The 288358-nt window shown below is 39.6% G+C and overlaps 14 protein-coding genes, 3 long non-coding RNA genes, 2 other non-coding genes and 4 pseudogenes across 32 annotated transcripts in view; 15 read left to right on the plus strand and 8 right to left on the minus strand.

The window, feature by feature from the left end:
• The first annotated feature begins 11520 nt into the window (after positions 1–11520).
• Positions 11521–21363, plus strand: LOC114511102 (zinc finger protein 615-like). Of its 3 annotated transcripts, XM_036013214.1 has the most exons (6): positions 11521–11801; positions 12147–12309; positions 12590–12688; positions 17608–19538; positions 19863–20148; positions 20317–21363. In XM_036013214.1, the coding sequence occupies exons 1-6, from the start codon at positions 11787–11789 to the stop codon at positions 20844–20846; spliced, it is 3024 nt and encodes a 1007-aa protein (XP_035869107.1). In that variant the 5' UTR covers positions 11521–11786; the 3' UTR covers positions 20847–21363. The 3 variants fall into 3 exon arrangements, with proteins under 3 accessions (XP_035869107.1, XP_035869104.1, XP_035869105.1); XM_036013211.1 differs by lacking the exon at positions 19863–20148 and having other exon boundaries at positions 11522–11801; positions 17608–19614; positions 20707–21363; XM_036013212.1 differs by lacking the exon at positions 19863–20148 and having other exon boundaries at positions 11524–11801; positions 12593–12688; positions 17608–19614; positions 20707–21363.
• On the minus strand, positions 12907–30580 carry LOC118497766. The gene is made up of 2 exons (XR_004900301.1): positions 30470–30580; positions 12907–13026 (listed from the first exon to the last, which is right to left on the minus strand). It is a non-coding gene; the product is annotated as an uncharacterized LOC118497766 (long non-coding RNA).
• A 91-nt stretch (positions 30581–30671) lies between these two features.
• Positions 30672–230963, plus strand: LOC114511123 (zinc finger protein 350-like). Of its 7 annotated transcripts, none has more exons than XM_036013247.1 (6): positions 203858–203915; positions 205902–205948; positions 224567–224760; positions 225259–225385; positions 225673–225768; positions 227784–229148. In XM_036013247.1, exons 3-6 carry the CDS (start codon positions 224746–224748, stop codon positions 229109–229111), a joined length of 1566 nt encoding a protein of 521 aa, XP_035869140.1. In that variant the 5' UTR covers positions 203858–203915; positions 205902–205948; positions 224567–224745; the 3' UTR covers positions 229112–229148. The 7 variants fall into 7 exon arrangements, with proteins under 7 accessions (XP_035869141.1, XP_035869139.1, XP_035869140.1 ...); XM_036013244.1 differs by lacking the exons at positions 203858–203915; positions 205902–205948 and adding exons at positions 221256–222721; positions 224118–224200; XM_036013245.1 differs by lacking the exons at positions 203858–203915; positions 205902–205948 and adding exons at positions 222764–222882; positions 224118–224200.
• On the plus strand, positions 37519–49027 carry LOC114511120 (zinc finger protein 615-like). Its single transcript, XM_028529789.2, has 4 exons — positions 37519–37708; positions 38175–38337; positions 38621–38716; positions 44443–49027. The coding sequence occupies exons 1-4, from the start codon at positions 37694–37696 to the stop codon at positions 45894–45896; spliced, it is 1728 nt and encodes a 575-aa protein (XP_028385590.1). The 5' UTR covers positions 37519–37693; the 3' UTR covers positions 45897–49027.
• On the plus strand, positions 37626–220211 carry ZNF350 (zinc finger protein 350). 4 transcript variants are annotated; one of them, XM_028529793.2, is made up of 7 exons: positions 203807–203915; positions 205902–205948; positions 206706–206801; positions 213001–213197; positions 213713–213839; positions 214127–214222; positions 217808–220211. In XM_028529793.2, the coding sequence occupies exons 4-7, from the start codon at positions 213183–213185 to the stop codon at positions 219154–219156; spliced, it is 1587 nt and encodes a 528-aa protein (XP_028385594.1). In that variant the 5' UTR covers positions 203807–203915; positions 205902–205948; positions 206706–206801; positions 213001–213182; the 3' UTR covers positions 219157–220211. The 4 variants fall into 4 exon arrangements, with proteins under 4 accessions (XP_035869127.1, XP_028385594.1, XP_035869126.1 ...); XM_036013233.1 differs by lacking the exons at positions 205902–205948; positions 206706–206801 and having other exon boundaries at positions 203855–203915; XM_036013232.1 differs by lacking the exons at positions 203807–203915; positions 206706–206801 and having other exon boundaries at positions 205813–205948.
• On the plus strand, positions 51674–64574 carry LOC114511127 (zinc finger protein 256-like). Its single transcript, XM_036013241.1, has 3 exons — positions 51674–52059; positions 54684–54810; positions 62068–64574. Exons 1-3 carry the CDS (start codon positions 52006–52008, stop codon positions 63552–63554), a joined length of 1668 nt encoding a protein of 555 aa, XP_035869134.1. The 5' UTR covers positions 51674–52005; the 3' UTR covers positions 63555–64574.
• LOC114511111 lies at positions 68730–70957 on the minus strand (annotated as a pseudogene).
• Positions 74006–74849, plus strand: LOC114510635 (annotated as a pseudogene).
• On the plus strand, positions 78192–87939 carry LOC114511112 (zinc finger protein 883-like). The gene is made up of 3 exons (XM_028529774.2): positions 78192–78914; positions 79787–79913; positions 85389–87939. Exons 1-3 carry the CDS (start codon positions 78879–78881, stop codon positions 87146–87148), a joined length of 1923 nt encoding a protein of 640 aa, XP_028385575.1. The 5' UTR covers positions 78192–78878; the 3' UTR covers positions 87149–87939.
• Positions 94755–167683, plus strand: LOC114511115 (zinc finger protein OZF-like). Of its 2 annotated transcripts, none has more exons than XM_036013239.1 (3): positions 94755–95011; positions 95841–95967; positions 163715–165600. In XM_036013239.1, exons 1-3 carry the CDS (start codon positions 95003–95005, stop codon positions 165190–165192), a joined length of 1614 nt encoding a protein of 537 aa, XP_035869132.1. In that variant the 5' UTR covers positions 94755–95002; the 3' UTR covers positions 165193–165600. The 2 variants fall into 2 exon arrangements, with proteins under 2 accessions (XP_035869132.1, XP_028385582.1); XM_028529781.2 differs by lacking the exons at positions 94755–95011; positions 95841–95967 and adding exons at positions 149142–149648; positions 150516–150642 and having other exon boundaries at positions 163715–167683.
• Positions 112599–126812, plus strand: LOC114511107 (zinc finger protein 530-like). The gene is made up of 3 exons (XM_028529763.2): positions 112599–113318; positions 114152–114278; positions 120067–126812. Exons 1-3 carry the CDS (start codon positions 112974–112976, stop codon positions 121785–121787), a joined length of 2193 nt encoding a protein of 730 aa, XP_028385564.2. The 5' UTR covers positions 112599–112973; the 3' UTR covers positions 121788–126812.
• LOC114511129 (zinc finger protein 547-like) lies at positions 134990–142371 on the plus strand. Its single transcript, XM_036013249.1, is given in 4 exon segments — positions 134990–135577; positions 136446–136572; positions 141312–142342; positions 142345–142371. Coding segments are annotated over 4 exon segments (1506 nt in total). The 5' UTR covers positions 134990–135256.
• Positions 142216–142843, minus strand: LOC118497752. Of its 2 annotated transcripts, XR_004900285.1 has the most exons (3): positions 142701–142838; positions 142365–142478; positions 142216–142280 (listed from the first exon to the last, which is right to left on the minus strand). It is a non-coding gene; the product is annotated as an uncharacterized LOC118497752 (long non-coding RNA). The 2 variants fall into 2 exon arrangements; XR_004900284.1 differs by lacking the exon at positions 142216–142280 and having other exon boundaries at positions 142315–142478; positions 142701–142843.
• On the plus strand, positions 178289–188432 carry LOC114511131 (zinc finger protein 211-like). Its single transcript, XM_036013270.1, has 4 exons — positions 178289–179240; positions 180109–180235; positions 186988–187602; positions 187854–188432. The coding sequence occupies exons 1-4, from the start codon at positions 179043–179045 to the stop codon at positions 188294–188296; spliced, it is 1383 nt and encodes a 460-aa protein (XP_035869163.1). The 5' UTR covers positions 178289–179042; the 3' UTR covers positions 188297–188432.
• On the minus strand, positions 196821–203387 carry LOC118497767. Its single transcript, XR_004900302.1, has 2 exons — positions 203253–203387; positions 196821–197563 (listed from the first exon to the last, which is right to left on the minus strand). It is a non-coding gene; the product is annotated as an uncharacterized LOC118497767 (long non-coding RNA).
• Positions 209058–209204, minus strand: LOC114511748. The gene has a single exon (XR_003685722.1).
• Positions 211131–211665, minus strand: LOC114510637 (annotated as a pseudogene).
• Positions 230964–234489: 3526 nt separating the features above from the next.
• Positions 234490–234623, minus strand: LOC114511785. Its single transcript, XR_003685751.1, has one exon. It is a non-coding gene; the product is annotated as a small nucleolar RNA SNORA41 (small nucleolar RNA).
• Positions 234624–258593: 23970 nt separating this feature from the next.
• Positions 258594–288358, plus strand: part of LOC114510639 (vomeronasal type-1 receptor 4-like) — a 95116-nt gene continuing 65351 nt past the window's right edge. Inside the window, exon 1 of the mRNA XM_036013261.1 lies at positions 258594–258698. Within this exon, the coding sequence (XP_035869154.1) occupies positions 258599–258698 (100 nt within the window). The 5' untranslated portion in view covers positions 258594–258598. The remainder of the gene's footprint in view (positions 258699–288358) is intronic.
• LOC114510638 (vomeronasal type-1 receptor 4-like) lies at positions 259886–262283 on the plus strand. The gene has a single exon (XM_028529178.2). It carries the CDS (start codon positions 260294–260296, stop codon positions 261317–261319), a length of 1026 nt encoding a protein of 341 aa, XP_028384979.1. The 5' UTR covers positions 259886–260293; the 3' UTR covers positions 261320–262283.
• LOC118497749 lies at positions 267049–269659 on the minus strand (annotated as a pseudogene).
• Positions 281857–288358, plus strand: part of LOC114511145 (vomeronasal type-1 receptor 4-like) — a 31230-nt gene continuing 24728 nt past the window's right edge. Inside the window, exon 1 of the mRNA XM_028529810.2 lies at positions 281857–282201. The gene's annotated coding sequence lies outside the window, so the exon portion shown is untranslated. The remainder of the gene's footprint in view (positions 282202–288358) is intronic.
• LOC114511134 (vomeronasal type-1 receptor 4-like) lies at positions 283686–284712 on the plus strand. Its single transcript, XM_028529804.2, has one exon. The coding sequence runs from the start codon at positions 283686–283688 to the stop codon at positions 284709–284711; it is 1026 nt and encodes a 341-aa protein (XP_028385605.1). The 3' UTR covers position 284712.

Raw genomic sequence — 288358 nt, forward strand, 5'->3', positions numbered from 1 at the left:
TATTAAAATCTATGCTACCTGGCTGGCGTAGCTCAGTGGATTGAGTGTAGACTGCAAACCAAAGCATCGCAGGTTCGATTCCCAGTCAGAGCACATGCCTGGGTTGCAGGCTGGGTCCCCAGTGGGGGCCACATGAGAGGCAACCACACATTGATGTTTCTCTCCCTCCCTTCCCCTCTCTAAAAATAAGTAAATAAAATCTTTAAAAATAATCAATGCTATGAATATCCTAGTACCTGTTTGTTCTCAAAGAGATAATTTTACTGAATCAATTATTTAAATTGGTGGCTCAAAGGGAATAAAGTTTAAATTGGATAATTTCAACTTGTATACCCAAAACATTTTATTACTTTATATACTCTAGACTCAAATCTGCCCCATAAAAACACAACAAATGTAATGCATAATATTTATTAAATGTAATGTGTACTTTTTGAATTCAAAACAAGCATGATAATAATATCTCCATTTAAAGGTGTATGTGGTGAACAACACTATACAGGTGTGAAAAAATAAGACTTAAAGAGGTTATCATAACAGAATGCTATTATTCCATGGCCTGCCACTCTAAATAATATCATTCAATCTTTATGAATTTTTAGGGTTAAAGTTTGTTTCATGTTTAATTTGTATGTATTTAAATATTAGTAAGACTGGCATTTAAAATTGTTTTATTTACAATTTTTAAAAATACATGGACTGTTTATCATTTAGCTATTAAAATTTAACTATTTAGGTTCATCTTTTCTTATTCCCTTTAAAATCACAGTAATAATTGCTAGTGAGTATGTAGAGTAAGGGAATCTCTGATATTGATGGTAGGAATTGAACATGATATGTTGACCCTGGAAAGTAGTTTGGCAATATCTCTTTCTCTATACCTATGTATCATACACACAGACATTTCCTTTCCATTCCCTCCAGCCTTCCAATATATATGCCAAGTTCAGTTGGTCCATATGCACAGCCTACAATACTATGACTTTGCTGATACTATTGTAACCATACCCCACAAGTTAGACCCTCTGCTGTTCCCCTAACTAGGGCTAGTTAAACTTTAGCTATATTAACCTACCCTAATGTTTAAACTGTGGAGCTCAGCAATATTGTGACCAGTTTGTGAGTCAATAACTTGTGACCTACTAGTCAACCAACAGTTTCTAAAGAACTAGAGAACATATTAATGCAATGTTTCTGGTTCCTCATAGAAAAGAAACAGCCACAGGGCAATAATTTACAAGCTTACTTTGTAAAAAGTAATAAAGACTGGAGACCACCCCGAGGCAGGTGACCTTAGATGGTGTCTAGAAGCTGTTCCTTGAGATACCAAGAGGCTGAATACCACAGAAACTTACCCTAACTCCCCCTCCCATTTCCCTTTTCCAGCTTAAAAACCCTTAAACTAGTTCCGCTATGGATTTGAGGCACTATTAGATCTCCCTTCTTTTCAGTCAGTGCTTCCTCAGTTAATAAACCTTACTCCAAACTCCTGATGTTTTGAGTTCGGTGACACTATTAGCAATTGGCACATGTAGCATAGCATGACTTACTCTCCTGTACACTGTCATATTTCCCAAATTTTAGGCCACTGGTCTCCTCTAGGGTCCAAAGGGAAAGCTCCACCAAGGGCCGTCCTTTCCATTAGGTCCTCATCTTGCCTAGCTTTGACTAGTTTCTAGTGGCCTTTTTCCCATGACTCACTCACAGCTGCCACCCCTCTACCATCAGAGCTTCTCCAAACCACATTCTCTGTTCAAAAGTCCCTCCCAGCCAGTTTCAGCCAGAAACTCAGCTCAGATTCTCAAGAGTGAGTTCATGTAGTAGGGGCACCTACACTTCCTGTAAGATGGTGGCCCCACTGGGCTATTTCCCAATTTGTATGGAGTAAATATCACTGCAATTTTAATTTTCTTGGCAGCTGCTGGAAGCCAGTGCACACAAGTATTTTTTTAAGATTTTATTAATTTTAGAGGGGAAGGGAGGGAGAAAGGAGAGAAATATCAATGTGTGGTTGCCTCTTGCATGCCCCCTAGAGACCCTGCAACCTAGTTATGTGTCCTGACTGGAAATTGAACCATCAAGCCTTTGGTTTACAGGCTGGCACTGAATCCACTGAGCCACATCAGTCAGGGTCTTTTTTTTTTTTTAAGATTTCATTTATTTATTTTTAGAGAGAAGGGAAGAGAGGGAGTCAGAGAGGGAAGGAAACATGGATCGAATGCCTTTTGCATCTGGGAATAAGCACCTGGAGTTCAGATGCATTGTGGGCTGATAGTTTGAAGGCCCTGATACCTGATCCTGTGTGTGTGGAGCTCAAACCTTGGCTGCTGAAACAGATTTAATGTACGTTCACCATTCCCTACTGCCTTTGAGGTCCAAGGCCATTTTTCACCACTAGTTCTGGCACCTGGGTGCCAGTGAAAAGGTGTTTTTTTGCAGTGTCCAGAATAAGGAATTTCAAATGGCACATTCAGGGAAAAGTTTAAATGTGGTGGCAAGATTTTATTCAGGTTAAGGAAAATAACATACCCTTGGGGGTATAGGGGGTCGGCAGGCTCTAACAACAGCCAGGAAGCTCCTGTTAATCCTCCATATATTTTCTTGGTTCTCGGTAAGAATAAGGTACCATTCACACCATCCAACCCACCTTCCTGATTCTTCTGGGACTTGAGTTGGGCAATCCTCCCAACCAGTCCTGTTCCTGGGCCTACTGGGTTTTACACCCTTTATTCAATTGATTACCTTTCTAGTTTTTCTTAGGCTAGGCTTTGCTCTTTTTGTCACCATTTTGACTCTTACTGCACATGACCAAAAGTAACCTCTCCCTGTGCCATCTCAACTTCTATTGCGCAAGTCAAAAAGTTCTAGTTTGCCACCTGGCTTCTGTTGCCCATCAGAGGTATTTTCTGTTTCCTCTTCCAGGGATAATCCAGTACCAGATGACAGTCCTCCTGGGGAGATTTCCTGCATGCTCTGAGGATTGTCTCCTCTGAGGTAATCTGGAGTGTGTGAATGATTCTGTTTATGGATGGCTTCCTCATGAGCTTAATGGGATGCTGTCCTAATTTCTAGTTTAACTTCCCAGTTTCATAAGTTTAATATTTGTTTTTTTAACACTCACCTGAGGACATTTTTTAATTGCTTTTAGAAAGAAAGGAAGGGGGAAAGAGAGAAACAATGTGAGAGAGAAACATTGGTTGGTTCTTGTAGGATCCCTGAAAGGAATAGAACCCACAACCTAGGCATGTACCTTGAATGGGAATTGAACCTGCAACCTCTCGATGTACAGGATGATACTCCAACCAACTGAACCACACCAGCCAGGGCTTAAGCTTACTATTTGATTCAGCTTTCTAGTAAATTAACCTCAATGTCTTATTTCTTTATTTCCTTTTTTTTAATTAATAACTAGCTGACTACCTATGCTAACACAATCACTCCTTACTCTTGAACTGTCAGAAATGAAAGATTTTTTGTACATCTGAAACTAATATAATAATAGTGGGTCAATTGTAAGTGAAAAACAAATAAGTATTTTAAAAATATATTTTAGCCCTGGCTGGTGTGGCTCAGTGGATTGACTGCTGGTCGACAAACCAAAGCGTCGCCAGTTCAATTCCCAGTCAGGGCACATGCGTGGGTTGCTGGCTGGATCCCCAGTGGGGGGACACTCTAGAGGCAGCTGCACATTGATGTTTCTCATTTTCTCTCTTTCCCTTCCCCTCTCTCTAAAAATAAAGTCTTTAAAATATATTTTTTTAAATTAAAGTTTTTGGTGAGATGCATAATCTAGAGATCCATTAGGTAAATCTCTAGTAGTAGATTGTTTTCTATTTAAGGTGCATATCTTCTCCCTTTGGCCATTTCTTTTCAGATTCTTTCTGACACAAGCAAAAGAACACTAGTGTCACTTTAAGTTCTGTTCCCAAAGGATACTACTTATCAAATTTCTAGCTTATTTTCATGTTAGGTTTTTGTATTATTTGCCTAGTACTCATCATTCAGGTAAATTGCATAAATGACACTATGATCTTTTTCATGTGAAAAACATTTACAAACTGTATGTAATGTGTTAACTGGTGGTATTATAAGGTAATTCATTAAGTGTTTGCATAGATTTATATATAGGTTAAATATTAAATATATCCTTTTATTTTCTTTTGGAAAGGTCAAAAGATGTTTTTATATTGACTGTGGTGGGTGTCAAGCCTATTCTCTGGGCATTTTCAATAAGATGACAGCAAAGGATAGCTGTGAATAAGCCATAGTCACTGAAGCACCACACATGATTCTGCATGGAAGTTGTCAGGATCTTTAAAATGGAATGGGTGATCGAAAGGTTAGGAAACAGGGCTGACAACTATGAAGCAGTGCACATAGAGCCTCCCAGGCTATTTCGAAGCTGCTTTGGCCTACCTGAAGGACTACAGTATAATGTTACCTTCCTTTAGAGAGAGAAAGTTTGATCCCGACTCTCTCACTAATCAGTGGTTCACTTTGGCCAGTAGGGACATAGCCAGGAAACTGGCTAATAGGGACAGATTTTTAGCTTCTAAATGAGACATCTTAACTTTAGGTGGTAATTTGTGAAGACAGCTCTTATTTTGCTAAACCATAGTTTCCTCTGTAACATTTAAAAAATATTTTTCAGGAGTGAAAGTCTTAATATGCAGCATTTTTTAAATAAAATTAAATATGTTTATGTTTAAAAATATTTGCATAATATTAATTTAATGATATTTGTAATTTCAAATATTTGTTTTCCTTCGTTCTTTGATACTCTTTTGTTTGCCTCCAGACTGCATATGCACTTTATGCAGGAGGAAAATGATCTGTAGGTGTCCATCCTGGACACCTATGATAGAAACTCTAATTACAAGAAGATATTTCTTTCTATTCCAACTTGTTTTTAATTTCTTCTTTCAATGTCAAGCTCAAATTCAAAGCCACATCTTTCTGAAGAATACAACCCTGCTATTTCTCCTAAATGTGTTCCTTCTGAGGACTTGTAAGTGCCAGACTATCTAGCTCAGTAATGTTTTCCATGTTAGGTTTTTGGAAAACAGGGCTGCTTTAGGTTCTGTGCCACTTCAAATGTATGAGCCCAATTAAAGGTACCATAACAACCTGAACTTTGTAGTCCCTCCAGAAGATCTGAAAGCTCATAGTACTTTAGCATCAGTGCACCTGCCCATGAGTTGCCTCACCTCCCTAGGCAGTCACCACCAGCAGGCCTCAGAGGCCAAGCCTCCCAAAGCAGTAGCCACTGGTCCTGGAAAGGCTTAAAATATAATTTTAAGAACATTTTTTTATTTTGCATTTACCCATGGATTTGTTCCCTGCTTTCCATCTACAGTCTAGACTACTCACTGTATTTTTCGGACCATAAGACACACCTAGGTTTTACAGGAGGAAAATAGGAAAAAAAAATTGAAGCAAAAAATGTGGTAAAATATTTAATAACATACATAATATTTCACCAATGTAAATGTAAACAGAACTCAACAGTAGCATTAACCACCATTATTCCTCCCCAATTTGGGGGATGGGGAGAAAGGTGTGTCTTATAGTCTGAAAAACATGGTACTTTTATTGCCATTTTAAACACAATATTATTTTCTAACTCCCCTTTATCTATAACATAAAAGAACAACACATTTTACTTTATTTTATTTTTATTTTTTAAATATTTTAAAAAATTATTTATTTATTTTAGAGAGGGGAAGGGAGGGAAGAGGAGGGAGAGAAACATCAATATGCAGTTGTGTCTCATGTGCCCCTTGTTGGGGACTTGGCCTGCAACTCAGGCATGTGCCCTGACTGGGAATTGAACTGGCAACCCTTTGGTTCACAAGCCAGTGCTCAGTCCACTAAGCCACACCAGCCAGGGCTACAACAATAAATTTTAAATAATTATTTTATATTTAGTCATCTTACTAAATTCTTAAAATTAAAATGTTTTTCTTTGCAGCCCACATTCAGTGTGAAAATTTTCAGACACAGGAATATTGAAAGTATTTCAAATATTTTAATTTAGATTTTTTAATTTTAATCATTGTTCAAATGCAGTTTTCTCCCTTTTACTCCCATTCCAGTCCACCCACCCTAATCTAGATTTAAATATAATTTTTACCTGAGGTTTACCAGCTATAGTACTAGACCAGCTTTATCTATTATGTAACCCTTTATTCATCCTTCTTCCATAAGTCAGTCTTGGTGGCAGTGGTTTTGGTGCATTTCCAATGTTGCAAGCCTCTACCATTACTCTAAATACTTCTGTAATAACATGATTAATTGGAATTCTAACGGCCTCTTCATTTTTCCCTTTGTTTACTTAATGAACAGAGACTTTATTTACAAATATTTTTGTCCTACGAAGTACAATGAAAGTGAACTTTGGAATGAAATAAATCTGGTTCTTCAATCCAGATTCTGCCTTTGCCCATATTGCAATAAATGTGACCTGTGTCTGTTTCCTTGTTAGAAACACGAGAAGTTAAAATCTCTCCATCAGGGTTATTTTGAAAATTATGTGAAGTAAAATACATAAAATAGGGATTTCTGGTGGCAGGAACATTGTAGAGTGAAAAAGGCTGTAAAATTGGAATTTTCAACTCATTTTTCTCTCTCTTTTCCTCCCTTCTTGTGCCTCTGTTTTTTTTAGAAATGAAAACTTTTAAAGCCATAAGATTACATTAATGACCTAGCAATAGAATTTTATTTTAAATATAGAAAGCTATATTTTTTCTGATTTAGAACATAAGCACTGGCTCATCCAACATCAGCAGACTTATACAGAATAAAAGCCCCATTTTGTGGTGTATGTGGTGTAGTATATGTTTGTAGTGCCTTTTTGTGGTGGTGGAAGTAGTATGAAAGCAAAGGAGAAACACAAGAGGAGGACTGAACTGTAGGTTTTCCCAAAACACACCTGAAGTGCATTCAACCTAAGATTCATCTTAAAGCTCTCTAGGGTCTTCTCTGCCAATATGGGCACCAGACATCATGGAAACTGGCTATAACCTAGGTGTCCCTGTCTCACAACTCAAAGGCACAATTTATTTTTTTGCCCATACTGATGAATACAATGCAGCCCATGCCTAGTTGTTCTTGGATAGGTACCAGCTTCTAAAATCTTAAGTAGTAGCTCTGTGCTTGTGACCATCTCTTGAAAAAGGAGGCACTGGGGTGCCCATAAGGCATTTCTATTTTTGGCCCATAAATCCCCAGACCAGATATCAAACCTGCAACTTGAGTATGTGCCCTGACTGGGAATCAAACTGGCAACCTTTCAGTTACAGGACAACACTGACCAACTGAGCCACACTGGCCAGGGCATCTCTCATAAACTTTTACAAGTTTATATTATTGCAGAGGGAGTTATGGAACAGCAGCCTTAAAGTGACTTGATTCATTAATTTATATTGAGTTTTTATCTGATATTCAATACTTCTGTTGCATCTGGTTCTCTTCCATGAGCTGAGAATAGAGTTGTTCAAAACAGAAGATGGCCATGGCGTCCTGGAGAGAACATTAGAGAGTAGTGGGGTTATCTTATCTCTAAGAGGCACCTATACACACCAGCGAATCCATTAAGAAAATGTCAATATACACTCATGAAATTGACATAATCTTAGGCTGTCCTGGTTGCTACAAAACAATACAAGAGCTTGGGTGGTTATAAAAACTGAAATTTATTTCAGTTTTGGAAGCTCCAGAGAGCCAAACCTAGGCACTAGCAGATGGGTATGTATTGAGTGCCTGCTTCCTGGTTCACAGAAGACCTCTCTGTGTCCTCTCTGTGTCCTCATGTGGAAGAAGGGACAGGGGAGCTGTCTGGGATGCCTTTTATAAGGTTAGCAATCCAGTTCATGAGGATTCCTTCCTCATGACCTAATCACCTCTGAAATTCCCACTGCTTAGGACCATTACATTTGGGGCTAGGCTTCAATGAATGGATTTGAGGGAGACACAAACATTCACTCTATAGCAAATAGAGAGTAATTATTTTAAGGAATTAAATTAAGGGGCTTATTATTTGGAGGGCGAGGAATACTCTTAATAAACTTTAAGCACCTCAACAAGTTCCTTTTTTTAATGCTCATGTCTTCTCCAAGTAGATGAAAAATTCCTTGACAATTTTTTCCTCTTTATATTTTACATTTTTAAAAAACAAATAAAAGCTTGGTTCCTCAGTTGCGCTACCATACTTCAAGTGCTCAGTAGCCATATGTGACTGGTGGCTATCTCACTGACTGCAATAATCAAACATTTGTAGTTAACTATATGGCTACTTGGAGAAATCTGCCATAATTTTCATCATCCCATAAAGTTATACTGGAAAGCACTTGTAGGCATGATTTGATATTTCCCAGTACAGAAAAATAAAAACATATTCTAATTTGGAAAGTGAATGAAGGAGCTACAATGACTAATCAGCATTTTGTCATTGAAAGGAATGAGCCATTTGAAGGGAGTTGTAAGGAACAGTTGTTTCCTCCCCAAACTATGTGTGATTAGAGACTTTAATTGAATATAAACTGGGCAAAGGAGAAAAAAAGAAAGGATCTTCAGTAGGATAAGAGAGATGACAAGAATCTTAATCTCTAAGAATGACGAATATGGGAGATGGAAGGTGAGATCCCTAAGGGATGTCGTGGAGAAGGGCCTCTGCATAGGACCATCACCCTTGAGAGCTGCCACCATTTCAGAGATTCCAGCTTCACTGTTACCTGCTGAATTGAGACATGTGCTTTCTCTTCATTTTTCCTTCTCTGTCTCCTGGGAGTGGGGCTCTTGCTCTCTCACTATTCAGTGTATTTTCTTTTAATCTCATAACTGTCCCATAGTTTTCCACCTATCCAACTTATAAACAGTGAGTCTTGCTCATCAGAATAAAAATGGAAATTTGCTTTGTCATGTGGTGGCTATTTCAGAATTCAATCTCCAACACTGGGTTCTAGGTACTTCAATTCTTCAAATACATTTCCAGGCACCAACACTGTGCCAGGCATTGTATTACCCACTGAGGTTACAATAGTGAACAAAACAGGCATAAAAACTGCTTTTGTGGCCTAAAATCTAGAGAGGAAGACTATAAAGTGGATCATGAAACCTCAGGATGTAATGAGTCCTGTAAAGAAAATAATAGTTAATAATTTGTAACTCATAGATAGTAATTTATAGTAATGTATAGGCTGTAATGGGAGTGAGGGAATTATTCCTGCTCTTGCCAACATAGGGTTTTCTGGAAATGATTTGAGCCAAGACTGAGGTATGGAGGAGAGTCACCAATCATATTTGTAACCAGAGTACATTCCAGGGCTGTTTCTTTTGATTTTTTAACTTAAAAAAATTCCATTACAGTTGACACAGAATTCTATTAGTTTCAGATGTACAATATAGTGATTAGGCATGTATATAACTTACAAGATGATCACCAATTAAGTCCAACACAAGACTGTTTCTAATGATTATAACAGCCTTCCTGTCTCAGAAAGGTAAATGAATGCAGATCCCCAGTCATATCCCACACTCTCTAAACCAGAAACTCCAGTCCTGGGCTGGGGTCCAGGACTATGCCTTTTTAAATACGGCCTGATGCACACTTTATTTTGATATTTTTGGCCTTAAATCCTGAGTTACATCTACCTCGCCATGCTTACAATATACCTTTTAATGGAATGAATTCCGTTTATGCCCTTGCCATTGATTTCCAGACTTATACTGGCCTAATTTTAGTGCCTTTCCTGAGTCTACACTCTAAATGACACCTTGAGGCTTGCTGGTCCCAGTCGGTCTTCTTTTCTACTTGGTGGTCAGTCTCACACTGTACCAGTTTCTTTTTGTTTCTATAGGACGCTTCCGCCAACTCTTTCCAGTCAAAGCTATCCGTCCGTCCGTGGGTGGCTATTTACCAGCTGTGTTATCTTGTCCCTTTTAAGAGTGCCTCCCCATTGCTGTACCTTAACACCTAGTTGTCCGTTTGGAAACGTTTATAGATATATAAAGTGGAGATAATACTCTAAGGACTTAAGTCCTTTTCTGCAGAGCCCGCTGAAGGCAACTTTGCCCACACCATGTTTGCATCGTGAAGCTCTAAATTTTTACCCAATTTTCAAAAGAGTGGAAGTGCCAGAAAAAGAATGTCAGTAACGTTTCACTCTCATCCTCTCTGACTAATGTCCCTAAAGCTGCGGCTCGGCCTTCTGCTCAGCCCTCAGGTGTCCCAACATGGCGGCCCCCAAGGCACCTCCGAGGGATGGGCGCGGACATATTGCAATCTAATACGGGAAATCGTTCCACGCGTTTCTTCAAACGCCTGAGACCCTCTTCACCCACCGTAGACAGGGTGGGACCGGTGCCGAAGTTAAAGTGAGTTGAGGAAATATAACATTTGCACTTTCCGTGTGGGTCTGGGGAAGAGGTCAGGTCAGCATGTGGTTTTGTCTCTGGAAGTTTTTTTCGTCACAGTGGAAGTTTTGTTTCTCACAAGGTGACATGTATGACGTGTCGTGTGTGGACATTGGAATCATCACCGGGTCGGAGGGGGAGGGTAGAAGCACGCAGGTAGAGCTAGTTAAGGAGAACGATGTGAAAATCGGATTTGAGGGGAACCAGAGGTGTCTGTCTGTGATTGGGAGTCTGTGTAGAGATGTTTTGCCAGTTATTTTGTTTTCTGGGTTGTTTCCATCAATCTAAGAGTTATACATGTTATTAACCTTTTAAGTTATTTTTCCTCTGTTAATCTGTATTCTATCATTTTAATTATTAGACCAGTCAAAGAATATAGAAGGGAAGAAAATTTTTTTTCTGCCTCCAACGTCATTCCCTTCATCTTTTTTTCACAGTTACTCCACTTAAATGCCACAGAATAAAGGGATACCTGCACTGCATTTAAAGTTTTTTATTTTTATTTATTTTTATAGAGAGGGTAAGGGAGAGAGACAGAGAGGGAGAGAAACATGAAACGGTTGCCTCTAACAAGTCCCCAGTTGGGGACCTGGCCTGCAACCCAGGTGTGTACCCTGACTGGGAATCAAACTAGCTACCTTTCAGTTCACAGGAGAGCACCAAATTCACTGAGCCACACCAGCCAGGTCTGATATTAAAACTTAACTGAAGGTGACTAATGGTGGGTAGTCATGTTTTATGACAAACATTGACCTTAACTGGGCCTGTCTATTTTCTTTTTGCATCCACAATAACATACTTTTGGAATGTCAGATTAACTTCTTTTTTTCCAGCCCCCTCAGGGCACAATCTCCCACCAGCCTAAGGCACTATAGAACCCCTCATGGTTATAGTTATTGCATTAATTGATAACTATCCTATTTCCACCTATGTAAAAGAAGTATGTGTCTATTCTTTTTACTTTTTCTCCAATCCCAGAGATTTTTCTCTTGCTTTCTCTCACCTCCCTAATCTATCACCAGTGGATTTCAGGTAATCTTTTTATGTCTTTCCTTTGACTTTAATGTATAAAATAAGGTGCATAAATGCTGTGGAGCATTTTCTCAATCCATTGGTATATTGTTTCCTGACAATTATTGTCAATTTGGCTCAAATAAACTCATAAAAATTTCCTACAGGATTGGACATTTCTGATAAGGACTCTAAGAGCTATTGAATCGGGTGAAACTGGAAGAAGTTACATGGGTGGATGTAAGCATTTCTGGGGACACATCTGACTGGAGACAGAGATCTGAACAGAAGTTTAGAACAGACCTAGAACACACCAAGACAGAGCCTCCCTGTTGCCAGCTCTTTTCAGAGAACAGAAGAAAATGCTCCAGGCTCAGGTGACTTTGGTTTTATTTTTTTTCCTTTTTTATGAATAGATTTTTAGAGGCCTAGAAAAAAAACACACTTGTTAATCTGAGGAATATACACACACATATATACCTTTTGTCTGTCAAATGTGTGAATGTGGTGTTTCTAGGTAAACAAGAATATTTAACTTCTTCATATTATAAAAACTTCTAATTGGTTGAATGCATGGATGAACAAATGAATAATTACAAAATAGTATTTTACTAGACTGGTGATTAAACTATATATTAAAACAAACCCCATTTGCTATATAGCTGCTGCCTATAAAGTGAAAATGAACAGAAAAACTAACGTCTCTTCCATTTCATTTAAAGCACATCACACCATTGAACAGCACGGTGCTGTTACAGGAATCCCTAACATTTCATGATGTGGCCGTGGACTTCACCTTAGAGGAGTGGCAGCTCCTGGACCCCAATCAGAAGGACCTGTACAGGGATGTGATGTTGGAGAACTACAGCAACCTGGTGTCAGTGGGTGAGGACAGCTCCCCTGTGTTACTCAGATGGTGCCCTCTTAGTGGCTTTTTTTCCCCTCAGGTGCTTAACTCTTCAGAATAACTACAGTTCTCTGAAATGGTAGAATCTGAGACCTTTCTTTTGCCCCTCACAAGAGGGTATAATGTCCCCTCTTTGGAGAGAAAGCTGTTAATGTTGACAGAGGTGAAGCTGTTCGTTTTCTGAAATGTAACATTCTTCCTTCTTGATAGACATCAGCCCAGTTCAGTATGTCTAAGTCTTCTGTCATTTTTCACAAGCAGGGTATCAAGCCAGCAAACCAGACACACTCTCCAGGTTGGAACGAGGGGAAGAACCGAGGGCAGTACAGGATGAAATGCACCATGTAGTCTGCCCAGGTGAGGGGGTGAGAACAAGCAAGGTGGGAGGCCGGGAAGTCACATTCTAGTCAGAAACAGTGTCAGAGCTGTGACAGTGAATGAGGAAACTCAAACCACCCTCCATGTGTGAGAACCCTTTTTTGTTTATAGAAGTTTAAAGGAATCCATACTTTGTTTTCCTTTCCTGGGCTCTGACCCGTGTTTGCCTTATTTACATCTTATTTATATCTTATTTATGTTTGCATAGTTTTTTTCATCCTAGGATTCTCAGATCTTCTTCTTCTTTGTTCACAGTCACAGCATCTCTGCCTGTGTTACCACTTCCCTTGCTGTGAAACCCCACTTTCTAGGTCTCTCTGGAAATATAAAACTTTGAATTCGTCACTTTCTCTCACTATGGGGCCATGCTGCCATGTTTTGATATAGTGCTTTCCTTCTTTAAAATTGAACCCCAACTTAGATGTTCTGTCCCCATGATAATCTCGTTTCACACCACATCATTTTTTGCTTCCCTATCCCCAAGAAACAATCTTAACATGGTAAATGAGTTCCAGCATGAATTATAACTTATGTCTGCTTCAGATAACTCCCTTCCTAGTTCTTGTAATTCAGATTTTGCTTCGTTCTTAGATGTTACTGATGCATTTTTTGTTTTGAAGCTTTTTCCCTATATCATAATCATATTTTTAATGGTTTTACTTAGATTTAATTCATATACCATACCATTTACTCATTTAAATTATATAGTTAATTTGTTTTTCGTATATTCATCCTTGTGCAACCATTACCATAATCAATTCGGTAACATTTTATATGTACATATTCTCATCATGGCCTTCATTTCTATAGCTATTCAGTAAGCTTGGAAATTGAAAGAAGTGAATCTTCCAACTCTGTTCTTTCCTCTTAAGACAATTTTGATAGAGATTACATTGAATCTGTCTATCAATTTGGTAGTAATTCCATCTTAACTATATTATATATCCTAATTCAGAATCATTGGGTGTTTTTCCATCTAATTTGGTCTTTAATTTCTTTCAACAATGTTTTGTAAGTTTCAGAGTAAAAGTTTTACACTTCCCTTCAATTTATTCTTTTTTAAAATATATATTGATTATGCTATTACAGTTGTCCCATTTTCCCCCTTCATTCCCCTCCACCCTGCACACCATCTCCACCCACATTCCCCCCTTTAGTTCATGTCCATGTATCATAAGTTCTTTAGCTTCTACATTTCCCATTCTATTCTTGCCCTCCCCTTGTCTATTTTCTACCTACCATCTATGCTACTTTTTCTCTGTACCTTTTCCCCCTCACCCCTTCCACTCCCCTGCTGATAACCCTCCATGTGATCTCCATTTCTGTGGGTCTGTTCCTGTTCTAGTTGTTTGCTTAGTTTCTGTTTGTTTTTGTTTTAGGTGTGGTTGTTAATAACTGTGAGTTTGCTACCACTTTACTATACATGTTTTTTATCTTCTTTTTCTTAGATAAGTCCCTTTAACATTTCATATAATAAAGACTTGGTGACAATGAACTCCTTTAACTTGACCTTATCTGAAAAGCACTTTATCTGCCCTTCCATTCTAAATGAAAGCTTTGCTAAACAGAACAATCTTGGGTATAGGTCCTTGCCTTTCATGACTTGGAATACTTCTTTCCATCCCCTTCTTGCCTGTAAGGTCTCTTTTGAGAAATCAGCCAACAGTCTGATGGGAACTTTTTTGTAGGTGATGACTGTCTCCTTATCTCTCGCTGCTTCTAGGATTCTTTCCTTCATTTTTACCTTGGTTAATGTAATTATGATGTGCCTTGGTGTGTTCCTTCTTGGGTCCAACTTCTTGGGGACTCTCTGAGCTTCCTGGACTTTCTGGAAGTTCTTTGCTAGAATGGGGAAGTTCTCCTTTATTATTTGTTCAAATAAGTTTTCCACTTGTTGCTCTTCCTCTTCCCCTTCTGGTACCCCTATAATTCGTATGTTGGAATGTTTAAAGATATCGTGGAGGTTCCTAAGCTTCTCCTCATTTTTTTGAATTCTTCTCCATTCTCTTCTGTTTGGTTGTTTCTTTCTTCCTTCTGGTCTACTCTATTGTTCTGAGTCCCAGTTTCCTTCCCATCACTATTGGTTCCCTGTGCATTTTCCTTCATTTCTCTTATTGTAGCCTTCATTTTTTTCATATAATTTGTGACAAAAACAACCAATTCTGTGAGCATCCTGATCACCAGTGCTTTGAACTGTGCATCTGATAGATTGGCTATCTCTTGGTCGTTTAGTTGTATTTTTTGTGGAGCTTTGATCTGTTCTTCCATTTGGGCCATATTTTTTTTGTCTTGTCACACCTGTTACATAGTGAGGGGTGGAGCCTTATGTGTTTACCAGAGCGAGGCAACTCAGTGGGGGTTGTGATGCTGTATGAGGGGGAGGGGTTCGAGAGGGAACAATGGCACTTTCTCCACTCTCTGCTGGATTTTAGTCCCTTCTGCCACTTCCCCCAAGCAAACTGGGCCCTTCTGGTGCTGATTCTCATGTAGGTGGGCTTGTGTACGTTCTAGGACCCCATGGGTCTCTCCAACGCATTCTCCTGTTAGGCTGGGAATCTCTCCCCTTGCTTCAGCTCCCACAGGTGTTTTCAATTGGTGTTTTCAGGCTTTATTTCCCTGCGCGGGGCCCTGGGTTGTGTGTTCTGTCTTGCTCCCCAGTTTCACCTGGTTTATCTGTGAGCAAATGTGTGACTGCCCGGTTAGCCAGCCTCTTTGTGCACCTTACTGGGTCTGCCTGCTGCCACCCTGCACCCGGGGTCTGCCAGCCACTGCCTGCATGCCCAGGGTCCGCCTGCTGCTGTCTTGCACTCCGGGGTCCGCAAACCACCGTTTTTTTATTTACCACCACTCCTCTCCACCAGGTGCCCGACTCTGCCCTTCCTACGGGGCTGGATGAATGTATTTTAACTCCTTGGTTGTTGGACTTCTGTACCATTCAATTTTCTGTCAGTTCTGATTGTTTTTTTGTTTCAAAATTTTTTGTTGTCCTTATTTTCATTGTGGAAGGAGGCATAGTGTGTCTACCTCTGCCTCCATCTTGGCCAATTTATTCTTAAGTATGAGATTTTTGTGTGTGTGTGTATGTATTTTTTCCTTTTTTTTTAAATGTGCCCAGTTAGGAATTTATGATCAGATCACCTTGTTAGGTTACTTTCCAAAGAACCCACTCCCCCAAACCCACTTTTTTTGTCCACCAATGTGTGTATACCATTTGTGAAGGCATTTTTTTAATTATTTAAAAAGATTTTATTTATTTTAAGACAGAGAGGAAGAGGTGAGAAAGAGAAGGTGAGAAAGAGAATGAAATATCAATGTGCAGTTGCACATGTGCGCCCCCTACTGGGGACCTGGCCTACAGCCCAGTCAAGTCATGTGCCTGACTGGGAATCGAACTGGTGACCCTTTGGTTCACAGGCCAGTACTCAATCCACTGAGCCAACTAGCCAGGGCAAGATATTTATTTTTATTATATATTAAATAGAATTGATTTTTAAATGCATTTTCCAATTATTTGCTGCTATGTCATAAAAGTAAAATTATTTTCTCATATTCTGATGACACTTTGTCCCAGGAACCAAGTTTCCCTGTCCTATGAAATTGCAGTTCTTTTTCAGTGGTCTTTGTGATATGCCATCATCTTGACTAGAAAGTTTCTGTCATCCTGTTTAATACCCCTTAATGTGTTCCATACCTATGATTGCCTCCTATGATTATGGGATTGCATAATTTCTTGAAAACTTGCATTCTGATAGCATAATATTTTTGAAGATGACAGCTGTACCAAAAACAGAAAAAAATAGATCTTGTCTCTACTCTTAACAGTACTTTTGTTTTCAGTAGAAGTACTATAGTCCTATGTATGTAATAATTGTTTTAAACTTTGTTTCACAAAGCGTGCTATATTTTCCCCTCATCCAAACTTCAGTAACAGTCCTCATTTCATTAACAGATATTTCTCCTACCCAGTGGCTCAAGCCACATAATTCCCTGGAGTAATTTTTAAGTCCTCACTTTCATGACCTTCTTCTCATGTATCCCATTGATCCAATCAGTGAACTTTGTTTTCTCTTTTAAATACACTTTGAGGCAAAATTAGGTTTATAGTTGTGAATATGCAAAACACAGAGTTTATTCTTATATTATTATTTATTAATTATTGTATCATTTTCCATATCAGCACTGTAAACCTACTTTTGCCCCATCCTGTACATCCTGATTTTGTCAACCTCTTACATTCCATTTTCCCTTTAACCATGTTTCATGGACTACAATTGCCTTTACTAGTTTGCTTCATGAGTGTATACCAAGACTATTAAACCTAGATGACCCACAAATTTAGCTCAATTCTGACACTGTCTATCCAAGAAATAGTGTCAGACCCTTCAAGTTAAAAGGTCAGTCCCATAAGATTGCACCTACTTCAGATGTCCATTGCAAGTCCACATTGTCACCTGTGCTTCTCACCAACTGGCTATAAGTTGGAGGGCTTCATGAACCCTTCTTTGGGTTCAATTAATTTGCTCAAGTGTATCACAGTACTCAGAGAGATAGTCACCTATGTTAAGAATTTTTATAGAGGTTTAATCTCTAGGCCCACCCTCTCTTCCCATATATCAGTAGGTGAGGCTGAAAGTCCAACCTTCTAATCAATTGTGCTTTCTGGCAACTAGCTTCCTCCTGAGGCTATGTAGGAACACTGTGTTAAGTTACCACATTATCATAAACTCAGCTGTAATTTTAATGGTTTTTATTTTTATGTAGGAAAAAAAGACTCATCACTTACCCTATAACACATAGGATTGTCACTAGGTAATTCACATGAAGGCATTTTTTAAAAAGTTTTATTTCAAATTAATATTATGACATATGCAATGATTCACTGTTCTCTTCTTTCCTAGAACTCAGGAGAGTTGATGATCCTCTGCAGTGTCACTTGCAAAGTCAAAGCATTCAGAAGACTGTGGAACAATGCCTTGAACATAATATGTTTGCAAATATTGTTAATCAGGGCGAAGGTCATTTCATACTAAAGCAAAACTATGATATGATTAAGATAAATGAAAAACCTTTAAAATCAAATTTAAGTATTAAAAACCTAAACAGCAGCTATAAGTTAAAGGATTCTGCTGAGTTGAATGGAGGTGGGACATCCATTCTGCATGCTAACCATGAACAATTTTATACTGAAATCACATTGCCTGTCAGTACTGAACCCATCACTAATAAGTCCCAGCAACAGAGAACTCACAATGTAGAGAAAGCCCACTTATGCATTCAGTGTGGGAAAGGCTTCATAAATATGTCTGAGCTCACTGATCATCAGAGTTTTCATACTAGAAAGAAAGCTCATGGATACAGTATGTGTGGGAAAGCCTTCTCCAGAAAATTGCGTCTCACTGAACATCAGAGAATTCATACAAGTCTAAAACAGTATAAATGCTCTGAATGTAGCAAAACCTTTCTCAAAATATCACAGTTCACTATACACCGGAAAACTCACAAGAAAGAGAAACGTTATGCGTGTACTGAATGTGGGAAAACATACATCAAAAACTCTCTGCTCATCAGTCATCAGCGAACTCATACAAGAGAGAAACCCTATGGATGTAGTCTATGTGGGAAGACTTTCTGTAGTAAGACTAATCTCAAAACACATGAGAAAACTCATACAGGAGAGAAACCTTATATGTGCAGTGAATGTGGAAAAGGTTTCATCAAGAAGAGCCATCTTATTATACATCATTGTACTCATACTGGAGAGAAACCCTTTGTATGCAGTGAGTGTGGTAAGACCTTCCATAGAAAGACAATTCTCACTGATCATCAGAGAATTCATACAAGACTAAATCAGTACGAATGTACTGAATGTGACAAAACCTTCCCCAAAATATCACAGTTCACTATACACCGGAAAACTCACAAGAAAGAAAAACGTTATGCGTGTACTGAATGTGGGAAAGCATACATCAAAAACTCTCTACTCATCAGTCATCAGCAAACTCATACAGGAGAGAAACCCTATGGATGTAGTCTATGTGGGAAGACCTTCTATATGAAGACTTACCTCAAAAAAAAACATGAGAAAACTCATACAGGAGAGAAACCCTATGGATGTAGTTTATGTGGGAAAACCTTCTGTATGAAGACTTACCTCAAAAAACATGAGAAAACTCACACAGGAGAGAAAGCCTATGGATGTAGTCTATGTGGGAAGACTTTCTGTAGTAAGCCTAATCTCAAAACACATGAGAAAACTCATACAAGAGAGAAACCTTATACATGCAGTGAATGTGGGAAAGGCTTCGCTGAGAAGAGCTATCTTATTGTACATCATCGTACTCATACTGGAGAGAAACCCTTTGTATGCAGTGAATGTGGTAAGACCTTCCATAGAAAGACAAGTCTCACTGTACATCAGAGAATTCATACAAGACTAAATCAGTATAAATGCACTGAATGTGACAAAACCTTCCCCAAAATATCACAGTTCAATATACACCAGAAAACTCACAAGAAAGAGAAACCTTATGTGTGTCCTGAATGTGGGAAAGCATACATCAAAAACTCTCTACTCATCAGTTATCAGCGAACTCATACAGGAGAGAAACCCTATGGATGTAGTCTATGTGGGAAGACCTTCTACAGGAAGACTTATCTCAGAAAACATGAGAAAACTCATATGGGAGAGAAACCTTATAAGTGCAATGAATGTGTAAAGGGTTTCTTACAGAAGAACAGGTTGACTGTACATCAACGGATTCATACAGGAGAGAAACCTTATAGATGCAGTGAATGTGGAAAAGGCTTCATCGAGAAAAGCTATCTTATTGTACATCATCGTATTTATACTGGAGAGAAACCCTTTGTATGCAGTGAATGTGGTAAGACCTTCCATAGAAAGACAAGTCTCACTGATCATCAGAGAATTCATACAAGACTAAATCAGTATGAGTGCACTGAACATGACAAAACCTTCTCCAAAATATCACTGTTCACTATACACTGGAAAACTCACAAGAAAGAGAAACGTTATGCGTGTCCTGAATGTGGGAAAGCATACATCAAAAACTCTCTACTCATCAGTTATCAGCGAACTCATACAGGAGAGAAACCCTATGGATGTAGTCTATGTGGGAAGACCTTCTACAGGAAGACTTATCTCAAAAAACATGAGAAAACTCATACAGAAGAGAAATCTTATAAATGCAGTGAATGTGGAAAGGGTTTCCCAAAGGAGAACAGATTGATTGTACATCAATGGACCCACATAGGGGAGAAACCATATAGATGTAGTGAATGTGGAAAAGGCTTCGTTAACAACAGTTACCTTATTGTACATCATCGTATGCATACTGGAGAGAAACCCTTTATATGCAGTGAATGTGGTAAGATCTTCTCTAGAAGGGTAAATCTCACTATACATCAGAGAATTCATACAGGTCTAAAACAGTATGAATGCACTGAATGTAACAAAACCTTCCCCAAAATATCACAGTTCAATATACACCGGAAAACTCACAAGAAAGAGAAACGTTATACGTGTATTGAATGTGGAAAAGCATACATCAAAAACTTTCTGCTCATCAGTCATCAGCAAACTTATACAGGAGAGAAACCCTATGGATGTAGTCTATGTGGGAAAACCTTCTATATGAAGACTTACCTCAAAAAACATGAGAAAACTTATACAGGAGAGAAACCCTATGGATGTAGTCTATGTGGGAAGACTTTCTGTAGTAAGCCTAATCTCAAAACACATGAGAAAACTCATACAGGAGAGAAACCTTACAAATGGAATGAATGTGGAAAGGGTTTCTCACAGAAGAACGGGTTGATTGTGCATCAATGGACTCTTACAGGAGAGAAACCTTATAGATGCAGTGAATGTGGAAAAGGCTTCATCGAGAAGAGCTATCTTATTGTACATCATCGTACTCATACTGGAGAGAAACCCTTTGTATTCAGTGAATGTGGTAAAACCTTCCATAGAAACATAGTTATCACTGTACATCAGAAAACTCATACAAAAGAGAAGCCCCATGGATGCAGTCTACACAGGAAAGTCTTTGGTAAAAAGTCTACCCTCAAAATACATGGGGAAACTCATACAGGAGAGAAACCTTTTTTAATGCAATGAATATGGGAGAGGCTTCTCAGTGAAGTTCTGTCTCATCAGACATCAGCAAATTCACACTGAAGAGAAGCCCTATGTGTGTGGTATTTGTGGAAAAGGCTTAACCATGAAGCATGACCTCACTGTACATCACCAAAGTCACATGTCAGAAAAACCATGTATGTGAGATGAATGTGGAAAAGACTTCACTGAAAAGTCATCTAGTTGTACATCAGCAAATTTACAAGGAGAGAAACAGGAGAGAAACCCAATCTATGCACTGAATGTGCACAAGTCTTCTGGGTGAAAATGCAGCTGATTGTACATGAACAGACTCATACAGAAACCTTGTATATATAATGAATGTGGGGAAAGATTGACAGCTAAGTGTAATCTCATCAGACATCAGCTAAAACATGGGAGAGAAGCCTTATGTATATAGTGTGTGTAGAAAAGGCTTGACCACGAACTGATCTCACTTTATATTAGTGAACTCATAATTGAGGAAAAAACATATGTAATGAATGTGGGAAAGGCTTCACCATGAAGAGTCATTTATTTTTTTAAATGAGTTTTAATTGTATTTTTTCTATTACCATTTAGTCCCCTTATACCTCCCTTCCCCCACCAATCACCACACTGTTGTTCATGTCAGTGAATCCTTTTTCCTCAATCCCACCACCCACTACACTCCCACTTTAGCTGTCATCCTGCTGTCTATGAGTCTGCCTCTATTTTGCTTGTTTTTTTTTTCAGTTCATTAGATTCTAAATATGAGTGAAATCATATGGTATTTGTCTTTCTCTGACTAGTTTATTTCACTTGGCACGATGATCTCCAGGTCCATTCATACTGTTCCAAAGGGGTAAAACTTCTTTTTTACAGTCAAGTAGTATTCTCTTGTGTAAATTTCCCATAGTTGTTTTATCTACTCATCTAATGATGGACACTTGGACTGCTTCCATATCTTCGTGATTGTAAACAACATGCAATGAACATAGGGGTGCTTATGTTCTTTTGAATTAATGTTTTGGGTTCCTTTGGGTATATTCCCAGAAATGGGATCACAGGGTCAAAAGGCAGATGCATTTTTAATTTTTGAGGTATCTTTATACTGCTTTCTACAGTGGCTGCAACAATCTACATTTCCACCAATAGTGCAAAAGGATTCCCTTTTGTCCACATCCTCACCAGCACTTGTTTGTTGATTTATTTTTTAAATATTTATTTACTTTTAGAGAGAAGGGAAGAGAGGGAGAAAGATGGAAACATCAATGTGTGAGAGATACATTGATCAGTTGCCTCCCACATGCCCCAAACTGGGGATGTGGTCCACAACCCAGGCATGTGTCCTGACTGGGAATCAAACCAGTGACCTTTTGGTTTATAGGCCAGCACTGAATCCACTGAGCCACACCAGCCAGGGCTTGTTTGTTGATTTATTGATAATAGCCATTCTTACAGGTTTGAGATGATATCTCATTACAGTTTTAATTTGAATTTCTCTACTGATTACTGATATTGAGCATTTTTTCATATGTCTGTGTATTGGCCATCTATATGTCCTCTTTGGAGAACTACTCAAGTTCTTTGCCTATTTTTTAACTGGGTTGTATTTTTGGTGTTGAGTTTTGTAAGTTCTTTATAAATTTTGGATATTAAACCCCTTATGATGTATTAGCGGATATATTCTTCTATTATGTGTGTTGTCTTTTTATTTTGATATGGTCCCATTTGTTTATTTTTTCTTTTGTTTCTTTACCCTGGGGAGATATATGTGATAAAATATTGCTAAATCCCAAGATTTTGCTGCATATGTTTTTTTCTACTCTTTTTATGGTTTGGGGGTCTAACATTAAGCCTTTAATCCATTTTGAATTTATTCTTGTGTGTCATGTGAGAAGGTGGTGTAGTTTCATTTTTCTGCATGTATCTGCCCAATTTTCCCAACACCCCTTATTGAATAAACTATCTTTAGCCCATTTTATGTGCTTGCTTCCTCTATCAATTATTAATTGACTTTAAAGGTGTGGGCTTATTTTTGGGTTTCCTTTTGTTTTCCATTGATCTATGTGTCTGTTTTTATGTCAGTACCATACTGTTCTGATTACTATGGCCTTATAGCATAGTTTGATATTAGGTAGTGTGATTCCTCCAACTTTGTTCTTTCTCAGGATCACTGTTGCTGTGTGGGGCCTTTTGTGGTTCCATATGCTTTTTGAAATATTTGTTCGAGTTCTGTGAAATATGGCATTGAAATCTTGATAGGAATTGCATTGAATCCATAGGTTGCTTTGGGTAGTATGGATATTTTAATGATGTTAATTCTTCCTACCCATAAACACGGTATGTGCTTCCATTTATTTGCTTCTTCACTGTGTGAAGAGTCGTTTAAATGTTCATCATTCCACTCATACAGGAGAGAAAACTTGTATATGCAAGGAATGTGGCTAAGGCTTAACTGGGAGAAGCATGCTAATTCCACATCTATGAATTCATACAAAGAGAAAGTAGGTATACAGTAAGTGTGAAAAGAGTTCACCATGAAGAGTACTTAGAGCAATCTTATACTGTAGAAATGTCTTACAAATGCTATGAATTTGGTGAAGTCTTCTCTGGCTGGCGTAGCTCAGTGCATTGAGCGCGGGCTGCAAACCAAAGTGTCGCAGGTTCGATTCCCAGTCAGGGTACATGCCTGGGTTGCAGGCCATGACCCCCAGCAACCACACATTGATGTTTCTCTCTCTCTCTCTACCTCCCTCCCTTCCCTCTCTAAAAATAAATAAATAAAATTTAAAAAAAAAATTTGGTGAAGTTTTTATGAAGAAGACATGCCTCATACTACATTAGATATTTCACTCAGGAAAGACTTCCTTTGCATGTACTTGAATATGAAAAATTCTCAGTGAGCAAAAATGATCTCACTACCCAGCAGAGAATTCACACGGGTGAGAAACCTGATGAGTGTAATAAATGTGGGAAAGCCTTCACTATAAAGACTGGAGTCAAAATTCATCAAAGAAAACATAAAGGAGTGAGGCCCTATGGGGGCAACGATTGTGTGAAAGCTTTTGCCCAGTTGTCAATTATTGTTAAACATAAGAGAATTCACAGGTAGTTGCTTTGGAGAAAGCCTGTTACCAGTTGTAGTTCCTATAGATAATATGAATTGAAGAATGTTGCCTCATCATTTGCCAGGATATCCATGGAGAAGTAACTCATAAACACATTCAATTTGTATTGAATGTATTTATCAAAACTCCAGATAACTTAGTAAAGGAAAAAAAGCTTTAAATTAAAAAGCATCTGTCACAAGTCTAAACAGATAATACACCTCACAAGCAATTCAGGACAGGATACCTACAGCTGTATTTTGAGTTGCCTTGCCCTTGATTTATACAAATTTTAAATAGTGGCAGCTATTCTCATCATGGCTTAAATTTTAATATACACAAGAGTGTTCTATGTCTATTTCATTATGTAATTAAATTTTGTAATTTTTAGTTCCAAATCACTGATATTTCAGAATACTTAAAGTACTTGAAAATAACACAGTATGTACTGTATTTTTCAGACTATAAGATGCACCTCCCCAATTTGGGAGGAAAGGGGGTGCGTCTTATAGTCCGAATGTAGCTTTACATTTACATTGGTGAATATATTATTAATATTATTAAATATTTTACCACACTTGTTTTGCTTCAAAATTTTTTTCCTATTTTCCTTCTCTAAAACCTAGGTGTGTCTTATGGTCCAAAAAATATGGTATTTCATAAGTATAACAACATATTTAGATGTGTAGCATTAAGTGGTTTATAAAGTTAATATAAATATGATGTTATTTATAACATTTAAATTTGAAATAAGTTTAGAGTCACAAAAACTGAAATTTTCTAGAGATTTCATAAATGCCCTTCAGATAGCTTACTCCCAAAGGTAATCCCTTTAGGCGGTGTCCAGCCTTTTGGCATCTCTGGGCCACACTGGAAGAAGAGGAGTTATCTTGGGCCACACATTAAATACATTGCAACATGTAATCACAAAAAATATGTTTTAATTAAATTTACGAGTTTGTGTTGGGCCACATTCATAGCCATCCTGAGCTGCATGCATCCTATGGGCTACAGGCTGGACACCCCTGCCATAGTCACAGTTCATTACCAAAGAAAGGAAAGTGAAATTGTTACAGCGCTGTTAACTACAAGATTTATTTGTATCTCTAGTTTTAACATGAACTTGTTTTTGTTTGGTTTTTAAATATAGTTTTAAGAAACTATCACTTATGTAGGTCTTGTTACCAACACCACAGTAGAAAATGCAGAATTTTTTGTTATCACAAACTCCCTCATGTTACCACTTCATAGTAACATTCTCTCCCTGACCCTAATCCTTGGCACCACAGCTGTCTCAGTATCTAATTTTGCCATTAATAGAATATTAAGAAGATGGAATCAATTAGCATGTGCCCTTTTGAGATTGGTTATTTGACCTTGTGAGACATAGAAAATGCACACCTACTGATCTGTGCCCCCAGTTGCTGGCACAGAGCTCCTGAAACTTACAAACTCTTAAGTGATAACAGTACTAGGAGTATTTATGTTCTGTCAAGTCTACTCTGGTTGGAATGTTCAGCTCCATCCCACACATCTAGAGCCGGGCAATGGTCTGGAAAGAGTTCATGATCAGTCATGGCTACTTGAGGAAGCCTTCATAAAGATCCCATTATGAGAGAGAGGTTCTAGAGAGCTTCAAAGTTGGTGAACATATCCAAGTATTGGTTGAATGATGCACCCTAACTTCATGGGGACAGGAACTCTGGACATTCTCAGACATCATGCTAGTATCTCTTCATCTGTAACCTTTATGATATCCTTTAGTAAAGTGCTAAATATAAGCATCTGTTTTTCCTAAGTTCTGTGATGTGAGCCACTCTAATGGAACCAAAGGAGGCATTGCGGGAAACTCCATTTGAAGCCAAGAAGTTGTGGGTAACCTGGAGACTTAACCACCTTTAATTGGCATCTGAAGTGGGGTGGAAGCTGATTGTAGCACTGCAACCTTAAGTTGTGAGATATGACACTATTGTGCGAGAATTGAGCCAAATTGTAGAACACTTAGGTGATGTGGAGAATTTGTGGTGTGGGGAACTCCCCGCCTCCTTTTGGTGACCAGGAGTGTTGTGAGTGTGAAAGTAAAGGAAAAACCCAGGAGGAAGACAACTGTAGGTTTTGCCAAAACAAACCTCAAGTGAATTCAACATAAGATCTAGCCAGAAGTTCTCTAAGGTCTTTTGTCTGTATGCAGCCTAGGTGTTCCTGTCTAACAGCTCAGTGGCATGGTCAACTTTCTGTTCTGTCCACACTGATGGATACAGTGCATCCCATGCTAAGTTGGACATGGGTAGGTTTCCATTTCTAAAAACATGAGTAGTAACTCTGCATTTGTGACTATTTCTCGCAAAGAGAGGAAGGCACTGGGGAGTATATAAGAGATATCTATTTCATCTTACCTGGCAGAGTCATAGCAACCATTATAAGCACTACCATCAGAGTTTGGGAAATGCTCTAGGAGGTTTTAGATCCTGTGCAAGGCCAGAACTGGAACTTCTAGAAATGACCCAGAGCTCTGGCCACACACTTCTCTTGGCCCTTTGGTGTCCATAGCAACAGTTAAGGAAGTACTTGGGCAGAGAGCACCAAATTGGAAGTAGTTTGGTATCCAGGTTCAGCCTTTGACAGCCCCCAGTGGAGTCTTCAGAGGCTCAAGGTCTTGTGAGCCTGAATCTGTGTGGATCCCAAGTGAAGAGCCTGTGGGCAGGGTAAAGCAGGAATGCTTGTGCATGTCTATGTTTGGGGGCTTTACTTAGGTTCAGTTACTGAAGGGTCTGGGCATTATTAGTTTGGGGCTTTTGGTTAAGGCTTAGTCTGAAGAGATGAATGACTAAAGATCTGATGATCATGGCTTAAGGTCTCTATGTCAACCCTCCTCAACTTTGTGATGGAAAAACTGTGGGAGCTTTGTACCAGTGAACTCTGCTTGTTGTCTACATTAGTGATTTAACCTAAATCAAGTTTTATTTTAATCAGAGAAAGGTGTCAATGAACAAGAGTTTCTGTGGTAAATTTCGGATTCAATTTGAAGTTGTTTGAAGAATGCAGGATTTGTTTGGGTTTGCGAACATAGGACTCTGTAAATTTTGAGACCCATTTCCCCAGGCTTTGGGTATTTTGAAGCTCAGCTTTTGGATGTTGAGATTGGCTATTTTACTATAGCCAATTGGCTATTTGGACTTTCAGTCTTTCAAGTCCAAGTCCTTGCTCAAGGTTCCCATTAAAAATTTGTGTCCTAGAAAATGAGATCTTGCTCTTTGACATGAGTAATCAGTGTGGCTGCAATAAACTCTTATAAAAATTTTCTTTCCTATCTCCATTCTTCTCAGTGTCCTCACAAATCAGAATAGTTTATCATGATCGATGGTATATCTACAAGTAAAGATGGGATTTTTTTGTTCATCTAGGGCAAAGTTTATTCTTGGATATTTCCTTTCAGGTTTGTTAGATACAAGTAAAAACAACCATTTTCCTAAATTCTACTAGTTAATGAGAACATTTCATTAAAAAAATTTTAGACTACTTTTCTAAAACTTAAAATCATATGTATAAACATACAGTCAAAATATCTTCCAACATGGTTGTAGTTTTTTACATTGTCTCCAGTAAATTAAGAGTTCCTGTTACTCCACCTTATCACCAGCATTTCATCTTTTCTGCTTTTTGATTTCAGCCATTCTAATAGCTGAGTACATAGATCATATTGCAATGCTAAATTATATTTCCCTGATAGCAAATGATGTTGACCATCTTTTCATATGCTTATTTCCCATCTGCTTATCTTTAAAAGAGTCTGTTCAAGGTTTATGCTCATTGAATAACTTGCTGAGTTGTAAGAATTCTATGTTCTGGGACCAGTGTTTTATGAGATAAAAATGTGTTTGATGAATCTGTTGAGATTTTATTTATTTATTTGGGTTTTATTTATTTATGCATGCCTGTGAACCTCTAAGTGTTGCAGCTACATTTGTTGGAATGTTTAATCTTTCACCATTGAATACTCTTTGTAGTTTTGTCAAATAGTTGAATGTATTTGATATATGTGAGTCTTTCTATGAGATATCTATTTTGTCCCATTTAACTATGTTTATCCTTTCAGAAATACTATCAATACCAATAATACACATTAGTTTAAAGTCTGTTGATGTAAGCCCTGTATGAGGGTTCTTTTTGGTCAGAATAGTTTTTGCTATTTTTAATGTAGAAACCTGGCAGATAATATCTTTACCAGGAGATAAATGTTGTTATGTTGATATTTCCTACCCCTAGTGATGAGAAACTTCATTAGGTGTGATGAAATGTTTCAATTCCAAGGTGTCTTTTCTTTCTTTCTTTTTTAAGATTTTATTTATTTATTTTTAGAGAGGGGAAGGGAAGGAGAAAGAGAGGGAGAGAAACATCAGTGTGTGGTTGCCTCTTGTGAACCCCACCCTCCCACTCCAGGGGACAGGGCCTGCAACCCAGGCATGTGCCCTAGCCTGGGAATCAAACTGATGACCCTCTGGTTCTCAGATGGGCACTCAGTCCACTGAGTAACACCAGCCAGGGCCCGAGGTGTCTTTTCCAAAATGTACTTGTTTAATGAAGAAAACTTAGACCAACCCAAAAGATGGGTTAATGTAGAAAATACCTGAATAGTACTCAAAATACTTGAGGATGTAAAAGAGAAAAAGACTGAGAAACAGTCACAGAACAGAGAAAATTAAGGAAATGTGATGTCTAAATGCAATATTGTATTTTGGGTTGAATCTAGGGACAAAAAAAGGATGGTAGTGGAAAAACTTGTGAAATCCGAGAAGAATCTGTAGTTTGGTTCAATATTATACCAATGTTAATTTGTCAGTTTCACAAATATGTATCATGGTGATACAAAATGTTCACTGAGTGGGAAGTTGAATTAAGGTATATGTGAACTCCTTGTAATCGTACCTTGTAACATTTGTGTAAGTATAGAAATCCTCCACAATAAAACTTTCTTAAAAGTAAGTCTATTATATGTCAATTATATCTCAACAAAGCTGGTAAAAAGGTATAATTTAATTTTATTGTAGTTTCTCATATACATATTTCCATAGTATAAAATATTTATGCACATCTATATGTAATTAGTATGAAGTAGGTATAATGTCATGGGTGAACTAGTAGGATAGTAACTAAAGTCACATAGAAAATATGCACTAAAGTGGGGTATATTTTTAAAACATAAAATTCAATATGTTCAGTTTATATTATGATCCTTTCATTATCCAAATTCTTATTTTCATATTCCATATGTTGGTACCTTTTTTCTTGTATGTCCCAGACATCTTCAGTTACTTTTAATCCTAGGTTGTTTATAATGTTGCAATTGTACTTTTAAAAAAAATTCATACTTTCTAAATTTTGTACTTCATAATGGCAATTCATTTTAACAGCTTTCAGAGCATAATTTATATATAACATTTACATTGTAATTTTACAGCTTGTTGACATTTGGTGTTTAGATTATGCTATCATCTCCACAAATTAGTTTTCAGAAAATGTTATGACCTCATACATAAAATAATTGGATGATTGCTTTGTTATTGTTGAGTTTTACAGGTTCTTTATATACAACATTTTGAATAAAAGTCCATCTTCAGATGTTTGATGTGGAAATATTTTCTCCCAATCTCTGGCTCCACTCTTCACTTTCGTAGATGTTGTGCTTAGGAATACAAACGCTTAAAATTAAGTCCAGTTTATTATTATTATTATTATTATTATTATTTTATGGCTCATCCTTCACTGTATTCTTTCAGGACTCTATGGCTAACTCAGGTTCAGGAACATTATCTCTCGTTTACTTCTCTCAGTTTTATACTTGTTATAGCTCAGTCTATGATCTATTTTATGTTAATTTTTCTGTATGGTTGGAGTTAAGGGTCTCAATTTATTTTACTGCAAATGGATATGCAATTACCCCAGCATCTTTTGTTGAAAAGAATTATCTCATTGGCTTATCTTGGGACCTTGTTTAAAAAGCAATAGACCTTAATAGTGTTGGATTCTCAATTCTGGTTGTGCCTCTCTCGTTGGCTGGAGAACTTTTACTGACTTCATTTTCAGTGGCCTTTTACAAAGCCCCCATCCCAATGACAACTTCAGTTTGTCCCAGCCACTGTTTTGCCCTGGTCAATGATGGCCAGCCCCACACTTTATCATTTTCTAAGTCTTTGTTCCTAAAAATCACTTCCTGCAAGAAATTTTCCGCCAGAATCTTCCCGTCGATGTCCGTTTACCCGATGTACGATCTTTTCACTTTGGCAGGATTTCATTCTCTACTGCTGTATCAACACCTGTGCTCCTGGCCGTTTTTGAAACTTAAAAAAAAAATTTTTTTTGGTACAAACTGAAAAATAAAGGCTGCTCCCATGTGACTTTCTTGCTCAGTCCGCTGAACGATATAGAGATATAGATCGCTCCGTATTTACCTCGAGGAGCTCGAATCTGAAAATAATACTCATTTTCCACACGAGTAAAGTGCCAGGATAAGAGCTAATTTCAGGAGCTTCTCACCTTCCAGCTAATCCTGGCTGCCGGTGCCAGAGTCGAGCCTGTCCTTTGAGCCACAGTCAGACGTCCAACAGGACAGCCCCCAAGGCGGCCACGCGAAACGGGTGCCGACCTGTTGCCTCTGAGGGGCATCCGGAAATTGCCCGCGTTTCTTCAAACGCTTCAGATCCTCGTCGGCCGCCGTATGCCGACGATATATCTGGGCGACGTTTCCGTGGCATAAGCAGTTTGCGGAAGTGTTAAGTTCAGACTCTCCTGCTGCCTGGAAAAAATCAGGTCAGCTTTCCCTAGTCCTTTGAAGTTTTTAGAAAGATTTTGTCTCCTGGGAGGTTTGCCTGTCCCAGAGTACGTGAAGCCACAGGGGCGCAGTGGTGTATTTGGAACCATGAAATTATCGGCGGGGGCTGGTGGGAGGAGCGTCTAGGTATTTGGGAGCAACCAGGTGTGACACTCCTGTCTGTGGTTGGGGTACCTTTGGGATCGTCAGGAGATTAAGGGTCTGTAGAGATCCACGACTGTTTCCCGACTGTCGTGGTCTTTTCGGTTCACTCTGTTTGTAACGGATGGAGGTGGCCTTTAGGATAAAGGCGTCAGATTCAGATTCGGAATTTAACTTGGGGCTCAGTGATGTTATGGCCATTGTGGATGGTCATTACGTGAGGGTGTTTGGTGTATGTTTCGGAATAATAAGGGTGTGTGTGTGTGTGATCAGTGGCTTTCCGAGGAGGCTCCTGATCCTGAGGACGCCCAGGACCCCGGGCTGGTGGTTGGGTTGAGGTTCTAACCTCAGCTGTTGGGACGCGACGGAATCCTTAGCATTCCGTAGCTTGAGTATATAGCAGTTTTTCCTACTGTTAATTAAGCTTGTATTGTTTGCAATTTGGCTTGTTATGGATAATGATGCTGTGAACATTTTTGTTCATGTGTTCTGGTTCAGATGTGCCTTTATTTTGGAGTGGGGAATTGATCTTAGATATAAACCTCAGAGAAGGTAGTAGAGCCCAGGGCAAGTAATTAGAGACCCTACTGTTTTCCAGCCTCTTATCCAAGAGTTGGTAAACTGCAATGGAGAGACTAATCCAGCCACGCCCTTCAGTCACTCATTGTCTTGCTGCTTTCTCTCTGCAAAGGCAGAACTGAGTCTTTGTGACCCTGACCTATGGCCCTCAAAGCCAAAAATATATATTTGTACCTGTGCAGAAAATGTTTACCAACACCTGCTCTCACCTCTTCATATGTAGCAGTGGACACTTTGCTTACTTGCCTGTCATACATTCACACTTTCTTCTTTACTGATAAAATCTCTATTTCATTTAATATCCATTCCTCTGACAAGGTGACTCATATGTCAGTGTGTTAGTAAGCCCTGGTCCATCTTAGTCGATAGTTATTCCAGTTCTGCAACAGGGTGCAGCCAAGAGGGGAGCCTCAAATAGGGATCTGTAATAAGATCCAGAAGAGCCTGGAGATAATTGGCTCCACACCACAGGGCCACACCTGCCCAGAATCTGGCAGCTGTAGCCAATTGTGAGAGGAGCTGGAAATGGGGCTTCAGAGGAAGATTGGCGCTGGGATTTAAACCAAGATGCGGCAGCCATTTGAGGGGGGAAAAACCATGCGCAGCCCTGAAGGAGGAGAACCATGCACAGCCCTGCAAGAGAGAACCACACAGCTTTAGCAGAGTGAAGACTCTCGCGGCCCTGAGGGAAAGAACCACGCGGCCTTGACAGAGTGGAGACTCCCACAGCCCTGAGAGGACGAACCACGCGGCTCTGGCAGAGTAGGGACCCCTGCAGCTTTAGGAGATAGGGTACTCTGGACTGGGCAAAGGGGGAAGGAAGGAAGGACTGTGTCTGTGGGTGCTTTAAGGGACTTTAGGATTTTTGGTGAAGACGTTAGGTCCCTACTTTAAGTTAGTATAGCATTAAATAAATGTTTCCTTTCCTTTTCACAAATCTCTGGCATTGAGAGACGTCTTTCCTCGGGCAGCAGACATAACGGACCTGGGGGCTTCTTTCAGTAATAGTATATCGTCCCAGGCCCCCATTGTTTGTTCTGTAACAGTTCCCTTCGCTAGTGACTAGTGATTGGTTTACCATGAAATGAGCTTAGTTACGTGGTGCTTGCAGTTTTAGCCAGCTACAAAAGTAGAAATCTGCTTAGTGGTTTCTGGAGAACATTTTCTCTTTTAAATGAGTAATTCCTTGAATCTCTTTTTCCATGTTGATGTAACATTGTCAGAATGTAACCTTAATTTTTTGTCTTACTTTCCAATGTTTAGAGTTTATTCTTATCTCAAAGCATTGGCTCAACTCTCGAAGTGGGGTCGTAGTGGACATCTGCGCCCTGTTGCCCACCCAGAAAATTCACTTGCTAGTGTCTGGAGTTAACAGTTTCTATGAGGGAAGGATCATAAAATTATGACTCATCCAGGATTTTAAATTGAATGACATAAAATTGTTTGTGATGCTCTTCAAGGCAAGAAAAAGTCTATTTAATGTGATTTGTCTCCCATTAATTCCTTGTAGACTTTGCCCAATTTTTCTTCGCTATGTCTCACTACAACTACATATATTTTATTGGTGTTTTTAAGAAACAAGCTTTTGGCATTGTTGAGCTCTTTCATTGACTTGTTAATTAAAAGATCTACAACTTAATATAAAAGCAATATTTACATATATATGTACTGTTCACATTTGTAATATATACAAATATACATGTATGTACCATGTGTATAAAATACATTTTGCACATATATAAAATATGATAGCCACTGTGTATGTGATGCGGACACCAGCCTGCTGTGTCCTCGGCGTTATGAATGAGACAAAATAACTTCACACGGACTACCAAGTCCTGTGGAGGAAAAGGGATGGCGCGACTTCTCTCTCAAGGGGAGAGCAAGCCTCAGAGTGCCTAGGCCACTCTCTCAAGAGGAGAGCGCCCCAACCCTTGCCTTGACAAGCTGTTTTTGGATTCAGTTTGCAGAGGAATACAGGATGTATACATAAAGCTCATTAATCATTATCAGGCAGTAAGGATCAAACAATAGATAACATACAAAGAACTCTGAGGGGCTATTTTGAGTCAGGGTCAGATAGTTAAATGGCCATAAAACTTTGGGGAACAAACTCACTTCCTGCTTGGACCCTTATCATTTAATAGAGAGCATTCTAAACAAAGCAGGTTTCACAGGATACTCTTTCTTAGGCCTGATCACCCTAGGGAACCCGCCCTTTCCAGCATAGGGCTGCACCCACCACTGGCATTGTTTCAGGCTTAAGTAGGGCAGGGGAAGTAAGGCAGACAAGAAATTAGGAGACTTCTTGAAGACAGAATGAGGACTCTGGCTATGTCAAAGCCAGGGGCAAGGGTCCATCACCCCTTTTCTGTAGTCCCCAAGTCCTTCCCTGGGGGCCCTGGTGATCATGCCTGTCTTGGGTCATCCCTCCCTTGAGGAATCTTACTGGTCATTGGCTAACTGATCAAGCATTGGAGGCCAGGCAGGGTGAAGTAAAAGGAGCAGAGGTGTCACCCCTGTCAGGGAGATAAGCTTTGTCTCCTTAGTGGCTTACGGTCCGAAGGTCACTCACTCAGCCTTAGTCATGGGGGGGATGCGGGGTGGGGGAGGGTTACAGCTCCTGAAACCAGGCAGGGCAGTTCCCAACATGTGTGTGTGTATACACACAGTTGTTACCCAGGTGAAGAAGCAGAACACACTGCTAGCACCCCAGGGATATTTCATGAGCCCCACACCAATTATATTATATCCTCACACCTAAAGTAATTACCACCCACTCTTTATCCCAAGCACTTTAATGCTTTTCTTTATAGTTTTATCATATAATTAATTATTCCTAATATTTATAGTTTATTTCATTGTACCTAATTTTAACTGTATCAAACAATCATATATCATGCAGTTTTTTATGTGAGTCTTCTTTAGCTGAATACACAGGTATATATAAATTTTCACTCTAACAAGGGTCAGGCAGTTCTATAATGTTTACACAGTAATTATTTTAGGAGTTGCAAACCACAGAATGTCTCTGACATATTAGTCACAAAAAGATAGGTTTTTTTCCAGTATGTTTCATTTTGTTTTTTACTATTCTTTAGAAAGCTTAGAAGTTCTCCCTTCCTGGAGCATGCCTGTGGCTTTTCCTTCCCCATCCTCCGGTCCGTCTCCCCAGGGATGTTACCCTTGCCTTTCTCTCCCTGAAGCTCCAAGGGCCCTCCTTTTGCTTCTGTAACTTGTTTCCTGAGTCTATGCAGCCCAGCTGGCTCACTTCTGCTACCTCTGTAACTTTTTCTTATAACTTTGAAATAAACTTTGTCTTATAACTTAAAAAATATATAAACAATAAAAAAGTTTAAAGCATTCTTAGCTTGCAAGCTGGGCCAAGGTTGTATTTTCCCTACAGTATGCTGTTGTTTGAGTGTATGGCAGTTTTGCCTACTGTTAATTGACCTTATATTGTTTGCAGTCTGGATTATTAGGAATATTGCTGCCATGAAAATTCTTGTACATTTCTTCTGGTTCAAAGGTGCCCTTATTTATGTTTTTTGGGGGGAGTATATAGCTTTGATGTATACCTCCGAGTGAAAATGCTGTGTCTTAGGATGTGTGTGAATTCAGTCTAAACTGAAATTGATGCCAAAAGATGATGCCAAAATGTTTTCCAGTGTTTGTACCCCTTATATTTCCTCCAGCCAAATGGATTGTAATTAGGTTTTTAGTGTCCTCTATGAGGCTTGTTGAAAAGATCTTTTCATAACTTAACACATTGAAAAATTGTTTCCTATCTTAAAGAAAAATATTTTTCTCTACGTTACAGAGGCATCAATGTGCCTCTCCCATTGAGATTGAGAGTTGTCACACAAAATGATTTTTGTGTACATTCTCAGGTGTGATTCAGTCTTCTTCTCCCCATGCCCCACTTCCAGCATGGATATCTGATTGTCTCAGAACCGTTTTTTTGAAAAGACATCCTTACCCTCTTCTCTGCAGAGCTTCCTGTGCCATTATGTCTTTATCTATGCCTGAATCTGTTCATAGGCATTCTATTTTGTTCCTTTGGCTGATTTGTCTATTATGCTAATACATGTAGTACTGTCACAGCTAAAGTAACCTTCAGCCTTCATAACTGATACAGCAACTGTTTCAACTTTTTTTAAAAAGTTATGTAGCTATCAAGGATTTTGGATCTATGTGTACATTTTGGAGACATGACATGTTTAAAATGCTTGGTATTCTGAGTCATCTTCATAGTCTATCTTTTCATTTTTTTCTGTTAAAATTTCTCTCTATATTTCTTGCTACTTTATGAAATATTTTTGATATTCTTTAAAATGATAGTTTGTAAGTTTTATTGTATTTGTTGAGGGCCTACTTGTCTGTCAATTACTGAGGGAGGTATGTTGAAATTTTTTTGTGTGTGTTTTTTTTTGTTGTTGTTGTTGTCGTTGTTTGGTCCACTTCTATTTTATGTATTTCAAGGCTGTATTGCTAGGTGCCTAGGAATTGAAAACTTTATAAAGTGTTAAATCGAACCTTTTATTAGTGTGTGTTGTTTCTTTCTCTGTAGTAATTTTTTGGTTTTCTGGTTCATTTGTCCGAGGATATAATTACACGAGATTACTTGTGGTGACTCTTTTCATGATATATCTTTTTCTGATTATTAAAAACAAGATTTTATGTACTTATTTTTAGAGAGAGGGGAAGGGAGGGAGAAAGAGAGGAAGAGAAACATCAATAGGTGGTTGCCCCTCATGCACCCCCTACTGAGGGCCTCGCCTGCAACCCAGGCATGTGCCCTGACTCGGAATTGAACTGGCGGCCCTTTGATTTCCAGGCTGGCACTCAGTCCACTGAGCCACACCAGTCAGGGCTTTTTCTGACCTTTTATTTTAAGCTTTCCATACCATTATGTTTTACATATGTCACCTGTAATAGCATGTTATTTGGTTTTAAATTTTAATTGAGTGTGACAGTTTTGAGGCATTTGTATTTAATGTAATTAACTGGACTCCTTGTTGTGTTTACACTTATAAGCATGTTTTGTTTTATTTGTCTTAACCTGTTAAAAAGATTTAAATTTTTTTTTATTTTAGAGAGAGAGAGAGAAACATCAATTTCTTATTCCACTTATTTATACATTCATTGGTTGCTTCTTGTATGTGCCCTGACCTGAGATTGAACTTGCAAGCTTGGTGTGTTGGGACGATGCTCTAACCAGCTGAGGTACACAGCCAGGGCACTATGTTTTCTGTTAATACAGTCGTCTAAGTGCATTGTACTTGCCCCAGTTATTCTTTTTTATTTTTATTTTCTGCATTGTTTTGATGATTTTTGAAAATTATATTTTCCCTACCCATGCTAAAGTACATAACATTGAAATTATGTACCTTAAGATGACTGTTAGATTTCATTCTGACACGAGAGACTACATACATCCTAGAACTTTGTTAAATTCTTGTGTTAAATAGAACTTTTATACCCTTTTCTTATAGTGCAGTAATTCTACAGCACTTCATTTACTACCTTCTAATTTATTTATAATATTGCATGTTTTTGTATGTATTTAAAACCCCCTAAGATATTATCACCACTGCTTATGAGACAGTGCTGATGACTTGCCCAGTGCATTGGTTCCCCCCTGAAATGTGTGCAGTCATGAGGTGTAGAGAAACATTTGAAGAAGCCCCTGAGAACACTTGGTTTAAAGGAATACAGATCCTTTCTTTCCATAAGGTCTGCTTTGTACAAGTGATTTTACTGAGACTCAGCTGCTCCTGGTGCGGAGGTGGATGTCCTTTTTCAGGTCTCCTTTGACTGTCACACCATGTAAACTCCACAGGATACAGGAGTTCCTCTAAAACAGTTAGAACCCAAGACGTTATTGTCCAGAAGAATGAATACTTCAGGGACACCATATGAAGGGATACTAACGATATTGTGGTCACTGTGTGAGAGTCAGGGCTCAGGAGCACTGTAGCATCTGGGCCCAGAGGAAATGTACCACCCATTGAATTTTCTCCTCAGTCCACAGGTCCTGACTCCCCAGGAGCAATCATGTAAAGCAGGAGGAACTTGCAGGGTTGGGTATCAGCATGTCTGGGGACACACCTGACTGAAGACAGATTTCTGAGTAGAAATTTAGAGCAGACCCAGAACACACCAAGACAAAGCCTGCCTTTGCCAGCTTTTTCAGAGGACAGAAGAAAATGCTCCAGGCTCAGGTGACTTTGGTTTGCTTTATCTTTTCCTTTCTTCATTAATGGATTTGTAGAGGTTTATAAAGAACACACCTCTATTAATCTGAAACTATACATATTTGTTTCTCAAATATGTGAATGTGGTGTTTCTAGGTTAATGAGAACATTTAACTTCCCATTATAGAAACTTCTAATTGTATGAATGCGTGGGTGACTGAATGAACAATTATAAAATACAGGGTGGGCCAAAATTAGGTTTACTCTTGTGAGTACACTAAACACAGATTTTTTATTCTTGTGTTGTTATTTATTAATTATTGTGTTATTTTTTATGCGAACAATTGTAAACCTAATCTTGCCTCTCCCTGTATTTCACTACACAGGTGATTATCGAACTATGTATCAAAATAAAACCCCACTTGCTATATAGCTGCCGCCTATAAAGTGAAAATGAACAGAAAAACTAACATCTCTTCCATTTCATCTAAAGCACATCACACCATTGAACAGCACGGTGCTGTTACAGGAATGCCTGACATTTCATGATGTGGCCGTGGACTTCACCTTAGAGGAGTGGCAGCTTCTGGACCCCAATCAGAAGGACCTGTACAGGGATGTGATGTTGGAGAACTACAGCAACCTGGTGTCAGTGGGTGAGGACAGCTCCCCTGTGTTACTCAGATGGTGCCCTCTTAGTGGCTTTTTTTCCCCTCAGGTGCTTAACTCTTCAGAATAACTACAGTTCTCTGAAATGGTAGAATCTGAGACCTTTCTTTTGCCCCTCACAAGAGGATATAATGTCCCCTGTTTGGAGAGAAAGCTGTTAATGTTAACAGAGGTGAAGCTGTTCGTTTTCTGAAATGTAACATTCTTCCTTCTTGACAGACATCAGCCCAGTTCAGTATGTCTAAGTCTTCCGTTATTTTTCACAAGCAGGGTATCAAGCCAGCAAACCAGACACACTCTCCAGGTTGGAACGAGGGGAAGAACCGAGGGCAGTACAGGATGAAATGCACCATGTGGTCTGCCCAGGTGAGGGGGTGAGAACAAGCAAGGTGGGAGGCCGGGAAGTCACATTCTAGTCAGAGACAGTGTCAGAGCTGTGATAGTGAATGAGGAAACTCAAACCACCCTCCATGTGTGAGAACCCTTTTTGTTTAAAGAAGTTTAAAGGAAACCATACCTCATTTTTCTCTCCTGGGCTCTGACCCCTCTTTGCTTTATTTACATCTTGTTTGTGTTTGTATAGTTTTTTTTGTCCTAGGATTCTCAGATCTTCCTCTTCTTTGTCCACAGTCACAGTGTCTTTGCCTGTGTTACCACTTCTCTTGCTGTGAAACTCCACTTTCTAGGCCTCTCTGGAAAGACAGAACTTTGAATTCCTCACTGTTTTTTACTACAGGGCCTTCATGCCCTGTTTGGAAATAGTGATTTCCCTCCATAGCATCCAGCCTCCTCTTCAGTGCTGTGATAATGTGGTTTTTATGGTACATTTATGTTGTTCTTTTTTTTTTTTTTTACATTTATGTTGTTCTTTATCCCCCTCCCCAGAGGTTCCTCATACTCAGTTCTCTCCACTCTTAAACTTTTCATCTCTTCCCACAAATTAACCTTTTTCTGTTCTGTGAAATAAACTCCCAAATTGACTTCTCCCTCGTCATTGTCTAATGTACACTTTCTTCCTGTGTATTTTGCTCATCGTCACGGCAGCTGGCTTCTGACTTCCCATTTTGTGTGTGAGAGCAGAGAACAAGAATCACCTTCCCTGCATCCTTTCTTAAATTCAGTTTCTCTCTGCGCTCTTGACATGTAAAGTTCTGTTTGTCTTGGCATCAGCTGGGGTGTTCCCTACATGCTGAGCTCTTCCTAAAGTTCTCTACTGTTCCATTTGATGAACAAGAAAATATCTTAACTGATACATGATTTTCAGCCCAAACTAGGTAATGACTTATGTCCAGTTCAAATTAGTTACTTCCTAGTTTTCCTAATTCAGATTTTCTTAGATGTTATCACTGCATTTATTTTCCTAAATATGATGTTTGTTCATCATATTTTTAATTGGTTTTACTTGGATTTAATTCACATAGTGTACAGTTTGATACAGCTGCCCTGACTGGTGTGACTCAGTGGATTGAGTGCTGACCCAAAAACTAAAAGGTTGCCAGTTTGATTCTCAGTCAGGACACATGCCTGGGTTGTAGCACATCAGTGTTTTTCTCCCTCACTTCCCCCTCTCTAAAAATAAATAAATGAAACCTTAAAAAATAAAATGAATATATAGTTAATTGGTTTTTAATATATTCAAATACTTGGTGATGATTATCTGCACAACCAATTTTGGAACATTTTATATGTACATGTACTGTTGTGGCCTTGATTCCTGTACTTTGCAATAAGTTTGGAAATTGGAAAGGCTAAGTCCTCCACCTCTGTTCTTCTCTTTGAAGATGATTTTGACTTCTGATCCTTCAATTTCCATTTGAATTTTAGAATCAGCTTGTACATTTCTGCAAAAAAAAAAAACCCAGCCAGGATTTTGATAATATTATTTTGAATCTGTCTCTTATCTGGGTAGTAATGCCATCTTCAGCATATTCTACATCCTAATCAGGGTAATTGGTTGTTTTTTCTATCTAATTTAGTCCTTAATTTCTTCCCACATCCTTTTGTAAGTTTCAGAGTAAAAGTTTTACACTTTATTTCTTTATATTTGTTCCTATGTATTATATATATTTTTATTATATAGCAAATGGAATTGTTTTCTTAATCATAGTTTCTGATTATTTCTAGAACATAAAAATAAAATTGATTAGTTTTCCATTGTATTCTGATGACAGTCCCGGGTAACCAAGTTTCCTATCATGAAATTCCACTTTTTCTTTCAGTGATCTGCATGACATGTTATTATGTTGATTAGAAAGTTTCTGTCTACTTTCTAAACACTCTTTCTGTGTTCCATATCTGTGATTCCTTCCTGCAATTGAGATGATCACTTTATTTCTTTAAAGCTTCATTTTGACAGCGTAGTATTTTTGAAGCTCACAACAGTACAAAAAAAACTGAAAAAAATAGACCTTGTTTCTACTCTTGATATTTTTTCATTCTGAGAAGTACTATATAATCAATAATAAACATATACTTTAGGGTAAAATTGCTGTAAGGAAAATTGAAGCAGCTAACAGAACAGTGGCTGTTTGTTCCCAAACTGTGCTTTCAGGAGTGGGAATGGCCCATTGATAATGTGCCTCTGAGCACATAGTGAGGGATGTGAGTCAGCTCTCTAGAGTTTTCCAAATGTGAGACTATGGGAAGTTGAAAGAGCTGAATCTGGAATGTGTTTGAGGAACTTCTAGCACACATGTCTAGATAGACTGTAATGAGCAAAAGGGAAAATGACTGGAGATGAGGGCAGTGTGTGGCTGGTGGAGTCCTGACATATAGGTCACACGTTGCTTATCAAGACCATTTAAGCTCATGCTTTCTTTCCAAAGGAGCTGAGAAACCAGTGGGGAGTTTTGTGTGAAATAATGTCATTATTTAACTCATTTTAAAAGTGGACCACTTTGCTTACAATGTAGAAGATAGACATTATCAGGGAGGGGCATGTGCTGTTATACTCAGGGTTATAATACATGACAGTATAACAATACAGATTAAAATTATCAAAGATAAAAGGTGGGTAGGAAGAAAATTCAGGAGTGACATGAAAAATGCTAAATCACTCGACCTAATCCTGTGAGCCTTTGAAAGTGTCTAAAGTTAAGAGACAAAAAGCAGAAATAGCAGAGGTGCTCTCCTGTCAGCCTTAAACAAACTACCATGTCATAGAGAGGGCCACCTATCAGGAAACAGCGTGCTGACTGTGGGAGTGGAGGGCCTCAGTCCCACAAACACAGGAACTGAGTTAACTCACAACCAGTGAGCTTGGATGAGTCCCCCCAGTGCCCAGTGAGACCACAGCCCTGGCTGATTTCATTCAGTCTTGAGTCCCTGAGGAAAGGACCCAGTTAGGCTCTTCTTGGACTCCTTATCCCTGGAAATGGATAATATGTGCTTATTGACTTAAAAAAATTGCTGTTGCCATGGCTGGTGTGGCTCAGTGGAATGAACACCAGCCTGTGGACTGAAAGGCTGGCAGTTCCATTCCCAGTCAGGGCACATGCCTGGGTTGCAGACTAGGTCCTCAGTTGTGGATTGTGCAAGAGGCAACCAGTCAGATATTTCTCTCTTTCTCTTTCTCCCTCTCTTCCCCTCTCTCTAAAAATAAATAAAAATAAATTTTTAGGGAAATTGCTGAATTTTCCCAGCAATGATGTTTGCCAATATGTGTGAAGGATTTCCAACTGGGGAAGCTTACCCAGCTGGTGTCTCTAGCCCCCTAAAGTCAAAAGGTTGCAGTGCTGTCCCAAGCCTCAGGAACACAAAAACAGGCCACAAATCACGTCATTCATATAAACTGTCTGGCATGGCCTAAGACCTCAGACATAAAGAGACACTTCTATCAGGCAGGATATTCCCAGGAATCAGAGGTCACCTTCCAGTAATCAGTCAGGGCACCTCCTGTCTTGGAATGTGCAGGGATGGTGTGACCTTCTGCACAGTTAATTGAGTTACCGCTTTACTGCATGTTGTCCATTTTCCTCTATGTGGGAACATAGGACAGTATGTTCTAGCCTCTGCATTGGTTGTGATCTTGATTATAGTTTTTGTCTACATTTGAGATTGGTGCTTTGGGTAAGTTAGATTGCTGCAGAATGATGAAGAATGGCAAGTTTTTTGAATATGAAAACCCTCAATAGTCTGTTATACTTCTCTGGAAATCAGATGCTGAGGATCCACATCCTTATTCACCATGGATTTGTTCAGTACACCTGAGTTTCCACATGTGCACCTGATCACAATACTCAATGTTTGCTTTTCTCCCAAGGGCTTACTGACTTCCAAAACTCCACACGTGCCTGCATGATGGTATTCACACTATTTTCAGATAAAATCTATTTTAAGATATCTATATTGAGCCCTGGCTGATGTGGCTCAGTGAATTGAGTGCCAGTCTGAAAACCAAAGAGTTGCCAGTTTGATTCCCAGTCAGGGCACATGCATGGGTTACGGGCCAGGTCCCCAGTAGGAGGCATGGGAGAGGCAACCACACATTGATGTTTCTCTCCCTCTCTCCTCTCCTTCCCCTCTCTCTAAAAATAAACTAAATAAAATCTTTTTTAAAAAGATGTCTGTATTCAGCCAGTTTCTTTATATTTATATTTGGATAAGTAAATTATCACCTTAAACTTTGTTTCATAATACACTCTAGATTTTCCCCTTACTGTGGACTTCAGTAATATTGCTCATTTCCTTAACAGGCATTCCATGTGCCTAGTGGCTCAAGCCACATTGTTCCTAGAATAATACTGAGTCCTCACTCTCATTAACCTCTTCCTGCTTCTGCCACTGAGCCCATTAGTGAACTTTGTCTTGTTTTTAAATACACAGTGGAGTAAAAGTAGGTTTACAGTTGTGAGTACATGAAACATGGAGTTTATTCTTTTATTATTTATTATTGTATCATTTTCCATATAAACAACTGTAAATCTACTCTTCTTCATCCCATACATCCTGATTCCCTCCACCTCTTACATTCCATTGTTCATTTAACCATGTTTCACGGGCTGCAGTTGCCTTTATTACTTTGCTTCAGGTGTATATACGTAAAATTATTAAACCTGGTTGTCTCACAAATTTACTCAGTTCTGACACTGTCTACATAGAAATAGTATCAGACCCTACATGTTACGAGTTCAGTCCTATAAGATTGCCCCCACTTCAGATGTCAATCACAAGTCCAAATTGGCACCATTGTGCTTCTGACCAACTGGCTGTAAATTAGAGGTTCTCATGACCTCCTCCTTGGATTCAGTTAGTTTGCTAGGTATCTCACAGAACTCTTCCTTATGTTTATTACTTTATTATAAAGGCATCCTTATGTTTATTAGTTTATTATAAAGGATATAGATGAATAGGTATGTAGGGCATGATCTGCAGGGTTCCTTAATACAGGAGCTTCTGCCCCATGGAACTGTGGTGAACCACCCATGGGACACATCATGTGATCACTAGCCCAGGAGCTGACCAGATATGGTTAAAAGTTTTTATAGGGTATTAATCTCTAGGCCTTTCCTCATTTTCCAGAGGTCAGTGAGTGTGGCTGAAAGTCCAGTCTTTTAATTAATTGGTGTTTCTAGTGACTAGCTCCTTCTCAAATCTATGTGGGATCCCTGTGCTAAGTCACCTCCTTACCATAAAATTGGCTGTTACTGTAAGGTGTTTTTTTAAAAATTTTATTTAGATAGAGGAGAAGGTAGGGAGAAAGAGAGGGAGAGAAACATCGATGTGTGAGAGAAACATTGATTGGTTGCCTCTTCCTTGCCCCCAGCTGGGAACCTGACCCACAAGCCAGGCATGTGCTCTGACAGGGAATCAAGTTGGCGACCTTTCAGTTTGCAGGCCAGTGCTCAATCCACTGAGCTATACCAGCCAGGGCTGTTATTGTAAGGTTTTGTTGTTACTGTTGTTTTAGGACAAATAATACTTATATCATTTAGGAAGTTACAAAGGTTTTACAAGCTCAGTGTCAAGAACTATGGACAAAGACCAAATATATTTTACAGTTATTTCACATGAAGTCTTTAAAAAAAACAGTTTTGTTCCAAACTAGGATTATGAGATATTACAGAATTATTCACTGTCCTCTTCTTTCCTAGAACTCAGGAAAGTTGATGATCCTCTGCAGTGTCACTTGCAAAGTCGAAGCATTCAAAAGAGTGTGGAACCATGCCTTGAACATAATATGTTTGCAAATATTGTTAATCAGAGCGAACGTCATTTCCGATTAAAGCAAAATCATATGTTTGAGATATGTGAAAAACCTTTAAAATCAAATTTAAGTTTTGAAAACCTGAACAGAAACTGTAACTTAAGGATGTCTGTTGAGTTGAATGGAGGTGGGACATCCATTCTGCATGCTAACCATGAGCAATTTTACACTGAAATGACATTGCATGTCAGTTCCAAACCCATCAATAATAAGTCCCAGGTCATTCAGCAACAGAGAACTCTCAACAAGGAGAAAGCCTATATATGCATTCAATGTGGGAAAGGTTTCATCAAGGTATCTGAGCTCACTGATCATCAGAGAGTTCATACTAGAGAGAAACCTCATGGGTGCAGTCTGTGTGGGAAAGTCTTCTCCAGAAAGTCCAGACTTACTGAACATCAGAGAATTCATACAGGACTGAAGCAGTATGAATGCACTGAATGTAACAAAACCTTCTTCAAGACATCACAGTTCAATGTACATTGGAAAACTCACATGAAAGAGAAACCTTATACCTGTAGTGAATGTGGGAAAGCATTCATAAAAAAGTCTCGGCTCATTTATCATCAGCGAACTCATACAGGAGAGAAACCGCATGGATGCAGTTTATGTGGGAAGACCTTTTCTACAAAGTTTAGTCTCACTACCCATCAGAAAACTCATACAGGAGAGAAACCTTATGTTTGCAGTGAATGTGGAAAGGGCTTCATTGAGAAAAGTCGTCTTCTTGCACATCATCAAACTCATACAGGAGAGAAACCCCATGGATGCAGTCTATGTGGGAAGACCTTTTCTAAAAAGTTTAATCTCACTGCACATCAGAGAACTCATACAGGAGAGAAACCGTTTTTATGCAGTGAATGTGGGAAAGGCTTCTCAATGAAACATTGCCTCATTGGACACCAGCGAACTCACACTGGAGAGAAGCCCTATGTATGTAGTGTTTGTGGAAAAGGCTTCACGATGAAGCGTGATCTCACTGTACATCACCGAAGTCATACTTCAGAGAAACCATATATGTGCAATGAATGTGGGAAAGGCTTCACTGTGAAGAGTCGTCTAGTTGTACATCAGCGAATGCACACAGGTGAGAAACCCTATGTGTGCAGCGAATGTGGAAAAGGCTTCCCAGTGAAAATGCAGCTGATTGTACATGAACGGACTCATACAGGAGAGAAACCTTATATATGTAGTGAATGCTGGAAAGGTTTCACAGCTAAGTGCAATCTCATCAGACATCAGCTAAAACATACAGGAGAGAAGCCCTATGTATGTGGTGTGTGTGGAGAAGGCTTCGTGGTGAAGACTGATCTCACTTTACATCAGCAGTCTCATATGTAAGAGAAACCATGTATGTGCAGTGAATGTGAGAGGCTTCCCCATGAAGAGTCATCTCAGTGTACAGTGGCTCACTCATATGGGAAAGAAACCTTTTATATGCAAGGAATATGACAAAAGCTTAATTGAGAAAAAGCATGATTATTGTACATCTGTGAATTTCTATGGAGAGAAATTGTATATATGCAATGAATGTGGAAAGGGCTTCACCAGGAAGAGTACTTTAGTTGTACATCAGTAAGCTCATACTGCAGAGAAGTTGTACAAATGCAATGAATGTGAAGGCTTTAGGAAGAAAATGTGTCTCATACAACATCAGAGATTTCTCTCAGGAATCACTTTCTTTGTATGTTCTCAATGTGGAAAATTCTCATTGATCAGAAGTGACTTTATTACATATCAGAGAGACCCTGTGAAGGTAACACATATGGGAAAGTCTTCACTACAAAGATAGGAATCAAACATCAAACAAAGCATACATGAAAGAGACCCTATAGTGGAGAAGCTTTTGCCCACTTGCCAATTCTTGGTAAACATGAAAATTCATAGGTACTTGCTTTGGGGAAAGCCTGTTGCTAGTTGTAGGCCCTCAAGATAATAGTATGCAATGAAGAATAACCATGCAAAAAAGAGAGAAAAAAATAAGTTAATGTAAAGAATGCGGTACTGTCTTTATTGATCAGTCACCGTATTTTGCTGTGTATAATGTGCACCCACATTTTTGTGCATGTTATACACAGGCTTATACCCATTATAGTACCCATGGTACGTAATCATTATACCCATTTATGATGTGCACCCTGTTTTCCTTCAAAATTTTGGGCAAAAATGTGCATTATACACAGCAAAAATGGTACATTATATTTCATACCCCCAAAATTTGCAGAACAACTCAGATACAATCAGCTTGGTGCAAATATTTTAGGGCATTATATGTCTAAACAGTGTATACTGAGATAAATCCTATACATGTGACAAACTGGGAAACTATTATTGCATGTACACCCTCTCATGTGATCAGAGATCATGAATAAATGAATCAATGAATATTTCTAATTGTGAGAAAGCATCTGGCCAAAACTAAGACCTCAGGAGATGTCAGTTCACACTAGAGAAATTCTTTCCTCTGGCAGTGAATATGGCATGGTTTGCAGTAATTTATGTTGCCTCATTATTTACCAGGAAGTTTATGCAGAAATAACTCATAAGCACATTCAATTTGGTGGTCTTTAGCAAAACCTCGGATCATTTAATGAACAAAAGAACCCTTGAATGAAAGCATTCTGTTCTAAGCTCAAACAGATAATGCACCTCAGAAGCAACTGGAACAGGATACCTTCAGTCATATTTCTACTTGCCTTGCCATTCATCAATTTTATGTTTTAAACAGTGATAGTTACTCTCATCATGTATTAAATTTTAATTTATACAACACAGGAGTGATCTATGCCTATTTCATTATGTGATTCTACATCTTTTTACCCCTAAGTTTATATGTTTTACAATCCTTGTAGTACTTGAAAATAAAACAATATATTCATTTCATTAGTATAACAACATGTATGAATGTATTTAGTCTGTTAAGTAGTAACAAGTGGTTTATTAAATGTTTTTATAACTTTTAATTTTAAAGTAAGTTTAGAATTACAAAAACAAAATTTTTAGAAAATTTTAAAATGCCCTTCAGGTAGCTACTCCCAAATGAAAAACTTTACATAGTCACAGTTCATACCAAAGAGAGGAAAGTGAAATTGTTGCAGTGCTGTTTACAGGATTTATTTGTATCTCCAGTTTTAACATGCACTCTTTATTCTTTATTTTTTTAGAGAGAGGGCAAGGGAGAGAAACATCGATGTCAGTGAGAAATGTTGATTGGTTGCCTCTCATAATGCACCCTGACCACGGACCAAATCCACAACCTAGACATGTATCCTGATCATGAATCGAACCAGTGATATTTTATTTTGTGGGATGAGGCACAAGCAACTGAGCCACACTAGTCAGGAGACACTCATTTTTGTTTGGTTTTTATATGTAGTTTTAAGAAATACCACATATGTAGGTTCTTGTAACCAACACCATATTAGAAATTCAGAATTTTTTGTTATCACAAACCCTCAGGCTATTCACCATCACATATTTTCACTGACCCTAACCCTTGCCATCACATGTCTCTTGGTATCGGTAATATTATCATTTATAGAATAATAAAACTCATTTATGTTCCTTTTGAGATTGACTATTTGACCTTGTGAGATGTAGAAAATACATACACACTGGTCTCTGTCCCCAGCTTCTGGCACAGAGCTCCTTAAACTCTTGTAAATTCCTAAGTGGTAACAGCATTGGGAGCATCTTTTGTTCTGTCAAGGTGACTGGTTGGAATGTTCATCTCCACCCCACACGTCTGGAGATGGGTGAGGGCAGAAATAGAGTTGATGATTAACCATGCCTGTTTGAGGAAACCTCCATAAACGTACCAATAGAAAGTGGGTTCAGAGAGCTTCAGTGGGTAAACACGTCCAAGTCTGGGGAGAGTGATGCACCCCAGCTTCATGGGAACAGAAGCTCCTGTGCCTGGGACCCTCACAGACCTCAAACTCTATTTCTTCATCTGGCTGTTATCTCTAACCTTTATGATGAGCATTTTATTCAGATGTGTATTAGCTATCACTGAATTTATAGAAAATGTCTGATCACATGTTCTGCCTAATCCTATGAATTTTGAGAATTTAAGAAAAGTGAAACAACGAAGGTGCATGTTGGAATTTTATTTGTGGCTTTTTTTGTTTTATGCAATAAATTTTTTATTTTGGAATAATATGTTCTAAAATTTCTAATGCTATGCACAAGGTAATGGACCCTTAATTTTAGCCCACACTATTAACATTTTCTATCACTTTCAGAAGTCCAGACATTTAATAATAGAATTAAGTCCTTGCTTTGTAGTGTTCTCCCACTTTCCAGGTCTGCCATCATGGGGATACTTTGGTTGGAACAACACTCCAGGGAGACCAGATGGCATCAGGATGAAAAGATATTTGGAATCCCAGGCTCAGTGCAGAGTGAAATAAGAGAGCATTGATCAGACCCCCATGCCCTGGGTCAGGCACCCTGGATTTAAATTCCAGATTTGCAAATTTTGCTGGGAGTCACAGGGAAAAGACCCCTCCCTCTAGTCTGGGCTTTAGTTTTTTTTCCCCTGTAAAATGGGTACAAGGTATGTCTCAGTTTCTGAGCTGTTGGAGGAGGACAGTACTATGGTGCCCATTTGTGGTGCAGTGGCTGTGTCTCCAGCTTGCCCGAGCTGTGGCAACTCCCACTTCCACATGCAGAGTCATTCTCAAGCCAGGTACCTCTCACCCAAAGCCAATAAGCACCTTATTTGGGGAAGTATATTTGATTAAGAAATAGGGCTTTTAAAAAGGAAGGCAGCAGGAAGGAAGGTACTGTAGGCACTGAAGTCTCAGGGTGGGGTTCCCACCAGGGAACACCTAGGTGACTCACTAGAACTCCCAGAATCTCAGTTGGCTAATTGTGACATGCATACTGCTGATGTTGGCACTTACTTTGCCTTCTTGAGGATTAATAGAAGTAAGAAACTGAATGCTCATTGCCAGGATTTTGTGGTTTGCTTTTTAAGCATTTTCCTCTTCTAATACAACCTGGAGAGTGGAAACTAATAACAAATTGCTGGGAACATGCAGAATTAGAGAAATTAAGTAGGTTCTCCAAGTTTACATGTCAGACAATTTGTCAGGTTCAAAAGCTGGATTCCAACTTGGGATTCTGACTCCAGAGCCAGGGACAATCTGTACCATGTATCTGAAGCCCTCGCTGGGGCAGGTACACTGTGAGGCCTAGGGAGGCCCAGCTGAAGCTGCTTTACCATGGTGCAATTTTCATGATTTTTCTCTTTTCCCCCTAACATCTCAGAGCACTTACCCTCTTCCCCCAGTGCATCATCATCTGTCCACTTCAGTGGTTTATCCAGGGGAACCTCCTTTGAAAGTGAGTTTGTCTGCCTTTCCTTTGATCCCAGCATGGACTTTAGCCCTCAGCAGACCTCAGTAATGGCTGGGTTTCTGCACCTTCACCCACCTTTTGGGTGCCAGGCTATGATTCCATTTACTTTGGTGAGTTTGATGCCTCAGTTTGACTCTTCAAGTGTTGTTCATATGTGGCACTGACATTCACCCAGCAGGAGAAGGCACAACTGGATGTGAATTCTGGGACCTCATGTTTGAAAGTGATGCTGAAGACCTACAGGATCTGTCTCATTGGGCAAGTGCTCATCGCTTTTTTATGAAAGGAACCCACTGCCCATGTGATCTGTCATCTATATCCCTACTGACTGTATGAGACAATGGTGCTCATCATGTCTGCCCTTCAGTCCTGACCATATTCTAGACCCACGCCCTTCTTTCCAGTTTTATTGTGTGTATACCAGAAATCTCTGGGTTGAAAATAGTGTTTTTGAAATACTGAGGAATTGAGAAAGGAAATGATTTATCCTTTGTCAAGTGATTCATATTTTTGTTTCCTTTGCTGTATCCCTCTATTACACCATAAGCCTCTCTAAAACAGGGACCTTATAGTAAGGTGTCATATATACTAACCTGTGTTCCCTCCAAAATTCTTATGTCGATATCCTAACCCCCAGTACCTTAGAAAGTGACTATGTTGGGACATAGAGGCTTTAAGAGGAATTAACTTTAAGTGAGTTTATAGGATTGGGGCCCTAACTCTATGTGACTACTGTCCTTACAAGAACAGGAAGAGACCCCAGGGATGTGTGTGCACAGAGGAAAGACCACGTGAGAACACTGTGGCAAGACAGCTCATCTCCAAGCCAAGGAGAGAGTCTTCAGAAGAAATTAACCTGCCAACACCTCCATCTTGGATTTCTAACCTCCAGAACTATAAGAAAATAAATTTCTGTTGTTCAAACAAACAAACAAACAAAAATAGTATTCTTGAGCACCAACCTCACTGTAGTGCTCAGCCCACTGGGCCACATCTGAGCCAAACTACTCAGGAACCTCACAGAGACTCCAGCTGAGGAGTTGTCCTGGATCGAAAGCGTCAGAAACTAAAAAAAATTAAAATGTGTCAGAAACTTTCAAACTTCTAAAACCTGCAACATCCTCAGTTTGTTAGGATGGCAAAAGATGATCCGAGACGGACACCTTGATACCAGCTGCAATCTTAGAAATGGGGTGGGGAAGGGCTGGAGTGGGGAAGCCCTTTAAATTTTTTAAAACATTATTATGTTTTTAATTCTAACGCAAGGATATGTTTTTTATTTTAGAGAGGGAGGAAAGGAGAGAGGAGAAAGAGAGAAACATCAATGTGAGAAACATCCATTGGTTGCTTCCCATAAGCATTGGGACCTGGGATTGAACCTAGGTATGTGTCTTGATCAGGAATTAAACCTGCAAAATTTTGGCATATGGGATGATGCTATCTAACGCTATAGGTAGCGTTAGGGACTTGAGCAGCCTCCCCAACTACATTTGGCCGGAAGGAGCCAGACGCCAGATAGCCTGAATCAGGAAATAGCCAGGTGGTCAGAAAGAGCGGATCCTGTAGAAAGGAATCCAAAACTTGCAGGTAAAGGAAGCCCGTGGGTGCACCAGAAACAAACTTGCCCTGATCAGACCGGTGATCTCCAATGGGGGCGCTAGAGGGCACTTAGCCCACTTAGTGTATTTTGGGGGTATATGACCCAGGATGCACTCCTTTAGTCCGCTGGGGAAATACAGGATCCTGACTTAGCAGGGCAGAAACTACATTACCCAGAATTCTGGGCATAAAAATGCCACCGCACTAAGCCAATGAAGGCTCAGAATAGGCGTTTCCGGTTGGCCACTTTTGTTGGGTGGGACTACAGTAGTCCTCCTGGCGGGCGTTTCGTCTTGTCAGTTTTGTCTCAGGCGATCAGGAGGATCTTGTCTCTTGTCCCACAGTCCAGTTGAAAAGGCCCAAGAGTGGTGGTCCCCACTACACAGCCACAGGTCTGAGTCTCGGCGACGTCGCCCAGGAGACCGGTGCCAGGCCCAGGACTGGGGCCGCCGTGTCCGGGGCCTCTTTCTAGCCTGCAGCTCCCGCTATGCTCCACCCTCAGAGTTCGATGGCGGCGGCCACGCTGAGGCGCCCGGCACGGGTGAGTACGCACCCCCCTGGCCCTCACCCCATCAAGCCCTACAGCCCCGGTTGCAGGGCGCCGGGCACGTCCTGCAGCTCTAGCCCCGGCGTCCAGGCCAGCGGGGCCCTCCCAGGTGACATGGTGTGATGGCGGTGGCAGAGTGACAGGCAGAGGAGCCTGTGTAAACACGTGCAGAGAACGCTTAACGGGAGGACTGGGGAACCTGGGGTTCTCTGTCTGTAGTAAACAGTCTGAGGGGAATCACCTCTTGACTCTGCGGCAGAGGGATGATGGTACGTTCATTCTGAGGGTCCTTGGAGCCGTGGAAAGTTGTGAAGGAGGGACACCGGTTGGGTTAGCATTTCCAGCTTTTAAAACCCTGCTCAGAGAGAGAACAGACTGGAATGGGCTGATGAGGACAGTGAGACATAGGGAGTTGGGTCCTTGTGCAAGGTCACTGGGCTGCTTAAAGGCAGCCGTGAAGACTGATCCCAGAGGATAGACAGCGTGCCGGAGGTCGCCAGTCTCCAGGCCTGGGCAAGGATAGAGGACACCTGCTTACCTGGAGCTGAATGGTGGTTGTCTGCATCTTTCCACAGGTTTTGAAGGATGAAAAACCACTTATTTAAACAAGACAAGGAAGGACAGAGTGTCCAAGGCCCTCCCTGGTGGTGACACAACCACATAGTGATTGGAATTGTGGTGTCTTGAGACTCTTCCCTTGGTATTTTTTCCATCTCTTGGATATGTAGACTCGAGGAATACTCCCAGACCTGTGTCCTGAGTGCAGGCGCAGGAAACGTGAAGGTGCTTGCATTGGTTTACAACAATGTAAACAGATGTGGAAGGTTTACCCAGGGAGAGTCACCAGCATGTGCAAGTGCTTGGAGGCCATGCCACTGAGCTGGCACTAGGTCCCACAGGTCTCTCCTTTTTTTGTGTGTTTAAAACAAAGAGCAAGCAACTCTATAATCAGATCTGTAAAGTGGCCAACTGATCATTTATGTGCCTGTTTTGGAGAGAATGAGGTATTTGGATGAGAGGAAGGAGTTGTTCTTGCCTGGGTTTAACAGGCTCCTTCTGGCTGCTCAGGGGTTAGATAGAGCAGGAGGCAGGAAGGCAAGGAAAAGGTACTGCTGTAACCCAGAGGAGTTCTGATGGACCAGAACTGTGTCCACGGGATTAGGAAAAAAGTTTGGATTCTGGGTCAATTTTTAAAGAAGAGCCGAGTGGACTTCCAGACTGTGTAGGTGATGCAGAAAAAGGGAGGAGTTGGGGATGACTTTAGAATTTTTGGTCTTAGCAGTTGAAGTGATGGGCGCTCCATCAACTGGGCTGGGGAGGTTGGTGGTAGGATAATTTTTCTTGGGAATATCAGAAGTTTGTTTTGGCCCTGTATAGAGTCTCAGAAGTTTCCAGACTCAGAAGAGACCAGTGAGTAGAGGCATTTGGTGGGCAGCTGGATACCCAGGTATGGAAATGTGAAGAGGGATCAAGGAGGGAAATATCCAAAAGTTGTTGCTCTTGTGTGCATCAGTGTAGATCTGCAGTGATGTTTAGGACTGAGAAAGGCTAGGGTGCCTGCCCAGGAGTGGTTTCCCATCCTTGTCACTTGACTGGGGTTGCTCACAACCCCACAAACTCACTAAGCCTCACAAACACAGGTTAGTGAGAGGAGTGATAGTGGCAACAGAGTGAGAAAGAGGGTGATGTGTGGACATAATAGTTCTGAAGGTAGAAGAGTGATTGAGAAAAGATGAGTTTGTGGACTAAGCTCCTGCTTATTTACTACCATATAGATTAATTGGAACTTTGTGGTACGCTTTGATGGGGTATGGAGTGTTTCAGTCTTACTGGTAGATGACGTCTAGGGCAAATGTTGTCACTTTTGAGTGTCACTGTGTCTAAATAGGAAACAAATCAGACAGGGCACTTATGGAAGTTTTAGTGAGAGAGGATGGTGTGGCCTCTGTAGTGTAGAAGTGTCAGGGGGTTATTCATATCTGAAATTCACAATGTGGTTCTGGGTGGTTAACGTTGAAACAAAGATCAAAGGCAGGCAAGAAGGCCTTCAGAGCCTCATCTGAGGCTTTATCTAGCTATGGGATCTATCAGAGGATTGCAGTTGTACTAAATCACTTTGAAATATTTGAGCACTCTCTGGACACCATATGCAAAGTACATGGGCGAGTCCAGAGAGATCCCAGTGGTATGGAGCAGGAAGGTGGCAGAGCTGAGGGAGTGAACCAGGGTTGTGAAGATGTGAAGGAGATAAACATTCCATAATGGTGTGTACAACTAGAGTAAGTGTGAACTGATGGTCCTGGGGACCTGGTGTGAAGATATAAGGATGAAGCATGTTTGGCTGTGTCTTGGAGGCATGATTTGTGGGACTCAGTGATATTGCTTGGCAGGAAGGATGAGGCTCTGCAGGCATGGCCCAGAGCTTAGATGGCATTTATTTGCCCCCCTCTGCCCCCCGCTGTTGCTGCTGAGGGTGATAACAGTGATTAATGGGAGACCTTGTATGTCTTCTGTGGTGGCAAGCCCTGGAGGAGGATGAACATGGGAAGATGTGTGAGGAGGAGGATTGTGGGTTCTCAGAGACACTGTTCTTGTTTCATTTGTATTAATCCTGACAGGTCGGTGTGACCTTGGAGGATGTGGCCATCTACTTTTCCTTGGATGAATGGCACCTCCTTAATGAAGCTCAGAGATGCCTATACCTGGATGTGATGCTGGAGAACTTTGAACTTATCTCCTCGCTGGGTAAGACACTCATGCTACACAGTGACCTGGACTTGGCTTTGCATTTCCTTCTGCCTGCCTTTCCCAGAGGGTGTTCTGTCCTTACTTGTGGACTGTGGGCACTGCTTGCTCCCCCAGTTTTCTGGCCGGTTACTGTTCTTTGTAGGGCTGGTTTGTTTGCGCTGACCTCTTCTATCCTTGTAGTCCCATACCCGCTGTACTGAACCCACAATGGGCAGGATTTGAAGTAGTCTTGCAAGGAGCCTAATGGATTCCTCCATGACTAGTGAGGACAAGCATATTTTTATATTTCTGATGTTCATTTTCATATGTTCTTTTGAAAAATATCTGTACATCCTAAGTCCATTTTTAACCATATCTTTTATTTTTACGAGTCCTTTAAATTGTGTGTGTGTATATATATATATATATATATATACACATATACATATATATTTTTGAAGATTTTATTTATTCATTTATTTATTTTAGAGAGGGGAAGGGAGGAAGAAAGAGAGAAAAACATCAGTGTGTAGTTGCATCTCGCACACTCTCTACCAGGGACCTCGCCCACAATCCAAGCATGTGCCCTATAGTGGGAATCAAACCAGCGACCCCTTGGTTCATAGGCCAATGCTCAATCCACTGAGCTATGCCAGCCAGGGCTGTATATTTGATATATTAACTTCTTTTCAGATACAGGTACATGTCTTTTTGTATTTGCTTAATTGTGCTTTGTATATATTGTGTTTTTTTTACAAAATTGGTTTGTAGAAACCCTGCATTCTCAGTAAGTCTATTGGTGCCACTTTTTGAGCAGTCTTAGTATATAGTTAGTATTTTTAGCAGTCAAGTATTTTTAATTAAGCTGTGTACATTTTTAAAAGATATAATGCTATTGTACCACTAAGAGACTACAGTATAGTATAACCAGAATTTTATTATTCATTGAAAATCAAAAAATTTGTATGATGTATCACAGTGCAATATTCCCTCCATTGTGGTGATCTCACCCGAGCTCACAGCATCTCCAGTGGTTAGCTGTATATTTTCCCCATCCTGGTAGCGGTTGCATTTTCTTTTTTTTTTTTTTTAAAGATTTTATTTATTTATTTTATTTTTAGGGAGGGAAGGGAGAGAGAGAGAGAGAGAGAGAGAGGGAAAGAGAGAGAGAGAAAGAGAAAGAAAGAGAGAAACATCAATGTGCGGTTGCTGGGGGTTATGGCCTGCAACCCAGGAATGTACCCTGGCTGGGAATCGAACCTGGAACACTTTGGTTCCCAGCCCACGCTCAACCCACTGAGCTACGCCAGCCAGGGCAAGCGGTTGCATTTTCATTCTGTTCTTTTTTGTTTTGCTTTGCAGAAGCTTCTTCATTAGGTGTAGTTTAGATTGTTTATTTTTACTTTTGTGGCCTTTGTGTTGGTGTCATATCCAGAAAGTGCCAACATAAAATCATGCAGCTTTTTTTCCAGATTATCTTCTAGGAGTTTTAGGTATTTAGCTCCTACATTTAATTTTTAATCCATTTTTAGTTCATTTTTATGAATGGTGTTAGTGCGATCCTGTTTTATTTTATATGTGAATGTCCAGTTTTTCTGACAGAATTCATTGAAGAGACTATGCTTTCCCCTATACATGTGGTTTTTGTTCTATTATGTATTGTTTTTTTCCTTTACTAACTTTGTCCTCTTTTTCTTCTTGTTCTTCTCATTTTCTGAGGTATAAGGTTAGGGTGTTTATTTGAAGTCTTGTTGGTTAATGTAGGCATTCATCTCTATAAAATTTGTGCTTAAAACTTTTCTGCACCTTATACATAATCATTGATGGCTTGTGTTTTCATTTATGTTTGCTTCTGTATTTGAATTCTCTTTCTTTAAAAAAGATTTTATTTATTTCCAGAGAGGAAGGGAGGGAGAAAGAGGGAGAGAAACATCAATGTGTGGTTGCCTCTTATGCGCCCCCTATAGGGGGCCAGGCCCACAACCCAGGCATGTGCACTGACTGGGAATAGAACCTGCCACCTTTTGGTTTTCAGGCTGGTATTCAATCCACTGAGCCACACCAACCAGGGCTGAATTCTCTTTTGATTTTTCCTTTTTTTTATTACCTGTTAATTTGTCAGGAGTGTGTCATTTAATTTCCACATATTTTTAATTTTTCAGCTTTTTTGACACAAATTCATTTCTACATTCATACCATTGCAATCAGAAAAAGATACTGTACCTGGCCCTGGCTGGCGTAGCTCAGTGGATTGAGCGTGGGCTGCAAACCAAAGTGTTGCAGGTTCGATTCCCAGTCAGGGTACATACCTGGGTGGCAGGCCATGACCCCCAGCAACCTCACATTGATGTTTCTCTCTCTCTTTCTCTCTCCCTTCCCTCTCTTAAAAAAAAATAAATCTTAAAAAAAAGATAATGAAAATTATCATTTAAAAAAGACAAAAGAAAAAGATACTGTACCTAACGTGACCTATGTAGAGACTGTTCCACACACACTTGAGATAAATCTGTATTCTCCTGCATTTGGATGTGATGTTTTGTATACATGTCTATTACCTTTGCTTGTTCGAAAGTGTAGATTATTTCTTTTCTAAGATTTTATTTATTTATTTTTAGAGAGAGAGGAAAAGAGGAAGAGAGGATAAAAACATCAGTATCTGAGAGATATGAATTGGTTGCCTCTCTCACACCCCCAGCTGGGGATCTGGCCCGCAACCCAGGCTCGTGCCCTGACTGGGAATCAAACCCACAACCTTTTGGTTCTCAGGCTAACACTCAATCCACTGAGTCACACCAGCCAAGGCTAAAGTGTAATTTGACTTCAATAGTTTCTTCTTGTTTTTTGATCAGAATGATTTACTAATTGTTGAAAGAAGAATATTGGAGTTTCCTACTACTTTTGGGTTGCCTTTCCTGCCTTCAGATATGATGATACTTGCTTGATATAGTTAGGTGCTCAGATGTTGAGTGCGTAATATTTAATATTTAAAATTGTTATATCCTCTTTAAGAATTGACTCCTTTATCATTCTATAAAGACTGTTATCTCTTGTGACAGTTTGTGTATTAGTGTATCTTGTCTCATAGAAGTTTAGCTACTCTTTTTCTCTCTTAGTGTCCATGTGTATGAAATATTTTTTCCATTTCTTGACGTTCAGCCTATTTGCTTCCCAAAAGTGAAGTGAGTCTTTTATAGGCAGCATATGTTGCATTTTGTGTTTGTATCCCTTCTTCCACTCTTGTCAATTTTTTTAGTTTATTGGGGTGACATTGGTTAATTAAACTGTATAGGTTTCAAGTGTACAACTCAGTAAAACATCACCTGCATACCACAGCATGGTTCATCACCCAAAGTCAAGACCCTGTCCCCATTTATCCCCCTTTTGCCTGCTTCCACCTCCTTCCACTTCTCTTTTTCTCTGGCTGTCAGTATACTGTTATTCATGTCTCTGTGTCACATATATATTTTTTTTCTTAATTCCTTCACCATTTTTTTACCAGCCCCTTAAACGCCTTCTTCTCTGACAGCTGTCAGTTTTGTGTATTTATGCTTCTGTTTTATTTCGTTTGTTAAATTGTTGATTAGATTCCACATATAAGTGAGGTCATCTGGTATTTGTCTTTCTCTGACTGGTTTATTTCACTTAGCGTAATAATTTCCAAATCCATACTCTGTGTTTTGACTGGAGAATTTATTTAAGGACCTACTTTTGTTTTCCGGCTCTTTTGTAGTTCCCTTGTTTCTTTTTTTCTCTTTATGTCTTTTATAATTTGATAATTTTCCTAGTGGTATGCTTTGATTTCTTTCTCTTTTGTATATCTTTGTATAGGTTTTTGTTCATTGTTTCCATGAGGAGTGTATAAAACAACTCATACTTTTAAAAATCTATTTTAACCAGATAAAAGCTTCCATTGCATATAAATATTTCACCCTTGCACCTCCTCACACCACAGCATTTTATGTTTCTGATATCACAATTCACATCTTTTTACTTTGTGCATCTATTAACAAATTGTTGTGACTATTGTCATTTTTAATACCTTTTTTAAAGATTTTATTTATTTTATTTTTAGAGAGGAAGGGAGGGAGAAAGAGAGGGAGAGAAACATCAATGTGTGGTTGCCTCTTGCATGCACCTACTAGAGACCTGGCCCACAACCCAGATATATGTCCCAACTGGGAATCAAACCAGCAACCCTTTGGTTTGCAGGCCAGCACTCAATCCCTTGAGCCATACCAGCTAGGGTTCATTTTTAATACTTTTAATTTTTATCCTTTATAACAGAATTATTTATTTTATATTCCACCAATACAATACAGTACTGTTAATTTGATTCCATTCTCAGTTTTACCAGTGAGTTTTACACTTTCCTATGTTTTTGTATTTTTATTTAGTAACCTTTCCTTTTAGCTTGAGGAATATTCTTTGGCATTTTTAACAAGTTAGAGTGAGTGGCAGTTTATTTCCTCAGCTTTTATTTGTCTGGAAAGCTTTTTATTTCTTGTTTCTGCAGGACAGGTTTTCTAGTTATAGTATTATTGATGGCAGTTGTTTTCTTTTAGTGTTTTGAAGTAATCAGCTGGTTTACTTATAGCCTGAATGGTGTCTGCCAAGAACATTTTTGTTGTTATGGGTTTGTTTCCTTGGGTGAGGGGAGTTTCTTTTCTTTTTGTGCTTTCTAAATACTCTTTTGCTTTTTTTGACACTTTCATTAAATGTGTCTTGGTGAAGTCCTATTTTCATTGAATCTGTACAGGGACCTATGAGAATCATGAACTTGGATAATCATATATCTGATTAGATTTCAGGAGTCACTCTTCAGCTTATTTCTTTAAATAAAATTTCTATCTTTTCACCTCCCTTGCTGTTTTTCTCCTCGTTTCCCTTCTTTTTTGCGCTCACTCTCTGTTTTGCTCTCTCACTCTCCCCTTGTTCTGGGACTCCCATAAAGCAAACATAAATTAATTTGTTGGCGTTCAATAATTCAATTGGGCTGTCTTCACTTGTTTCTTCTTTTTTCTCTCCTACATGGATGATTTCAAATGATCTGCCTTAGACATCATCTGTTCTTTCTGCTACTTGATCTTGTGTGATTTTGAAAATTTTTTTTGCATTTTTTCACTTTATCAATTTTATTATTCAACTTGAGAATTTCTGTTTGATTCGTTTTTATGGTTTATGCCTTTCTCAACTTCTTTTGTTCCTGTATTGGTTTAATATGTTGAATTCCATTTGTGTTCTTTTGTAACTTACTGAGGTTATTAAAGTTAAGTATTTTGGTTTTATTGTCTGGCTGTTTGTAGATTTCCGTGTGTGTGTGTGTACTTGGGTGTGTGGTATACAATTATTAGAAATTTATGATTTTCTTTTGGTAGTTTTTGTGTTTTTTGTATTTCTTTTATTTTTTATTTATTAAAAAAAGATTTTATTTATTTATTTTTTAGAGAGAGGAGAGGGAGGAAGAAAGAAAGGGGGAGAAACATCAATGTGCCAGAGAAACATCGAATGGTTGCTTCTCACACAGCCCCAACTGGGGACCTGGCCCATAACCCAGGCACGTGCCTGACTGGGAATCAAACCAACAATGTTTTGGTCTGAAGACAACACCCAACCCCCTAAGCCACACCAGTTAGAGCTCATATTTCTTTTAGTCTAATGTTGATGTCTATACATATGATGAACCAGTTTCTCATTGCAACCCTATTGACTAATTCTAGTTAGAGAAAAACCTCCACTAGAAATGGAAATGCAAGGGTTCTGACTGGGTGGGGTTTTGTGTTTCAAGCTTGAGATAAGTCACAGTAGCCTTGTCACTTTGCTGTTCCATGAGCTGAGGTCAGAGTAGTGAAGAATGTAGGGGTCTTTACAAAATCCACTGTAGGGGTCAGTGGATTTTTCCTCAATGGCAGCATTGGCTTATGGAGTTTTAGGTGTATGCACTCCCAGTAAAATGCTGATCTCATTTTCTGCCATTGCAGAGGTTGTGGCCAAGGGGATTCCTCTTGGATTCCATGCCTATGAACTCTACAGTGTACTCTGGTGTGTAAATTTTGGAGAGTTTTCAGATGTTTCAGAGCCTCCGAAGGATTGCAGCAACAAAGTGTACCTGGGTTTTCCATAGAACAGGCCATTAGGGTCTACTCTAGCGCAAGCAAACTGGGTGACAGAGCTAGCTTCCACCCTTGTTTTAGACTCTAGTTGTTTCCACACATCTTTGCACACCTAGTTTCCACATGCATACTTTCTATGCAGTTTTCTCTGTTTTGCTTTCCTGCGTTGCTCTTTGTCTTAATTGGACTCTTATTCCTTTAGCCCATTGCTGTATTTGTTGGTGTATAGCTGTGTACTTGTTCTTGGAAGGGAGATGAGTTCTGTTCTCCTGCCATCTTGCTGACATCACTCACATAGGTCTTTTTCCTGTGGTCTGTTTTGTGTTGCATTGTCCTACCATAGCACTGGCTCTTCATCTCTTTAGTTTCTTTCTTAGGAATTGTATCCCATGTAATGACTCAATTGGGTATTAAGGGGAAGAATGTTTTGTCATCACAGGAAGGACACAACTCCATCCATGGCTGGGTGGGCTTAGAGGGAGTCTTACCTTGGTCAATGACTACTGGTGAAGATTGGATGTTAGCACTTTTTTAAGGTCATAACTGGGAACCCAGGCTGTAACAACAAGTTTTGTTACCATTTCCAGTGTGGGCACTCTAATCTACTTGTTTTTTTCTCATTGTTGACACTTTACAAACCAGTCAGTTCTAAGAATTATTATTTCTACTTAGACTTCCAGCTCATGAATAATCTTCACCTTTGTAAAGCCTGCACCTCAACCATGTCACTCACAGGTTTCTCTATACTGCTCCTTGACTGTGATCCATGTCTGCTGTGCATTACAGTGTGCACATATCTTTATATTGACATTGAACAGGATCTGTTCTGCTGCAGTTGATTTTTGTGGCTTTTGGTACATTCACATTATTCTGTATAGCCGCATGTCACCAGCAGAAATGGTCCTGCAGGAAGCCATTGGCAGACAAAACACTTGGAGACCTTGCCTTTTTTTCCTTGTGTTCCATCCTGTGCTTGTGAGGTTTCTACCATTTACTGACCTTAAGGGTTAAGCAATGTACAACAGCCGTTTTCTCAGAGCCAAACTCACTTATCTTGAAATCATTCTGTATTATCTACCTAGATGTGGCAGATGGACATTTATGATGAGATTAACCCTTCCCTATAAGATCCAAATATACTTCATTAGCATTTCTTTGTGTTCAGGATGTTGCTGTGGAGCAGAGGATATGGAGGCATCCATTGAACAGAACGTTTCTGTAAGAGTGTCACAGGTAAAGAATCCCAAGGTGTCTTTATCTTCTCAGAAATGCCACCCCTGTGGGAGTTGTGCACCAGTTTTGAGAGACATTTTTCACTTGGTTGAGCAGCAGGGAATACAACACAGCCAGAAACTGTTGAGGTGTGGGGCATGTGCAAAATATTTTTATTTCAGTGCAAATTATCACCAGCGCCAGGAGCAGCACCTGAGAAAGATGTCTTTTGTATGCAGAGTGGACAGAGTCCCTCTGGCAAAAAGCAGCAATTTTCACATATCAAGGAAAACTTTTATTGCCAAAGACGTTGGGAAGAACTCAGAAAATCTCCAGCAAAAAGCTACTCAAATTAGGAATAGGCCAAGTAAAATTTCTCTGTTTGGAGTAACTTTTCAAGGAAGAAAAAATCATCACACCTGGAGGGAATGCAAGAAAGCCACTGTTCGCAAGCACAGTCTCTTACAGCACCAAGGTATCCATAATGGAAGAAAGTGTTTTGTGTGCTCTGAATGTGGAAAATATTTTACCACAGTATATGGCCTCCGTTGTCATGAGCGAGTTCACACAGGAGAAAAACCTTATGAGTGCAGTGAATGTGGAAAGTTTTTTACCACAAGCAGTAGCCTTGGAAAACATCGGAGAGTTCATCCTGGAGAAAGGCCTTATGAATGCAGTGAATGTGGGAAATCTTTTACAAGCAGTCCAGGCCTCCATTGTCATCAGAGAGTTCACACAGAAGAAAAGCCTTATGAGTGCAATGAATGTGGGAAGTCTTTTACCAGTAGCAGTAAACTCTGTTATCATGAGAGAGTTCACACTGGAGAAAGGCCTTATGTGTGCCGTGAATGTGGGAAATCCTTTTTCTTTAGGTGTCGCCTCCGTTATCATGAGAGATTTCACACTGGAGAAAGACCTTTTGTGTGCATTGAATGTGGAAAATCATTTACCAATACGAGGAAACTTCGTTTTCATGAGAGAGTTCACACTGGAGAAAGGCCTTATGAGTGTCGTGAATGTGGGAAATCTTTTACCAGTAGCAGTGGCCTCTACTATCATCAGAGAGTTCACACAGGAGAAAGGCCATATGAGTGTAGTGAATGTGGGAAATCTTTTCAAAGGAACTCTGACCTTCGTCGTCATCAGAGAGTTCACACTGGAGAAAGGCCTTATGGGTGCAGTGATTGTGGGAAATCTTTTACCAGTAGTACTGGTCTTCGTTATCATCAGAGAGTTCATAAGGGAGAAAGACCTTATGAGTGTCGTGAATGTGGGAAATCTTTTACCAGTAGCAGTGGCCTCTACTATCATCAGAGAGTTCACACAGGTGAAAGACCTTATGAGTGCAGTGAATGTGGAAAATCTTTTGTCCATATCGGTAACCTTCATTATCATGAGAGATTTCACACTGAGAAAATGCCTTATGAGTGCTGTGAATAGAAAAATCTTTTACCAGTAGCCATGGCCTTCATTGTCATTAGAGAGTTCACATAATACCAAAGTTTTTCTGAGTGCAAAAATGTGGAAAATCTTTTACCCTTGTAGCCGTACTTTTGATTATCAGAGAGGTCACGCACGAGAAAGGCCTTATGAGTGCATTAAATGTGGGAAACCTTTTACCCAGTAGCTGTGGCCTCTTTTACCAGAGAGTTCATACTGGTGAAAGGCTTCAAGCATGAAGTAAATGTGGGAAGTTATTTAGCCATAAAATTATGTCTCTTGAGATTGAATAGTTCACACCCTGAAGTGCTTAGATTTTAGGGAGTGTGTTAGTGTCTTGTTCAGTGCAATGACACTAAAGGAAACTCTGAATAGCCATCCATCTGAGTTGAACTTTATACAAATGTTCCCAGTGTGAACATTTGTCATGAGTTTCATGTTTAAGTTTTAAAGAATCTAACAAATTATGTTGTAAACTGACTATAATTTTTTGCTTTCTTACCAGTGGTGTGTGATAGGTCCATTTTTGCCAACCTACCAAACTGTTGATTTATTTAAATTTTATTAATTTTAGCTTTTTAAATAAGTATATTGTGTTTTCTTTTTGCTGTTTTAATTGCATTTTCAGAAGGATTCATGACAGACATTTTTAGTCATGATAAAATGACTAAAAATGCTCATTATGATGAATATTTAGTACTGATGTTTTTAGTAAAATGTGTGCTCACATGATTTGCCTATTCTTTTATAAATTTGAGCTATTCTCCTTTAAAAAATTGAACAGTGGAACAACAGATATGTTACAATGTCATTCATTTTAATTGCTTGAGTAACAGACATAACTCTTACTTTCCAGAATAATTGTTTTCAATACTGGAAAATTTAAAAAATTTTTTGGTATACATAATGCTGTAGGTACTTACCATACACTTTGAAGAATCTGCATTAATACACTGCATGATTTTTATAAGTTCAAACGTTTAGTAATATAATAAAGACTTGCTTTTTAGTATTCACCCATTTTTGTGGTCTGTCATCTGGGGTTGGTTTTAAAGCAGGACATGAAAGTGCACTGGGTGGTATGAAGATGAATGGGTGTTTGCTGAACCCCAGAGCACTCCCAGAAGTGAAAGAGAAGCAATTAGTGATCAGACTCCTTATACCTGTGCTGTGCAAGCTGGGTTTAAATCCCAGATCTTCACCAGTCGCCATGATGACAGGCAAGGGATCCGCTCTCTGGGTTTTGTGTTTCTCTTGTGGAAATGAGGGTAAAGAGCAGCCCTTTTCATTGGCTATACCACCAGCCTCCACGTGTGGGTGCTAGCCACAGGCCAGACTCCCCTGGGGCCTTCTACCCCAGATGCTTGTGAAAAATAAATGGAGCTTCTCAGAACCCACCACTCTGCTGCAGTCCACAAAGACCCCATTACATGGAGGTATCTTAAGGGCACTGAGGTCTCAGTGTGGATTCCCCTTGAGGGAATCTCTGGATGGCTCTAAAACTTTCTGAAACTCACTTCACTGATGATATGACAGTATGAAGGTGCTAATTATGGCTCCTGTGAGGATCCATAAACGTAACAAAACACTGGAAATGTACCAGTGCTAGTATGCCAGAGTTTGCTTTTTGAGTGTGTTTTCTTTAATTTTTACAACATCCTGATAATTTGAGGGGAAACCAAGGATTAGAAAGTGAAGTGACTTTTCCAAGGTCACACAACAGAAAAGTGTCAGATTCAAGAGGCTAAGTTTGAACTAGGGAGTCTGGCTCAAGAACTGGGGACACTGTCTCCATCCCGTGTGAAGCCATCAGCCCTGGGTGGATGGCCAGGGAGGCTCAGCTGCTGCTGCTGTTTGCCTTGCAGAAATTATCATCATGATTTCTTCCTAATTCCTTTGATATCCCAGAGCACTCATAGTCTGCCCCACAGTCTTCATGGGAACACCATCTGTGTCATCTGCAGTGGTTTCTCCAGGGCAAACTTCTTTGAGCCTTAGCCACACTTTATTTCACCTTTGAGCTGAGCACAGAGCTTGCCACTAAGGAGACCCTGGTGATTTAGCCCTTTACCTACGCTTTGTGTGATAGGCTTGGATCCCATCCACTCTGGTGAATGGGATGCCTCAGTTTGACTTTTTAAGTGTTGGTACAGGGCTCTGACCTTCATTCTGAAGGAGTGGGAACCACTAGATGCGTTCATTGAGGCATTATATTCAGAAGTGATGTTGGAGACCTGCAGGATCCTTATCTCATTGGTCAAGTACTCACCACTATATTAAGTAGGGAACCTGCTTACCATGAGATTCTGTCCTCTTTGTTTATACTGGCTGGATGAGACTATGCCTTCTCTGCAGTGCTATGTTCTAGACCCATGTCCTCTTTTCCAGTCTCCTTGTGTCTGCACCAGGGATCTTTGTGGAGGAACATAATAATTTTGAATACGAACCCTCACTGGGCACTACAGTGCCCAGCACACTCTGGCCACAACTTAGATCCTCACTCCAGATTCCCTGAGAAGGGAGCCAGTTGTGCAAGCCAGTGTCCCCACAGCCCTGTTACCAGAGTCGTGGGTGGTGGGCTTTTCTCACAGGAGAGGGTGAGTATTGAGCATTTTTGATGAGACATTTGCCATCAGTGCTGTCTTAGTATCTTCCTAAAGAACACAATCCCTTCAAAAGGCACCAAGTGACGTGCATGGATGCCCTCTGAAAACTGACCCCCTTTCCCCTTGTTTCTGTCTCCCTGCTGCAGTAGAATGTCTTGAATTGGTGCTGAGTTCTAAAGTTTTTCTAAGGGTTAGTGATTTTTCACTTCAGTAGAGGGAGCAGTTCTGAGCAGGCCCTGTGAACTCTCTGGAACTTGAGAACATTATTTTGATATCAATGTATTTTCAAGATAACCTATCACTGTGGCAAGTCAAATTGGTTTTCCCAGCCAGAGAACAGACAGAAATACACTTTTCAAGACACAATTGTTAGAAGAAATACTAAATGTAGGTCAGTCATTTTAAAGAGAATAACCATGGTCACAGCTGAGGTCCCCAAACCACAGATTGGATGTCAGGTTAGTGCAGGCACATTCAAACTCCACTCACTGAATTCAAATATTGTCTGCATCCTTTAGCTCTCAGATTCTTTAAATGCCAGATTATCTCCATATTTGCCTTCTACAATATTTTATTTACAGGTCTTTTAGGTGTGTCTTACTTTCACTTAAGTTTAATAGGACATCTTAACACCCACCTTCATCAAAGACATGTTAGTAAAATGCTCCTGTAGTTTCATTTTGTAACTCATACTCTGAAAAGGTAAAAAATACACATCCAACAATTGCTGTAAAAGCATTAAGGTTCACTCAAAAACTTAATAAAATACACTGTCTTCATAGTCTTCACTTCATAGGAAGCAAAGCTTTTAGAATGGACTTTAGGAGGCCCAGTGTGTTCACTCCGTGATGAGAACAAAAATGCTGCAGACAGCTGTCAAGGAATCACGGAGGGGAGATATTAGGCAGCCCTAAAGCAAATGGATGTGTGTGCACAATGCCTTCCAGTTCCTCCAAATATGTCCCTTCTGACTTTCATTCAGCATTTGTGTTCCAACCCCAGAAAATAATTGTTTTTTCCGTAACATTTTTTACTGAGTATTCTGAGATGTGTTTTTTTTTTCTTTCTAAAAACATAACATGTGTCCCTGGCTAGTGTGGCTCCATGAGCCAAGTACTGGCCTACAAACTGAAAGGTCACTGGTTCAAGTCCCAGTCCGGGTACATGCCTGGGTTGTGGACGAGGTCCCCTGCTGGGTGCAAGTGAGAGGCAACTAATTGAAGTTTCTCTCCCTATCCCTGCCCCTCTCTAAAAAAGTAAATAAAATATTTAAAAAAAAGAACGTGTGCATGGTGATAGCAGTTATGTACCAGATTTACATTTGGTCCCAAGATGGCCACAATATTTGCATTCTTGGACATGTGGAAAGTCAGCATTTGAATCTGAGATAAAGATTTTGGATTCAACGATCTAATGTTTTCATCCAAAACAGAAAGATTATTTCACCTATAAATGCAGTGACAGTGTCTGTATGGGGAGTGGAGATTGTTTCTGGAACAGAGTTATAGAGTTAGTAAAATACAGAAAGATTATCAGTGTTGATGAACAGAACTTTACAATGAGCATTACTCAATAGCTAGAAGACAAAAGGTCCTCTGAAGCCTGAGATCAGGTAAGTCTCAATGGTGGGGGGGATTGGGGGCGTAAATAAAGGACACTGAGTTCTAAGAGGTGAGAGAATTTACTTGAGCCCTTGGCTATGCTGGAAACTTGGCCACCATGAAATTCTTGTTTCTAGAAGGTGTGAGTTCTTTTTATTCATGAGAACTTGAAGAATAGTGAGGTGAGAAAGCTACAGTAAGGTACATGCAGAAAAACTCAATAATTGAAGGGAAGCCATGGTATCGTGTTTCAGGGCTTCGACAATCATTAACTAATTATCTGCTTCAGGGAGCAGTGAATAAAGAAATGTATTCTCAGGCAAGTTTGTTCAAAGCCATTATTGGAGTAGCCAAGATGTCACAAAAAAGATTTTATAGTAAATTATAAAGTGACAGATACTGTGGAAATGTGAAGAGGTAGCACTTAGGAATTTAGGAGCACAAATTTAAAGGAGGAGGAGAGAAAACAATTTGGGTACATTGTGAAGATGATCCACGGACAAAAAAAAGCCAGTACAATGTTCCTGTACCAGGAGCTTACCTGAAGTGTCAAACTGCTCCTCTGACCACTGTGCCAATTGCAGGGTGCTGGAGATATTTTCTATTTTGATTTAGAAGTGGTTTTTAGCCCTGGCTGGTGTGGCTCAGTGGTTGAGTGCTGGCCTGCAAATCAAAAGGGTCACTGGTTCAATTCCCAGTCTAGGGCACATGCCTGGGTTGAGAGCCAGGTTCCCAGTAGGGGATGCACAAGAGGCAACTACACATTGATGTTTCCTTCTCTTTCTCCCTCCCTTCCCCTCTCTAAAAAATAAAGGCTTAAAAAAAAAGTTGTTTTTAATTTCTGTTAAGTTTTAGATTCTAACTCTCCTGTTACATGTCTTAGTTCCAGTGTTTTTCATATATTGGTTCTAGTGTTTTTCAAATATTGTTTATATTTCAGTATATTTGCTTTAAGTTTTATTTTTTATTTTTGCATACTTTAATTTCAGAAAACACACAAAACAATACACAGCATCCAAACCCCATGTCAAATGTGAGAAAGGAAGGCTTGAGGCCCCTGTAACCTGCCTTAGGCAGAGAGGAGAAAAAAAAAGTCATTAACATCAGCAGAGTGAACCAGGTGGGCTAGTGGAAACTTTTACTCTGTTTTGATGTGAGAGGCATCCTCATCACCCTCGGGGGGTGGGGGAGTGGGAGGGCACATTACATCAGGAACAGCAGCACTGTGATTTCTACTTTCATTTTATCTTCATCAGATACCTAGGCCTAGCTTGATTGTATGGTAGATGCAGCTGGAGTGAGTCTGGGGCTTTTCATGTGAGAAACCAGAAGAGAGCAGCGCAGTTTCAAACAGCAATAGCACGAGGCCTTGAAAGCCTTGTTGTCTGCCTCCGCCTTCAGCTGCAGAGTCTCCACAATGGGGTGGTTGGGGTTGATTCTAGGTGTTTTTTCAGCCATTCTGTAGCCCAGTGTTGAGTTATCCCAAAAGGCTTGGGCTTTCATGATATGCTCCATGTTAGTTGTCCAACCATAGGTGCTAGTCACAATGCAGCAGGTGAAGACAAAACCCAATTGCAGATTACCACCTCCTCAACCTTCTTATCCAAGATTTCTTTTAGTAGCTTCCAGAGGTTCTCAAACTTGGCCTTGCTCTTTTCCATTTTCTTTGCTTCATCTTCAAGCAGCTCCAGGCCCTCCTTGGTAACAGACCAAGCTCTTTCCATCAAACTCCTTGAATTGTTGCACACAGTATTCATCAATAGATTCCATCATATATTCTACCTCAAAACCACTTCTGCACTCACTCCATGAAAGCAGAGTTGGGAACTTGTTCTTTGCTCTCACCAGTGAGGTAATAGATGGACTTCTGGGCTTCCTTCATATGAGAGATATATTCCAAAAAAGATGTTACTTCATCTCCAGACTGGAAGATGTGATAATGTAGAAGCTTAGAAAGGCATTGCAGATTAGTCAGGCATTGCAGATTATGAATTAGGTTTTTAGGGAATGCCTTGTAGAATTTCTTACAGTTCTTGTCTTCTGCCAGCTCAGAGAAGAGCTCAAGGCACTCGTTACAATGGTTTTACAAATAGCCTTCAAGATTTTGCTCTGCTGGAACATTTCTTAGATTTTCAGAGGCATATCTTCAGAGTTAACCACACTGTGGATGAAATTGAGATGCTCTGGTGTCAACTCAACCCTTCACGTCTGTCCATGATGAACACATGGCAGACATACAGAGTTTGATATTCTTGTTCTCAAGGAGATCAAAGGGAGCTTGATGGGATGAATAGCAATGGCCTGAATTCCAATTGACCTTCCACAGAGAAGTGCTTGCCTGCCAACTGATCTTCCCAGTCATTGGTAAGGCTCTTATAGAACTCTCATATTCCTCCAGGGCTTCTGGTTTAAATGGGCTTGGTCTTGTTAAATTCTTCATGATCAATGTATATCTCCTTAATCTTTGTTTCCTTTTTCTTTTCCGCTGTAGCATCCTCATCTGAGACCACAACTTCAATCCTGAGTTTCTCCTCATCATCTTTATCTTCTTTCTCCCATTTCTCTTCTGCTTCATAATCTCTGATTACTTCCTCTTGTTTCTTCTCCAAATAAAGGGGGATGAAATAACTTGGGAACTGTGAGTGCTTTTTCACCACTTCTTTGATGCACCCCTCCTCAAAATACTCTCATCTTTAAGGTGGAGGATCACTTTGGTACCTTGGCCAATGGGCTCACCATAGTCAGCTTGCATAGTGAAGGAACCCCCAGCAGAGACTACTGGGCATATTGCTTAGTGCTTTGTGATCATAACCACTGTTTTTGTCACTAGGTGGGCAGAATAAAATCCAGCACCAAATTGTTTAATCATGGAGCTGTCTGCACTAGTATGAAGAGCCTCCATAACTGCTTTCGTACTGACTTAGCAGTAGTTCCCTGATTATTTATGAGATCAGCTTTGGTCATGCCAATGCCTGTGTCCAGAGTCAGGGTGCATTCCAGGACATGGGGATGATGTTGATTTTAGGTTCTCATAGTGTATCTTGTCCAAGGCATCAGAAGCATTGATCAACTACTGAAGGAAAATTTCCTTGTTGGAGTAGAAGGTACTGATGATGAGAGACATGAGTTGGGCAATTTCTGCCTGGAAAGCAAAAGTCTCCACATCCTCCTCTCTGTGGTGCACTTCCTCAGGCATCTTTAAAAAAATTTTTTTTAAAGATTAATTTATTTTTTAAGAGAGGGGAAGGGAGAGAAACATTGATGGCTTGTCTCTCACAAGCCCCCAACCAGGGGCCTGGTCTGCAATCCAGGCATGCCCCCTGACTAGGAATTGAACCAGCAATCTTTTGGTCTGTGGGATGACACCCATGCTACTGAGCCACACCATTCAGGCCTTGAAGGTGAAGATGCAAATATGAGAAAAGGGTCTAAGCTTGGTTCACACCCCGCAAGCAGTATGTGAGGGGGTGCTCAAGAATTGCCTTAAATTTGAATAAATGAAAAGTTGTTGCCAGAGTACTATTTTTTTAGATTTATTTATTTATTTTATTTTATTTTTAGAGAGGGAAGGGAGGGAGAGAGAGAGAGAGAGAGAGAGAGACATCAATGTGCGGTTGCTGGGGGTCATGGCCTGCAACCCAGGTATGTACCCTGACAGGGAATCAAACCTGCGACACTTTGGTTCACAGCCGCACTCAATCCACTGAGCTATGCCAGCCAGGGCGCACCAGATTACTATTGATGTTTAACTTTTACTGCATATATGTACATTTATGATTTGTTAATTATAATGTGATCTTGAAGTCTGGGGTGACTTTTCAAAGAAGAAAAAATTATTACATCAGGAAAGAATGTAAAGAAGTTGGCGGCAGCAGAAACTTGTTCAAAACCAGTGTATTTGTAGTAGAGACCTGTTTTCTGTGCTGTGAATGTGGGGAATATTTTACCAGAATCTATGACCTCTTATCAGAGAGTTCACTCAGGAGAAAGGTTTTAGGAGTTCAGTGAATGTAGGAAATCTTTTACCACTAACACTGCTTTACATAATCATTAGAGAATTTACAGTTGTCATTGCTGAAAAATCCTGCCATAACCAATGAGAACCCCTGCATTCTTTGTTTTTGTGACCTCAGCTTATGGAGCACCAAGGAGGCTAGGTGGCTGAAACTGTCTTAAGAACAAAACACAACACCCTAACCTAGCCAACACCCTTAATTCCATATGCAGATAAACCTTGTTCTGAAGCCAGAATTGGTCCATGAGGTTGAATGGAATAACTGCTTCATCAAGCGTGTAAACATTATCACAAAATTAAAACAAATACTACAAACGAGGACACCACCAAGAGAACATAATAATTTTCTACTAATCGATACCAAACAAATGGAGATCTACATACAGCCTGGTTAGGGATCCAAAATATTTTTTAAAAAGGTTCCTGAGCTACAAGAGAACACAAATGGAGCCAACATAATGAAGAAACCAATATAGAAACAAAGGGAGAGTATCAGACAGAAATTATAAAAAAGGAAACCAAAATTCTGAAGTTGAAAATTACAATGAATGAAATGAAAAATACAATAAAGAGTATCAAAAGCAGACATGAAAAAATCTCTGATGTCAAACACAAGTTATTTGAAAGCATCCAGGTGGAAAGAAAAAAAAAAGAGGGAGGTTAGAGGGTGGAGAGATTGAGCAAAAAAGGAATAAGGACTCATGGGCATGGACACCAGTGTGGTGACTGCACTGGGGAGTGGGCATAAGGAGACCAAATGATAATGGAAAAAAAATACAATAAAAATTTTAAAGAGAAATAAGAATAAATTAAAAAATATAGCAAAAATATTAGGTAACACCATCAAGATAACCTATATTTGCATCATGGGAAGCCCAGAAAATGCTGGGTTAAAAAAAGGAAACAGAAGGGAGGAAGGAAGAAAGGGGTAGAAAATTTATTTTATTTTTTAAAAGATTTTATTTATTTATTTTTAGAGAGAGGGACAGGGAAGGAGAAAGACAGAAAAACCTCAATAAGCTTTTGCTTATTGTTGACAGTTTGCCAACTACTCAGCTGTAATAGTTAGCATTTGTATTCAGACTTCCAGCCCATGGATAAGCTTTACCTCTCTAAACTCTGAGTCTGAAACATTTCCTTTACAAGTTCCTCTTTATTGCACTCCAACCATGGTCCATGCCTACAGACCCTTGGAGTACACACGTACCATTATATTGACCTTGGACATCATATGCTTTAGTACAATTGATTTTTATGGGTTTGAGTTCATTTCAAATTATTCTACACAGCCTCACATCAGCAGCAGGAAAAGGTCCTGCAGGAAGCCACTTGCAGAGGGACAACTAGTAAATCCTGCCTCTCTTCTTTGTTTCCCATCCTAAGCTGGTATCATTTTCCTTGGTGGGGTCTCTGCCATTGACTGACCTTTAGGGTCAACTAATGTATAACATTCATTTCCTAAGAGTCTAACTCACTTGTCTGAAAATCATCCCAGAGTGTCATGCCTAGGTGTAACAGATGGACATTTGTGATGAGATTACCCTTTCCTTATAAGGTCAAGATGTCCTTCACAAGTGTTTCTTTTTTCTGTTGTTATTTAGGTTATTGCTGTGGAGCAGAGGATGTGGAAGCACCCTTTGAACAGAATGTTTCTATAGGAATCTCACAGACTAAGAATCCCAAGGTAAGTTTGTCTTCCTGGAAGTGCCACCCCTGTGAGAGTTGTGCATCAGTCTTGAGGCACATTTTCCACTTGATTGAGCAGCAGGAAACACAACACAGCCAGAAACTGTTGAGATGTGGGGCCTGTGCAAAATGGTTTGATTTCAGTGCAAAGTGTCACCAGCACTTGACACAGAAGGCTTTCAGAAGAGGTGTGGATAGGATCTCACTTGCAAAGGGCTGCAATTTTAATGTGTCCCAGAAGCTTTTTACCTGCCGGGAGGTTGGGCAGGACATCCTTACCAGCTCAGTACATCTCCAACAACAAACTACTCATACTAGGGACTGGCCAAATGAAATGTTGATGTCTTGGGTGACTCTTCAATGGAGAAAAAATTATTACACCAGGAAAAATGTAAGAAAGTTATCAGCTGAAACCACACACCTGTTCCAGACCAAGCTGTTTGTAGTCAAAGACAGTGTTTTCTGTGCATGAAGGTGTAAAATATTTTACCAGAATCTCTGGCTTTTATTATCAACAGAGAGTTTATGCAAGAGAAAGGCCATATGAGTAGAGTGAATGTGGTAAATTATTTGCCACTTTCAATAATAACCTTTGTTATCACCAGAGAGTGCACACTGGAGAAAGACCTTATGTGTGCAGTGAAAGTGAGAAATTTTTACCAGTAGCTTTGCTCATTGTTATCATTAGACTGTTCACACTGAAGAAAGGCCTCATGAGGCTGTGCTACAATGTCTGGAGTGTCAGCTAAGCCTAAAAAGGGAAATTGCACCTTCAGGGCCAGTCCCAGAGGGCCTGATCCATGTCTATAGCATGAGGCTCTGCCTGTTGGCCAAGAGCATGTTCCTTGTCCTAAAGACCAAGGAATGAAACATGAAGTCATCAACATCAACCTAAAAAATAAGCCTGAGTGGTTGATTAGGAAGCTTTATTAGAAGTAAGAATTAGGAAGACTGCTTTGGCTTAAAAGAAGAATTTCGTAAAGAATTCAGTAAGCTGCACGAGGTTCTGACCAATAAGAAGAATACCTTCTTTGGTGGCCATTTACTTTCTATGATAGATTACCTCTTTTGGCCCTGGTTTGAAGGGCTGGAAGCTTTGGAGTTAAATGAATGTGTAGACCACACTCCAAAACTTCAGCTCAGCCTTGAGGGAAGATCCTGCAGTATCAGCTGTCCTCATTGATGTGAAGACCTTCCAAGGTTTCTTAAATCTCTACCTACAGAATAGCCTGTAGGCCTGTGACTTTGGGCTCTGATAGGGGTAGGGATCAACATTAAAGTTATGTTTGAACCCTGGCTGGTGTGGCTCAGTGGATTGAGCACTGGCCTGCGAACCAAAGAGTCATTGGTTTGATTCCCAGTCAAAGCACATGCCTGGGTTGCAGTCTGGGTCCTCAAGTGGGGATGTGTGAGAGGCAACTGCACATTGATGCTTTTCTCCCTCTTTCTCCCTCCCATCCCCTCTGTCTAAAAATAAATAAAATATTTTAAAAATAGATATGTTTGATCTTTTTCTTCACTAAATAATACCATGCTTTTATTTAAGAAAAAAAGCCTTGCCCTGGCTGGCGTAGCTCAGTGGATTGAGCGCGGGCTGCGAACCAAAGTGTCGTGGGTTCGATTCCCAGTCGGGGCACATGCCTGGGTTGCAGGCCATGGCCCCCAGCAACTGCACATTGATGTTTCTCTCTCTCTCTCTTTCTCCCTCCCTTCCCTCTCTAAAAATGGATGAATAAAATCTTAAAAAGAAAAAAAGCCTTAGAAGTGTAGTCAATGTGGGAAATCCTTTACAAGGATTTGTGGCCTTCACTCTCATCAGAGAGTTCATGGTGGGAGAAAGGCTTTATGTGTGCAGTGAATGTGGGAAATCCTATACCAGTAGCCATAACCTTTTTTATCATCAGAGAGTTCACAGGACAGAGGCTTTATGAGTGCAGTGTATGTTGCATATCTTTTAGTCACAACTTTATTCTTTCACAGCACATGAGAGTTCACACTGGAGAAAAGTCTTAGATATGTAGGAAATGTACATTTTCCTTATTCAGTGTTAACACTGTAAGAAGCCCTGTGAAGCCCCATTTGTCTGACTTGAATCTCATACCTCCAAACACCAACAGTATGGAGATTATTCATAAATTTTAATAGTGTAGGAACCATCTGTGTCTATGGTGCACTATGTAACCTGTCCAAGACTCTTGCCAGATCTATGTCATTGCACATTTTTGTGGCCAAAGCTATTTCACCTTTAGCACCTAGCAGGTTTCCACAGTTTGTATCAGTCACCGTACTAATGTGCTCACAAAAGCAAACTTTTTCTTCTGATTTGTTGGAGAAAATTAGTACACTGAACTCTTAGGGGATCTGCAGTCCCTTCACTCTGACTAGTTGCAACATGGACCTGACCTAGTGTTGGCCCCCAGAGAACATCATCTGAGTTCAGCTGGCAACTTGCAGAACTGCCTTTTTCAGGGATGTGCTTTCCCCACAGACGTGAATATTTACAGTATCAAAGTTACTAACACAAGATCATCCACGTCTGTGTCTTTTTCTTTTTTAAAGAATTTATCTATCTATCTATCTATCTATCTATTTAGGGGAAGGGAGGGAAAAAGAAAGGGAAGCATCAATAGTTGGTTGCCTCTTGAGTGTCCTCTATGGCAGACCTGGCCGACAACCAAGGCATGTGCCCTGAGTGGAAATTGAACCAGCAACCCTTTAGTTCACAGGCTGGCACTCAATCCACTGAGCCACACCAGCTGGGGCTAGATGTAGATCACAGAAAAAATCTGCTAAGCATAGACTGGTGTCAGGTCAGTTTCAGGCACAGTTCAAATTTCACTTACTGAAGTCTAACATCATTATGATTTTTTAGCTTTGAGATTATTTTGATTATGTTGCTATTTGTGTTTTACAGTATTCTATTGGCCTGTTTTTAAGTATGGCTTTCTTTCACTTCATCTAGTAGGAAGTTTTAACACCCACCTTAACCAAAAACACATAAGTAACATTTGCTTACAGAATCCATTTGTAGTTCATGGTCCAAAAAGGTAAAAAATGCATATTCACCAATTGCTATAAAAACACTAAGGTTCACTCACTTAATAAAACACACAGTGTCAGGCCATTCTCTGATCATTGTGTTAGTTTTAGGGTGCTAGAGATTATTTTCATTTAGAAGTGATTTCCTGTCAGGAGCCGACCAACAGCTGACTTTTGACACAGTCAGGTAGGATGAGACACATCTGCACAGCAGAGGCAACTGTGGCCAGATCTCCTGTCTATCTCTTCCTGTATACCTGTCCCTGCTAGCAATAGGTGGTGGGATTTTTAGATACCTGTGTGTTATAACAAAAAATCTGCATGATGCTTCTGATTCTGCACGAAATGACTTGCTGATCACAGAATAGAGACCCCTAGCAACCCTAATGCTGCCTACTCCCCCCACCTGGGAAGTTAAGGACAAAATTAAACTATGGGCAGACCAACTGCCAGGATGCTGAAGGGAACTGTTGCTAGGAATGTTTCTTGAGCCAGCACTCAAAAGCTTAAGATTTATTAGAACCTCTACCCCTCCCATACCCTGGGCAGGAGTGTAAAGAAGCAAGGAGTTCTAGTTGAAAATAATGATCTCAATACATGGAAATGAATACAAAACATGCCCCCCCCCCAAGATATATAAATCAAAAAACCTAGGCAAAAAAACCCAGTTACCTAACCTAGACAAATCTAACTGTAATGGACAAGAGCTAATTTCTATATAACCTATAAATCACCCCTTGCACCCTTTTAATTTAGACCAATCCCTAGAATCTTAGTAGACACCCAGTTACTAATTGGCACCTGAAAGTTTGTGCCCATATAGCTTCATTGGCTATCTGATTAATGACCCTCCTGGTCAAAATAACCTTTGTTTAATATGGTTGATCTGTGGAACTTCCTGTACTTTTTGGTTATTTCTTTGTTTAACATGACTGATCTGTAAAACCTGTACTTTTTGAAGTTATTTCTATGGTAACCGTTTCTGTTTTAATAATCACACTATACATTGAATGTTGTATAACCTCCACTATAAAAATAAAGATTGATTTTTTTCAGTGAGTCAGTTGGGCCCAAAAAGCCTGGCTGTCCTCTGGCACCCCACCGGGTGTCTCAATTCATTTGCTTCACTTTAGCCGTGCATCCTTCAGGGACCCTGAGACCCTGCCAAGGCTGGACCCCAGGAATTTCCATTTCTGGTAGGTTTTTAGATTTTTTTTAACCCCTGTGTTTCATTACTGTTTTAATGTTTTTCAAATTTTGGGTTATATTTTAGTGTTATATTTACTATGAATTTTTAAATAGAAGCTTGTTATAGAATTATTGATTTTTAATATTCATTGCACATATGTATATCCACACTTGTTACTTATAATTCATGTGATTTTTTAAAAGTTTTTAAAAAACTTTACCTATACATAGGTCAGCTGTCATTACGAATACATACTTAATTTACTCTAAATATTTATAAATATGTTCATAATCTTATCACATTGAGAATGACTGAAACGTCATCTCACCTGCTGTCTTAAATACGTTTGTAAAGGGCAATTTTTTTATCATGATAATTACTATAGCATTTTCAAAATAACAGAAACCAATAAATTTGTCAGGATTCAATTCTCCCACTTTTTCAAAAATTTAATTGATGTTCAAATTACAGGTTTCCATTTAATGTTTATATTATGTATATTAGCTTTTTTTATTTTAAAGGGGTGTATGCCTATATTTTTGTGTTCTATATTTGTCACATACATATATGATGGTGTAAGTAGGACATTTGTGTGATGATATTTTCCAGACTCTAAGGCAGACATACCTCTTTTGTTATGACTCCTTGTATTGGCCTCACAGATAATGTGTTTTCATCAGCAGAAATTTAAGACCCTTCATGATGAAAAGATGACAACTTACTTTAGCAATTTTCAAGTTGTCCCTTCCATAAGTGCATGTTATTTACCAGCTCCCTTGGCACTGGATCGCCGTCTTGCTGTTGAATTGGAATGGGACAACTCTTCATCGTCCCCTTGGACTCTCCGACCCACAGTACCAGAAGACCTGCGTGGGAATGCCGCTAGGCTTAACCAATGAAGGGTCAGAAAAGGCATCTCTATTAGGGCACAATGCAGAGGGCGGTACTTCCGGTGTCCTTACAACCGGCATTTTGTCTTCACCCAGAATCCGCTCAACTTCTTGTTTGGCGGCTCCACATCGCTGGTTCTGGGGACGGAGAAGGCGCGGTAGTCGTGGTCTACACAAAAACAGCAGAGTAACGGATTTGGCAGCGCTGCCGGGGTGACCCGCCCCACGGACCGGACTGGAGCCGCCGCGTCCGGGGCGTCCTTCTCTCCGGACACTTGCGCCCCATTCTGCAAACAGTATGATGGCGGCGAACACTCCGAAGCTCCCGGCTGCGGTGAGTGACCGTCCTCGTCGCCCAATCCCCAACTTCATCCTCACCTCAGTGGACACTATGGCCCCGGGTGCGAGACGCTCTCCAGGTCCTGCAGACCAGGCCCGGGTGGAGGACCGTGACGAAGGCTCAGTGGATACTGCGTGTTGTGGCTTTTGAGGACACAGCAAATGCAGTACAGAGTGGACAGGGCTTTTTCGGATCTGAAATTCCCATGCGGTTCTGGGTGTGGCTGTTGAAGCAAAGATCAGAGGCAGGCAGGGAGGAGTGCATTCGGGGCTTTGCCGGGCTGTGGGATCCATCAGAAAGCTGGGGTTGTGCTGGGTCCTGCTGGAACCTGCAGGCACTCTGGATGCCATAGGCCTAGTTCATGGGTGAGTCCAGTGAGATGGTGGAACAGGAAGGTGGCAAAGCTGAGGGAGTGAACCTGGAATCTGAAGATGTGAAGGAGGCAAACATTCCACAATGATGTCCACAACTAAGGGAAATGGGAGCTGATGGTCCTGGTGACCCGAGTGTGTGTGGGGATTTAAGGGTGAAGCATAAGCCCATGTTTGGCTGTGTCTTGGGGCCATGATCTGGGAGACTCTGTGGAATTGCTTGTTGGGAAGGATGGGGCCCTGCAGGCATGGCCCAGAGCTTAGATGTCATTTACCCTCTGTTCCCCCACTCCCAACCCAGCTATTGCTGAAGGCGATAACAGTAATTACATTGCTATTGCTGAAGGCGGTAATAGTGATTAATGGGACTGATGAGAGCAGCCAGCACTGAGAAACCTGGAAGAGGATGAGTGAGCAGAAAATGTGAAAGGAGTAGGATTGCATGTTCTTAGAAAGACTACCCTACTCTGGTTTCGTTTGTCTCAATTCTGACAGGTTGGTGTGACCTTTGCGGACATTGCCCTGTACTTCTCCAGGAAAGAATGGTGCCTCCTTGATGAGGATCAGAGACACCTGTACCTGGATGTGATGCTGGAGAACTTTGAACTTGTATCCTCCCTGGGTAAGACCCTCAGTCTTGCCAGTGACATGGACTTAGCTTTGCGTTTCCCATGCCTCCTGTTCTGTAGGGGATGCTCTCTCACATGTGGACTGCAAGCACTGATTGATTTTCTAGTTTAATGAGTAGTTGCTTTCCTTGGTAGCCCTGGTTTGTTTGCACTGCCCTTTTGTGTCCCTGCAGTTCCAATACCTGCTGTAGTGAACTCATAGGGAAGGATTTGTGGTTTGTAATGTTGCAGGGAGCCTGATGGATACCACCTTGATTAGCGAGGAAAAGCATTTTCTCCTTCCTGTTGGTCATTTGTACATATCTTTTTGGCCAATGAATCCCTTGTATACTTTATATATTAATTCCTTTTCACATACAAGTACATGTAATTTTGCATTTGCCTAATAGTGCTCTGCAGATATTGTGGATCTCTTTCTTTCTCTCTCTCTCTCCTTTTGTTTCCTTCCCTTTCCGTTCCTTCTTTCTACAAATTCAATGTTTTTGAGAACCCTGCATTCAGCAAGTCTAGTGTCGTCATTTTTCCTGTAGGCTCAGATTCTGATAACCAGTGTTTGGTAATAAACTGTTCTTAATTATGTGGAGATTTATTTGTTTTTAGACAAAGGTATTGCATTATTTATAGCTTACAATAAAGCTCTGACCTGTGTGGTTCAGTAGGTTGGGTGTGGTCCTGCAAAGTGAAAGGTTGCTGGTTCAATGACCTGTCAGGGCACATGCCTGGGTTGTTGGTTGGTCCCCTAGAGGTGCATACCTAAGGCAACCGATGGATGATTCTCTTTCTCACGTGGATGTTTCTTTCCATCTCTTTCTCCCTCCTTTTTCTCTCTAACAATAAATAAATAAATAAAAGCTTTTTAAAAAACAGTGTGCAGTATCATTTAACATAATTTTATTATTCACTGGGAATAATTATTATTATTGAATCTATATCTTGATGCTTGCTTTATTGCAGTTTTCTGAACTGAGCCCACAATAGCTCCAAGTAATACCTTCATATGATTTGCAAGCATTTTTCTCCATTCCTATAGATTGCCTTTTTATTTCATTATGTTAATTGCTGTTGTTTTATCACAAAGCTTTTTCATTTGTTGTAGTTCAATCTTTTTATTTTTGTTTATTTTTTTGTGTGGTGATTTTGTGTGCATTGTGGTTGATAGTGCCAGGTATAATAATGTCTTATATTTTATTAATTTATTTGAGTCCTCTTTCTTTTGTTTTAGTTTCACTAAGGGTTGACAATTTTGTGTATCTTTCAAAAAACAGCTCTTAGTTCTGATACTCTCTTCTTTTAGCTCTATTTCCTTTGTGTTTGTTCTAATATGTGTGTATGTATGTATTTATTTATTTTTCCCTTTGCTAGGTTTGGATTTACTTTCTTGGCATTTTCTGAGGTGCAAGGTTAGGTTGTTTATTTGAGGTCTATTTTCTTAATATAGACATCACTATAAAATTTCCTCTTAGAATTGTATTTCCTGCATTTTATTCATAATCTTTGATAGATTGTGTTTTAATAATTATTTGTACTGTTTGCTCTAAACTGTACACAATCTTCATTAATTCTTTTTTGCTTTTGAATGGGCTATTTACCTGTTGTTGAAGGGGCAATATTGAAGTTATCTACTAATGTTTGGTTTCTTTTTCTGCCTTCACATCTGACATTATTTGCTTAATACAATATGTTAGGTTGCTGTCTTGTTCAGTGCTAATACTTAAAATTGTTATCCTTCTGGTTGACTTATTTATCATTCTGTAATGACCCTTGTCTCTTGTGACAGTTTTTGAGGTAGTCTATTTTGTCTGATAGAATTATAGTGATCCCTGCCCTCTTTATTTTCATCCTGTTTGTATCCATAAAAATTTAATGTTTCATGCAGGCAGCATATATTGAGTCTGTTTTGTTTTTTGTTTTTTGTTTTTAATCTCTTCAGTCACTCAATTCTTGTTTGAACAATTTGTTTAAGAAACTACTGTTGCCACTTCTTGATTGGTTTCTGGCTCTTTTGCATTTCCTTTGTTTGTCTTTTATTATGATCTTGCTTTGTGATTTGATGATTTTGTATAGTGGTTTGACTTCTCTCTCTTTTGTGTGTGTGCGTGTGCACATATATATATTTATATATATATTACATATTCTTTGCTTGTGATTTCTAAAAGACTTACTTAAAGAACTCATACACTTCACAATCTCTTTATTTTTAGAGATAGGGGAAGTGAGTGAGAAAGAAAGGGAGAGAAACATCAGTGTGTGAGAAAAACATCATTAATTGCCTCTTGCATACACCCCAACCTAGGAACTGCCCAAAACCCAACACCAGCCACAACTTAGGCATGTGCCTTGAATGGAATCAAACCGTCATCCTTTTGCTTTGTGATACATGCTCAATGAACTGAGCTATGCTGTGAGAGCACGATCTGTCTGATTTTGATAACGCCTTCAGTTGCATGCATTAATTCTACTTTTCAAATCTTCACTATACATCCCTTTATATTTTTTTGATGTCACAAGTCATACTTTTTCATATTGTATATTGATTAAGGTATATACAATGTTAGTGTTGTTATTTCTACTAGACTTTATTTTTAACCTTTAAATAGTTACCTAGTATGCATTTCATCAAAGTTACAGTATAATGAATTTATTTTATTGTTAATTTACTACTGAGATTTACACTTTCCTATGTATTTGAGTTTTAATTTAGTATTCTTTCATCTTCAAGGACTTTTTTGGTAGTTCTTTTAAGTCATGTTGAGTCACAGTAAAGTTCCTTAGCTTTGTCTGGGAAAATCTTTCTGAAGAACAGGTTTTCTGGATAAAATGTCGATGGTTTCCATTTAGTGTTTCACACAGTATTATTTTATTTTCTCCTAGTTGGCAAGTTTTGTAGAGAGGAATATACTGATACCATTATTCAGGCATTCCTCTGTGTGAGAAGTTTCTACTTTCTTTGTGCTTTCACAGCTCTCTTTGCCTTTGATTTTTGACACTTCATTTTACTGTGTCTTGGTGAAGTCCACTTTGCACTGAATATGTATAGGGAGCTGTGAGAATGTGTGCCCTTGATTATTCACATTTCTTTTTCAGACTTTGGAAGTCTGTCTTCAGCTTATTTTTTTTTTAAGTAAATGTTCTACTTTTTCCTTTTCTCCCTTTCCTTCTCTTTGTCTCCACCCTCCCCCTGCTGCTATGTTTCCTGGGATTTCCATAATGGAAATATCATTTATCTTGATGGTGTTAATTCACCCTGCTGTATGTTTTAAATTTATTTCCCTTCTTTATTTCTCTCCACCTAGATACTTTCAATGACCTGACTGACATGACACTCTTCATGTCTGCCTTTGATTCTTTCTATTGCATTTTTTATTTTGTTCATTGTAATTTGTCAACTCCAGTGTTTCTGTTTTGTTATTATTTAATTTTTCTTTCTCTGATAATCTTTTCTTTCTGTGTTGGTTTCTTAAGTTGGTTCTGTTTATACTGTCTGTAGGCTCACGGATGTTTTTAAAAGTAAATATTTTGGATTTCTTATTAGGCTATGTATAGATCTCCACTTGTTTGGTATCAATTATTGGAAAATTATTATGTTCTCTCTCTTTGTGGTATCCTTGTTTTTAGTATTTTTTAAGTCCTATATGGATGTCTATGCATTTGAAGAAGCAGTTACTTCTTTCAGCCTTATGGACCAATTCTTGGCTAGTGAAGTAGATTCATCTGCATGTGGATTCAAGGGTGTTGCCTGGGAGGGCGTTCAGGGTTGAGACAAGTCCCAGCAGCTTAGTCTCCTTGATGCTATATGAGCTGAGGTCAGAATACAACCAGAGGCATAGAATCATGACATAGATTGGCATCTGTAGGAGGGGAAAAAGGAGGTGGGGACTGATTTTACGAGAGTGAAGGGATTAGTCAAAGAACATATATGGAGGGGCTATGGACATGGATAATGGTGTGGGGACTGACTGTGAAAGTGGGATGTGGGCTGGGTAAAGGGGGTAAAGGGGGGGAAAGTGAGAAAACTATAATATCAAATACTGCTAGGGAAATCTGATTTTGTTGTCTTCCTGGACTAGGTTGTGGATGAAAAATTTCTCTTGGATTCGTGTGGAGAAATTCTAGTGTCCTCTGATGTTTAAACTATGAGGAATTTACAAACATTGCAGGGGCTTCTATGGTTCATACAAACAAAAATTTCCAGTGTGTTTTACAGAGCAGTCCACTAAGGTCAACCTTAGAGCAATCACAGTGGTTGATAGAAGTAACTCTGACCCTTGTTTTGGATCCTAGCTATCTTCAAATATGTTTGGTAACCCCATTTTCCCAGTCATCCTTTCTATGCTATTCTCTGTTTTTTTTTGCTCTTTTGCTGTGCTGCTTGTCTTTTCTTCTTCTTCTTCTTCTTTGAAGACACAGAGAGAAACATCTATTTGTTGGGCATTCATTGGCTGCTTCTGTATGTGCTGTGACCAGGGATTGAACCCATAACCTTAGCGTATTGGGATGATGCTATATCCAACGGAGCAATCTGGTCAGGGCTAATTTCCTGTTTGTCATTACTGGATTATTTTTTCCCTCCTGCATGGTCGATTTTGTTTTAGGATAGTTTTCTCCTTGCTCTGGGAAAAGGAAGAATGTTTGTATTTCTCGTTCTCTTGTATTGCTGAAGTCAGTCACATAGATATTTTTCCATGGTCTCTTTTGTGCTTTGTTGTTCTACCACAGTGCTGGCTATGTGTCTCAACTGGGATTTAAGAGGAAGAATAATTTGTGCATCCCAGGAAAAACATGTCTCCATCCATGGCAGGATGGATTCAGAGGCAGTCTTGACTTGGTATTGGGCTGCTGGAGAGGGTTTGATGCTAGGACTTTCTTAACGTCCTCACTGGGAACACATTTCGTTGAACAGTATTTTGATACTGTTACTAGGCCTCATCTCATCCACTTGTTCTTGTTTATTGTTGATACTTTGTCAACTACTAAGTTTGAAGTTATGAGTTCCACTTGAATTCCCAGCCCATGTTAAATCTTTCCCTCTCTAAACTTCGTACTTCAACCATTTCTCTTACAGGTTCCTTTTTACTTCACTCCAACCTTGGTTTATATTCACCTTGAATATCATATGCTCTAGCACAATGGATGTTTATGGGTTTGACTCATTCAGATTATTCTACACACCCTCATAGCACCAGCAGGAAAGGTCCTGCAGATAGCCATTTGTGGAGGAACAAGTAGACCCTGCCTCACTTCTCTGTGTTGCGTCCTATGCTCCTGTCTCACCCTTGGTGAAGTCTCCACCAATGACTGAACTTTGCGGCCAAGTAAAGTATAACAGCTATTTCTTCAGAGTCTAACTCACTTGTCTTGAGTATCATTTCATAGAATCATGCCTAGCTGTGACAGATGGCCGTGTGTGATGAGGATATTCCTTCTCTATAAGGTCAACATATACTTCACCATTGTGTCCTTTTGTTCAGGTTGCTGCTGTGGAGCAGAGGATGTGGAAGTACCGATTGAACAAAACGTTTCAGTTGGAGTGTCTCAGGCAAAGAATTCCAAGGTGGCTTCATCTTCCCAGAAGAACCACCCCTGTGAGAGTTGCAGGCCCGTCTTGAAACATATTTTCTACTTGTCTGACCAGCAGGAAACACAACACAGCCAGAAACCATTGAGGTGTGGGGCATGTGCACAACAATTTTATTTCAGTGGAAAGTGTGACCAGCAGCAAGAACACCATATTGGAGAGAAGCCTTTCATAAGAAGCATGGACAGGAGGAACCTACTTGCGAAGGGTTGCAATTGCAGTGTTTCCCAGAAGCTTTTAACTTACAGGGAGGCTGGGCAGGATATCCTTATCATGTCAGGACATGTCCAACAACAGTCTACTCAAACCAGGAAGAAGCCAAATGAAATCTTGGCATCTGGGGTCACTATTCAAAGAAGAAAAAGTGATTATACCCAGAGCGAATGCAAAAAAGCCATTGGCTGCAACCACACATTTCTTGAGAACAATAATGTTTGTATTGGAAAACAGCATTTTGTGTGTCGTGAATGTGGAAAATATTTTACCAGAATTTCTGGTTTTTGTCATTGTCAGAGAGTTCACACTAAAGAGACACCTTACAAATGCAGTGAATGTCAGAAGTCTTTTAGCAGTAATACTGGCCTTTGTTGTCATCAGAGAGTTCACTCTGGAGAAAGGCCTTATGAATGCAGTGAGTGTGGGAAATCCTTCACCAGCAGCACTCGTCTCCGTTATCATCAGAGATTTCACACGGGAGAAAGGCCTTATGAGTGTAGTGAATGTGGGAAATCTTTTACCAGAATCGATCACCTTCGTTATCATCAGAGACGTCACACTGGAGAAAAGCCTTATGAGTGTGTTGAATGTGGAAAATCTTTTACTAGTAATACTGGTCTCCGTTATCATCAGAGAGTCCATGCTGGAGAAAGGCCTTACAAATGCAGTGAATGTGGGAAATCTTTTACCAGTAGCACTGGCCTCCATTATCATCAGAGATTGCACACAGGAGAAAGGCCTTATGAGTGCAGTGAATGTGGGAAATCTTTTAGTAGAATCCATCACCTTCGTGGTCATGAGAGAGTTCACACTGGAGAAAGGCCTTATGAATGCAATGAATGTGGGAAATCTTTTACTAGTCGAAGTGGTCTGCGTTGTCATCAGAGATTTCACACTGGAGAATGGCCTTATAAGTGCACTGAATGTGGGAAATTTTTTTGCAGTAGCACTGGCTTTCTTTATCATCAGAGATTTCACAGAGGAGAACGGCCTTACAAGTGTAATGAATGTGGGAAATCTTTTACCAGAATCCATCACCTTCGTTGCCATCAGAGTGTTCACACTGGAAAAATGCCATATGAGTGCAGTGAATGTGGGAAATCTTTTATCAGTCGCAGTGGTCTCAGGTATCATCAGAGATTTCACACTGGAGAAAGGCCTTATGAGTGCAGTGAATGTGGGAAATCTTTTACCAGTATGCATAACCTTCGCTGTCATCAGAGTGTTCACACTGGAAAAAGGCCTTATGAGTGCAGTGAATGTGGGAAATCTTTTATCAGTCGCAGTGGTCTTGGGTATCATCGGAAATTTCACACTGGAGAAAGACCTTATGAGTGTAGTGAATGTGGGAAATCTTACACTACGATCTATTCCCTTCGTTATCATCAGAGATTTCATACAGGAGATAGGCCTTGTGAGTCCAATGAATGTAGGTAATCTTTTTGTAGTAGCACCAACTTTTGTTATCATCCACATTTCACACTGGAGAAAGGCCTTTAGAATTCAATGAAAGTGGGAAATCTTTCACCATAAGCACTGGCCTTCGTCATCAGATATTTTACTCAGGAGAAAGGCCTCATGAGTACTGTTAATGTTGGAAATCATTTAGCCAAAATTTTAATCTCCCTCTCCACAGAAGAGTTCACATGGGTAGAAGGTCTTAGATGTGTCATAAATGTACTATTTTTTTTTAACTTTTTTGGTTTTAAACTATAAGAAACTCTTTAAGCTTTGTCTGAATTGAGTCTGATAACAGTAGGGAGATTCCCCCATACATTTGTATTATGCAATAAGCATGTATTTCTATGTTGCACTTTCTAATTTATCCAGATGTCTTGCTATATCCATGTCACTGCATATTTCTATTGCTGGCACTATTTCACCTGTACCACCTATAGGATTCCCACAGATTACCTTAGTCACCATCCTAATGTGCTTACAGAAGGTCATTGTTCTCTCTGATTTGTTGGCGAAAATTAAGAGTGGCCTTAGTGTTTAAGTCTTTATTCCTTTTACTGTTACTGTTGGCACATTGACCTGATGTGATATTGGTCCAGAGAACATCATCTGAGTTCAGCCATCACCTTCAGAAGGACTACCTTTTTCAGGGACATGCTTTTCCTAGGTATCAGTGATGAATTATTGAGTGTCCAGGTCTCTAGTGCAAGTACTGCCAAGCTCATCTCCATTTGATTTGTAAAACAATAAAGGCTCTTTTCTAAATCTTGTTTAAATCTGGGTGTTCGGTTTACTGTGTGGGGTACTTTACATGTAGATTTGGGCCCTACAACCATGAAGAGGTGAACAACTTTTCTGTGTGTTTCAAATTTTCTCTGCCTTTGTTCGGATAGTTTTGTGCAGAAGTTAACTCTGCTGTTTTTTCCCAAATTTGCGCTGCTGCCAATATCCACTTAGGCAAGATTGTGGGCTCTAGTTGTCATGTGAAGCTTGGATGCCAAGAGTTTTAGAAGACACAGATGACTCCAAAGAGGGGGCAGCTAAGACAACCTCAAGTACATCAGGGAAACAGCATGGGTTTTTTCCTTGTTCATAAGGATACCAGTGCTATTGAAGGGAATCCCTGGCCCAAGTCTTGCAAAGGGCCATGTGCCATAATATCTGCAATTACATGGGTAATGGTCACTAGTTGTAGCCCCACAGAGGCTAGGGAAAACTGATTGCAACAGAAACACTGGCCTAATGGGTGCTGGAGGAGATTGCAGCTAACTAGATGGAATGTGCATCTAGAAATGTTTCTGAGAAAAAGACTGCAGGATCATGTGTACACAAATCATAAGGTCTGCAGGAATATTTATCTTCTGTTCACTCAGTCATTATCATTGAATATAAACAAAGGGTTTTGTGGGACTGGCTGGGTAGTTCAGTTTGTTACTGTGTCATCTTGATATGACAAGGTTCCCAGTTCAATCATGGTACATACAAGAAGCAAAAAAATGCACGTGAAAGCAGAACAACATCCATGTTTTTCTCTCAGTCTGTAAAATCAAAGTTTTAAAAAACTTGTGGGTTTCTGTCAGCTCTCAGATGTTCACATCAGAGTCTCTGGTACACTGTTAGAAAAGAAAAATTTAAAAAAGGGATATCTGTACTTGATGGATGTTGCTTTTTTGAGTCAGCCAACAGTCCTGTTGGATAGAGTGAGTTTTTTTTATTTGGCCATATTTGCTGTCACTGAGGTAAAGTTGGTCCCAGAGCACATGAGAATGTGAATTGAATACAGAGTTGCCAAAACTATTTCCAGAAGGAGTTGGGAATACCATTTTTTCAAATCTTGAACCATTTTAAAAAGCTTTAGTTAATAAACGTATTTCAAGTATGGTATTTGGTCAGTCTTCACAAATACATGAAATTGAAACCATCGTCATAGTCATAAAACCGACTATTTGTCACTGGGAATTTATTTCTTGGCCTTTTAAATTTCTCTCAGCCCTTCAAATGTCTTTAAGTAAACATTGAGTTACATTCAATTCTAATAACTGCAATTTCTTAATTTTACATTATGAGATTAGCTATTTTCTGCTTTCATTTATGTTGCAAATATATTTGGAGATTTACTAATATATTAGTGGCTCATTTTGCTGAGAATATTCTTATTTTTGAATATATTACTTGATCCATTTAATTTGGTTATTTCTAATTTTGGAGTGTTTAAATAAAGCTGCTGTAGCCCTCGCTGGTGTGGCTCATTGGATTGAGTTCAAGTCTGTGAACCAGAGGGTTGCCACTTACACTCCCAGTCTGGGCATATGACTGGGTTGTGAGCCAGGTCCCCAGTTGGAGACATATGAGAGGCAACCATACGCTGATGTTTCTCTTCCTCTCCCTCCCTCTCTCCCACTCTCTCTCAAAAATGAATACAATCTTTAAAAATAAATAAGGTAAAGCTGAGTATGATTATGTGGACATAAGTTTCACTTAACTGCACAGCCTGTGTCATAGGGTAGGTGAATATTTAAAAGAGATTAGCAATTTGTTATTTAAACTGATTGGGACTTTTTGCATTCTTTTGGCAGTGTGTGAGAGCTTTATTTCCTTTACATCCTAGGGAATATGTTGTTGGTAAGCCATTTTTATTTAAACTTTTAAAATATTGTAGTGCTACCTCACTCACTGGTTTTCTAAAGATTTATGGTGAGTTTTAGGTGTGTATTTGCTATGTCTTTGCTAAGGTGTCTGATCCTATCTGCCAGTTTTAAAACGAAAAGGACAGAAAAACAACAAAGGCGGGTGTTGGAATTTCACTCATTTGTTGCTTTTTAAAATTTTATTAAAAATTGTTTTTGTATTGGAATGGAATTTTAATATTTTCTATTATTTTCATGCTGTGTACAATGTAACAGACATCCTTTATATTAACCATCTATTAATATTCTCCATCACTTTTAGAAGTCCAGTCATTTGATAATATAAGCCCTTGTTTTGTAGTGTTATCCTATTTTTCTGGTCTTTTGTCATGGGGTTTCTTGTACTGGAACAGGTTTCTAGAGTAGACCAGATGACATCAGAATGAGCAGGGTGGTTTGGACTCCAAAAGTTCAGTTCAGAGGGAAATAGGCAGTGACCAGACTTCCTGTGCCCTCATTCAGACACCTTAAATTTGAATACTAGATTCCAAAATATTGAGACTAACAGTTAAATTGTTACAGGGCAGGAGCTGGTTCAGCCTCAGGTCAGCTGTAGTATGTAGGATTTTGACTTTGTATAGAAAAGATTCCACAACATAAGTCTAGTTGATTATCAGAGTATGTTTATTAAGGGTGAGGGCAGTGAAACAATGGAAGGACTTAGGGTAGAAAAAGTAGCAGGAGAGAGTCTAAGATGGTGTTGTGTTATGACTCCCTAGAAAAGTTAAAGAAAGGAAAGGAGTGAGCAAAGGCAGGGCTGCTGTTAGTTCACTGGAAAGTCAGAGAAAGTCTGGGAAACTTGGAGACAGGATCAGCAAGTAAACTGGGTCAGGCCACTGCTGCCTGCTGGTTCCCTGGCTGCAAGTCTCCTGGGGAGCCTTAGAGTTTAGGAGGAAGTAAAAAGTTCATGCATCAGAAGGGGCATAGACATACTGTAGAGCAAGCCTGCCCTGAGTCCTTGTCCTGAGGGCTTTTTTCTTTTCTGCAGGTGACAATCTTAGACAACAATTTCAGCAGAATATTCATTAGCTTTCCAGGTACATTTTTTAACATGCTGATGGATCAGAAGGAGTGCATAAGAGAGGCTTGGGAATATTTGATCAACTATACTGTTTACTTTTATATAGGGTCTATCTGGCTTTTAATGTCATTTTTAAAATTTGTTCCCTTGACTTCATCTGTCATTGCTTTTAGCTGGCTCAAATGACATTACTTGAATCTCTGTTCTCTATTTCCCTGACCAGGATGTATTCTCTGCTTAGGGATGAGAGATATAAATTTTTTGCTCTCAAGTGTCCTTAGTTAGAGAAGATAAAGTCTTGTTATTCACCAGATGGCTGTAAATTGCTCAAACTCTTTGGCTTTGTTTAATTTTGTTATCTCAGTTTCTGAAATCCACTTGTCCAGGAATTTTCCTAAATTATTATTATGCTGCCACAAAGTAATCTTTTCCTCTGGTCTGGACTTCAGTTTTCTCCTCTGTAAAGTGGGTATAAGGTATATTTTTTCCTCTCAGCTGTTGGATAAGGCCAATGCTAAGGGTTCATTCTCAATGAGCAGGTATGTGTGGACACTCTTAAACTCTGGCAACCCCCACCTCTATCTGCAGAGTCATTTCCAGACCAGGCACCCCCTCACACCTCTAATGCAATCTCTACCACCGCTGTGAAGCCCTTAATAGGTCATGTGCAGTATGAGAACCAGGGAGGATCAGCTGAAGCTGCTTTTTCAATTGGTACAATTACTACATTTCTCTTATTTCCTTAAAATGCCAAAGCATTTACCCTCAGCCACTCAGTCATCCAAGGAAACATCATATTATTATTTTTACATATTTTACTCATTTGTTGAAAGAAAAGAAGGAAGAAAGAAACATCAAAGTGAGAGATACATCGATCATATGCTTCTAAACACTCGCTGATTTGGGACCAAATCCTCACCCAAATGTGTCCTTACCAGGACTGCAACCAGGAAACTGCGTGATGATGCACAACTAAATGAAGCACACTGGTTAGCATCTAGGGAACCTCTTAGACTGAGCTACAGTTTGTCTGCCTTTGATTTCCAGCATGGAGTTTGACCCTCAGGAGACCTTGGTAATTTTGGCTGGGAGTCTGCAACTTCACACGTATTTTAACTCTCAGGATGTGATCCCATTTGTCATGGTGAATTTGATGCCTTATTTTAACTTTTGGAGTGTTGTTCATACGTGGCACTGACATTCACCCTGAAGTGGAGGGGGCCAGCTGGATGTGAATGCTGCAACTTAACATTTGGAAGTAATGCTGTAGACCTACAGGATCCCTGTCTCATTGTAAAGTGACACTTCTTTTCCACAAAAGGGACCCACTGCCCAGATGATTCTGTCTTGTATATCTCTACTGGCTATATGAGACAGTAAAACTCACCTTGTCTTCCCTGCAACCCGTACTGTTCTGGACCCACATCATCCTTTGCAGTCGTCTGTTCTGCACACCAAACCTGTGGTTGGAACATAATCTTTCTGAACACAAACCCTGCTGCAGTGATCAGCACCCTGGGCCACAGCTGACACCCTTATTTCATATTCCAGTTAGCAGAGATACAAACAAACTTTTTAGCATACAATCTGAATAAAAAAAAATTAAGTAGGTGATTTTAAAGAGAGTAATACCCATGGTCATAGTCAAGGTCTTCTAAGCCCAGACCGGATGTTAGGAAAGTTGAAGGCACCATTTAAACTCCACACATTGAATTCTAACAGCAGTGTTGTTCTTAACTTTGAGATTATTTACATGCCTGATTACCTCACTATTTGTATTTTACAGTATTTTATTGGCATGTTTTTGAAGAGTGTTGCTTTCACTAAAGCCAGCAGGAAGAGTTAACCACCTATATCAAATATATGTTAGTAATATATTCGTGCAGATTCCATTTGTAATTCATGCTCTGAAATGGTGAAAATGCATATCTAAAGATTGTTATGAAAACATTAGGTTTCACTAATGCAGTGAATAAAACACTCAGTCTTCATTCTGTTCACTTCATGAGTAGCAAGGCTTTTAGCATGAACATCATAAGGTCCAGTGTGCTTGTACACTGATCAGAGGAAGAAAATTCCAGACAGGTATAAAGGGAACATGGAGGGAAGATATTTGGCAGCCCCAAAGCAAGTATACATGGATGCACAATACTGTTTAGTTCCGCAGAATGTGTTCCATCTGGCTCTTGGTATTTGTTTCGCAACCCCAGAAGATATTTGCTTTCCTCCATAATATTACTTAATGTATTTGGGGGATATGGTTTATTTATTCTAAGACTAGAATATGTATCTGGGAATACTGTTCTATAGAAAATTTACATTTACTAACAAAGTGTCTACAATACGACCTCACTGGTGTGATTCAGTGGATTTAGCACTGGCCTGCAATCGGAATGGTGGCAGGGTCAATTCCCTGTTGGTGCATATGCTTGAGTTATGCAAGACAGGTCTCCAGCAGGTGTGTGAGAGGCAAACATTTGATGTATCTGTTGTATAGTGATACTTCGCTCTCTCTCTTTCTCCCTCCTTTCCTCTCTAAAAAATAAAATCTTTTTTAAAAATTAAAAAAAGGTGTTTACAATGTTGTCATCCATGAAGGTGTTGAAAGTGAGCATCAGACCCTGAGAAAAACGTTTTGGATTGAAATACCATTTTTCCAGGAAATAATGATCGTTTCACCTGTATTTGTGCATAATATTTCTTACTGAATTTTCTGAGACATGGTCTGTTCTGAAAACATAAAAGTACTGTTGCGGAAAAATCACTCACTCTCGGAGAGAGATAATGAAGCACAAACTTTTTTATCCTGGGGGCTCAGATGGGGTTAACCTTCCAAATCCTCTGAGTGAACAGTTTAAGCTGGAGTTTCCTTTAAATACTAATTACACAGGCAGAAAGGGAGCGGGGAGCAACTGCTTAAAACAAGCATACAAAATCAGAAGTGAAGGTCAGTGTTTTGGCCTTGAGATAATTGTTACCTTAGTAACAACTGCTGGTCAGCTTCTACCTAAAATAGTCCTGTGTGAAATTTTGCAAGTGTTATGGAGAACACTGCTTATTAAAGAAGCTACAGAGCATAGAAACTTTTATGGGGTTTTCTTTTCCTGCCACAGTACGACATGGACCTGGGAAAATGACTACATACCAAATTTACATTCGGTGCCAGGATGGCTGCAATGTTGGCATAACTTATAAATTATGTTTGTAATCTTACCACATTGAGAATGCCTGAAACATTATCTCACTTGATGTCTTAAATATGTCTGTGAAAGGCAAATTTTCTTTCACTGTGGTTTTCATTTTAACAAAAACACCAATAACCGTCAGAATTCAATAGTCCAACATTTAAAAAATTTTTCTAATGGACGTGCAAATTATCTAAACAGACCTTTATTTAATGTTTATATTACACATTATAGTTTTATTGCTTCAAAGGCGTGCCCTACTGTTTTATGTTATATTTGTCACATACATAGATGATGGTGTATGTCATTTGTTAGCTAAAATTTTCCGGAGTCTGTAACGTAGGAATGCTTCCTTTATTACGACTCACTGTTTGGGTTCACAACGTGTTTTTATTAATATAAACGCAAGCCGCTTGGTCAAGAAAAGATGACTACTTCCTTTAACCATTTTCCAGATGTGTTTCTTGTGAGGACTTGCCATTTTCCATCGGCCTTTGCGACGGATCCTGGCGTTTCCGGCGGAAGTGATGCGAGGAAAACCCAGTAACACCATTTTAGACATTGTGATGCATATTACCCAGAATACCGAGTGGGGAACACAGCGGCGCCTAGCGGATGAAAGGTCAGAAAAGGCGTATTCCGTGGCGCACACCGCTAGGGCAGGACTTCCGGCGCCACGACGGGCATTTTGTCTCTGCACAGAGATCAACCACGTGGCTTAGAGGCTCTGGATTGATGGGTAATGGTGAAGATGTGGTGGTGGGGAAGGCGCCAGAGCCATGGTCCACACAGCACACAGGAGAGTAAGGAGCCGGGCGACCCTGCTTGGGTGAAAAGGACCAAAGCCTGGAGAGGGGTCTCCATGCCCTTGGTGTCCTCGTCTTCCAACATTACTTCTCCGCCTGACCCATAGCGTCTGTTGGCGGCCTCGCTGAGAGGCATGGTTGCGGTTAGTGCACGGCCTTCCCCCTGCCCTCCTTCGCCCCACCACCCGAACACTACTTTCCGGTGTGCGGGCGTCTTACCTCCCAGGCTTCGCATCAGGAGTCGTGAGGAAAAGTCACTAGAGGAGTGTTTTGGTTTCTGAGGACACGGCAAGTAGGGTGCAGAATGGACAGGGTTTATTCGGATCTAAAATTCCTATGCGGAGCTGGGTGGTGAATACTGAATCAAAGATCAGAAGTAGGCAGGGAGGGCTTTCGCTGTTCATTCGGGACTTACTGGGCTGTAGATCCATCAGAAAACTGGGGTTCTTATGGATCCTGACTCGATACCGTATGCCTAGTTTTGGGGTGAGTCTAGAGATATGCCTGTGCTATGGTGCAGGAAGGTGACAGAGCTGAGGGAGTGAATCTGGGGTCTGAAGATGTAAAGGAGGCCGACGTTCTACAATTGTGTACATAAAATAAGTGTGAGTTGATGGTCCTGGTTACCTGTTCTGGGGCTTTCAGTGTAAAGCTTAAGCCCATGTTTGGCTGTATCTTGGAGGTATGATCTGAGAGACTCAGTGGACTTGCTTGTCGGGAAGAAGGGGACTGTAGTCATGACCCAGCGCTTAAATGGCATTTATCTGCTCTCCCCTGAGTCCGCCAACCGAGCTGCTGTTGCTGAATGTGGTTAATGGGACTGTGATGAGAGAGCAGCCAGCACTGGTATTGGGGCCTGGTGTCCACAGTGAACTGGGGAGCCCTGGAGGAAATTGAGCGTGGGGAGGATTTATAAGGAATAGTATCATGGTTCTCAGACAGCTCTGGCTGCTTTTGTCTAAATTCTGACAGGTTGGTGTGACCTTTGCGGACATTGCCCTGTATTTCTCCGGGGAAGAATGGTGCCTCCTCAGTGACAAACAGAGGTGCCTGTACCTGGGTGTGATGGTGGAGAACTTTGAACTTGTGTCCTCCCTGGGTAAGACCCTCACTCTCACCAGTTACGTGGACTTAGCTTTGCATTTCCCATGCCTCCTATTTTCTAGTGGGTCCTGGACTCCTCACGTGTGGACTGTAAGCAGTGCTTGATTTTCCAGTTTTCTGAATAGTTGCTTTCCTTGGTAGGACTGGTTTGTTCGCACTTCCCTTTTCTCCCCGTGTAGTACCAATATCTGTTGTACTAAACTCAAAAGGAAGCATTTGTGGTTTGTAGTGTTGCAGAGACCCTAAGAATATCACCTCGATTAGTGAGACAAAACATTTTTCTATTCCTGTTGGTCATTTGTACATATTTGTTTGGAAAATTGTTTCTACGTTTTTCTTGGCTGATGAGTTTTGAATCCCTTGTATATTGTATATAAGCCTTCTCACCTCCTTACGGCTTTTTCAATTGGCTTAATTTTGCTTTGCAAATACTACTTTTTCTCTTTACTTTTTATACTGTTGCAATGATTTGGGCAACCCTTCATTAAGCATGTTTAGTGTTGCCAGGTTTTCAGCAGGCTCAGATGCTGGTTACCAGTACATAGTGATAAAGTAATTTTAAATAAGTTATATAGAGGGTTTTTGTTTTTAGACTCAGGTGTTGCTCTGTTGCTAGCCTACAGAATAGTGTGGACATAACTTTATTATTTACTGAGAAGTCAAAATAATTAATGTGACATTTTCTGACCCGAACCCACAATACCTCCAAGCCATATTATCATCACTGTCTTCCCATGTTCAGTGTACAGATTTTCACCTCTTTGGGTTGAATTGATTTCTGGCATGTAATTGTTTTTCATGCTATTATAATACTGACTACCATTTTCATCTCTTCATTTACTTTTTAATCCTGATCTGAGGATATGTATATTGATTTTAGAGAGAAACAGAGAAGGGGTGAGAGTTAGAGAATCTTGTATGTAAGAGAAACATCAATTGGTTGCCTCATATATGCATCCCAAACTGCAACCTATTTGTGTACCATGACCTAAAATCATACCCATAACCTTTTGGTTATGTCACAGTACTCCAACGAACTGAGCCACCTGGACATGACTCTTTTTTTTAATCAAATAATTTATTATTAGTGTGTAGCAACAGAATTGGGATTTGTATCCTGTAATTTTTCTCAGTTAATTTATGTATTTTTAAAATTTTTTATTTAGTGATTTTTAGATAGAGGAGGGGAATGTGAGAGAATGGAGAAAAACATTGATCTGTTGTTCCACACATGTATGCATTCATGGCTGGCCCTTGCATGTTCCCTGATGGGGAATTGAACCCACAATCTTGGCATTTGGGACCAAGCTTTCACCAATTCAGCTACCTGCCAGAATTCTGAAGCTGTTTATTAGTTTCAGAAGTTTATAGTGGGAATTTGACAGTTTTTTATATATAGGATTATGGCATGTGCCAACATCTCTTAATGAGGCATTGTGATTCTTAGTATATGGTGTAATGTCTTACCTTAAATTGTTTTTTATTTTATTTGAGACTTGAATCTTTTGTTTTAGTCTAGGTAAAGATTTGCTAATTTTGTGTGTCTTTCAAAAAAATAGCCCATAGATACTCTCTTTTTTTTGTCTTGTCACTATTGCATTTATGTTTGTTGTAATATTTATTGGAATCTGTTCCCTTTCTAGTTTTGGTTTTACTTTCCTGTTGTATTTATTGTTCTATGAGGTGCAAGGGAGTTCTCTTTTGGTTTTTGTGGGGTTTTTTTCTTTTCTTGACAACTGATTGTTTGGGAGTATATTGTTTCATTTCATCATATTTATGAATTTTCAAGCTTTCTAGAAAGTAGAATTGATTTTAAGATTCATACATTGTGTTGAAATGAGATACTTGATGTGATTTTCTTGTCAAAGTTTAAGACTTGATTTTTCACCTAATACATGATGTACCTAGAAATGTTTCATGTGCATGTGAGAAGAATCCATCATCTATAGCTTTTGGATGGAATGTTCTATATATATTTATTAGTTCTGATTGCTCTAAAGTGTAGTCAATCTTCAATAATTCCTTATTGCTTTTTGATGGGATGATTTACTATTGTTAAAGGAGGAATATTGAAGTTCTTTACTAATAATTGGGTTTCTTTTTCTGCCTTCACATCTGACAGTATTTGCTTAATTATATGTAGTTGCTCTGTTGTTTAGTATATAATGCTTAAATTTGTTATCTCCTTGATGAATTCACTTATTTATCATTCTCTGAATTTATAGTCTCTTGTGACAGTTTCTGAGGTGGCCTGTTTCATCTGGTAAATTTTAAGCTGCTTTTTTGTTTGCTTGTAATATTTTTTGCATCTCTTTACTTTTAGCTTGTTTGTGTACATAAAAGGTTCAGTGTCTCTTTGTAGGCAGCATCTTGTGCCTGTTCTTTTTTGTCTTTATCTCTTTAGTCCCTCTAATATCACTTGATTGGGGAATTTTTTAAGGAGCTATAATTGCCACTTCTTCATTTGTTGGTTGTTTTGCAGTATACTTTTTGTCTTCCTGTCTTGTGGTCTTCCTTTGTGGTTTAATGATTTGGCATTGTGATTTAACTCTCTTCTCTTTTGAATGCCTATTACATACATTTTTGCTTGTGTTTTCCAAAAGATTTGCGTAAAACTACTCATACTCTTTACAATCTATTTTATCCTGATAACACTTTCTTTTCTAAAAAAAATATTTTATTTGTTAATTTTTAGAGAGGGAGAGCAAGTGAGAAACATCACTTGCACGCCTCCAACTGGGGACCTGGTCCATAAACCAGGCACATACCCTGACCAGGAATTGAAACTGTGACTTTCCAGCCTGCAGGCCAGTGCTCAATCCACTGAGCCATACCAGCCAGGGCCTGATAACATGTTCAGTTGCATCCAAAAATTCTGCATGAGAATCACCACCACATACTACTGTACATGCTTTTCACATCACAATTCACATCTACTATAATTGTGTATATATTAAGGTACACAATGTTAGCTTTGTTATTTTTACTAGATTTAATTTTTAACCTTTATAGTAGTTACATAATATACATTGTACCAATCCATTGTTACAGTACTGTGGATTTGATTTCATTCTCTACTTTACTGGTGATATTTACTGTTGGAGTCCGCCCTGCCTGGTCTCAGGAAGCTGTAAACCGCCCCCCCTGCCCCCCCATGGCTAAGGCTGAGTGAGAGACCTCTGAACCAGGAGCCACTAAGGAGACAAACTTATTTCCCTGGCATGAATGCTGCCTGTTCTGTGCCAGGCCTCCAATGCTTGATAAGTTAGCCAATGACAGGTAAGATTTCCCATGGGGGGAATTGCCTAAGATAGGCATGATCATGTGGAGGCCTCAGGGAAGAGATTTGGGGCTGTAGAAATGAAGGGGTGATTGACATCGACCCCTGCCCCTTGGGCTTTGTCAAAGCCTGAGTCTTTGCTCTTAGTTGTGAGAAAGCCAAGTCTCCTGGCTGCCTTTGTCTCCTCTGCCTGACTCAGGCCTGCAGAAATAACAGGGGTGGTACAATCCAGACCAGAGTCGGCGGACCCCCAGGGTAATCAGGCCTGGGACATAGAATATGCAAGATCCTGTGAGATCTGCTTGCTGGAGGATGCTATTGAATTAGAATATGAAGGCACAGGCAGGAAATGAGACTAGCCTTTTAGGTCCTGTATTGACAAAACCCCAAACTTTGCCCAGAATCCCAGCGGGAGTTCTGTCAGACCCTTTGAAAATTACCTATTCCTTTTGATCTTCCCTGCCAGACTGGGAATCCACAAACTGTGTCTGTATTCTTAATAAAAAGACTTCTCAGGCAGGGACTCAGAGCACTCTCCACTAGAGAGAGTGGCCATTTTGTCCCTATTTCTCCATAGGACCCGGTTGTCCCTGTGTATGTTTTTCTAGTGTTTCGACGAGCCATCTGCAGCATTTCACGGTCACTGCAGGCCAGTGGCTGTGTCAATTTACACTTCATATCTGTTTGAGTTTCTACTTAGTATTCTCTTATTTTATCTTCAAAATCTTTTTTTTTTTTTTAGCATTTCTAAAAGGTCAGGTTAAATGGCAGCAAACTTCTTAGATTTGTATGGGGAAGTATTTTATTCCAAAGAACAGGTTTTTCTAGATAAATATTGATGGTTTCCATTTAATGTTTTGAATATATCATTTTGTTTTCTCCTAGCCTGCAAGTGTTTTTTCAGAGGAACATACTGTTACTGTTACTCAGTTGTTTCCCATCCGTGAGATGAGTTTCTATATCCTTTTTTTTTTTTTAAGATTTTATTTATTTGTTTGTTTGTTTGTTTATCTATCTTTATATAGAAGGAAGGTAGGGAGAAAGAGAGGGAGAGAAATATTGATGTGTGAGAGATACATCAACTAATTGCCTCTTGCATGCCCCCAACTGGGAGATTGGCTGGCAACCTAGGCATGTGACCTGACTAGGAATCAAGCCATGGAACTTTCAGTTCATAGGCCAACCCTTAATCTACCAACTAGGGCAGTTTCTATTTTCTTCTGCTTTCACAGCTCTCTTTGCCTTTGATTTAAGGTACTTTCAATATAATATCTTTTTGTGAAGTTCAGTTTACATTGAATTTGTTCAGGGACCTTTAAGAATGTGTGCACTTGATTATTCACAGACCTTTTTCCGATTTGGGAACTCAGTCTTCAGTTTATATTTTCTTTAAATAAATGCTCCCACTTTACTTCTCCTTTCTTCCCTTTTCTTCTCTGTCTCAACCCACCACCAGCAACTTCAGTGTTTCCAGGAATTTCCATCATGCATATATCTGTTACCTTGATGGTGTTACTTAATTCACCTTGCTAAATTTAAAAATTTATTTCCCTTTTTATTTCTTTCCATCTTGATGCTTTCAAATGTCCTCTTAGAGATGACATGTGTAAGGTATGCTTTTGATACTCCTTATTTCATTTGTTCATTGTAATTCATCAACTTCAGTATTTCTGTTTTTTTATTTTAAAATTTTTCTATCTGATATTGTCCTTATGTTTCTATTGGTTTCTTCATTTTGTTGGTTTCATTTATGTTCTGATGTAGCTCATAGACATTTTTTAAACCAAATATTTTGGATTTCTTATCAGGCTGTACATAGATATCCATTTGTTTTGTATCAGTTATTGAAAAATTACCCTCTCTTGTTGGTGTCCTTGTGTTTAATATGCTTTTTTCATCCTGTATTGATGTCTGTTGATTTGATAAAGCAGTTATTCCTTTTAACCTAGGGACCAGTTCTGGCTAGAGAAATAGATTTATCTGCATGTGGATTCAGGAGTGTTGGCTGGGTGAGGTAGTGTGTTTCAAGCTTGAGAGAAGGCCCACAAGCCTATTCTCCTTGATACTACGTGAGCTGAGATCAGAATAGCAAAAAATGTCCTGGTCCACAGTGGCTTTGGCAGCATGTCTTTTTCACTGACAGTCAAGGGTTTTGGAGACTTGGGTGGCTAATACTGCTGGGGACATACAGATTTTTGTTTTCTCTCTTCACTAGGTTGTGGACAAAGGAATTTCTTTTGGCTTTCATGCTGAGAAACACTAGGGTCCTCTGATGTGTAAATGTGGGAAGTTTGCAGATGTTATAAGGGCCCCTGTGGTTCTTAAAAATAAAAATTTCCAGTGTTTTTCACAGAACAGTCCACTAAAGTCAACCTCAGTACAATCACAGTGGTTGATAGAGTAACCCTGACCCTTGTTTTTGAGCATTGGCATTTTCAAATATGTTTGGTAACCTCATCTTCCCAGTCATCATTTGTAGTCTGTTCTCTATTTTTTCCTATTTTTTGCTTTGCTGTTTTTCTTTTTTTGCAATTGATTTTAGAGAGAGAGAAAGAGGATGGAGGGGTTGGGCAGAGAGGGAAACATTGATTTGTTTTTCCACTTATTTATGTATTCATTGGTAGCTTCTTCTATGTGCCCTGACTGGGGATCAAAGCCACAGCCTTGGCGTATCAGGATGAAGCTCTCAACAACTGAGCTACCTGGTCAGGGCTAATTTGTTGTTTGTCATAATCATATTCTTATTCCCTTTCCCCATGGTTGATTCTGTTTGTGGATAGCTGCCTCCTTGTTCTGAAAGAAGGAGGAAATCTCGTATTTCTTACTTGGACATCTTCCTGACCTCACTCACATAGGTCTTTGTTCCCTGATCTCTTTTGTGCTTTTTCCCTTACCACAGTGCTGGCCATCCATTTCTTCTGTTTTTCTCTTAATGTTTATATCATCTGTATTCAATGTAGGGACTCAACTGGGATTTAAGAATCATTTGTGCATCCCAGGAAAAGATTGACACTATACATGGCAGTGAACCCCAAGGCTGTCTTAACTTGATGAAGGACTGTTGGAAAGCATTTGACACCAGGGTGTTCTTAAGGTTATGCCTAGAACCCTTTTTTTTTGTCAGCAGTATTTTCATACTATTGCCAGTTCCTTACTAAATTGAACTTAACCATCTTTTTGGTGACGTGTTGTCAACTATTCAGTTCTAAATTATCATTTCTACTCAGATTCCCAGCCCATGGTTAATCTTCCTCTTTCTAAATTTTACACCTCAACCATTGTTCTTGTAGGTTGTTTTTTACTTCACTTCAGCCTTGTTCCATACTTACAGTCCCTTGTAGTAAGCAAGTATTATACAGACCTTGGACATCATATGCTGTAGTACAAGTGATGTCAATGAGTTTGAGTTCATTCAAATTATTCTACGCAGCCTCACGTCACTAGCAGGAAAGTTCCTATCAGAAGCCATCTGTAGAGCAACAACTAGTAGACCCTGCATCTCTTCTCTGTGTCCCATCTTATGCTCATGTCTTTACCTTGGTGAGGTTTCCATCACTGACTGACCTTTAGGGCCAAGTACAGTATAACAGTGGTTTCTTCAGAGTCTATCTCACATGTCCTGAAAATCATTTTATAGAATCATGTAGCTGGTACAGATGGCCATTTCTGATTAGGATATTCCTCCCCTATAAAGTCAACATATTCTTCATCAACATTTTCTTTTGTTCAGGTTGCTGTTGTGGAGCAGAGCATGTGGAAGCACAACTGAACAGAGCTTTTCTGTAAAAATGTCACAGACAAAGAATCCCAAGTTAGCTGTATCTTCCAGGAAGAGCCACCCTTGTGAGAGTTGTGGGCCCATCTTGAGAGACATTTTTCACTTTATTCAGCAGCATAAAACACAACATATCCTTAAACTGATGAGGTGTGGGACAAGTGTAAAACAATTTTATTTCAGTACAAAGTGTCACCAGTACCAGGAACAACATGTGGGAGAGAAGCCTTTCGTAAGAGTTGTAGACAGGATGTCAATTGCGAAGGGCTGCAATTTTTATGTGTCACAAAAGCTTTTTACCTGTGTGGAGGTTGGACTAGATATTAATACAGGGAATACAGGGTCAAGACATCTCCAACAGCAGGCTACTCATACCAGGGAGAGGCCAATTAAAATCTTGACATCTGAGGTGACTATAGGAAAAAGAAAAAATTACCCCCAATGAATGTAAAAAAGTTGTTGCTTGCAATAACATGTTTTTTGAGAACAATGGTGTTCATACTGCAAGACAGTATCTTGTGTGCCGTATTTGTGAAAAACATTGTACCAGAATATCTAGTTTTCGTTATCATCAGAGGAGTCACACTGGAGAGAGACGTTATGAGTGCAGTGAATGCAAGAAATCTTTTGTCAGTACCTCCGGCCTTCGTTATCATCAAAGAGTTCACACTGGAGAAAGACCTTACGCATGCAGTGAATGTGGGAAAACGTTTACCAGTAGAACTGGATTTTATTATCATCAGAGTGTTCACAGACCTAAAAGGTCTCATGAATGCAGTGAATGTGGAAAATATTTTACCAGAATCAGTGTTCTTCATCGTCATCAGAGAATTAACACAGGAGAAAGGCATTATGAGTGCAATAAATGTAGAATATCTTTTCAATAGCACTAACCTCCTTTATCACCAGAGAATTCATTATGGAGAAAGGCCTTTTGAGTGCAGTGAATGTAGGAAATCTTTTACCAGTAATACTGGCTTCTGTATTCACCAGAGAGTCCACACTGGAGAAAGGCCTTATGAGTGCAGTGAATGTGGGAAATCTTTCTCTGATAGAACTAGCCTCATTTATCATCAGAGAGTTCACACTGGAGAAAGGCCTTATGAGTGCAGCCACAATGGCTTCCGTTACCATCAGAAATTACACAGGAGTTAGGCCTTATGAACATACTTAATGAGGGAAATCTTGTAGCCAAAATTCTAACCTTCCTTCGCCCATAAAAGTTCACATAGGGACATGGTCTTAGATGTGTAGGAAAGGCACTCCTCCCCACCCCCCAGTTCACAAATGTATAGGGAAAGTTTGAAGCCTTGTGTATGAGAATCAATTCTCACACAACGAAATAACTACAGTGAGGAGATTCTCCCGAAATTGTTTTTTATGTGGGAAGCGTGTATATCTAAATTGTGCCTTCTAATTTACCCAGGTCTGTGACAGCTCCATGTCACTGCATATTTCTGTTAATGAAGAGGTTTCACCTGCATCACCTATAAGGTTACGACAGATGTATCAGTTACCTTTCTAACGTGCTCACAGAAGATAATAGTTCTCTGATTTGTTGGAGAAAATTAGGAGTAGCCTAACTTTTTAGATCTTTCTCCTTTCACTCTCACTAGTTGGGGCATTGACAGAACTCATTGCTGACCCAGAGCATATGGGAATTCAGCTGTCAGCATACAGGACTTTTTTTCAGGGTTAGGTATCAGTGTTACATTTTTGAGTGCCCACATTACCAGTGCAAGAATTGGCAGGCTCTTTTGCTTTTGTATTGTAAATAAGGCTTTTTTTCTTCTTTAATGTTGTGTGTTTATTGTGTGGGGTAATTTATATGCAAACTTAGGTCCTACAGGCATGGAGTGGTGAACAATTTTATGTGTGTCTCAAACTTTCTCTGCCTCTATGTGGACAGTTTACTGCTCAGATTAACTTAGCAGTTTTTCACAAATTTTCATTCTTGATTGACTGTGGGCTCCCTAGTTCTTGTGAGAATTCTTGATGCTGTGAGTTTTAAGTGACACAGACATCACTCCAAGGAGAGGGTAGCTCTGTCATCCTCATGTACATCTGGGAACAGCATGAACTTTCTCCTTGTTTGTAAATTTCACCAACACTTTTGAAGGGAATCTCTGGCCCAGGTCTTGCAGGGCCATGTGCCATAATGTCTGCAGTTCCATGGGTGATGGTCACTAGTTGTAGTACCATAGAAGTTAGGGGAAACTGGTTGCAACAGAAACACTGGCCTAAACAGGTGCTGGAGGAGACTGCAGCTAACTAGGCGGAATGTGTCTCTTCTGAGCATGCATCCAGACATGTTTTTGAGAGAAAATTGCAGGATTGTTGTGTACACAAATGACATGGTTTACAGGAATATTTATCTACTGTTGATTCAGACATTGTCATTGAATATAATCAAAAGGTTTGTGGCCATGGTCAGGTTGCTCAATTAGTTAGTATGTCATCTTGATCTAATAAAGGTCTGGTTCAATCTCCAGACAGAGCACATGCACAACCCAACAAATGAATGAACATGTAAGTGGAACAACAAATCCTCCCCAACCCTTTCTCTCTCCCTCTCTCCCTCTCCCTCCCTCCCTCTCTCTCTCTCTCTCCTGCCTTCCTCTTTCTCACTCATTCTCTTTCCCTCTAAAATTGATGAAATTAGAAACAAATGTTTTGATTCTGTCACCTCTCAGATGTTCATGTCAGAGCAACTGGTGCCTTGGTAAAGAAAAATAAAATGTGTATCTATAATTAAGGCATGTCGCTATTTTGACTGAGCCAGCAGTAATGTTGGTTTCAGTGAGGTTTTATTGTTGGCTATATTTGCTCTCAGGCAAAATCTCTCCCAGAGCCCATGAGGACGTGAATTGAATATAGAGTTGCTGAACCTATTTTCACAGAAAAGTTGGATATACTAATTTTTAGACCTGGAACCATCTTTATTTTTATTTTCTTATTTTATTGATTATACCATTACAATTGCTTAATTTTTTTCCTCCCCTTTATCCCCCTCTGCCCTGCGTCTCTCTCCTTTCAGCGTTCTGCCCCACCCCCAGCTTAGTTTATGCCCATGGGTTGTACTTACAAGTTCTTCAGCTTCTTCATTTCCTATATTATTCTAACCTACCCCTGTCTATTTTATGCCAACAACTTATGCTATTTATTCCCTGTACCTTTTATCCCCATTGTCTCCAACCCCCTTCTCACTGATAATTCTCCATGTGATCTCCATTTCTGTGATTCTGTTACAGGGTGCAGCCAAGAGGGGGGACCCCAAATAGGCATTTGAAATGGGGTCCAGAACTCAAGGTATCCAGGAGATTTTAAGATGTCTTCACCCCTTCCTCCACAGGTGTGAGTTGGGGAAAGGGGCACACAGAGCAAGAACATGCAGGGCAGCTTTGCACCTAATCCATGGCATGGTCATTTAACATACCTGTAGCCTTTGGCTGGTCACTTAGATATGCTAAATAGCTATGGCCATGCTCAAGGCCAGGGAGATGGAAAGGGACCTCCCCCCGCAAGATGTGACTGGGGGGCAGGTCCCCCCAGTTACAGCACCTGCATGGGAGCTCAGAGAAGACTGGCTCCATGACATGGGGTCACACCTGCCCAGACCCATGATGGCGACCAGAAAAGCTGGAGAAGACAGCAGATTGAGGGCAAGTGTGCCCGAGTGTAGGAGGAGTCGGAAATGAGGCTGTAGAGGAAGATTGGCACAGGGATTTAAACCCAGACACGGCAGCCACTGAGGAGAGAACCACGCAGCCTTGACAGAGTGGAGGCTCCCGCAGCCCTGGGAGAGAGGACCACGTACCTTTGCCAGAGTGGGGACCCCAGCAGCTTTAGAAGGGGGAACCACCACCTGGTTTTAGCAGAGATCCCGGCGACTCAGCTGAGGGTGCCGGGAATTCAGGGAGGTCTCCCAGTCGAGATGGAGTACTAACGGGATAACCAGAGGACTGCCTGAGCCATGGACTTCTATTTCCTTTCCTGAGATACGGCACTCTGGACTGGTCAAAGGGGGAAGGAAGGAAGGACTGTGTCTGTCTGTGGGTGTTTTAAAGGGACTTTGGGATTTTGATAAAGACATTAGGTCACTACTTTAAGTTTGTATAGCATTAAATAAACATTTCCCTTCCTTTTCACAAATCTCTGGCGTTGAGAGACGTCTTTCCTCTGGCGGCGGACATGACGGACCTGGGGGCTTTTTTTTTTTCAATAATAGTATATCGTCCCAGGCCCCTTTTGTTTGTTCTGTAACAACTCTGTTCCCGTTATAGTTCTTTGCTTAGTTTTTGTTTTTTCAGTTCAGTTGTTGACAGTTGTGAGTTTGTTGTCATTTTACTGTTTGTAGTTTTTTACCGTTTTCTTAGATAAGTTCCTTTAACATTTAATATAATAAGGGTTTGGTAATGATGAATTCCTTTAATGTGACCTTATCTGGGAAACACTTTATCTGCCCTTCCATTCTAAATGATACCTTTGCTGGATAGAATAATCTTGGATGTAGGTCCTTGCCTTGCATGTCTTTGAATACTTCTTTCTAGCACCTTCTTGCCTATGAAGTTTGTTTTGAGAAATCAGTTTATAGTCTTATGGGTACCCCTTTGTAGATAACTCTCTCCTTTCCTTTTACAGCTTTTAAGATTCTCTCTTTATCTTTAATTTTGGGTGATTTAATTATGATGTGCCTTGGTGTGTTCCTCCTTCTGTCTGGTTTCTTTGAGATTCTTTGGTCTTCCTGGACTTCATGGAAGTCTGTTTCCTTCACCAGATTGGGGAAGTTTTCCTTCATTATTTTTTCAGATAAGCTTTCAACAACTTCTTCTTCTTCTTCTCCTTCTCCTCCTCCTCCTCCTCCTCCTTCAATACCACCACCACCACCACGTACTTCTATGAATCTGATGTTAGAGTGCTTCAAGTTGTCCCAGAGGTTCCTAAGCCTCTGCTCACTTTGAATTCTTGTTTCTTCATTCTGTTCCAGTTGGATGTGTATTTCTTCCTTTTGTCCCAAATTGTTGATTCAAGACCCAGTTTCCTTTCCTTCACTGTTGGTTTCCTGTATATTTTCCTTTATTTCACTTTGGGTAGCTTTCATTTGTTCCTTTATTTTACGACTGAGCTCAATCAGTTCTGTGAGCATCCTGATTACCAGAGTTTTGAACTCTGCATCAAGTAGGTTGGCTATCCCTCATTGCTTAGCTCTTTTTCTGGAGTTTTGATCTGCTCTTTCATTTGGGCCATATTTTTTTGTCTCAGTACACCTGTTATGTTTTTAGGGGGCTGAGCCTTAGATATTTGCCAGGGTGGGGTAGCCCTCTCTGCTGTGTTGTGGCACTGTCTTGGGCAACAGGGCAGAGGGAACAATTCTGTTCAACTTGCTCCTCTCTAGCTCCACTTTCTAACAAACTCGTATGAGACTGGGAGTTTCTCCTGCTGTGGAATCCCCACAGTAGTTTACAGCTATCTTTGAGTCTTTAGTTTCCCATTTAGCCAGTCCCACCTCACCTGCTTGGTCTACTGCCTTGCCGCATGTCTCCTCCCCTCAGCTGCTCGCCTTCCCATGTCTGCCTCTCCAGATGGTCCAGTTGAGTGTTTCTTTAACTCCTTGGTTGTCAAGAGTTCTGTGCAGTTTAATTTTCTGGCACTTCTGGTTGTTTGTTGTTTTTAGATTGGTTATTCTTCTTTTGGTTGTGCAAGGAAGTGAAGTGTTTCTACCTATACCTCCATCTTGGCTGGAACTCCTCTCTGTGAAGTTTTAATCTGTTCTTTCATTTGGACCGTATTTCTTTGTATTGGCGTACCTGTTATGTTGTAAGAACACCAGCCTTGTGTATTCACCAGGGCGAGGCAACCCACTTTACTTGGTTGTGGCACTGTATGTGGGGGAGGGGTCTTAGAGGGAATAATACCACTTGCCTGCTTGCTTGGCTCTTGCCCTACTTTCCATCACTTCCCTTGCTTCTCACAAGTTGATTTTGTCTTTCAGGTGCTGATTCCTGGGTGGCTGGACTTGTATACATTCTAGGAATCCACAGGTCTCTCCAATGGACTCTTCTGTGAGAGTGGGAGTTTCTCCAGCTGCTGCAACCCCCATAGGTTTTTATAGCCACAGGTTATGAGGCTTTCTTTTCCTGTGCTGGAACCCTGGGTTGTGCAGTTTGTCTCATTCTCCAGTTGTTCTTCCTGGCTTATCTGCGTGTGAAAGTGGGATATCCCAGTCCACCAGCTGACACCTTCCCCACCCCTGTCTGTCAGCCACGCCTTATTGTGTGTCCTTGCCACCCTGGCTTCCTGGCTCCAACCTCTCCCACCAGTCTGGATGAATGTTTCTTTAATTCCTTGGTTGTTGGATTTGTTTTTGAATTGGTTGTTATCCTTTTGTTTGTATGAGGAAGTGATGTGTATCTACCTACCCCTCCTTCTTGGCTGGAACCTCTAAAATCTTGAACCATTTTTAATAAGCTTTTACTAGTAAACATCATAGTTCAAGTGTAATATTGGATCAGTCTTCATTTATACACAATCCTGACACCATCACCATAGTTGCTACTGTCTTTTACTGTCACTGGGAATTTAATTCATGCCCATTTTCATCTCTCCTACCCTTCGCACCTCTCTAAGTAAACATTGAGTTACATTCCATTCGAATAGATTAATTCGCAATTTCTTAAATTTATATGGTAAGAATAGTATTTTTATGCTTTCATTTACACTGCATGTGTAATTGGAGTTTTTTTAATGATATGTTAGTAGGTCATCTGTTTTTGCTGAGAAATAGTCTTACCTTTGAAGAAAGCACTGTGAGTATATCCATTGAATTTGGTTATTTCTCTTTTTTGACTTTAATGCTGGTATAAATATTAGTTTATAATTATTTATATGGACATAAGTTTCATTTGTCAGTAACTCTTTGGACAGCCTGAGTCATAGGGGAGGTAAATGCTTAACTTACAAAGATTAGCAATTTGTTATCAAAATCGATTGTACTTTTTGCATAATTCTAGCAGTGCATGAGGGATTCACTTCCTTCACATCCTAGAAAGTATTTGGTTGGGTTAGTCGTTTATTCATTTAAATTTTTTAAAAAAGATTTTATTTCTTTACGTTTAGAGAGGAAGGGATGGAGAAAGGGAGCGAAACATCAATGTGTGGTTGTCTTTCACAGTTCCCTTATTATGGACCTAGCCTGCAACCTATGCATGTGCCTTCACCGGGAATTGAACCAGTGACCCTTTGGTTCACAGGCCAGCACTCAACTGCTGAGTCACACCAGCCAGTGCTAAACTTTTTTTTTCAATATTGCAGTTCTACCTCACTGTTTTTGGATTGTATGTTTCTAAGGATTCATGGTAACCTTTTTTTCATATGTATATTTGCTATTTCTCTATGTTTGCTAAGTTGTCTGAGCCTGTGTTCTGTCTAATCTGATAGGAGTTGGGGAGTTTTTTATAATTAAAGGACATAAAAATAAAGATCCATGGTGAAATTTCAATCATTTGTTGCCTTTTTTACTGTATTAAGTAAATGGTTTTTGTGTTGGACTATTACGTTCAATTCCTTTTTACTTTTCTTTTATGTTGTGCACAATAAAATTGACATTCATTTTAACTTTGACTATTAATGTTTTTTATTATTTTCAAAATCTAGTCATTTCATAATTAAGCTTTTGCTTTCTAATATTTTCCATTTTTCTGGCCTTCCGTCATGGGGGTTTTTGTGTTGGAACAGGACTCAAGGAATCCAAATGGCATCAGGATGGGTAGAATGTTTTGGAGTCTGAAAGCGCAATGCAGAGAAATGGAAGCCATTGATCAAACTCACGACGCCCTGGGTCAGGCACCCATGATTTTAATCCCAGCATACCAAATATCTTTGGGACTCACACGAAATGTCCCTCTTGTGGACTCAGATTCAGTTTTCTCCTTTGTGAAATGAATATCTGGTATATCTACATCCTCCGAGGTGTTGGAGGAGGTGAAGTACTAAGGTGTCCTTTTGCAGTGCAGCAGCTGTGTCTCCAGCCTCTTGGATTGGAGGAACTCCTACTTCTGCCCTCAGAGATACTCCCAAACCAGGCACTCCTCACTCCCCCAGTGTCCTCAAACACCTTATTTGGGGGTGTGCATTTACTGCTGATCCACCTATAGGAAAGCAGGTACTTTTGGTGCTGACCCCTCAGTGTGCTATCCCAATTAGGGAATATCCTGGTGACTTGCTAGAGCTCCCTGAATCTAAGTTGGCTGAATATGATGTGCAGATGGAGGTGGTCTTATCTTGGCCTTTGAAGATCATTGAAAGTAACCAAGTACTTATCTTTGAAAGGATTTTAGGGTCTGCATTTCCACATTTTCTCTTTTGTTACAACAACCTTGGAAGTGGAAACTGATACCATATGGCTTGAATCATTCAGGATTAAATAAATGAATGATGTTCTCCAAGTTCACTCAACAGATAAATGTCAGATTCAAGAGGCTGAATTTTAACTTAGTATTTTGGCTCCAGAACCACAGACAGTCTCCACCATAAATGTGAAGCTTTCACTGGTGCACATACTCGGCCTCATGGTGTATGGTCTTCACCAGGGACGCTCAGTTGGAGCTTGTCTTTGCATTGGTGCAGTTATCATGATCTTCTGTTTTCCTAAAATTTCAGAACACATCGTTTGCCCTTCTGTCTCCACTGGAATGACATCATCTATCAGCTCCTGTGGTTTTTTCAGAGGAACATTTTTTGAGGCTAAGTTACAGTTTCTCTGCCTTTTCTTTGATCTCAGCATGGAGTTTGACACTTAGGAGACCTGGATAATTTGGGCTGGGTCTCTGTACCCAACTTTTCTGAACTCATGCGTTCCTTTGCAGCCTACTTTTGTGTGCACAAGTGAAGTTGGTTTTGGAATGTAGTTTTTGTTCATTTTGTTTTTAACAGTAACTGACCCCAGTGCCCAGCACATACTGGCCACAACTGAGATACAAATACACATTTTAGGATACAATATATATAATGAAAAATAAACGTAGGTCGTTTGTAAGAGAAAAGTAAGCAAGGTCACAGGTTCAAGTTTCCTAAGCATAGGCCTGGTGTCAGGTCAGTTTCAGGCCTTGTTCAGCCTCACTCATTGAATTCTACATCACTTTCCGTTATTAGCTCTGAATATTTAAAAGGGAAAGCTGTTTATGGATTATTGATTTTTTAATATTCATTGCATATATATATGTACCCATAATTAGTTCTTTATAATATTTCATGTGATTCTAAAAAATTATTGGAACTATACAAGGTCAACTTCCTTTATGAGGCTATACTTCTAAATATAATTTAGAAATGTGTTCATAATCTTACCACATAGAGAATACCTGAAACTTCTCACCTGATGCCTTCAATATGCCTGTAAAAGACAAATTTTCTTCCACTATGATAATTACAATAACGTTTTCACATTAACAAAAACACCAGTAACCGTCGGTGTTAAATTGTCAAGCATTTAAAAAATTGATTTTGAATTGTTCAAAGTATAATTTATACAGGCTTCCATTTAATGTTTATATTATGTGTTAGTATTTTTGTTTCAAATGTATGTTCTACAGTCTTGTATTATATCTGTCATGTACTTATGATGGCGTAAGTAGGTTATTTGTGTGATAAAATTGTCCACCCTAATTCAGGAATACCTCTTTTATTATGACGGTCTGTATTGGGCTCACAGATAATGTGTTTTTATGAACACGTACTCAAGACCTTTCGCCAGGAAAAGATGACAAATTTCCTTAGCCATTTTCAGGATGTATCTTTAATGAGGACTTGTCATTTCCCATACGCCTTAACGGCGGATCCTGGTCTTCTCTGCTGGAGTGATGTAGGAACACTACTGATCCCTGCCGTGGACTCTCTGACCCACGTTATCTAAAGTACCCTGTGTTGAATACCGGCTGAAGCCTAGCCAATGAAGGGTCAGGAGAGGCGTTTCCATTGTCGCGCACACGGAGGGGGGCGGAACTTCCGGGGCTCTCCTCACCGTCGACATTTTGCATCAGCCGTAGTCCAATTAAATAACTCCTCAGAAGCGCCACATCACTGGAGTCTGGTGGAGATGAGGGGACGGGGAAGGCGCCAGAGTGGGGGTCCACACAGAATATCGGCAACTAAGAAGCTGGGCGACGCTGCCTGGGAGGTTGGTGCCGGCGCCGGAATGGGGGCCGCCATATCGGGGGCGGTCTCCTCTCCCTCTACCACTGTTAGGCCTCGCCCACATCGTCCGTTTGTGACCTCGCTGAGGTGCCGGACTGAGGTAAGTGCGTGTCCTCTCACACGTCCACCCCCATCACCGAACACTATATCCCCGTGTGGGGGACCCTCGTCAATAACAGTGAAAAAACCTCACTTAAGGTAGAAGTGTTGTGGTTTCTTAGGACCCAGCAAGTAAAGTGCAGAGTGGACAGGAATCATTACTACTTGAAATTCCTATGCGGATCTGGGTGGTGAATTTTGAATCAAAGGTCAGAGGCAGGCAGGGAGGACGCAAAGCCTCATTGCAGGCTTTCCTGGGCTGTGGGATCCATGAGAAAACGGGTTGGGTTGGGTCCTGCTGGAACCTGTCAAGCACTCTACATGTGCCTCCTTCGTGTGTGAATCCTGGGAGACTACTGGGGTGTTGAGCAGGAAGATGTTAGAGCTGAGGGAGTGAACTTGAAGTGATGTGAAGGATGCAGACATTCCTTAACGGTATGCACAAGTAGAGGAATCTTAAACATGATGGTCCTGGGTACTTGGTGTGGGGACTTAAGGGTGCAGCTTAAGCTCATGTTTGGCTGTGTCTTGTAGGCATGATCTGGGAGACTCAGTGATATTGCTTGTCAGGAAGGATGGGACCCTGCACTCATGGCCCTAGGCTTAGATGGCATTTTTCTGCTGTTGCCAGCGTCCAGAAGCTCACCTGCTGTTGCTAAAGGTGATAAGGTGATTAATAGGACTATGGTTAGAAAGCAGCCAGCACTGGCATTAGAGCTTGGTGTGCACACTGACCTGGGAGCCTTGCAGTAAATTGAGCGTGGGAAAGATTTCTAAAAAAATAGGATTGTGGTTCTCAGATAGCTCTGGCTTCATTTGTCTTCCTTTTGCCAGGTTGGTGTGACTTTTGCAGACATTGCCCTGTACTTCTCTAAGAAAGAATGGTACCTCCTTGATGAGGATCAGAGACGCCTGTACCTGGATGTGATGCTGGAGAACTTTGAACTTATATCCTCACTGGGTAAGATCCTCACTCTCCTCAGTGATGTGGACTTGGCTTTGCATTTCCCATGTCTACTATTCTATAGGGGGTGCTCTCTACTTATCTGTGGACTACAAGCACTACTTGATTTTCCTGTTTTCTGAGTAGCTGCTTTATTTGGTTGGGCTGGTTTTTGCATTGTCCTTTTGTCTCTCTGTAATACCAGTACGTGTTGTAGTGAACTCATAGGGAAAGATTTGTGCTTTGTAGTGTTGCAGGGAGCCTAATGAATATCACCTTGATTAAATGAGGAAAAGCATTTTTTTAATCCTGTTGCTCGTATATACAATCTTTTTTGCAAAATTTTCTTGACATTTTTTAGCTAACATGTCCCTTGTATATTTTATATATTAATTCCTTTTCATATACAAGTACATGCTCTTTTGCATTTGTGTAATTGTGCATTGTACATATTGTGGCCTTGTTTCCTTCCTTTTTGTTTGTTTTTCTTTTTTTTTTTTACAAATTCAATATTTTCGACAATGCAGCATTCAGCAAGTTTAGTGTTGCCATTTTTTCAACAGGCTTAGATTCTTATAACCAGTGTTTGGTGATAACTATTTTTAATTATGTGTAGTTTCTATAATTCTTTTTTTTTTACTTCTTTTAAAAGTGTATTTTATTGATTATACTGATGCAGTTGTCCCAATTTTTCCTCCTTTGCCCTCCTTCTGCCTGGTATCCCACTACCCTCTAGCAATCCCCTCCCTTAGTTCATGTCCCTGTATCATGCATATAAGTTCTTTGGCCACTCCATTTCCTATACTGTTCTTAACATCCTCCTGTTTATTTCATACCTACCAATTTATACCTCTTGGGCCCTGCACCTTCCCCCTCCATTCTTCTCCTTCCCTTTGTCAGCTGATAACCCTTGAAATGATCTCTATATCTTTGATTTTGTTGCTGTCCTGCTTGTTTGTTTAGTTTGTTTTCTTAGATTCAGTTGTGTATAGTTATTCATCTGTCGCCATTTTAATGTTCATAGTTTTGATCTTTTTATTACATAGTTCCCTTTAACATTTTATATAATAATGGCTTGGTAATGATGAACTCCTTTAGTTTTATCATGTCTTGGAAGCACTTCATCTGTGCTTCACATCTAAATGATAGCTTTACTTTTCATCACTCTGAATACTTCTTGCCAGTCCTTTCTAGCCTGCAAGGTATCATTTGAGAAATCAGGTAACAGTCTTAAGGGAACTCCTTTGTAGTAAACTCTCTGCTTTTCTCTTGCTGCTTTTAAGATTCTCTCTTTATCTTTAACCTTTGGAATTTTATTTATGTGACCTGGTGTGGTCCTCTTGTGGTCCTCTTTTGGTTGGTTGGGACTATGCCTCCTGGCCTTGTATTTCTATATCCTTCACCAAATACGGAAGTTTTCTTTCATTATTTTTGTCAATCTGTTTGCAGTGTCTTGCTCTTTCCCTTCTCTTTCTGGCACCCCCAATGATTTGGATGTTTGTACATTTGGAGATGTCCCAGAAGCTCCTTACTCTATTCTCTTTTTAAAAAAATTCTGATTTCTTCTTCTTCTGATTGAATGCTCCCTCCACTCTTGGTTCCCTGTGCATTTTTTTTATTTCACTTAATGATACTTTTAAATGATTTTGCCTGAGTCTTTTTTCTTTTATTGCTTTACCCTATGATTTGGAGTTTCATTCTGGTGTTTCATTTGGACCATATTTCACTGTCTCCTCAATTTGGCAGCCTCCATGTGTTTGTTTCTGTGTATTAGGTAGAGCTGCTTTGACACCCTGTCTTAGTAGCTTGGGGTATTGTAGAAAAGGCACCTGTAAATTGTGTGGGGCAAAGCCTTAGGTAGCTGCCAGGGCAGAACAACCCATTTCACTGCATTGTACCTCTTCGTATCCTCTCCTCTCCATATGCATGAATGTAGCTTCTTTAAATCCTTGATTGTCAGACTTCCATACAGCTTGATTCTTTGTCCAATCTGTGTGATAACTGTTTTGTAATCTAATTGTGATTTTTGCTATAGCTGTGCTGAGAGGTGAAGCATGTTTACCTCTGCCTCAATCGTGGTGGGAAGTTGTAGATTTTTTTTAAGACAAAGGTATTGTGTTATTAATAGCCTGCAGTATAACCTTGACCTTTGTGGCTAACTTCTTGGGGGTCATCCTGCACAACAAAAGGTTACCAGCTCGATACCTGATCAGGTTATATGGCTGGTTGCTGGTTTGGTCCCAGGTTGGGGTGCACCCGATCGATGTTCTATCTCAAATCAATTTTTCTGTCTCTTTCTCCCTTCCTTCCCTTCTCTCTAAAAATAAATAAAATCATTTAAAAAGTAGAATGCAGTATAGCACTGTTAACCTGACTTTATTATTCATGGGGAAATGTTTTAAAAATTGTAAATTTCTGTATCGCAATATTCACTTTATTGTGATTTTTTTAAAAGATTTTATTTATTTATTTATAGTTAGAGAGGGAAGGGAGGGAGAAAGTGAGAGAGAGAAACATCAATGTGCGATTGCTGGGGGTCATGGCCTGCAACCCAGGCATGTACCCTGACTGGGAATCGAACCTGCGACACTTTGGTTCACAGCCCGTGCTCAATCCACTGAGCTACGCCAGCCAGGGCTACTTTATTATGATTTTTGAAACCAAGCCTGCAGTACCTCCAAATGATACTTTTAAATGATTTTGCAAGTATTTGCTCCAGTCCTGTAGATTGCCTTTTTATTTCATTATGATAATTGCTGTTGTGCTCTATTGAAGCTTTTTCATTTGTTATAGTCCAGACTGTTTGTTTTTGCATATTTTGTCTGGTGGATCTTGTCACATCCCAGAAAATCATATCCACAACAACTCTCCAAAGCTTCTTCTCTAAATTGTCTTGAAGAAGTATTAAGTTTTAGGACTGACAGTAAATTCTTTATGTAGATTGAGTTCATTTTTACTGATCGTGTCCAGTTTTGTTGTTTTACTTGCGAATATCCATTTTCTCCAGCACCATTTATCAAGGAAATTATCTTTTCTTTTTTATATGTCTTTTTGAAAAAGATTTTATTTTTTTTATTTTTAGAGTGAGGTAGGGAGGGAGAAGGAGAGGCAGAGAAACATCAGTGTGTGGTTGACTCTTGCATACCCCCTAACAGGGACCTGACCTGCTCCCTAGGCATGTGCCCTGACTGGGAATCGAACTAGCAACTCTTTGTTTTGCAGGCCAGCATTCAATCCACTCAGCCACACCAGTCAGGACTCTTTTCTTATAAGTCTTGAGGTTTAACTGTTGTTAGTTGAAAGCCTGTGCCTGTGTTTATTTCTGTGTTCTCTGTTCTATTGATCTATATTTCTGTATCTATTCCACTAACACATAGTTTGGTTGCTTTGGCTTTGTGACAGATTGAAGTCAGGAAGTGAGATGCCACCAAGTTTGTTCTTGCCCAAGATTGCTTTTGCTATTCGAAGTCTTTTGAGATTCTATACATTTCAGGATTTTTTTTTATTTGTGTGTAAAATACCATTGAAATTATCTTAGAAATTGCATTTAATTTGTAGATTGATTTGGGCAGTATAGACATTTTGATGATACTGTATTTTCAATTCCAAGAACACCAGATGTCTTTTCACTTATTTGTGTTTTCTCCCATTTCTTTTATCATTGTCTCATGGTGTTCAGTGTACAGACACTTCACCTTTTTGGTTGAATATATTCCTGAGCGTTTTATTGTTTCTAATGCTGTTGTACATTTGACTACTTTCTTCATTTTTTTTCAGTCCCAACTCTAAGGATATATATATATTTACTTTAAAGACTGAGGCAGGAGACAGTAAGAGAAAAAGAGAGAAATTGAACAATCGAACAGTTGTCTGTTGTATGTGCCAGTCCTGGTACCCAGCCCCCAACCCAGGTATGTGTCCTGACTGGGAATTTGGCCAGGAACATTTTCGTGTATGGGGCAATGCTCTAACCAATTGAGCCACTTGGCTGTGGCCATTTCTTTTTTTATTTTTTTAATTTGAATATTTTATTTATTTAGTTTTGGAGAGAGGAGAAAGGAGGGAGAAAGAGAAGGAGAGAAATATCAATGTGCAAGAGAAACATTGATAGGTTGCCTCTTGAATGCCCCCCAATTGGGGACCACAACCCAGACATATGTCCTAACTGCTAATCAAACCAGCAACCTTTTGACCCACAAACCAGCACTCAATGCAGTGAGCCACACCAGCCATGGTTCTTTGTTTCTTTATTAAACAATTTATTATCATTGTGTAGAAATGGAACATATATAAGACATATATGTACATTATATAATTATATAGTATGTAGTGTATATATAGTTATATATTATATAATAACATATAAAATATGTATAGTAAATTCTTTTAGAGAAAGGAGAAGGCAGGGAGAAAGAGTTAGAGAAACATTAATTGGTTGCCCTTTGTAGGCACCCCAACTTCGGACTATACCCATAACCCAGGCATATTCCCTGACCTGGAATCTAACCAGTGACCCTTTGGTTTATAGAATGTCGCCCAGCCATCTGAGCCACACCAGCCAGGTTGGAACTGATATTTGTATGTTGATTTTCTATCCTGTAACTTTTCTGAATTATCTACTTAAAATTTTTTAAAAATATATTTGTTTTTGGCGAGAGGACAAAGAAAGGAGAAAAAGAGGGAGGGAAACATTTATGTGAGAGAGAAACATCAATTGGTTGCCTCTTGTATGGGCCAGAGCAGGACCTAACCCACAACTCAGGTGTGTCCCCAGTCTGGGAATTGAACTAGTGGCTTTTCACTTTGCAGAACATAGCCACACTGTGATGGATTTTGTTGTCGATAGCTGTCTCCTTGTTCTGAAGGAAGGAAGAATTATCATGTTTATTATTAGGCTGTCTTGCTGAAGTCACTCATACAGATCTTTTTTCTTTGGTCTCTTTTGTGCTTTTTTTGTTTTACCAAAATGCTGGCCATCCATGTCTTCAGTTTTGCTCTTAGACTTTATATCATCTGTATTTCATGTAATAGCTCAACTGGGATTTAAGGGGGAGAATTACTTGTGCATCTCAGGATAAGCATGACTTTATCCATGGCAGGGTAGACAGAGAGGTGTCCTTGCCTTAGTATACAGCTGCTGAACAGGGTTTGGTTCTGAAAGGACTTTGTTAAGGTCAAAAGTAGGAACTCATTTTGTTCAACAGTATTTTGTTTCCATTGCCAGTTCCTCACCCCATTATACTTACTCTTATTTATTGTTGAAACTTTGTCAAACTCTCAGTTCTAAGTTATCATTTCTACTCTGATTCCTAGCCCATGGATAACCTTCCTCTCTCTAAACTTTGCATCTCAACCATTTATTTTACAAGTTCCATTTACTGCAGTTCAAACTTTGTCCATTCCTGCAGACCCTTGGAATGCACATGATCATTATATGACCTTGAACATCATATACTTCAATACAACTGATATTTATGGGTTGGAGCTCATTCCAATTATTCTACACAGCCTTACATCACCAGCAGGAAAGGTCTTATAGAAGCCATTTGTGTAGGAACATTGAGTAGACCCTACCTCTCTTCTCTGTGTCGCTTTCTCTGTGCTCATCTCTCTCCTCATGAGATCTCTACCACAGACTGACCACTGGTGCCAAGTAATATATAACTACCATTTATTTAGAGTCTCACTCACTTTCCTTGAAAATCATAGAATCATGTCTAGCTGTGACAGATAGCTGTGTATGATGTGGATATTTCTTCCTTATAAGGTCAACATTTATTTACCACCCTTTTTATTTTCTGTTCAGGTTGCTGCTGTGGAGCAGAGGGTGTGAAAGCATCAAATGAAGAAAATGTTTCTATAGAAGTGTCACAGGCAAAGAAATCGAATATACCTTTTTCTCCCTGGCATTGCCACCCCTGTGAGAGTTGTGGGCCAATCTTGAGAGACATTTTTCACTGTATTGACCAGCAGGAAACACAACACAAACAGAAACTGCTGAGATGTGGAGCATGTGGAAAACAATTTTATTTCAGTACAAAGTGTCAGCCTTACCAGGAGCACCACATGAGAGAAAAGCCTTTCATGAGAAGTGTGGACAGGATGCCACTTGCAAAAAGTTGCAATTTTAATGTGTCCCAGAAGCTTTTTACCTGTGGGAACTTTGGGCAGGATACCCTTACCAGGTTAGGACATCAGCAACAGGCTACTCAAGCCGGGGACAGACCAAATGATATCTTGACGTTTGGAGTGACTCCTCAAAGCAGCAAAAGTTATTGCACACTGAATGAGTATAAAAAAGCACTTGGCTGCAACCACACATTTCTTGAGAACAAAGCTGTTCCTACTGGGACACAATGTTTTGTATGTCATCAAGGTGAAAAATATTTTACCAGTATTTCTAGTTTTCATTATTGTCCGAGAGTTCACACTGGAAAGAGACCCCATGAGGGCAGTGAGTGTCTGAAATCTTTTAGCAGGCTCTATTACCTTCATTTACATCATGGAATTCACACTGGAGAAAGGAATTATGAATGCAGTGAAATTGGGAAATCTTTAATCAGTAGCACTAGCCTTCGTTATCATCAGAGGGTTCACACAATAGAAAAGCTTTATGAGTGCGTTGAGTGTGGGAAGTCTTTTACCACTAGCACAAGCCTCCAAGATCATCAGAGATTTCATACTGTAGAAAGGCTTTATGAGTGCAGTGAATGTGGGAAATCTTTTACCAGAATTAATCACCTTCATTGTCATCAGAGAGTCCACACTGGAGAAAGGCCTTATGAATGCAGTGAATGTTGGAAATCTTTTACCACAATTGGTGATTTTCATCGTCATCAGAGAGTTCACACTGGAGAAAGGCCTTATGAATGCAGTGAATGTGGGAAATCTTTTACCACTAGCACTAACCTCCGTTACCATCAAATCTTTCACACAGGAGAAAGGCCATATGAATGCTTTGAATGTGGGAAATCTTTTACAACTAGCACTAGCCTCCGTTATCATCAGAGAAATCACACTGGAGAAAGGCCTTATCATTGCAGTGAATGTGGGAAATCTTTTACAAGAATGTATCATCTTTGTTGTCATCAGAGAGTTCACACTGGAGAAAGGCCTTATGAGTGCAGCGAATGTGGGAAGTCTTTTACAACTAGCACTAGTCTCAGATATCATCAGAGATTTCACACAGGAGAAAGGCCTTATCATTGCAGTGAATGTGGAAAATCTTTTACCAGAATTAATCACCTTCATTGTCATCAGAGAGTTCACACTGGAGAAAGGCCTTATGAGTGTAGTGAATGTGGCAAATCTTTTACCACTAGCACTAGGCTCCGTGTTCATCTGAGAGTTCACACAGGAGAAAGGCCTTATCAGTGCAGGGAATGTGAGAAATGTTTTAGCACTAGCACTAACCTCCGTGTTCATCTGAGAGTTCACACAGGAGAAAGGCCTTATTGTTGCAGTGAATGTGGAAAATCTTTTACCAGAATTGATATCCTTCGTTATCATCAGAAAGTTCATACATGAGAAAGGCCTTATAAATGCAGAGAATGTGGGAGATTTTATAGTTGCACTACTTATTACAATCAGATGTGGAAATCTTTCAACAAAAATGATAACACACATGACTTCACATGGAGGATTATCATAGAAGAGTAGGAATTGTACAGATTCTTTTTTTTTTTAATGTTAATGCCAAAAGAAATTCTTTTAAGCCTTGTTCATCTGAATCAAATCACATAAAGCCAACCATGTACATAGGGAGGTTCCACATACTTTTTTTCTGCTGCATTTCTATTTTTCTCTGTACATTTTATTTATTTTTTAACATTTTATTGATTATGCTGTTAGAGTTCTATTTTTTTCTCCCAATTATTACCCTCTGTCCTGCGCCCCACCTCCACCAGCATGCTCCCCCTTAACTCATGTCCATGGGTCGTACATATTAAGTGTTTTTGGCTTCTCCATTTTTATACTATTTTTAACCCTCCCCATGTCTAATATGTACCTACCAATTATGCTTCTTCTTCCTTGTAACTTCCCCCCCTTCTCCCTCCTCCCCCTCCCTGCTGATATTCCTCCATGTGCTCTCCATTTCTGTGATTCTATTCCTCTTTTAGTTGTTTCCCTTTTTTTTTTTTTTGGTTTAGCTGTCTTTGTTGTCATTTTACTCTTCATAGTTTTCAATCTTTTTAAATAAGTCCCTTTAACATATCATATAATAAAGGCTTGATGATAATGCACTCCTTTAATGTGATGTTATTTGGGAAGCACTTTATCTGCCCTTCCAATCTAAATGATAGCTTTGCTGGATAGAGTAATCTTGGGTGTAGGTTCTTGCCTTTCATGTTTTTGAATACTTTCCAGCCCCTTCTTGCCTGTAAGGTTGAAATCAGCTGATAGTCTTATAGGGACTCTTTTGTAGGTAACTGTTTCCTTTTCTCTTGCTGCTTTTAATATTCTCTCTTTATCTTTAATCTTGGCTAATGTAATTATGATGTGCCTTGATATGTGCTTCCTAGGGTTCAGCTTCTTTGGGCCTCTCTGAACTACCTGGACTCCCTGGAAGTCTTCTTTTGCTAGATTGGGAAAGTTCACTATTTTTTCAAATAAGTTTTCAGTTTCTTGCTCCTCCTCTTCTGGCATGCTTATGATTCAGATGTTGGAATGTTTACAGTTGTTCTGGATGTTCCTAAACCTCTCCTCATGGTTTTTGAATTCTTGTTTCTTCATTCTGTCTGGTGGAATGTTTATTTCTTCCTTCTGCTTCAAATTGTTGATTTGAATCCCGGTTTCCTTAATGTCACTGTTGGTTCCCTGTATATTTTTCTTTATTTCACTTTACATAGCTTTCACTTTTTCCTCCATTTTTCAACCATACTAAATCATTTTTGTGTGCATCGTAATTACCAGTGTTTTGAACTGTGCATCTGACAGGTTGGCTATCTTCCTCGCTTAGTTCTACTTTTGGAGCTCTGTTCTTTCATTTGGGCCATACTTTTTTTGTCTTGGCATGCTTGTTACTTTATAAGGGGTGAAGCCTTTGGTGTTGGAGGGGACAGCCCAGGTTGCTGCATTGTAGCACTATATGTGGAGGAGGGGTCTGACAGGGAACAATGCTGCTTGTGTACATTCTAGGACCTTGTGGGTCTCTCCAATGAACTTTCCTGTGAGGCTGGGAGTTTCTTCTGCTTCCGCAACCCCTGAAGGTCTTTGCAGCCAGGGATTTTGAGGTTTTATTGTCCTGCACTGGGACCATGGCTTGCATGGTCTGTCTTGCTCCCCAGTTGTTCCTCCCAGTTTATCCACTCTCAAATGTGGGACCTCTAGGCCTTCACCTGACCATGCGTCCTGTGCCCTGGCTGCCTGTCTCCGCCCCTCGTACCAGTTTGAGTAATGTTTCTTCTTTAATTCCTTGGCTGTCAGACTTCCATACAATTCAGTCTTCTGACACTTCTGGTTGTTGTTTTTGTTTTTTGGGGTTTTTTTTTTTTTGCTTTTAAATTTGTTGTTTTTCTTTTGTTTGTGTGAGGGGGCAAAGTGTATCTACCTACATCTCTGTCTTGTCTCGGTCCATTTTAAATTCCACAGCCATATAATTTTATTGTATAGGAAGCCTGTGTCCAAGTTGCACCTCTCAGCTTACCCAAGTATTTTGCCAGATATCTCCATGTCATTCCATATTTCTGTAGCTGAAGATTTTTTAAATTAAATTTATTTATTTTTAGAGTTGGGGAAAAGAGAAAGAAAGAAAAGAAAGGCAAATCAGTGTAAGGGAGATACATTGTTTGGTTGCCTTTCACAGAACCCTGCTGGGACCTGTCTGGCAATCCAGAGCTGGGACTGAACTAGCGACATGTAGGTTCACAGGCCAGCACTCGATCCACTGAGCCACACCAGAAAGGGCAAAATTAGGAGTAGGCTAACTTATTTTTAGATTCTCATTCCTTTTTCACTCACTAGTTGATGCACTTTTAGCCCAGAGAATATCTGAATTCAGCTGTCATCTTGCAGAAGGCCTGTTTATTTTCAGGGATATGCTCTTACCAGTTATCAGTAATAAATTTCTGAGTGTCCACATCACCCGTGCAAGAACTGCCATGCTTCCTTCTTTTTGGATTGTAATATAATGAAAACCTTTTTTTCTGAATTCTTTGGGCGTTCTGTGTATTGTCTGGGGTAGTTTGTAAGTAGATTTGTGATCTACAAGCATGAAATGGTGAACAATTGTACGCATGTCTCAAACTTTCTCTGACTCTGAGTACAGTTTGTTGCAGAAATTAACTCAGCAGTTTTTCTCAAACTTGGATTCCTTCTTACAATCACCTAGGCAAGACTAGTGGGCTCTCTAGTTTTCATGAGAAGCCTAGATGCTGTGAGTTTTAAGAGACACAGGATCACTCCAAGAGGGGGTATCTAAGACAACCTTAAGTATGTATAGATGCAGCATGAATTTTTTCTTTGCAAAGGATGCCAATATTTTGGGGAGAAAATCTCGCCCAGGTTTTGCAATAGGCTGTGTGTCATAACAGTTGCATGGGTGATGATCTCTAGTAGCTTCACAGGGATTAAGGGAAACTGATTGCAACAGAAACACTAGCCTAAAGAGGTGCTTGAGGAGACTGCACCTAATTAGATGGAATGTGTGTCTTCTGAGTAGTAAGTAAAAGTTTTTTCAAAAAGTTGGTCATTTTGGTCATTTATTAGGTGTTAATGTCAAAGCCATTGGTGCCCTGGCAGAAAAGAAAAATAAAGGATATCTTTAGTTGAGGGATGTTGCTTCATGACCCACCCAGCATTCTTGCTGCTTTCATGACAGTTTTTTTTTTATTGGCTATGTTTGCTCACTGAGGCAAAGTCTCTCCCAGGAGTCATGAGAACATGGATTGAATATAGACTTGCCAAACCTATATTCAAAAGGTATTGGACATACAAAGTTTTCAAATACTGAATTATCTTTAAAAGTTTTAATGAATATCATATTTGAAGTATGATATTTAGTGAGTCTTCACATATACTTAAAACTGAAATCATCACCATAGTCATAATATTGATTCTATCTGTTCCTGGGAATTTACTTCATGGCCTTTTTTATTTCTGCTACCTCTTCGCCTGTCTGTAAGTAAACATTGATTTACATTTCCATATATGGAGATTTTTAATGGTAGTAGCTCATCTGTTTGAGAAATATTGCTATACCACTGCAGACAGGCCTTGTGAATGCAGTGAATATGGGAAGTATTTCAGAGGAAAGTGTAAACTTTGTTCTCATCAGAGTATTCACACTGGACAAACTTCTTGGAATACGGTGAATGTCAAAAATCTTTTACCATAGCACTATTCTCCATTATCATCAGGTATTTCACATAGGAGAAAGGCCTTATGAATGCAATGAATATGGGAAATCTTTTATTCTAAAGCAGCAACTTCATTGTCATCAGAGAGTTCACACAGGAGAAAGGCCTTATAAGTGCGGTTAATATGGGAAATCTTTAGCCAAATTTCTAATCTTCCTCTGCACATAAGAGTTTATATAGGGGAGTGGGGAAGGTCTTAGATGTATAGCAAAGGTACAGCGTTTTTTTTCCCATGTTAATAATACTATAGGAAACTGGAGCCTTGTTTGTGTGAATCAAATATACAGCCAAACATGAACAGTAGGAAGGTGCCACATAATTTTTTTTTATATGTGAAGCAGGTGTGTCCATGTCACACTTACTTTACCCAGGTCTCTTTTTAGATTCATGTCAGTTCAGATTTCTGTGCTGAAAATATTTCACCTGCAGCACCTATAGGGTTCTGAGAGATGTGTGAGTCATCATCCTAATGTGCTCAGAAAGGATAACTGTTATCCAGTTTGTGAGGTAAAAGTAGGAGTAGCCTAACTTCAGGGCTTTATTCCTTCCACTCCTACTAATTGGCGCAGACCTGATTCAGTTTCAGCCCAGAAAAAGTCATCTGAGTACAGTTGTCAGTTTGCAGAAGGATGGCCTTTTTTGGGACATGCTTTTTTTATACACCAGTGATGACTTTTGAATTTCCAAGTCTAAGAACTGCCAAGCTAATATTCCTTTGGTTTGTAAAATAATCAAGGCCTTTTTCCTATGTCTTTAATCTTGAACATTGTATTATTGTGTGTGGTAGTTAATAACAGTTTTTGGCCCTACAAGCATAAAGACATGAACAACTTTTATATGTGTCTCAACCTTTCTCTGCCTCCATGGGGACAATTTTTGCTACAGAAATTAACATGACAGCTTTTTTCCAGACTTGCATTCCTGCTCATATCCACCCAGGCAAGACTGGGCTCTCTAGTTCTCATGAGAAGCCTCAATGCTGTGAGTTTCAGGAGACAGATCACTCCAAAAGGGAGCAGCTATGACAACCTCAAGTACATCTGGGAGCATCATGAATTCTTTTCTTTTTTGTAAAGGACACCAACACTTTTGAAGGGAGTTTCTGGTCCAGGTCTTCCAGATACCATGTGCCATAATGTCTGCAATTCCATAGGTGATGGTGGTTAATTGCAGCAACGTAGAGCTCTGGGGAAAATGAGTGCAACAGAAACACTGGCCTAATAGGTGCTGGAGGAGACTGCAGCCAACTACATGGAATGTGCATTTTCTCAGCATGCATTTAGAAAATTTTCTGAGAAAAAGACTGCAGGATCAGTTTGTGTACAAACCTCAGGATCTGCAAGAATATTTATCTTCTGTTGATTCAGTCATTTTCATTAACTATAATCAAAAGGTTCTCTGGCCCTGGCGAGATAGCTCAATTGGTTTGAGTGTCATCTTGATATCCCATGGTTCTGATTTTGAACTCTGGTCTGGGCACATACAGGAAGCAACAAATGAATCCACACATAAGTGGAAAAATCCAGATTCATCTCCCCCCCACCCCCCATTTCTCAAATCAATAAAACTTTTTTTTAAAATGTGAATTCCTGTCTCCTGTCAGGTGTTCTTTTCAGAGTTACTGGTGTCCCGGTAGAAAGAAAAATAAAGTTGAGTGATGTTACAACTTTGACCCAGCCAGCTGTTTGTTTCAGTGAGTTTATTGTTGGTTGTATTTCCTTTCACTGAGGCAAAGTCTCTTCCCGAGCACATGAGAATGTGTTTTGAATAGAGACTGGCCAACCTATTTTGAAAGAGTTGGTCATATATATTTTTAAAGACTTGTATCATTTTTAATAAGCTTTAATTAGTAAATGTATTTCAAATATAATATTTGATCTGTCTTCACTTATACATGATTCTAAAACCATCTCCATTTTCATAATACTGTCCTTTACTGTCACTGAGACTTTACTTCATGGCCATTTTAATCTCTCAGCCCTTCACAGCTCTGTAAGTAAACATTGATTTATATTTTATTGTAATATATAACCGAGAGTAACAGTATTTTTCTGCTTTTATATTGCATTTATATTTGAAGGGTAATATATTAGTAACTCATGTGGTTTTGCTGAGAAACTTTAAAAGATTTTGTTTATTTTTAGAGAGAGGAAGGGATAAAGAAAGAGAGGGAGGAAACATTAATGTGTGGTTGCCTCTCAATCGCCCCGAACTGGGGACATGGCCCACAAGCCAGTCATGTGCCCTGACTGGAAAACAAACAATAAACCCTTTGGTTTGCAGGCTGGCATTCGATCCAGTGAGTCACACCAGCCCCTCTATTCTTATCTATGAAGTTAGTACAATGAATTTATCCATTCAAAATTATTATTTCTAATTTTTTAGTTTAAAACTGGTTTAAGTAATTGTGTATAATTTTTATATGGACATTAGTTTCATTTACCTTTGTCAACTCCGCACAATATGAGTTGTAGAGTAGCTGAATGTTTAGGTTACAGAGATTAGGAATTTGTGATCTAAACTAATTGTACCTTTTTGTTTCTTTCCAGCAGTGTGTAAGAGATTTCCTTTACATGTTAATATTGGATTGATAAATCATTTTGTATTAAAACTTGTTTTTAAATATCTAGTGCTACCTCACTTGTTGTTTGATATTATCTTTCTAAGTATTTATCATGAGCCTTTTCTCAGATGTGTATTTGCTATGTCTACCTTTGCTAAATGTCTGATCATGAGTTCTGACTAATCTGAGTTTTTGGTGGTTTTCTATAACAAAAGGACAGAAAGGACAAAGGGGTATGCTGGAATTTCACTCATTTTTGGCATTTCCTGCTTTATTAAGTAAATGTGGGTTTTTTTGTTATTGGAAAGATGTTTTAATAGTTTGTACTCTTTTATACTTAGCACAATGCAATGTACACTTTTCATTTGTGGTATCTAACATTCTCCATCAGTTTTAAAAGTCCAGTCTGTTCGTATTACAATAAGCCCTTGTTTTGTATTTTGTTTCATTTTTCTGGTCTTTTATCATGGAGCCTCTTGAGTTGGAACTGGTTTCTGAAGGAGATGAGATTGCATCAAGATGGGAGAGAATGGTTTGGACAAAAGCTCAATGCAGAAGGAAATAAGAAAGCAGTGATCAGACTCCTCATGCCCTGGGGCAGGCACCATGGATCTGAATCCCAGATTATAAATTACTCAAATTGTTACAGGAACCAGCCTGGAGTATGTTATTAAGGGTGAAGACAGTGAAACGAAGGATTTAGGGTAGAGGAAGTAACAGGAGAGAAACTAGGCAGCGCTCTGCTTTGGCTCCCTAGAAAAGTTATAGGAAAGGAGTAAGCCAAGCCAGGGTTGCTGTTAGCCCACTGGGAAGTGGAGGTCACAGAGACAGAAGTGAAACAAGACAAGACTCCTTTCATCTCACTGGGAGGTCAGAGAAAATAGGGCCTTGGAGATGGGATTGGGGCTAATCCAAGTCAATATGCTACTACCCCCTGTCCTCTGGATGAAAGTGTCCTGGCATCCCTTACAGTTTAAGGGAAGTAAAATGTTCATGCCTGGGAAGGGGCATGGATATACTCTAGAGTGAGCCAGCCCCGAGCCTTCTTTGTCCTGAGGGCTTTTTATCTTCTGTAGGTGAGGATTTCAGGTCATTGTTTCAGCAGAATATTCATTACCTTTCTAACTTCATTTTTAATATGTGATGTATCAAAATAAGCTTATGGGGGTTTGGGGAATATTCTTTGGTCTAATATGCTGTTTTACTTTAATCTTGGGTCTGTCTAGCTCTTAATGCCATTTTTTAAATTGTTCCCTTGGCCCTGGCTGGTGTGGCTCAGTAGATTGACCCAAAGGGTTGCTAGTTCAATCCCCGGTCAGGGCACATGCCTGGGTTGCAGTCTGGGTCCCCAGTAGGGGGTGTGTGAGAGGTAACCACATATTGATATTTCTCTCCCTGTCTCTCCCTCCCTCCCCCTCTCGCTAAAAATAAAATCTTTTAAAAAAATAAATGTGTTCCCTTGACTTCATCTGTCCTTGGCTCTAACTGGCACAAGTGACATGAATTAAATCTCTGTTCTCCATTTCAAAGACTAGGATCTAGTTTCTAGTCAGGGAGGAAAGGTATAAACCATTTGTTCTCAAGTGGTTTATACCTCAAGTTCTTGGTTAGGGGAGATAAGGTCTTGGGATTCTCCTGCTGACTATAAGTTAATCAAATTGTTTGGCCTTCTTTACTTTTCTGCTGATTCCCCATACTTCTTGACCAGGAACTTTCCTAGCTTAACTGTCCTATCAAGAAATAACCCCTTTTCTGGTCTGTGTTTTAGTTTTTTGTGTAATGAGTGTAAGGTATGTTTTTAACCCTCAGCTGTTGGACAAGGTCAAGTGCTAAGATGTCCATTCACAATGTGACAGCTGTGTGTGCACCCTCTGTGATTTGGGTAACCCTTGTTTCTGCCTGCAGAGACATTTCCAGGCCAGGGACCCCTCAGTCCCCCAATACCCGCACCTCCTTTGTTTTGGTATGTATTTGAAGATACAGTCAGGCCTTTAAGTACAGGCTGACCCACCTGCAGGGAGACATTGACCCTCTATGTGGGCTCCCAACTTGGGAATCTGCAGGTGACTTGCTAGAGCTCCTCCGATCTCAGTTGGCTTAATGTGACATGTGGATGATGCTGTCTCTTAACCTTAGCATTTGAGATCAATGGAGTTAACAAACTGGGGTTGAGTACTTGTCAATCCCAGGATTCCAGGTTTTGTTTTTTGAGAAGATTCGCTTTTAATTCACACAACAACTTTGGAAGTGGAAACTATTATTGAGTTGCTAGGAACATCCAGGGTTAGAGAAATGAAGTAGGTTCTCTTAAGTTTACTCACCACACAAGTGTCAGATTTAAGTGGCTTGATTTTAACTCTGTATTCTGGCTTCAGAGCGAGAAACAACCTCTACCACTGCTGTGAAACCCTCATTGAGTTGTGTACAGTGTGAAAACCAGAGAGGGTCAGCTGGAGCTGCTGTTTGCATTAATACAATTAATGTGATTCTCTCCTTAATTCCCTAAAATGTCAAAGCACACTGTGCCACTGAGTCCTCCAGGATATTCTCCTTTCATTATTTTTAAATGACTTAATTCATTTTTTAGGAGAGTGGATAGGTGGGAGAAAGAGTGGAACAGAAATATTGATGTGAGAGAGAAACATTGATTTGTCCGGCAAGGGATCAAATCCACAACCTGGGCGTATGCCCTAATGAGGAATGGATCTAGGGATCTTTTGCTTTGCATGATGTTGTCCAACCAATTGACCACATGGGTCTGCACAAAAGGGAACCTCCATTTAGAAGGAGTTCGAGTTTGCATTTCCGTTGTCCCACCATAGTTTGATGTTCAGGAAACCTTGGTAATTTGGGTCTTTGCACCTTCATCCCCATTTTCGGTGTAAGGCTGTGACCCCATTTACTCTGGTGAATTTGGTGCTTTATTTTGACTTTGTGAGTGTTCCTATGTGGCACAGACATTCACCCTGAAGTGGAGGGGCCAGATGGCTGTGAATGCTGGAACTTAACATTTGGAAGTAATGCTGAATACCTAAAGGATCCCAATCTCATTGTAAAGTGACACCTCCTTTTCATGAAAGCTACCCACTAGCCAGGTGACTCTGTCTTGTGTATCCCTACTGGGTGTATAATAAAATAAAACACACCATGTCTTCTCTGCAGCCAAGACCATGTTCTGGAACCATGTCCTCCATTGTAGTCTGTTTCTGAACACAAACCGTCACTGCAGTGTTCAGCATCCTGGGCCACAGCTGAGACCCTTACCCCAGATTCCAGATAGCAGAGAGATACAACTACATTTCTTAGGAAACAATCTTTAAGAAAAATTAAATGTAAATCATTTTAAAGAGAATAATAACCATGGTCCCAGATAACATACTATAGTATAGATCAGATACTAGGAAAGTTGCACCATTCAAGCTCCGCACATTGAATTCTAACATCAACATTGTTCTGTAGCTTTCAGATTCTCTACATGCCTGATTATCTTGCTATTTCTACTTTATAGTATTTTATTAGAATGCTTTTAAAGAGTGTGTTGCTTTCACTAAACCCAGCAGGAAGATTTAACCCCCTCCTTTATCAAAGACATGTTAGTAAAATGTCCTTGCAGGTTCCATTTGTAATTCATGCACTGTAATGGTGAAACTGAATACACAAAAATTGCTATCAAAACATTAAGGTTCACTAAAATACTGAATAAAACACAGTCTTTATTCTCTTCACTTCATGAGTAGCAAAGCTTTTAGCATAAATACCATAAGGTCCATAAGGTGCTTGCACAGTGATCAGAGGAACATTCTTCCAGACAGGTATAGATGGAACATGGAGGGGAGATATTTAGCAGCCCCAAGACAAGGGGATGTGTTGCACCATATTGTTTACTTCCCTGTAGGGAAGCTCCATCCTGTAGAGCCCTCCTGGCTGCCACGGATGAGAATAAATCTATCAAGACATGATCTACTTGGGGAGAAAAGGCTGACCAATCTCTCAGAGGTACAGGACCTTGAGCACCTCTTTCCCTGCACTTTTATTGGGTTTAGTTTGCATAGGAATACAGGGCATATATGTAAAGCTCATCAGTCATTGTCAGGCAGTAATGATCAAGGAACAGATAATGTTCAAAGAACTATAAGGGCTTATTCTGAGTCAAGATCAAATAGAGTAATGCCAAAGGGCCATAAAACTCTGAGAAACAAACTCATTTTACACTTGGATCCTTAATATTTAAATTGAGGGCATTCTTAGCAAAGCATGTTTCACAGGACTTTATGTACTGTTGCTTAGGTCTGATTTCACCCCTGCCAGGAACCGCCTGTTCAGGCACAGGGTTGTACCCGCCTTCGGCATTGTTTCAGGTCTGAATCTGGTGGGGGATGTGTGTGGCCAAGAGAGTAGGAGACTTTTTACAGATAGAATGAGGACTCAGGCTATGACAAAGCTGAGGGGAGAGAGTCTTTTGTCCCTGCTCCATAATCCCCTAAGTCCTTCCCTGATGGCCCCTTTGCCACTGTGCCTGTCTTAAGTTGTTCCTCCTTTGAGGAATCTTACCCATCATTGACTATCCAGCCATCCTCCAGGGACCAAGCAGGGTGAAGTAAAGGGGGCAGAGGCTGCACCCCTGCCGGGAGGATAAGTTTTGTCTCCTTAGTGGTTTATGGTCCCAAGTCTTTTTTACTCAGCCTTAGCCATGGGGGTTACAGCTTCTGAATTCAGGCAGGACAGTTCTCAACACTTCCTCAGAATATATTCTATCTGCCTCTTTCTGGGTATATATTTTGCATCCCCAGAAATTATTTGTTTTCCTCCATCATATTTCTTAATGTACTTTTGGGATATGGCCTTTTTTTCCCCCTAATAATAGAACACATATCTGGGAGTGTGGTCACATAGCAAATTTACATTTGCCACAAAGATGTCTACAAGATTGTCATCCATGAAGGTGTTGAAAATGGCATCTGATCCTGAGAAAATGAATTTGGATTAAAAAATCTCATCTTTTTCCAAGGAAATAATTATTTCACCTGTATTTGCACATGACAGTTCTTACTGAATTTTCAGAGATGTGGTCTGTTCCAAAAGACGGAATAATGACTACATTCCAAATTTACATTCAGAGCCAGGATGGCTGTAATGTTGACATCTGTGTAGGTTGGGAACGTGGGAATCTGAACCTTAGAGAATAATTTTTCCTTTGAGGATTTAACCCTCTTGCTGGGTAATGATGATCATTATACCTGTAAATATAGTGACAGTGTCTGCATGGGACTCCAGATTATTTCTGCTATAAAATTAAGGGGCGAGTAAACTGAAGAAATGTCTGAATTATGATTAGTAAAGTTATAAAGTGAACATTTTTTAAATAACTGGAAGACAAAGGACTCTGAAGCCTGAGAATGAGGTAAGTCTAGGTGGGAGGTAATTAATGGACATTGAGTTCTACGAGATGAGAGAACTTACATGAACTATTGCTATGCTGCAAACATGGCTATCATAAAATTTTTGTTTCTACAATGTGAGTCCTTTTTATTTATTAGAATTTGAGGGGAAAAAGTGAGGTGAGAAAGATACTATGATGTGTGAGGAGACAAATTAGGAATTGTGGAAAAATAGGCAGGGTGTTGTGTTTCATTTCTGTAATAATCATTTGCTAATTATCTCACTGCTTCAGAGGCTGAACTAGGTGTGTGTTATACAGCAGTGATTACAGAAATGTGACCACAACCAGAATGTTCAAAGGCTTTAGTGAAGCAATAGCCAACAATTCAAAAAGAAAATATTTCATGATATAATAAATTGTTAGTTGACATATTATGTGGAAACATAAATTGATCAGTACTGAAGAATGACAAGCATGTTCATCCTGAGGAACCACACATTTAAAGGAGGGGAAAAGAGATTTGACTTAATGGGGAAGGTGTTTCATGGACAAGAAAGTGCTGTGATATCTTCCCATGCCAGTAGTTCACTCACAGTGTCAGACCACACCTATGATCATTGTGACAGTTTCATAGTGCTGGAGATTATGTTTATTTGCAAGGATTTCTATAATTTCTGGTAATCTTTTAGAGTTTTTTCAACTCCTCTGTTACATTACTTAGTTTAATGTTTTTCAAATTATGGTTTATATTTCAGTGTCATATTTGCTCTGAAATTTTAAATAGGAAATCCCTTTAACCTAATTATATGAATTTAGTGTTTATTAAATATGTATGCATACCCATAATTACTTGTTACTTATAATAACTCCTGTGATTTTTATCTTTTTAATTTTTTAAAAGATGTATTTAGTTTTTAGAGAGGGGAAGTAGGGGAGAGAGAGAGAGAAACATCAATGTGTGGTTGCCTTTCACAGGCCCCCAACTGGGGACTACACCAGCCAGGGCAATTTCATCTGATTTTTAAAGTTTCAGATATACCTAGGTCAACTTTAGCGGTAAATATATACTTCTTTTACCCAAACCATAATTTATAAATACGTGTGTAATTTGAACACATTCAGAATGCCTGAAATATCATTTCATCTGATGTCTTAACTGCATTTGTAAAGGACACATTCTCTTTCATTATGATAAATGCAAATGCATTTACACATTAACAAAAACACATAACTGTCAGAATTCTATTTTCCCACTTAAAATTGATTAATGTTCAAATTATAACTGAATAATGGAATTCCATTTAATGTTTATGTTACACATCTGTTTTTCTTTGAAAGGCTTATCCTTCAGTCTTGTGTTATATTAGTCACATACATATATGATGGTGTAAATAGGTCATTTGTGTAAATATTATCAGGACTCTGTAATGCAGGCAAACCTCTTTATAGCTCAGTGTACTGGGATCACAGATAATTTTAGTAACATGAACTCAAGACCCTTCACCAGGAAAACATGAGGATTTCTGCAGCCATTTTAAAGAAGTGTCTTTAGTGAAGACTTGACATTCCCCAATGCCCTTAGCCTAGGATCTTGGTCTTTTCTAGTGTACTGATGAGGCAGAACTTCTGGTCACCGCCTTGGAGTCTCAGACCATTACCCAGAATACCCTGCATGGAATACCGTTATCCATAACCAATGAAGGGTCATAAAAGGTGCTTCCGTTTCAGCGACCTCTTCGGCCGGAAGCGGAAATTTTGCTTCAACAAGAATCCGTTCAAGCACGTGCTCAGAAATTCTAGTTTGCTTGGTGCTGTTGGAGGTGCTGCGGCCAGAAGGACGCAAGAATCATGGTCCACACAGTACACAGGAGAGGAAGAGGCTGGGCCATGCTCCCTGGGTGACTTGTGCCAGGGCCGGTGCCGCGCAGCCATGCCGGCCACGGCCTCCTCTCCGGAGGCTACCACCATGCCTCGAGGACAGAGTCTATTGGCGGCCTCATTGAGACACTGGGCTGTGGTAAATGCACATCCCCTCACACGTTCAACATCAACCGCCACATCACAGCGAGCTCTACATCCCGCGTGCAGGCGCCCTGCAGCCTAGGCCCCACGTAGAGGACCGTGAGGAAGGGTTATTAGAGACAGGAGTGTTGTGGTTTCTGTGGACACAAGTACAGTGCAGAGAGGACAGGGCTTATTCGTAACTGAAATTCATTTGCGGTTCTGGGTGGTGACTATTGGAGCAAAAATAGAAGAAAGCGGGGAGGAGAACTTCAGGGCATCATTTGGGGCTTTGCCTGTCTGTGGGATCCATTAGAAAACAGGTTGTGCTGGATCCTGCTGTAATCTGCCAAGCACTCTCTGGATACCATATGCCTAGTTCCTGGGCGAGTCCAGAGTGATACCTGTGCTATGGAGCAGGAAGGCGCCAGAGCTCAGGGAGCGAACCAGGGGTTTGAAGATGTGCAGGAGGCAGACATTCCACAGTGGTGTGCTCAACTAGAGGAAGTGTGAGCTGATGGTCCTGAGCTCTGGTGCAAGGACGTAACAGTGAATTATAAGGTCATGTTTGATTGTGCCTTGTAGGCATGAGCTGGGAGATTCTGTAATTTCTTGGCAGGAAGAATGAGATCCTGCAGTCATGGACCAAGGCTTAGAGGCCATTTATCTTCCATCTCCCTTGTCCCCCAAGGAAGCTGCTATTGCTGAAGGTGTGAACAGTAAATAATGGGATTGTGATCAGAGAGCAACCAGCACTGGCATTAGGGCCTTGTGTCCACACTGAACTGGGGAGCCCTGGAAGAATTTCAGCGTGGGTAAGATGTGTAAGGAGTAGGACTGAGGCTCCCAGACAGACCTGTATTCATTTGTGTTGATTCTGACAGGTTGGTGTGACCTTTGCCGACATTGTCCTGTACTTCTCCAGGGAAGAGTGGTGCCTCCTTGATGAAGATCAGAGATGCCTGTACCTGAATGTGATGCTAGGGAACTTTGAACTGATATCCTCATTGGGTAGTACCTTCACTCTGCTAATGATACGGACAAGGTTTTGCATTTCCTTGTGGCGCCTGTTCTCTTGCAGGTGATCTCTCCTCTTATGTGGACTGTAAGCACTGCTTGATTTTCCAGTCTTCTGAATAGTTTCTTTCCTTGGTAGGAGTGGTTTGTTTGCACTGCTTTTTCCTCCCCCCTGAAATACCAATGCCCGTTGTACTGAACTCATAGGGAAGGATTTGTGGTTTGTAATATTTCAGGGAGCCTAATGAAAACAATCTGGGTTAGTGAGAAAAAGCATTTTTTCTATTCCTGTCATATACATTTTATTTATTTATTTATTTATTTATTTATAGTGAGAAAGGGGGGAGGAGCAGGAGAAAAACATTGATACATGAGAAAAACATCAAATGGTTCCCTCTTGTATGGCCCCAGCTGTGGACATGGCCCCCAACCCAGGCATGTGCCCTGCCTGAGACTCAAACCAGGGTCCTTTTTTATGGGATGATGCTCAACACACTGAGCCACACCAGTTAGAGCAATTTGTATATATTTTATTTTGGAAAAATTTCTACAGTTTTTGGTGAGTATTTTGAAAACCTTGTATATTTTATGTATTAATTTCTCTTTCACCTACTGATATGTGGCTTTTTTCATTTGCTTATTTTGCTATATAGAGTGTTCATTTTTATTTCTTTACATTTTCACTCTTTTTAGAAGCCCTGTATTCTGAAAGTCTGATCTTGTCAGTTTTTCAGCAGGCTCAGAGACTGGTTACCAGTGTTTACTGAAGAATTATGTTTAATTACATTATGTAGAGTATTTGTTGGACTAAGGTATTGTTTTGTTAATAGCTTGCTATGTAGTGATGACATAACTTTGTTATTGACTGAGAAATGATTACATTTATGTGACTTCTTCCAAACTCAACCCACAGTATCACCAAGTTATGTTTTTGTATATTTGTGAATATTTTCTCCCATGCTGAGGCTGCCTGTTTCTTTTGATTATTATGAATTTTTTTTCAGTTTTATTGATTTCTGTTTTTAGGTACAAGGCAAGGTAAGGAAAAAGAGAGTGAGAGAAACAGCCATGGGAGAGGGAAACATTGATTCTTTGTGCCTCTTTCCCACCTCAACCAGGGACTGAACCCCCAACCCAGTCATGTGCCCTGACCAGGCACCCAATAGGACACCTTTAGATTTCCAGAATGTCACCCCACCAAATGAGCCACACTGGTTAGTGTTGCCTTTTCATTTCATTATGTTAATTGCTGTTCTGTGAAGAAACTTTCATATGTTGGAGTTCAGACTGTTAATATTTGCTTTTTTCCCTGGTGGTTATTGCCATATTGAGAATATCATTTCCAAAGCAGATCTTCAGCCCTTACATGTGTCAGTAAGTTGAGCATCATCCTGCAAACAGAAAGGTCTCCTGTTGGACTCTTAGTCAAGGCCCATGCCTGGGTTGCTGACCAGGTCCCTAATAGGGGGCATGTGAAAGGCAACCAATCAATGTATCTCTCACATGTCAATGTTTCTCTCCCTCTCTTTCTCTCTCCCTTCCCTTATCTCTAAAATATAAATAAATAAAATCTTTCAAAAAGAGAACATAGATTGTCATAGAGTAAGAAACTTGACATGATTTTTTCTCAAAGTTTGAGACTTGAATTTTGACCTAACATATGATCTACCTAGAGAATGTTTCATGTGTGCTTGAAAACTATGCATCTTCTGCTGCTATTGAATAGAATGTTCTGTATATATTTTTACTCTTTGTTCTAAACTGTAGACAGTCTTCAGTACTTTATTGCTTTTGGATGGGATGATCGATCTACCTATTGTTTAAGGGGCAATATTTAAGTTACTAACTAACGTTGGGTTTCTTTTTCTGCCTTCAGATTGGATATTATTTGCTTAACATATTTGGTGGTTGTGTTGTTTCATGCATAGTACTTAAAATTGTTATTTTCTTGAAGAATTGACTTATTTATCATTCTGTCATGAACTTAGTCTCTTGTGACAGTTTTTAAGGACATCTTTTTTGGCCTAATAGAATTTTAGTTGCTCCTGCCATGTTCTAGTTTCATTTGCATGGGATTTTTTGTATCTCTTTATTTTCAGCCTGACTGTGTCCATAAAAGTTAGTGCCTATTGTAGGCAGCATATATTTTGTCTTTTTTTCCCTTAATCTCTTTAGTCACTCTATGTCTTTTTCTAAAGATGTTACTAATTTATTTTTAAAGAGAGGGGAAGGGAAGGTGAAAGATAGAGAGAGAAACATCAATGTGTGACAGAAACAACAGTTGGTTGTCCCTTGCACACCCCCACCTGGGACCCAGCCCACAACCCAGGCATGTTCCATTACCAGGAATCAAACAGGTGACTTTTCAGTGTGCCGGTGGATGCCCAAACCTTGAATTGCACCAGTCAGGGCCACTCATGTCTTTTGATTGGAAAATTTGTTTAAGGAAATACTTTGCCAGTTCTTCATTGTTTTTTTTTTTCTTCTTGTGCAGTTTCTTTGTCTTCCAGTCTTGTGGTCTTCCTTTGCAATTTGATTGTATAGATCTTTGATTCTTTTTTGTATAATTATTACATATATTTTAGCTGATTACAAAAGACTTACATTAAACAACTCATACACTTTACAATTTATTTTATCTTGATAACACCTTCATTGTATCCAAAAATTCTATGTTTTGACTCTCTACAACATATCCCTTTATATTTTTTAAAGTCACAATTTATATTTTTATTATTGTGCATCTAATAAGGTACAGAATGTTAGCTTTATTACTTTTACTAGATTTAATTTTAAACTTTTATAGTAGTTATATAATGTACACTCCACCAATCTAGTGCTACAGTATAATGAATTTGATTTCATTCTCACTTTTACTAGTGAGAATCATACTTCCTTGTGTAATTGATTTTCTATATAGTATTTTCTTATTTTATCTTCAGGAAGTCATTTTGGCATTTTTAGTGAGGTTGAATGGCAGTGAACTTCCTTAGCTTCTGTTTTTCTGGGAAAGTATTTATTGCTGAACAACAGAATTTCTGGATAAAATATTGATGGTTTCCATTTAGTGTTTTAAATATTTTATTTTCCCTTGGTCTGCAACTTTTTGCAGAGGAATCTACTGCTATCCTTATTCAGGTATTCCCCTGTGTGTAAGTCATTTCTACTATTTTTGTGTTTTCACAGCTCTCTTTGCCTTTGATTTTTGATACTTTCATTTGACTGTGTCTTTGTGAAAAGTCCAGTTTGCATTGAATCTGTACAAGGACCTGTGAGAATGCGTGCACTTGATTGTTCACAGCTCTTTCAGAAGTGAGAAGTCAGTCTTCAGCTTACTGTTTTAAAATAAAAGTTATACCTAACTTGCTTCTTTCCCTTTTTTTTTCCCCTCTGTTTCCACCCACCACCACCACCAGGGCTTCCTCCAATTCCCTTAATGCAAATATCACATATCTTGATAGTGTTACTTTATTCACCTTGCTATATTTTAAAAATTTAGTAACTATTTTCAATTTTATGGACCAATTCTGGCTAGAGAAATACATTCATGTACATGTAGATTTAAAGGTAGACTGAGTCTGTGTTTGTTTTAGACTTGAGACAAGTCCCAGCAGCCTAGTCCCCTTGATGCTATGTGAGCTGAGGTCAAAATAACAAAAAATGTACCAGTTAATTTGGTAGCATCTCTTTTCAGTGACAGTCAAGGATTTTGAAATGTCTAGTGGCAAATACTGTTGGGACATACTGAGTTTTTTGTGTTCTCCCTGGACTAGGTTGTATGCAAAGGGATTTGTTCAGGATATTATGCTGAGAAACTCTGTAGGGTCCCCTGATGTGTAAACAGGAGTTCAAACATGTTGTGGGGCTTTTTTGGTTCTTAAAATCAAAACTTTCTAACCCTGGTTGGTGTGGCTCAGTGAATTGAGTGCCAGCCTGTGAACCAAAGGGACACCAGTTTGATTACCAGTTAGGGTACATGCCTGGGTTGCAGGACAGGTCCTCAGTAGGGGGTGTGCGAGAGGCAACCACACATTGATGTTTCTCTCCCTCTCTTTCTTTTTCCTTTCCTGTCTTTCTAAATAAATAAATAAAATACATAAACTCTTTTAAAAGAATAAATAAAAGTATTTTGTTGCCATTGCTAGTTCATCACTCCATTCTATTTATTTTTATTTATTGTTTACACTTTGTCAACTACTTAATTCTCAATCTTCATTTCACTCAAATTCCCAGTCTATAGATAATCTTCATCTATCTAAACCTTTCACCTCAGCCATTCTTTATGGGCTTTTATTTTTTTTACTGTATTCTAACTTTAGTGCATGCTTGCAAACCCTTGGAGTGCATACATATCATTATGTTGACTTTGAATATGATATGCTCCAATACAATTGACATTGATGAGTTTGAACTTACTCAAATTAATCTACATGGCCTCACATCATCAACAGAAAATGTCCTACAGGAAACCATTTGTGGAAGAACAACTAGTAGAACCTGTCTCTCTTCCTTGCGTTTCATCTTATGCTTGTGTTACCTCCTTAGTGAGGTCACTACCACTGACTGATTTTGGGGGCCAAGTAAAGTATAACAGCCATTTCTTCGTTGTCTGACTCATGTATCTTGAAAATGGTTTTAGAATCATCCTAGCTGTGCTAGATGGCCATGTGTGATGAGGCTATTCCTTCTTTATAAGGTCAACATACATTTCACCAGTGTTTCCTTCTGTTTAGGTTGCTGCTGTGGAACAGAAGATGTGGAAACACTGATAGAACAAAGTGTTCTTGTAATGGTGTCAGAGACAAAGAATCTCAGCGTAGCTTTGTCCTCTCAACAAAGCAACCCCTGTGAAAGTTGTGGGCCCATCTTGAGTCATATTTTCCACTTGATTGAGCATCAGGAAGGACAAAATAGCCAGAAACTATTGAGGTGTGGGGCACATGCAAAACAATTTTATTTCAGTACAAATATTTACCAGCACCAGGAGCACCATGTGAGAGAGAAGCCTTTCGTAAGAGGTGTGGGCAGGATGTCACTTGCCAAGAGTTGCAATTATAATGTTTCCCAGAAGCTTTTTAGCTGTAGGGAGGTTGGATTGGACATTCCTACTGAGTCAGAACATCTCCAACAAGAGGCTACTAACATCAGGGACAGGCTGGATGAAATTTCAATGACTTGAGTGACTATCCAACGAAAAAATTATTCCACCCTGAATGAATGCAAAAAAACTGTTGGCTACAACCCCACATATGTTCAGGAGTGCATTTCTACTGGAAAACAGTGTTTTGTGTGCCATGATTGTGGAAAGTATTCTGTTAGAATTCCTAGCTTTTGTTATTGTCAGAGAGTTAACACTGGAGAAAGGCCTTATGAGTGCACTGAATGTGGGAAGTCTTTCATCCAAAAAGGTGAACTTCATTTTCAGAAGAGAGTTCATAATGGAAAAAGGCTTTATGAGTGCAGTGAATGTGAGAAATGTTTTCAGAGTACTGCTGGCCTCCGTTATCATCAGAGAGTTCACACAGGAGAAAGGCCTCATGAGTGCATTAAATGTGGGAAAGCTTTTAAAATCAAATCTTACCTTCATCGTCATCAGACAGTTCACACAGGAGAAAGGCCGTATGACTTCAGTGAATGTGGGAAATCTTTTAAAAGAAAATCTCACCTTTATCGTTATCAGACAGTTCACACAGGAGAAAGGCCTTATGAGTGTATTTGATGTGGGGAATATTTTACCAGTAGTACTGCCATCCATTATCATCACAGAGTTCATTCAGGAGAAAGACCTTATAAGTGCAGTCATCCAAAAGTATCAACTACTTCATCATGAGAGACTTCACACAGGAGAAAGGCCATATAAGTATAGTTAATGTCAGAAATCTTTTAGCCAAAATTATAACCTTTTTAGCCCTGGCTGGCGTAGCTCAGTGGATTGAGCGCGGGCTGGGAACCAAAGTGTCCCAGGTTCGATCCCAGCCAGGGTACATTCCTGGGTTCCTGGGTTGCAGGCCATGACCCCCAGCAACCGCACATTGATGTTTCTCTCTCTCTCTCTCTCTCTCTCTCCCCCCTTCCTTCCCTCCCTAAAAATAAATAAATAAAATCTTTAAAAAAATTATAACCTTTTTCTGCACATGAGAGTTCAAATGGGTGGACAAACTGAGATGCATCAGAAATGTTCAGGGTTTTTTTTTTTTAATTAAACAATAGTGTAGGGAACTCTTTGAAGCCTTGTTTGTGGGAATCAGATCTCATACTGCCAAACATAAACACTAGGGAGGTTCCCCATAAATTTCTTTTTTATATGGGAACCATGTATGTCCATGTTGCACTTACTGTTTACCCAGGACTCTTTCCAGTTCATGCCACTGCAAATTTCTGTGCTGATGGTATTTCACCTGCACCACCTATAAGGTTTCAGGAGATGCTTTGTAGGGGTTGTTCTTTGTACTCCTACTAGCTGGTGCAAATTTGACTCAGTTTTGGCCCAGAGAAAATCATCGGAATTCAGCTGTCAGTTTGCAGAAGGACTTCCTTTGGGGGACATGTTTTTTTCCATACCAGTGATAATTTTTGAGTGTCAAATCACCAATACAAGAACTGCCAAGCTAATATTCCTTGGTTAGTAAAATCATCAAGACTTTTTTCCTAAGTCTTCTTTAATCTTACTGCTCTATTTATTATGCGTAGTAGTTTATCTTCTGTTATGTGTAGAAACAGTTATCTTCTGTACAAGCATAAAGGCATGAACACCTCTTATGTATGTCTCAAACTTTCTTTGCTTCTATGCGGACTGTTGGTATAGAATTAATTCAGTGGTTTTTTGTAAGCCTGCATCCTGCTCACATCCACCTAGGCAAGACTGTGGGCTCTTTAGTTCTCATGAGAAGCCTCAATGCTGTGAGTTCAAAGACACACAGAGATCATGCCAAAGAAGGGGTAGCTATGACATCCTCAAGTACTCTGGGAGCAGCATGATTTTATTGTTTGTCAAGGATGTGATTAGTATTGTAGTGAGTCTGTGGGCCCAGGCCTTCCACAGGGCTATGTGCCATAATGTCTGTGATTACACGGGTGATAGTCACTATTCGCAGCACCATAGAGGTTAGGGAAAACTGACTGCAACAAAAACCCTGGCCTAATAGGTGCTGGAGGAGACTGCAGCCAACTAGAATGAATGTGCCTCTTTTGAGTGTGCATTCAGAAATATTTCTTAGAAAAAGATGGCAAGGTTGATGTGTACAAAAATCACAGGATCTGCAGGAACATTTATCTTCTGTTGATTCAGTGACTATGATTGAATATAATCAAAAGTTTTTCTGGCTGTGACCAGGTAGATCAATTGGTTAGAGTGTCATCTTGATATGCTTCAGTTCTGATTTTAAACTCCAGTCATGACACATGCAAGAAGCAACAAATAAATGCGCATGTAAGTGGAACAACAAATACAGACTTCTCTTTTAAGTCAATAAAATTTTTTTAAGAAATTTGTGGATTTCTGTCTTCCGTCAGATGTTCATGTCAGAGCCACTGGTGCCCTGTAGAAAGAAAAAAATGTGTATCTATAGTTGAGGGATGTCACAATTTTGAAACGGACAGCAGTCCTGTTGGTTTCAGTGAGTTTTTATTGGCTATTTTTAAAATAGATTTTATTTATTTATCTTTAGAGAGAAGGGAAGGAAGGGATTTAGAAAGGGAAAGAAACATGATGTGTGAGAGACACATCAGTTGGTTGCCTCACACAAACTGTGCACCTGGCCCACAATCCAGGCAGGTACCCTGACTGGGAATTGAACTGGTGACCCTTCAGTCTGCAGGCTGGTACTCAATCCACTGAGCCACACCAGTAGGGCTCTTGTAGTCTGTATTCACTGTGACTGAGGTAAATTCTCATCCAGAGCACATGAGAGTGTGTTTTGAATATAGAGCTGCTAAACCTATTTTCAAAATAAGTTGGTTATATGGATTTTAGTAAACAAATTTCAAGTATAATTGATTAGTCTTCACTTATACATAATACTAAAACCATCATCATCATAATACTGATCATTACCGTCACTGGCAGTTTATTTCATGGCCATTTTATTTTTTCTCAGCCCTTCACAGCTCTGTAAGTACATATTGATTTATATTCCATTGTAGTAAGTCTAACAGTATATTTCTTGCATTTTGCATATATAGTTATATATTTATTAATGATATATTAGCAAGTGAAATGTTTTTGCTGAGAAATATTCTTACCTTTGAAGTTAGCACTATGAATTTATCCATCCTGGGCCACAGCAGAGGCCCCTTACCCAGGTTCCAGTTAGCAGACAGATACAACCACACTTCTTAGGACACAGGACACTTAGGACACTTTTCTTTATTGTAAGAAAAATAAAATGGAAGTTACAGAGAATACTAACCACAGCCACAGCCAAGGTCTTTTAAGCACAGACCAGATATTAGGAAAATTGCACCATTTGAATTGTAAATACTGAGTTCTAACATCAGTGTTATTCTGTAGCTTTGAGATTCTTTACATGTGTGATTATCTCGCTATTTATATTTTATAGTATTTTATTAGCATGCTTTTAAAGAATGTGTTGCTTTCAGTAAAGCCAGCAGGAAGATTTAACATCCACCTGTACCAAAGACATGTTACTAAAATGTTCCTGAAGATTACATTTGTAATTCATGCTCTGTAATGGTGAAAAATGAATATACAACAATTGCTATCAAAACATTAAAGTTCACTAATGTACTGAATAAAACACACAGTCTTCATTCTCTTCACTTCATAGGTAGCAAAGCTTTTATTGTGAACATCATTAGGTCCAGGGTGCTCACAGAGTGTTCAGAGGGAGAATACTTTAGACAGGTATAGAGGGAACATGGAGGGGAGATACTTGGCATCCCCAAAGCAAGTAGATATGGTTTCTCCAAACCATTAGTTTCCTCAGAGTATATTGTACCTGACTGTTTCTCGATGCTTGTTCTGCAGTCTCAGGAAATACTTATTTTCCTCCATAACATTTCTTAATGTATTTTGGGGATATGGCTTATTGTTTCTAACAATAAAGCATGTATCTGGGAGTATGGTTCCATTTGCTACCAAGATGTCTACAATGTCATCATACATAAAAGTGTTGAAAGTGGGCATCTGACCCTGAGAAAAAGGTTTTGGATTCCAAGATCTCATCTTGCTGGGAAATAATCATCATTTCATCCATATTTGCATGTGACAGTTCTTATAGAATATTTTGAGACATGGTCTGTTCCAAAAATCTAAGAGTATGACGTGTGCCTGTGAATAAGGACTATGTACCAAATTTATATTCAGTGTAGGATAGGTGCACGTTGGCCTCTGTTTAGGTTGGGAAAGTGAACATGTTAAGTTAGGAAAGTGAATTATTCCGAGAGAATAATTTTTCCTTTCAGGATTTAACCCCCTTGCTGGGAAATGATGATCATTTACACCTGTAAATACAGTGACAGTGTCTGTATGGGACTACAGATTATTTCTGGTGTGAAGTTAAGGGATGAGCAAACTGCAGAAAGGTATGAATGATGATGAGTGGAGTTATAAAGTGAACACTTTTGAAATAGCTGGAAGACAAAAGGCTCTGAAGCCTGAGAATTGGTTGTTTCAGTGGGAGGTAATGGACGTTAAGTTCTAAGAGATGAGAGAATTTACATATTCTATAGCTATGCTGGAAACGTGGTTATCAAAATTGTTTCTACAAATTGAGTCCTATTTATTCATTAGAACTTGAGGGAAAAAAGTGAGGTGAGAAGGATAATGTAAGGTGTGAGCAGATAAAATTAGAATTGTGAAATAATAGCCATGGCATTATGTTTCATTGCTTTAACAATCCATTACTAATTATTTCACTGCTTCCAAGGCTTATCTAGCTCTGTGATATACACCAGTGAATAAAGAAATGTGATCACAACCAGGCTTGTTCAATGGCTTTATTGAAGGAGTAGCCATGAATTGAAAGAGAATAACTTTTGACTTCCGGCAAGATGGAGGAATAGGTGGACGTACCGTACCTCCTTGTACAACCAAGATTAGAAAACCAATAATTTACAACAATAATTTACTATCAGAATAACACCCAGATCCGGCAGAGGATTTATCTGAATGGAAGTCGGGCAGCCAAGAAGTTGAAGTAGACGCGTTCATCCGGACTGGTAGGAGAAGACGAGCTGGGCGGGCTCGGGGCTGGCTTGGGTCGGCGGTGCGCGGAGGTCGGGGGAAGGTTTGGCGCGAAATCAGCGCAAAAGCCATCCGGGGGTGCAAGAAGGCAGCGGTGATCCCTGAGTACGCAAGCTGCGGCTGGCAGACCCAGAGGGGTAGCAATTGTGGACCAGGGCAGAACTCACAGCCCAGAAGCCCAGACAAGGGTCTGAGTCCAGGGGAATGGAACTACTGCCATTGTTTTCTCCCGCCCCACTCCCGCTCCCGCCCCACCCCCACATATAACGTCACAATCTAGCAACTGGGGTGCCCAGCCCCGGTGAGCACCTAAGGCTCCGCCCCCCACCGTAACAAGAGCAACCAGACCGGAAAAAAAAAAAGGAGATACAGGGGGAAAAAAAAATGTGTTTTCAACAGAGCAGACCAGTCCCCCAGGACTCATCCTTTTGAGCGACCAAGAATTAGCCAATCTATCAGATGTGCAGTTCAAAACACTGGTGATCAGAAAGCTCACGGAACTGGTTGATTTTGGGCGAAATTTAGATGAAAGAATGCAGATTACCATAAAACAGATGCAGGAAGACACGCGGAGGAGAGCCAATAGTGAAAGGAAGGAATATGAGTCTCAAAACAATACAGTGGACCAGAAGGAAGATAGAATCAACCAAGCAGGAAAGCATGATGAAATAAGAATTCAAAAAATTGAGGAAAAGATTAAGAGCATCCAAGACACATTTAAATGTTCCAATATCCGAATTATAGGGGTACCAGAATCAGAAGGGGAAAAGCAACAGATTGAGCATGTATTTGAACAAATAATAAAGGAGAACTTCCTCATTCTGGCAAAGGAAATAGACTTCCAAGAAATCCAGGAAGCTCAGAGAGCCCCGAAGAAGTTGGACCCAAGAAGAAACACACCAAGGCACATCATAATTACATTAGCCAAGGTAAAAACAAAGGAGAGAATCCTAGAAGCAGCAAGAGGTAAGGGGACAGTAACCTACAAAGGAGTTCCCATCAGACTGTCAGCTGATTTCTCCAAAGAGACCTTACAGGCAAGAAGGGGCTGGAAAGAAATATTCCAAGTCATGAAAGACAAGGACCTACATCCCAGATTGCTCTATCCAGCAAAGCTCTCATTTAGAATGGAAGGGCAGATAAAGTGCTTCTCAGATAAGGTCAAGTTAAAGGAGTTCATCATCACCAAGCCCTTATTTTATGAAATGCTAAAGGGACTTATCTAAGAAAAGAAGATAAAGAAAAGACATGTATAGTTGAAGGACAGCAAACTCACAAATATTAACAACCACACCTAAAGCAAAACCAAAAGAAACTAAGCAAACAATTAGAACAGGAACAGAACCACAGAAATGGAGGGCACATAGAGGGTTAGCAGCAGGGGGGTGGGAGAAGGAGAGAGGGGGAAAAGGTATAGAGAATAAGTAGCATAGAATGTAGGTTGAAAACAGGGGGAGGGCAAGAATAGTACGGGAAATGTAGAAACTAAAGAACTCATAAGTATGACACATGGACATGAACTAAAGGGGGGATATGGGTGGGAGGGGGGTACAGGGTGGAGGGGAGAGAAGGGGGGAAATGGGACAACTGTAATAGCATAATCAATAAAATATATTAAAAAAAGAAAGAATAACTTTTGTTGTAGAAACTGTTGGGTGATAGATGATATGGAAACATAAACTGAGCAGCACTCAGGAGTACCAAGCACGAGGATCCTGACGGTTTTAAGATCACACAGTTAGCCCTGGCTGGCTCAGTGGATTCAGTGCCTGCCTGTGAACCAAAAGGGTGCAGGTTCCATTCGAGTTCGAGTCAGGGTACACACCTGGGTTGCAAGCCAGTTCCCCAGTTGAGGATATCTGAAGGGCAACTGATTCTTCTTTCTCTCGAACATCATCGATGTTTCTCACCCTGTCTTTCTGCCCTAAGTATAATTCATAAATGTTTGTAATTTGAACACATTGAGAATGCCTGAAATATTTTGTATGACGTCTATAAAGTACAAATTCTCTTTCACTATGATAAATACCGTAGGACTTACACATTAACAAAAACACCAATAACTGTCAGAATTCAATTCTCACACTTAAAAAAATTTTATATTAATTGATGTTCGAACTATAAACAATAGGCAACTTCTTGTTTCCTTCAAATGCTTGTCCTACAGTATTGTGTTATATTTGTCACATACATATATGATGGTGTAAGTAGGTCATCTGTGTGAGAAAATTTTCCAGACTCTGTAATCCAGACATACCTCTTTTATTATGACTTGCTGTATTGGTCTCACAGATAATGTGTTTATTAATATGGACTCAAGCCCCTTCACCAGGAAAGGATGACAATTTTCATTAGCCATTTGTAAGACGTGACTTTCCTGACCATCTGTCATTTCCCAGCACCCCAAGAGGTGGCTCTTGGCCTTTTCTGCGGAAGTGATGTGGGAAAACCTCTGATCTCAGCCTAGGCCGCTCAGACCCAAATTACCCATAACACCCTGAGAGGGATAGCGCCACGCCTACCCAGTGAGGGGTCGAAAAGACATTTCCGTTGGGAGAGCCCGACAGGGGCGGGACTTCCGGAGTCTCCCTGCAGCGGGCATTTTGCTTCAGCCATAATCCGCTGAAGTTTGTGCTCTGAAGCTCCAGGTCTCTGAGTGCGGGTGGAGATGCCGGGGCGGGAAAGGCGCCATAGTCGCGGTCCACACAGCACACAAGATAGCAAGAAGCTGGGCGACACTTCCCATGTGACCCGCGCCAGGGCGGAGACAGGGGAAGTCAAGCCGGGGGCGTCCTCCTGTACTTTTGCTACCTCCCAGCCTCTCTCACGGTGTCCTTTGGCGGCCTTGAGGAGACGCCCCGCAGAGGTGAGTGCAAGTCCCCTCAATGCAAGTCCCCTCACACCTTCCCGCCACTGGCGCCTCACCACAGCGAACCCTAATGTCCGGGTGTACGAATGTCCTGCCACCCAGGACCTGCGTGGAGGACCTTGAGAAAAGCTCATTGGAGAGAGTGTTGTGGTTTTTTAGGACACAGCAAGTACGATGCAAAGTGAACGGAGATATTCATATCTGGATTTCCCATGATGATCTGATTGGTGACTGTTGAAGGAAAGCTCATGAGGCAGGCAGGGAGGACTTGAGCGCCTCATTCGGGGCTTTGGTGGGCTATGGGACCCGTTAGAAAACGGGTTGTGCTGGATCGTGCTGCTGGAGCCTGTCAAGTCCTCTCTGGATGCCATATGCGTAGTTCTTTGGCGAGTCCAGAGTGATACCTGTGCTATGGAGCAGAAAGGTGACGGAGCTGAGAGAGTGAACCTGGGATTCGAAGATGTGAAGGAGGCAGACATTCCACAGTGGTGTGCACAGCTAGAGGAAGTGTGAGCTGATGGTCCTAGGCCCTGGTGTGAGGGCATAACGGTGATTGTACCTTGGAGGCACGATCTAGGAGACTCAGTGGAATTGCTTGTCAGGGAAGATGGGACCCCGCAGTTATGGACCAAGGCTTAGATGGCGTTGATCTGCCATCCCGTGTCCCCCAGCAAGCTGCTGCTGTTGAATGTGTGAACAGTACTGAATGGGGTTGTAAGAAGAGAGCAGCCAGCCCTGGCATTAGGGCCTGATGTCCGCACTGCACTGGGGAGCCCTGGAGGAAATTGATCGTGGTTAGGATGTGTAAGGATTAGGACTGTGATTCTCAAACAGCCCTGGGTTCATTTGTCTCAATTCTGACAGGTTGGTGTGACCTTTGCGGACATTGCCTTGTACTTCTCCGGGGAAGAATGGTGTCTGCTTAATGAAGATCAGAGATGCCTGTACTTGGATGTGATGCTGGACAATTTTGAACTAGCATCCTCACTGGGTAAGACCCTCACTCTCGCCATGGATAAAAGACTGGGCTTTGCATTTCCTTATGCCCATGCTTCCTAGGGGGTGCTCTCACCTCATATGTGGACTGTAAGCACTGCTTGATTTTCCAGTTTTCTGAGTAGTTCTTTTCCTTATTAGGGTTGGTTTGTTTGCACTGCTCTTTTCTCCCTCTGCAATACCAACACCTATTTTAGTGAACTCATAGGGAAGTATTTACAGTTTGTAGTTGCAGGGAGCCAAATGCATACCACCTTCATTAATGAGAAGAAGCATTTTTGTATTCTTATTGGTCATTTGTATATATATTTTTGGACAATTGTCCTTACATTTTTGGCTAGTAAATCTTTTGAATCCCTTGTGTATTTTATATATTGATTCTTTTTATTTATTGGTACATGGCTTCTTTTTGCTTCACAGATACTGCTTTATTTAATATATGTAATTTTAGTGTTTTTGGTAACTGTGTGTTCGGCAAGTCTAGATGCCAGTTTTTCAGCTGGCTCAGATGCAGATTATTAGTATTCGGTGTTCAATTATTTTTTTAAAGATTGCATTTATTTTTAGAGAGAGGGGTAAGGAAGGAGAAATAGAGGGTGAGAAACATCAATGTGTGGTTGCCTCTTGCATGCCCCCCACTAAGGACCTGGCCTGTAGCCCAGGTATGTGCCCTGACTGGGAATCAAACCAGTGAACCAGTGAGGCCCACACTCAGTCCACTGAGCTACAACAGCCAGGGCTGTTAAATTATTTTTAACTGATGATACAGAGTTTTATGTAGACTAAGGTGTTTCTTTGTTCATACCCTGTAGTATATTATTGGCATAACTTTATTATTCACTGGGAAATCCATAAATTCATGTTGGGTTTTTGAACCAAAGTCGTAGTACCTCCAAGCCATATTTTTATATAGTTTGCAAGCATTTTCTTTCATTCTGAGATTGTTGTTTTTTTTCTCATTTTTCATTTTTTGTAGATGCTATTGATTTCTATTTTTAGATAAAGGTGAAGGGAGGAAAAAAAGAGGCAGAAACAACTAAGTGATACAGAAACATTGATCCTTTGCCTCTGTCTCCCAGTCCAACCAGTGGGTGAACCTACAACCCAGTCATATGACCTGTCCAGTAATCCAGCAGGCCACCTTTAGTTTTGCAGGGTGACACCAACCAAATGAGCCATACTCCTCAGGGCTGCCATTTCATTCCATTTTGTTGATTGCTCTTTTTTTGTGAAGAAGCTTTTTCATTTGTTGAGTTCTACATTGTATTTATTTGCTTTCTTGCCTAGTGGTTGTTCTCTATTCAGAAAATCATTTGGAAAAGAAATATACCGCCCTGACCTGTGTAGATCAGTGAGTTGAGCATTGTCCTGCAAGCTGAAAGGCTGCAGGTTGGATTCCCAGTGAGGGAACATGCCTCGGTTGCTGGTCTTGTCCCCCGATTGGGGTGTGGTAAAGGCAACACATTGATGCTTGGGTGGCATATTGATAGTTCCACCATCTCTTTCTTCCCCTCTCTTCCCTCTCTTCCCCTTTCACAAAAAGACGGTATAGATAAAATCTTTAAAATAAATAATTGTATAGATTAAAAAAAGCAAATCTCAAACTTCTTTTCTAGGTTGTCTTGATGAAGTTAAGTTTATGGGCTGATACTTAATTTTTCATGCAATTTGAGGTGATTTTTATCAGTGGTTTCCAGTTTGTTGTTTTACATACAAATGTCAATTTTCCCAATACCATTTATTAAGGAAGCTTTTTAAAAATGTATTTTATTGATTATGCTATTACAGTTATCCCATTACCCCCCTTCATTCCTCTCCACCCTGCATACCCTCTCCCACCCATATCCCCCCTTTAGTTCATGTCCATGTGTCATAAGTTCTTTAACTTCTACAATCCCCATACTATTCTTGCCCTCCCTCTTGTCTATTTTCTACCTGCCATCTATGCTACTTATTCTCCATACCTTTCCCTCCTCCCACTCCCCTGTTGCTAACCCTCCATGGGATCTCCATTTCTGTGGGTCTGTTCCTGTTCTAGTTGTTAGCTTAGTTTCTTTTTGTTTTGCTTTAGGTGTGGTTGTTCATAATTGTGAGTTTACTGTCATTTTACTATACATGTTTTTTATCTTCTTTTCTTAGATAAGTCCCTTTAACATTTCATAAAATAAAGGCTTGGTGATGATGAAGTCCTTTAACTTGACCTTATCTGAGAAGCACTTTACCTGCCCTTCCTGCCACACGCTCTTCCAACCATGTTTTTTGACAAGGTCTGAACATGGAAAGAGGGCATTCAAGGAATCCATCTTCCTGGAAGAGAGCCTGGCATACAAAGGGGGGCAGTAATTTTTCTGGGGATTGCTTTTAATAATTTCCTTGCTAATATTAATCATGGTCTTACTTTGTACCCTGATTCCCATAAGAACAGAACATGAGAAGAAAGAGGCTCGAAAAGAGTCAATGATTGATTTTGAGGGAAATTCTGAAGGGACAACTAGTTCTCCCTAGACTATTGAATCATGCCCAGATTGTTTTAAATAAAGTGTTTATAAACCTGAGTAAGAAATTATCCCCGATTGTTCCCATATAAGAATTCATAAATCAGTTACAATAGGTTGAATTATTGGCGGACTTTCCCACGCCTGTTCCTTACCCATAGATACAAAGAGTCTTTCTAGAAAACAAGAAAAAAAAAAACTATATAGACCCTTACCCACAGCCCAGGGATACCCCTGGGTAGCATATTAGATTATTGGCAAAATTGTGGTATCCCCCAAAAGGAGCTAATGGTCTCCAGAGGGTTCCAGATCTCCCATTGCCTTATACAGGAGCATATAATGAGGGTGACATTGGAATGGTCAATTAGGATGAAGTTCAAGTGTTTTATAATAGTCTAAATTTCATGGAAAGGCTAGCTCGAAGCAGACCTCCCTGGTGTTTATTAACTAAGAAATAAAAAGAGTTTATTGTAGCTGAATTTCCTGTTTATCTTTCCATGTTTGTTTTGGAGATTAAAAGGTGGTGGGATTGTTAGATATCTGTATTTCAGGTTTATTGATTTGCATAATTCCTATGAAGTTGTATAAAATAATTTCTTGACCAGAGAATAAAATCCCCTCTAATGAAATAGCCCCGAATGTCTAAAAGTTGTTGGAGTAACAGCCCTGCCTTTACCTTGAATAGGAATATATATCAAGTAGAATTAGACAGGCAAAGAAATAAGAAAAGCTGGTTAACTATTATAAATTAAGCACGTAGAAACAGTTACCAGGGAGTTAGAAACCATGGTACATAGAGAAATATTTTAGACAGAAAGGTAAATAGGTAAGTTAGACATCACAAAGGCCTTATAATAAATTTCCTATAACCTCTGTTCAATTTAGCGTGTCCTTTTGCCCAATGACAAATTCTGAGAATTTTAATAAACAATAAGACATTCAAACTCTGTACATACAGCTATTTCTAATTGTCTGATTTATGGCTCTCATGGTTAAAATAATCTTTGTTTAATATAACTGAATCTATGGGAATTTTTGTATTTTTCCTGGTTACCTTTGTATTAATTTTTTTCTGCTTTACCTAATTGCAAATGTCAATCACTGCTAAAAATGAAAGTATAAAAACCTGCTTGTACTTGCAGTAAACGGAACAGAGCATCACTGTCCTCTGAGGCGTGTTGTCGTCTGTTTCCCATCGCTGACGCCTTACCCACCTTTCAGGAAACCCTGGACCTAGCTGCAGCTGGATCGCGGCACCTTCCATTCTAAATGAAATCTTTGCTGAGGAGAGCAACCTTGGATGTAGATCCTTGCCTTTCATGACTTGGAATACTTCTTTCCAGCCCCTTCTATCTTGCCTGTAAGGTCTCTTGAGAAATCAGCTGACAGTCTGATGGGAACTTTTTTGTAGGTGACTGTCTCCTTATCTTTTGCTGCTTTTAGGATTCTTTCCTTCATTTTTACCTTGCTTAATGTAATTTATGATGTGCCTTGGTGTGTTCCTTCTTGGGTCCAACTTCTTGGGGACTCTCTGAGTTTCCTGGACTTCCTGGAAGTCTATTTCCTTTGCCAGAATGGGGAAGTTCTTTATTATTTGTTCAAATAAGTTTTCCACTTGTTGCTCTTCGTCTTCCCCTTCTGGTACTCCTATAATTTGTATGTTGGAACGTTTAAAGATATCCTGGAGGTTCCTAAGCTCCTCATTTTTTTGAATTTTTATTTCTCCATTCTCTTCTGTTTGGTTGTTTCTTCCTTCTGGTCTACTCTATTGTTTTGAGTCCCAGTGTCCTTCCCATCACTATTGGTTCCCTGTGCATTTTCCTTCATTTCTCTTATTGTAGCCTGCATTTGTTCATCTAATTTGCAACCAAAATCAATCAATTCTGTGAGCATCCCGATCACCAGTTCTTTGAACTGTGCATCTGATAGGTTGGCTGTCTCTCGCTTGCTTAAAAGTACCGGTTGAGGGGTTTTCATCCATCTTCTTCCCCCCTTTGGTCTGGTCACATCTGTTACGTATGAGGGGCAGAGCCTTAGTTGTTCACCAGGGTGGGGCACCCCAGTTGCTTGGTTATGACCTTGTATGCGGGGGCAGGGTCCAAGAGGGAACAATGGCGCTTGCTCCGCTGTCTGTTGGACCTCAGTCCCTTCTGTCGCTTCCCCTGAGCAAACTGGGCCCCTCTGGTGCCAATTCCCGTGTGGGTGGGCTTGTGTACTCTGTGGAACTTTCCAAGGACCTCTCCTGTAAGGCTAGGGGTCTCTCCTTGTGCCTCAACCTGCACAGGTGTTTTCAATCAGTGTCCCGAGGCTCTATTTCCCAGCGCTGTGATCTTGGGTTGCACACAGTGCCTTGCTTCACAATTCCTGCCTCACTGGGTCTGCCATTTGCCACCACTCAGCTGGGGTTTGCCAGCTGCTGCTTGCGTGCTCTGGGTCCACCCACTGCGGTCTTGCACTCCCTGGATGCCTTCTGCACCCAGTCCCAATAATCTCTGCTCTTTAGGCCGCAACCCGAGCCCAGCTGCGTGACTCCGTCCCTCTTACCAGTCTGGATGAACGACTCTATTTTAACTTCTTGGTTGTCCAACTTCCATACAGTTCAATTTTCTGTCAGTTCTGATTGTTATTCTGCTTCTAAATTGTTGTCCCTATCTTGGTTGTGCAAGGAGGCACAGTGTGTCTACCTGTGCCTCCAACTTGGCCAGAAGTCCTAAGGAAACTTTTTAAAAATATTTTTAATTTTTTAAAAGATTTTATTTAATTCTTTTTAGACAGAGGGAAAGGGTGGGAGAAAGAGCAGCAGAGAAACATCAGTGTGTGGTTCACCCTTGCATGCCCCCAACTGGGGAATCGGTGTGCAATCCAGCTGCATGCCCTGCCTGGGAATTGAACCAGCGATCCTTTGTTTTGCAGGCTGGTTCTCAATTTACTGAGCCACATCAGCTGGGGTGGAAACTATCTTTTCTTCCTTATGTATCTTGCGTTTTTATCAAAGATTAGTTTAGGACTTCCGGCAAGATGGAGGCATAGGTGGACACACCGTACCTCCACACACAACCAAGATTAGAACAACAACAATTTAGAGCCAGAATAACACCCAGAACTGACAGAGAATTTATTGGAATGGCAGTTGGACAGCCAAGAAGTTGAAGTAGACCCGTTTATCCAGACTGGTAGGAGGGGTGTTGAAGAGGAGTGGGTGTGGGTTGCGGCGTGCGGAGATTGGGGAGAACTGAATGCATAAGGCAATGGAGCGTGTAAGCCTTCAGGGTCGCGCAAGATTGCAGCGGTGGACCCTGAGTACGCAAGCGGCGGCTGGTGGACCCAGTGAGGCGGCATTGTGCATCAGGGCAGAGCACACAACCCAGGATCCCAGAGAAGGGACTGAGATCCCAGGAGATCGGAACTACCGCCATTGTCCTTCCCGCCCCAGCCCGCACATAACAACGTCCCAATCTAGCGACTGGGGTGCCCAGCCCTGGTGAACACCTAAGGCTCCGCCCCTCACCGTAACAAGAGCAACCAGACTGAAAAAAAAAAAGGAGAGAGAGAGAGAGAGAGAGACATTTCTCCAACAGAAGAACAGATCAGTCCCCCGGGACTCATCCTTTTGAGTGACTAAGAAATAGCCAATATATCAGATGCACAGTTCAAAACACTGATGATCAGGAAGCTCACAGAATTGGTTGATTTTGGGCGCAAATTAGATGAAAAAATGCAGGTTACCATAAAAGAGATGAAGGAAGATGCACGGAGAGCCAATAGTGAAGGGTAGGAAACTGGGACTCAAAACAATTAGAGTGGACCAGAAGGAAGCAAGAAAGAACCAAGCAAGAAAGCATGAAGAAATACAATTTCAAAAAAACGAGGAGAAGCTTAGGAACGTCCAGGACATCTTTAAATGTTCCAACATCTGAATTATAGGGGTACCAGAATCAGAAGGGGAAAAGCAACAGATTGAACACGTATTTGAACAAATAATAAAGGAGAACTTCCTCATTCTGGCAAAGGAAATAGACTTCCAAGAAATCCAGGAAGCTCAGAGAGCCCCGAAGAAGTTGGACCCAAGAAGAAACACACCAAGGCACATCATAATTACATTAGCCAAGGTAAAAATGAAGGAGAGAATCTTAGAAGCAGCAAGAGATAAGGATACAATCACCTACAAAGGAGTTCCCATCAGACTGTCAGCTGATTTCTCCAAAGAGACCTTACAGGCAAGAAGGGGCTGGAAAGAAATATTCCAAGTCATGAAAGACAAGGACCTACATCCCAGATTGCTCTATCCAGCAAAGCTCTCATTTAGAATGGAAGGGCAGATAAAGTGCTTCTCAGATAAGGTCAAGTTAAAGGAGTTCATCATCACCAAGCCCTTATTTTATGAAATGCTAAAGGGACTTATCTAAGAAAAGAAGATAAAGAAAAGACATGTATAGTTGAAGGACAGCAAACTCACAAATATTAACAACCACACCTAAAGCAAAACCAAAAGAAACTAAGTAAACAATTAGAACAGGAACAGAACCACAGAAATGGAGGGCACATGGAGGGTTAGCAGCAGGGGGGTGGGAGGAGGAGAGAGGGGGAAAAGGTATAGAGAATAAGTAGCACAGAATGTAGGTTGAAAATAGATAGGGGGAGGGCAAGAATAGTATGGGAAATGTAGAAGCTAAAAAAGTTATAAGTATGACACATGGACATGACTAAAGGGGAGATATGGGTGGGAGAGGGTATACAGGGTGGAGGGTAGTGAAGGGGGGAAAATTGGACAACTGTAATAGTATAATCAATAAGATATATTAAAAAAAAGATTAGTTTAACATCTGTGACTCTTTATTCTGTGTTGTCCATTCTATTAGTCTGTTTCTACATTCATTTTATTTTTTATTTTTTTAAAGACTATTTATGTATTTATTTTTAGACAGAGGGGAAGGGAGGGAGGAAGAAACAGAGAGAAGCATCAGTGTACCAGAGATATATCAATGGGTTGCCTCTCACATGCCCGCATCTGAGGACCTGGCTTACAGCTGGGGCATGTGCCCTGACTGCCTATATCATACCTGAGACCTTTCTGCTCACAGGCAAGCACTCAGTCCACTGAGCCACACCAGCTAGTGCTGTATTCATTTTACTAACACACTGTTTACGTGCTTTGGCTTTGTAATAGATTGAATTAGGATGTGTGACGCCACCAAGTTTGTTCTTTCGCAAGATTCCTTTTGCTATTTGAAGTCTTTTGATGTTCCCTGAATTTTAAGATTCTTTTTTATGTGTAAAATACCATTGGAGTTATCTTCAAAATTGTATTTAATTTGTAGACTGATTTGATTTGGGTAGTATAGATATTTTAATGATAATAACTTTTAAAATTCTAGACCACTGGCTTTCTTTGCACTCATTTGTCATTTCTTTTCTTTTTTTTTTTTTTTTATCGAACTCTATGGTGTTCAGTGTCAAATACTTCATGTTTTTTTGTTTGAATTTATTCCTGTGAATCTTAATTTTTTTTTGATGCTCTTGTAAATTTGACTACCTTCTTCATTTCTTTATTTACTTTTTAATCCTGACCTAAGGATATATATATTGATTTTAGAGAGAAAGGGGTCAGTGGGGAGAGAATGAGAATGAACCATGGATGTGAGAGAAAAATTGCTTGGTTGTCTCTTACATATGCCCCAACTGGGGACCAACAAGCAACGTACTTTTGTACCCTGACATGGAATCAAACCCACAACTCTTTAGATGTTTGGTATAATGCTCCAACTAACTGAGCTACCTGGCATGGCTCTTCATTTCTTTATCAGATAATTTATAATTAGTGGGTAGAAATGGAATTGATATTTGTATGTTGGTTTTGTGTCCTATAAATTTTCTCAAATTATTTATGTATTACTAAAAAAGTTTTGCTTATTCATTTTAGAGAGAGGAAGGGAGCCTGGGAGAAACACACACACATTGATCTGTGGTTCCACCCATGTATGCATTGAATGGGTGGAACACAGTGTTCCCTGGAGGACATTGAATCCATGATCTTGGCACATGGAGTCCATGCTTTTACCATCTCAGCTACTCAGACAGGATTCTGAAGTAGTTTATTAATTTCAGAAGTTTATAGTTGGAATTTGACAGTTTTTTCTATGCAGGATAACTAATGGTGTCTGCCAACATCTTTTATGAGGTATTGTTTCCCAGGGTCATGTGTAATGTCTTATCCTAAATTGTTTTTTAAGGTATAAGAAACTTGTTTCTTTTGTTTTAGTCTAGATAAAGGTTTACAGTATTGTCTGTCTTTAAAAAAATAGCTCTTTGATGTTTTTTTTTGTCTTAATTTCATTTACATTTCATCTAATATTTAACATTGTTTTTCCCTTTGCTAGCTTTGGGTTTACTTTCTTGCTGTATTTATCGTTTTCTAGGTGTAATGATACCTTGTTTATCTGAGATCATTTTTCTTAATGTGGACGTCGCTATAAAATTTCATCCTAGAATTGCTTTTCATGAATTTTATACATAAGATTTAGTAGATTGTGTTTCTTTTTACCTTGCCTCCAGAGGTTTCTTTTTCTTTTTACCCTTGATTGTTCAGGAGTGTGTTGTTTAATTTCAACATATTTGTGAATTTTCAGGCTTTCTTGAAACTGAAATTGATTTCAGGATTCATAGATTGTGATCAAATAAGAAATTTGATGTGATTTTTTTCTCAAAGTTTGAAACTTGATTTTGACCTAACATATGATCTTTGTAGAGAATATTTTATGTGTGCTTGACAAGAGTGCATCCTCTGCTGTTATTGAATGGATTTTTCTGTGTATATCTATTTGTACTGTTTGCTCTAAACTGTAGTCAATCTTCAATAATTCCTTATGTCTTTTGGATGGGATGATCTACTTATTGTTGACTTAATACTGAAGTTACCTGCTAATGTTGGATTTCTTTTTCTGCTTTCAGATCTGATAGTATTTGCTTAACATACTTGTTTCTTGTGTTGTTTAGTGCATTATACTTAAAATTGTTATCTTGTTGATGAATTAACTTATTTTTTATTCTGTCATGACCTTCCTTAGTTCCCTGTGAGTTTTTGAGGAGGCTTTTTGTCCTGATAGGATTTTAGCTACAGCTGCCATATTCTGGTTTCATTTGCATGGGATTTTTTGTAGCTCTTTATTTACAGCCTGATTATGTCCATAAAGATTTACTGTCTTTTGTAGGCAGCATATATAGTATCTCATATTTTAAAAATATCTTCAGTCACACGATGTATTTTTTAAACAGATTTTATTTATTTATTTTTAGAGAGAGAGGAAGGGAGGGAGAAAGACACAGAGAAAAACATCTGTGTGTGACAGAACCATCAATTGGTTGTCTCTTGCTCATCTCCTACCATGCACTTGGCCCACAACCTAGGCATGTGCCTTTACTGGCATCCAACCAGCGACTTAGCTGATTGTGGGAGGATGCCCAACCCACTGAGTCATACCAGTCAGGGCCACTCTTTGTCTTTTGTTTGGGAATTTGTTTAAGGAGCGCCTATTGCCACTTCTTCATTGGTTTCATCCTATTGCAGTTTCTGTCTTCTTGTGGCCTTCCTTCGTGACTTGATGATTGTGTGATTTGACACTTTTTTCTTTTGTATAATTATTATATACATTTTAGCTGGTGATTTGCAAAAGACTTACATGAAACAACTCATGCTCCTTACAATTTATTTTATCCTGATAACACCTTCCTTGCATACAAAAATTGTATCTTTTGCATCTCCACTTATCCCTTTATAGGTGTTTGATGTCACAATTGACGTTTTTATATTTTGTATCTAATGAAGTGTAGAATGTTATCTTCATTGTTTTTACTAGATTTAATTTTAAACCTTTATGATAGTTACATAGTGTACCTACCAATCCAGTGCTACAGTATAGTAAATTGTATTTCGTTTTCACCCTTACTAGTGAGAATTATACTTCCCTGTGTATTCGAGTTTCTATTTAGCATTCTTTCATTTTATCTTTTTTAATGTATTTATTTATTTATTTTTTAGAGAGAGGGGAAGGGAAGGAGAAAGAGGGAGAGAAACATCAATGTGCGGTTGCCTCTCACAGGACCCCTACTGGGGACCTGGCCTGCAACCCAGGCGTGTGCCCTGACTGGGAATCAAACTAGCGACCCTTTGGTTCACAGGCCTGTGCTCAATCCTTTGAGCTACACCAGTCAGGGCTTTTCATTTTATCTTAAAGAACTTTTTTTGTCATTTCTAGTAAGTCAGGTTAATTGGCAGTGAACTTCCATAGCTTTTGTTTCTGGGAAAGTATTTTTTCCAAAGACCAGGTTCCTGTTCGTGGTTTGCATTTAGAGTTTTGAATATATCATTTTATTTTCTCCTAGTCTGCAATTTTTTAAGTATATTGATTAATTATTATTGATTATACTATTGCCTTGTCCTAGTTTTTTCTTCCCTTTAGCTCCATCCATGTAGTACCCCTGTTCCCTGTAGCATTCCCCTCTTAGTTCATGTCCATGGATCATACTTCTCAGTCTTTGGCTTCTCCATTTCCTATACAATTCTTAACGTTCCCCTGTCTATTTAGTACCTACCAATTATGGTTCTTTTTCCCTGTACCTTTTAAGGCATTGATATCCATTTGTTTGGTATCAATTATTGGAAAATTATTATGTTCTTTTGGTAGTGTTCTTCTTTTTAGTATTTTTATTCTGTATTTATATCTATACATTTGATGAAGTAGTAACTTCTTTCAATTTTATGGACCCATTCTGTCTGGAGAAATAGATTCATCTACATGTGGATTTAAGAGTTGGCTGAGTTGGTGGTGTGTTTCAGTCTTGAGACAAGTTCCAGACCTAGTCCCCTTGATGCTACATGCGCTGATGTTAGAATAACAAAAAATGTACTGGTCCACAGTTGTTTTGGAAGCATTTATTTTCAATGACAATAGAGGGTTTTGGAGTCTCTGGTGGCAAATACTGCTGGGACATAATATTTTTGGGGTCTCCCTAGACAAGGTTATTAACAAGGGATTTGTTCTGGCATCATGCTGAGAAACTCTGTAGGGTCCTTTTACAAGTAAACTGTGGGGGGTGGGGAGTTCACAGATGTTGCAAGGACTTCTTCAGTTCTTAGAAACAGAAATATGGAGTGTTTTTCACCACTGTTCAGTAAGTTCAACCTTAGAGCAATTAGTGGTTGAAAAAGGTAACAGTGACCCTTGTTTTTGATCCTAGCCATCTTCAAATGTGTTTGCTAACCAACCCATCTTCTAGTCCATTTTATGCTGTTCTATGTTTTTCCAAATTGGCTTTGCTGCTTGTCTTTTTCTGTTTGCTTGTTTCTTTGTTTATTTATTAATTGATATCAGAGAGGTAAGGGAAAGGCAGGAAGAGAGAGAATCTTCCATTTGTTGCTCCATTCATTTATGCATTCATTGGTTGCTTCTTGTATGTGCCTTGATTGGGGATCAAACCTGGAGTGCTTCCATATCAGGATGACACATTATCAACAGAGCCACATTGTGAAGACTAATTTTCTATTAGTCTTAATTGGATTTTTATTCCACTCTCCTGTGATTGATTCTGTTTGTGGATAGCTGTCTATTTGTTCTGGAGGAAGGGAGAATTCTCATATATCTTATTTGGCTATCTTGTTAAAGTCACTCACATAGAACTTTTTTCTGTGGTATCTTTTGTGCTTTGATATTCTACCACAGTGTTGGCCATCCACCTCTTCAGTTTTTCTCTCAGAATTTTTATCATCTATATTCCATGTAATGACTCAACTGGGATTTAAGGGGAAGAATCATTTGTGTATTCCAGGAAAAATATGACTCCATCCATGGCAGGGTGTACCCAGAGGCAGTTGTGCCTTGGTGAAGGGCTGTTGGAAAGAGTTTGACCCATGGACTTTGTTAAAGTCATAATTAGGAAACTATTTTATTTAAAAGTATTTTGTGCCGTAGCTGGTGTAGCTCAGTGGATTGAGCATGGCCTGCGAACCAAAGGGTTGCCGTTTTGATTCCTAGTCAGGGCACATGCCTGGGTTGCAGGTCAGGTCCCCAGTAGGGGGCATGTGAAAGGCAACCACACATTGATGTTTCCCTCCCTCTCTTTCTCCTCCCCTTCCCCTCTGTCTCTAAAAATAAATAAATAAAGTCTTTAAAAGTATTTTGTACCATTACCAGTTCATCACCCCATTCTAATTATTTTTCTTTATTGTTGACACTTTGTCAACCACTCAGTTCTGTCAATTGATGTTGATGAGTTTGAGCTCATTCAAATTACACACTCTTACATCACCAGCAGAAAAGGTCTGATAGGAAACCATTTGTGGAAGAACAGTTAGACCCTGTCTCCCTTCCTTATGGTTCATCCTTTGCTGGCATCTCTTCTGTGGCAAGGTCACCACCACTGACATACTTTTAGGGCCATTTCTTCAGTGTCTGGCTCACTTGTATTGAAAATGGTTTCATAGAATCATCCCTAGCTGTGACAGATGGCCATGTGTGTTGAGGATATTCCTTCTTTATAAGGTCAACATATACTTCACCAGTGTTTCCGTTTGTTCAGGTTGCTGCTGTGGAGCAGAGGATGTGGAAACACCGATTGAACAGACTGTTCCTGTAGCAGTGTCACAGGCAAAGAATCTCAAGGTAGCTTTGTCTTCAGTGAAGAGCCTCCACTTTGAGAGTTGTGAGCCCGTCTTGAGAAATATTTTCCACTTGATTGAGCATCAGAAAGCACAAAACATCCAGAAACTGTTGAGGTGTGGAGCATGTGTAAAACCATTTCATTACGGTACAAATATTTACCAGCACCAGGAGCACCACCTGAGAGAGAAGCCTTTTGTGAGAGGTGTGGACAGGATGTCACTTGCCAAGAGTTGCAATTACACTATGTTCCAGAAGCTTTTTACTGGTTGGGGGGTTGGATTGGACATCCCTACCAAGTCAGAACATCTCCATCAAGAGGCTACTCACACGAGGGACAGACTGGATGAAATCTCAATGATTCGAGTGACTATTCAACGAAAAAATTATTCCATCCTGAAAGAATGCAAAAAAGCTGTTGACTGCAGTCACATATATGTTCAGAACAAGAGTGTTTCTCATTGGAGACAGTGTTTTGTGTGCCATGATTGTGGAAAATGTTTTGCTCGAATTCCTAGTTTTTGTTATCAAAGAGTTAAGAATGGGCAAGGGCTCTATCAGTGCAGCAAATGTGGGAAATCTTTCATACAAAAGGGTGAATTTCATTCTCATCAGAGAGTTCATAATGGAGAAAAGCCTTATGAGTGCAGTGAATGTGGCAAATCTTTTAAAACAAAATCGATCCTTCATCGTCATCAGGCAGTTCACACTGGAGAAAGGCCCTATCAGTGCAGAATATGTGGGAAATCTTTTAAAAGTACCTATAACCTTTATTGTCATGAGAGACTTCACACAGGAGAAAGGCCTTATGAGTGCAATGAATGTGAGAAATCTTTCACTAGTAGCACTCACCTCCATTATCATCAGAGAGTTCACACAGGAGAAAGGCCTTATGAGTGTAGTAAGTGTGGGAAATCTTTTACCAGTAGCACTAACCTCCATTATCATCAGAGAGTTCACACAGGAGAAAGGCCTTATGAGTGCAGTGAATGTAGGAAATCTTTTTGTAGTAGCACTGGCCTCCGTATTCATCAGAGAGTTCACACAGGAGAAAGGCCTTATGAATGCAGTGAATGTGGGAAATCTTTTTGTAGTAGCACTGGTCTCCGTTATCATCAGCGATTCCACACAGGAGAAAGACCTTATGAATGCACTCAGTGTGGGAAATGTTTTAAAAGAGTCCATCACCTTCATTGTCATCAGAGAGTTCATACTGGAGAAAGGCCTTATGAGTGCAGTGAATGTGGGAAATCTTTTCGTGGTGTCACTGGCCTCCGTTTTCATCAAAGAGTTCACACTGGAGAAAGGCCTTATAGTTGCAGTCAGTGTGGTAAATCTTTCATCCAAAAGCATCAACTTCATCGTCATCAGAAACTTCACATGGGAAAGGCCTTATAAATGCTGTTAATGTGGGAAATATTTTAGCCAAAATTTTTCTATCATTCCTCCACACATAAGAGTTCACGTGGGAGGGAGGTCTTAGAAGTGTAGGAAATGCACACTTTTGTGTGCGTGTGTGTGTGAACAATACTGTGGGAAACTCTTTTAAACCTTACGTTTTGGAATCAAACCTCATACAGCCAAACAAGAACAGTAGGGAAGTCCCTCATAATTTTTCTTTATATGGGAGGCCTGTGTGTCCAGGTTTCACTTTATTTACCCAGGTCTCTTTCCAGATTCATGTCACTGCAAATTTCTGTATTGAAGATATTTCACCTTCAGCACCTCAAATGTTCCCAGAGATACATGAGTCATCATCCTAATGTGCTCAGAGAAGGCAACTGTTCTCTGATTTGTGAAAGGAAATTAGGAGTAGCCTAACTTCTCAGGGCTTTATTTCTTCCACTCCTACTAATTGGCATAGACCTTGCTCAGTTTTGGCCTAGAGAAAAGCATCGGAGTTCAGCTGTCAACCTGCAGAAGGATTGCCTTTTTGGTGACATGCTTTTTTTATGTACCACTGGTAATTTTTGAGTGTCCACAAGACACAAATATAGGAACTGCCAAGCTAATCACATTTTGGTTTGTAAAATAAGGCCTTTTTCTTAAGTCTTCTTTAATCTTGGGTGCTCTATTTATTGAATAGGGTAATTTATAAAAAGTTTTGGGCCTTATAAGCATAGTGAGGTGAACAACTTTCATGTGTGTCTCAAACATTCTCTGCCTCTGTGGGGATAGTTTGGTACAGAATTTAACTTAGCAGTTTTTTCCAAACTTGCATTCCTGCTTATATCCACCCAGCAAAGATTGTGTGCTCCCTAGTTCTCATGAGAAGTCAATGCTGTGAGTTTTAGGAGACACAGAGATCACTCCAATTAAGCAGTAGGTCTAACAACCTCAGATACATCTTGGAGCAGCATGAATTTTTTTTTTGTTTGTAAAGGATGCCAATTATTTTGAAGGGAAGCTCTGGCCCATGTCCTGCAAAGGTCCATGTACCATGAAGTGTGCGATTTCATGGGTGATGGTCACTAGTTGTAGCCCCACAGAGGTTAGGGGAGACTGACTACAACAGAAACACTGGCCTAATAGGTGCTGGAGGAGACTGCAGCCATTGAGATGGAGTATGCCTCTTTTGAGTGTGCAACCAGAAACATTTCTGAGAAAAAGACTGCAGGATCAGTGTGTACACAAATCAACAGATATGCAGGAATATTTTTCTTACATAGTGTCAGTCATTGTCATTAAATATAATCAAAAGGTTTTCTGACTGTAATAACAGCTCAACTTGTTAGAGTGTTATCTTGATATGCCAATGTTTTGATTTCAGTGTCTGGTCAGGGCACATACAAGAAGCAACAAATGAATGCATATGTAAGAGGAACAACAAATAGAGATTTCTGTCTCTTTCCCTCTCCCTCCCCTCCTTCTCTCTTTCTAAAATAAAATATTTCATGTCAAAGCCACTGGTGCCCTTGTAGAAAGAAAAATAAAGTGTATTTATACTTGAGGGATGTTGCTATTTTGACCCAGCCAGCAGTCTCAGTATTTATCATTGGCTATATTTGCTGTTACTGAGGCAGTCTCACTTAGAGCATATGAGAATATATTTTGAATATAGAATTGCTAAACCTATTTTTAAAAATATTTGGACATATAAAATTTTTAAGTCTTGTACCATTTTTAAAAGCTTTAATTAGTAAATATTACATTTCAAGGATAATACTTGATCAGTGTTCACTTATACATAATATTAAGACCATCACCATTTTCATAATACTGTCTGTCACTGTTACTGGAAATTTACTCCATGGACATTTTAATCTCTCTCATCCCTTCACAGTTTTGTAAGGAAACATTGATCTACATTCCATTGTAATAACTGAGAATAACAATATTCTTCCTCTTTCATTTCCATTGCATATGTGTTTGGAGATTTGTTGAAATATTAGTAACTCATCTGTTTTAGCTAAGAAATATTCTTAATCTTTGAAGTTAGCACTACAAATTTATCCATTCAAAATGGTAATTTCTAATTTTTGACTTTAAAATCGGGTACAAATATTTATATATAATTTTCTTACATGGACATATGTTTGTTTCATTTACCTTTGTCAATAACATAGTGCACAGTTTGAGTTGTAGAGTAGGTGAATGTTTTAGTACAGATTCTCAGTTTGTGATCCAGTGTGTGAGATTCAGCTCCTTTACATCCTAGCAAGTATTTGGTTGGTAAGTCATTTTTTATATAAACTTAAAAAAACTTTCTAGAGCTACCTCATTGTTTGATTGTATTTTTCTAAGGATTTATGGTGAGCCTGGCCTCAGATGTGTATTTGCTGTCTGTATCTTTGTTACATGTCTGATCCTACATTCAGCCTACTCTTATAGGAGTTTCTGGTGGTTTTCTATAACAAAAGGACAAAGACAACAAAGATGCATGTTGGAATTTCATCTCTTTTTTTCTTTATTAAATGTCCTTTTTTTATTGGAATGATTTTTTTTTAATATTTATTTATTTTTAGGGAGGGAGGGAAGGGAGGGAGGGAGGGGGGAGAGAGAGTGAGAGAGAGAGAGATCAATGTGTGGTTGCTGGAGGTTATGGCCTGCAACCCAGGAATATACCCTGGCTGGGAATCGAACCTGGGACACTTTGGTTCCCATCCCGCGCTCAATCCACTGAGCTACGCCAGTCAGGGCGGAATGATTTTTTTTAAAGATTTTATTTATTTTCAGAGAGGGAAGGGAGGGAGGGAGGGAGAGAGAGAGAGGGAGGGAGAGAAACATCAATGTGTGGTTGCTGGGGGTCATGGCCTGCAACCCAGACATGTACCCTGACTGGGAATCGAACCTGCGACACTTTGGTTCACAGCCTGCGCTCAATCCACTGAGCTACGCCAGCCAGGGCTGAAATGATGTTTTAATATTATGTACTGCTTTTATACTTTTAACAATCCAATGGACAATTTTGTTATTTCCAATATTAACATTCATAATTAGTTTAAAAAGTCCGGTCATTTTGTAATGGGGTGCTTAACTGGAGGTCCCGCCAAATGGAGAAAACCCCCATTGCTATCACTTGGGGGATGAGACAAGCAGAGCAGAGTCGTTGAGAGCTACCTTGCGTATCTGAAAATCTGGGCCAGAGTTTTAATATGTTAAAAGCTGTGCTTGCTCAAAGCCAGGGAGATGGCTCCTGTTTCATGAATCCACATTTATCCAGACTAACAATGGCAGTCAAGAAAGGTAGAAAAGAGAATTCCAGCCAAGATGGAGGTGTAGGTAGACACACTGTGCGTCCTCGCACACCCGAAATAAGGACAACAACAATTTAGAAACAAAAAACCAACACTGACAGAAAGTTGAACTGTATGGAAGTCCAACAACCAAGGAGTTAAAGTAGACTCATTCATCACGACTGGTAGGAGGGGCAGAGAGGGGTCATGACAAAGTGGTGGCTGGCAGACCCTGGGTGCACAAGGTGAGAGCAGGCAGACCCAGCAAGGGGGCAGATTGTGGAGCGGGATGCAGCGCACAAGGCAGCTGGTGGACTGGGGAGTCCCACATTTGCGCACAGATACATGAGGTGAAACTGGGAAGCAAATAGACCACCAAACTGAGGGTCCCAGTGTGGGGAAATAAAGCCTCAAAACAACAATTGAAAACACGTGTGGGGGTTGAGGTGCCAGGAGAAACTCCCAGCCTCACCGCAGAGCTCACTGGAGAGACCCATAGGGTCCGAGAATGTACACAAACCCTCGCACCCAGGAATCAGCACCAGAAGGCTCCAATTTGCTTGGGAGAAGTGGGGGAAGTGACTGAAATCCAGCAGAGAGCAGAGCAAGCACCATTGTTCCCTGTCAACACAGCAACGGGGTTGCCCTGCCCTGGTGAACACCTAAGGCTCCACCCCTCACTATGTGACAGGTGCTTCAAGACAAAAAAAAAAATGGCCTAAACAAAAGATCAAAGCTCCAGAAAAAATACAACTAAGCAATGAAGAGATAGCCAACCTATCAGATGCACAGTTCAAAACATTGGTAATCAGGATGCTCACAGAACTGGTTGAATTTGGTTGCAAATTAGATGAAAAAAGGAAGGCTTCGCTTAGGGAAATAAAGGAAAATGTATAGGGAACCAATAGTGATTGGAAGGAAACTGGGACTCAAATCAATGTTGTGGACCAGAAGAAAGAAACATTCAACCAGAAAAGAATGAAGAAACAAGAATTCAAAAAAAAAAAAAAAAAACATGACGAGAGGCTAAGGAACTTCCAGGACACCTTTAAATGTTCCAACATCTGGGTTATGGGGATACCAGAAAGAGAAGAGGAAGAGCAAGAAATTGAAAACTCATTTGAACAAATAATGGAGAACTTTCCCAATCTGGCAAAAGAAAGCGACTTGCAGGAAGTCCAGGAAGCTCAGAGAGTCCCAAAGAAGTTGGACCCAAGGAGGAACACACCAAGGCACATCATAATTACATTAGCCAAGGTAAAAATGAAGGAGAGAATCCTGGAAGCAGCAAGAGATAAGGAGGCAGTTACTTACAAAGCAGTTCTCATCAGACTGTGAGCTAATTTCTCCAAAGAGACCTTACAGGCAAGAAGGGGCTGGAAAGAAATATTCCAAGTCATGAAAGACAAGGACCTACATCCCAGATTGCTCTATCCAGCAAAGCTTTCATTTAGAATGAAAGAGCAGATAAAGTGCTTCTCAGATAAGGTCAAGTTAAAGGAGTTTATCATCACCAAGCCCTTATTTTATGAAATGTTAAAGGGACTTATCTAAGAAAAAGAAGATAAAAAACATGTACAGTAAAATGACAGCAAACTCACAATTATTAACAACCACACCTAAAACAAAAACAAAGACAAACTAAGCAAACAACTAGAACAGGAACAGAACCACAGAAATAGAGATCATATGGAGGGTTATCAACAGGGAAGTGGGAGGGGTAGAGGGGGGAAAAGGTATAAAGAATAAGTAGCATAAGTGGTAGGTAGAAACTAGACAGGGGGAGGGTAAGAATAGTATGGGAAATGTAGAAGCTAAAGAACTTATAAGTATGACACATGGACATGAACTAAAGGGGAGAATGTGGGTGGGAGGGGCTTTGCAGAGTGGAGGGGAGTGAAGGGGGGAAATGGGACAACTGTAATAGCATAATCAATAAAATATATTTCTTTAAAAAAAGAGAAAGGTATAAGAAACCAGATCACTGGCTGATGTGGACCCTGGCCCATGGTGTTTGTGTATTGTGGCTGGGACAGACAAATTCATATGGACTACAGAAGTCCTGTGGAGAAAAAGGGACAGCATGGCTACTCTCTGAGAGAGGGCCCCGACCTCTGCCTGGATAGGCTTTTATTGCTTTTCTGGGTATGTTACATCCAGGTTGATCATCATTAATTATGCACAATTTTGCTGTAGGTGGTTACCTTTTACAGATAACAAAGGAAAGAATGTTGCTAATTACATCAAAGAAGAAGGATATTTGCAAATGCAAAGGGAAAAGTAGTTGAGCTGGTTACACTCATTCTTCGAAGGTTTAGCACAGATTTTAGGAAGTTACTTTAAAGATATGCAGTAAACATTTGCTGCCTCAATTCAGGGTGAGGAAGTTTTAGTAAAAGCAAGCCTCAAAGCAGCCTAGGTACAATGCAGGCCTGATTTGCCATGAGAGGACCTATTGGTGGGCGTGGGTCCTGTGTGCCAACCTCAGTCCCCATCAGTTTTCTGAATCAGGGTGGGTACATTCTCCACACCACATGGAACGGTCCCCTATAAGTGGCAGGTGTAACCCAGTGTGAGAGGAGTTGGAAATGGGGTTATGGAGGAAGTTCCATGCCAGGATTTAAAACTCAGGCATGGCAACCATACTGGGGCTTTACCCTGTGATTGGGAGTGGAGAGGGAGCTCTATTAACCACATGGCTAGAAAGCAGGAAAGCAGGTTGTAACAGACAGGTGGAGCTCTCGGCCACGTGGTTTGAAAAGATGCAGAAGGATGCCCGTGCCCACCATGAAGATGCAGTTTTGGATTAACAACAGGAGCCTAGCTGAGCTACAGACTTACTTCTTTTCCTGTGATATGGTACCCCTAACTGGCCTGGTTTGGCAAAGGGGTGGGGCAGGACTGTATGTTTGTGGGTGTTTCTTTGTTAATAAAGAGAATGAGATTTAATAGCAATATTCTGCCATTATTCTCAACCTGTATAACTTCTGAATAAATAGTTCCTTTCCTTTTTGCCAAAATCTGGCATTGAGAGCCACAGTTTTTTATTGGCAGCAGGCAAAAGAACCATAAATTAATAGACACATATGGGTTTTCTTTAACAATTTCATTTTACAGTAAGCCCTTGTTTTGTATTTCATTTTTTGGTCTCCTGTCATGGGGGTTCTTGGGTTGGAACAGTTTTCTAAAGGAGGCCAGTTGGCATCATGACCAGAGTGGTCTGGTCTCCGAAATCTCAGGACAGAGGGAAATAGGATAGTGATCAGGTGTCCCATGCCCTGGGTCAGGCAACTTGGAATTCAATTCCAGATTCTCAAATATTTATGGGACATACAATCAAATTGTTACAGTACAGGAAGTAGCCCAGAGTGGATCCTTCTCAGCCAGCCTGTAATGTATGTAGTTTTGACTTTGTGTAGAAAAGATTTCACAGCATGGGTCCAGATGATTTTTGGAGTATCTTTATTAAGGCTAAGAATAGTGAAACAATAGAAGGACTTAGAGTAGATGAAGGAACAGGAGAGAACTTAGGTGGTGTTCTGCTCTGGCTCATTAGAAAAGTTGTAAGAAAGGAATGAGCCACATCAGAGCTGCTTTTAGCTCACTGGGAAGTCAGAGAAAAGGGAGCAGACAGATTCAGAGGGGAAGTCAGGGTTGAGCTGCCAATGGCCGCATGTCTTATGAGGGTCCTTAGGGTTTAGGAGGAAGTAAAAAGTTCCTGTCAGGTAAGAGGCATGGCTGTGCTCATTGGGCCCTGAGTTTTTGTCTGAGAGCTTTTTATTTCTATTTTGTCTGTGACAATATTAGGGGAGAATTTGGCAATATTTTTTGGTCTGCCCCAGTATACGAAACCTGTCCATGTAGTATGGGAAATGTAGCTCAGCCCCCACTCAGAAAGGCCAGTGGGGAGTGAAGTCCAGCACACAGGACCCATGCCCACTGATAGGTTCTCCTGTGGGGAATCAGGCCTGCATTGTACCTAGGCTGCTATGAGACTTGCTTTTACTAAAATTCCCTCACCCTGGATTGAGGCAGCAAATGTTTACTGCATATCTTTAAACTTCCTAAAATCTGTGCTAAACCTCCCAAGTATGGAGTGTAACCAGTTCAAACACTTTTCCCCTTGATCAGTAACATCCTTCTCTTCTAAGTAATTAGCAACATTCTTTCCTTTGTTATCTGTAAAAGGTAATCACCTACAGCAAACCTGTGCATAGTAAATAAGGACCATCTTGGCTGTAATGTACCCACAAAAGCAATAAAAGCCTATCCAGGCAGGGGTCAGGGCCCTCTCTCTCTCACTTAGAGTGTGGCCATGCCGTCCATTTTTCTCCACAGGACTGCTGTAGTCCATGTAATTTGTCTGTCGCAGCCACAACACATGGACTTCCCGGGCCAGAGTCCGCATCACTCTAGTGTTTTAATTTATCTTGAGTCTGTCTGGCTTTGAATGTGATTTTTCTTATTTGTTCCCCTGACTTCATCTGTCCTTGGGTATAGCTGGCAAAAGTGACATTAATTGGATCTCTGTTCTCTCTTTCCAGACTAAGGTGATTTGAGGTATTTATATCTGGTTAGGTAGAGGTATAAACCATTTGTGCTTGAGTATTTTGGTTATAGGAACTAAGGTCTTGTGATTACCAGCTGGCTGTAAGTTGTTCAAATTGTTTGACTTTGTTTAATTTTCTTGTCTCAGTGTTTCTATTGCACTGGCCCAGAAATTTTCCTACCTTCTTACTACACAGAAAAAGGAATATATACCTAAGTAATTCTTTACCAGGTTCTCCATTTGCTACTTCCCTCAGAAGTAACAGGTTAGAATTTGTGTGATAATGAGTTCCACCACTGATAGTCATAGAACTGTAAGCAGGGGCAGGCGTTGGCAGTTCTGTAGGGGAGGACGAATTAAACAGCAGCAGCTGCTTTTTAGGGGATGGCATAGGAGTTAGCTGGGAAGCAGGCTGTTCCACCCACTGGAAGGGTTTTGTTTGAGCCTCTACAGAGATAGGCCAGCTTCTTACTAGGGCTGTGAGGAAGGTGTTCTCTAAACCATCTCACTTTGTGACAGTGCACATTCTACAAGACTTTATTAAATCCCTATCCTGATGGAGGGCCATGAACATCTGAAGATAAGGCATTTTATTCCATTTGGCTTCATTCTTGCAAATATATTTGGAGAATAGTGTTATAGTTCATAGAGCCAATTACAGGTCAGACTTTTCTGTCCTTTAGTTTATATGGAGGCCAGTGACATTGCAAAGGAAAGGGAGGCACTTTTTCTTTTGATCATCACCCTTAAATTGGACCAATTTTTAAGGAGACAACCTGGGGGCAAATCTTGGGGAATGCTTTGGTGCCACCCATTTTGTCTTGTGTTACCAGGTCAGTACAGCTGATGGCTGATCATGAGGTTCCCAGTGCCAGGATGTGGGGCACCAGATGAAGCGAATATCTGAATATCCATTCAGTTATTCTTAAGAGTTCTATAATTTTTTGTCCTGTTTAATGGTATGATCTGAAAATTTATTTTTAGAAATTTTTAATTTAGAATATGTCAGAGTTCTTCCATGGATTTTTAGAAGATGAGATGTATTTGTAAATGTATCAGGGCAAAACAATGACTGTGTTTAGATGACCAAAAACCAAAAATGACCTGCTCACAGATCTGATTATAATGCAGCTGTTATGGATTCATGTCCTTTGTACAAGACATAGCATTCCAAAATAACCATCATATTGTAAATGAATGTGTATCAGAACTTTGTAGACTTTGGAGATTTTTATATAACCTCTACATTTTCACTTTAACAATAAAATTATATGTATGTAAGTAGAACCTAGTTACTAATTATTTTTTTGAATGGCCCTGATTTCCTTATTTTTTAAAGTATTTCTATTGATTATGCTATTACAGTTTTCATAATTTCCCCCCATTTATTCCCCCTCCACCCTGCCACCCCAACCCTCCAGCATTCCCCCTTCACCACTTAGTTCATGTCCATGGGTTGTACATATAAGTTCTTTGAGTTCTCTCTTTCCTATACCATTTTTTATCTCTCCCTGTCTACCTTATGCCTACTAACCATGTTTCTTCTCCCCTGTACTTCCCCCCATTCCTCCCTTCCCTCTTCCCACTGAAATCCCTCCATGTGATGTCCATTTCTCTGATTCTGTTTCTATTCTAGTTGTTTGCTTTGTTTTTGTTTTCATTGTGTTTCTTTTCTTTTAGTTTTACTTGTTGATAGTTGTGAGTTTGTCGTCATTTTACTATTCATATTTTTTATCTTCTTTTTCTTAGATAAGTCCATTTAACATTTCATATAATAATGGCCTGATGGTGATGAACTCCTTTAACTTGACCCTATCTGGGAAACACTTTATCTGCCCTCCCATTCTAAATAACAGCTTTGCTGGATAGAGTAATCTTGGATGTAGGTCCTTGCCTTTCATGACTTTGAACACTTCTTTCCAGGTCCTTCTTGCCTGCAAGGTTTCTTTTGAGAAATTGGATGATAGTCTTATGGGTACTCCTTTGTAGGTAACTCTCTCCTTTACTCTTGCTTCTTTTTGGATTCTCTCTTTTTTCTTTAATCTTGGCTAACTTAATGATGATGTGCCTTGGTGTGTTCTTCTTTGGGACCCTCTGGGCTTCTTGGACTTCCTGGAAGTCTATTTCCTTTGCCAGATTGGGGAAGTTTTCCTTCACTATTTGTTCAAATAAGTTTTCAATTCCTTGCTGTTGTTCTTCTTCTTCTGGTGCCCCTGTAATTCAGATATTGGAATGTTTCAGGTTGTCCCAGAGGTTTGTAAGACTCTCTTCATTTTTTGAATTCTTGTTTCTTCATTCTGTTCCTGTTGGATGTTTATTTCTTCCTTTTGTTCCAAATCATTGCTTTGAATCCTGGTTTCCTTCCTGTAACAGCTGATTCCCTGAATATTTTGCTGTATTTCATTTTGGGTATCTTTCATTTGTTTTTTCATTTTTTGACCAAGCTCAATCAGATCTTGATTCCTAGGGCTTTAAATTCTCCATCAGGTAGGTTGGCTATCTCCTCCTTGCTCAGTTCTCTTTCTGAGGTTTTGCTCTGTTCTTTCATTTGGGCCATAGTTCTTTGTCTTGGCACAACCTTGTCTTGATAAGTTGTAAGGGGGCAGGGCAACCCTCTTTTCTGAGCTGCAGAGGAGGGGCCAGAGAAGGAACAATGAAGCTCACCTGTTCCTCTCTAGCGCACTTTCTAATGGACTCTCATGTGAAGCTGGGATTTTCTCCCACAGTGACAACTGCCATAGTTCACAGTCAACTCTGAGTCTCAGTTTCCACTTAGGTCATCCCTGCCTGCACTACCTTGCTGCAGCCATCCCTGCCCCCAAGATCCACCACGTCACCTCAGTTTTTCTAAGCCAGCCAGAGCAGTCCACCGCCTTCCTGGTCTGATTGTTCTGGTTGAATTTTTCTTTTTCTTTTTTAAAGATTTTATTTATTTATTTTCAGAGATGGAAGGGAAGGAGAAAGAGAGAGAGAGAAACATCAATGTGCGGTTGCTGGGGGTCATGGCCTGCAACCCAGGCAGGTACCTTGACTGGGAATCGAACCTGCGACACTTTTGTTCGCAGCCTGCGTTCAATCCACTGAGCTACGCCAGCCAGGCTTGACTTTTTCTTTAATTCCTTGGTTGTCAGAGTTCCATGCAGTTTGATTTTCTGGCTGTTCTGTTTGTTTATTGATTTTAGATTAGTTGTTATCTTCCTTTTGGTTTTGCCAATAAGGGAAGGGTTTCTACCTATGCCTCCATCTTGACTGGAACTCTCTCTAGTTACTAATTCTTTAATTAGCAAAACTTCTCATGTGTGTTAAGCATATGAAATAGGCCTAATTAGTTCAAAATTTCTCTATTATAAGGAGAAAGAATAAATCCTTGAGATATTTTAGAGACCCATTTAAATATTTCAAAGATGTTTCTACATCAAGAAAGTCTTTATGTTTAAGAAGATTTTGTTTATTTATTTTCACAGAGAGGATAATGGAGGGAGAGAGGGAGAGAAACAGTGCATGAGAGATACATTGATCGGTTGGTTCTCACATGCCCTCAACTGGGGACGTAGGTATGTGCCATGACCAGGAATTGAACCCTTGACTCTCTGGTTAGCAGGGCAGTGCTCAATCCACTTAGTCACACCAGCCAGGGCAGTCTTTTAAATTTTAAACTCTGGGAAGCTTGCCAAACATATTTGACCTGAGGATTATATATTGTTATGAAATAGTATTTCATTATTCATTTACTGAAGGTGATAATAGAAATGTAAAACATTAATAGATTCTGGAAAAATTTCAGGTCTTATGATTGAGGGAAATGATTTTCTTTAAATTTAATCAAGTATCTGATTAACATAATATGGCACATAAATATTTTATTAAAACAGAGTCTCACCTTCTAGGCAGATAAAATTTTTTCCTATTTAACATACTGAAATAGAACCAAATTCTATATTAGCTTACTTTTGATATTTAGATTCATTTGCCTAATTTAATTCATTATTTAGCTAATCTATGTAATTTCAAGATCTCTTTGTAAACCTTCTTTAACTTATATAACCCATCTGCAAATTGACCCATGTAGCTTCTGGTTCACAGGCCAGCACTCAAACCAGTGAGACACACCAGCCAGGGCTAAAATAAACATTTTTAACTTTTCACTTTTTAGTAGTTTTTATTTTTCCTTTTCTGAAAGCTTTTGATCACATTATGTAAAATCTCTAAATAATTTTTCTTTTTTAATATTTAAAAAAATTTATTCCTTTTTTTTTGCATTACCATTAACACCCTTATACCCCTAAAATGAGCATTTTTTTAATAGCTAGAAGACAAAAGGCTCTGAAACCTGACAACAGTTAGGTTTCAATATGTGCTAATAAATGGACAGTGAGTTCTAAGAGGTGAGAGAATTTACTTGAACTATGGCTATGCTCCAGACTTGAGTATGATGAAATTCTTATTTCTACAAAGTGTCAGTTCTTTTTATTCATTAGAATTTGAGGGGAAAATGAGATGAGAAAGATATATTAAGGTGTGGGGAGATAAACTTAGAATAGTGGAAAAGTAGGCATGGCATTATGTTTCACTGCTTTAATAATCATTTGCTAATTACCTCACTGCTTCAGAGGCTGAACTAGGTGTATATTATACAGCAGTGATTAAAGAAATGTGATCACAACCGGAGTTGATCAAAGGCTTTGTTGAAGGAGCAGCCAACAATCCAAAAAGAAAATATTCCATGTTTTAATACGTTGCTAGCTGACAGGTTATGTGGAAACATAAATTGACCAGCACTCAGGAATGATAAGTCTGTGAACCCTGAGGACTTTAAGAACACACATTTAAAGGAGGGAAAAGAGATTTGATTTAATGGGGAAGATGTTTCATGGACAAGAAAATGCTGTAAGGTCTTCCCACGTCAGTAGTTTCCCAACAGTGTCAGACTACTTCCTATGTGCCAGTTTCAGGATGCTAGAGATTATGTTCATTTAAAAACGATTTCCAAATTTTTTTCCCCAACTCTTCTAAGACGTTACTTAGTTAAGGATTTTTCAAAATTTGCTTTCTATTTCAGTGTCACATTTGCTTTGAATTTAAAATAGGAAAAGCCTTTTACCTAATCATAATTGAATTTATTGTTTACTGCACATATGCATGCTCATACCTTCTTATAATAGTCATGTGATTTTTAAAAGTTACTGAGCTATATATACATAGGTAAAAGTTCATTATAAATACATACTTCATTTACCTTAAATTTGATTTATAAATGTTTGTAATCTGAAAACATTGAGAATGCCTGAAATATCATTTCACCTGATGTCTCAAATATATCTGTAAAGGACAAATTCTCTTTTACTATGATAAATACAATAGGATTTACACATTAAAAATACCAATTAGCAATAATTAAACTCAGAATTCAATTCTCCCACTTTTAAAACATTTCTCTTAATTGATATTCAAATTATAACTGAACAATAGAATTCTATTTAATGCTTATATTGTGAATCTTAGTTGTTTTTTTTTTTTCAAAGGCTCATCCTACAGCCTTGTATTATATATGATGGTGTAAGTAGGTCATCTGTGTGAGAAAATTTTCCAGACTCTGCAATCCAGACATACCTCTTTTATTATGACTGGCTATACTGGGCTCACAGATAATGTGTGTTTATTAATATGGACTCAAGCCCCTTCACCAGGAAAGGAAGACAACTTTCATTAGCCATTTGTAAGATGTGACTTTCCTGACCATCTGTCATTTCCCAGCACCCCAAGAGGTGGCTCTTGGCCTTTTCTGCGGAAGCGATGTGGGAAAACCTCTGATCTCAGCCTAGGCCGCTCAGACCCAAATTACCCATAACACCCTGAGAGGGATAGCGCCACGCCTACCCAGTGAGGGGTCGAAAAGACATTTCCGTTGGGAGAGCCCGACAGGGGCGGGACTTCCGGAGTCTCCCTGCAGCGGGCATTTTGCTTCAGCCATAATCCGCTGAAGTTTGTGCTCTGAAGCTCCAGGTCTCTGAGTGCGGGTGGAGATGCCGGGGCGGGAAAGGCGCCATAGTCGCGGTCCACACAGCACACAAGATAGCAAGAAGCTGGGCGACACTTCCCATGTGACCCGCGCCAGGGCGGAGACAGGGGAAGTCAAGCCGGGGGCGTCCTCCTGTACTTTTGCTACCTCCCAGCCTCTCTCACGGTGTCCTTTGGCGGCCTTGAGGAGACGCCCCGCAGAGGTGAGTGCAAGTCCCCTCAATGCAAGTCCCCTCACACCTTCCCGCCACCGGCGCCTCACCACAGCGAACCCTAATGTCCGGGTGTACGAATGTCCTGCCACCCAGGACCTGCGTGGAGGACCTTGAGAAAAGCTCATTGGAGAGAGTGTTGTGGTTTTTTAGGACACAGCAAGTACGATGCAAAGTGAACGGAGATATTCATATCTGGATTTCCCATGATGATCTGATTGGTGACTGTTGAAGGAAAGCTCATGAGGCAGGCAGGGAGGACTTGAGCGCCTCATTCGGGGCTTTGGTGGGCTATGGGACCCGTTAGAAAACGGGTTGTGCTGGATCGTGCTGCTGGAGCCTGTCAAGTCCTCTCTGGATGCCATATGCGTAGTTCTTTGGCGAGTCCAGAGTGATACCTGTGCTATGGAGCAGAAAGGTGACGGAGCTGAGAGAGTGAACCTGGGATTCGAAGATGTGAAGGAGGCAGACATTCCACAGTGGTGTGCACAGCTAGAGGAAGTGTGAGCTGATGGTCCTAGGCCCTGGTGTGAGGGCATAACGGTGATTGTACCTTGGAGGCACGATCTAGGAGACTCAGTGGAATTGCTTGTCAGGGAAGATGGGACCCCGCAGTTATGGACCAAGGCTTAGATGGCGTTGATCTGCCATCCCGTGTCCCCCCAACAAGCTGCTGCTGTTGAATGTGTGAACAGTACTGAATGGGGTTGTAAGAAGAGAGCAGCCAGCCCTGGCATTAGGGCCTGATGTCCGCACTGCACTGGGGAGCCCTGGAGGAAATTGATCGTGGTTAGGATGTGTAAGGATTAGGACTGTGATTCTCAAACAGCCCTGGGTTCATTTGTCTCAATTCTGACAGGTTGGTGTGACCTTTGCGGACATTGCCTTGTACTTCTCCGGGGAAGAATGGTGTCTGCTTAATGAAGATCAGAGATGCCTGTACTTGGATGTGATGCTGGACAATTTTGAACTAGCATCCTCACTGGGTAAGACCCTCACTCTCGCCATGGATAAAGACTGGGCTTTGCATTTCCTTATGCCTGGTGCTTTCTAGGGGGGGCGCTCTCTCCCACATGTCAGTGTAAGTACTGCTTGATTTTCCATTTTTCTGAGTAGTTACATATTTTTTTTCGTGTGTGTGTGGGGAGTTTAAGGAATCTTTTGAACCCTTATATATTTTATACATTAATTTCTTTTTCACCTACTGTTACATGGCTTTTTTGCTACACAGATACTGTATTTTTTAAAAATTTTCAATACATTTGGCAACCCTGTATTTAATAAGGCTGTTGTTGTTGGTGTTTCAGCAGGTTCAGGTGCTGGTTATCAGTATTTACTGATGAGTTATTTTTAATTAAGTTATATGGAGTTTTATTTAGAGTAAGGTGTTACTTTTTTAATAACCTGCCATGTAGTATTGGCATAACTTTATTAGTCATTGGGAAATCAATAAATTTTGTTACTTTTATTGAACTGAACATACAGTATCTCCAAGCCATGTTTTTATATAGTTTGTCAGTATTTTATTTGGTCCTGAGATTGCCTGTTTTTTCTTTTTATTATTATTATTTTTTGTAGATATTATTGATTTCTATTTTTAGATAGAGGTGAAAGGAAGGAAAAAGAGAGGGAGAAACAGCCCAGTGGGAGAGAAACATTGATCCTTTGCCTCTCTTCCACCCCAACCAAGTCCTGTGACCTTACCAGGAAAACAACAGGTCACCTTTTGTTTTCCAGGATGACACCTAACCAGTGAACCACAGTCATCAGGTTTGCTTTTACATTTCACTATGTTAATAGCTGTTGTTTTGTAAAGAAACTTTTTCATTTGTTGTAGTCAGGATTGTTTATATTTGCTTTTTTGCCCAGTGGTTCTTCTCACATTCAGAAGATCATTTAAAAAACAAATATGCAGCATTGAATGGTGAGGCTTAGTGAGTTGAGGGTAGTCTTGCAAATGGAAAGGTTACCACCTGTTGGATTCCCAATCAGAGCACATGCCTGTGTTGCTGTTCAGAGCTCCAGTTTGTGGGCATGTTCAGAGGCAACAGATCAATGTTTTTCTATCATATTGATGTGTCTCCCTTTCTTTTTCTCTCTTGTGCTGTCTTGAAAAGAACTAATAAAATCTTTTTAAAAAGTTACATAGATTATAAAAAACAAATCTCTAAAACTTCTTCCCTAGTTTGTCTTGAAGGAGTTTAAAGTTTTAGGAGTGACATTTAATTTTTTCATGCAATTTGAGCTCATTTTTATCAGTGGTTTCCATTTTCCTTGTTTTACATGTGAATGTCAGTTTTTTCCAGCACCATTCATTAAGAAAACTCTCTTTTCTTTCTCATACATCTTGCATTTTTTTGTCAAAGATTACTTTAATGTCTGTGCCTGTCTTTATTTCTGTGTTGTCTGTTCTATTCTCTGTATTTCTTTGTTCATTTTGATAACACACTAGTTAGGTGCTTTGGCTTTTTAATAGATTGAAGTCCGATGCCACCAAGTTTGTTCTTGCACAACATTCCTTGTACTTCCATTTGAAGTCTTTTGATGTTCTATGCATTTCAAGATTTTTTTATGTGTAAAATTCCATTTACCGTAAAAATTGTAATTCATCTATAGGCTGATTTTGGTACTATACACATTTTAGCAATATTATACTTTAAAATCCAAGAACATCAGCTGTCTTTGCATTTATTTGTCTTCTCTTCCTTGTCTTTTATCACTTTTTTTCTCATATTTAATGTATAGACATTTCAACTGTTTTGTTTGAGTTTATTCCTATGTACTCTATTGTTTTTGATCTATTATAAAGTTAACTACCTTCTTCATTTCTTTATTTACTTTGTAATACTGACCTAAGGAAATGTATATTGATTTTAGAATGAGAGGGAGAATCATGGATGTGAAAGAGAAAAATTACTTGTTGCCTCCTACATACTCCCCAGTTTTGGACCCAACCAGCAACCACTTGTGTACCCTGACCTGGAATCAAACCCACAACCTTTTGTATGTTTTGGACAATGCTCCAACCAGTTGAGCAACCTGGCCATGGCTCTTCATTTCTTTATCAAATAATTTATTATTAGTGCGTGGAAATAAAACTGAGTTTTGTATGTTGGTGGTGTATCCTGTAAATTTTTTCAATTTATTTATGTATTTTTAAACATTTTTTATTTATTGATTTTAGGGAAAGGAAGAGAGACAGAGAGAGAAACATTGGTCTGCAGTTCCACTCATGTCTGCCTTCATTGGCTGCCCTGTGCATGTTCCCTGATGGGGAATAGAACTCACAGTCTTATCACATTGGGATCATGCTCTTACCAACTCTGCTACCCGGCAGGAATCTGAAGTTGTTTATTAATTTCAGAAGTTTATAGTGGGAATTTGACATTTTTTTAAAAATTATTTTTAGGGAAAGGAAGGGAGGGAGAAAGAGAGGGAGAGAAACATCAGTGTGTAGTTGCCCCTTGAGTAACCCCCACTGGTGACCTGGCCTACAACCCAAGCATGTGCCCTGACTGGGAATTGAACCAGCAACCTTTCAGTTCACAGGCCAGTGCTCAGTTCACTTTACACCACTCAGAGCAAGGCCTTTTCTCTTAATTTACACATCAGTATAAAATTCTTAAATTGTATTTTGTGCATTTTATTCATAAGCTTTGGTAGATTGTGTTTCTATTTACTTTCCCCCTAGAGTTTTCCCCCTCCCCCACATCTAGAGGTTATTTTAAAGTTGTCTTTTGTTTTTTTTTTTTTCTCTTGTCCTTGATTGTTCAGGAGTGTTTTGTTTAATTTCAACATATTGTTTTTCAAACGTGGTCATGTTATTTTATTGCTTAAAAATATTAACTTTCTGCTGCCTAAAGGGAACATTGAATTCCTTGGAGCTAGACACACAAGGTCATCTGTGTCTGCCTACTGCTGCCTGCCTGCCTGCCTGCCTTCCTTCCTTCCTCCCAACTTATTAAAATAAAGAAAATTTATTTCATTTTAAACATTGGTTATTTATTTATTTTTAATATATTTTATTGATTATACTATTACAGTTGTCCCATTTTACCCCTTTTATTCCTCTCCACCCTGCACACCCTCTCCCACCCACATTTTCCCCCTTTAGTTCATGTCCATGGGTCTAACATATAAGTTCTTTGGCTTCTACATTTCCTACACTATTCTTAACCTCCCTCTGTCTATTTTCTACCTACCATTTATGCTACTTAATCTCTGTACCTTTCCCCCTCCCTCCCCCTCCCACTCCCCTGCTGACAACCCTCCGTGATTCTCCATTTCTATGATTGTGTTCCTGTCCTAGTTTGCTTAGTTTGTTTTTGTTTTTATCTTAGGTTCTGTTGTTAATAACTGTGAGTTTGTTGTCATCATATTTGTTTTTTTTAGATTATATTTATTTATTTTTAGAGAGAGAGAAAGGGAGGGAGATAGAGACGGAGAGAAACCCCAATGTTTGCAAGAGATACATTGATTAGTTCACTTCTCACATGACCCCAAACAGGGACCTGGCTCGCAACCCAGGCATGTGCCCTGACTCAACATATTTGTAAATAATCAAGATTTCTTGGAACTAAAATTGATTTCAAGATTCATAGATTGTGATCAATATCAAATAGGAAACTTGATGTGATTTTTTCTGAAAGTTTGAGACTTGATTTTTTGACCTAACATATAATGTACCTGGAGAATGTTTCATGTATGCTTGAGAAGAATGTATCCTTTGCTGCTATTGAATGGAATGTTCTTTATATATCTATTTGTACTGTTTGCTCTAAACTGTAGTCAATCTTCAATAACTCCTTATTTCTTTTGAATGGGATGATCTACTTGTTTTTCAAGGGTTAATATTGAAGTTACCTGCTAATGTTTGGTTTCTTTTTCTGCCTTCAGATCTGATATTATTTACTTAATATATTTGTTTCTTGTGTTGTTTAGTACATGATACTTAAAATTGTTATCCTGATGATGAATTGACTTATTTTTTCATTTGGCTGTGACCTTACTCACTTGTGACAGTTTTTGAAATAGTCTTTTTGTCCTGATAGAATCTCATCTACAGCTGCTGTGTTTTGGTTTCATTTGCATGAAATATTTTTTATATTTCTTTATTTTTAGCCTGATTGTGTCCATAAAGGTGTACTGTTTCTTCTAGGTAGCATATATTGTGTTTCTTTTTTAAAAAGCCCTTCAGTTCTGTGTCTTTTTAAAAAAGATTTTATTTATTTATTTATTTATTTATTTACTTATAAAGATGAAGGACAGGAGAAAGACAGGGAGAGAAACATTGGTCTCTTGCACACACCCCCAAACCCTGTGATCTGGCTCTGTACCAGACATGAGCCCTGTCTGGGAATCCAACCAGTGACTTGGAAGGATCCAGCAGTTTGTGGAAGGGTGCCCGACCCACTGAGTCATCTAGTCAGGGCCACTATATGTCGTTTGATTGGAGAATTTGTTTAAAGAGCCATCATTTCACTGGTTTCTTCCTACTGCAATTTCTTCCTTTGTCTTCCTGTCTTCAGGTCTTCCCTCATGATTTGATGAGTTTGTATAGTGATTTGACTCTTTTCTCTTTTGTATAGTTATTACACACATTTTAGCTGGTGATTTGCAAAAGACTTACATGAAACAACTCATACACTTTACAGTTTATTTTATCCTGATAACACTTGCATTGGTTCCAAAAAATTCTACCTTTTCACTCTCTATGACATTTCCCTTTATATTTTTTAATATCACAATTTATATTTTTATTATTGTGAATCTAATAAGGTATAGAATGTTAGCTTTTTTTTACTAGCTTTAATTTTTAACTTTTATTATAGTAATGTAATATACATTTCACCAGTCCACTGCTACAGTATAGTGAATTTGAATTCATTCTCACCTTTACTAGTAAGAATAATACTTCCCTTTGTAATTGAGTTTCTATTTAGAATTTTTTTATTTGATCTACAAGAAGTTGTTCTGGCCTTTTTAGACATTGATATCCATTTGTTCCATATCGATTACTGGAAAATTATTATGTTCTCTTGATATTGTCCTTGTTTTTAGTACTTCTTTTAAATCCTGTATTGATGTCTATGCATCTGTTGAAGCAGTAACTCCTTTCACTTTTATGGACCCATTCTAGCTAGAGGAATAGATCCATCTATATGTGGATTTATGGGTTGGCTGAGTCTGTGTTGTGTTTCAGTCTTGAGACAAGTTCCAGCAGCCTAGTTTCCTTGATGCTGCATGAGCTGATGTCAGAATAACAAAAAATGTACTAGTACATAGTTGCTTAGGCAGCATTTCTTTTCAATAACAGTTGAGGGTTTTGGAGAGTCTCTGAAACAAATATTGCTGGGGAAATACTGATTTTTGTTTTCTTTTTAGACTAGGTTGTAGACAAAGGGATTTGTTCTGTATTTCATGCCAAGAAACTCTTCAGGGTCCCCTGATGTGTAAACTGTGGGAAGTTCACAGATGTTGCAGGGGCTGCTTCTATTCTTAAAACAAAAATGTTTATTGTTTTTCACAGAACAGCCCACTAAGTTCAACCTTAGAGCAGTTACTGTGGTTGCAAGACCTTTGTTTTTGACTGTAGCTATCTTCAAACGTGTTTGCTAACCCATCTTCTAGTCATCCTTTCTATGCTGTTCTATGTTTTTTGTACTTTTGCTTTGATGCTTGTCTTTTGATTTGTTTGTTTGTTTGTTAATTGATTTTAGAAAGACAGGGAAGAGGAAGAAAGAGAAAAAATCATGACTTTGTTATTTCACTTATTTATGCATTCATTGGTTGCTTCTTGTATGTGCCCTGACAGTATTGAACCTGCAATGTTGGTGTATCAGGATGACATACTAACCAACTGAGTCACCACCTTGTCAGGACTGATTTTTTTATTAGTCTTAATTAGATTTTTGTTCCATTGTCCCATGAGTGATTCTGTTTGTGGATAGCTATTCACTTGTTCTGAAAGAAGGGAGAATTCTAGTATTTCTTAATCAGTTATCTTCTTGAAGTCACTCACATAGATCTTTTTTCTGTGGTACCTTTTGTGCTTTGATGTTCTACCCCACTGCTGGCTGTCTACCTCTTCAGTTTTTTCTCTTATAATTTATATCATCTGTAATGGCTCAATTGGGATTTAAGGGGAAGAATCATTTGTGCAACCCAAAAGAAACATGACTCCATCCATGGCAGAGTGGACCCATGGACCCAGAGGCAGTTGTGCCTTGTCGAAGGGTCGTTGGAGAGGGTTTGAGGCATGGGCTTTGCTAAGGTCATGACTAGGGACCTGTTTTGTTACCATTACCAGGTCCTTCCCATCCTACTTATTCTTGTTTATTGTTGATACTTTGTCAACTACTCTGTTCTAAGTTACATATTTATGCTCTAGTGCAATTGATGTTGATGTGTCTGAGTTCATTCAAATTATCCTATACACCCTCACATCACCAGTTGGAAGGTCCTACAGGAAGCCATTTGTGGAAGAACCACTAGTAGATCTAGTCTGTCTTCCTTGTGTTTCATCCTAAGCTTGTGTCACCTCCTTGGTCAGGTCACCACCACTAACTGACCTTTGGGGCTAAGTAAAGTATAACAGCCATTTCTTCATTGTCTGTCTCATTTGTATTAAAAATGGTTTTAGAATCATCCCTAGCTGTAAGAGTTGGCCATGTGTGATGAGGATATTCTTTTTTTTATAAGGTCAACGTATGCTTCACCAGCTTTTCCTTTTGTTCAGGTTCCTGTTGTGGAGCAGAGGATGTGGAAGCACCAATTGAACAGAATGTTCCTGTTAGAGTTGCAGAGGCAAAAAATCTCAGGGTAGCTTTGCCTTGCTGGAAAAGCCACCCCTGTGAAAGTTGTGGACCCATCTTGAGACGTATTTTCCACTTGAGTGAGCATCAGGAAACACAACACAGCCAGAAACTATTGAGGTGTGGGACACGTGCAGCACAATTTTATTTCAGTACAAAGTGTCACCACCAACAGGCGCACCATGTGAGAGAGAAGCCTTTCATAAGTGATGTGGACAGGATGTCACTGGCTAAGGGTTATAATTATAATGTGTCCCACGAGCTTTTTACCTGTAGGGAGATTGAATTGGATATCCTTACCAAGTCAGAACAACTCCATCAAGAGGTTATTTACACCAGGGAGAGGCCGGATGAAATCTCTATGTCTCAAGGGATTATCAAACCAAAAAATCATGAAACCCTGAATGAATGTGAAAAAACTGTTGGGTGCAACTACACATATGTTCAGAAGAAGGGTATTTCTGCTGGAAGACAGTGTTTTGTGTGCCATGATTGTGGAAAATATTTTACTGGAATTCCTACTTTTTGTTATCAGAGAGGTAAGGCTGGACAAAGGCTATATCAGTGCAATGAATGTGGAAAATCTTTTACTAGGAACCATTCTCTTTATGTACATCAGAGAGCTCCTACTGGAGAAGGGGTGTATCAGTGCAGTGAATGTGGGAAATCTTTCATCTGAAACAGTGAACTTCATTCTCATCAGAGAGTTCATACTGGAGAAAGGCCTTATGAGTGCGGTGAATGTGGGAAATCTTCATCCGAAAGAATGAACTTCGTTGTCATCAGACAGTACACACTGGTGAAAGGCCCTATCAATGCAGTGCATGTGGGAAATGTTTTAAAAGAATCTATAACCTTTATTGTCATCAGAGACTTCATACTGGGGAAAGGCCTTATGAATGCAGTGAATGTGGGAAATCTTTTACCAGGAATGATTCCCTTCAAATACATCAGAGACTTCACACAGGAGAAAGGCCTTATGAGTGCAGTGAATGTGGGAAATCTTTCATCCAAAACCAACTTCATCGTCACCAGAGAGTTCATACTGGAGAGAAGTCTCATGAGTGCAGTAAATGTGGGAAATCTTTTAGCCATAGCACTGGCCTCCGTTGTCATGAGAGAGTTCACACAGGAGAAAGGCCTTATAAATGCAGTGAATGTGGGAAATCTTTTACCTATAGCACTGGCCTTCGTTATCATCAGAGAGTTCACACAGTACAAAAAACCTTATAAATATAGTTAATGTGGGGTATCTTTTAGCTTAAATTCTAATCTTCCGCACATAAGAGCACATGGGGAGAAGGTCTTAAATGTGTATGAAATGTACAGGGATTTTTTTGTGTGTGTGTGTTCCTAGTGTAGGGATTTTTTAAAAAAGATTTTATTTATTTTTTGAGAGGGGAAAGGGAGGGAGAAAGATAGGGAGAGAAACATAAATGTGTGGTGGCTTCTCAAGCACCCCCTACCAAAGACATGGCCCAGAACCCAGGCATGTGTCCTGATTGGGAATTAAACCAGTTATCCTTTGGTTTGCAGGTCAGCACTCAGTCCACTGAGCCATACCCAGGGTTGTAGGCGAACTCTTTGAAAGAAGCTTTGTTTGTGTAACAAATCTCATACAATCGAACATAAACAGTAGAGCACTTCCCCATAAACTTTTTTTTTACAAAGGAAGCATGTATGTCAGTGATGTACTTTCTTCATTTACCCAGGTCCCTTTCTAGATTCATGTGACTGCAATTTTCTGTGCTGAAGTTATTTTATCTGCAGTACCTGTAAGTGTTCCCAGAGACTGATGCATCGTCATCATAATGTGTTCAGAGAAGGTAACCGTTCTCTGATTTGTGGAAGAAAATTAGGAGTAGCCTAACTTTTTAGGGCTTTATTCCTTCCACTCCTACTAGTTGGCGCAGACTTGACTGACTTTTGGCCCAGAGAAACTTGACTGAGTTCTGCTGTCATCTTGCAGACGGACAGCCTTTTTGGGACATGCTTTTTTTTATATAACAGTGATAATTTTTTAGTGTACAGGTCACCAATACAAGAACTGCCAAGTTAATCTCCATTGGTTTGAAAAATATTCAAGGCCTTTTTCCTAAGTCTTTAGTCTTGGGTGCTCAATTTATTGCATGGGATAGATTATGCACAGTTTTGGGACCTACAAGCATAAAGACATGAACAACTTTTATGTTTATGTTGTATCTCAAGGTATCTCTGTCTCTGTGGAGACAGTTTGGTGCAAAAATTAACTGAGCATTTTTTTCCAAACTTACATTCCTGCTCATATCCATCTAGGCTAGACAAAAGGCTCTGAAGGCTGAGAATAGGTAAGTCTAAATGTGTGGTAATAAATGAACAGTGAGTTCTAAGAGGTGAAAAAATTTGTGAAGTATAGCTGTGCTGGAAATGGGGCTATCATAAAATTTTTGTTTCTACAAGTGTCAGTCTTTTTTATTCATTAGAATTTTAGGGGGAAAAAGTGAGGTGAGAAAGATACAAGGTTTGAGCAGAAAAATTTAGAATTGTGGAAAAATAGCCATAGTATTTTGTTTCATTGCTTTACTAATCCATTACTAATTGCTTCACTGCTTCAGAGGTTTATCTAGGTCTGTGATATACATCAGTGAATAAAGATATGTGATCGTAACCAGGTGTGTTCAGTAGCTTTATTGAAGGAGTAGCCAAGAATTGAAAGAGATTAGTTTTTGTTTTCATAAATTGTTGGGTGATAGATGATATAGAAACATAAACTTAGCAGCACTCAGGAGTGACAAACGTGGATCCTGAGGATTTTAAGAAACCTCAGTAAAGGGAGGGTGGAGAGAGGTTTGATATAGTGGGGAAGAAGTTTCATGGACAAGAAATCATTGTACAGTCTTCTGCCAGTAGTTTATCAACAGTGTCAGACCACTCCTATGATCATTTTGCCGATTTCAGGGTGCTGGAGATTATTTTCATTTATAGGAGATTTCTACATTTCTCGTAAGTATTAAGATTTTCTTTAACTCCTGTATTACGTTGCTGCTTTTAATGTTTTTCAAATTTTGAATTATATTTCAATGACTTTAAACTGATTTTTTTAAAAGATTTTTATTTATTTTTAGAGAGAGGGGAAGGAAGAGAAAAAGGGGGGGAGAGAAACATCAATGTGTGGTTGCTTCTCATATGCATCCCATTGAGGGACCTGGCCTGCAACCTAGGCCTGTGCCCTGACTGGAAATCGAACCAACAGCCCTTTGCTTTGCAGTCCCTTGCTCAATCCACTGAGCCACACCAGCCAGGGCTGCAATGTTTGTTTTGAGAAAATCAGCTGACAATCATATGGTAACTCCCCTGTAGATAACTTAACTACTTTTCTCTTGCTGCTTTGAAGATTCCCTCTGTAGCCCTGGCTGGTGTGGCTCAGTGAATTGAGTGTTAGACTCTTAACCAAAGGGTGCCCGTTCAATTCCCAGTCAGGGCACATGCTTGGGTTGCAGACCAGGTTCCCAGTTGGGAGTATGCAAGAGGCAACCAGTCTATGTATCTTTCACACGTCAATGTTACTGTTCCTCCCCCTTCTCTAAAAATAAATAAAATCTTTAAGAAAAAAACATTTCCTCTTTATCTTTAACCTTTGGCACTTTAATTATGATATGTTTTGGAGTAGGCCTTTTTATCCATCTTCTCTGGGACTCTTTGTGCTTCATGGACTTGCATTGGTCTGTTTCCTTCACCAAATTAGCGGAGTGTACTTTCATTATTTTTTCAAATAGATTTCTAATTAGACAACCTGCAGCCCAGGGCACAGATAAAGAAAATGAAAGGATGTTAGGGAAATTGCCAGATTGCAGTTTATATCTGATTAACCTCTCTCCTGAATTCCAAATCCCTTACCTACACTGTGTTGTAGGTTCAGAATCCCCAGTTGGGGAGCATGCAAGAAGCAACTGAATGATGTTTCTTTCGTACATTGATGTTTCTCTCCCTCTCTTTTCCCCTCCCTTCCTACATAAAGATAATAATCACAAAGTAAAAATAAGTAAATGAAAATTTTAAAACTTAAAAAAAAGAAGATAGTACCATAGACTGGGTGGTTTATAAAAGCAGAAATTTCTGTTTCCTTTTTTCTTAATAGAGACAGGGGAAAGAAGGAAGGAAGAGAGGGAGAGAAACATCAATGTGTGGTTGCCTCCCATGTGCCCCTCACTGGGCCCCTGGTCTCCAACCCAAGCATGTGCCCCGACTTGGAATTGAACCAGTGACCCTTGGGTTCTCAGGTCAGCACTCAATCCACTGAGCCACACCAGCCAGGGCTGAAATTTATTTCTCACACCTCTAGCAGTTGGGTATTCCAGCTCAAGGCACTGGCAGATTGGTGTGGTGAGTGCCGCCTCCTGTTTCATAGAAGACAGTCATCTCTCTGTGTCCTCACATGGAGGAAGGGACAAGGAGCTCTCTGGGATGTCTTTTTATAAGGGTAGCAATCCAGTTCATGAGGATTCCACCCTCCTCACATAATCACCTCTGAAATGCCCACTTCATAGTACCATCACATTTGGGGTTAGACTTTGATGGGTGAATTTTAGGGGGACATGAAACACTGCATAGCAAATATAGCAAAAGCCTTATTTTGTGGTGTATGTGGTGTAGTGTATGTTTGTAGTGCCTTTTTGTGGTGGTGGGAGTAGTGTGAGAGTAAAGGAGAAGCACAAGGGTCTAGGGTCTTCTCTGCCAGTATGGACACCAGACATCATGGAAACTGGCTATACCCTAGGTGTCCCTGTCTCACAACTCAAAGGCACAGTAAATTTATTTTTTTTGCCCATACTGATGAGTACAATGCATCCCATGCCTAGTTGTTCTTGGATAGGTACCAGCTTCTAAAAACGTAAGTAGTAGCTCTGCGCTTGTGACCATCTCTTAAAAAGGAGGCACTGGGGTGTCCATAAGGCATTTCTATTTTTGGCCCACAAGTTCCCAGACCAGATATCAAACCTGCAACGTGAGTATGTGCCCTGACTGGGAATCAAACTGGCAACCTTTCAGTTACAGGACAACACTGACCAACTGAGCCACACTGGCCAGGGCATCGCTCATAAACTTTTACAAGTTTATATTATTGCAGAGGGAGTTATGGAACAGCAGCCTTAAAGTGACTTGATTCATTAATTTATATTGAGTTTTTATCTGATATTCAATACTTCTGTTGCATCTGGTTCTCTTCCAGGAGCTGAGAATAGGGTTGTTCAAAACAGAAGATGGCCATGGCATCCTGGAGAGAACATTAAGGAGTAGTGGGGTTATCTTATCTCTAAGAGGCACCTGTACACACCAGCGAATCTATTAAGAAAATGTCAATATAGACTCATGAAATTGACATAGTCTTAGGCTGGCCTAGTTGCTACAAAACAATACCAGAGCTTGGGTGGTTATAAAAGCTGAAATTTATTTCTTAGAGTTTTGGAAGCTTCAGAGAGCCAAATCTAGGCACTGGCAGATGAGTGTGTATTGAGTGCCCACTTCCTGGTTCACAGAAGACCTCTCTGTGTCCTCTCTGTGTCCTCATGTGGAAGAAGGAGCAGGGGAGCTCTCTGGGATGCATTTTATAAGGTTAGCAATCTAGTTCATGAGGATTCCTTCCTTATGACCTAGTCACCTCTGAAATGCCCACTGCTTAGGACCATCACATTTGGGGCTAGGCTTCAATGAATGGATTTGAGGGAAACACATGCACTCTATAGCAAATAGGGAGTAATTATTTTAAGGAGTTATATTAAATTAAGGGGCTTATTATTTGGAGGGCGAGGAATACTCTTAATAAATGTTAAGCACCTCAACAAGTTCCTTTTTTAATGCTCAGAGTCTTACTCCTCCATGTAGATGAAAAATTCTTGACAATTTTTTCTCTTTATATTTTACATTTTAAAAAACCAAATAAAAATTCAGTTCCTCAGTTGCACTACCACCCCTCAAGTACTCAGTAGCCATATGTGACTGGTGGTTATCTCACTGACAATGCAATGATCAAACTTTTGTAGCTAAATATATAGCTACTTGGAGAAATCTGTTAGTTTTCATCATCCAGAAAGTTATACTGGAAAGCACTTGTAGGCATGATTTGATATTTGCCAGTATAGAAAAATAAAAACATACACTGATTTGGAAGTGAATGAAGGAGCTACAATGATTAATTAGCATTCTGTCATTGAAAGGAATTAGCCATTTGAGGCAGTTGTAAGGAACAGTTGTTTCCTCCTCAAATTATGTGTGATTAGAGACTTTAATTGAATATAAACTGGGCAAAGGAGAAAAAAAATGATTTTCAGTAGGATAAGGGAGATGACAAGAATCTTAGTCTCCAAGAACGAAGAATATGGGAGATGGAAGGTGAGAGCCCTAAGGGATGTCGTGGAGAAGAGCCTCTGCATCTGTGCATAGGACCATCACCCTTGAGAGCTGCCACCATTTCAGAGATTCCAGCTTCACTGTTACCTGCTGAATTGAGACATGTGCTTTCTCTTCATTTTTCCTTCTCTGTCTCCTGGGAGTGGGGCTCTTGCTCTCACTATTCAGTGTAGTTTCTCTTAATCTCATAACTGTCCCATAGTTTCCCACCTATCCAACTTATAAACAGTGAGTCTTGCTTATCAGAATAAAAAGGAAATTTGTTTTGCCATGTGGTGGCTATTTCAGAATTCAATCTCAAATGCTAGGTTTGGGGTAATTCAATCCTTTAAATGCATTTTCAGGCAACAACACTGCCAGGCACTGTATTACCCACTGCAATCATATCAGTGAACAGTTAAACAGGCAAAGAAACAGCCTTTATGGAACTTACGATTGAATGAGGGAGACAATAAATAGATTGTAATGTCAGGGTGTGATAAATCTTAACAAGGAAAAATAGTCTAGTAATAGTAATTTATTTTAACATATACATAGTAATCTATAGTACCATATAGGTTGTAATGGGGGGGTTGTTTCTGCCCTACTGCCCTACGCTTTTTGGAGCTGTTATGAACCAAGACAGATACTAAGGGGAGTCATCCGTCATATTTGTAATTAGAAAACATCCCAGGTCTGTTTTTGTCCCTTTTTAAAAAAATATTTTATTGACTATGCTATTACAGTTGTCCCATTTCCCCTCTTCACTCCCCTCTACTCTGTACACCCTCTCCCACCCACATTTCCCCCCCTTTAGTTCATGTCCATGTGTCATACTTGTAAGTTCTTTAGCTTCTACATGTCCCATACTATTCTTACCCTCCCCCTGTCTAGTTTCTACCTACCACTTAGTGCTACTTATTCTCTGTACCTTTTCCCCCTCTCCCGCTCTACCCCCCTGCTGATAACTCTCTGTGTGCTCTCCATTTCTGTGGTTCTGTTCCTGTTCTAGTTGTTTGCTTAGTTTGTCTTTGTTTTAGGTGTGGTTGTTAATAATTGTGAGTTTGCTGTCATTTTACTGTACATTTTTTATCTTCTTAGATAAGTCCCTTTAACATTTCATAAAATAAGGGCTTGGTGATGATGAACTCCTTTAGCTTTATCTTGTCTGGGAAGCACTTTATCTGCCCTTCCATTCTAAATGAAAGCTTTGCTGAGTAGAGCAATCTTGGATGTAGGTCCTTGTCTTCCATGACTTGGAATACTTCTTTCCAGCCCCTTCTTGCCTGTAAGGTCTCTTTTGAGAAATCAGCTGACAGTCTGATGGGAACTCCTTTGTAGGTGACTGTCCCCTTATCTCTCACTGCTTCTAAGTTTCTCTCCTTCATTTTAATCTTGGCTAAGGTAATTATGATGTGCCTTGGTGTGTTCCTCCTTGGGTCCAACTTCTTTGGGACTCTCTGAGCTTCCTTGGCTTCCTAGAAATCACTTTCCTTTGCCAGATTGGGAAAGTTCTCCTTCATTATTTGTTCAAATAAGTTTTCAATTTCCTGCTCTTCCTCTTCTCTTTCTGGCATCCCCATAATCCAGATATTGGAACATTTAAAGATGTCCTGGAAGTTTCTTAGCCTCTCGTCATTTTTTTTGTTTTGAATTCTTGTTTCTTCATTCTTTTCTGGTTGAATGTTTCTTTCTTCTGATCCTAAGTGTTGATTTGAGTCCCAGTTTCCTTCCCATCACTGCTGGTTCCCTGTACATTTTCCTTTATTTCACTTAGCATATCCTTCATTTTTTCATCTAATTTGTGACCATATTCAACCAATTCTGTCAGTATCCTGATTACCAGTGTTTTGAACTGTGCATCTGATAAGTTGGCTATCTCTTCATTGCTTAGTTGTATTTTTTCTGAAGCTTTGATCTGTTCTTTCATTTGGGCCATTTTTTTTTCTTCACATGCCTGCTACGTAGTTAGGGGCAGAGCCTTAGGTGTTCACCAGGGCGGGGTATCCCTTGTGGCTGCCTTGTGATGCTGTATGAGGGGGAGGGGTCAGAGAGGGAACAATGGCACTTGCTCCACTCTCTGCCAGTTTTCAGTTATTTCTTCCACTACCCACAAGCAAAGTGGACCCTTCTGGTGTTGATTCCTGGTAGGTCAGTTTGTGTACATTCTGGGACCCTGTGGGTCTCTCCAACAAACTCTCTTGTGAGGCTGGGAGTTGCTCCCGCTGCTGACTCGATCCCCACAGGTGTTTTCAATGAATGATTTGAGGCTTTATTTTTCTGTAGTGGAGTTCTGGGTCTGTCTCGCTCCCCAGTTGTTCCTCCTGGTGTACCTGCGTGCGAATGTGGGACCGCTGCCTCCACTAGCTGCTGCCATGCTGGCCAGCTGCTGCCTTGCCCGCCCTGGTCCTCCAGCTGCTGCCTTACTGTGAGTCTTCTCCACCCGCCTACACATCCCTGCCCCTCCTATTGGTCTGGATGAATGTTTCTTCTTTAACTTCTTGGTTGTTGGACTTCAATACAGTTCAGTTTTCTGTCAGTTCTGGTTGTTTTGTTTTTAAATTGTTGTCCTTTTTGTTGTGTGAGGAGGCACAATGTGTCTACCTGTGCCTCCATCTTGGCCGGAAGTCTTCAAGGTAGTGATTCTCTTTTTGAGGATGTACAAGGTCTGTCTGGAAAAAGTCCAGCCATTGTTTATATGACAAGAATGGCTTGGACGACATTGATGTCACCTGTAAGCAAAGGAGAATGGACTGGAATCCACACGTGTGAACAATGACAACTTCACTACACTACTTATTGTGGTGGTAGATGCCATTGGGTGAGCATGTATACTGTGTAGACATTGAATTCAAAATGACTGAACAAGTAGAATAACAAATCTGCATGAAATTTTGTGATAAGCTTCAATATTTCTCCCTGGAAACTTATCTGGATGATTCAGAAGGCCTCATCTATGGGAAACTGGTAATTGGCAGCTTCATCATGGCCATGCACCTGCTCATGCGTCATGTCTCGTGCAGTGTTTTTTGGCAAAATATCAAATTGCCCAGGTGACTCAGCTACCCTACATCCCAGATCTGGTGCCCTGCGACTTCTGGCTTTTCTAAAAACTGAAATCACCTTTGAAAGGGAAAAGATTTCAGGCTATTAATGCGATTTAAGGAAAATACAATGGGGCAGCTGAAGGCAATTGGGAGAGCTGTGTGAGGTCCCAAGGTGCCTACTTTGAAGGGGACAGAAGCGTCATTGTCCTATGTACAATGTTTCTTATATATCTTGTATATTTTTCAATAAATGTATTTATTTTTCATATTAAATGGCTGGATACCTTCTGGACAGACCTCATATTTCCTGAACTAGGAAGTCCTGAGAAAATGGTTTTTCCTTGTTAAGTACTTTGTGGAACTTTTGCAGTGTTTTCTATAATGGCTTCACCAATTTACATTCCCAACAGTCTGCTAGGATTGCTATTCCCCCTCATGTTGCCTACACTTGTCTCTGTTGTGTTTGAGGACAGTTGCTGTAAAGGATTAGAGATGGTATCTTAACTGTGGTTTGGATTTGAGTTTCCTCCAAGGGAAGAGCTGGGAATCGTGAAGCTCTCTTCTTTTGTATCTCACTGCAGTGTCCTGGGCAGGGACAAATTCAAATGTGAGCAAATTGCCTTAAACTTTGCCATAATTTTTGTTGAATGTTTTAGAGGTAAGCATTTGTGTTCAGTGCTGTAGCTTCTTACCTGGATCTTAAAATTTTCCCCAAGGGTTTTTGTTTTTCTATTGTTATGAACTTGGTGTGTTCACGGATCATCAGTGGACCAGAGATTTCTGGGCACCTCCTTTTTCTTTTCTGAATGGAAAAGTTCACTGAGGTGTTGGTGTTGTGTTTCATCATAACATAGGGGGAGGAATTTACTTAGGGTTTTGAATCAGAGGAGTCTTATTAGATGATTATATTCATTTCTAAAAACAGACAAGGAAAAAGTCAGTAATGCTCAACACTACACTTCTGGGGTCCAGTTCAGTACATCTTCCTCACTCTAGTTGGAAAACTGCATGGAATGAACTCATTTGAGGAGCTCTATGCTGGGCAGTTGTCATCCATGGATGAGGCATCCAGGGGTGGGAAGAAAACCTGTGGAAAGATTTTCTGGTTTAGTATTTTCAATATTTTGCAAAGAGTTCTTTTTCATAAAAGATGAGGATTAGGTAGCTCATAACTTAGCCGTCTTCTTAATATGAATCTTCCTAAAGTAGGTCGTAGAATAACACATTCAAGTCTAGGGAGGGTGATGTACCCTAACTTTATGGGGACAGAAGCTCATGTGCTTGGGACCCTCTTAGAGATCACACTGTGTATCTCTTCATCTGGCTGTTCATCTGTAACCTTTATGATATTCTTTAGTAAAGTGGTAAACATAAGCATGTGTTTACCTGAGTCTGTGATATGAGCCGCTCTAGCAAATTAATTGAACTGGAGGAGGGATTGTGGGAAACTATTTGAAACCAAGGAAGAAGTAGGTAACCTGGAGAGTTAATACATTTGATTGGCATCTGCAGTGGGGTGGAAGCAGCTTGTGGTACTGAAGCCTTAATCTATGATATCTGACACTCGTGTGTGAATGGATCTAAATTGTAGGACACCCAGGTGTTGTAGAGAATTTCTGGTGTGGGGAATTCTCCCCTCTACATGTACATGCACTTTTGGTGACCAGGAGTGTTGTGATGGTGGAAGTAGTGTGAGAGGAAAGGAGAAACCCAGGAATAAGACTGAACTGTGGGTTTTTCCAAAACAGACCTCAAATGAATTCAACCTAAGATCCAGCCCTAAGCTCTGTAGGGTCTTCTCTGCCATATGGACATCATCATGGAAACTGCATATACCCTAGGTGTTCCTGTCTAACAAGTCAAGGGCATGGTCAACTTCCTGTTTTGCCCAAACTGATGGATATAATTCATCTTATGCCAGGTTGAATGGATTCTGGCCTCTAAGAACTTCAGTAACTTTGTCTTTGTGAACATCTCTTGTAAAGAGAGGAAGGCACTGTGGTGCCCATAAGATATTTCTATTTTCTGCTACCCAGCAGAGTGATAGCAACCGTTATGGCCAGTGCAATCAAAATTTAGAATTACACTCTATGAGGTCATAGAACCTGTGCAAAGACAGAATTTGGACTTCCAGAAATGACCCAGAGTCCTGGCCACACATTCCTCCTGGCCGTTTTTGGTGCTTTTAGAGATAGCAAAGGAGGGACTTGGGGAGAGAGCACTGAATTAGAAATAGTTTGATACCTGAGTTCAGCCTTTGGCAGCTGCCAGTGCAGAGGCTCAAGGTCTGATGAGCTTGATTCTATGTGAATCCTGAGTGAGGGGCTTGTGAGGTCATGTGAATGTCCATGTTTGGGGGTTGTAGAAAGATCTGGGCATTTGCAGCTCTTGGTTAAGGATTAATCTGAAGAGATGATCAACTGAAGGTCTCATGGTCAGGGCTTAAGGTCTCTATGTCAACCCTGCTAGGCTTCATGATGGAAAACTGCGGGAGGTGTGTAGCAGTGAACCTAGCTTGTCATCTAGGTTAGCTATTTAATCTAAATCTAATAAAAATCAAGGAACAGTGTCAGTGGAAAAGAGTTTCTGTGGTAAATTTCGTATTTAATTTGAGGTTGCTATTTGGGAAGTGCAGGGTCTGTTTGGATTCAAGAACATAGCAGTCTGGAAGTTTGGAAACCCATAGGCCCAGGCCAGTGGATGTTTTGAGGCTCAGGTTTTGGATGCTGGAAACATTTCCTTTTAAGTCTTTCTAATCCCAGTCCCTTCTCAAGGTTTCTATTAAAAATTATCTCCTAGAAAAATTAAGATCTTGCTCCTCAGCATGTGTGGTCAGTTTGGCTGCAATAAACTCATAAAAAATTTATTTCCTACATCCATTCTCCTCAAAGTCCTCACAAATAAGAGTAGTTCACTGTGATAAATGGTGCATCTGCAAGTAATAATAAAACTTTTGTTCATCTTACAACATAATTTATTCTTGAATATTTTCTTTCAGGTGTATTGGACACAAGTAATGACTATTTTCCTAAATTTTACTCATTAGTGACACCATTTCATTAATTTTTTTAAAAAATACTACCTTTGTAAAAATTGAAATCATGTGTATAAACATTCATTCAAGTATCTTCCAGTGTGGCCATAGTTTTTTGCATTGTCTCTTGCAAGTAGAGCTCCTGTTACTCCACCTTATCACCAGCATTTCATCTTTTCTGTCTTTTGATTTCAGCAATTCTAATGGCAGGGTAATTGTACTAAGCACATCACAGTACAAAATTTTACTTCCCTAAGAAGAAATGATGATGACCATTGTATTATATACTTATTTGCCATTTGCTTGTATTTGTATAGAGTGTGTTTTCAGGGTCTTTGCCTGATTTTAAAGTTGCTGACTTTTATGAATTCTTTTTTTTTCTTTTAATCATTGTTCAAGTACAGTTTTCTCCCTTTTACTCCCAATCCAGCTCATCCACCCAACCCTCTCCGTTTCCCTCCCATTACCACCCTTCCCCTAGTTTTTGTCCATGTGTCCTTTAAATTTGTTGCTGTAAACCCTTCCCACTCTCCCCTGAAATTCCCTCTTCTCTCCCCTCTGGTCACTGTCAGCCTGTCCTGTATTTCAGTGTCTTTGGTTATATTTTGCTTGTTTCTTTGTTTTGTTGTTTAGGTTCCTGTTAAAGGTGAAATCATGTGGTGTTTATCTTTCACTGCCTGGCTTATTTCACAAGCATTTTCTCAGATCACAAGGGACTGAAGCTAGAAACCAACCCCAAGGAAAAAAGCCCAAAACACTCAAAATCATAGAGATTAAATAGCATGCTATTAAACAATGAATGGGCCAAGAATGAAATTAGGGAAGAAATCAAAAGGTTTCTGGAAACAAATGAAAACAAATTCACAACAACCCAAAACTTATGGGACACAGCCAAGGCAGTCCTGAGAGGGAAGTTCATAGCGATACAGGCCCACCTAAAAAAGTTAGAAACATTCCAAACAAACAACCTAACCCTATGTCTACAAGAACTCGAGGAACAACAACAAAGACAGCCCAGAGCAAGCAGAAGGAAGGAAATAACCAAGATCAGAGCAGAATTAAATGACATAGAGACTAAAAGCACAATTCTAAGGATCAATGAATTCTTTCTATGTTCTGGATATCAGTCTTGTTTGATAAATTTGTAGAGGTTCCATTTATTTATGCATTCCTATGGACCTCTAAATGTTCCTGTATCATTTGTTGGGAAGTGTATCCTTTCTCCATTGAATGGCCTTTGTACCTTTGTCAAACAGCTGAGTGTATTTGATTTCTATGTTTTTTTTTTGTGGGACCTCTATTCCCTTCCATTTATTTTTATGTTTATCCTTCAGAAACACTATTACTACCTATAAGTCTTAAAATATGTTATGAGCCCTGTCTGATGGTTCTTTTTGGTCAGAATTATTTTTGCTATTTTCAGTGTAGCAATCTGGCACATATTACTGTTACCAGGAAATCAACATTAAATCATTTTGCTATTTTCTATCTCTAGATATGGTGTGATAAGAGACTTAAATTCCATGGTGTTTTTTCTAAAATTCACAATCCCTGTTTAATGAGAAAAACCTAGACCAAACCAAAAGATGGATTAATATACAAAATACCTGATTAGTACTCCTCAAAATAATTGAGGATATAAATGAGAAAGACTGAGAAGTGGTCACAGAACAGAGAAAATCAAGGAAACATGATGTCTAAATGCAATATTGTACTTTGGGTTGAATCCTGGGACAAAAAAAAAAAGGATGATAGTGGAAAAACTTGTGAAATCCAAGGAGAATCTAATTTTGTTGAGTATTATATAGTCTTAATTTTTCAAATTGACAAATGCACCATGGTTATATAAAATGTTCACAGAATGGGGAGTTGAATGAAGGTATATGTGAGCTCTTTATAGTAGTACCTTGTGACTTTTGTGTAAACATAAAATTTTTCCAAAATAAAAAGCTTATTAAAAGTAGGTATAATCTATATCAATTATACCTCAGTAAAACTGGCAAAAGATTATAATCTAATTTTAATTTAAACATAAACATAACAAACATAAAATGTTTATGTATATCTATATGTAATTAATATTAAGTGGCTATAATAATATTATGTGTGAACTAGTAGGATGGTAACTAGAATCACATAGAAAGTCTGCATTAAAGTGGGGTATACTTGAAAAACAAAATTCAATTATGTTCAGTTTGTACTATGATCCTCTCATTATCTAAAGTCTTTCTTTAAAAAGTGATTTTAATATTTACTTTTAACTAGAAAGAAAGGGAGGGAGAAAGGGAGAGAAACATCTATGGGCTGCCTCTCACACACCTGCAACTGGGGAACTGGTCTGCAACCCATGCATGTGCCCTGAATGGGAATTGAACTGGAGATCTTTCAGTTCACAGGCCAGCACCTAATCCACCAAGCCAAATCACCCAGAACTAAATTCTTACTTTCTTGCTCCTTGACTTGTTAGTACCTTTTCTCTTGTATGTTTCAGACAGCTCCATTTACTTTTAATCCTAGGTTGTTTATAATTTTGCAATTATACTGGGTGGTTTTTTTTTTTAAATTCATACCCTACAAATTTTGTACTACACAGTGGCAATTCATCTCAACAGTTTTACCGCCATAAGTTATGTGTAATATTTACATAGTAATTGTACAACTTGTTGACAGTAAGTTTAGAGTTGTGCCATCATCATCACAATCCAGTTTTAGAAAATTTCATGACCTTGTACATATGCTAATTAGATGGTTGTTTTATTATTGTTGAATTTGCAAGTTTGTTTTTTTAATTTTCAGAGGCAAGGGAAGGGAGGGAAATGTGTGAGAGATACATGATCTGTTGCCTCTTGTACATCCACAACTGGGACCTGGACTGCAACCTAGGCATGTGCCTGAGCAGGAATCAAAACCGGCGACCTTTTAGCTCACAGGTGGCGGCTGGATCCACTGAACCACACCAGCCAGGGTGGGTTTGCAAGTTCTTTATACATTTTGAAAACAAGTCCTTTATCAGATGTATAACGTAGAAATATTTTCTTCCAATTGATGGCTCAACTCTTCACCCTGTTAAATGTTGTTTTTAGAAGTACAAACGTTTTAAATTTTAATTAAGTTCAATTAATTATTTTTTCTCTATGACTAATCCTTTATCTGTCTTATTTAGAATTCTAGCTAACTCAGTTCAGTAAAATTACCTCCCTTTTGCTTCTCTAAGTTTTATACTTTCACCTCTCATCCTTAGGTCTGTGATTTACTTTCAATTTAATTTTGTTTATCGTTGGAGTTAAGGGGCTCAATTAATTTTTCTGTAACTGGATATGCAATTATCCCAGCATGTTCTGTTAAAAAGACTTACCATGTTGGCATATCTTGGGAACTTGGTCAAAAAGCAACTCACCTCATTATTGTTGGATTCTTAATTCTAGTTGTGCCTTTCTCATCAGTTCCAGATTTTTTTTTAAGACTTTATTTTTTTAGTGAGAGGGAAGGGAAGGAGAGAGGGAAACATCAATGTGTGGTTGCCTCTCATGCGCCCCCTCCTGGGGAGGTGGCATGCAACCTAGGCGTGTGCCTTAACCTGGAGTTAAACCGGGGTCCTTTGGTTCATAGGCCCTTTACTCAATCCATTGAGCAACACCAGCCAGGGTTCAGCTCTGGACCTTTACCGATCTCCCTTTTGGTGGCTTTTTCCCAAAGCCCCCATCTCAATGGCAACTTCAGTTCCTCCTAGCCGCTCTTTTACCCTGGTTGATGATGGCCAGCCTCACACTGCACCAGTTTCTAGAAATCTTTCTGTTGTTAAAAACCAGTTCCTGCAAGAAATTGAACGGCAGAGATTTCCCGTCGGTGTCCGTTTACCAAGTGCATGACCTTTTCTCTTTGCAGGATTTCTTTCTCTGCTACTACACCGACACCTGAGCTCCCGGCCGTTTCAGAACTTAAAAAAAAAAAAAAATCTTTATACAAAATGTAAAGTAAAGGCTGCAAACATATGACTTCTTTGTCCAGCCAGCCTAACAATATTTAGCTCGTTCCGTATTTGCCTCCAGAAGCTCGAATCTGAAAATAAATTCATTTTCCACAGGAGTACAAGTGCCAGGAAAGAAGATAATTTCAGGAACTTCCCATTTTCCAGCCATACCTGGCTGCTGGTGCCAAAGTCACATTTGCCTTCTGTACTACTGTCAGGTCTCCCAGCATGGCGGTCCCCATGGCAACACTGCCTACAGCACGTTGACACGTAGCCTCGGGAGCACCGGATGCAAATCGCCTGCCTTTATTCAAATACTTCAGACCATCTTCGGCCACCATAGGGTGACGAAATGTCTGGGCGACTTTTCCTTAAGCTGAAGCAGTTTGCGGAAGTGTAACGTTTAGGCTCTCCAAGCAGGCTGGAGAAAATCAGGTCAGTATGCTCTTGTCTTTTGAAGTATTTTTTTAGAAAGTTTGTCTTTCCCTGACTGGGGTGGCCTCGGAATGCAAGCTGAAAGGTCACAGGGTTGATTTTCCCTCGGCTCACGCCCAGGTTGCGATTCAGGTCCTGGTTGGGGGTGTGAGAGAGGGAACCAATCGCTGTTTTTCTCCCTTTCTTTCACCCTTCCTAACCTCTCTCTTTAAAAAAGAAAAACCTTAAAAAAAAAAAAAAGCCTCCTGGGAGATTTGTCTGTCACAGAGTACCTGACGTCGCAAAGGGGAAGTGGTGTATTTGGGCCCAGTGGGGGTTTTAAGAGTGCCTAGGTATTTGGGAGCAACCAGGTGTCACACGCCTCTCTGTGGCTGGGGATCCTTTGGAGTCATCATGCGATTAAGGGTCTACAGAGATCAACGACCATTCCCTGACTGTGATGGTCTTTGCAGGTCACTGTAATGGATGGAGGTGGCATTTAGGATGGCCGCTCTGTCAGGTTCAGCATTTAACAGTTGATGTGGCCAGCGTGGATGGTGATCACTTGAGGGCGTCTGGTGTACGTTTCGGAATTATAAGGGTGTGTGTGATCACTGTCTATCCGGAGAGTCTCTTGATCCTGAAGCTGACTCGTTGGACACCCAGGACCCTGGGCTGGTGTTATTGTTGAGGTTCCAAACTTCAGTTGTTCGGACGGAATGGAATTTATAGCATTCCATAGCTTTAGTATATGGCAGATTTTCCTACTGTTTTTTAAAAAATATAGTTTTATTTTTTTAAAAAGATTTTATTTACTTTTAGAGGAAGGGGAAGGGAGAGAGGGAAACATTAATGTGTGGTTGCCTCTACAGCGCCCCTACCGGGTACCTGACCCACCATCCAGGCATGTGCCTGACTAGGAATCCAACCAGCCACCCTTTGGTTCGCATGCCCGCGCTCAGTCCACTTAGTGACACCAGCCAGGGCGGGTTTTCCTACTGTTAATTAAACTTGTATTGTTTGCAGTTTGCCTTATGATGAATAATGCTGTGAAAATTCTTATACATATTTTGTGGTTTAGGTGTGTGTGCTGTTATTTTGAGGGTATACAGCTTAGATATAAAAACTCAGAGAAAGCAGTAGATCATAGGGAAGAAGTCCTCTGTTTTTCAGCCTTTTATCCATGGGTTGACTATCTACAGTGGAGAGACCAATCCAGCCATGCCTATCTGTCACTCAACGTCTGTGGCTGCTTTCATTCTGCAGAGGCAGAACTGAGTTCTTGTGACCAAGACCTATGGCCCTCAAAGCAGAAAATATTGTGTGTGTGTGTGCGCGCACACACACACACACACACACACACCCTTTTGCAGACAATATTTGCCAACACCTGCTCTCATCTCTGAATGTGTAGTAGACAATGTTGCTTACTTGCCTGACATACATTTACACTTTCTTCTTTGCTAACAGAATCTCCATTTTATTTAATATCCATCCTTCTGACTCATGTGTCAGTGTGTTAGTAAGTCCTTGTCTGTCTTAGTCAACAGTGGTGGTTGCAGTTCTCATTGCTAGTGATTGCATTACCATGAAATGAGCTTAGTTACTTGGTACATTCAGTGCCTAGGGAACTACATAAGTGGAAATCTGCTTAGTGGATTCTGGGGAACATTTTTTTTTTCTTTTATTTATTTTCTTTTTTAATTTTTATCCTTACCTCAGGACACTTTTTTTTTTCATTGCTTTAGATAGAGAGGAGGGAAAAGAGATACATTGACACCAGAGAGAGGCAGGATTGGCCACCTCCCACCCACACAGCCTCTAGTGATCCCATTGGAATTGAACCCACAACCTTTGGGTTTGGGGAAGACGCTCCAACCAACGGAGTCACACTGGCCTAGGCCATTTTCTTTTTTAAATAAGTAATTCCTGAATCTCTTTTTGAATGTTGATGAAACATTGTTGGAACATAACCTTAATTTTCTGTCTTATTTCTAATGTTTACAGTTTATTCATATCTCAAAGCATTGGCTCAACTCTCCAATTCAAAATAGGTAAGTGGGGTGTTAGTGGTCATCTGTGCCCTGTTGCCTACCCAGAAAATTCACTTGCTAGTGTCCAGAGTTAATAGTATCTAGGAGGGAAGGATTATAAAATTATGATTAATCCAGAATTTCAAATTTAATGACATAAAAATGTTTATAGTATGCTTTAAGGCTAAAAGAATGTGTATATAGCCCTGGCTGGTGAGGTGTAGTGGACTGAGTGCCAGCCTGCAAACTGAAAAGTTGCCGGTTTAATTCCCAGCCAGGCACATGTCTAGGTTGTGGACCAGGTCCCCAGGTGGGGGTGAATGAGGCAACTGATCCATATTTCTCTCCGTCTCTTTCCCCTTTCTCTAAAACTAAATAAATAAAATCTTTTTAAAAATATCTATTTAATATGATTTCTGTCTTCCATTAATTCCTTGTGTACTTTAGACCAGTTTTCTTTCAAATCTGTCTCTACAAATGCATATATTTATTGGTGTTTTTAAGAGACAAGCTTTTGGCATTGTTGAGCTCTTCAGTTGATTTGTTAATTTAGAAGATCTGTAATTTAATCAGTATAAAAGCAATATTTACATGTATATGTATATATGTACTGTTCACACATGTTGTATATATAATATATAAATATATAAGGTATGTATATGTCATGTATAAAATATACATTATATGTTTATAAATTAGATAAATATATGTTTATGTTTATATACTTGCAAATTATATACTTATAAATTATATATTCATGTATACATTTTATATATAGAGAGAGAGTCATTGCACAGGTCAAGAAATGAGAACACTGCCAGCACTTCAAATGGTGTTCTGTGAACCCCATTCCAATTACTTCCTCATACCCAAGGTAATTACCATTTTCTCTCCATGCCAACCACTTTAATACTTTTCTTTATACTTTTATCATATAATTAATCCTGCATAATTTTCATAGTTTATTTACTTGTACCTACTTTTAATTATATCAATCAATCATACACATGCATTTTTTTAATGTCTGACTTTTGCTTAATGCATAGTTTTTTTTATTTTTACTTTTTAAGGAGTTCCAGAGAAGGTCTCTCACATATGACTCACAAAAAGGTGTTTTTGTTTCATTATTGTTTAAACAGGTTAGGTGTTCTTCCTCTGGGAAGCAAGCCTGTGGCTTCCTCTTGCTCTACTCCTTCTCCCCAGGGGTGTTACCCTTGCCTTTCCCCGAAGCTCTAAGGGGCTTTTGCTTCTGTAACTTGTTTCCTGAGCCTAAGCAACCCTGCTGACTCACTTCTACTACCTCTGTAACTTTCTAAATAAACTTTCTCTTATAATTTAAAAAATATAAAGTAAATAATAAAATGGGGCTTGTTTCAAAGATGTTTCCATAAGTTGACACTGAGAAATTTCCATGTATCTTAGTTTTATTTATGTGCCTCACCCATTGAGATTGAGTGTTCTCTAAAACGATTTGTGTGTGTGTTCTGAGGTGGAGTTCAGTCTCCTTCTCATCCTCTACTTCCAGCATGTATATCTGATTGTCCATTAACCACATTTTGAAAGGACATACTTAACCTCTTCTCTGCAGAGCTTCCTGTGTCATCACATCTTTATCTATGCCTGAATCTCTTCATAGGCATTTTATTTTGTTCCTTTGGCTGATTTGTCTATTATGCTAATACATGTAGTACTGTCACAGCTAAAGTAACTTTAAGCCTTCATAACTGATACAGCAAGTGTTTCAACTTTCTTTTTAAGCCTTTATTTATTTGTTTCTAGAGAGAGTAGAAGGGAGGGAGAAAGAGAGAGAGAGAAACATTGTTGTGCAAGAGATACACAATTGCCCCTTGCATGTTCGCAACTGGGGACCTGGCTCACAACCCAGGCATGTTCCCTGACTGAGAATCAAACCTGCAACATTTCTGTTCACAGCCTGGCACTCAATCAACTAAGCGACACCAGCCAGGGCCCTCAACTTTTTTTTTCTTTGTTTTTTAGAGGTGTATCAGTCTTAACAAAGTAATCAGTTTAGGATTTTGACTGAAGTTTTATTGGGTCTATATACTTGTGTGTATTTGGGAGACATGGTATCTCTAAAGTGCTTGATTTTCTCAGTCACCTTCACAGTCAACCTTTCCATTTATTTAAGTGTTAAAATTTCTCTGAACACTTCTTGCTACTTATGAAATATTTTTGATGTTCTCCCAAATGATAATTCATAAATTTTGTTTGTTGATATCCTGTTTGTTAGTCACTGGGGAAGATACGTTGAAATCTTTTATTAGTTTGGATTTGTTTATCTCTTCTTGTTTTCAGTCCACCTATATTGTAGACATATCAAGGCTATATTGTTAGGTGCATATAAATGAAACACTTTTATAAGGGGTAAATTGAACTTTTTACCAGTGAGCATTGTTTCTCTTTCTCAGTAGTAAGTTTTGGTTTTCTGGTGCATTTGGTCTGAGAATATACTTATGCCAGATTATTTGTGCTGACTCTTTCTTTTTATTAAGTATATTTTATTGATTACGCTATTACAGTTGACCCATTTTTCCCCTTTGCACCCCTCTGCCCAGTACCCCCATTCTTTGCAACAATCCCCCCACTTAGTTCATGTCCATGGGTGGTACATACAAGTTCTTTGGTTTCTCCATTTCCTATATTATTCCTGTCTATTCTGTACCTACTAATTATGCTTCTTATTCCCTGTACCTTTTCCCCCATTCTCCTCCCTCCCCATCCCCACTGATAACCCTCCATGTGATCTCCATTCCTATGAATCTGTTTCTGTTCTAGTTTTTGGCTTTTTAAAATAAATATATTTTTATTTATTTTTAGAGAGGGAGGGTAAGAAGAGAGAGAGAGACATCAACATATGGTTGCCTCTCGCACACCCCCTACTGGGGACCTGGCCTGTAACCCAGACATGTGCTGTAGACTGGGAATTGAACCAGGGACCCTTTGGTTCTCAGGCCAGCACTCAATCCACTGAGCCACACCAGCCAGGGCTTTTGCTTTGTTTTTGTTTTTGTTTTTTTTGAGGTTCAGTTGTTGAGAATTGTGAATTTGTTGTTATTTTACTATTCATAGTTTTGATCTTTGTTTTCTTTTCTTTTTTTTTTAATGGGGTCAGATCAGAATTGCCTCGATAATCAGCAGCCTGGGACAAGCCCAGCCTTGTCTATCTGATCAATTCATCACTTTTGAGCACCAGGCCCCAAAGGACCAGCTCCTTTTTCTTAATAAGTACCTTTAACATTTCATATAATAAGGGCTTGGTGACGATGAACTCCTTTAGCTTTATCTTGTCTGGGAAGCACTTTATCTGCCCTTCCATTCTAAATGATGGCTTTGCCGGATAGAGTAATCTTGATGTAGGTCCTTGCCTTTCATGACTTTGAATACTTCTTTCCAGCCCCTTCTTGCCCACAGGGTTTCTTTTGAGAAATTAGCTGATAGTCGTATAGGAACTCCTTTGTAGGTAACTCTCTTCTTTTGTCTTGCTGCTTTTAAGATTCTCTCTTTATCTTTAACCTTTGGCATTTTAATTATGATTTGTCTTGTGGCCATCTTTGGGTCTAATTTGTTTGGGGCTCTCTGAGCTTCCTGGACTTGTATGTCTATTTCCTTCATCAAATTGGGGACTTTTTTTCCATTATTTTTTCCAAATAAGTTTTCAGTTTCTTGCTCTTCTTCTTCTTCTGGTACCCCCATGATTCAGATGTTGGTATGTTTAAAGTTGTCCCAGGGGTTTCTAAGCCTCTGCACATTTTTTTTGAATTCTTGTTTCTTCTTTCTGTTCTAGGTGAGTGTTTATTTCTTCCTCTTGTTCCAGATCCTTGATTTAAGTCCTGGATTCCTTCCCTTCACTGTTGGTTCCCTGTATATTTTTTCTTTTCTTTTTAAAATTAATTAGTTTATTTGTCTTTCGAGAGAGGGAAGAGAGGGAGAAAGGGAGAGAAATACCACATGTAAGAGAACATCAACCAGTTGCTTCTCACACACCTCTAACTGGGGGCCTGGCTTGCAACCCAGGCTTGTTCCCTGACTGGGAATCAAACCAGCGACCTTTTAGTTTGCAGGCTAGTGAGTAACCCACTGAGCCAAACCAGCCAGGGCAGTTTCTTGTATATTTTTTAAATTTTATTTTGTATAGCGTTCATATCTTCCTTTATTATGTGGTCATACTCAATCATTTATCTGAACATTTTGATTACAAGTGTTTTGAACTCTGCATCTGATAGGTTGGCTATCTCCTCGTGGCTTAGTTCTTTTTTTTTTTGGAGTTTTGATCCATTCTTTCATTTGAATCCTGTTTTATTCTCTCAATTTATCACCATACCTGTTATGTATGTAGTAAGGGGCAGAGTCTTAGGTGTTTGCTAGGGTGGGGCAACCCTTTTTGTTATATTGCTGTGCTATATGTGGGGGTGTGGGGGGGTTTTGAAGAAGGAACAATGCTGCTTGCTTGGTTGTTGCCCTGCTTTCAGTCACTTCCCCTAATTCCCCCAAGTGACTGGCACTCTTCCAGCTGCTGCCTTAGTTTTGATTCCCTGTGTGGGTGGGCTTGTGTACATTCTAGGACCATATGGGTCCCTGAAATGGACTCTCCTGAGAGGCTGGCAGTTTCTTCAGCTCTCGCACCCCCTCACAGGTTTTTACAGCTAGAGTTTATAAGGCTTTATTTTCCCAGTGCTGGAACTCTGGGGTTGCATGGTCTGTCTTAGACCTGGTATGGCTTGCTCTCCAGGTATCACTGCTGGGTTTTTGTCTACCACATGTGAATGTGAAACCACCTGTTCTGCCAGCAGCTGCTGCGTCGCTGTCACTGCCTTGCTGCTGCCACCACATGGTGGCCACACTATATCCTGTCCTTTCCAGTTCCCTGTCTCTGTCCCTCCTACCTGTCTCAAGGAATATTTCTTCTTTAATTCCTTGGTTATCAGACTTCCAGGCAGTTTGATTTTCTGGCAAGTGGTTGTTCTTTTGGTTTTAGATTGGTTGTTATCCTTCTTATGGTTGTGCAAGGAGATGTAGTGTATCTACCTGTGCCTCCATCTTGGCTGGAAGTCAGTGGTGACTCTTCTCTTGATGTATTTCTTTCTAAACTTGTATTTCAAGCTTTCTGTATTGTTATATTTCAGACATGTCATCTATAATAGCATGTTATTCAATTTTAAATATAAGTTGAGTGTGACAGTATTGATGTGCTAGTATTTAATGTAATTATTTGGAATCCTTGTTGTGTGTGTGTGGTTTTTTCTCTTCAAGTTTTTAATGAAAGCTGTATATAGGATTTCATTATACCTGCATTTTCTCAATTGTTTCTTGCTTGTATTTGCTCTTTTCCTTTTCTACTTGGTGAGATTTGGCTTTATATTTAAGGATTTTTTTGTAGACTTTGTCTAGTTTTAGTCTAGTGATAACCACTTTGCTGTGGTAAATGCCCACATGAACAGTTGTACCATTAACTTTCTGCCACTGCACTTGTTTAATATAGATGATATATTTCTTCCTGTAACCCTGGACTACTTTGCCAATATGCTGCCCTTTGTAATGTCCTCATACAACCTGACTTTATCATCCTTTTGAATGGGCATGAATCGAACATTGTACTTCTGTCTCAACTCTTTGGAAAGAAGAAAAGACATAATCTTCCTGTGAATGTGGGAAGGTTGATTGAAATCCCTTTTATGGTTCTTGCTGTGGTCAGAAGTTATAAAGGGATTGAACTTCATTTTGACTGCTGGCTCCTTTGTGACGGCCACAAAAGAGAAGAGCTGTTGTGTTTATACTTAATATAATTTTTAGTATATCATGTTTAAAAACAGTCATCTAAGTGCATTGAACTTGCCCCCATTATTCTCTTTTCCATATTTTATTTATTTATTTTTGCCTTGTTTTGGATACTTTTTTAAAAGTTTATTTGTTGATATTTACAGAGAGAGAGGAGGGATGGGGAGAGAGAAATACCAATTTTTAGTTCCATTTTTTTATGCATTTATTGGTTGACTTTTTAAAAAAATAATCTTCACCTGAGGACACTTTTTTTCATTGCTTGTAGAGAGAGAGGAAGAGAGAGGGGGGAAGAGGGAAAAAATCTATGTGAAAGAGATACATTGATTGGTTGCCTCACCAACGCATCCCGACTAGGGCTCTTATTGGCAACCTAGATATGTGCCCTGACGGTGGATTGAACTGGCATCCTTTCACTTTACTCAACAATGCTCTAACCAATGGAGCTACACCAGCCAGGGCTCATTGGTTGATTCTTGTATATGACCTGAATGAGGATTGAACCTGCAACCTTGGTTATTGGGATGATGCTCTAACCAACTGAACTTCCTGGCGAGAGCTTAGATGAAGATTTTGATTTATATATCCCCCACCCATAAGCATGGAAATTATGTATTTTAAGACAACTGTTGGTTTTCATCCTGACAATAGAGATTACATAGAACCTGGAGCTTTCTTAAATTCTTGTGTTAAATAATAAGTTTACACTCTTCTGACAATACAGGGATCTTAAAGCACTTCATTTACCACCTTTCAGTTTACTTACAATGTTGTTTACTTTTGTATGTATTTTAAAACCTCCTAAGATATTATTGTTATTGCTTATGAGACAGTGCTGATGACTTATCCAGTGCCTTGGTTTCTCCCTGAAATGTGTGCAGTCACAGGGTATAGAAAAATGTTTGAAGAAGCCCCTGAGGAAACATGTTTTAAAGGGAACAGTGTACCAATCTCCACCTTTCATATGATCTGCTTTGTATAAGTGATTTTACTGAGACTCACCTGCCTCTGAGGCATGGTTTGGGGAAGTATGTAATTTCCCAGGTCTCCTTTGACAGTCACACCACACCACGTACACTCCACAAGATAAAGAAGTACCTCTACCACAGAAAGAACCTAGGACTTTATTGGCCAGTAGAATAAATACTCTGGGGATACCATATGAAGGGATACTAGTGATACTGTGGGCATTGTGTGAGAGTCAGGGCCCAGGAGCACTGTAGCATCTGGGTCAAGAGGAAATGTACTACCCACTGAGTTTTCTTCTCAATCTACAGGTCCTGACTCCCCATGGGCAATAGAATTATGTGAAGCAGGAGGACGTTGCAGGGTTGGGTATCAGCATTTCTGGACACACACCTGGCTGCAGACAGAATTTCTGGACAGAAATTTAGAGCAGACCCAGAACACACCACAACAGAGCCTGCCTTTGCCAAATCTTTGCAGAGAACAGAAGAAAATGCTCCAGACTCAGGTGATTTTGGGTTTGTTTTATCCTTTCCTTTCTTCAGTAATGGATTTTTAGAGGCCTATGAAAAACCACCTCCATTAATCTGAAAAGGATACAGTATAAAATATGTAGTATATACAATATCTTTTGGCTCAAATATATGAATATGGTGTTTCTAGGTTAACAAAATTTAATTTCTTCACATGATAGATACTTGTAATCATATGAATACATGCATGCCTGAAAGCACATTTCCAAAATACAGGGTGGGGCAAAATTAAGTTTACAGTTGTAAGTATGCAAAACACAGAGTTCGTTCTTTGATTGTTTATTATTGTATTATTTTCCATACAAACAACTGTAAACATACTTTTATACCACCCTGTATTTTACTAGGCATGTGATTACTCAACTATATCTTAAAATAAAAACCACTCGCTATATAGATACAGCCTATAAAGTAAAAATGAGAAGAAAATCTAACATTTCTGCCGTATTTAAAGTATATCATGCCATTAAACAGCACCATGTTGTTACAGGAGTTTCTGACATTTCGTGATGTGGCCGTGGACTTTACCTTGGAGGAGTGGCAGCTCCTGGACTCTGATCAGAAGGACCTGTACAGAGATGTGATGTTGGAGAACTACAGCAATCTGGTGTCAGTGGGTGAGGACAGCTCCCTGGTGTCACTCAGATGGTTTCTAGTCAGTGGCCTTTCCATCCCCAGCTTGTGAAAGCTTGGGCATGTCTGTGGTTTTCTGAAGTGGTAGATGAGTCTTAGTTCCTTCTCTGGCCTCAGATCAGTATGTTCACCCTTCTCTTGAGACAAAAGCCTTTACATTTAATTTGTAAGTGTGAAAATTCTTTTGTCCTGAAATGTAACATTCTGTGGTCTTCACAGAACCCAAGTCTTTTTCAGTTAGTCTAAGTCTTCTACCATTCCCCATGAACAGGTTATGAATCCAGCAATCCAGACGTATTCTCCAAGTTGGATCATGGAGAAGCACCATGGACAAAGGAAGGTGAAATTCACTGTGGAAACCATTCAGGTGAGTTAAGAGAACCAGCAAACGATAGGCTGTGGAAATCACAATCTCGTTGTTCAGAGAAGAGGCTTAGAAGTGAAGGGCATTTGTGGATAGGTAAGCAGTGCCTCCATGCATGTCTCTCCCAGTTAGAGACCTCTTTATCTTTTTAGGAATTTAGGGAAAAATAGATTTATTTATTTCTTATGGGGTGTGAGCCCTCTTTATTTTATGTTCACCTTGATATTTTGTTTGTATGGTTTTGTTTTTTAGGATTCTCAAATCTTTCTCTTCTTCATAGTCTTCCACCTCCCCTGCTATAAGATTCTACTCTCTTTCTCCAAAGAGAAAACTGTGCTCACTGTCCTCTGACCACTGCCCCGTTCTGCCCCGGTAATGTGGATTTCCCTTCCTACCCTTTCTTGGATGCTGTGCCCTCAAAGTAAACTGGTCTTCACTGTGCCTTTGCTTTTCTTTTTCTCTTAGCTTCACTTTTTCTTCACTTTAAGGTTCTTCAACTGTTATGTTTTCCAGTTCCTCATTTGATCCACTAGCCCTTCAAAGTTTTCTTCATTCTAATCAGCTAAGCTGTTTTTGTTTCCTATACAGGCCCCCCAAATTTGATCTCCCCACTGTGATCCACCACAAACTATATTATGTAGAATTTACTCATATTGATGGCAATTCTCCTGAGCTCCCAATAACTGCAGGAACCTAGAATCATCATCCCTGCCATAAAAGCCCTGTGAGTTCAGGTTCACCTTCACTCCTATGCATCTGCCATTCTGGCCGTCCAGTGTCACCTCAGTTGTTTCTGTCCACAGAGCTCTCTTCTTTAAAGGAGTCTTCTGCTCATGATGTGTTTCAACTAGGAGATTCATTTTAATACATACATTCTCAGTTCCAGCCTATACCAGACCATAACTCTTTCCTACTTCAAATTAATTCCTTTGTGTATTTATTGAGTTTGAACTTTGTTCTTGTTTACTATAGATGTTACTACTGTAGTATTCACTTTTCCGAAACTTTTATATTCCTTTCCACCATATTTTAAAGACATTAAGTCCCAGTTAACTTCATTATCCATCATATGATTAAAGTTTTTCTTTCTGTGATCTGCATGATACGATCACAAAGAGATAAATTTCCATCTAATCTCTGAAATGCTGTTGAATGTGTTCCATACATGTTGTTACTTCCTTGAGTCATCATCGATAAATTATTTTTTGATAACCTAGTGTAATGTGGGGGCAAGAGCAGTGAGAAAAAGCATACAAATAGACCAAAAGTTTTCATTGTAAGAGGAATAAAAAAATGAATCAAAACACACAAATAATACATCTAGGTGGAGAAAAGTGCTGTGATAAAAATTTAGTCAGCAGAATGGAACAAGTTCTGGGGACATGCTGCTCTTAGGATGGGTACAAACACTCTCATAAAATGCCTTTGAGCCAAGAGATGAAGGATGTTAGGCTGTTGGGCTATGAGATTCCAAGTAGAGAGGACAGCAAGTTGAAATGGCAGGAATGTGTGTGGGAAACAGCATGGAGCCCATGTGGAAGTAGAGTGGGCTGTTGGGAATATACTGGAAATGAGGTCAGAGTGGCAACAGAGGCAGGAGGAGGGGAAAGTAAGGTTCGTCCTGTAATCTATGTTATAGAATGATGATTTCCCTCCTAATAAGATGAGAAAACCTGTGGAGCTGTTGAGTGCTGAAATGACATGAAATAATTTCCATTTTCACTGATGGACATAGACAATACTGTGGTGATTGGAGGGGGTAGGAGGGTAAGTGAAGGTGGAAGAGGGTATGGGAAAAATGCTAATAAGTACATAAATATTTGAGGTTGTGTGAAAAAAAATAATAGAAAAATAATTTCCCTTTTCAAAGGATCCCTTCAGTGACTGTAGAAAGCAGACAGTAGCGGGAAGGCCTTAGGCAGGACACCCATGGAGGAGGCTATTGCAAAACATGAGGAGGGCATAGTGGCTTCCATGTGCATTGAGGGCTGAATGTCAGTCAGACTCTGGAGACATTTATTATAGCAGGCAGTTAAATTTTTGTTCCTTTATTTTGTTATTTTAGTGTTCTAGGCAGATGAGATTTGATTTGGTTCAATATGGGCTATGAAAGGAAGAAATGGATGAAGGTTGATAGAAAGGTCCTTGGGATGAGAATTACTTTAAGGAACATTAAGCAGCATAGGGGAATAATGAGCACTTGGCCTTGGCTGTGGTTTTAGGAATAAGACATCTTCATTAAGGTGCAGTAGAGCAGGTAGATGACAGATGTGAGTAGGCTTCCTGGGTAAGGCATGTCCCAAAGTAAAACTGCAAAGGTCAGAGGTCAGAGACTTGTGGCAGGAGTGTGTCTGAAGAACCTTAGGAAGGCAGAAAACTGTACTTGAACAACAATTTAAAAAATGTTAAAAATAAATAAATTAATTAAAAAAAATTTTTTATTAATAAGAAAAGAAAAGAGCAGACAGGATAAGACTGCAGGTAAGATCAGCAGGGTGGCAGCTGGGGATTCTATAAGGGCATTTCAAAACCCTTGGTTTTATTCCTCATGAGATGATAATCCTCTAGGGACTTCTGAATAGAGGACTGTTCTGATATAATTTATGTGGAAAGGATTGTTTGGGCTACTGCATGGAAAACACATCACTGGCAAGGGAGGAACAGGACAACCAGGCAGGAGACTATGCAATGACACAACAGAGTGACTGGCTTCGGGTATAGTTCAGTTCTGGGCATATTCCTAAAGGAGGGCAGGCAGGATTTATCACAGAGGTACATGTAGTATGTGAGTGAGAGAAACAGATGAAGGGCGATGCTGAGAAGTTTTCTTCTGGTTAAAGAAAAGAGTATACTTTTCATTTACGGTGATGAAGATGACATGTGGAGGACTTTTGATTGGGAAGTTAAGGGCTCTATTTTGGAGGTTATTAGAGGTGGTAGGAGCTCTCTGCTCTGTCATCATCTTACTTCTGCCATGCCCACCACAATAATGAATCCACAGTGAATCTTGGCTTCTTTCCAAATGTAGCCTGATTTCTTTCACCTCTCTTCATCTCCACTTTGCTTTTCCACCTGTGTTCACAACCTGCAGCTGTTTCTTGCGTGTGTCTTTGCCCCTTAAGTGACTTTAGCAAAGTGCAGTATAGGCTCCATAAACATGAGGACTATGTTTGTGTATCCCCAACTTAGGGTCATGTTGGTATACAGTAGTCACAGGGATGTGGAAAGAGTGAGTCTTGTGTCTGTCTCTCACCAGTGTGGATGAGGTAGCTCTTCTCTCTATGTCTGCTGATACCATAAATTGCTTATATTTTACAGTTTGACAAGGCCTCACAAAGCAGGCAGATCTGTGTTTTGCTTGCTGTATTGTGAATTATGTAACCCGTTTTACACTCAAGTCTTACCTTTAGTTTCTTTTTGCTATTGTGTTTTCCAGTATTCAAGGAACATTGAACATGGAGTTTTGTTTACTCTTACATCCCAAGGTCATCACAAAAACAACATATCACGGTTTTGTTTGGTTTGTGTTTTTAAACTTTTCTTCCAGTTCAAGATACTGGATGAGTTCATTGTGCTTTTCTTTCCTAGAAATCTGGAAACTTGATGATCATCTGCCAGAGCACTTACAAAATGAAAGTATTGACAATAGCCTAGAACAATGGCACAAATGTAATACATTTGAAAATACTGTCCATAAGAGCAGAACCTGTTTTCTGTTACATAAAAAGTGGATGTTTATCTCACATGGAGAAAGTATGAAATCAAATCTATCTTTATTTAACCAGACTAGAAGCCGTGAAATTAAGACTCCCACTGAGCTTTCTGCAGATGGGAAATCCTTTCTCCATGCTAAAAGTGAACATTTTCAGGCTGAAATGAAATTCCCCCAAAATCAAAAACTCATCAGCACTAAGTCCCAACTCATCAAACATCAGAAACCTCAGAAAAGAGAGAAGCCACATGTATGTGGTGAATGTGGAAAATCCTTCGTGAAGAAGTCTTGGCTCACTGATCATCAGATCATTCATACAGGTGAGAAGCCCCATCAGTGTAGTCTGTGTGGGAAAGCCTTCTCCAGAAAGTTCATGCTCACTGAACACCAGAGAACACACACAGGAGAGAAACCTTATAAATGCTCTGAGTGTGGTAAAGCCTTTCTCAAGAAATCACGGCTGAATATACACCAAAAAACACACACAGGAGAGAAACCCTTCATATGCAGTGATTGTGGGAAAGGCTTCATCCAGAAGGGCAATCTTGTTGTACATCGGCGAATTCACACAGGCGAGAAACCTTATATATGCAATGAATGTGGCAAAGGCTTCATTCAGAAGACATGCCTCATAGCACATCAGAGATTTCACACAGGAAAGACACCCTTTGTGTGCAGTGAATGTGGAAAATCCTGCTCCCAGAAGTCAGGTCTCATTAAACATCAAAGAATTCACACTGGAGAGAAACCCTTTGAATGCAGTGACTGTGGAAAAGCCTTCACCACTAAGCAGAAGCTCATTGTCCATCAAAGAACTCATACAGGAGAGAGACCCTATTCCTGCAACGAGTGTGGGAAAGCTTTTGCCTACATGTCGTGCCTTGTGAAACATAAAAGAATACACACAAGAGAGAAATGTGGTGATTCAGTCAAGGTGGAAAATCCTCTCACAGAAAGTCTCAGCTCATCACTGACCAGTGTGGTCCTGCAAGAGAAAAACTTTGTTAATACAGTGGCTACACAGGTGCCTTCTGTGGTCCCTCAGACAGCATTAAATGTCAGTGGGCTCCTAGCAAACAGAAATGTAGTCATAGTGGGCCAGCCTGTGGCCAGACGTGCGCCCTCAGGAGGATTTGCACAGGATAGAAACCTTATGAATGCAGTGAGTAAGGACTCACCTTCAGTCATCAATTACATGTTATTTTATGTCACAGGAAACCAATAGGAATATACTCAGACATTCTGTGTGTAAAGATTTGATCAAAACTTTCTACCTCAGGTTATGGTTGAAAAGTATATCCTGAGAGAAATTATATAAATGCTGAGACTGGGAAGTTATGCCTCTCTGCATTGACACAGAGGCATAATTGGCTGTTAACCCAGACACATACATCAGTTGGCCTGTTGTGTTGGTTAAAGGAATGAATGAAGCTATGTGGAAGCAATAATTGAATTTTTAAAACATAAACAGAATTGATATCTGGAATGTTGATATGAGTAAAAAACACTAAAGGGTTAATACTTCTTTGGTGTGATGTGTTTTTGTATTTATCAATTCAGTTTTCCCCTCCAGGATGAAGTGGTAATGGAAAATGGGGATGTCTAGTGTAAACTCTAGAAGTTTATATATTATGTTGAGGGACTTATGAAACAGCAGCTTTAGATTGAGTCCATTCATTTATAGTCAGTGGTTTTCAAATATTTCTCTTGAACCTGGTTTTGTTAAAAAAAAAAGTGAGGACACAGTGTTGATCAAACAGAAGGTGGGCATGGTGTCCTGGGAGAGCACTGAGGTAGCTGGGTTATCTTATCTCTTAAGTGGCACCTATACACACCAGTGAATCTAGTAAGAGGATATCAATATCTACACTCATGAAATGGACATATTTTTAGTTCATTCTGGTTGTCTTAAGAAAATACCATGGCCTGGGTGGTTTATAAAAGCAGAAACTTATTTCTTACACCTCTAGAAGCTACGTGTCCCGTTTCAGGGCATAAATCACCTCTGAAATGTCCACTTCTTAGTTCCATCACATTTGGGTTTAGGCTTTGATGAGTGAATTTTAGGGGGACATGAAATACTGCATAGCGAATATGCAGTAATTGGTTCAAAGGTTTATGATCATTTCCTGTTCAAGGGACTTGTTATTTGGAAGGAGGGCAAGGACTCTTAATAGATTTCCAGCACCTCAGTAAGTTATTATTTTAATGCCTATGTATTATCTCCAAATAGTTGAAAAATTCCTTGGTCACTTTTATGCTCTTTAGATTTCACATTTTTTTAAAGATTTTATTTATTTTTTAGAGAGGGAAGGGAGGGAGAAAGAGAGAGAGAGAGAAACATCAATGTGTGGTTGCTAGGGGCCATGGCCTGCAACCCAGGCATGTGCCCTGACTGGGAATCGAACCTGCGACAGTTTGGTTCGCAGCCCGTGCTCAATCCACTGAGCTACGCCAGCCAGGGCAGATTTCACATTTTAAAAAAGTAAATAAAAACTCAGTTGCCAGGTACACTAAATCACATTTCAAGTGTCCAGTAGCCATATGTGACTAGTGGCCACCTCACTGGACACCACAGTGATCAAAACATTATAGCTAAGTATATGGCTACTCAGAGAAATCTATCATAATTCCATCATCCCATAAAGTTATACTGGAAAGCAGTGGTTGACATGATTTTGTATTTCCCAGCACAGAAAAATAAAAACAAATATATACTGATTTGCAAAGTGAATGAATCAGCTAAAATGACTTATCAGAGCATTTTGTCACTGAAAAGAATGAGCCATTGGAAGGCAGTTGTAAAGAATAGTTGTCTTTTCCCAAATTATTTATGATTAGAGACTTTAACTGAATATAAACTGAGCAGAGCAGAATAAAGATTTTCAGAATAAATAGACTAAAAGGGATGACAAGAATCTTAGCTCTAAGAATGAAGAATATAGGAGATAGGAGGTGAGATCCTTAAGGGACGTCATTGAGAAGTGCCTGTGGGTCTGTGAACAGGACTTTCCACCCTTGAGAGCTGCCACCATTTCAAAGATTCCAGCTTCATTGTTACCTGCTGAATTGAGACGTACTTTGTCTTCATTTTTCATTCTCTGTCTCTTGGGAGTGGGGCTCTTGCATTCTCGCTATCCAGAGTAGTATCATTTAATCTCATAACTGTCCCATAGTTTCCCACCTATCCAAGTTACAAAAAGTGAGTGTTGCTCATAGGAAAAGAAATGGAAATTTGTTTTTTCATGTGGTAGCTATTTCAGAAATCAATCTCAAATGCTAGGTTTTGGGTAATTCATTCCTTCAGATGTATTTCCAGATGTATAGCCACCTTCTGTGGCTATATCAGTGAGCAAAGCAGGCAAAGGAGCAGCATTTATGGACCTTACAATCTAGTTAGGGAGACAGGAGATGGATTACGGGTATGTAGTCTCAGGATGTGATAAATCCTATGAGGAAAAATAAAGCTTCATAATAATTACTACAATAATAGTAATTTATTGTAACATCTGGATAGTAATTTATAGTAATGTATAGGTTGTGATGGGGGAGATATTCCTGCATGCCCTGCTAGGCTTTTCTGGATATAATTTGAACCAAGACAGTTTTGAGGGGAGTCACCCATCATAACTGCATGGAGAGAACATCCCAGGGCAGTTTGCATTCCTTTTTTAAAATATCTAATTGTTTAATATTTTCAATTATAGTTGACACAGAATTATAGTAGTTTCAGGTGTACAACATAGTGATTCGGCATGTATATAATTTACAAAATGATCAGGTAAATCCAGCACAGGCCTGTTTCTAATGATTGATAGGCTTCCTGCCTCAGAAACTTAATGAATGCAGATTTCCCAGTCACATCCCACACCCGCTAAACCAGGACTATGCCTTTTAAACAACTGCCTGATCCACGCCACATTTTGACATTCTTTGCCGAAAATCCTGGGTTACACCTACATCACCACGTTTATAATATACCTTTCAATGGGATGGATACAGATTGTGCTCTTGCCATTGATTCTGGACTTTTACAGGCCTCACTTTAGTAGCCTTTTTCTGAGGCCCCTCCCCCAATGCCAACTGAGGTTCTTCCTAGCCATTCTTTCCTAGTTGGTGATGGCCAGCCTCACACTCTACCAACTTCCGGAAATCTTTATGTTCTTAAAGACCTCTTCAAGTCAACTATTTTCCAGCCAGAGCTGTGGGGGTCAGCCTACCAGATGTATTACCTGCCCCTTCCTAGGAGTGCCGCCTCTGCTACTATACTGACACCTGAACTCCCAATTGTCCTTTTAGAAACTTTTTTTTCTTAACATTTTTTTATTGTCGTTCAATGTTTTTTTAAATGTGTATAAAGTGAAGAATATAGTCCGCGGCTCTATTACTTTTCTGCTCAGCCTGCTAAAAGCATCTTAAGTCTCAGAGTGTTTGCATCGCGAAGCGCTGGAAATGCACCCATTTTTCGCAACCTTCCAAGTGCCGGAAAACGAGATAATTTCAATAGCTCCTCACCTTTCCACCACCCATGACTACAGGTCCCATAGCCCGGGCTCTGCTTCTGTACGGCACTCAGGTGTCCCAACATGGCGGCCCCCGTGGCGGCCCCCAAGGCGCCACTGCGAGATAGGCGCGGACATATTGCTAACGAATACGGAAATGGTTGCTGAGTTTATTCAAACGCCTGAGAGCGTCCTCGGCTACCGTAGACTGAGCGGGACGGTGCGGAAGTTGAAGCAGTTCCCGGAAATACAACGTTTGTGATCTTGCGGGTCTGGCGAAAAACTCAGGTCAGTGTGTGGTTTTTGTCTCTAGAAGTTTTTGTCACGGTGGAAGTTTTGTTTCTCACAGGGTGACACGTGGGCGAGGTGTAGTATGGAGCGTGGAGTCATCATTGGGGTAGGAGGGGGAGGGTAGAAGCGCCCAGGTGGAGCTAGTTAAGATGAACCAGGTGGGAAAGGGAATTGAAGTATTTGAGGGGTACTAGACGCGTAAGTCTGTGGTTGGTGTGTCTTGGGGGTCGGTGCACCGATTAAGACTTTGTTGAGATGATGTCCTTGTCCCGACTGTCAGGGTGTGGGGTTCTGCAGGTATCCTCAGTTGTAGGGGGTGCACGTGGCGTTTAGAACGGTTGCATTGTGAGATTCAGGTTGGGGATTTGCTACCTTGCTCACTGATCTTGGAGCTGGCGGCGTGGGTGGTCATCGCATTGGGGTACCTGGCACCGACTAATGATTAACCTAAAAAAAGAGAAATCAGTGTCTTTGGTGCGGAGAGGCTTGGGACAGTGAAGTTTTGGACGTCTGGACCCCTGGTGTTTGGTTTAACTTAAGAACTTGGCTGTTGCTGGGGACAGAAGGGATTAGGGCCCTGAGCATTAGTTCCATCCCTGTGGTTTTTTTTATCCTTTAGGGAAAAATCCACCAACAACCCTTTGTTGTGTGTCCTCTGTGGCACCTTTCCCATTGCAAAGGCAGAATTGGGTCGTTGTGACATCGACACTTTGGTCTGCAAATTGGAAAATGTTAATCTGTCTCAGAAAATGTTTGTCAACCCCTGCACTCACCTCTTAATACAATATGTAACAGTTGACAATGTTGTTTATTTGCCTGAAATGCATTCATACGTTTTTCTTTGCTAACAGAATCTCCATTTTATTTACTGTCTATCCCTCTGGCAAGGTGACCCATATGCCAGTGTATTAGTGAATCCCGGTCATTCTTAGTCAACAGTGGTGGCTCTAGTTTCCATCGATAGTGATTGAATTACTATGAAATGAGCATAGGTACATGGTGCAGCTTTACCTGGTCATATACGTGAATAAAGGTTAGTTGTTCCTGGGAGAGAATTTTCTTTTAAATACGTAATTCCTTGAATCTAAAGGGGAGCAGTTTGATACCCTAAAATGTGCTCCTTTGGGATGTTGATTATTTTATGCTGGTTAATTTGAAGAGACTGCAGTCCTGGGAGAAAACCTAGTAGAAATTACCTCTCATAAAGGACATTTATATTGGTAAAGGCAGTCTCATATGTGAGGGTGTCTCCTTCAATATACCAAACCCACCTTAAGTATCAGTGGAGGAAGCAGGACTTATATCTGGATTTATAATCTTAAGTTTGTTTACTGTGCTCTTCTTAGTAACCTACCCTAACTGACTCTCCACCCCCAGCATTTTTTGATTTTAGGTGAAGGTGGTATTTCCTGTGTTGGTGGCTGCCATTTTGGCCAGTTACTCCATTTTCTTGGGTCACTTCCATGTATATAGGAAGTATGCATCTTATTAATCTTGTTGATTGTTTGTTTTTCCCCTGTTAATCTGTATTACATCAATTTAATTATTAGACCAGCCAAAGAACCTAGAAGAGAAGGAAGAGTTATTTTGCCCCTACATTGTTATTTCCCTCATCTTCTTTCACAGTCAAGTCACTCCACCTAAAACTCCACAGAATAAAGGAATACCTCCACTGCATTTCTTCTGGCTTTATTGGCCAGAAGAATACATACTCTGGGGACACCATATGAAGGGATACTAGTTATATTGTGGGCACTGTGTGAGAGTCAGGGCCCAGGAGCACTGTAGCATCTGTGTCAAGAGGAAATGTACCACCCACTGAATTTTCTTCTCAATCCACAGGTCCTGACTCCCCAGGAGCAATAGAATCATGTGAAGCAGGAGGAAGTTGCAGGGTTGGGTATAAGCACGTCTGGGGACACACCTGACTGAAGACAGATTTCTGAACAGAAATTTAGAGCAGACCCAGAACACACCAAGACAGAGCCTCCCTTTGCCAGCTTTTTTCATAGAACAAGAAAATGCTCCAGGCTCAAGTACTTGGTTTTATCCTTTCCTTTCTTCATTAACGGATTTTTAGAGGCCTATTAAAAATCACCTCAGTTAATAAAAAAAATTTATATATTACTGTATATGTATTTTCTCTCTAATATATGAATGTGGTATTTCTAGGTTAACAAGAACAATTAACTTCTTTACATGACAGAAACTTCTAATTATATGAATGCATGGATGACTGCACAATTACAAAAGTGGTAGGGCAGATGTAGGCTTACAGTTGTGAGTATGTGAAACAGTTGATTCTTATATTGTTTGTCTTTTTCTTTATTAATTGTATTATTTTCTATAGGAACTGTAAACCTACCTTTGTCCCACCCTGCATTTTATTAGGCATGTGATTATTCAACTGTATCTTAAAATAAAGCCCACTTGTGATATAGATACAGCCTATAAAGTGAAAATAAGAAGAAAAACTAACATTTCTGCCATATTTAAATTACATCATGCCATTAAACAGCACGATGTTGTTACAGGAGTTTCTGACATTTCATGATGTGGCCGTGGACTTTACCTTAGAGGAGTGGCAGCTCCTGGACTCTGATCAGAAGGACCTGTACAGAGATGTGATGTTGGAGAACTACAGCAACCTGGTGTCAGTGGGTGAGGACAGCTCCCTGGTGTCACTCAGATGGTTTCTAGTCAGTGGCCTTTCCATCCCCAGCTTGTGAAAGCTTGGGCATGTCTGTGGTTTTCTGAAGTGGTAGATGAGTCTTAGTTCCTTCTCTGGCCTCAGATCAGTATGTTCACCCTTCTCTTGAGACAAAAGCCTTTACATTTAATTTGTAAGTGTGAAAATTCTTTTGTCCTGAAATGTAACATTCTGTGGTCTTCACAGAACCCAAGTCTTTTTCAGTTAGTCTAAGTCTTCTACCATTCCCCATGAACAGGTTATGAATCCAGCAATCCAGACGTATTCTCCAAGTTGGATCATGGAGAAACACCATGGACAGAGGAAGGTGAAATCCACTGTGGAAACCATTCAGGTGAGTTAGAGAACCAGCATAGGATAGGCTGTGGAAATCCTATTCTAGTCATTCAGAGTGAAGGGGGTTTGTGGATAGGTAAGCATTACCTCTGGACATATCTCTCTTAGTTAGAGATCTCTTTATCTTTCTAGGAGCTTAGAGAAAAATGGATTCCTTTATTTTTCTGGGGTATGAGCCATCTTTATTTTATCTTCACCTTGATATTTTGTTTGTATGGTTTTGTTTTTTAGGATTCTCAAATCTTTCTCTTCTTCATAGTCTTCCACTTCCTTTGCTATAAGATTGCACTGTCTTTCTCCAAAGAGAAAACTGTGCTCACTGCCTTCTGACCACTGTTCCTTTCTGCTCCTAGTAATGTGGACTTCCCTTCCTAATTTCCACCCCTCTTGGATGTCTCTAAAGTAAACTGGTCTTCACTGTGCCTTTGCTTTTCTTTTTCTCTTAGCTTGACTTTTTCTTCACTCTGAGGTTCTTCAACTGTTCTGTTTCTATTTCCTAACCTGATCCACTAGCCCTTCAAATTTTTGTTCATTCTAATCAGCTGAGCTGCTTTTGTTTCCTACATAAGCCCCCCAGATTCAATCTCCCCACTGTTATCCACCACAGACTCTATTGTGTAGAATTTACTCATCTTGATAGCAATTCTCCTGAGCTCGCAATAACTACAAGGACGTAGAATCATTGTACCTCCCAGAAAAGCCCTGTGAGTTTAGGTTCACCTTCATTCTTGTGCATCTGCCATCCTGGCCATCCAGTGTCACCTCAGTTGTTCTTGCCCACAGAGCTCTCTTATTTAAAGGAGTCTTCTGTTCATGTGTTTCAATGAGGAGATTCATTTTAATACATACATTCTCAGTTCCAGCCTATACCAGACCATAACTCATTCCTACTTTAAATTAATTCTTTCGTGTATTTACTAATTCTTATTTTGCTTGGTGTTTATCATAGATATTACTACATTACTTACCTCCTGAGAGGTTTTGTTTTTCCTCCCATCATATTCTGACAACAGTAAATCCCAATTAACTGTTACCTCACACGTGACATGAAATTCTTCAGTTATTTCTGTGATATATCTTGCTCATGCAGAGATTTCCATTTTCTTTCCTAAACTCTGCAGTGTGTTCCATACATGGGATTGCTTCCTTGATTTATCCTTTTCTAAATTACTCTTGATAGCCTAGTATAAGCCAGAGGATAACAACAGTGAGAAATGGCATACAAAGAGACCAAGAGCTCTCATTCTACCTAAAAGGAGGAGACATAAAATCAATCAAAATAAAAAAGTAAATAATTTGCATACAGAGTAAAGACTGCTGTAATGAAATTAAGTCAGCATTAATAGAACAGGAAGAACTGGGGCTGCGGTTACTGCCTTGGTTTAGGAACACCTCTCTGAGGTGTAGTTTGTAAGTCAGAGGTGCTAGGAGCGCTCTGCTTTGTCATCACCTTAGTCGCACCATGTGCACCACAATAATGAATACACTGTGAGTTCTGGCTTCAAAAATGTAGTCTGATTCTTTCACCTTTCTCCATCTCTAATGCACGTTTCTATCTGTGTTCACAACTTGCAGCTGTTTGTTGCATGTGTCTTTGCTTTTTTAAGTGGCTTCTTCAAAGACAGTGGAGGCTCTGTGAACATAAGGATTGTGCTTGTGTGCCCCACTTAGAGCCATGTTAGTACACAATAATCATCAGTGAAGAATGTGGAAATACTGAGTCTGTCCCTCACCAATGTAGATGAGATAGCCCTCCTACCTGTGGTCTGATGCTACAGTAAATTGCTTGTATTTTACAATCTGCATGTTTGGCAAGGTCAGTAATTAGAATGTAGCCAAATTTGTGTTCATTTCTTTTTATTACCTGTACCATTGTACAAGGAACATGAAACATGGAGTTTTAGTTACATATCATCAGGTCATCACTAAAAAAGACACTTCACATCAAGGTATATTTTTTTCATTACCTTTCTTCCAAATGAAGATGACAGAGGAATTCATTTTGTTTCCTAGAAATCTGGAAACTTGATGACCATCTGCTGGAGAACACAGAAAGTGAAAGCATGGAGAATAGCCTGGAACAATGGCACAAAAATAATGTATTTGAAAATTGTGTCCATTGGAGCAAAAGTCATTTTCTGTTACAACAAAATCATGGTACATTTGACTCACATGGAAAAAGTATGAAATCAGATTTGTCTTTACCTAACCAGAGCAGAAACTATGAAATCAAGAGGCCCACTGAACTTTCTGGAAATGGGAAATCCTTTTTCCATGCCAACAGTAAACAGTTTCAGACTGAAATGAAATTCCTGGAAATTCAAAAACTCATCAGCACCAAGTCCCAACTCATCAAGCATCAGAAACCTCAGAAAATAAGGAAACAACATATATGCAGTGAATGTGGGAAAGCCTTCTTGAAGAAGTGGTTGCTTAATGATCACCAGAATCTTCATACAGGAGAGAAGCCCCATCAGTGTAGTCTATGTGGGAAAGCCTTCTCCAGAAAGGTTACACTGAAGGAACACTGGAGATCACATATAGGAAAGAAACCTCATGAATGCAGAGAGTGTGGCAAAGCCTTTGTCAAGAAATCACAGCTCAATATACATTATAAAATACACACAGGGGAGAAACCTTTTGTATGCAGTGACTGTGGGAAGCGCTTTATCCAGAAGGGCAATCTCATGGTACATCTACGGATTCACACAGGTGAGAAACCTTATATATGTAATGAATGTGGAAAAGGCTTCAGCCAAAAGACATCTCTCACAACACATCAGAGACTTCACACAGGAAAGACACCCTTTGTGTGTAGTGAATGTGGAAAATCCTGTTCCCAGAAGACAGGTCTCATTAAACATGAAAGAATTCACACTGGAGAGAAACCCTTTGAATGCAGTGACTGTGGGAAAGCCTTTATTGGGAAGCCACAGCTTGTTGTACATCAGAGAATTCATACAGGGGAGAGACCCTATGGTTGTAATGAATGTGGGAAAGCCTTCAGAGCAAAGTCAGTCCTCAATGAACATCAGAAAATTCACTCAGTCAAGGTGGTACATCCTCTCTCAGAGAGTCAAATGTCATCAAAGACTAGTGTCCTGCAGGAGAAGAACCTTGTTAATACAATGGCTATGCAGGTGCCTTCTCTGGCCCCTCAGACAGCATTAAATGTCAGTGGACTCCTAGTAAACAGAAATGTAGTCATAGTGGGCCAGCCTGTGGCCAGCTGTGCACCCTCAGGAGGATTTGCACAGAATAGAAACCTCATGAATGCAGTGAGTGTGGATTCACCTTCAGTTGTCAATTATGTGTTATATTATGTCACAGGAAACCAATAGGAAAAACTCAGACACATTCTGTGTGCAAGGATTTGATCAAAACTTTCTACCTCAGGTTATAGTTGAAAGTATATCCTGAGAAGTTGTATGAATGCTGAGACTGGGAAGTCATGATATCCTCATTCTATTCAATATGTGCATTGACACAGAGGCATAATCTGATGTTAACCTAGAGACATACGTCAATTGGTCTATTAAAGGAATGAAAGAAGCTAAGTGAAGCCAGTAAGTGAAGTTTTTTAAAACATAAAAGTTATTTGTATCTGGGATGTTGCTATGAATAAAAAACCAGGAAGGAGGTAATACTGGGTTGGTGGGATCTGGAGCATATATATATTAATTCAGTTTCCCTAGACCAAAGTGAAGGATTAATTGAAAATTTGGATGTCTACCATAAACTCTTAGCAGTTTATATTATGTAGCGGGATTATGAAATAACAGGTTCAGATTGAGTCAATTCATTCATTTATATCAAGATTTTGTCACATCCTGCCCTTATATCTGGTTCTGTTCCAGGAGCTGAGGATAAACTGGTGACCAAAACAGAAACTCACCCTGGCTGTGTGGTTCTGTGGATTGAGTTCCAGCCTGTGAACCGAAAGGTTGCTGGTTGATTCTCAGTCAGGGCACATGCCTGGGTTGCAGGCCAGATCCCCAGTTGGGGACATACAAGAAGCATTCAATCCATGTTTCTCTCCCTCTCCTTCTCCCTACCCCTGTCTAAAAATAAGTAAAATATAAGGAAATTGAAAAAACTGAAAAAAAGAAACAAAAAAGGTGGGGAGGATTCTCAAAACAGAAAACCCATGATCTCCACGAGAGAGCTTTGAGGTAGTTGGGTTATCTTTAAGTGGGATCTCTATACTCCAGTTAATCTAGTGAGAGGATGTAATTGTCTTTATTAGGTGAAATGGACATGGAATAATTGGTTCAAGGGGATATGACAATTTACTGCTAAAGGAGCATATTTTGAGAGATTGGGGAGGGACTCTTTAGTGGCAGTTAAGTACCACAAAATATAAGTTATTTTTTTTTAAGCCCATTAGTTTTCTCCACAAGGACATTGTACATTTAAAAAAAAATTTTAATGGCTTTATTTAAATTTTAATTGTTTAAAATAATTGAACACCAAGGAGTAAAAAAATCAGTTCTCTCTTTGCACTGACCATATTTCACATGCTCAACAGTTATGTGAGGAGTGGATATAGCAAAATGAGCATAACTGAAACCAGGAGAAAAATCACTATCATTTCCATTGTATCAGAAAATAATATTGGTGAGTACTGGATTCCATATTTTATATTTCTCAGCACATTAAGAAAACCAAAACCCTAATTACATATAGACTTGGAAAGTAAATGAATGAACTAAGAGTCTAATCTGAATATATTTTGTCATTGATGAAAACAGTTCTATTCTGGAGAGCAGGAAAAGAAAATGCTTCCTAAAATTAATGGAACAAAAAACAAAATGAGAACCTTAGTCTCTAAGAATGGTGGGCAGTATAAGAAATGGGAGGTGACATCTATGTGTAATGTTTTGGAGATGAATCTGTAGATTTGCCCACAGGGCTATCACCTATCAAAAGGATTATGGCTCTTTTGGGACCTGCTGAATTGAGACTTGTGAATTCTATCTCCCTCATTCCATCCCACTTTGTTGAGAGTGGGTTCTTTGCCTTGATCCCATGAGGCTGTAACACCCCAGTACAGTCTTTCTTAGGAAAAGAAATGGAAATTGGCTATGCTGTGGCTGTCTCAGAATTCAGTTGAAATCTTGGTAATTTTCTCCTAGAAATAAAGTACCATCACTGTGCAAATGTACACTTTTACACACATGATACATCAGTGAACACAAGAGGCAAAATTATGGAAATTTTAATCTGGATTAATATCCCCATCATGACCCTCACAGTAACTTTGTAATGGAATGGATTCAGGGAAGGCAGTCTCCAGGAAAGCATTGGTCATGTGTGCTCCACCATCCAGATGTCCACATCTGGTCTTGTGAAACTCCACATCTGCCCTTGCCATGCTCACATTGGCTCATTCGTGAAACTGAATAGTCAGGGCTTCAGAACAGGGGCTGCCAGTCTTCCCTGAGCACTGAGTTCCCCATGCTGAGTTCACCTTTCAAAGCCTTGCAACTCTAGGTAAAGGCAACCTAGTGCACACTTAGGCCTGCTACCACACCCGTGATCCTTATGGTTTCAATAAAGTCCACCCTTCATTTTGAATAGTGCTTAGGAGTGGGTCCCACAGTTGCACTACTTCATTGGAATCCTAAACTTCATGCTTTTCAACAAGTTTTGTCACTCACCTATGTCTCAGTACATGTAAAATACTATCTGCCTCAGGTTTGTTGTGAGTAGATGTAGTTAAAAAATGGTGGGGGGGGGGCTGGACTGGGAGTAAAAAGGAGAAAAGTGTATTTGAACAATGATTAAAATAAAAAAATAAAAAATAAAAAAAATGCCTGTCAAACAGGCAATTAATGAAAGAATCATGGGTCCTAGTGAGGGAGGAATCCCTTTCCTCTCATCCTGGGTCATCATCTTAAGTTATCACTTTTGCAGTGAAGCCTGTGGGCTCCATTTACACAGACCTCACCCCAAATCTCACCAGGACTTCAAGCCTTTTCCAGTGTTTTGTCCCAGTCTGATTCCTGCCTCTAACGTCTGGCTCCACAAAGTTCCTTATTTGTCAAAAGGCTCCTCCTGACATTAGTTCCGAGGTGTTCTCCACCCCAGGAAGATGTCCACCCCCATGGTGCTCCTCAGTAATGGCTCACGAGCGCTGCCATCTTTGTTTTGTCTAAAATCCTAGGTAGAATACAAGCCGCTCCACGTTGGCCTCTGAAAACTTATTCAGCACAGTGTTCTTGATCCACAAAGTGATTAAGAATTGTCGAAAAGGTGATTTCAATTTCTTGCTGCTGCTGTGAAACCACAGACGCTGAGTCGCTTGGGTTTGTATCTGGTGTTGGGCGTCACATACGTCATAGAGCCACGCCCACAACGGGAACCAGAACTGGGGCGACCAGAAGCGATCCTAGCAACAGCTAAAGTAGGGGCTTTGGCAGTAGTGTACCGGAGTGCCAGCGGTTTTGGAAGTGAGTTGAGACTTTGGCAGCTGCCCAGAGTACTGAGAAGCTCAGCAGCAGGTGGGTGGAGGTCTGCACAGGGCAGAGGACTGAGGGCCTGTGGAGGCGAGAGAAGGGCTGTTTGGGGGACTTTTGGTTCAGTCACTAGGGAGTCTTGGCTTTCATGATCCTCCCATTGGCGGTCATTGTTACAAAGCGTATGAAGATGTTAATGAAGGTTCAAGTGTCAGGTGCGTGATGCCGTGGGATTCATTGGTTAAGAACCGAGTTGATAGATGTGTGTCAGTGAATGTGGTGTCTTCTACAGAATCATTTACTATAGGGCTTGGATATGGAGATGACTGGAGGTTTGGGGGGCAGTTAACTAATGGGATTTCCTGTTTCAGATTTAAGATTTAACTCGGAGTCAGGTTTTTGTTTTCTGTTTTTTGGGGGGAGGCCAGTGTATGTCTGTAATCGCAGACCCAGGGACCCTGGACAGTAAGTGGGCCAAGACTCATATGTTGACTGTTGGAAACATACTATAGGATACTTTCATCCAGCTAATCCGAATCCAGCGCATTCTTTCCTCAAGGTAGTAATTAAAAACTCTTTTGTATTCTCATGTAAATACTTTAGTCATTATCTTTCTAACAGAGTAGTTAGAAATGGTCTAGTATGTGTCATAAAACATGTGTTTTGTTCTCTGCCTCCTGGTTACCTTCACAGTTGTCTTGGATATTTCCTTTCATGTTCATTGTACACAGTAATGATCTCTATTTCCCTGAGCTCTGGTCAGTGAAAGCATTGCTTATGTCTTTTATTTTGTTATTTATTTTTTTATGTACACCTGAGGACATTTTTGCATTGCTTCTAGAGAGAGAGGAAGAGAGAGAGAGACATTGATGTGAGAGAGAAGCATCAATGGGTTGCCTCCACTCCCACCCCCACCACAACATGCCCAGACAGGGGATGGAAACCACAGTCTTTCTATTACAGGATGGATGTTCCATCCAATTGGGCCACAGCAGACAGAGCATGTGTGTCTTTTTTAAAAAGTATTTTTTTTTTCACTTCCTTCACATTTGGAATTATCTGTATAGCATAGATATCCTTCCATTTTATCACTGAATTTCTAATTATAAACATTTATATAATATAAAATGATTAGAAGTTTTCTTAATGTTTGCAATAGTGTCACATCAAGCAGGTGAACTAGTGATAAGACAACTAGAGTCACGTTCAGGGTGTATGTTCATTTGGATAGGCTTGACTTATAGATTATATTTTTCTGCAACACATTGTGAGTCTCTGCCCATCCAGGTTTTCCCACCCACCTCCAGGATTTGTTATCTCTCTTTTCCTATACGTCTTAGACATTTCTGGTTACTCTTATTCCTAGATAGGTTATATTTCTATACAATTGTAAGTAGTGCCTTAAAAAATTCGTTCTTCTAAATTTTGTAGTCTAATAGAGCAATTTCATTGCTCTTGGTATTACTGAAAGTGATTCCTTTATATTTTTCTAGTTGAGCAATTTTATTATCTGCAAATAATTTTGGCTGAAGTGTAAGTGACATGAGCAAATCTTTCCTTTACATAGTGCTTTCCCCCCTTAGGTGCTTTGAACAAGGCTTTTCAAAGGAACTAAGGTACCTGAAAGCATAGAGCATATACCAGGATATAAATTTCTCTCCATGCACTGATTTAGCTGCTTCTCACTAGTTTTGGTATTTAAACTTTTCTGTATCAGTCTGTGTATTTGTTTTTCATTGCTGAATAACAAATTTCCATAAACTTAGTGGTTTAAAACAACAAATATTTATTATCTCACAGTTTCCATAGGTCAGAAGTCCAGACACAGTGTGTCTACCTGTGTCCTCTGCTTTCAGACTTACACACCATAAACATGATATCAGGTAGACTGTATTCTTATTTGGAGGCTTAACTGGAGAAGAATTTGCTGTCCAAGTCACTAAGGGAATGGGTTTTTCTTAGGGAGCCTGTTAGTCTGATATGTAGGAGTCACAAGATAGCACAGAAAAAATTTATCCTCAATTGACACTGCTGTTTGGGCTTCTGATGCTGGGGTTTCTTGATCTAGGCATGAAGGGCTGCCTGCTCTATAGACCCTGCTCCCCAGCTTTTACACAGTCTAAGGGGGTAGGGTGATCTGCTTATCTCATCTTTTCAAAAAACAGTCAATTTTATTTTATTACCCTTATCCAAGAGACTTAAATTTTAATTTGTTTAAAAATGGATGACCTCCTTAATCCCACATAACTATAGAATAAATCTTGTGTTTGTCACATATATGCCCACTTTCCGTTTTGCTAGGAAAGAGATGTTTAATCATGTTAACAGTTTCTTTCCCACAGAGGAATGCTGAAACTGTCAATATAAGAACAAGTGTACACCAGTAGCTATGGAATCAACTCATCTTGGTCCAGGTCCAACGGCTACCCTCTACACGGCCTGTGCCACCTTGCCTTCCCCATACCCTGCCCCTCTGTAGCATCTCTGCTCCTCCAAATTGTATACTGTTCCCTAAAGGTTTCTCCACCTCAAAATATTTTCAGTTTCGACCTCCTGCCAAGGACAAAAGTTCTCAATCATAAGAACTCTTACACCTCCTTCAAGATGACTGTGCCCACACACAAGAAGGGAGACTCACTGACTGTTGTGGACTTTAGTCTTGGTCCTATAGTCCAACAGGAAGATGGCGCGGTGTCCTCAGAATGGGTGCGTAGGCTGCCCTATTGCTGGCCCTTGAGAAGATGGAGCTATCACAGCTAAGAAGTTTAGAGGGAGAGGCTGCCTTCTCTCTACCCCACACCTATGAACACACTGCTGCCCCACAAGTGCTCCCATACTTTTCCCCCAAGTGCTGAATGCCCAGAATCTGCGTACCTGGAGATTCTTCATGTAGCTGGCAGTTACTTGCTCAGAGGTGCTACTGAGTTTACGCAGTGGAGGAGCTGAGGGGTGGTCAGTCGACCCATACCACTGTGGCTGGCAGAGCGAGGTCACAAGTAGACCGGGTAAGAGAAGAAATTTCTTGGGGCTCAGTGTTGGATGGCGGTGATGAGATCTGTTGGTGTAAGTGTTGTGTCTTGGGGGTCAGTGAAGGGGGTGTACTGTGTTGTTGGGCAGTGTATGTAGTCAGTAAGCAGGGAGTCTGTGGAATCAGTAATTAGGGGAATCTGAGGTTGTTAATCATTGAATATATAGGTCAGTGGTGGAAAGTGGAAACAGCCAGTGACATGGTGACTCTGTGGGTTCAAAGCTAGAGGCCTGGGGATCAATGTTGAGGGTTTATGAGGTCACTGATGGGGAAAGCTGTGGGGTTAGTGATGGGGAGCCTTGAGGTTGTGGAATCAAGAATGAGGTATTAGGATGAGATTGAGTTGTTGGGAGTTACAGGAGCTCAGGAGCTATAGGACCTCAGAGAGGTTGATCACTGATGGATATAAGGTTTAATATTTGTGACTGTTTGGGGGTCAGGTCATTGAGTATAAGCATAGACAAAACTCAAGCCTTCAGGGAATATTCCCCCAAAGAATTTACTTTTACAGAAAAATTCCAGGGATGCATGTGGCCTTTTTGGAAGATATTTTTAAGAATGGCCAAGACAGAGGTGCCAGGGCACCCTAGGGCAAACAAATAATATTCTTTTATAATAATTGTTTTGCCTCCCAAGTCCCTCTGGGCTACTCTGCCTGTGAGGCATCTTAAATCCTGTCTACTTATAATGCCCCACCTGCTGGTCTTGCTCTTTTCTCTTTCATGACAGGGACCTACCCAAACAAATACATTTTTTTCTCAATTTTGACACAGATCAGTTGGCTCTCTTAAGTCTACATCCTAACCCAAACATCTACATTGTGATTCAGAGGGTAGTTGAGGTTATGCTATGTTTTAAGAGAATAGAGTTCTTTCTATCTTTCTACCTATTTACCTACCCACCCACTTGTCATCTGTTTTGTTCTGAAGCACACCTGTGGTTATTATAGGAACTGGGAATGTCTGATTCTATCCTCGATACTTAGAGATACTGGCAGAAGATATAAGATTCTTAGGTTAAAAACAAAAGGTATTATTACTCACAGCACAGCAGGGAGCACAACCATCCTGATTCCAAGTTTCCCTTGCTGCCCTCACCCCTAGTTCCAATTCAAGTGGTAGAGAAAGGCCCAGGTGAATGTTAGCATGTAGTGGGTTTGCATCACTCATGAGAAAGCCTGTGTAAAGGAAAACCCAATTTTTAAAAGTTGGCTGCTAGCAAACCTGTTCTACTATTTGAAAACATTATTTTTATTTCTATGTACAGCAAATAAGGCTGTCTACTGTTCCAGAGGGTGACACTGTCCCTATCTTCCAAGGTTCTGTTTTACACAAACATCTGAGGAAACACAGACCCAAACACCTCTGTCCATAAGGCATGCACATACCTCAGAAACCCATGTAGAATTATCTTCCAACAATATCCAACACATTTTATTTTTTCAAAATTTTATTTATTGATTTTTAAAGAGAGGAATGGAGGAGAGAGAGACAGAGAAACATGGATTTGTTGTTCCACTTATTTATGCATTCATTGGTTGATTCTTATGTGTGTCTTGACTGGGGATCAAACCCACATCCTTGGCATATTGGGATGACGCTCTAACCAATTAAGCTACCCGGCCAGGTCTCAATACATTTCTTGACTGTATCAGCTCCTGGGACAATTTTTCCATAAATATATCATTTGTTCAAACACTGATTAGTCTGACAGAGGACTGGGACCAAATCCTTTTAATTTACCTCAAGCAATAATTTGATTAAGAATACTATCAAGAGGATACTATATATCAGAATGAGGCTGACCTCCTTTATTCACCTCTTCTATGAACATGTAGTTTTTACATTCAGCTATTGAAGATACCCCAATACCCATTAGAGTCTAGAAAGACATGTAGCTTCTCCTTAAGATTCTGTGTTGATATTTTGAGAGGGATGAGTGAATAAATAACCAAACATTGTGAAAAACATAGAAAGGTTTTCAGGAACATGTATAAAGGACACATGGACAAAACCAAAGGAGGGTAGGATCAAGGGTGGGAAATGGGGATGGCTGGGGTGGGGGGGTGGGTAGTAGGAGGGGAATGGAGACAACTGTACTTGAATAACAATAAAAAAAGTGGGGGGAAAAAACCTAAACTAAACCAGAAGCAATGACTTGAAAGTTTATAGCAAGCTTATCTCCTGTAGTTCAGAAGTATTTATTTGCCAAGTAAGTGTTACTTTTCACAAATGTAAAGTTAAATCAGCAAGTTTCTTGGCATTCAAGACTCTGAAGGTAAAAGAGTCTGTGAATGTGGAATTAACTTTTCAGGTTTTGGAAAATGATACATTGAGTTTAGAAAAATTAATCATTTGATGAATGTTTAGCTGGTTCATTTAAACTCCATTCCCCATCATAACTCTTGATTTCACAATAAGGAACAGAAATAAAAATAGATATAAAAGTAGTATAAACAGATATAAAAATAGTATAAACAGATATAAAAGTAGTATGTTCAGAACAGAACTGAATGATACTGGAATAGGGGTTAATTACCCATACAACATTTATTTTTATCATTATTACTACCTTATTACTATTATTAATGTATGTTAAATAGTTTATAAAGTGAAAAAAGATTCTGTGTTGATATTTTGATAGGGGTGAGTGAATAAATAACCAAACATTGTGAAAAACATAGAATATATTTATTTCTGATAAGACTAGGGGATTTTTGTGTTCTTTATCCACACAAGGGAGAGCCTGGAGACAGTGGAGTCATGGCTCATGAGCAGAAGGGGGCTGACAGTTGGAGGACACAGAATTTAGGGCAGCAGTGTCCATCAAACACCAACTGGGATTATAAAAAAGAGCAATGCAGATGTGAAAGGTGGAAAAGAGAGTATGAAAAGACACAAAGGTACTCATGAGGACAAGGCTGCTCTGGGTGGCTCTGGACCCAGCAGAGGAGAATCTGGGGAGACATTATTCCTGTGAATGTGTTGGAACCTCTGCTTGTATCTGTACAGGATGAAGATCACAGTGCTACTAGCCCGGAGCATGAGCACAGTAAATGAAATTTCAGGGAATACTAATAATGCTGCAAATAGTGAAACTGAATGTCTTATGACCAGAAGCAGAACACACCAAATCCCATTCATTTCTGATGTTTTTTAATTTATTTTAAAATATTTTATTTATTTTTTTTTAGGGGGGGGGAGAGAGGGAGAGAAACATCAATGTGTGGTTGCCTCTCACGCACCTCCAACCGGGGACCCAGCCAGCATCCCAGGCCTGTGCCCTGACTGGGAATCAAACCAGTGACCCTTTGGTGCATAGGCCAGCACTGTACCCACTGAGCTGTACCAGCCAGGGTCTTTCTGATGTTTTTCTATTCCATTTCCCAGAAACATGTAATACATATATAAGAAAAATAAAATTCACCTTCATGTACATGATCCAGCAAAGGGAAATGGAAAAGTCAAAGTACTTGGGAACTTTTTACTTTCAGATCCTTCCAACAGGAGTTCATGGGGCTAATCATGAAGTTCTGGAAGAGTGCTTTGTTCTAGAAACAAGTTATGTGTAGGGGAGGACTGGGAGTTCTTTAATGAGAACTTGGTCATGAGTTTAATATAATCTGATTTGTCATTTCACCTACATGGGTATTGTGTGCTCATTAGAAATATTTCCTTAACAGAGGGAAAGAGGATTGGGGGAGGTGGAAGAGGTATAGGGGGAATAAACAGTGATGAAAGAAGACTGAACTTGGGGTGGTAAACACAATACAATATATGGATGATGTATTATAGAATTCTATACCTGAAATCTATATAATGTTATTCACCAATGTCACCCCAATACATTTTTTAAAATATTTTTAAAAATATTTTCTTAGGCCATAGAAATAATTTCACACCTCAAACATTTCATAATTTTTCTTTAATATTTTGATTAGTAACCCATTTAGAATTGACTTACTGCATAGTGTGTTGACTGAGGTGTCCTTTTTCAAATGTGAGCAACAAATTTCAGGTTTTTGGGGCCATTTCTCATTGGTTCCTCCAGGCTCACACCACTTCATGTTTAGTGCTGACTTTTCCATGAAATATACTGGTTATTCTCTCCATCTTCTCCTGCTTCTTACAGTCTGTGGCTGTCCCATAAGAGCAAACAACCAAAATTACTCTTTATTTTAGTTATTGGTTTTAGAGAGAGAAAGAGGAAGTGAGAGAAACATCAGTTCGTTGTTTCAGATATTTATGCATTTATTGGTTGATTCTCCTATGTGCCCTGACCAGGGATCAAACCCACAATCTTGGTGTATCCGGTGACACTCTGACCAACTGAGCTGTTTGGCCAGGGCCCAAAATTAGACTTGATGTGCACAGGCAACGAAGGAGACTTGGTGAGCAAGAGCAGCCTGAGCATAGTCTAGGTACCATATACCGACAGGAGGAAGACAGCGCTGTGGTTCTTTGAGTTGGTGTCTAGGTCGCCCTGTTGCTGGCCTTGGAGAGATGGAGCTGTCAAAGCTGAGATGTCCAGAGAGAGACACTGACTCCTCTCTACCACACATCTTTGAAAATGTCTGCCCCACAGGTGTCCCATATTCTCCCCATCCCAAAGACCCGAATGTCCAGAATCTGGGTCTCTAAAGGCTCCTCGCCATACCCGCAGCCATTATTCCCTCAGAGGTGCTACTGAGTCTGCGCAGTGTAGGAACTGGGTGGTTGCTAGGCGACTGCATGGGAAAGTCGCAGTTGGAAGGCTGTGGCGGTTGGAGCCAGGTTGTGAGTAGACTGGTAAGAGCGCAGACTTATGTGGGACTCAGTATTGAATATCAGTGTTGAGAGTCTGTGGGCATCAATGGTGTGGTGACTCTGTGAGTTCAAAACTAGAGGCCTGGAGATCAGTGCTGAGGGTTTGGTGGGGTCACTGATAGGGCTATGGGGTTAGTGTTGGGGAGGCTTGAGGTCAGTGACAGGATAGTCTGTGGGGTATTCATAATATGGAGGTTGTGGGAATCACAGATGAGGTATTAGGATGCAGGGATGGAGTCATTAGAGATTTAGGCGCTTGCAGAGATCATTGATAGGTGTGGGGGTATCAATATTTATGACTGTTCTTGGGGCAGGCCATTGAATGGAGTTCCTGAGCTACCGAGTTGGCCATGCAATGTGGTCATGAATAAGGGACCTAAGTATTGGTGTCTGACTGGTGAGCTGTTGGGAGGCCTGTGGAAATAGTGATCAGGGAAGGAATCCCTGGGGATCCTTGTTTAGTGTCTTCAGCCTGTAGGACTGGAAGGAACTTCATACTGCAGCACCTACCCTTCCTTGCCCAACCAACACCTTACCAGCTGTCACATCAAGCCACTCTTCAAACCTATTCCTCTGTCCAAGTTGTTCCTTCCCTTGACTATCTCTACAAAAGTTAAGTGTTTTGAAATGACCAGAGACTAAGGAAATCCAAACTGATATGTCTAAACATATTTGCTTGTCTATGCATAGAATGCCACTGGAAGGAGTCACCAAATTCCAGGAAAATTGTTTCCTAGGCTGAAGAACCACCAGCGAAGACAGACCATCCCATGGCCTTTAGTACCTTGTAAATATTGAACCATGTAATCTATTACTTACCTAAAAATATATTTTAAAGTAGTATGCTTATTCAAAATTTTGTCTGATTTTACATTAAGATTATACAAGGGGGGACCCCTGAAAAACTGGAATTTATTTTTAAAAATTGTGTATTCTTACATATTTAGACTTCAGTCACCTTCAAAGTACTCTCCATTTGATACAGTACACCTATCAAGACGTTTTATCCACTGAGGAAAACAGTTATTGAACTCATTATTTTGATGCCTTTTAGTGCTTCTGCCGTTTTTTGTTTCACCTCTTCCACACTGGTAACATGTTTCCCTTTGAGGTCTTTTTTTCATCCAGGGAAACAAAAAAAATATCCCTGGGGGTGAGATTGGGTTAATAGGGAGGGTGGGGCATGGGGGGCATGCTGTTTTTGGTCCAAAATTGCTGAACACTCAGCTTGGTGTGGGCAGGTGTGCTGGTAAATCACCCACCATGAAATGGGCAAACGCGTTGAAAGAGTCTTAAAAAAAATTCACTTAAGCTGAATTCAGCTTCTTACAACAATGTCAGCTGATACACTGATAGAGATGGCTAGAACAGTCACCTAGCAGGGAGAAACCTGTATTACAAGGGGCCTGCCCTCCAGAAGATAATTCTGGTTTTATTTGGGTCCCCCCTTGTATAGTACTTTAGGAAAATAAGGTGTATAAAACATTTAATTATTTTTTCATTACTTGCTTTTAATGTGCATGTAGACAGATGATATCCTTAATAACATCCTAATCATGTTTCCATCCTGTAATCAAATAAATAATCACAATTATTCTGATTGTGTTCCTGCTTCTTCACCTTAAGTTTTCACATTTAAATATTTAGTGTCATTTTATAAAGATGCAATAATTGCCTACTCTATTCTTACTCACAAAAGGGGCATTTAGGACAAATTATTTTATTTTTATTTTCTGATATATAGAGATGTTTTTGTTGCTGTATTTCTTGTTATTCCTAATTCTGAGGACTTTGTTGAACTTTTAATTGTGGTTCAATATATATGGTCTTTTTAAAAGGCACACATGAATATTTGCAAAGGATGTATCTTTTCAATATGTAGTATATTTTATTTAATGGATTGCTGAAGTCAGAACTTTTAGTTTTAATATTTAGACGATGTACTTAGTATTTGCTGGCTTTATCTGTCTCAAATTTACAGTGGTATTTTAATATCCTGTATGCCAGTGGTGTTTGTGTCCAATATTCTGTTTTTGTAATAGCATTTGTTTGATGAAATTTAGTTCCCTTCTATTTGCTATACGCAGTAGCCACATACAACTTCTGACTCATGTTACCCTATCAATCTTTACTTTATTCCACTTAATACATCTCATATCAAATTTTCATACCTGCTACTGTGACTGTTGCTCCCCCTGAATCAGTTATCTACATTTGATTGATCCTGCTTTTGTCTTTCTCATCGTTATCTTAGCTGAGTGCTTTCTAAGGATGCAGGTGTCTCAGAAAACCAGCCAGTCACCTCATTTTGTTTTCTTTTTGTTTGTTCCAGTCAGCTTTCTCTTTTTATGTGCTCATTACATTATCACATTTTATTGTTTCATTTGCTGCCTCAACCCTGTACTGTGGGTCTCTCACTCCTGTTTTACTCTTGCCATTTTTTATTCAGTTTGTTTCCTTATAGTTTAGTTTGCCTCATAGTTTCTGTTACATAGATTGTGTTTTTACTTTTACTTTATGCAGTGGTTTAGAAGGTACACCTTGTTTATATGTCTACTGGAAGTTCCATTTCAGTTTTTCATAAATATTCTTGAATTTTTGTTATTCTAATTAATAAAATGACTAACAAAGACAATGGTCCTGTTATTTATGTGGTCTTTCAACTTTCTATTCTAGCTTCCTCAGCTTTAAAATAGGAATAATTAAGGATGATAAAATATAATTATGTATATTGTTTGTTTAGTATATTAACTTATTTATCATTAAACTCCCACATTATTAGAATTGTTATTACTATAAGGCAATGTGATAGGTACATATTTGATATCTGTGAGTCCTGTATGTCTTTCTCCATTTTAACTTTTATGAAGGCTGGGTGTCAGAGAAGTAGGGATTCTTGTCTGAAGTACTTTAGGGAGCACATAGACTAACTGAAATGAAAATCCAGGCATTCTTTCCCCAAATCTTGTGTGCTTTCTAACATATACACGCTGTGTAAAACTCATCTCAACCAGCAAGTTAATCTACTCTCAAGTAGCCCCAGGATATTTTCATAGGGGAATATTGAGAGTATCTCAGATGTAATAATTGTGATTTTAGGTTTTCTCAGCATCTCCATGGGGTTCTTGTTATATACAGTGTGACTGAGCTTGCCAAGGTCCTCCTGCCTACTTTGTTGGGTTTTTATCCCAAGAGCAATGGTTGGAGTCTACAGACATGAAATTCTGGTTGAGTTCTCAGAAATTTGAATGTGATTAGTGTCCCACTTAAAGTGAATTTGCTCCTGAATCCACTGCTCCCAGCTTTCTAGGTACAGAACTTGTAAGTGAAGTGAGGAGGAGAATGTCACAGCACCAGGAATCCATCTTTACCCAAGACACTCTTAACTAGAGGCCACTTACTGGAGATTTGGGCTAATCAAGACTTGCCACTGGACAAAACAGATCCAAGAATTCCTTGACCTTATCAGGGGACAGGAAAAAAATGAACAAGTCTTAGATGAATGGTTGATACTTGCCTTATTTATTAATTTAAATATTCATTTGCTTTTTAGTTTATTGATTGACCTCTTGCTTCCCCAATGGATTTGTGGCGGTTTTAACAATTTGTATGATCAGGCAAAAAAGAAAAAATGAAAAACAATTAGAAGAAGAGGGGGAATACTAAGATTATATGATTTAGACCAGGGCTAAGTTGGAACAGAGACATGGTGGACATGGAAACAGAAAGAGTGTTTGAAGTTAGCATGTAGAGACACACATTACAAATCTTACACATTTGTACCAAAGTTGATCTACATGCTTATCCCTAATATTACACACGGCTGTAACAAAACAACTTATGAACACTTATGGTTTCTTAGGGGGAAAATGTTTTCTTCATAGGGAGAAAGCAGACTGGTTCTTCCAGCAAGAGAAATATTTCCTGATATTTCAGGTGTTTGCTAGTTATGTAGGTAATGTGGACAGTGTCTTCAATAGCAGCCCTCAAATAAGTTAATAGCAGGCTCTTTAAGAGTTACTCCTAGTAACTGCATCTTTAGATTAAATTCCTAGAAGTGGAATTGTCTGGTGAGGTGGTATGGGCATTTTAAATTTTGATGGCTATTTGATAGTGTAATAATTTCAATTCCAATAGTAGTATGTGAAGATATATTTTCCTACATCTCTGCCATTACTTACTACTCTTAATTTTTTTCTAATTTTATGGGTAAAAATAGTGCATTTTGGTTTCAATCTGCATCTGCTTGTTTATCATTGGATCAAGAATATTTTCCTGCATTGATTGTTATTTCTGTGACACACTTTGCTCCTCTGAACTGCTTTCCTGTTTCCTATGGGTCTGTCTTTTCAAAACTGTTTTTTAGGAGCCTTTAAAACAGTTTCCATTTCAAAGACATGAATTCTGAATATTCCTTTGTGTTCAGCAAATGAATATTTAAGAGAAAATGTATTATAATTTAGGATACTTAATTGTTTAATATTATTTAATTGATCCCAAATATTTACTGGGTAACATGTAGTGTTCTAGGATATGATGACTAGGACATGATAACTCAGCAGTTAGCAATATAAATTTGCTTTTATAAATTTTACATTCTTTCAAAAAAATTTTACATTGCCTTCAAAAAATAGGCAATAATTAACAAGCAGAAGAGGAGCCATTTTGGGTTCTGGTGTTTAAACACTGTTAGGCAATCCTGTGTAGTTCAGTGTTATCAGCTCAACAGTAGGTTTTGGTGATTGGAGAGTTTGTTGGTACCAATCGCTTTTGGGGCATGAGGACTGAGGTGAGTGGGAGGGGGCAGTCTGGGGAATGAGTGTTTGTATTTGAGGGGAGTTTCTGTGAGAGGACATTAATGGGAAGGTCTCTGAAGGGAGTGTTGTGTTTTACTCATTTAAAAAATACGAATCACCTCCATGTGTCAGCTGGAGCATGCTGCTCAGCTGTGTGGTGGTGCTGGAACCAGATGGGTGAAAGTGGTTAGTTTCCATGGCTTCTCAACCAATGGCAGAGCCTTGAACAGAGGCAGAGCCAAGGAAAGAGGTAGTTCAGGACTGCTTAGCTCATCTTTTTAAAATGTATTAAAATTTACTGAACTAACAGATGATTTCCCAGAATGCATGTCTCCTTATTTGCTTGGTATCTTTGAATAAGGACGTGGCCCAGGTGATTCTGGCTCACCCTTCTTCTGAGGGTGGAAATGACTGTAAACCATATAAAGGTGTTTGGTCCCCAACCTGAGCTGTTTCTGGGCCTTCACTTCTGACACCTCACCTTTGAATGAGAGCTTTGTCATAAAGCCTTTGCGAAGCCCCCAGTACAAGAGCAACCAAGCCACATTTTTTAACGTCCGCTTCTGGGAAGAAGCTACTGACTAGCAGCCATGTTATAAAATCCTAGTTCCTGGACAGATGCCTCTGGCTGTTGGCCACCTGTACTGAACCTGCGCTTCGGAGGCGGGTCACCATTTCCTCAGCAGTTGAGGGTGCTGTGAGAAGGGTGCAGGGGAGCAGCCTGGGGGTGGACCTGGGCTGGGACCTGGGCCGGAGCCAGGGCCCCAGCAACCGTGGATGCTGTGAGTGAGAAGCAGAAGTGTGCACTGTGCAGTGACAGCCTGTGGTGTGGCTTGAAGGGCGTCGAGGAGGACAGGTCAGTTTTGGGCTCCGGGCTGGTCCCGGTGAGGAGGCCTGAGGAATCCGTTTTTCGGGCTGTGGGCCTGAGAGGAAGCAGTGGCTCACAGGATTCATTTTTGAAGGGCCACAGGTGGTCATTGACTAGGAATCTGTCATGGATCCAAGATTGGAAATCCCTATGGATTCAAGTGTAGGGCCGTTGGAAATTTATGTGTTGGGTCTCAGTGAGCAATCTGTGGGGAAGCAAGAGTGACTATAAAGGGAGATTTTATTTTTTGGTGAGGGATGAGAAGTGTTCTGTTTGTCAAGTAAGAGAAGTGTATGTTGAAAAGTGAAATTTACTGTATGTAAATTAAACTTTAAAAGGTTTTTAAAACAAGAAATGAAGTGCTGATATATGCCACAGTATGGAGGAACCTTGAAAACGTTATGTTGAATAAAAGAAGCCAGTCACAACAGAGGACACATTGTATGATTCCAGTTATATGAAATGTCCAAAAAAGGTCAATCTGTGGAAACAGAGCAGGTTAATGGTTGCCTAGAGTTGGGGGCGATGGGGGAACTGGGTGGTAGCTAAAGGGTGGTAGCTTACATGCCATTTTTATGACATGAAAGTATTGAAAAGTCCTATTAATATGTGCACAGCTGTGACATACTACAAACCAGTGAGACCATTGTATACCTTAGGTGGATGAATTGTACATGTATTGTACCTTGATAATACTGTTGTGGAACTTTTACAAAAAAATAAGATGCTAGAGTGTCTAGTTTAATGTCATGCAAGGTAGACTTCAGAAAAAGAAAAGTGAGTTGGGAAATATCTCATCCTCCTCAAGTTTTGTAAGCTTTTGGTACAATAGGTCCGACTCTCAATATTTTACCTTGTGTAGATGTCATTCAGTGTCACTTCATTTCTTGTTTTAAAAACCTTTCAAAGTTAATTTACTGGTTCAATCAGGGATGCTCCTACAATATTATCTGAGCCTTCAGAGTTTAGTGTTCCTGCTTGGATCACCTACAGTTACCATGCGAATCCTTTTCTGACCACTGTGGACCAGGGCTAGTACTCAGGTTTCAAAGGATGATACCAGAGAAAAACCAGCCCAGTGCACACTTTACCTCACTTGGACATCATGGAGAAACATGGCCAGAGGCCAGTTAACAGTAACTGGGGAGCCATAATTTCTGAGCATGGGATCCCCACGTGATTTCTATGCACATTAAAGTTTGAGGAACAATGTTTAATAAAGCAGTTTTCAGCTCTGATTTGCTATTGTGATCACCTGGTTGGTTTTAAGAACTAGCATCACCGCATCCTTCCAGAGATTCTGTTCAGTTGATCTTTGGTAGGGCCTGTGATTCATGTTGGTTCAAACAGGTGGCCCAGGTAATGCTACTGTGAGCCCACAGTTAAGCATGTTGAGGTTCTGAGGTGATAGATATGAGTACTGAGTCTAGGCTCTACCCATGGGAGATAGTAAGGCCCAGATCTGCATGGGCTTTTTTAATATTTGTGTTTATCTGTAAAAATACTTTATTTTTTAGAGAGGGGGAAAGAGAGGGAGAGAAACATCCATGTGAGAGAGATACATCAATCAGTTGTCTCTTGCCTGAACCCCAACTGGGGACCTGTGCTTGCCTGCAACCCAGACATGTGCCCTGACCAGGAATCTAACTGGTGACCTGTAGGTTTGTGGGATGACACCCAAGCCAATGAGCCACACCAGTCAGGGCTAGTTGTGGTTATTTTTGTTTTGCTTTTACAGTCATGGGATAATTTTATACATGTTACTTGAAATTTGCTCATTTTAGTTCAGAATGTATCAAGTGATCTTTTCATACCAAAGAGCATATAGTGTGTATGATGCATAGACATCCATTCTCCTATGATGAGCGTTAAGGTTGTTTTCAATTTTCCACTATTATAAACACTAAACTGTACATCTATGTCCCAATATAAAGAAGGGCTTTAGTTTCAATACAATAGAGAGCAAAGTGGGATTGCTGATTATATATATATTTTAAAATTGAGCTAGAATACATGTGTCACAAAATTGACCTTATCAAGCACTTCTTGGGTGCAGTCCAGTGGGAATTTAGAACATTATGACATTGTGTAATTATCACCATTATCTAGGTCCACAACATTTTAATGACTCCAATAGACATCTCATGGCCATTAATGATTCACTCCCATTCCACCTTCCCCAGCCCTGAAAACTATTTATATACTTTCTGTCTTTATGAATTTGACTATTTTAGATCTTTCCTATAAATGGAGTCATAAAATATGTGGCCTTTTGTTTCTGGCTTCTTTCTTTTAGAATACTGTTTTCAAGATTCCCCCATGTTGTAATATGTATCAGTATTTCATTTTGTTCTATGACTGAGCAATACTCCATTGTATGTCTGTAGCACATTCTGTTTATCCATTCATCAGTTGATGGACATTGGGTTGTTTCCACCTTTTGGCTACTTTGAATACTGCTACTATGAACATTCTTGTACACTTATTGTTTGAACATCTATTTTCACTTCTTTTGAGTATATATCTAGGAGTGGAATTTCTGGGTCACAGGGTAATTCTATGTTTGACTTACAAAGTTATTGCCAAATTATTACAGTGGCTGCACCATTTTACATCACACCAGTAATGTAGGAAAGTCGCAATTCCTCCACATTCTCCCCAACACATGCTCTTTCAAATTTTTTATTATTATACTCATAGTAGTGGGTGCAAAGTAGTTTTCTCAGTGTCTTTTATTGTGTTAAAATACATAACAAAATTTAACATTTTAACCTTTTTAAGTGCATAGTTTTGTAGTATTAAGTACATCTACATTATTGTGCAACCATCATAACCATCTATTTCCAGAACTTTTTCATCATCACAAACTAAAACTTCATACCTATTGAGCAAGTCCCAATTTCCCCTCCTACAAGTCCCTGACAGCCACTATATTATATTCTGTTTCAATGAATTTGACTTCTCTTGATACTTCATTTAAGTGAAATCATACAAATTTGTGCTATTGTGTCTGGCTTATTTAAATTGGCATAATTTTGTTAACACTCATTGAGGTTGTGACATGTATCACAATTTCATTTTTATAGGACTGAATAATATTCCATTGCATGTGTATGCTATATTTTGTTTATTCATTCATTTATAGTAGATAGTTAGGTTAGTTTCATATTTTGACTATTGTGAATAATGCCCTGTGAGCATTGGTGGAAATACATGTTTGAATCACTGCTTTCATTTCTTTTGGGTGTATACCCAGAAGTGAAATTTCTGGATTATATGTTTAGTTTTTTGAGGAACCATCATATTTCCTCACCAGCTGCACCATTTTACATTCCCACCAGCAATATACAAGGGTTCCAATTTCTCTATGTTTTTACAAACACATCACTTTTTTTTTGTTTGTTTTATAGTAGTCATTCCAATGAATGTGAGATATGGTGGTTTTGATTTGCATTTCCCTAATGACCAAATACATTAAACATCTCATGCTTGCTGGATATCCGTATATTTTCTATAGATAAATGTCTGTTTAATCTTTTACCCACTTTTTGTTTGGGTTTTTGTTGTTGAGTTATAAGAGTTCTGTACATAACTCTGTTTACTAGATTCTTATTAGATATATGATTTGGAAATATTTTCTTCCATTCTTTGTGTTGTATTTTTACTTTGTTGCTAGTGTTTTTTGATGCCCAAAAGTTTTTTAATTTTGATGTAGTCCAGTTTATCTATTTTTTCTGTTGTTGCTTGTGCTTTTGTTGTCATGCCTAAGAAACTTTCATGAAATCCAGTGTTGTGAAGATGTACCTTGATATTTGCTTCTCAAAGTTTACATAATGTAGCTTTTCTATTTTACCCACTTTTTCCCATTAGCTCTTCATTGCCATCATTTTTTTCGTTCCCATGACACCCTGTACACATTATCCTCCCAGATCCCAATTACCTTAAATTCTTAACTTCCTTGCACATATTGCTCCTTTATAATCTTAAATCTGACATTGTACAAGGATACTTTAACCCCTACATAATATTCTTTTGCTTTTTATCCCTTTGGCTTTTCATTATACCCCACACCTTGACTCTTTACTACCATCTTACCACATTCCCCCCATTTTCTTGTGCATCTCATCACCCCACTCTATCATGCATCTATGCACTGTAACTTCCCAAACATTCCAGTGCTAAACAGTTGCTACTAATTATTTTATAAACAAATTTTCTATGGATAGGAGTGTTTGTGAAAATCAAGCTTCCAGCCAGGTCACATAAAGGAAAACCATGAGAATGGAGCTTTTCTTTAAGGTGCTGGATAAGTTAAATAGTGAAACTGCAGGCAGGGTGAGGGGGTTGGCTTTTGGGGAGTTCCAAAAACATTCTTGTCACTTCCAGTATGTGCTAGGTTGCTGATTTTCACTGTTACTGTTGTTGCAAGGTGGTTGCTTTTCAAGGCTGCCATGGAGCTGAAGAGACTGGGGTGGATGGGATTAGGGCACATTGCAATGCTCCAAGGCCCATTACGGGTGAATGTGTGGACTCAATCAGCTGCTTATTATGGAGAAATGATGGGTGTTTAACCAGGCCTCAAAACTTGGTCAAGAAAGCACAAGTAAAGTTGTATCACACTTTCCCCAGTGTTCAGTCTAGCAGATTCCAGCCTTACAGGGCCAACTCCATATCCCTTTTTTCAGCATCTCATTATTTTCCTTCCTTTCCTACCATATGAACACATCCTTTGAGATAACTATTTATTCTGCACATAACTCAGATAACAAGTGGTCAAGTTTTACCCTTTGGAGATGTTACCTTCCACCTACCATGAATTTGTGCTGCCTTCCTGTAATTTTCATGATCAAGATCTCCTGTGTTCTTATCTCAGCCATCCTCATAATATTAGATATTACCTTATTAAGTACAGACATAAAACTCAAGCCCTCCAATGGATATTTCCAAAAGAATCCACTTTCACAAAACAAACAAAACAAACAAACAAACAAACCCAAACCATCCAGTGATGCAAGTGTCTGTTTTTGAAGATATCATAAAAATGAGAGAGGTACCAGAGCACTTTAGGGCTGGCAAATTAATATCCTTTTATAATAATTGCTTTTCTCCCAAAGTCCCTTTGGGCTGCTCTACCTGTGGTCTCTTGGATCTTCCCCTCTGTCTATGCAATGCCCCACCTGTTGGTCCTACTCTCCTCTTTCTTGTGTCATGGACTTAGCCAAACAAATTACATTCTTCAACATTTTGGTACAGATCAACTGGCTTTCTCAGGTCTACAGCATAACTGGAACAACTAAATTTATCATGATTTAGAGATTAGGTAAGTGTTTGCTTTAGTATAATCCAACTTCTTAAGAGAATAGGCAGAGTTCTCTCTATTTTTCTACCTATTTATCTATGTTTTATCTATCTGTTTTGAATTACAGCTATGGTTATTTCAGGCACTGTGAATGTTGAAGTTCAGCCTTAATTCTTACAAATATTGGTAAAAGAAATCAAAGGGCTTTATTACTAAGGGCACAGCAGTCAGCATGAATATACTGATTGTAAGTTTTTCTTGTCACCCCCTATGCCAGTCAGAGTGGTGTAAAAAGGTCAGGTGAGTGTAACATGCAGTGGGATTGCATCACAAACATGGACAATTGGAGGGTGGATTGACTGTGGGAGTGGTGGGGACGGGGGAGGGGAGAGCAAGAGGGAAAAAGGTAGGACAACTAAAGAACAACTTTGAGAAAAAAAAAAAAAGAAGAAAACCCATGTTTTAAAAGGGGATTCCAGGAAACCTGCCCCACTCTTTGAAGACATTGTTTTTATTTCACTGTACTGTTCCAGTGAGTAATGCTGTTCCTATCTTCCAAGGTTTCTTTCTTTCTTTTTTTTTAATATATTTTATTGATTATGCTATTACATTTGTCCCATTTCCCCCCCTTCACTCCCCTCCACCCTGTATACCCTCTCACACCCATATCCCCCCTTTTGTCATGTCCATGTGTTATACTTATAAGTTCTTTAGCTTCTGCATTTCCCATACTATTCTTACCCTCCCCCTATCTATTTTCAACCTACAATCTATGCTACTTATTCTCTGTACCTTTTCCCCCTCTCTCCTCCTTCCACTCCCCTGTAGCTAACCCTTCGTGTGATCTCCATTTCTGTGGTTCTGTTCCTGTTCTAGTTGTTTGCTTAGTTTGTTTTTGTTTTAAGTGTGGTTGTTAATAATTGTGAGTTTGCTGTCCTTTTACTATACATGTTTTTTCTTTATCTTCTTTTCTTAGATAAGTCCCTTTAACATTTCATAAAATAAGGGCTTGGTGATGATGAACTCCTTTAACTTGACCTTATCTGAGAAACACTTTATCTGCCCTTCCATTCTAAATGAAAGCTTTGCTGGATAAAGTATTCTGGGATATAAGTCCTTGCCTTTCATGACTTGGAATACTTCTTTCCAGCCCCTTCTTGCCTGTAAAGTCTCTTTTGAGAAATCAACTGACAGTGTGATGGGAACACTTTTGTAGGTGACTGTCCCCTTATCTCTTGCTGCTTCTAGGATTCTCTCCTTCATTTTTACCTTGCTTAATGTAATTATGACGTGCCTTGATGTGTTTCTTCTTGGGTCCAACTTCTTCGGGGCTCTCTGAGCTTCCTGGATTTCTTGGAAGTCTATTTCCTTTGCCAGAATGGGGAAGTTCTCCTTTATTATTTGTTCAAATACGTGTTCAATCTGTTGCTTTTCCTCTTCCCCTTTTGGTACCCCTATAATTCAGGTGTTGGAACATTTAAAGATGTCCTGGAGGTTCCTAAGCTTCTCCTGGTTTTTTTGAATTCTTATTTCTTCATTCTTTCCTGTTTGGTTCTTTTTTTCCTTCCTTCTGGTCCACTCTATTGTTTTGAGTCCCAGTTTCCTTCCCAACACTATTGGTTCTCCGTGCATCTTCGTTGATCTCTTTTATGATAACCTGCATTTTTTCATGTAATTTGCACCCAAAATCAACCAATTCTGTGAGCTTCCTGATCACCAGTGTTTTGAACTGTGCATCTGATAGATTGGCTATCTCTTGGTCACTCAAAAGGATGAGCCCTGGGGCATTGATCTGTTTTTCTTTTTGAGACATCTCTCTCTCTCTCTCTCTCTCTCCCTCTCCCTCTCCCTCTCTCTCTCTCTCTCTCTCTCTCTCTCTCTCTCTCTCTCTGGTCTGGTTGCTCTTGTTACGGTGACGGGCAGAGCCTTAGGTGTTCACTAGGGCCGGGCACCCCAGTCGCTAGATTGTGATGTTGTATGTGGGGGTGGGGGCGGGGACGGGGGCTGGAGGGAACAATGGCAGTAGCTCCTTTCTCCTGAGACCACAGTTCCTTCCCTGGGATCCTGGGCTGTGCGCTCTGCCCCGGTCTGCAATCGCTGCCTCACTGGGTCTGCCAGCTGCTGCTCTCGTAGTCAGGGTCCACCTGCTGCGATCCTGTGCACCCCGGATGCCTCACATGCTCCTGGTTGCCTTAAGCACCCACTGCTCTCTGCTCTCCACACCGCGACCTGTGCTGCGACCTGTGCTGCAACCTGTGCCCGGCTGCTTGTCTCAGCCCCTCCTACCAGCCTTCAACTTCTTGGCTGTCTGACTTCCATTCAGATAAATTCTCTGTCAGTTCTGGGTGTTATTCTGCCTCTAAATTGTTGTTGTTCTAATCTTGGTTGTGCGTGGAGGTACGGTGCATCCACCTATACCTCCATCTTGCCGGAAGTCTCTATCGGTTTCTTTTTTTTTTACACAAACATGTGAGAAAGTGAAGTCTTATAGAAAAGATGTCTATCCCTCTGTCCATAAGGCATGCACATACATGAGAAACCCATGGAGAATTGTCTTCCAAAAACATCCAACACTAATTTCTTGACTATATCAGCTCCTAGTACAATTTACCCATGAATAGATCATTTGTTCAAACACTAATTAAACTGACAAAGGACTGGGAACACATCTGTTTAATTTATGTCAAACAATATTTGATTAAGACTGCTATCAAGAGGATATTGTATATCAGGATGAGGCTAACCTGCTTATTCACCTCATTTATGCACATGAGGTTCCTACTTTCAGCCATTGAAGATAATCCCGATACTCATTAGAGCCTACTTTAGAAACAGTATGGGCTTCTGCTTGTGTTGAGTTTCTGAGGGGGTTAGTGAATAAACAACTGAACATTATGAAAAAAACACAATAAAACATATTTTCTGATTACATTAGGAGATTTTGTATTCTTTACCCACACAGGCAGAGCCTGAAGACAGTGGAAGTCCACAACTCATGAGCAGAAAGGGTCTGACAGTTGGAGGACACACAGAAATTTAGGGCAGTAGTGTCCACAAAACACAAACCTGGGAGTATAGAAAGAGTAATAGAGATGTGAAAGATGTAAGAGAGGGGTCTGAACAGAACAAAGGTGCTCACACGGAAAAGATGCTCTGGGTGGCTCTGTGTCTCAGAAGGATCTGGGGGAATATTCCTGTGATGTGTCGGACCCTCGCTTGTGTCGTATAGGATGAAGACCATGGTTCTACTAGCCCAGAATATGAGCACAGAAATGAAACTTCAGGGAATATACTAATGCTGTAAACAGTGAACCTGTGATTGTCTCATGACCAGAAGCAGAACAATATCCAAAAATGGCATTCTTTATGTATTTTACTACTCCATTTGTTAGACACATACAATACATATGCAAGAAAATAAAATAACCTCTATGTACAAATTCCAGCAGATGGAAATGAAGAAACCAATGTACTTGGGAGCTTTTTACTTTAATATCCTGCCAACAGGAGTTCATGTGTACTGATCATGGTGGTCTGGAAGACACTCAAGAAGGAAGTGGTGCTAATGTACATGACCCTGCCCACTCTCTGAACATATAAAACAAGTTGGTATCCAGAATCACTGAGGAAATGTTAACTGAAGCTGCCATTGGCTAGATTCCCTTTTACTTAGGATGACCAAGGAGTTGGCTATACTCAAGTGCTTGGGAATTAAATTTGTGGATCTCAACTTGCATTCAATGTGGTAATGGAAGAGGTAAAGGTAAAGAAGAGAAGAATGGCCCCGAATTCCAAGTATTGTTTGTAACAGGAAGATTATTCTTATTGCCAAATCCTTGGAGGCTTTTCTGTCATTCCACACATTTTCCTTTAATTATGACAGCACTCATTGCTGTGAACAAAAAGACTCATTGGAAATTTTGGACATCAAGAGTAACTTTGGTTGGTTGCTTCTACGGGGTGACCAAAAGTAGGAGGGAGGAGATAAAAAGAATTACTAGTATATTTCATGGCAAAGCACAAAAGATGAGGTGGTTGAGCCTGAGAGAAGTAGTGAGAAGTGACAGTAAATGGAAACAATGCTTAATATAACATTTACAGAAAACTGAAATTTGTAGTTCACATTTGAAATAGAACACAACCTTAGTCACTGTCTACACCTTAAAAGGAACTATTTCTGAATGGGTTATCTAAATATTAAAGATAAATTTTGAAATTTTTGAAAAGCCAAAATATTTCTGTGGTCTTAGAATAAGAAAATATTTCATCATTTGCCCAAAATAGGTTAATCTATGGGTGAAATGACAAGATTATTTGAAGTTATGGACCTAGTTATCATAAAAGAAACCCATGCTCCTCCCTATATAGATACCAAAGAATGAAAAAAAAAAATAGTTTTTTTTAAAACTAAAAATGTATGTGCCATAATCTGAGAGGAGAGAGTGAAAGCTAAACTTGAGGGTGAATTTTAGAAGGCTTGGGGGAAGTGAACTTTATTTCCTTTGTTTTACAATGCCTAAAAATACTGGATTTGAAAAGCAACAATGAAATATGTTGAAAATTTGACCATATTAGATAAATTTTGGTAGATTTACTCACAAGAGGGAAAATGACTAATTAGTCACTTACTGTAAAGTGTTTCTGTTCAAGTGAGATCCTAGTCTTTAATAGTGGATCAACAGCTTTGTGTCATGGCAAGTCTATATGGTGATCAATTCAAGTAAATGCTGACTGTTACATGAATTATCTTTGGCCATTGGAAGTGTGAATTGAAAAAGTCTAAGTGGAATAATCCAAATAATTTCTCTGTATAAACAAATATACGATTTTAAAAAATAAGCACATACATAAAAAAATTTACCAAGGATGCCATCTGGACCGGGAGTTTTGTTTAGTGGGAAGTATTTAATTACTGATTTGATTTTGTTAGTAATTATTGGTCTGTTCAGATTTTGTTTTTTTCTTGACTCAGTTGTGGATTGTGCATTTCTAGGAAGTTATTCAGATTTTTCTGATTGTCCAATTTGTTGGCATATAATTGTTTGTATTGGGTTAGCCAAAAAGTCAACATGTTTTTTTCCCATAAAAGACACATTTTTTAAAAGATTTTATTTATTTATTTTTAGAAAGGGAAGGGAGGGAGATAGAGAAAGAGAGAGAGAGAGAGAGAGAGAGAGAGAGAAGGAAAGAAACATCAATGTGTGGTTGCTGGGGGTTATGGCCTGCAACCCAGGCATGTACCCTGGCTGGGAATCAAACCTGCAACACTTTGGTTCGCAGCCTGCACTCAATCCACTGAGCTATGCCAGCCAGGGCTAAAGATGCATTTTTAATTTTTACCCAATAACTTTATTGATTTGGATATTTTGAACATTTCAGCTATATCCTGTGTGGTATTAACATGATGTCCTCAATAATATCTCAATTTGATCACTGTCAACTTTAAATGGTCTACCTGAGTGTGGAGCATCGTCCAGCAAGAAATCTCTAGCATGGAAACTTAACAAACTACTTTGACATGTTCTATCAGTCAGAGCGCCTTTTCCATACACTACACAATTTTGCGTATGTGTGTTTTCCATTGTGTTTTTACCTTTGTTGAAATAATAAAGCATAATATGCTGAAAATTTTGCATATTTTCTTCCATTTTCAATATTAAAATTGCTACCCCAATTCACCAATTTTGGTGTTTTCTTTTTAAATGCACACTGATATGATAGCTATCACAGTACAATCTAATTTTCAAACAAAGTTCAAGACAGCTAAGTACTACTACTAGAGCCATCTTACAGAAAAAAAACCAAACAGACATTTTAGCCAACTCAATAGTATTTCTTATAATTCTTTGTATTTCTGTGGTGTCCATTGATTCTCTCTCTTGTTACTTATTTTATTTGGCTTCCTTTTTATTTCTTAATGAGTGTGGTTAAATGTTTATCCATGTTGATTATCTTTTCAAAGAAGTGACTCTTGGTTTCAGTGAACTTGTGTGTTTTTGTTTTAACTATTTTGTTTGCATCCACTCTGATCTTTATTATTTCCTTTCTATACCCACCTAAGACTATTTGTTCTTCCTTTTCTAATTCCTTTAGCTAAAAAGTTAGTTTATTTATCTGAGACTTTTCTTTTTACTTGTTCTCATAGCAATTTTTAAGGCTGTGTATATATTATGAACATTGTCCTTGTTGGTTGTTACCCAGTTGGAAGGATCACAAAGGATGGAAAGGGCCTCCTTTTGGAGCATGTAGTAGTTCTGGAAGATACAAGTTATTCTGTGTAAATGAATGAATCATGAATGAAGACTCGTAGTGACTGTACACATTGATTCTGTAAAAAGTTACATTGTAACTAATGTACTTGAACAAACTTAAATTGGCTATGTGTGTTTACAGGGTCACACGTGTGTCTGAATGGGTGAGAGGTATTATGTGTGAACTGTGAAGCAAATGTGACTATACAACTAAAATGGTTGATTACTGATTGTGTATGTGCATTAAGTATGTGATTGTGACTGTTGTTTGTGTCCTTGCCTATGCTGTAAGTGTAGGAAATTAGTTCCGGTGACTGTGCTATTCTGGAATGGCTTTCCATTACTCCCTTGGACTTGAAACTTTGAAGGTATTTGCATAGGGAATAGAGTTTATTCAGATTTGTTTGTAGGACACACCAAAAAATCACTTTCAACGTCTAATTTATGTTTCTTAAAAAGGTAAAGCAATCAAGGGCTCATAACTAACAATTCAGCATAAAATAAATGTAGAACACTGTTGTAACCCTTGGATACTCTAGGATTTCATAAGGAACATTGGCTTGTCTGGTAGTCACAAGAATGGCAGCATATGCCTGTCAAACCATTCCCATGCTGGTACTTCTACTTTTATAAGGGATTCTTGTAGAACTTTTCTCTTTCATCTCAATCTATAGTTTCTGTATCTATGTCCTATCCCACTAATAGAAGGCAATACTGGTCAATTATATTCTTCCCTCAAATTGCATATGAGGTAACATTGACTTGAGCCAATGAGTGCAATGATATGATGTAATATACCTTATGACAACCATGTTACCTGTTACGTGGCCTCTCTTTCTAAATCTAACATATTTTTGACTTGTTCTATTTTCTTTGCTCCATATGCCAGTGATGCTGCAGCTAATTTGTTTGAAGATTAGGAAAGAACTTACTTTGGGTAGAACTTCCCAATGAAGCAAATGTCTCATGAGATGTGCAGACTCACTCTGGTCCTTGAGAGGTCAGAAGTGAGCACTCCCTACTGTTTGTTCCCCATGGGAGATCCTGTCTGCTCCAGGGATCATGGAAAGAAAGGGCCTCTTACAAACACTCAGTAGTCTCCTAAGGGATTCTGGCTGGGAAACCTGGAATGTTTTTTGGCAATTCAACTGGGAAGAAAGTTTTGAGAAATATTCTCAGTTCCCAAGCATGTTGGTGCCAGTGCTGCTACCAGTGAAGTGATAATCGCCATTCACAGGGAGGTGAGGTCACCAAATCACAAGCCATATATCTCAGGGTCTGGCTGCCTCCTGTTACAATGTAACCGACAGTGCTGACTTTACAATGAGCCAGCGTCCAGGCAGCAGGGAGACATCAGTGGGTTTTCTCTTTATCAGCCTGAAAGGTAGAGACTGTAAGGGAAGGTGTTGTATTAGGAGTCCAGGTAAGTGAACATACTGGACAAAGGGACCTTTTGTGAATGAACCTGGTCCAGCACCAAAGCCAGAGGGTAGGAGGAGGAATTCCTGAGGCTTGAGCTAAGCTGGTGAAGAGACATGGGTCCTAGAGCTCCTCTAATCTCTGATGACTCCAGATGTGATGTAGTGTGGTCCTCACTCACAATCATGTTTTTTTATGATTCTTAATGTAGTTAAAGGCCAGAGTTTTGGAGTCAATCTCTGTTCAGCTGACTTTATAGGAATCATAGACCTAATTTTTAGGTTTCTAGAGGTGCATCAATAATATCTGCCTGCTTTTACGTCTACAGGAATCATTGGATCTGATGCAGAAAATGTGTCTGACAGCAGTTACTGAAGTAGAAATGTATTCTATGACTCTGGATATATTATTTGCTAAACATATTTAATATTTGTATATATTTTCACTATGGTGACTCTTTTCCCACTTAAAGAAATAGCATTTAAAAAATATAACTTAAAACTTTTAGACAGTATTTTCAGAGTCAAATATATAGTTTGATATTTCTGTTGCTCTTATATTTTATGATACCAATCTAACCAATCTGTGTATTTCATTACATAATATACAAGTTATTTGCCTTAACTCTACATTTTCCATGTTTTCTGGTATGTTCTTATCTTTATACAAATCTTGCCTTACTGCTAAGAATCTCGTTTATCTCAGTTATTAAAAATTAGTTATGTATATGATCTGAAATCAGTAATGATTTTATTTCTGCAATACACTGTTTATCAGATACCAGTGTTTCTTGTTGCATAGTTCCTGTAACTCATGTAATTGTATTTTCCCTATAATAAAGCATGACGCTTTCTGTTGTCCTCCTAATATTGCACCTTGCTTGCATTCATTATACCCAAGCTGTCAGGGGCAGGTCCCTACAGTTTTTCTGCAGTCAGTGTACCTATGTTCTACGAAGATCTCTAGAGCTTTATTCAAAGTTTATATTTGTGGATTAAGTATTCATAATGAAAATAGTGGACACTTGATGTTTCTAAAAATTTTAAATAAAATACCACCAATGGAAATCAAAATAAGAGGGTTCAAAAATAATTGGTTTCTTTGAAAAACACAGGTAACTAATATGTTATTATATTAAAAATTAAATGCACTGTCTTGTTGTGACATTTTTTAAAAAATGTGAATTGCATGAAATTGGTATGTGTGGGAGGCAGATGTGTTTCTTCTTTGTGAAGAGGATCTGGGCACGTCGGTCAGAAGGTTGGTCTGCAGGTGCACACTCCTGTCTCTAAAGGAGTTAGCAGCACAACCAGGATCAAATCCTCACTCTGCCCCTAACTAGAATGTGAACTCAGACAAAACCTTTAACCTCTCTGCAGATAGGGTCCTCACCTTCATAAGAAATGCAGTAGTGTCTGCCTCTTGAACTTGTGAGGGATAACAAAGTTAATTTATGTGTGGCCTTTGTAGCAGTGAGTAATCTTTTTTGTGTTCTTAAATGGTTACACATCCAACTATTCGATGCCTTTAAGAGAAAAAGGTTAACTCAGTATTCCATTTGGAACTGTTGATAGTGGAGAATGTTGGAGATCCCCTGACATGATACCTATGGCTTATACCTCCTATTCCCATGCAGGGTCCTCTTGTTCAGAAGACAAAGACCAATCACTGAGAACACACAGCATGGCCACCAAGGATTTTGTAGTAGGGATGACCTTTTTACTACAGACTGTAATTGGAGTCCTGGGGAATTTCTCTCTGCTTTATTATTATCTCTTCCTCTATTTCACTGGGTGCAGGCTGAGGCCTACAGATTTGATGGTCATAAACCTAATTGTGGCAAACTCCTTGGTTCTCTTTTCTACTGGAATCCACTATACAATGTCATCTTTTGGGCGGTATCATCATCTTCATGATTTTGGATGCAAATTTTTCCCCTATTTACGTGGAGTGGGAAGGGGTGTGTCCATTGGCACCACCTGCCTCCTGAGCATCTTCCAGGCCATCACCATCAGCCCCATGAACTCCAGGTGGGCAGATCTTAAAGTAAAAGCTCCCAAGTACATTGTTGTTTCAGTTTTCCTGTACTGGGTTCTGCAAATGCTGGTAAATGTTATTGCTCCTATATTTATGTCTAGCAATTTGAGCAACAAAAACATCACAGACAGAAAGTTGTTGGGATTCTGTTCCCATCTTCATCCAGATAAAACCAAAGACTCATTATTTGCAGTGTTGTTAACATCCCCTGATGTTGTATGTTTCATGCTTATGCTCTGGGCCAGCGGCTCCATGGTCTTCATCCTGCATAGACACAGGCAGAGAGTCCGACATGTTCATAGGACCCCTGTCTCCTCCCGATCCTCCCCTGTGTCCAGAGCTACCAAAACCATCCTTCTCCTGGTGAGCACCTTTGTCTTTTTTAACACACTTTCCTCCATTGTTCTTATTGTTATATCTATTTTGAACAATTCCAGCTTATTTCTCCCTGACATCTATGTATTAATCACTCTGTGTTTCCCAACTGTCAGTCCCTTCCTGCTCATGATCCGTGGCTCAAGTGTCTCCAGACTCAGCTTTGCCTGGATAAGGAATGTAAAATGTCCTAATCTTATGGGAAATACATAAATTATATGTATTTTAATAGTATGAAACTTAACTTGTAAATTAATTAAATTGTATGTATGTTAAATCTATTACACTAAATCATCCAGAAATGAACTAGCATAGAATTGTAAGAAAATTTATGTGACTGGGCATCAGGAGGTGGCAGGTCACCCCTGAAGCTGAAGCCATTGGTGCTGGAGGGAAATTCAGTCCATGAGGAAGCTTGTGGGAGTCAGTTATGGTCTTGTGCATGACACCCCTGGAGAAGCAGTCATTTATTAGAAATATGATGTTATAAATGGATGATCTTAGAAATAAATTCTGGTAGAAATGACCAGATTGAGCTGGGTGGGGCAAAGGAATGCATATTACTTTTTAGCTTATGTTTTAACCATATCAGTTGATTGTGACTTTTTAAAAAATGTGAATTGCACAGAATTGGTATCTGTGGGAGGCAGATGTGTTTCTTCTTTGTGAAGAGGATCTGGGCATGTTGGTCAGAAGGTTGGTCTGCAGGTGCACACTCCTGACTCTAAAGCAATGGCGTCCATGGTGGGGACTTCCATAAAATCTGGAGCAGTGCAATGAGAGGCATTTGAAAAGAAAATAAGAAATCTATATTATTCATGTGGGGTTTAGGGCTCCTTGAGTTTTAGAAAGCAAAATGGATATATCCTCAATTTCCTGAGAGATTTTTGTATAGCTTTTTCTGGATTTACAATTGGAACTTGATGCAAAGTATTGACAATTCAATAATTTGAGAAAGAAAGAAATTATTTTGACCTCATGGGCCAATTATAGTTGTCATTCATCAATCAATATACTGGAAGGTTGCACATTATAGAAATTTAAAATAATACCAGTAAAAATCTTAGTGTGTGCATTATCCTATGTGTATATTGTAATGCTAGTTGTTTAAGTGTTTAAAATCCATAGAAATATGTATTATATGTTCATTATCGCACTGTATCTCTTGAAAAAATGACTGAATATAGTAAAAATCTATTTGTTTATTTAACAATTTATTTATTTATTTATTTTAGATGGAGAGAAGAAGGGAGAGAGGGTGAGAGAGAGAGACAGAGAAACACTGATTTGTTGTTTCACTCATTTATGCATTATCGGTTGCTTCGGAATCAAACCAGTGACCTTCTGCCTTGTGGCACAATGCCCAACCAAGTGAGCCACACTGGTCACAGCTCTACCAAAATATTTTAGCTTACATTTAAAAAGTAGACACATTCTTGTTTTATTTAATATTCTTCAGCTTCACCTTTATAATATAATATAAAGACATTATAACATTTATCTATTCACCATATCTCATATATCAGATTGGTGATACATATTTAAAAAATTTAAAGGTACATGTGCAAGTCATACATTCAGAGCCAAATGAAAGTTAACAGAGTGATACATTCTTACACTCAGTACCTGAATCAGGAAATAGAATGTTATCAGACCATCAGAAGACTCCTGTGCTCTCTTCCTGTCACTACTGCTCAGGATAAGCACTGCTCCAACATCTCACAGCATAGTTCCCTGGAGTCTGTTTTGCACTTTATATAAAGGCAATCATAGAGCAATAACTTTTTAGTGTTCCACGGTTTTCATTCCTTACATTATTTGCTGTATTTATTGCTGCATGTTGGAATGAATTCTTGCATTGTTCTGTAGAGTTCTTTTGTGTGAATATAAAATACTTAATCATTCTCTGTTCATTGGCATATGGGAAGTTTTCAGATTGGGCTGTTAGGACAAGTCCTAGTATATGAATATAGAATAATTTTCAATGACACACATACACAATTCTGTTGGCGATGCGTGTGGCAGTGGAATAATCAGGTTTCATGTCTTGGAAGTAGTGCCAAAGAGATTTCAAAAATGTTTGGAGCAGTTGCCACTTCCACCAGCAGTGTAAGAAACTCTTTGTTTACCAACATATTGTACCACTTTTATTATTTTTCATTTTTATGTTGGACTTCTGGTTGATATGCAGTGGAAACAAGTAATAAGTTATGTACCTGCATTTCCTGATTATCATGAAATTTGAACATACTTTCCCATATTTATTACACAAAGGACAGCCACATTTTGAATATGTGTGTTAGTTTGCCTATTTTTCAATTGTGTTGTTTTTTTCTATCAAATTGTAACAGTTCTATACATCTGCTGGACATGTTTTTTTTTTTTGGCTCTCTCTTTAATGCTTTCTGTGTGTGTATGGGTATGTGTTGTGATAAGGAGGGTGTCTTAATTTTAGCATAATTTGATATATTCTTCCTAGGATTTTTTTCTATTGTAAAACCATGGATATATACTCCATAGTGGCATTTTGGAAACTAGCATACCTTTAAAATTCAGAATGATAACTAATCCAGAAGTGATTTATTGTATGTATGGATGGAGAATGTTATGTTTTTTTTTAAATGATCTAGCAAATTTACATTCACTAAAAAACTGGGATATAGTCTTTTCTTTTGTGCTCTCTCTCATTGCTCACTCACATTAACATCACCTCCTCCTTGTATTTGTGTTTCCTGTGATGTATCCTGGAAAATCTGTGTGCCTCCTGCCTGCTTAAGTCTTTAACAAACCCCAGCTCTACACAACCAATTTCAGTCTTGGTGTCAAAATCTTTAATGGATTATTTCAATCAGTTATTTCCAAATTTAAGGGTAAAGGTTTAGCCAATTAGGAAATAATTCTATATGAGCACCTGAAATTCTTTTCATCTCTTGTGTCAGCTTGAGTTCCGGACTATTTTGCAGGGAAATTTTGTATTGCAGCTTTGGAACATGGCACTGGTGTCTTACTTAGGACAAGACAGATTAATTTCCAGACTGATATAATAAAGATAATACCTTCCTTTGACTTGGGCAGGTGTACTTATACCTCTCATGAAATTGTTTTTATTATTTTTATTTTTTCACTGTTTTATTGTTTAAGTACAGTTGTCTCCATTCCCCAACCCCCCTCCCCCAGTACCCCCAACCCCAGCCATCTCTGCTTCCCACCCTCGATCCTACCCTGTCTTTGGTTTTGTCCATGTGTCCTTTATACATGTTCCTGAAAACCCTTCTCCCTTTTCCACCCATTATCCCCTTCCTCCTCTCCTCTGGTTACTGTCAGTTTGTTCTTAATTTCAATGAATGGATCAAAAAACTATGGTACATTTACATGATGGAATACTACACAACAGAAAGAAAGGGTGACATCCATGCTGCCACCCTTTGTGACAGCATGGATAGATCTGGACAACATTATGCTTAGTGAAATAAGCCAGGTGGTGAAAGACAGCTATCATATAATCTCACCTATAAGTGGAACCTAACCAACAAAACAAAAAAGCAAGCAAAATATAACCAGAGAAACTGGATTTTTTTAAAGCTTAATGTTCTCCAGCTGTGCCCAAAACCGGCTGTGGGTACTGCATCCACCTGGACCTCTTTGCATGGCCTTATGGGGTATAGGGGAGCATTAGGAAAAGATGCAAACAGAACACTCTGGCTTCCTGTTGTTCTATGAATAATAATGTCTTTGTCTCAGTTTTAGGAGTCTCGTATCTTGTCCAGAATCCTTAGAAATGGCAGCCTTGCTTGTTGGTTTGCATATGGGGTGAAACCTACACTCTTTTCATTTCTGAAAGTCTTGGCAGTGAGGACAGATGGGGACTGAGCCATCTGTAAACAGCCTGTATGCTTCCTCATTGTAGCAGAAGGAAGCTGACCTGGTGAGATAGCTGGGGCCTATTCAGTTGTCTTAGGCAACTGTGACCTAATCCCTCCCACTGAGTGGCTGATAAACCCCCATTTCGATCTCCCATTTCTGGAGGATGAAAGTATGAAGTGAGCGTACTGCATAGTCAGAGGAGGGCCCTTGTCTGGGTAGCAGACCTTGCCTTATATCTTCACAAAGGAGAGTGGGCCAGGAAGCTCTCTCAGGCATCTCCCAGGCATCCAGCAGTGATGGACCACCAGTCCCATCCAGGAGAACTGTACTCTCATAGCCTAAACACTTCCCAATGGCTTCACCTCCTATTTCCATGACTTTGGGGATCAGGTTTCAACATGTAAATTTTGTGGAACACACACAGATCATAGCAGGACTGCTTGGGAAAAGGTAACATTCTTTTGTTTCTACATCAGAATATAATAGGGATTACATGTGACATGCCTGTGCTTCCTCAGCCCCTTAGTGCCAGGATGGATTATCCCAGTCAGTGAGGTCAGGTTGAGAAGTGTTAGTGAGACAAACTGTCCTATCACCTGTCACCAGAGGGTGGGTGAGAGTTTAGATCAAGTGCCACCAGCCTCTGATATATAGAGAGTTTTTAGAATATGAGTGATATTCTCTTTGTTGTCAGGTTGGAGGCCTCAGTCTCCACAGCCCTGTCCAAGAGGCAATGACCTCTCTGTCAGTTGGGGAGGCTGATGTACCCTGACCATATTCAGGGTCCTGATTTCCAGGGACAGTTGACTGGTTCCCTGTGTGCAGATGTGCTGAACTCAGTCCTTCCAGCAGTGAGGGATTATCTGTTGTCGCTCTGGCTTCCCATCACCTACAGGAGGCCCAGCCCTTACTAGACTCCTAGAAGATAAGAGACAGCACATGTCTCTGTGACTTAGAGGGTTGTCATTTATTTATTTAGATTGTATTTATTTATTTATTTATTTATGTATTTATGTATTTATTTAGAGAGAAGGGAAAGGAGGGAGAAACATGTGTGAGAGAAACATAGATTAGTTGCCTCTCACACATCCCCAACCTGGGACCTGGCCTGCAACCCAGGCATGTGCCCTGACTGGGAATTGAGTGACCTTTCAGTTGGCAGGCCAGCACTCAGTCCACTGAGCCACACCAGGTAGGGCAGTGTTGTCATTTAGCATGACCTTTAGAAACATAGTGACTCTTGCTTGATCTTTCTATTTTTGAAGAGAATTCAGTTAGACTCCATTACCAACAAGGTAGGAGGGACCCAGAAAATCCTGATTCTTCTGGAAAATGGATATTAGAGAATGAAGCTAGACTGGCCCCAGTGACATCTCAGCTTTACATGAACAAGTGTTACCTGTCCCCTTGGAGGAAACTGTTAAGTTCTATGCTGTAGCCAACACCACTCTCACTAAGTGGCTTAGTCCTCTGAGGTTCCTCTAAATGCAGGACCCTGGTTCATAGTTGTCTCAGGTGGTAACCAGAATCTAAGACTCTGCTCACTCCATGCCAGTAACAACCTATACTCCTCCCACCGCCCTCACACACCAGTTGACAAGAAATTGAAGTTCTTACTATTGCCAAATGTTCACTGGGGGAAAAAATCATTTCCAGTTAAGAATCATTATCTTAGGCAAAACATTTTGAAAGCAGAGTAATAAAAATTTTTGAAATAAAACAAACTGATAATTTTCTAATTTAAATATTTACCTTCCTTAATCTTATAACAATATGAATCAGTGACAGTGTTATATAGGGAATAAAACTTTGTGTAACATTTGAAAGAGATCAAACGTTCTCAAACATACCAGAAAAGGTAAACACATTTTTTATAGCTTTTTAAAAAAGATTTTATTTATATTTTTTAGAGAAGAAAGGGAGGAAGAAAGAGAGAGAGAGAGAAACATCAATGTGCGGCTGCTGGGGGCCATGGCCTGCAACCCAGGCATGTGCCCTGACTGGGAATTGAACCTGCGACACTTTGGTTTGCAGCCCGCACTCAATCCACTGAGCTATGCCAACCAGGGGTAAACACATTTTTAAACTTCATCTGAACCTACAAATTTTACAGAACTGAGAAACTATAAAGTAAAATTCAGCCTTCATCCCATAACTAAGTGAAAAACTTGCTTAGCTATTTGAAGTATATAAATGCTGTTCACACATCATATTCTATACCTGACTCACCTACAATGAATAAATTGCATTGAAACAGAAATATCTGATGGTCTCTAGATGCCTGGTGATGATCAGCTATATGGATTAACATGTCATAAATGCCTTCATGTGTCATCAACTGTGTACCTAGGGTCATGTTGTCAGATGTTTCAGTCTGTTCACAAGTTATTCAAACATCTTCTAACATTTTCCATTTAAAATATTTTCACTTGTTCATTCTCAAACAAATTTGTGAAAACCCCTTGCGCACACCGGAATACCCCTGATGACAAAATGGGAGAAAATGCTGGGCACTGGGCAGTGGTACTTCTACAACCTCTGACACTAAGGGCCACTGTCTCCTGCATGTGAAGAGACAAAATGCACCAGCTCCCCTGCCTCCTGGGCAGAGACAGCAGGTTCCAGCATCTGCACACAGGTGATTGGGGGGCATCTCATCCAGCAGTGGTGGGCCCAGACTAGGGGCCTGTTGTGGGAAGATGAGTTCTGGAAGTCATGTGCTCTGTCCCAGGCCACATGTCCTGCTCCCTGCTTAAACTGGGACCAGCACTCAGGCTCCTTGTGCGGCTCTACCCCTCACAGATTCAGGCTTTATATTGTAAATATTTTCTTTGTGTTTGTTTGCAGGATTAAAAGGATTACAAATATGACAATTGTTTTCCAACAACATTCAACATTCTTTTCTTGACTGTATCAGTCCCTGGCACAATTTTCTTAGAAACACATCACATGTTCCAACACTGATGAATCTGATGAATGACTGGGACTGAATCCATTTAATTTATTTTAGGCAATATTTGATTAACAGTAGTCTTAAGAGAATACCATATATCAAGATGAGGCTAACCTGCTTTATTCGCCTCATTTATGCCCATTTGGTTTCTACTTTTAGCCATTGAAGAAACCCAAGTACCCATTAGGATCTTCCTTAGGAAAATATGTGGCTTCTCCTTAAGATTGTGTTGAGTTTCTGAGGAGGATAAGTGAATAAACAACTGAACATTGTGAAAAAACATACAATAAACATTTTTCTGATACCATTAAGGGATTTTGTATTCTTTATCCACACAAAGTAGAGCCTAGAGACAGTGGAGTCTCGGCTCATGATCAGAAAGGGACTGACAGTTGGAAAACACACAAAAAGTAGGGCAGCAGTGTTCACCAACCACCAAGTGGGATTATAGAAAAGAGCAATAAGGAGAGGGTCTGAAAAGACACAAAGGTGCTCACCAGGACAAGAGTGCTCTGGGTGGCTCTGGTCTCAGGGGTGCATCTGGAGGAGACATTATTCCTGTGAATGTGTCAGCTCCTCTGCTTGTGTCTGTATAGGATGAAGACCATAGTTCTACTAGCCCAGCACATAAGCACAGAAAATGAAACTTCAGGGAATACTAATAATGCTGCAAACAGTGAACCCGTGATTGTTTCATAACCAGAAACAGAACAATATCCAAAATCCCATTTCTTTGTAATGTTTGTGCTATTCCATTTCCCAGACACATACAACACATATGTAAGAAAAATAAAATTTACCATCATATGCATGATCCAACAGATGGAAATGAAGAAGCCAGTGCACTTGGCAGCCTTTACTTTAAGACCCTGCCAACAAGAGCTCATGGGACTGATCATGATGGTCTGGAAGACACTCAAGAGGGAAATGGTGCTAATGGACATGCCCCTACCCACTCTCTGAACAGACAAAAGAAGTTTGCATCCAAAAATCATTGAAGACATGTTTCACCCCCAAAACTGCCATTGTATGCGGGACTGCTTTTGATAGGATGACCAAGGAATTGGCTACACACAGGTGCTTGAGAATAGAAGTTATGGCCCTCAACCTGCATTCAGTTTGATAATGGAGGAGATAATGGCAAAGAGAAATTGCTCAGGATTCCAAATAGAGTCAGTGATGGGAAGATTATTCCTACTGTCAAATCCTTGGAGGCTATTTTCTCATTTAACATGTTTTTCTTTAAATTATGACTATCATTTCTGTGAACAAAAAGACTCATTGGAAATTTTGGACATCAAAGGCAGCTTAGATATTTGCTCCTGTGGGATGACCAAAAACTTGAAGAGGCAGGAGGAGATAAAGGGAATCACCAGTATATTTCATGGAAAAGTCAGCACTAAGGATGAGGTGGTGTGAGCCTGAGGGAAACAATGACAAGTGATAGCAAATGGAAACAATGCTCAATACAACATTTACAGAAAACTGAAATTTGTTGCTCACATTTGAAACAGAGCACAACCTCAGTCACTGTCTACACTATAGAATAAATCAATTCTCAATCGGTTACTGATCTACATATTAAAGATACATTTTGAAATTTTTGAAGAACAAATATTTCTGTGGTCTCTTAAAAAGAAAATATTTCATCATCGATCCAAAATACATTAACTATGAAGGTGAAATGAAAAATTAGATGATATTGAAGTTATTTGTGCAGTTCTCATAAAAGAAACCCACCCTCACCGCCCCCCATCTCTCTTACACACAACTTGTTTCCAGCACAAAGAATTGTTATAGACTACCCAAAAGAATGAAAAAGTGGACAAAATATTGTGACAGAAACTTCAAAAGAGGTTATTCAATGAATTATAGTTATGGAAAAATGTTTGGTATGCTGAATAATGAGAAAAAGTCAAAATTCCTACCTGTTCCCATCATATAGCAATCAGAAAGCAAAAAAAGGAGAATGACAGGAAATATCAAGTTTTGGCAAAAATGCAGATAAAGCAGGAATCTCCTGCACTGCTGTTGGATGTTAAAATTCGTACAAACATTTTGGTAAAATCTTTAATTTTTTTAAAAATTGATTTTGCTATTAACAGTTGTTTGAGTTTTCTCCCCTTTGTCCCCCTCCACCCAGCATACTCTATTCCCCCAGACCACCCCCACACCATTGTTCATGTCCATGGGTCATGTGTATACATTCTTTGGTTACTCCATTTCCTATACTGTGCTTTACATCCCCATGGCTATTCTCTAACTACCTATTTGTACTTCTTAATCTCTGGGAACATCTTTGATAGTAACTACTTATGGTGAACAGATATAAACCTACATCCAAAATTTTTGTTCATAAGAATATACCCAGCAGAAATTTGTGCATGTGTCACCAAAAGACAAGATCCAGCATTTACATACAAGCACTACTTATAATAGCTTCACACCAAAAACCCATGCCCATGTCCATTAATAGCAGTATAATTCAATTAATTGTTTGATATTTACACACTGGAATCCTATATAACACTCTGCATTAGGGATCTCCAGAGAAACAGAACCAATGGGTTTATATATGTTGTGTATATAGATCGATAGCTAGCTAGATAGATATTTTAAGTAAGGCTCACATGACTATGGAGGCTGAGAAGTCCCAATATTTGCAGTCAGAGAGCTGGAGACCCAGGAAACCAACAGTGTTTGTTCCAGTATGATTCCAAAGGCCAGAAAACTGGGAGTTTATAGTGTAAATTCCAACTTGTGGATGAGAGAAGACTTATGTCTCAGCGTAGTCAGGTAGGAGAAGATTCCTTTTAACTTTTTTGTTCTATTTAGGTCTTCCATAGATTGAAGGAGAATCACCCACATTAGGGAGGACCATCTACTTTACTCAGTTAACTCAAATGAACTCAGATGTTACTTTCATCTGAAAACACCTACACAGACACGTGAGAATATCCCTCATGTTGACTAAATGTCTGGTACCCTGTGGCCCAGTCAAGTTGACACATAAAATTATCCATTGTATAGTGCTAATAAATACCAATAATAATATGCAACAATACAGATACATTAATACAAATCATGAAATTTTAACAACTTAAATTTGAAGGAGGCCATGTTGTATGATTCCAGTTATATAAAGTATGAAACAGGCAAAGTGACCTGATCTCTTAAATGTAGGAATAGATGCAATCCTATGTCCCAACAATTTCACTCCTGCAATTATACCCACCAGAACTATACCCTTTGGATAGTGACTAAGAAGAGGTTATATTTGGCAATCATATACACAGAAAAAAAAATGATAAATACCACAATGTATGGGACCCAGTAGAGGAAAATGGGAAAGCCAATGAACTTGGAGATTTATTTTGATTTCCTTGCACCCAGAGTTCTTGGGGACTCATCAGAATGGCTGGAGATACTCAAGAGGTGGGTGGTGCCAGTGGACACACTCTGCCAACATGGTGAGGAGAGAAAGCAAACTTATATTCAGAGAAGAAAGGCTTCAACCTAAAATCTGTCTTTGTCTTGGGGATACCATTAAAGAGAATGATTGGGAAGTGACTGTAAGTAGGTGCTTGAGAATGAAATTGTTGACTATTCATCTGAACCCAGTGCAGTAAAAAAAAAGAGATAGTGGTGAAGGAGAGTGAACATGCCAGGATCCCAACTATGCTTTCTGGCAAGTCAACCAGCCCCACTGTCAACCCACTGAGGCCACCCTGCCAGTTCCTGGTGATGGGCATACAAGTTGAGGACCAGAGGAGCCTGAGTGAGAACATGGGTGGGCTACATGTAACAGACCAGCTGAAATGTAATGTTTTCACCAAGGGTAAAAAAATACTTAAGTGGTCTCTTATTTTTTAAAATGATTTGGATATAGAGGCTTCCCTAGAATATAATCTTTAAGTGGCACTTCCAATATATGAATCACTGCTATGACGCTGCATGTTGAGAACCTTTTAGATTGTCATAATGGAACGAGGTAGGCACTGGCCTTATTTTCATTGTGAAGACAAGGAGAACCTAGATTCAGAGAGGTTAAGTGATCTTTCTGAATTCACATGCAGGTTGGTGCAGAGTGGGGCCTTGAACCTGGCTAGGCTGTGTGCAGAGATCATGCTCTGACCAGCAGAGGCAAATGAAGTCATTGTGCTGCACAAAGAAACCACATCAGCTGTGTTTTTACATCTATCTTTACTTTTGTTTTTATAACTTAACATTTTAAATTACATTTTTGGTAGTTTATTTTATGAATTGGTTGTGACGTTTCCATTTTTTATTTTAATATTGTGTAAGTCAATGTCAAATGTTGAATCAGTTTTAGAGATCCTAATAAAAATGTAGATGCTCTAATACAGTATATTCAGAAGTAAACCGGCCCCATGAACAAGTTGGATTTAATCAGTGTGAGGTTAGCTCAGTATCACTTTGGCTGTAAGAAAACTCATTTTGTTCTGGTTGTAATGCTGGAGCAAAATACAGTGGCATGGACCAAAAAAAAAGTTATTGAACAACATTACTTTTCTCCTAAGTTATGATACAGAGACACTAATATAGAATAAAACACTAGCATAGAAACTAAGTATTATTAATTTCACATAACATCAGTTTTTAGATGCACGAGTAAAGTGTAACAACTATAAAGCAAAGGTTGTGCAATGTATTAAAGTACAAGAGACATAGAATGGAGCCTGGAAAACATGGAATCTTACGCACTGAATACATTGAATCCTAGTGAAACGATCAGGGACCTGGGAACTGATGTTAGAATGTTATTAATCAGAAAATAGCACAACATACATTTGGTCTTCATATTGTCCAAAGCCCATAATTAGAGTTTCCTTTTTTGAGATGCTGAGTCCCCTAATTTCAAGAGGGAAAGCAGTCTCACCAAAATCATGAGAGCACAGGTGTTTTCAGTGGAAACACAAAAGATGGTCTCGCTGCATCATAAACCCAAAATTAGATGAAAAACCATTTCTTAAAAATCTTTACTGATTATGCTATTACAGTTGTTGAAAAAACCACTTTTATTTCACACACAAATTCAGATACCTGGTTCTGCACAAAGTGAGGTTATGCTGATAGTTTTATCCTGCTCTTTATTATAAGCATGAAGATATTATAAGCATACCTCTATTAATACAGAGAATGTAATTTAGGACTCAGGTGAGGTAATGTGAACAGCAGACCAGTTTCATAACTACAGCCTTTAAAAATCTAACAAAACAGAATTCACTATCACTGATACTATTTATCAATAATTGTGCTCAGTGAAGATTATATGAAATTGCTCTGGGAGCCATCAGGGATTGGTGTAGGGTCAAGATTCTCATCTCTCTTTACAAGGTCAGCTCACACTTAAGGAGTTATTCCTCGACTCCTCCCAATGGATTTGTTTTCTACTCCACAATCCTTTTGGAGACATGCATCCTTACTAGATGTCCTTTCTTACAGACTCTGCCTCTCAGATGGAAATAGAAAATACCCAACTCTCTCCTGCTGTCAGGACCCTGGGCTCAGTGTGAAGGTCGTGGCAGCCAGACCTGGTTATGGATTGTGATTCTGTGACCTCACCTCCCCTCAGACCTGCAGTTATCACTTCACCTGCCATGGCAATGACAGTGCAGTCTGGGGAGCTAAGAACTTGGCTGAAAAACTTTTTCCCCAGTTGCTAATTACCAAGAATAATTACAAGTTCCTTGTGTGTATCTTCAAATAGGACTATTGGACTTTGGGAGAGACACATTTTTTTTCATGGTCCCTACACGGGCAGACACGGTCTCACATGAAAAAAGCAAAAAATACTGAGGTCTGATGCAGGAGGGACTTGCATGGGAACCATAATCTGTTCCACTGGATTCCCTGTTTCGTTGAGGTGTTCTGCCTCAAATAAACAATCATTTTAAAAACTTAATTAAAGTGTTTTAATTTTCAGTTACAGTTGATATTTAGTATTGATTCATTTCAGGTGTACAGGCATAGTGGTTTGACATTTACATACCATACAAATGATCGATGTGATAAGTCTAGTGTCCACCTGACACCATGTATAATTATTATAATATTATTGACTGTATTCCCTAACTTTACTTACACTCCCACCCAAATTTATTCTTAATCTTAAAACCCTAAGCTGAAACACTGCTTCAATATTTCAAGATATATAGTATCAGATAAAACTAATGAAAAAGGATTTCTTTTTTAATAAAAATATTTATTTATTTTTAGAGAGAGGGTAAAGGAGGAGAAAGAGGAGAGAAAACACATTTATATGAGAGAGAAGCATTGACTGGTTGCTTCTTGTACAATGCCCCTTCAGGGACCGAATGGCAACCAGGTATGGCCCTGTTCAGGAATCGAATCTGCAAACTTTCACTTTGTGGGTTGATGCCCAACCAACTGAGCACACTGGTCAGGAAGGAAAAGGATTTCTTTTTTTTTTTTTTAAGATTTTATTTATTTATTTTAGAGATGGAAGGGAGGGAGAGAGAGAGAGAGAGAGAGAGAGAGAGGGAGAGGAGAGGGAGGAGAGAGAGGAGAGAGAAACATCAATGTGGCGGTTGCTGGGGGGTTCTGGCCTGCAACCCAGGAATGTAACCCTGCTGGGAATCGAAACCTGGGACCACTGGTTCCCAGCCCGCGCTCAATCACTGAGCTCGCCAGCCAGGTATTTTAAATTTTTGAGGAGCCTCTATACTGTTTTCCACAACAGCACCACCAATTTCAGTCCCCCGTTCTCCACCATTTCTCGCCAACCACTTTTTTGTTGATTTATTGCGTAATAACCATTCTGGCAGGTGATTTAAGTAATTATTGTGGTTTTAATTGCATTTCTCTGATGATTTAGTGATGTTGAGGCATTTTTTTTCACATGTCTGTTGCTATCTGTTCGTCCTTTTTGGAGAAGTGTCTATTCAGGGTCCTCTGCCTCTATTTTAAATTGGATTGTTTTTCTTTTTTGGTGTGAGCTGTGTAAGTTCTTTATAAATTTTGGATATTAACATTTATTGCATGTATCAGTGGTGATTATTTTCCTCAATTTGGTAGCTTGTTTTTTTTATTTTTCTTGTTGATTTCCTTTCCTGTCCAACCCTTAGTTTGATATAGTCTTGCTTATTTTATTTTTTATTTCTCTTGCCGAGTAGATATATAAAAAAATTATTACTAAGAGCAATATAAATTTTTTTTAGGAATTTTATGGTTTTAGGTGTTATATTTATACTTAAATTTATTTTTACTTTATTCTTGTAAGAAAGTAGTCATTTATTTGTTTTGCAGCTATGTGTTCACTTTTTCTAAGACCATTTATTGAATAGACTGTTTTTACCCCATTGTATATAATTGCCTTTATTGTCATAGGTTTGTTGACCATATATCTTTGTGTTTATTTGTGGACTCTCTTCTGTTCTGTTGATTTCTGTGTCTGTTTTTATGCCAGTGCTGTTCTGATTACTGTAGCCTTTTAGTATGGTTTGCTATCAGGTGGCATGGTACTTCTGTGTTCTTTGTTCTAAAGATTGCTGTGGAATTCTTTTTGTGGCTCAATATTATTTGTTTTAGTTCTGCAAAAAATGCCTTTGATATTTTGATAGAAATTGCATTAAATCTATAGGTTACTTTGGGAAGTATATATACACTTTAGTATTAATTATTTCTTTTTTAAGATTTTTTAAATTAATTTTTAGAGAGGGAAGGGAGGGAGAAAGAGAGAGAGAGAGAGAGAGAGAGAAATGTCAATGTGCGGTTGCTGGGAACCATGGCCTGCAACCCAGTTATGTAGCCTGACTGGGAATCGAACCTGCGACACTATGGTTCGCAGCCCGCACTCAATCCACTGAGGTATGCCAGCCAGGGCAGTATTAATTATTTCTATCCATGAGCACAGTATGTTCTTCCATCTATCTGTATCTACTTCAGTGTGTTACATTTTCTGAGTACAGGTCTTTCACCTCCTTGGTAAATTTATTCTTAGGTATTTTTTTGATGCAATTTTAATTATGATTTTTAAATTTATATATTTAAAAATTTATATTTATATATTTTTAAAAATAGTAAAATATAGAAAATTGTACTGCAACAACAATTAAAATAAAATTAAAAATATATTTTATTTATTTTTAGAGAGAGGGAAAGGGGGGCCAGGAAGAGAGGGAGAGAAACACTGATGTAGGAGGGAAATACCTGTCAGTTGCTTCTTGCATGTCCCCAACTGGAGACCTGGCCCAGAACCCAGGCATGTACTCTGACCAGGAATCAAACCAGTGACCTTTTGGTTTGTGGGACAATGCCCAACCCACTGATCCATAGCAGTCTGAGCTAGACCTAGTAATTTTTGATGGAGTCTTTAGGGTTATTCATGTATGATACTATGTCATCTGTGAATAAAGACAGTTTTACTTCTCCCTTTCCAATTTGAATGCCTTTTATTATTATTCTTTTCTAAGTGCTGTGGCTAGTTCTTCCAGTATAATGTTGAATAAAACTGGTGACAACAGACATTCCTGTCCTGTTCCTGATCTTAAGGGAAACACTTGTAGTTTTTGTCCATTGAGTATAATGTTGACTATGGGTTTGTCATACATGGCCTTTCTTATGGTTTGAGGTTGTGATCCCTATATTCACAGTTTTGCTGAAAGTTTTTATCATAATGCATGCTAAATTTTATCAAATGCTTTTCTGCATCTATTGATATAATCACATGATTTTTTATCCCTTCCATTTTATTTATGTGATAATGTCATGTTTATTGATAGCAAATGTACCAACCTTACATCCTTGGAATAAATCCCACTTGATCAAGGTGTATGAATTTTTTATGGTTTGCTAATATGTTTTGAGGATTTAAGCATTGGATTCATCAGGGATATTGGCCATATTTTCTTCTTTGTAGTGTCTTTATCTGGATTTGGATTAGAATAAGGATAGGCTTGTTTAAAAGAAACATGGAAGTCATTCCTTCTCTGACTTTTCTGGAATAGTTTGAGAAGGATAAGTATGATTCTTGAATGTTTGGTAAAATTCACCTGTGAAGCCATCAATCTTGAACTTTTGTTTGCTGGGAGTTTTTTTGATTACTGCTCAATTACATTTGTTGTACTCTGTCTATTCAGGTTTTCTGAGTCTTTCTGATTCAGTTTTGGAAAATTGTATGTTCCTAGGAATTTATCTGTTTCTCCCAGATTGTCCAGTTTGTTGGCATATAGTTGTTCATAGTATCTTCTTTCCTTGTTTCTGCAGGGTCAGTTGTACTTTTCTCTTTCATTTCCGATATTATTTTATTTGTGTCCCTCTCTCTTTTTTTCTTGATGAACTTAATTAAAGGTTCATCGTCTTGCTTATCTTTTCAAAGAGCCAGCTCTTGGTTTCACTGATCTTTTGTTTTGGTTTTTAGTCTCTACATCAGTTATATCTGCTCTGATGTTTATTGTTCTCATTCCTTGTACTTACTCTGGCTTTGTTGTTTTTCTAGTTCATTTAGGTGTAGGGTTATATTGTTTACGTGAGATTTTCTTTCTTCTTGAAGGTAGGCCTGTAACGCTATTAACTTCTCCACAGGACTGCTTTTCACCATGTCCCACAGATTTTGGGGTTGTTTTGTGTTCATTTCTGTTTGTTTCCAGGTAACTTTTTATTTGTCTCTAGATTCATCATCAACCCATTCATTGTCTAATAACATGCTATTTAGCCTCTATGTGTTTGAATGTTTTTCAGGTTTTATTGTAGTTGATTTCTAGTTTCATACCATTGTGATTAGAGAAGTTTGATATGATTTCAATCTTCTTGAATTTATTAGACTGTTTGTGTCCTAACATGTGGTTTTATCTTTGAAAATGGTCTATGTGCACTTGAGATATATGTTCTGCTGCTTTGGGAAGAAATGTTCTCTAAATATCAATTAATATCCATTCAATCCAGTGTGTCATTGAAGGTTGCTGTTGCTTTGTTTAGTTTTCTTGTCCGAAAGATGTATCCTTTGATATCAGTGGGGTGTTAAATCTCGTACCATGACTGTATAGCTATCAATCTCTCCTTTATGTCCACAAATTTTCTTCATAGATATAGGTGCTCCTAGTTGGGTACATATATATTTACAAGGGGTATATTCTCTTGTTGGATCCATCTCTTTAGTATGATGTAGTGACCTTCTTTGTGGTCTGTTATGACCTTTGTTTTGAAAGCCTGTTTTGTCAGATATCAGTAACGCTACCCAGCTTTTTGTTTGTCTGTTTCCATTTGCATGGAATATTTTCTGCATTTCTTTTACTTTCAGTCTGTGGAAATCTTTTGTTCTGGAGTTAGGTCTCTTGTAGGCAGCATTTATATGGGTTATGTTTCTTATTCATTCCACCACCCTGATGTCTTTTGACTGGAACATTTAATCCATTTACATTTAAGGTTATTATACATACATACTTATTGTTGCCATTTTTATTGTATCTAAGTTTCTCTCTCTCTATTTCTTCTTTTTCTTAAAGCAGTTCCTTTAAGATTTCTTGCAATACTGTTTAGTGGTAATAAACTCTCTTTTTTTTCCCCCTGTGGAGCTCTTTATTTTACCTTCAATGTTGAATGATAACCTTGCTGTTAGTGTAGTCTTGATGGTAGGTTCTTGCTGTTTTATCATTGTGAATATTAACATTTCATGCCAGTCCCTTCTGCCCTGAAGTATTTCTGTTGATAAATCAGCTTACAGCCTTGTGGGAGCTCCATTGTAGGTAACTGTCTCTTCTTGCTGCTTTTAAGATTCTCTCTTTGTTTTTAACCTTTGGCATCTTAATTATTATGTGCCTTGGTGTGGTTCCTTTGGTTCTTCTTGATTGGGACCTCTCTGTGCTTCCTGAACTTGTGTGACTTTTTTTCTTTACCAAGTTAGGAATTTTTCAGCCATATTTCTTTCAAATAGGTTCTGTATCCTTTGCTCACTCTTTTTTCCTCTGGTACCACTATGATGTGGATGTTGTTATGCTTGATGTTGTCTCAGATGTCCCTTAGACTTTCTTCATTTTTTAAAATTATCTTTTCTTTTTAATGCTTTCCTTGGATGCTTACTGTTACCTTGCCTTCCAAATCACTGACTCAATCCTTAGTTTCATCTAACCTGATATTGATTCCTTTTCATGTAGTCTTCATTGCTGGCTGGTTCTTTTTTATGGTTTAGCTGTCCTTTTTACTGATTACTCTCTCTTTGTTTAAATTCTCACTGACATCAACCATTCTTTTCCCTAAGGTCCTTGAGCATTCTTATAATCATTGTTTTAAACTCTGCATCTGGTATTTTGGTTGCTTCCATTTCACCTCTTTCCTTTTCTGGGGATTTTCCTTGTTCTTCCATTTGGACATATTTCTTTGTCTCCCCATTCTGACTGCATTTTCCTGTTTGTCTCTGTGTATTAGGTAGATCTCCTATGACTCTCAAGCTTGTCATGAGGTCTTGCTGATGTAAGTGTCTTGTAGGTCTTAGTGGCGCAATCTTCTAGATCACCTGAAGTGTTTCTTTTGTGAATTATGTGCCCTCTTCTGTTGTAGTTGAATCTTGAGTGCTGTTGGCCTGTTTGTGGGTAGAGTTAACCCTTGAGTGCTGGCTGACTATAAGGATAGACTTCATTCATTGTGTGTGAGCCAGTGTTCAGGGGTTGTTCCCCAAAGCAGAGTTGTTCCTGGCAGGGTCTGGTGTCTGCATGTGTCTGCCTTTGGCTGTGCCATTTATGTGGCTAGCTGGGTTGTACTCTGGTGTGGTTTGAAGCCCACCACTGGTTGTGTTGGTTTTGGGCCCCTTTGGCTGGGGATTCAGTGCAGGTCGATGTCAGATGTTCTGTGTAACCGGCTTTGGGCTACCTGTGTGGAGCTACCACGCCAATCACTGTTTGTGTCTGTGTCTACTGGGCCTGAGGGTGTGTGGGGGAGGGGGCAGGCTGTGTACCAGGATTGGCTTCCTGGCACTCTGAGCTGGAGGCAGGTGAGTAAAAATCCATGTCTACCTATCAGCTACTTTGTCACCCCCGCTCCCTGCTAATATTGCCTAGACTTCCTCCAGAGCCTTATGAAGAAAGACTGTAGAGTGGGCCCAAGCTGGCTGCATCCCACTATCCTTCCACAGGGCTCAAGCTTGGTAGGGCAGGGCAAACAGTTTGGGAGGACTGTTCAGTGGGTCTCCTACTTTGGGGCAGCCTGGTCAGGCACTCAGTGGAAGAATGTGACTCTTATTCCAGAGCCACACCATCAGTCTCTGCTGGAATCTCTAACTCTGGCTTCCTCAGGATGAGTGTACCACAGGTTCAGGTTAGGCTTAGTCAGCTGTCCCCACTGCAGGAGCAAGCTTGGCAGGATGGGGTTACCAGAACTTGGGAAAATAGATCAAGAAAGCCTTCCATTGCAGGTAGTACTGGCTGGGCCACATGTAGGGAGAAAACTGCACTTCTCCCATTAGCTTTGTAGTCATGGCCGCTTGAGTCCTGGACTGGAGCCTCTGCTTTAGATAAACTCTGAATGTCCCAGCTTTGAGTGGAGTTGCTATTCTCCTGTGAACATGAGCCCAGCAGGATGGGGTCAGGGAAGCTCATAAAGACACATCAAGGTAGCCCTACAACAGGGGTAGCTCAGGCCAGCGGGAGGGAAGCAAGCTGCATGCTTGCCCCTACCTCGCAGCTGCACAATGTCAGAGATGCTGACAAGGGAGTCTTCCTTGGGGGTGGTGCCTGCCTTATCCATAGTCAGGGTAAAAGACTGGCCCCTGTTCTAAAGCCACTCAGTTCACTGAACATTGAGATTTTGCCTATAGTTTCTCCAGAAAAAGAGCACACCTCAAGTCTCTGTTGGGTATAGCTGACAGTCCTTTCTGCTGGACTTGAATTTGGCAGGGTGGTGTCATCAGTACTTAGAGTGCTGGGTTAGTGCACTTCCCCCAGCTGGTGCTGTAAGAATAGGAGTGGTCTGCTCCGGAAGGTGGCACTTGAGGGCAGTGTGGGATGTTGCCTCATGAATGGGGCCTTAACTTTAGGAGCCAACCCTTGATCTCTATCCAGAGCATGCCACCCATATATTCTCTTTATGGTTTCTGTGTGCCCTGAGTCTCCTTCCTCCTACCAGAGCCCTTGTGAGTACTCAGAGTGAGCTCCTGTGCACCGGCCCTTTAGGAGAGCGCCTGGGATTCTAGCAGACTCCTTCCTCTTTCCAGTGGACAGGGTCCCCACTGAATTTTGCTGGCAGAGCTATGCAGGCTCCTCTTCCCGGCCCTGGTGCTCTGGTTTGGGGTACCGGTGAGGGGTTGAGACCCCACTCCCCTGAAGGGGGACTTTTGCAGCTGAAGTCTCCCTCCAGCTTCTCAGCCACCACATCTGCCTGCAGGAACGAGTCCTCCACATGTCTTTGCCCTTCCTACCAAGCTCTGTGTAGCTTCTTCATTAGATCCTTGGACATAATACTTCCGTTCAATTTTTTATTATTTGGTCATTCAGGTTGATTGGTCTTTATTTTAACTATAAATCTGGTTTGGCACCAAAAAAAGGTGTGTGTAGCTTTCACTTACTCTGCAGCCATCTTGGATTCTTTCTCTCCTACAGATTCCATATGAGGAGATATGGACTTGAGCCAGTGGGTTCAATGATATGTAATGCACATTATGACAACATAGTATTCCTGTTACTTGTCCCCATTCTAAATCCCTCTAACATATTTTGAATCATTCTATTTTCTTTGTTCCATATATCAATGATGCTGCAGCTCATTTGTAAGGAGATTCGGAAAAAACTCTTTGGTTAAAACTTCCCGATGAAGCAATTGTCCAGTGAAACACCAGACTCACCCTACCCCTCAGGGGTCAGACATCAGAACTCCCTGCTATCTGTACTCCATGGAAAATCCTGTCTGCTCCAGGGATCATGGAAAGAAAGAGCCTCTCACAAACACCCCAATAGTCTCCTAAGAGATGCTGGTGAAAACTTGGAGTTGTTCTTGGTAATTAGCTACTGGAAAGAAACTGTTCATAAATACTCTCAGCTCCCAAGCCTGTCAGTGCCAACGCTGGTACTGCTGAAGTGATAATTGCAGCTCAGAGGGGAGGTGAGGTCACTGAGTCACAACCTATATCTCAGGGTCTGGCTGCCTCTCTGTTACCTGTACTGATAGTGCTGACTTCACAATGAGCCAGTGTCCAGGCAGCAGGAAGAAGTCAGTGGGTTTTCTCTTTATCAACCTGAGAGGTAGAAACTGTAAGGGAAGGTATATGAGGAGTGTGGGTAAGTGAACATACTGCACAAAGGGATCTTGTGTGGGTGAACCTGGGCCAGCACCAAAGCCCAAGTGTAGGGGAAAGAGGGAGGAATTCATGAGGCTTGAGCTGAGCTGGTAAAGACAGTTGGGTCATAGAGCTGCTCCAATCCCTGATGGCTTCTGATGTGATGTAGTGTTGTCCTCACTCTTAGTCGTGGTTGTTCAATCCAGTGATCATGAACCTAATTTTTAATGTGCTTAAGGGCTGGAGTTTTAGAGTTGATCTCTATTCAGTCAATTTTACAGGAAACATAGATGTAATTTTTAGGTTTCTAAAGCATAGTACCTGCATGTTTGTACATCTATAGGAAAGTGTGTCTGACAGCAGTTGCCAAAATAGAAATGTATCCTCTGACTCTGGGTATATTATTTGCTAAACATATTTAATAATTGTGCATATTTTTAGTATGGTGACACATTCCCTATCTAAAGAGGCAGTATTTAAAAAATATAACTTTAAAAATTTCAGGCTGAAATATATAATTTGATATTCTGCTGATTTTAAATATTATAATACCAATACACAATACATTGTAAATCACACACATGTATGCATGTAATACATGCCATTTACATATGGGTCATTTGCATGATATGTCCTTTACACCATACAGAAGTATTTTGCCTTAACATTACATTTTGTATGTTCCTTATATGTTCATATGTTTTATACAAATTTTGCTTATAGCTAAGAATCTTATTTTACTCAGTTATTAATAGATGTGTATATGATCTGAAATTAATAACAACTTTATTTCTATATACGCTGTTTATTAGATATATGCTCCTCGTTCTATAGTTCTTGTAACTTGTGTAATTGAATTTATTTTTCTTGGAATGAAGCAAATGAGTCTGTTACTCCCCTAATATTGCACCATTGCTGCATTCATCACACCCAACTTGTGGGGGACAGGTACCTGCAGTTTATTCTGCAGTCAGTGCATATGCATTCTATGAAGATCTCTGAAGCTTTATTCAAAGTTTATAGTTGCCTATAGATTAAGTCTTCATAATGAAAATAAGTGGACACCGGCATTGCCAAAAATTTAAAGTAAAATACCACCAATGGGATTCAGAATGACAGAGCTTAAGAATAGTTGGTTTCTCCGAAGAACACAGGTAACAAGTATGTTAGTATATTATGGGTTAAATTCATTGTTTTGTTAGCAGCACAGCCAGGATCAAATCCTCACTGTGCCCCTAACCAGTGTGTGATCTCAGATGAAACCTTTAACCTCTTTATGCATATGTGGTCCTCACGTTTATAAGAAATGCAGTAGTGTCTATCTACCTCTTGAACTTGTGAGGGATAACAAAGTTATTTTGTGTGCAACCTTTTGTGTGCAAAATAGCAGGGAGTATGCTATTGTAAGTGTTCTTAAATGGTTACACATTCACTTGGAAGCCTCTAAATGGCATAAAAAGTTTAACTCAGTATTTCAATTGTTGGTAAGTGGAGACAATTAAGTGGGTTCAACAGACATGGTATGTGTGCCTTATGCCTCCTATTCTCATGCAGGGTCCTCTTGTTCAGAAGACAGAAACCAGTCACTGAGAACAGACAGTGGGTCCGTCATGGATTTGGCAGTAGGACTGATCTCCTTACTACAGACAATATTTGGAGTCCTGGGGAATTTCTCTCTGCTTTATCATTATCTCTTCCTTTATTTCACTGGGTGCAGGCTGAGGCCCACAGATTTGATTGTCAACAGCCTGATTGTGGCCAATTCCTTGGTTCTGTTCTCTAGTGGAATCAGCTTTACCAAGATATCTTTTGGGTCATATGACCATCTCAGTGGTTTTGGATGCAGATTTATTTCCTATTTGTGTGGAGTGGGCAGGGGTGTGTCCATTGGCACCATCTGCCTCCTGAATGTCTTCCAGGCCATTACCATCAGCCCCATGAACTCCAGGTGGGCAGGGCTTAAAAGAAAGGCTCCCAAGTACATTGTTGCTTCTGTTTTCCTGTACTGGATCCTGCAAATGCTGGTAAATGTAATTTTTCCTATGCATATGTCTAGTACTTTGAGCAATGAAAACTTCAGAAACAGAAAAAAGTTGGGATTCTGTTCCTACATTTATCTTAATGAAACAATGAACACATTATATGCAGTGTTGATAGCATCCCCTGATTTTGTATGTTTCGTGCTCATGCTCTGGGCCAGCGGCTCCATGGTCTTCATCCTATGCAGACACAAACTGAGGATCCAGCACATTCACAGGACCCCTGTCTCCTCCCAATCCTCCCCCGAGTCCAGAGCTACCAAAACCATTCTTCTCCTAGCGAGCACCTTTGTCTTTTTGAACACCTCTTCTTTCATCTTTCATATTGTTTTTGCCATTTTAAGCAATCCCAGCTTGCTTCTCTACAACATCTATGTATTAATCACTCTGAGTTTCCCAACTGTCAGTCCCTTTCTGATCATGAGCCATGACCCCAGTGTCTCCAGGCTCAGCTTTGCCTGGATTAAAAATGCAAAATTCCCTACTTTTATGAGAAATATGTAAATTGTATACATTTTAAAACTATGAAGCTTAAATTGTAAGTCAATTAGATTGCATGTATGCTAAATCTATCAAATGGAATATTGCAGGAGAGAACTAGGCAAGAAATTTAAGCAAAATACATGAAAAAAAAATTCAGTCTGTGAGGAAGGTTGTGGAAAGCTAGTTATGCTCTTGTACATGATACCTCTGGAGAGGCAGTGGGCATTATTAGAAATAATGATATTATAAATGGATGAGCTTGTAAATAACTTTTATGTAGAAAATGACCAGATTGATCTGAACAGGGACAAAGGAGAGCATGAAATTACATTGTAGCTGATGTTTTAACCACATCAAGAAATAAATAAATAAATAAATAGATAGATAAATAAATTTATTTCTAGGAAGGGAGGGAGAAAGAGAGGGAGAGAAACATCAATGTGTGGTTGCCTCTTGTGCGCCCGCTACTGGGGACCTGGCCAAACAACCCAGGTATGTGCCCTGATGGAATTCAAACCAGTGACCCTTTGGTTTGCAGGCTGGCACTCAATCCACTGAGCCACACCAGCCAGGGTGAGGTGAGTGACAATTTTAAAAGACATGAATTGCATGGAATTCGACCCACAGGAGGCAGATGTTTTCTTTGTGAAGGTGCTCTGGGTATGTTGGCAGAAGGAGGTCTGGTGGTGCAAACTTGTCTCTAAAGTCATTACATTAGTTCATGGTGGGGGCTTTTGTTAAATTTGGAACAGTGCAATGAGAGCCATTTGAAAGGAAAAACAGATATGTGAAATGTGTGGCTTCTTGATTTCCAAAAAGCAAAGTGGGTATTTTCTCAACTGCCTGACAGGTTTTTATATAGGTTTTTTTTTTTTTTGATTTACATTCTTAAACTGATGCAAAGTGTTGATAATTCACAATTTGAGAAAGAAATGAATTATTTCAACTAATGAGTATATATATATATATATTAAAGTATATTTTATTGATTATGCTATTACAGCTTCCCAATATTTCTTCCTTTATCCCCCCTCCACCCTGCACCCCCCAACCCTCTCACATTCTTCCCCCTTAGTTCACGTACATGGGTTGTACATTTAAGTTCTCTGAGTTCTCTGTTTCCTATACCATTTCTGACCTCTCTCCATCTATTTAATGCCTACCAATTATGCTTTTCCCTGTACCTCCCCCCCACACTGAAAACCCTCCATGTGATGTCCATTTCTCTGATTCTGTTCCTCTGGTTGTTTGTTTAATTTGTTTTTGTTTCTTTTTTTTTAGATCCATTTGTTGATAGTTGTGAATTTGTTGTGATTTTACTGTTTATATTTTTATCTTATTTTTTCTTAGATAAGTCTCTTTAACATTTCATATAATAAGGGCTTGGTGATGATGAACTTTTTTATCTCAACCTTATCTGGGATGCACTTTATCTGCCCTTCCATTCTAAATGAGAGCTTTGCTGGATAGAGTAATCTTGGATGTATGTCCTTGCTTTTTATGGCTTGAAATACTTCTTTCCAGTTCCTTTTTGCCTGCAAGGTTTCTTTTGAGAAATCAGCTGATAGCCTTATGAACACGTTTTATAGGTAACTCTTTCCTTTCCTCTTGCTGCTTTTAAGATTTTCTTTTTGTTTTTAATTTTGGGTAACTTAATGGTGATGTGTCTTGGTGTGTTCCTCTTTGAGTCCAACTTCTTTGGGACTCTCTGGGTTTCCTGTACTTTCAGGAAGTCTATTTCCTTCACCAGATTGGGGAAGTTTTCCTTCATTATTTGTTCAAATAAGTTTTCAACTTCTTGCTGTTGTTCTTCTCCTCCTGGCATTCCTATAATTGGGGTATTGGAATGTTTCAGGTTGTCCCAAAGGTTTGTCAGAGAGTCTCTTCACTTTTTCAAATTCTTGTTTCTTCATTTTTTTTTTCTGGATGGATGTTTATTTTCTCCTTTTGTTCCAAATCATTGCTTTGAGTCCTGGTTTCCTTCCTGTCACTGTTGGTTCCCTGAACATTCTGCTTTATTTCACTTTGGGTAACCTTCATTTGTTTTTTCATTTGTTGATCAAGCTCAATTGGTTCTGTAAGCATTTTGATTACCAGGGCTTTAAATTCAACATCAGATAGGTTGGCTATCTCTTCATCGCTTAGCTCTCTTTTTGAAGCTTTACTCTGTTCTTTCATTTGGGCCATATTTCTTTGTCTTGGCACAGCTGATAGGTTGTAAGGGGGTGGGGTCTTAGGTATTCACCCAGGCAGAGCAACCCTCTTTGCTGCCCTGCAGGGCAGCCAGTGGTGGAGGGGCCAGAGAGGGAACAGTGCAGCTCACCAGCTTGTCTCTAGCCTACTTTTCTGGTAAAACTGGGAGCTTCTACCGCCTCAACCTCTGTAGCCCATAGCCACCTCTGAGTACCCAGCTGGGCAGCCAGCCCCACCCCCAAGGTCTGCCGGGTTGCTGGGGTTTTTCTGAGTTGGCCTGTGAGGTCCACCTCCTTTCTGGTCTGGTTGTTCTGGTTGATTTTTTCTTTAATTCCTGTGTTGTTGGAGTTTCATGCAGTTTGATTTTCTGGCACTTTTGTTTTTTTATTGTTTTCAGATTGGTTGTTATCCTCCTTTTGATTGTGTGAGGAAGTGAAGGGTCTCTACCTATGCCTCTGTCTTGGCCAGAACTCTCCTGTAAGATTTTTAATATAAATCTACATTACTGTTATATATTATAGTTTCACACTATCATTATCAAGTATGATTGACACATTTTCTTGGAAAGTTACATACTCATTATTTTTTAGTTTCTATCAAAATATTTTAGCATACATTTAAGTGGTATCCATACCCTTGTTTTATATGATGCTCTTCAACTTCACCTTTACAACATAGGGATATTATAACATTTACCTATTCATCATATTCCATATATCTGATTGGTGATATATTTTTGAACAATTTGAAGTGCACACACAGGTCATAAGTTCAGCCAAATGAAAGTTAACAGAGTGATACATTCTTACACTCAGTACCTGAATCAGGAAATAGAATGTTATCAGACCATCAGAAGACTCCTGTGCTCTCTTCTTGTCACTACTCAGGATAAGCACTGCTCCAACATCTCATAGCATAGCTCCCTGGGGTCTGTTTTGCACTTTATATAAAGGCAATCATAGAGCAATAACTTTTTAGTGTTCCATGGTTTTCATTCCTTATATTATTTGCTATATTTATTGCTGCATGTTGGAATGAATTCTTGCATTGTTATGTACAGTTCTTTTGTGTGAATATAAAATAATCATTTTCTGTTCATTGGCATATGGGAAGTTTTCAGATTGGGCTGTTAGGACAAGTCCTAGTATATGAATATAGAATAATTTTCAATGACACACCTACACAATTCTGTTGGCGATGCATGTGACAGTGGAATAGTTAGGTTTCATGTCTTGGAAATAGTGCCAAAGAAATTTTCAAAATGTTTGAAGAAGTTGTTACTTCCACCAGCAGTGTAGGAAATTCTGGGTTTACCAACATTATTGTACTACTGCTGTACATGGTCACATTCAGTTGGAAGTATTTTCCTTTTATTTTATTTATTTTTAGAGAGAGGGGAAGGGAGAGAGAAAGAGAGGGAAAGAAATGTTGATGAGAGAAAGAATCATCGATTGAATGCCTTTCGTATGTGCCCT

Source organism: Phyllostomus discolor, chromosome 12, assembly GCF_004126475.2.
Source record: "Phyllostomus discolor isolate MPI-MPIP mPhyDis1 chromosome 12, mPhyDis1.pri.v3, whole genome shotgun sequence".
Classification (NCBI taxonomy): domain Eukaryota; kingdom Metazoa; phylum Chordata; class Mammalia; order Chiroptera; family Phyllostomidae; genus Phyllostomus; species Phyllostomus discolor.

What these genes read in the sequence shown, in the direction of transcription:
- LOC114511102 (XM_036013214.1), top strand. An exon ending in GCACCATGTAGTCTGCCCAG is followed by an intron (nt 12,689 to 17,607) that starts GTGAGGGGGTGA and finishes CTTCTTTCCTAG; the next exon opens with AACTCAGGAGAGTTGATGAT. An exon ending in ACATCAGAGAATTCATACAG is followed by an intron (nt 20,149 to 20,316) that starts GTCTAAAACAGT and finishes AAACTTATACAG; the next exon opens with GAGAGAAACCCTATGGATGT.
- LOC114511120 (XM_028529789.2), top strand. An exon ending in CAGCAACCTGGTGTCAGTGG is followed by an intron (nt 38,338 to 38,620) that starts GTGAGGACAGCT and finishes TTTCACAAGCAG; the next exon opens with GGTATCAAGCCAGCAAACCA. An exon ending in GCACCATGTGGTCTGCCCAG is followed by an intron (nt 38,717 to 44,442) that starts GTGAGGGGGTGA and finishes CTTCTTTCCTAG; the next exon opens with AACTCAGGAAAGTTGATGAT.
- LOC114511127 (XM_036013241.1), top strand. Translation starts at nt 52,006, where the DNA reads ATGCTCCACCCTCAGAGTTCGATGGCGGCGGCCACGCTGAGGCGCCCG. An exon ending in CGCTGAGGCGCCCGGCACGG is followed by an intron (nt 52,060 to 54,683) that starts GTGAGTACGCAC and finishes TAATCCTGACAG; the next exon opens with GTCGGTGTGACCTTGGAGGA. An exon ending in TGAACTTATCTCCTCGCTGG is followed by an intron (nt 54,811 to 62,067) that starts GTAAGACACTCA and finishes CTTTGTGTTCAG; the next exon opens with GATGTTGCTGTGGAGCAGAG.
- LOC114511112 (XM_028529774.2), top strand. Translation starts at nt 78,879, where the DNA reads ATGATGGCGGCGAACACTCCGAAGCTCCCGGCTGCG. An exon ending in CTCCGAAGCTCCCGGCTGCG is followed by an intron (nt 78,915 to 79,786) that starts GTGAGTGACCGT and finishes CAATTCTGACAG; the next exon opens with GTTGGTGTGACCTTTGCGGA. An exon ending in TGAACTTGTATCCTCCCTGG is followed by an intron (nt 79,914 to 85,388) that starts GTAAGACCCTCA and finishes CCTTTTGTTCAG; the next exon opens with GTTGCTGCTGTGGAGCAGAG.
- LOC114511107 (XM_028529763.2), top strand. Translation starts at nt 112,974, where the DNA reads ATGAAGGGTCAGGAGAGGCGTTTCCATTGTCGCGCACACGGAGGGGGG. An exon ending in CGCTGAGGTGCCGGACTGAG is followed by an intron (nt 113,319 to 114,151) that starts GTAAGTGCGTGT and finishes TCCTTTTGCCAG; the next exon opens with GTTGGTGTGACTTTTGCAGA. An exon ending in TGAACTTATATCCTCACTGG is followed by an intron (nt 114,279 to 120,066) that starts GTAAGATCCTCA and finishes TTTTCTGTTCAG; the next exon opens with GTTGCTGCTGTGGAGCAGAG.
- LOC114511115 (XM_028529781.2), top strand. Translation starts at nt 149,451, where the DNA reads ATGCCGGGGCGGGAAAGGCGCCATAGTCGCGGTCCACACAGCACACAA. An exon ending in TGAGGAGACGCCCCGCAGAG is followed by an intron (nt 149,649 to 150,515) that starts GTGAGTGCAAGT and finishes CAATTCTGACAG; the next exon opens with GTTGGTGTGACCTTTGCGGA. An exon ending in TGAACTAGCATCCTCACTGG is followed by an intron (nt 150,643 to 163,714) that starts GTAAGACCCTCA and finishes CCGTTTGTTCAG; the next exon opens with GTTGCTGCTGTGGAGCAGAG.
- LOC114511131 (XM_036013270.1), top strand. Translation starts at nt 179,043, where the DNA reads ATGCCGGGGCGGGAAAGGCGCCATAGTCGCGGTCCACACAGCACACAA. An exon ending in TGAGGAGACGCCCCGCAGAG is followed by an intron (nt 179,241 to 180,108) that starts GTGAGTGCAAGT and finishes CAATTCTGACAG; the next exon opens with GTTGGTGTGACCTTTGCGGA. An exon ending in TACTTTTTGTTATCAGAGAG is followed by an intron (nt 187,603 to 187,853) that starts GTAAGGCTGGAC and finishes GTCATCAGACAG; the next exon opens with TACACACTGGTGAAAGGCCC.
- ZNF350 (XM_036013232.1), top strand. Translation starts at nt 205,840, where the DNA reads ATGTTGATGAAACATTGTTGGAACATAACCTTAATTTTCTGTCTTATT. An exon ending in AACTCTCCAATTCAAAATAG is followed by an intron (nt 205,949 to 213,000) that starts GTAAGTGGGGTG and finishes CTCAATCTACAG; the next exon opens with GTCCTGACTCCCCATGGGCA. An exon ending in AGAAAATGCTCCAGACTCAG is followed by an intron (nt 213,198 to 213,712) that starts GTGATTTTGGGT and finishes ATGTTGTTACAG; the next exon opens with GAGTTTCTGACATTTCGTGA.
- LOC114511123 (XM_036013248.1), top strand. An exon ending in CAGCAACCTGGTGTCAGTGG is followed by an intron (nt 225,386 to 225,672) that starts GTGAGGACAGCT and finishes CCCCATGAACAG; the next exon opens with GTTATGAATCCAGCAATCCA. An exon ending in CCACTGTGGAAACCATTCAG is followed by an intron (nt 225,769 to 227,783) that starts GTGAGTTAGAGA and finishes TTTGTTTCCTAG; the next exon opens with AAATCTGGAAACTTGATGAC.
- LOC114510638 (XM_028529178.2), top strand. Translation starts at nt 260,294, where the DNA reads ATGATACCTATGGCTTATACCTCCTATTCCCATGCAGGGTCCTCTTGT.
- LOC114511134 (XM_028529804.2), top strand. Translation starts at nt 283,686, where the DNA reads ATGGTATGTGTGCCTTATGCCTCCTATTCTCATGCAGGGTCCTCTTGT.